The 274,695-nt window shown below is 43.3% G+C and overlaps 4 protein-coding genes across 8 annotated transcripts; 3 read left to right on the top strand and 1 right to left on the bottom strand.

The window, feature by feature from the left end:
* Positions 1–4,103: 4,103 nt before the first annotated feature.
* TMEM70 (transmembrane protein 70) lies at positions 4,104–10,258 on the top strand. The gene is made up of 3 exons (XM_074318720.2): positions 4,104–4,430; positions 5,539–5,644; positions 9,588–10,258. The coding sequence occupies exons 1-3, from the start codon at positions 4,221–4,223 to the stop codon at positions 10,043–10,045; spliced, it is 774 nt and encodes a 257-aa protein (XP_074174821.2). The 5' UTR covers positions 4,104–4,220; the 3' UTR covers positions 10,046–10,258.
* A 3,533-nt stretch (positions 10,259–13,791) lies between these two features.
* Positions 13,792–28,093, top strand: LY96 (lymphocyte antigen 96). The gene is made up of 5 exons (XM_019725829.3): positions 13,792–14,731; positions 18,225–18,314; positions 22,661–22,789; positions 27,173–27,225; positions 27,965–28,093. The coding sequence occupies exons 1-5, from the start codon at positions 14,620–14,622 to the stop codon at positions 28,061–28,063; spliced, it is 483 nt and encodes a 160-aa protein (XP_019581388.1). The 5' UTR covers positions 13,792–14,619; the 3' UTR covers positions 28,064–28,093.
* Positions 28,094–133,556: 105,463 nt separating this feature from the next.
* JPH1 (junctophilin 1) lies at positions 133,557–209,866 on the bottom strand. Of its 4 annotated transcripts, none has more exons than XM_019725775.3 (6): positions 209,207–209,866; positions 202,869–203,628; positions 151,380–151,498; positions 142,666–143,306; positions 136,002–136,097; positions 133,557–135,392 (listed from the first exon to the last, which is right to left on the bottom strand). In XM_019725775.3, exons 1-5 carry the CDS (start codon positions 209,583–209,585, stop codon positions 136,017–136,019), a joined length of 1,980 nt encoding a protein of 659 aa, XP_019581334.2. In that variant the 5' UTR covers positions 209,586–209,866; the 3' UTR covers positions 133,557–135,392; positions 136,002–136,016. The 4 variants fall into 4 exon arrangements, with proteins under 4 accessions (XP_019581334.2, XP_019581343.2, XP_019581351.2 ...); XM_019725784.3 differs by lacking the exon at positions 133,557–135,392 and adding an exon at positions 135,423–135,824; XM_019725792.3 differs by lacking the exon at positions 133,557–135,392 and adding an exon at positions 135,431–135,544.
* A 26,185-nt stretch (positions 209,867–236,051) lies between these two features.
* Positions 236,052–251,257, top strand: GDAP1 (ganglioside induced differentiation associated protein 1). Of its 2 annotated transcripts, XM_019725762.3 has the most exons (6): positions 236,052–236,285; positions 237,557–237,749; positions 244,493–244,666; positions 245,913–246,007; positions 246,850–246,964; positions 248,048–251,257. In XM_019725762.3, the coding sequence occupies exons 1-6, from the start codon at positions 236,169–236,171 to the stop codon at positions 248,428–248,430; spliced, it is 1,077 nt and encodes a 358-aa protein (XP_019581321.1). In that variant the 5' UTR covers positions 236,052–236,168; the 3' UTR covers positions 248,431–251,257. The 2 variants fall into 2 exon arrangements, with proteins under 2 accessions (XP_019581321.1, XP_088655492.1); XM_088799366.1 differs by lacking the exons at positions 236,052–236,285; positions 237,557–237,749 and adding an exon at positions 242,146–242,164.
* Positions 251,258–274,695: the final 23,438 nt, after the last annotated feature.

Genomic DNA, 274,695 nt, shown 5'->3' with positions numbered 1-274,695 from the left:
CCTCTCTTCCCGGTACTGTTCAGTGTTTACTGAAAACCAACCAGGCCTCCACCCCCACCCTGGGGCCTTGCCCCCACCTCTCTAGCCTCCTCCCTCCCCCGGTTTACTCAGCATTTCTAGATTCTAAGAGCATTCACAGAAATTCCAGGCGTCTGCCACCAATACTCCATTCTGAGACCACCTTTGTCTCTCCATACTCCTTCAGACCCTGCACCCTTTCTCTTTGTCTCTCTGTCTCTCTCACTTGGCTCTCCCTCATTCCGCCACTCCTTTTTACTTGCTTTCTTGTGGTTAAATTCAGGCACCCTTCCAGGAAAGCTGAAACAGCTAAATAAAGTTCACCCTGTTTACAGGACTGTGGCACGAAGAGATTGTAGGGCCAAGAAACTCAACTAGGCACTGTTGTGTAACAGTGTCCACAAAGGGAAACAGATCCAAAGTTTGTTGACCTAATTAATGACTTCTGCCTGAAAGACATTTTTCGTTGATTTGGCAGATAAAAGGTATTGCTTTTTACAGACTGTCTTGGGTTAACTTATCAAAGCCTTTGCGAAAATTGTTAAACAAGGTTTTTTGGTTGTAATGGTACCAAGAGTTTGGTGGGGAAGAGAGGCATTGGGGTGAGTAGAGAAGGCTGTAGGCCCATTTTCAATCATACCTTTCCTCCTTTACTTCAGAAGTGTCTTTTTCTCTCCTTACATCTTGCCCTTTTTTCCTTTCTGCATTATCACCCTCTAAACGGTGACAGTTGCCTAGAGAATGATAGAATTTTCCAGGTGAGGATACTAAGGCTAGCAAATGGCAGATTTAGGACTACAATCTAGTCTGGCCCTAATTTTTTTTTCTTTTGTGCAAAATTTAACTTTATTTTAAATTTTTATGTAATCAATATAATACACTCTTATTATAAAAATGCAAAAATTGCAGATAAGTTTGTTTTTTCCATGCACTTTTACATAGATCATGCACTTGATTGACCTGAGGTGTAGCCTGTATTGTGTACAGGATGCCACCCACGGTCAGGACAGAATAAGGAGAGACAGAATGGTTTCCTATAGACAAAGGTGTCAGACAAGAATGCATTTTATGTCCCTATTTGTTTAAACTGTATGCACAACATACACCAAAAACGGGGCTAGTCTCAGAAAGAGGAGTGAAAATTGGTAGAAGAAATGTCAATAACTTAAGATAGGCGGATGACACTTGGCAGAAAGTAGCAATGATTTGAAATGACTTCTGATGAAAGTGAAAGGAGAAAATGTTCAAACTGCATTTGAGCATCAAGAAGACAAAAATCATGACTACAGAAGAAATACACAACGTTCACATGGAACAATGAAGATACTGAAATTGTTAAAGATTTTGTTTGCCTTGCTTCAGTCATCAGTTCAGATGGAGACTGCAGCCAAGAAATCACGAGAAGGCTGAGACTCAGAAGGGCAGCAATGGAAGAATTAGGAAAGATCATCAAGAGCAAAGACGTGTCATTAAAGACCAAGGCTATTATCATCCACACCCTCATATTCCCAATTCCTATGTACAGATGTGAAGAAGGCTGATAGGAAAAGAATTGATTCACTTGAAATATGGTGTTGGAGGAAAGCTCTACGTATAAATACCCTGGGCCACCAGAAAGATAAACAAGTGGGTCCTAGAGCAGATTAAACCTGAAACATCACTGGAGGCAAAAATGACAAAACAAGCTGTCCTACTCTGAGCACATCATGAGTCTACAGGAGCTGAGCAGGGCTGTTGAGGACAGGTCATTGTGGATGTCACTTACTCATACAATCGCCAGGAGTCAGAGCTGACTCAATGGCATGTAATGCACTGTATATGGTTATGTATACTATTTACTTTTCAACTTAACAAATCTCAGAAACCCAAACCTCTGTAACCAAAATCTCAACAAGCATCATTTTCAATGTCTGTAGAGAATTACATTGCCTAAATGTTCCATGATTCACTTAAATATTTTTTAAACGTTGGATAGTTACCTTACTTCCATTTTTAAATCATTTTAAGTAATGCCGTGTTCAGTATCTCTGCAGAAATCTTTCACCATGTTTCTGATTATTTCTTTGGAATATGAACAGTTTATAAGATCTTAAAAATCAGTTGACAAATTCTTATCTGGAAAGATTCTCCCAATGTGTGCTTTAAACCAGTAATGTATAAAGTCGTACTTACGGTTATCAGTATACTAACTTTACCAAAATTTTTCTTTTCTTTATTCCATCATACCATCCTGTCCTTAACCTCACCTTAAAGGAGGGAAGGGGCGCTAGTGTATGGGGAGGAAAGTCAGCTAAAAAACACAGAAAAATTATATACAGTCATGGTGGCCGTGCAGTCTATAAGTGATACCCATTTTCAATTTTCCCGTCAGCCAGCATCTTTAAAGGGAACTTCTCAGATGATACGAATGGGAAATCAAAGCTTATTATTTAAACAGCCTTAGTATCATTCTAAAATTCCATTCAAGTAGTTTATATTCAACAAATGTCTCTAAATTAGTAGAATGGGGAAAGCTATTAATCAATGAATAACAATTCCCTGTGATTTTATAGCGCAGTTTTCAGAATATGATTTTATTTTAGCTATTTAGAAACCTTGAGAAGTAAACCAAGTATTATTTTTATTTGCCCACAGTATTTATAGGAAGAAACTAAGGTTAACAGAAGATAAAAATGCAGGTTTCTCAGCATATTGTTGAAGTAATCAAACGAGAAGGCCATTAGACTGAGATGGCTGTGATACTTGGTAGTCCAAGCAAACCAAATCCTAAGAGTCAATTCTTGTGAATGCCTCAAGGATAAGAACAACCAATCACACACAGCCAACTAGGCTTTCCCAAATAATGCCACCCCTTCAGTTACAGCCAATCAAATAAGTTCCTTGTGTTGCCTGTGCATCTTTATAAAAACCTTGCCCCTAGCTCCTGTCAGTTGATCCCTCACCACTTTCAGTTGGCCACTGTGCTGCCTGATTTGAATACACTTTTGCTCAAATAAACTCATTTTTTTAGTATGCCTTAATTTACCTTTTTAACTATATTAAAAAAACACTATATAAACAGGAAAATTTAAATATACATCAGTAAAATAATGGATAATTGTTGTTTGTAGCATGAATTACAAAGAGTTTTATAAATGTTAAGTGGAAGATAACTTTCAGAATATGATGTTATTCATAAAGAAGTAATAATTTTATCCCGGACACTCAGGAAAAAATAGGATTTGGAGTTGTCAAGGTGATATTATTGTAGACTATTAGTTTGTTCCTCTCCTATGCAAAAAACATGGGGAGTCAAAATCAGTTCTCCAATAGTAAACAAAAGTGTGTCTCTACTAGTTGGATGCTCGTCCTTCAAAACAGTTGAATCTGAAGCCTTCAAACATTCTGAGGCCGAATTAATCATGCTCCTTTGGGCTTCTGTAGCATTTTGTAAATCGGTATATTTCAATTACATGACAGCATTATATGTAAGCTTAGTTTTAGGTGTTTCCTCCACTATGTGAGCACTGTGGATTCCCACTTTTATCCAGCATCTTTGTGTCCTCTGCTCCTCTCTCAGTCCTGGCAGTAAACTCTTAATGCCACTTTAATAAGTAGTGAACGAACGTGTATAGGGATGTGAATGATTCCCCAAGACAAATGTAGTATCAACGTTATCGGAACGAGTTCCACTTATTTTCTATCAACTCAACGGTTGCATTAAATTACCATTCATTTTTGTTCAAGTCGTATAAGTTACTCCTCTGTGCCAACAGGCTAGAATCATTTTCCGCAAGGAAAATACTTGGGGGGGGGGCTAGAAATTGGCCACGAGAATGGAAAACGTGACCCTGGTTTGCAGGCTTTGTCCTCCGCGTATGGCCCTCCCCTCGGTCCTTGCACCCTGTCGTACCGACCGCCCAACTTCGGGACGCGGAAGCCGCGCGCAAGCAGGGTGTCTGCGGAGCTCGGTAGCGCGGGGTCGGTGTCGCCAGTGCAGAGCTCCGCCCGCTGGGAACACACGCGTGGCGAGGAAGGTTGCAGGCGGGCCCCTTATTCCGCGCACCGGCAGCGACCAATCCAGCTCGGCGGGGTCCTAGGGGGCGGGGCCCTAGGGGGCGGGGCGTGCGCGGCTTACCCGAGCCGGGGTCCGGTGGGGAGCGGGTCCCAAGGGTTCCCGGCTGCTTCCGCAGTGCGGTGCGCCGCCCCTTCTCACGCGTGGGATGCTGCTTCTGGCCGTGGGCGGCCCGTGGGCGGCCGGGCTGCGGCTCGGCGGGAAGAGGGCGGTGCCGTGGGCGGCCGCCGCGCTCCGGGGCCCCAGGGCGGCTGTCTCGCGGGCGGCCTTCTGCAGCGGCTCCGCGGGGCCTGTCGGCGGCGGGATCGCGGGACTTCGGGGAGCCACGCCGCTTCTCCCGCGTCCCGTGCGAACGCAGGTCGGCGGTGCGAGGGCTTGCGGATCCGTGAAAGGGGGGTGGTGGGGGGGCGCACGACGGGCCCGGGGAGCTCCCGCTCTCCGACGGGTCTTCCCGGCGGCGGGATGGCCCAGTGCGGGAGCGTCCTCCGCCGGCCTCGCGGGAGTAGCAGGCCTCGGCCTCGAAACTACAAGCACCACCCGGAGCCCGCACGGAAAGACCTTGCATGACCAGACTTGGCGTTTGTTCTCTCTTTAGGGAGGCTTTTGCCCCTGAAAAAGGAATGGAGACGTGCATCCTCTCATTTTAATCTGAATAAACGGTCTCCTCGTCTTGCCTTGTAAAGTTTGTGGATTAGCAAACACGGTTGACACTTGGAAGAAACGTCTAACGTAGGGATTGGCATCTAATTAAAGTTTAGCGTAAAGGAATTAGTCATGCCTTTTGGCCTTTTGAAGTGTGTGCTGTGAAATTCACTTTCAGATGTTCGGGGGGACTCCTTGTTCCTGTGAAATTTGATACAGGATTTCAAGTGAAATATTTTAAGGAGGAATAAGGGATGCAAAGGGATGGCTACAAGGCCTTTAGGGACAGAGTTACCCTTTTTTTTTATATACTAGCTATAGCATAACTATTTTAGAAGTATTAAAAACGGTCTGGATTTTAAACAACCTGAATTTGCAGTGTTTACTTACATTAGTGTATTAAAATTATTATTTTTTAAAGCTAATGCATTTAAATCTTTGACAATCAAATGAGGGCAATTTGATTGTCAATTTGACAATCACAATTAAGAGTGAGACCACTAAACTCTTTACATGTTCAAGGTCAGACTTGTATTGTCTGAAGACCTTGGAGCTGGGATGCAAACCTAGGTCTTCAAACAACTCAGCATGTGTCTGCTTGTGACTGACATTAAGGAAAGCCATTCTATTAGCCAGTGTGAGGGTTTTGTTTGTTTGTTTGTTTATTTGTTTTTTAGCTCTAGATTATTTGGGAGAATCCCTTAAATTACCTCATACGACAAGTTCTCTTTTCATTGTCTTAAAAATTCTTTTTTTAATTTAAAAGTTCATTTAAGATGCAATTTATTATAATATGTACTTTGTAATGGTCTCTGTTTCAATAGATACCTGTTTGTTGGGAAAGATGTGTTCGATGCTTACGTACACAAGTTGAAAAGTCAGAAGATGGAAGGCTGATTTATACTGGGAATCTGGCCCGGACAGTATTTGGTGGGTAATCAGAAATAAGGGTATTTTCTTTTTACCCCTTATAATTGTAAAATAGGTTCTTAGCTTATGTCACATATTATTGTAGCACCTCTTCATTGCAAGACATAAGGAAAAATTAGACAATTTTTTTCTTGTGTCCTGTTTATGAAAGATGTAGAGGTTGAGATCTTTGCATTTTTAGGTTTAAAGATTTTTGAAGACTTACGACTTTGTGATCTTATGGCTAGGTGTTACAGTTTCCTTCCCTTGGTCACTTCTTGGGATGTTTCCAAAATAAGACAACAAAAAGTGTATATTTGTGTAATGTTTGAAAATACATTCAATAAATGTATGGAAGAATACCTCTTAGGAGTAGTTATTTTGGGGGAGAAGAACTATACTTCATATATTTTTAAATTTGACAGTTGAAATGAGCATGTAATACTTTTATAATTCAAAAATATATTAAGTTTTTATTTTTCAGGACATCTTAGAATTTTCAACAAACATGTTTATTTAATGGCTTTTCCAGGTTATGGAGAAGGAAAAGAGTGTACTAGATAGCTGCAAGTTTAAAGTTCTGTCCTTAAATCATAATTTAGGATTTAATACGGAACAATTTAGTAGGGAAGGCCAGAAGAACTTAGGTCTGTGATTTAAGTTCCTCAGGTTGTATTTCATTATAGTAATCTTTAAAGCAACATATAACATGAAATATCTGGAGGATTACTTTATAGCCAACTTGGCCACAAGTTTCAGCACCCACATTTGCATTTCGGTTTTTGATTACACTGGTATCAGCCGGCCATCTAAAATTTACTCTGGAAATCTGTAAGTTCTCAAGTGTGTGACATTAAGATAGAGTATGTTTAAAGTACAATTTTAGCTATTTGAAACATTTTAGGAATAAGAACTGATTATAATCACTAATGAGTAGAGTTCTAAGGTTATTGAAGTAATCAATTCTAGATGGTTAGAAAGTTCTTCAGAAGTCAATACAGTAGGCCATTGAGCCTGTGTCCCATCTCTGGCCCGAGCTGCCTGGATTGATGCCACCGAGATGTGTTAAGAGTGACCTCCATGGTACCCTTCCTTCTCAACACAGACACCGTTCTTCAAATGCAGGGAAGGCTTATCAGTTTATTTCATGTTCCCACTTGACAACATTCAGGGAAGGAGAGAATATAAATAGGAATTAATTTTGGTGTGGGTAGGATGTCATATTCGTGGAAGGGCATATCTGTCCATGGTATTTAAAGTTCTAGAATTGTAACTTGTAGAGGAATTTAACATTTGACTTCTTTCAATATTATAAGAGAAAGTCACCCTGTATATTTATCAGGGATTAATATTTTTTTCTATGTAGAAACTGAGGGAGAAACATTTTTTTCTATGTAAAACCAAGTGAGAGACATCAAGACATAGAGGTAACCATTTCTGGAGGTTCTTTAAACAACCAAATGGGTCCTAGTTTAAAGATATTTGAAGGGCCTTCTAGTCAACAGTTCTTGTTAATTCAGCAACACATAATTACTGATGTCATAGTATTCTCATTTTAAGATGAGTAGAATTTGAACATGAACAGGGGTGAAAGAAGGGCATCCCAGGCACGGAAGTGGTATGAGCAAGCCAGAAAGATGGGAAAGCCTAGAATATGTTTTAAAAATAGTGATTACTTCAATCCAGGCAACATAAATTATATGTGTGTATTAGTTTCCTAGGGATCTTGTAATAAATTTCCACAAACTTGATGGCTTAAAGCAACAGGAGTTTATTCTCACAATTCTGAAGGCCAGAGGTCTGAAATGCAGGTGTGGGCAGGGCCAGTGTTCCGTGAAGGCTCTAGGGAAGAGTTCTTCCAGTTTCTTTGTGTTCCTTAGTTTGTAGCTGCATAACTACTTCACAGGCTTTCTCTGTCTCTGTCCTGTCCTCTCCTTATAAGGACACTCTCATTGGATTCAGGACCAACCCTAATCCAGTATGATCTCATCTTCTCGTCTCAATTTCCAATTGTCTGCACAGACCCTATTTCCAAAGAAGTTCATATTCTGAGATTCTGGGTGGACATGAGTATTTGGGGGGCCCTCTTCAATTCACTACAATGTGACAAAAGTCGTGGGGGGGGCGGGGAGGTAATTGAAAAGGGCTGAGGAGGCTTTTATATCGGAGGCAACTTGGTCTCCATTGTATCCCATGTGCACCAGTGTCATAGCAACTACCAGTGGGAGGAAGGAAGGAATTATTTTTAAATTACTGATGCAAGATAACAGCCTTCAACCAACAGTAATGTGTGAGTGTCTGCTTTGTTACACCCTCACCAACAGAGTATGCTGCCAAACTTGTTTTTCGCCAATTTGGGGAAAAACAGTATCTCTCTGTGGTTTGCATTGTGTTTTGTACTATTGAGGTTTAGTATCATTTCATCAGTTGAAGGACCTTGTGCATTTTTATTTCTGTGAACTGTCTGCTTATATTTCATGCATGTTTGTGTACAGCGTTGTGTTTTTTTCCTCACATACTAGAAACCTTTTATACGTTGGTGATATTTACCCTTTGTGATATAAGTTGCAACTTTTTTCATTTGTTTCTTTACTTTGTTTATGGTGTTCATACTTAAGTACATTTTAATGGAATCAGATTTATCAGTCTTTTCCCCTGATTGCTTCAGTATTTTGAGTCATAATTAGAAAAGTTTTCCTATCTCAGGTTATAAAAGACTTCATGGCTGTTTTTTTCTTATACCTCTATGATTTTATCTTTTAAATTTAAATCTTTGGATTATTTAGCATTTTTCTGGCACATGGTATGAGGGATGGATTAAATTATATTTTTTCCTGCATAGCCATCCAGTTATCCCAACACCACTTGTCCCACTTATTTAGATTGTATCTTTAGTTTATACTAAATTTCCATGTACTGTTAGGTTTATTTCTGGATTTTCCATTTTGTTCCATTGATCTGTCTATTTGTGCATCAGTACCACACTATTTTAATTATAGAGTCTTATGTTTTAGTATCTAACACCCTCCCCCTTTTATTTTTGCTTCGTTAGTTTTTCCAAATTAACTTTATAATCAACCTGTCTAAGATTTCAACTTGTCTATTTTCCAAACAGATAGTATTTTTATTGGGATCATGTTAAAATTATATATTCACATTAAGAGAAATTTACATTTAAAGTCATTTATTTACTTATTGTGGTAAAATGTACATTACAAAATTTACCATTTTAACCATTTTTAAGTATACAGTTCAGAAGTCATTGATTTTTAATCTTTCTAATACAATAGGTGAAAATACCTTACTGTTTTAAGTTGAATGTCTTTCCTTGGTAAAGAAGTTGAATACCTTTCCCACATATTTCTTAACTACTGGTGTTATTTTTTTGGTGTTTTGTTGTTTTAATCTTGGGCTGTAAGCTTGATAAAGTTAGTTCCATATTTGAAGATTTTATGTTAGCTATGTAGAAGTGCTTGTTAATAGACTTTTATTTGAATTAAACTGCCTGAATTAATTATTGTAAGGACCCTGAGGATTGTTGAGCAATGTTAAATCTTTCATCGGGGAACTGAGGTGGGTAGAAGCCAGGGAACCCTAAAGTGAGTTTCCCATTTGGAGACTTGGTCCAACGCAGTGGCCAACGGCCTGGACTGTGGAGTCAGATTGCCTGAAAGTCAACCTGTCACTGGACAGCTTTGTGACGTTGAGCAAGTCCCTCGTTTGTCTCATCTCTTAAATTACTTCCTGGTAATAATTAGCATCTATGTCATAGGGCTTTCTGTAGCTTTCATGAATAAAATATGTGATGTGTTTAAAACAGCCTGGAACGTCATAACACTTTCTATGTGTTTTGATTTTCTTGTTGATTTGATGATATAGTAAGAAAGGTGGAAGAGTTCATTGGCTAGCTTGATTCTTGTATAAAATTTAAAAATTAATCCTCTCCCATTTTCTTTCTATTTAGGTGTGAAATGTTTCTCTTACTCAACAAGTTTGATCAGCCTTGCATTTCTGCCGTACATTTTTGCACAAAATAATATCATATTTGGAAGTCTGCCTTTACAGATCTTATTTTATGGCGTCATAGGGAGCTTTACGCTGATCACTCCAGCACTGCTTCACTTTATTACAAAAGGCTATGTCATCCGGTTGTACCACGAGGCCGCAACAGACACTTACAAAGCCATCACTTACAATGTTGTGCTTTCAGAGACGAGCACAGTGTTTCACCAGAACGACGTGAAGATTCCAAACAGCACACACGTGTTCACCACATTTTATGCTAAAACAAAGTCCTTGTTAGTGAACCCAGGTCTCTTTCCCAACCCTGAAGACTATGACCATCTAATGGGTTATGACAAACCATTCACTTTTGACATGGAAGAAACCGGTGAAGAGAAACAGATTAAAGATGAGAAGTGAGTCTTTCGTTTTTATGTTTGTGCTTACATGTGATTTATGTTCCAATGTATAATAATAAAATTGCCTTTATTTTTGTTTTCTGTTAGTGACTGATTGTAAAAATAATGTGAGACTGTAGCAAGCAGATCTTGGAATTAATTTTTAGAGAATTGTGTTCCTATTCAGAGAATTATGTTCCTATATAATAAAAGAAGCTATGTTTGAAAAACAGAACATGTAATACTGCACCATTTGTGTTTTAAAAAAAGGTGTGAAAACACATGTACTTGCTGGCATATGCATGGAAAACGTAATAAGTGTAGTTGCCTCTCAGCTGGGAATCGGGTGTCAGAAGCAAACGGAGGAAGTATTTTTCCTTTGTGTTTGGATATTTCTAAGTGTATACATACTATCTTTCCTCACATTAAAAACTCCAGTTTTAAAAATTCATAAATTATGGAAAACTTAATCTGCTTTTTTAGGTTCTGAACACAGCTTATTGCCTAGGTTTTCTGGCAGGGTTGCCCCCAGTAACGGTCTGTGTGCAGTCGAGTGTGGTTAGTGGTGGGGAAATGGTGACTTAAGTGTGTTGTCTTCTGTGGTCCCATTTGCCATCATGTACAGCCCTCCCTTAGTGTACCCTATCAGGAAAATCACATGTACTACTAAATAGGTGGACAGTACCTTTTATAAAATAGCAGTCTCTCTGCTAACTTTATCAAGTATTGGCATTATAAGACGTTTTACCTCTAATTGTAAAATGGAAGTTGGTTCCTGTGAAGGATTTTCAGCCAGGAGCAAAAGGCCTCAAACCATGCTATTTAGATCAGTAGATACTTATTAAGCACATACAGCGTGCCGCGTACTATGCTAGTTGCCAGTCAGTTAAGAAAACACCCAGTGTGTATGGAGCTGCCTAATATCTTTTATTACCTGCTAAGGTGGTAAATCTAATCTTTGCTCTTGCCTGTGTATAAGGGAGCTTGGTGGGAAAGCAGCAAGGGCATCACTAGTTCATAGAGAAAAATCATTCACGTCTAAGCTGTTAGAAGCTTACAGGAGGCAAAGTACCGTGTTTCCCCGAAAATAAGACCTAACAAGACAATCAGCTCTAATGCGTCTTTTGGAGCAAAAATTAATATTATATTATAGGTATTATACCCTGTCTTATAGTAAAATAAGACCGGGTCTTATATTAATTTTTGCTCCAAAAGACTCATTAATGCTGATTGTCCAGCTAGGTCTTATTTTCGGGGAAACATGGAAGAAAAGTTCCGATCTGAGACCTAGAGCCTGCCTTCTGCTTGGATCAGCGAGTTGCCTAGCAGAGGGCAGGCTCTAGGGTCATAGAGAGATGAACAAGCTGGTGCCATCTCTGTCCCCAGATTGGGCCTCTGCCTGCCTGTTCTCTGTCCTATGTTACCTGGATAAATACCTGTTGCTATCTTAGCAGTTAATGTGATTTATATCTTTCTATAAAAAATGATTCCATTGAAAGGAGAAGCAAGAAAAAAAACTCCTAAAAAACCCCCAGCATTGCTAACATTTTAAAGTTTTCTTCTAAGGGTCACATTCATCATAACTTGTTTTGAGCACATTATACCTTTTAAAATGTCCTGTATCTGTGTGACCATTTTGTTGCCTGTGTAATGGAGTGACAAACCTAATTTAATTAGAATCATTCTTCAGAAGACAACTTGGTTATTTAGGGAGAAGAAAAAAAGCTTAATTAAAAGACAAAGTGAGAAAAATGACTTCTCGAGGGCATGGTGGAGCGAGACCAGGATGCAGAAACAAATCAGCATGCATAGGATAACATGATTCATCACTGAAATAAGTCAGCAGAAACAACTCAGGTCAAGGTAAGAAGGAGAAATAGAGGCACATCTGTCCATGCCACTTCTCTACCCTCACCCCAGGCAATGATCTTGGAAAGATAGGGAAGGTGATGAGTCTCCCACTATGCATGGGACGGGCATTGAGTCCCTTCTGAGTCTCAAAAGGCAGGGTGACCCTGGCTGACATCTGGGTTCCATCAGATAATACACCCTTAGACAATAAAATAATCCTTTTCCTCAATGTAGATCTTATTACACTGGAAGACCAGCTTTGGAAGCAAAAGTAACAAAATGGCCATTTGATAGGAATGAGTCTTAGCTTGGAAACAATTGTTAAAATTGTGTTCTTTGGGGGCGGGTGGATGGCTCAGTTGGTTAGAGCACCAGCTCTCAACAACAAGGTTGCGGGCTGCGGCCTCTGCAACTAGATTGAAGGACAACCACTTGATTTGGAGCTGATGGGCCCTGGAAAAACATACTGTTCCCCAATATTCCCCAATAAAATTTTTAAAAATTGTATTCTTTTTTCAGAACACTGTACTTTCATTGTAGCTTTTTATTGAGAATTCCAGACATTCAAAAGGATAAGGGTACAATGAACTAACGTGACCAGTTTGTGGTCAATATTATTTCATCTAGACCCCAACCACTTGCCCTCTACTTTTATTTGGAAGCAAATCACAGACATCATAACATTTCTTTCTTAAATGTTTAATTTTATAACTACAAGATAAGGACTTAAATAAAACATATAACTTTGATATCTAAACTGCCTCCCTCCTGATGTTATCAAATATCCAGTCTGTTCAAATATCCAATTATTTTATGATTTGGTTACTGGTAGTTCAGTTTCTACAGGAAAGTCAGGATAAGTGCTTGGTTCTTTCCCTTTAATTTACCAGTTTTCAAAATAGAGTTGGTTTCCTAGCATCCTCTGATGATTAATTAGACTTAAAAAAAATTATTATGGGCCCATGGATTTAAATATCGTTGATGTATTTCCATGCCTTGCCGTTACTCTCTTAATGTTCACGTGTGCTGGTAGGCTGAAGTGGTCCCCACGGTGTTTAGGTCTGGAAGCTGCAAATGTTACATCATATGGCAAAGGGAGTTTTATAGACACATCTTGAGTTGGGAAGATTATCCGGGATTATCCAGATGGTTCCAGTGTAACCACAGGGTCCTTATAAGGGGAGGCGGGAGAGCAGAGGAGAAAGCAATGTGACGATGGAAGCAGAGATGGGAGTGCCGAACTTTGAAGATGGAGGAATGCAAGGATTGAAACTCGAAGCTGCGAAAGGCAAGGAAACAGGTTGTTCCCCTGGAGTCTCCACAAGCAACCAACTCTGGCCACACCTACTGCAGCCCAGTGACACTGATTTCAGACTTCTGATCCCCAGAACAGTAAGTGAGCACATGTGGATTGTTTTAAGCCACTAAGTTGGTGGTTGTTTGTTACAGAAGCAATAAGCAACCCATCTTTGGTCAGTGGGACTATCTTCACATTGATTCTCTAATGTGCCACGGTATTCCAGACTCATCTTGTACATTTTCTGCCCCAGACCTGGAATCAGCAGTTTCTCCAGTCTTTGTTTCTTGTAGTGGGAGATGGTATTTTGAGACCACTAGGGGCATTCACCCGGCTTTTCCTCCCTTCACCCCCACCCCCCATAATTTAATGATTTAAACACATTTTTAAATTATGGGAAAAAAACACATAACAAAAATTTGCCATCTTAACTGTACAGTTAAGTACAGTTTAGTACAGTTCAGTATGGTGTTCGCTATATTTACATTGCTGTGTAACAGATCTCTAGAACTTTTTCATTTTGCAAACCTAAAACTCATATCCATTGAATAACGCCTCATGTCCCCACCCTCCCATGGATTTTTGCCTTTTAAACAAGGGGAAAGTAAATATGGAAGAAAACATATCTTTAGTGAAACCTTTTACCAACATGTGATTATTTTCCTGTAAACTTAACAGATTTTGAGGCCCCAATTCCAAGCCCTTTTTGGCTATTAATCCCAAACTACATCCTATAAAGAATTTCAAGTAACAAAGCATCTAAAGGATTCGCTGTTACTTTTTTTACTAGAACGGGAGTGAAGAGTTTTGAAATGAAATACATGTCACACACAAAGCTGCGACCATTTTATTATTAAGTTTCAAAATATTTCCTGGGGCTGTAGTTCGCTTGAGTAGGTGCATTTTCAAGCCTCGTGGGTCCCTGCCCACAATGCAGAACCACAATTAACGTCCCATGTCTGGGGTGTCATCCAGCCCGGCTCTGCCCCATGGCTGAACCTGTGGTTTGCATACCATCCAGCTCTCCGGGCCATGAGAAACTGTGGAAAGAGCCTGTGAGAGAGAACAGCAATGCAGATGGAAAAGCGGTGCCAGTCTGGTGGGATTCTGAAACAGACCTACACGCTGGTTTTGTTACTGCTGACTGGGAAATCCCTTGTTTCCTTTTTAAAGCTCCTGGCCTCTCATGTGCACCAAGCGTTGGAAAAGAGTGCCTTTGAAATCATTTTTTTTTTTTCCCTCTTGCAGGAAGTGCTCAAATATCACACATACACACACATATACACACACATAAATACACCCAAAAGGGGAAACAGTTGGATCGGAACTTAGAAATCATGTGACTGATGACTCAGTTCAATCTTTTCTACTTACTGAAAAGGAAGTCTGATGATTTAGTTACTGACTGTCCTTGCATATTTTTTTTTGAGATTTGGAGATAGTAAATCATGTTCCCGTTTATGCTGTTTTCCACTCTGTTTTCTTCCATATTTACTGACCCCGGGGAGCAACACTGGGTCTGCAACTCCTCTGATGTGAGTCTGTGGTATACCTACTGTGGTAAGTAAAACCGCAGCAAGTCTTAGCTTCAGCTATTTTGAGGGGGATTTTTCACAGGAACCTTACTCTGCTGTCGCTGGGACGTGGGAAATGACTACTTGCTGCGGCAGCTGCCGGCAGGCAGCAAAACGGATGGCTGGACACCCCTGTGTGGATTTTTTTGAGTCTTCACAGACCTAACTAGGCTCTAAAACCGTTTTGTACTTGACCTGCAAGGCCCTCTGTTGTTCCCTACGCTCAGCTATCTCTGCCTTGTGCCCAGTTTCAGCGGAACTGTCTGCTTCTGAGCTTTTTTGCTACTTCTTGACATGGAGGAACAATCCTCGCTGCCCCCTGGAATTGATGAGTGCTCCAAACTACTTTTGTTTTGTTTTTCCAGCACAGTGTTGGCGTATAATGGGTGCTCTTTCTGTGTTCCAGGCTTCCTCTCCCTAATTGAATATAAGCCTGGTTCTACCCCTTACAGCTGTGTGACCTTGAGCAAAATACTTACTTAGCTTCCTTGTACTCCAGTTTTTTTTAATCTGTAAAATGAAAGTGATTTTAGAATCTATTTTATGAGCTTTGGGATGACATAACATTTTCAATATAGAGTTGCATAGAAACAGTCCTGAGTACTTTTTTTTTTTTTAAATCAGCCTAATGACACTATTAACTGGTTGTATCACTGTCCCCCTCACCCACCCCTACTCCACCACTTCCCCTCCCCCCCCAAGCACAGTTTCAGGGCTTGACCACTGTTTTAGTTTGTTTGGGTTTGGTACTTCCCACTGCGTTGCTCACCTTGGGTTGGCTGGCCTTTTCTGCCCACTGGTGGTATCAGCAAGGTTTAAAGGGACGCTTCCCAAAATATTAGTTCTTTGAGATTCTTTTGGGGAAAGGGATGTACGGTCTACGCATTTGGGGGGAATTTACAAATGTACTTTTGAGTTCTGAGTTCTGCAACGAAGAAACCTATTTAAGTCCCCAGATTTTCAATTTTATTGCATTTTAGGTTTTGAGTGTGTGTTGACTGTCCTGAGAAACACACTCCGGCAAATGCAAATAGAAAGTTACTTCTGCAGAATTAGAGTAATTGCCAATCTCACACTCGTGGCTTTTTTTCACATATGTGGATTGTGCTGAATTCCCTCTCAGCTTACCTCTGAAATGTCTCCATCCTACAAAATCACTGTCCACTGCTCCCTTCCAGGAAGGCTCCCCAGTCCACTCGGCCCCCACTTCTCTCCTTTCCTTTGGCCCTTCTGCCCCACATGTCTTCTCTGTGCTGGGTTTCAGATGGCCTTCAGCTATGCAACGCTTTGTGTTATTATTAGCGTTTAACCTCTTAGTAACAATAATTTGATTTGTCTCTTGATTTGATTTTTGAGGGACAATCTTGCCTCTTTCTCTCTAATGCTGAGAAATCCAGTGGTCCTTCCTTGCTGCCCACCTGCTGTCAGGACTACAGCGCAGCTCTACCTGCCGCCACTCCCTTCTCCACCTTAGGGAATCCGCGCGGAAAAAACACCTGCGCAGGAAACACTGATTCCTCTCGGTAGTGTCGTGAGGGTATTGATGACAACAACCACCTCTGATTCAGTCCTCTCTGTGCGAATGACTTCTATTTGGCCAGGCTACTGGGTGTACGGTGTATTAGCCTGCTAGCGCTGCCATAGCAAAACACTACAGACTGGGCAGCGTAGACAACAGAAACGTACTTCTCACAGTTCTGGAGGCTGGAAGTCCAAGATCAAGGATCAGCAGGTTCGGTTTCCTTCGGAGGCCTCTCTCCTTGGCTCGCTGTGACTTCATATCTTCCAATGGCCTTTTCTCTGTGTCATCCCTAAACAACCTAGTATATATATCTCACAACAGGTTCAGCTAATATCTCACAGCAATAGGTTCAGCTAATATCCATGACCACATATGGCTATTAGCTGGACATATTGTGGTAATCATTTTATAACATACGAGCATACGTAAATCAAACCATCATGCTGTACCCCTTAAACTTATAGTAACGTATGTCAATTATTTCTCAATAGAACTAGAAAAATAGAGAAAAGAATAAATTTAAAAGTCCCAAAATGGGGCAAGTAATTTTATAAAAATATATTTCGGGGCGTTCCCCCCCCACACACACAGTTTAAAGTAATTTAGTACCTTCAGCCCCCACTGTGACAATGTAAGGACATTAAAACACTCATCTATTTACATTAGGGGGAGATTTCCTTTTTATATTCATACATTTTCTATTTTACTTTGCTGGGGCAAGAACCCCTTATATGAGATCTACCCGCTTAAATTTCTACGTGTATAATACATTTGTTGACGATAGGCGCAAGGCCATGCAGCAGATCTCTAGAGTTCATTCATCTTGCTTGACTGAAACTTTATGCCCATTGATGAAAACTCCACATTTCCCTTCCCCCAGCCCCTGGCAGCCACCATTCTACTCTGGTTCTATGAATTTGACTATTTTAGACACCTCACATAAGGGGAATCATGCAGTATTTGTCCTTATGTGACTGGCTTGTTTTTGTCACAAAACGGTGTTGAATTTTATCAAACACTTTTTCTACATCTGTTGAGATGATGGTGTGATTTTTTTTTTTTATCCTTCATGTTACTAATGCCCATTAATTGATTTTCATATGTTGAACTATCCTTGTATCTGAAGGAAAAATCCCACTCCGTCATGGTGTATAATTATTTTAATGTGTTGTTGAATTCATCTTGCTAGTATTTTGTTGAGGATTTTTGCATCTATATTTATCAGGGATATTGGCCTGCAGTTTTCTTTTCTGGTTCTGTCTTTGTCTGGCTTTGGTGGCAAGGTAATGCTGGGCTAATGAAATGGGTTTGGAAGTGTTTCCTCCTCTTCAGTTTTTGGAAAGAATTTGAGAAGAGTTGGTGTTAATTCTTATTTAAATGTTTGGTAGAATTCACCTGTGAAGGAATCTGGTCCTGGGATATTTTTTGTTGGGAAATTTTTGATCACTTTTTCAATCTCCATACTAGTGATAGGTCTGTTCAAACTTTCTATTTCTTCAGTCCTTTGGGGATCCCCCTTGGAAAATTTGGGGGTCTGGGTGCATGAACCAACCTCTTCTCTCCTGAGTGAAGCTGGAGGCTAGGGGAATTTTTCCTGATTTTGCCGGGTCTCTGTTGAGAGAGTGTCCTGAGTCTCCCTATCAACTTCATGAGTCTGGATTCGAGTTCTCCTGGGATACAAGAACTTTTCAATTAGTTTCTGATTTCCCTAAAGGCAATTTGTCCATGAATTGCTGCTGAATTTGTGTGTTTATGGAGGGAAGAAGGGTCTTGACTTCCGACTCAGCCATCTTGCTGACATCATTCCTCTGGGGAGGGAGATATTTTAACCACCCTTAATTTTTCTCAGTATGCAATGTTAATGCTAAAGGCATCTTTTGGGGGCTGAATATCAGAATACTTTACTTATTGGAAATGATTTCTAATAATTTATTGACATTATCTCTATTCCATTTAGATAACATGAAACTCCCTATTTCAATAAATGTTACCCCCTGTGTAGAAATGAAGGGAAGCCGCGGAAATTTGCATATTTCGTACATTCCAAGTAAGTCCAAAGTTTTTTTGTTTTAGATCAGTTAAGAGGGTTCAAGAAATATCAGTGATAAATGATTGTGCTCCAAACATACATGTGTTTGTTTTCTATTGTTCTGTAACACATTACCACAGCCTTACTATCTCAAAACAGTATATATTTATTATCTCATAGTCTGTGTGTGTCAGGAGTCTGGGCATGGCTCACCTGTGCCTGCTACAAGGTGACACTCCAGGTATCTGCCAGGACGGGGATCTCTTCTGAAGGCTCAACTAGGGATCCACTTTAATTCACATGTGATTGTTAACAGTGTTCAGTTCCTGTCAGGCGGTTCTCCGTTCCTTGCATGGTAGGCCTTTCAACATGGCTTCTTGCTTCGTCAAAGCCAGCAAGGGGGACAGTCAGCTAACAAGATGCAAATCACAGTCGTACGTAGGCTAACCATGGAAGTGTCACTCTACCAACTTTGCTGTATCTAAGTGTTACAAGCAAGTCACTAGACTCTTACTCAGGGGGAGGGGATGTCATAATGGCTTGGGGGTAAAAATGGAAATTACTTGAGACTTTTAACAATCCAATAGGTATATTCTTTGTCAATCATTAGCTATTTAACTGATAAGTCAAGTTGGGTTTCCATTAGTTAAAGATCTGTGTAGGAGCAAGCCCGGATTTTTTTCCTGAAGATGACCTTTCTAAAAAAATAAAAATGACGATAATCTGATGAAAGAAGACAATGTTTTTTATTTTATGTTTTGTCTTAGTTTTCTTCTCTATGATTTTACTTGTCATCAGCTTAGTAAAAACGAAATTGGGTGATGGTGATAGCACAAGGCTGGATCTGAGTGTTTGTGAAAATACATAAAGCTTTTATCCTCTCTTACCAGTCTTCTCTGTTTTGTGTAGGCCATAGGATCACAGGCCATAGGATCTCAATTCTAATTATCCTCGTTATCATTATTGTGGTATTGTCATCACCATCTTCATTACATCCTAGTTTATATTTGTAGCTTATACTTTACAAAGTACTTTCACACACATAAGCTTGAATAAAGGTTTTCCCCCTGATTTTGGTTCTCCAGTTTATAAGAAAAACGGTAGCTGAGAACCCAGACATAATAGACAATAAACTCATGTCTTAATGTTCCTGAGTTTCATTGTTCAACCTGTATTTTGACGCTTTGTTTCTGCATTCATTTATTCATTAAAAAATGCTTAGTACATGCATAGTATATTTCAAGTGTTGTGACAGGTACTGTGAATTCATTGATAAATAAGACGATCTCTTGACCTTCAAGAATCTCTCAGTGCAATAGGAGGGACAGACCTGTAGATAATATGGTACAATAAGTGAAATGATAGCAGCAAGGCTTAGTGGTAGCACGTAGGAAAGAACAATTAACCCTGTTCACTCCACTTTTGTGGCCAAGCGTGAAACAAATAACTTTTTTTCTAAAAATTTGCCTGGCTAAGGCTCTACAGTTTCTTCCTCTTTTCTCAGGTTTTGTTTTCTGGTCTGTGTGCTGTGCTTTACTCCTAGATATTTGGCAGAAGTGTTTATTTACATAACAAATGACTTGCTTTTCAAGCAAACCCCTTGCCTTTACAAACAGGAAGCAAGTTGTGTACCGTCAGGCCCAAGTCATAATAATATTATACAAAGTGGTATCACTCAGGGTTCTCAGAAAAGCAGATACCGAGAAGGAATTAGACATACAAGAGATTTGATCAAGGGAAATGTTTATGAACAGTAAAGGGAAGAGGATGCCAGAGCAGGCAAGCTGAGGATTCAGACTGAGGTACAGATCTGATAAGTAGAACAGAATGAAAAAAAAAAATTAGTGCAGAATAGTTGGTAAAAGTGAGAGTTATTGTGTTGTTATTTTTTTGTCATAGGTGTGTATGTGTGTTTGCGTTTGTACGAATCCTAGGGTATAATGCACTTATACCACCTATCTAGAGACAGGGTCAACAAGTTTTAAAAGTTTCTCTAGACAAGACGAATTCCATGAGGGAAGGAAAGAATGACAATTTGGTGAGATGGTCATCAGCGCAAAATGCACCCGTGAGGTCCTCTCAGTTGGTCAGTGGGGAGCCCTAGAGCAAAGATTGGCTGTCACAGGTGTCCCATGACAGGCAGGACGTGGCTGGCTCTAGTGTCCTTGCTGGGCTCAGTGATTAGAGAAGTGACCTGTGAGAGTCTAGTTCCTGGATGTGGGCTGAGGTGGAGAGCCCGCAGGGGCAGCTGCTGGAAGCTGTCTGCCAACCACCTTGCTCCCAGGAGGTGCTTTGGAAGGAGGTTTGAGTAGCGTACTTCCATGGCTACCACAAATACTTTAATCATTCACTAAATATGACATTTCTAGACCATTATGTTAATGCAGTAACAAAAGAATTATTCAATCTTATTTTTTATAGCGCTGTGCAATTAGGACCCGAGTTTCCTGAGACTATACTAGAACATCTGTGTAAAGTGTGGGGTCAAATTATAGAAATCAACCTTGTTTTTAGGGTGTGCTATCTATGCTTATATTCAGTAAGAGCTAAAAGTACAACCTTGAACCAAAAAGAGGTTGGGAATGGAAAATATTTGTTTTGAGACTTTACGGCCTTGCTAGTAAATTATTTGTGTACCATTAGCTGATTGACAGATAAAGCTGGACCATAAGCCTCCCTCAAAATTATTTCTGGTAGTTTCTGGAGTTGTCTTAGGTGAGCTTAAAGCCAGTCTCCTTTGTCACCACATGACAGCCACCAGGTTTCTGTCTCTCATTCCAATATCCACGTTAACACACGGGCCTGCTGAGTCACGCAAGTGGCACCTCCCGTTGACGGTGGTTCAGGTGCCCACGTGACCACAGTGACGTCCCAGGGCAAGAAGCGTCTCAAGATGTTAAATAGCTGAGAGGCCACGATGGGACTTCCTTTCATGGGAACACGCTGTGCTGTGTTCCATGCGAAAATGGAAGAAGGTCCCTTGTCCTGCACGGTCATTGGACCCACAGCAGGACGGCCCCGGGCCTTTTCTCAAGGACTTGCTCGTGAAAACAGCTCTTCACCTTCTGCACACATCCCTGCTTTCGGAGAGGTCCAAGCCAAAGTCCATGGAGTGGGCCGTGGACCACTGAGAAGCAGACCCCTGCGATGTTCTCCTCTGTATTTTACCCTGATAGTGAGGGAGTGGAGACAAATTAGGAAGTTTGGTGGTACGTTAGGCTCAGGGTATGGAGGGCCTGCCTTAAGCCCGTGATAATGGGGAGGAGAAGGAGGCCAGTAAGATTTACTGGGATGGGGAATTCTAGTACAGATTTGGAGATGTCCATGAGGAAATACATTTTTGGATCTGTTGGCTGAGGTGACAAGCAACATTTGAATAGTGATGCTGAATGCATACGTGAGGCCGGTGCTCAGGAGAACGGCTGACACTAACGATGACGATGACCTGGGAATCATCACCCTGCGATAATTCATAAAGCCAGGGAGCATGTACAGAGTAAATATTGAGGAAAACCGAGGCTAGAGCCCTCAGAAGGAGGAGTCCACGAACTAGAATGAGAGGAGTAAGTCGGAGAGGTTGGAGGTCGACCAGAAGAGACAGAAAGCACCAATGCCAAATGCAGGAGAGAGTTTGGAGGAAGGGGCTGGCAGCGCTGTTAAGCACAGTCCAGTTCAATTTAAAGACAGGAAAGTTTTCCTCTGCTTATGGCTGCAATGAGTCCTGGGGACCTTATTAGGCAAATATTTTCAGGGAAGTAGCGGTTACTATAATTTATTTTCCTTATGAAAAGGATTGTACATCTTTTCCAGTTGGACCAACTGAAGAACGTAGAAGAGTTGAGCAAAATGCATTGTTTACTGCATTTTCCCATGTTAATCGGTAATAGGGAGGTCATGAGGAAATAATAAATAGCTCATGCATCTACTTTTTAATCAAAAGGTTGAGTTTTGTTCTCCAAGAAATCTGTCATCAAAACGACTAAAGAGGGGGCGTGAATTGAGTATCGCCACTCCCTTTCCTTTCTTTGAACTTCCTAGAAGAATTTTAACTAGAACAGAAGATTTTGTATTTTCATTTGATAGTTTTCCCAAAAAACAGGTTCCTCTATTTTTAGGCATAGCACAGATAATTCTTGCTGTGGAATGTTCTGTATGATTACAATCTACCAGTTATCCTCTCAGAACTTCAGTTGTTTCATCTGCAAAACAAGGACCACAACATCCACACAATAGATAGTCGTGAGGACGGAATGAAATAATGTCGGAAAAGCACAGAGCATATTTTAAGTATATAATAAATGTTAATTATTATTTATAAAATAATATCTTATTTGAGGACTAATGGGATTTTTTTTCTTTTTAAGGAAGAGACATAAAAGATTTATATTTCAATCTATATGTATCTTTTAACTCCTTGAATTTTCCAATGCGCAAGGAATTTATTTGCCGGGGATCTGATGCCTATTATTCTTTTTGCAGAGCTCTGAAAGGAGGTAAGCATTCAATTTACAGTGCTCTCAGAATAGAATCTCAGACTTTATGAATGTCATGAAAATGAAATGCACTGAAAATGTGAAGTTCCTTTTCCGATAATAATTCTTTATTTCCATTCAAAGTTTTTTACTGTTAGCAGCGTAAACATTTTACAATTATGTTACTGAGTTATTATTAAGGTGATGTTTACTTGAATGTGTTTGAAGGGATATTACAATTTTCACCTTGTTCAGATTAATACTGCCCATTTACGCTTGGTTATGGATCTCTTTTTCTAAACATTACGTTTATTATTGCTCATAGAAACTCACTAGATTTTTCTCTGAAGCTACATTAGTTTCTTCAAAGTCTTCCGGTCCCACCCTTTTTTCCACCCCGGAATTATTCACAGAATCATAAAATTTCAGAGTTTAAGATCTGAAGATCACTTATTGCAAACTCATGAATTTTTCCTTGATAATTTTTAAACTATTAATAGTATTTTATGGTTTAAAAGACTATAAATATCATACTATCACATTATCAAAAATGGAAAATATAAACAATAAAGAAGTCAAAGAATCGTATTTCTAAAGTCATTTTGGAGTAGTTCCTTCTCATCTTTTAATCTACGCATGTTGTTAATATAGTTGTAAGTATACCTTACTACATGTTTTTTTTTACCTTACTACATTTAAAAAAAAATGTATTTGATTCTTTGACTAGATAACCACACCCATGTAGTTCACACATCAGAGTACAAACATTTCACAGTGAAACATTTCCCTTAGTGAGTACACTCTAGTTTACTTAACCGTTTTCCTATTGGACATTTAGTGCCCTTCTCATATTTGTACCATCATAAATAATATTATAATAAATATGTTTCTCTATATAGTTTTTCTCATGTTTTAGATTTGGACATTCCCATGTTTGGAAGGAGAAGTTATGGACAACTTCCAGGGAGATTTCTAAGCTTAAATGGTTTTAATATTCTTTGTGGGTTTGCTTACATGAGGCCAAATTCTTTTCTAAAGGATTGTACCAATTTATACAGTGTACTACCAGCAATGTTTAAGTATTGCAATTTAATCTCTGTCTTGTTAACATTGGGTATTATCATTTTTTAAAAAAGTTTTTTTAAATAAAAACTCTATTAGGGAAAAAACCTTATACTTAATTGTTTTATTAACTTTTTTTATTGCAGTTGAATGTTTTCCCATGTAATTATTTACCATTAACTTGTGCCCTTACTTGTTTAAAAAAAGATTTACAAGTATACATTAAATTTAACAACGTAGCATAAATTAGATGTAGATGGGACCAAAAATGGAAAATAAGAGTAGGCAATTAATGGAATGAGAGTAACGTAACCGAGGTGCGGTTTCCCCATAGAGAGTAATGCAAAATGGATTAATCCGTTCCAGACCTTTAAAATCAACCCCTAAAACAGCAACTTAGCATGAATTTTACTATCTAATGATACCATAGGTCCATAATATATATGGCTTTCCTAAACCGAAATGTTCGTCCACGGAGACGTTCGAAAACCGAGGTACTATTGTAAGGCCACATGCACAGGCACACGGGGTGGGACTTCAACATCTTTTGGGGGACACAATTCAAACCATAGCGCCCTGCAAGGCTTGGGTCCTGCATCCTGCACGGTGGCCGGGACAACGGCACTGGACCACCCGTGAGATGCATGGGAAGAGTAGAGAAGGGCCGAAGCAGAGGTTCTGTCTCCCTTTTCTCTGGCCCTGCCTTGGTTCTCACTTGGCTTTTTCTATGTGGGTAGAGGCTTCAAGCTCACTTCCTATAAGAATAGAATGGGAGATAAGACCAAGATACGAACTTTTCAAGAGAGACAAGACAATTGAGAAAGAGGCTCACCCTGCAGAGGGGTTCGTGCTCCTCCTTCCCACCGGATAGGTGAGCATTTGGTCAGTCTCCCCAGATAGAAATCTAGGAGCTGCTCTTGGTTTCTTATTCTCAATTCTCAAGTCCTGCCCACCTCCCACCACAAAACACAAATTGTGTAATTTCCGTGGTTCTGCTCTGATATTGGCATTTAAAGCTGGCCTTGTGCAGTGTAAAGATGAATGGTAAAATTCATGTTAATAACGTAAAATGTCATTTTAGTTTGAATGATATTAAATAGCAAATAAAAAATGTAGGCAGGCTAGAGAGAAAGAGATGGTGGAAAAGATGGGGGAAAGAAGGAAAAGCTTTATCATTTAGTACCTTTCACGGGATGTCTCCCTGGCTTTTTAAACAAGGGGCACCCGTTTTCATTTTGCACTGGGCCTTGTGAATTCTGTACCTGGCCCTGGAGTCAGGTCTGCAGGCATCAGGTACTAGGAGCTGGCAATTCAGAAGTGGTACGAGCCGTGTCCTCATGGAGCTTGTAGATGCATGGAGGAAACAAGATCAGAACTAAGTCATGAAATAGGATAAAGATAATGAAATAAGGTTTTAGTGTGTGATGAGTGCTCTCAGGAAGGCAGCAGGTGAAGGAGCGAGACCATCACAAGAGATGATATCGTGGGTACAACGTACCTCCTCTTCTCTTCACCACCATCACGGCCCCCTGGACTCTAACTGGTCTCCCTGACTCTGAGCGTCCCCTTAAATCCATCCTCCTCACCGTCATGTGACTCATGTCTCTAAACAAATCAGACCATTTCACACTCTCGGATGGTTTTCTGTCACCCCTGTTGTCTTAAATGCAGAACCTGAGCCCATTCACACTTACTTCCTGGGATTTACTAAGAAGCACTCTTGCTTCTTTGCTTCAGTGACACGGAGCCTCGTGCAGGTATATGCATTAGCCATACCGATTTTCACGGTTCTGCCTTCGTTCCTCATTTCCCTGCCACCTGGAATGTCCCCTCTCCCTCCTTCCTATCCTTTATGGCAGTTCAACTGTCATGATAATAATAATAGTATCAATGACAACATAATAATAACATTATCATTATTATTTACAAGATGCCATGGGAAGGGGGTCTAGAAAGGAGGCGGAACATTTCATCTTATAACAAGTGATGCTTTAATGTTGTTAATATTTAATGGGTACCATGTCCACGTGGTGTTCTGACACTTACATGGATTAGCTCGGATAGCCCTCGTAATGATCCTCTAAGGTAGGCGCTTTGATCCACGGTCATTTCACGGAGGCACAGAGAAGTGAAGTGACTTGCCCCAGGTCGCCCACTGAGTAAGGAGAGGAGCTGGGTTTCAAAATCCAAGCAGTTCTGGCACATCACTCTTATCAAAAAGGAGGTACCGCCTTTATCCTTTCTGCACCTTTTCATGGCATGTCACAGTTTTGCACTGTCTCTATCCCCAGTGGACTCTCAGTCTTTGAGGGAAAGGACAGTGTGTACTAATCGTCATTTCTCCAGCCCCTGCTACACAGTAGGCTTTCAGTAAATACTTGTTGAACTATTAAATTTGAACTGGGTTTGCCTTGAATGAAAGATCATCAGGTCATGAGGACAGGATCACTTTACTAAGCTCAAGAACCAACATCTCAGTGTATTAGCATCCTTAATAAGGATGCAAACAAAAGCAAATAAATGCTTGTGTCTGAGACTAGATGGCATATACCGTGTCTCCCCGAAAATAAGACCTAACCGGACAATCAGCTCTCATGCGTCTTTTGGAGCAAAAATTAATATAAGACCCGATCTTATGCAGCCATAACCTATTCCTTTGCTATTAAGGATTGTCTTTAGCCAGTTCTGAGAACAATCACCATTACAGTTTTGCATTTGGCTGCGTACTTAAAAAGAGATTTACGGTCACTATTATTTTTGTTAGAGATTCAAAACATTTCTGTCTTTCTATCCTTAACCTGGTTAAGTTCACTCCTCTGTTGTTTCTGAGTAGGTCAGTGGAGTGTGGTTTTTTCCTGCCGTCCTCACTGACCCACAGGCTCTGCAGAGCCAGGCTCATGGCTGTGCATTTCAACAGTAACTAAATACTTAGGTTTCTTGTGGTGGAGCTTTGGGGTCCTGTCTGCCTCCCCAATCTCCCTTCCACCTTCAGGAAGAGACTTCTCTATTATAACCTACTAAAGGATATTAAATATGCACATATATAACTTCAAATGAAGCATATTAACACCATTCATCATTGAGACCAGTGGGACTTAAAGTTTGCAGCCTCTAAGAGATGAGCTACAGGCTGGCACTGAGAGAGGGTTGGGATGGTAGACAAGCCACAGGAGAATCGTATCCAGTATAAGACTTATTATTTCTCTCCAAGTTTGCTTGGGACGACTGCTGCCAGTAATAAAAGTGTAAAAGGTGCAGGCCAAACTACCAAAAAAAAAAAAAAAAAAAAAAAAAAAAAAATCACCCAGGGATGACCAATACCTTTCTGTGTTTTGTTTGCAGAGACTGTGAATACAAGCATACCATTCTCCTTCAAGGGAATATTGTTCTCTAAGGTATTGTTCAAGAGTCCTTATGTACTTTCTTAACCTTTTGCAGTAACAGATGTGTTAAGAATCTGAAGCAAGCAATTCACAACTTCTAAAAATTGTGACTCAGAATTCACATGTTCAAGATTCCTTTTTCAAGTTTTACTTGGTTTTGAATATTTGGCCACTTCTTCCTTCTGAAGAATATGGAAGTATAAAAACGTTACACAAAAGGAAGCTCTTTTTCACTTCGTATTTTCCCAGTAACATACATGGCTGAAGGTAATACAGACACTTGTTGCTGACATACTGAATGACGTGTAGGTGAAAGCGCTGCACGACCCCTGTGTGGAACTCTGTAATTGCCTCCATGAACAATAACGCCGGAATGTTAGATGCTTGCATTAGACGCCTGGCAATGAAATTTTGCACACATTTCATTTTTGGGTGACTATTTCAAAACAAACTTTAACAACGTATATTCTTTACTGATTTTGTTTACAAGGGACATCTGATGTTTGAAAATCTCACAGGCTAGTTTAAAAAAATTGTTGAAAGACATCCTTTCATCATTGGGAAATAAGTGGGTCTTCTGTTTGCTGACTTCAAAGGCATACACAATTTCATCTCATTAGAAAACTGAGAAAATGAGAACCAGTCCAATTTAAATGACTTCCTCTTAGTAAGAAAAACTTCTTGTAAAAATCTTTCAAAATAGAAGCATCTAATATTTTATATTACTTGTATTTCTTATTCTTCATTTTAGGGGCTGTACAGATGTGTTGTAGAAGCCGTCACTGGGAATACTGAAGAAATGCTCTTTTGTTTGAATTTTACCCTCATACACCACCCTAATTTCAATTAGAATAAATCTAATATATTTTTATTTTTCAAAGGTTTTATTCTTCCCTTAATTTTTTTTTTTTTTTTTTTTGCACAGTGTACTGGTTTCCTATGGCTGCCATAACAAATACCATGTAGTGGGTGGCCTAAACAACAGAAATTTATTTTCTCACAGTTCGGGAGGCTGGAAATTGGAGATCAAAGTGCTGGTAGATTTAGTTCCTTCTGAGGCCTCTCTCTTTAGTTTGTAGATAACCTTCTTCTCCCTGTGTCTTCACGTGGTCTCCCTCTGTGTGTCCTCATCTCCTCTTCCTATACGGACGGATGACGTATTGCATTAGGGCCCACCCACTGGAGCTCATTTTATCTTAGTCACCTCTTTAAAGACGCTCTCTCCAAAGCCAGTCACATTCTGAGGTACTAGAAGTTAGGGCTTCAGCATATGAATTTGGGGTGGTGGGCTGGGGCACAATTCAGCCCGTAACACACAGGTAATGAAAGCTCTAGAACTGCTTGACCTTTCTCCATTTCCTGCCTCTCCTCTGGGGCAGGTTACCCGCATTGCTTACCCGGACCACTCCACTGTCCTGACTGAGCTTTCTGCACCTGGGCAGGTGCTTCAGGTAAAGTATTCTCCACAAAGGCAGTTTCAATACCACTTTCAAAATACAAGTCTAGTCATGTCACCACAATGCAAATGGAACGAAATGAAACAAGAGCGAACAAAGCCCTTCCTGTGGCTTTTGATTCCTTCTGGGACAAAGTTGGACTCTGTTGGACGGCCTGCTGGGCCCTGCCCCTCCTTTTCCTCTCCAGCCCCTTCCCCCGCCACCTCCCCCTTGCTCTCTCTGTTCCAGAATGTGCCATATTCCCTCCCACTCCAGAGCTTTTGCCCACACAGCTGCCTCTGCCTCAGCTCCCCTCCTCCACCCTACCTCGCACTCACCCCTTCACCTCTGTAATGGGTGTGGCTCTTTCTTGGTTCAGGTGCTACTCCGGGAATTACCAGCAGGACATGTGGAGGACACGGCATACATTTCAATACTGGGCAGAGGCAGCCTGGTTAACGTCATAGAGAAACCATATTACAGAGTCTTGCGGCCAGGCTCTTGTGGCTTTCTTGGTCCCCCAGAGCCCTTTTTCTCCTCCCACCTTTATCTCACCCAGGCACGGCCCGCTTTCTTTGTGATATGCTTTTCTTTTTTTGTGTGTGTGTGTGTGTGATATGCTTTTATAGATCTGTGTCTCTTCCGCACAGCACATAGCCCTCATTTTATCATTATTTCAATCACTTAGTCACTAGACTAAGCTCCATGAGCTCAGGCCATATAATCAGTGCAGTTTTGCTCAGCACTCTTGACCCAGCACCTAGCATAGTACGTAGGCCTGAATTTGCCCTGCATCCATATTTGTTGCATGGATAAATGAGCATTTTCTTTTTGTAAAATATTCAAACAATATGTAACCGTAGGAAGCAAAATATCCATGTAATCATTCAACTAATATTTCTTGAGCACCTGCTATATGTATGTCAGGCCTTGTTCTAGAAGCTGGTTATAAAGAATTTAACCACCGAGATAAAAAAAGGGAAAAAAAATCGCTGCCCTTACGGAGCTTAGGTTTTTGTGGGAAGAGACTGAAAAAAAACAAAAAGGAAACGGTAGAGTACTTTAGAAGCAAATATGCTTCCACATATGTGATATGTAGAACAATAAAGCAGGGATGGGGGATAGGGACGGGGGAAGTGGTGAAGGTTGCCGTTGTGGGTGGTCGTGAAAGGCCTACTGAGAAGATGGTATTTGAAAGAGTTGAGAGAACAAGCCATGTGGCTACCTGGGAGTAGAGGCATTGCAGGTTAGAGAGCAGCTGGTGTCAAGGCCCTGGGGTTGGAACGTGTCTGGTGTGTTTGAGGAAGAACACGGAGCTGTTCAAGTGACGTGAGTGTGGGGAGATGAGGTCCGAGGGTGTGTGTGTTGGGTGCTGGGGGGTGGGTAGGCACGTGCTGTAGGGGTGGATAGGCCATTAAGTGAGAAGGAAACACTGCAGGGTTCCATGTAAGAGAATGACATCAGCTCACTTTTTTTTTTTTAAACATTTATTTATTTAAGTATGTTTTACCAGCACCCATCAGCTCCAAGTCGTTTCCTTCAATCTAGTTGTGGAGAGCGCAGCTCACTGGCCCATGTGGGAATCGAACTAGCAACCCTCTTGTTCAGAGCTCGCGCTCTAACCAACTGAGCCATGCGGCCGCCTCTCAGCTCACTTTTTTAAAAGGCTTATTCTGGCAGCCATTTGCTCAGGTGTGGGAAATAAACTGGGGAACTTTTTGCAGTCATTTATATAGACTAGGAAGGGGAAAGTTGGGACGCTTTTAAATAATCCAGGTACAAGGTGATGGAGGGGGTGCCGAGAAGTCCTACAGAGCTGCTTTAATGAAGACCTTTCCTGATATTACTTTAAGATGAACACAACTGGAGGGTTATAGATAACCTATTTGCTATTTTTCATTTAAAATTCTTCTACATATGGTGTCATTAAGTTTCAAAACAACAACAGGTGAAAGATCTATAAAGCAACTCTGTAATTTGAAGTTCTTTTTCTTTTTAAAATTAGAAATTCTCATTAGATTTAAAAAAAAAACTTGCTGGCCTCTTACATAACAAATAGTAACGCATTTCATTACAACAATTTCACACTGTGCCTAAGTGCATAGAGCAACAAGTGAAATTTCCCTTTTCATTTTTTTTTTTTTTTTTAATACTGGCTCCTCCAAAACTATTTTAACAGTTTGGGGTGTGACTTTTCATTCATATGTATATCACACTATAAATGCTATTTTTACATACATGTATCTATACATGCACCTTTCTCAACATGAAAGTACTGCATGGTGTTTTTCTCATTTGAATCTGGGAAATATTTCCAAGTTAATACCTATCGATCTAGCTCATTATTTTTAATGGCTGCATGAATTTCTGTTGTTTGGCTCTACCATAATTCAGTTCCTCATTTTCCTGTAAGAGGTATAGTGCAGGATATAGAATAGATGTAGAAAATAGTGCTAAACACCAATCCTGGATTGGGTCCTGGCCCAGAACCCAATAAACAGAAACTGCTTATAAAGGAAATTATTAGGACAATTAATGAGACGAAACGTGGACTCTAGATAAATTCAAATTCCTTATTAAGTTTCCCGATTTCAGTAACTGTAGTGTGGTTAGCTAAGAGAATATCCTTATGTATAAGGGGTAAAGGTGTATGGTGTATGAAATCTACTCCTGAATTGTTTAGAAGAAAGAAAATATTACATATGCATGTCAATATATATTATGTACGTATACATATATACACATATACAAAGAAAAAATTATAAAGCAAATGCAGCACCATGTTAAAAATTGGCTAATCTAGGTATACGAGAGCTTAATGATTCTTGCAACTTTTCTGTAAATTTGAAACTATCGAAATCTGCGATTATTTCAATATTCATTTAAAATGATCTACAAATAAAAATAATTAATTTGAAAAAAAGAAATGGCACTGGCATCATAGCTTTCTAGTCACACTAACAGAATTTGAGATGTGGACGAACTCAAACTTCTGCCCCTTTATACAAGAGCGCCAACAAAAGGGTAGCACTCCGGTAAGATGAGAGACTTGGGATATCCCATAAATTGACCTTCTCTGACTTCCTTTCCATGTTTTCTTTCTATGTTAAACTATTTAAAGATAGAAATGTCCAGTGCTTAAGAATAAAAATGAGGGCCTGGCCTAACAGGCCTCTTCTTTAGGTCCGTGGCCGTAGGCTGTCACCAATCACTGCTGCTTCTGCCACTGTGCCAGCTCTACCTGTCATTCTCCAGGGTCTGGCCAGTCTCATCAGCCGCTGTGAGGGTTTAAAAGCATGGCTGGGTAGGTAATGCCCAGGAGGGCAGCGTTCTCTATCAGTGGACTAGTCCACATGCCCAGAGCCCTCACTGCATAGCTGGTTTGCAGCTGGAAGCCAGGAGACACTGGCCCCAGAGCGGTGATCTACTATCGATGGGACCGCAGCATTTACCGTCCTCATCTGCCAGTGAAAGGCTTGGACTGGATCACCTCGAATGGCCGTAGCTTGAGGAACCAGAAAAATCTGAAGCAGAATTGACCCTCACGAAGAATTCTCTTACTTTCTCATTTTGTCTTGGGGGTGATAGGCTCTCACAGCGGAGTCAGAGAGGTCGTATAATGTGAGTCAAAGATGAGACAGGAACCCAAACCCTCACTTTCCATTTTGAAGTACACTTTTGTTCATAGAGAATGATTAGGAATATAAAAAGAAATCCTTCAACTTGACAACCCAAGATACCCTGTTACCCCGAAAATAAGACCTAGCCGGACAATCAGCTCTAGTGTGTCTTTTGGAGCAAAAATTAATATAAGACCTGGTCTTATTTTACTACAATATAAGACTGAGTCTTATATAAGATGCACTAGAGCTGATTGTCTGGCTAGGTCTTATTTTCGGGGAAACACAAGTAGATGTGATTCTCCATTCATTCAATATGTCGGTCTGGAGTTTCACGCCAGGCACTGTGCTTGGCACAGAGAGTATAAACAGACACCCCCCGGCCCTTGAGGCATCCACAAGCTTGTGAGTCCAGAAATGACAGCTTTACTTGTTTTCAAAGCATATGAATGGAATTATACTGTATATATTCTTTTACCTCTGTCTTCTCTTTGGTCAGCACAATGTTTGTGAGACTCATGCATTCTGTTGCTGCAAGCAGTTGTAGCTTGTTCATGTTTTCTACTACAAACAAGGCCACCACAAACAGCTGTGTACGTAGGACGGTATGACATATGCCCTGCTGCTCACAAGGGCGGCAACGCTAGGCAAATGCACTGTGGTTTTTCTCTCGACTCCTGCAATATTATCCCAACACTAACCGGAACCCCGACCCCAGCTAGAGAAATGCATCCGAAACACAAATCTGATCCTCTCACCCCCTGCTTAAAACATTTCAATGATTTCCCACTGTTCCCAGAATAAAGTTCCACATCTCTGATACAGCCTCCAAGCCCTTCAAATGAAGCCAGAATGGAGCCAGCGTCCACTCACATGGTTATTCCTACCCGTTCTTTCTCTAGGCTCCACAGCTACAGTGACCTTTCAGTTCTTTAAATAATTCTCTTCCAGACCATTCCTACCCACAGCAGCCCAACCTCCAGCGTGGTTAAATCCACCCATCCATCAACCTGAACTCTAGCCTCCACTCCTCAGGGAAGCTCACCTCCTTGCCAGCATAGGTCATGACCCCTTATTGTATATTCTCATAGAACTTTCTTCTTTTTAGTTAGGACATAGATCTGCCACTGAAACAGAGACCCTGGGGACTTTAATAAGACAGAAGTTTAGTTTTTGCTCACAGTACAGTGTGTGCCTAAGCCCAGGGCTTGCGGTGGGGACCCCACAATCCCTTTACCTTGGTACAGATGTCTCTAGGTTGTTGCCTTCCCAGCATGCTCTGAGATGACTCATCACCATATGCCAGTGGGAGGGAGAAAGAGGAAAGGGAGGGTTCATCCCCTCCTTTTAAGAGGATGACTGGAATTGTACTTGCTACTTTTTTTTAAAGAAGGGCACAGCTCACAGTGGCCCATGTGAGGATTGAACCGGCAACCTTGGTGTTATTAGCACCACGCTCTAACCAACTGAGCTACCCCTGCACTTACTACTGTTACTCACCTCTCAGTGATCAGAGCTTGGTCACATGACCACATCGAACTCTCAGGGAGGCTGGGAAAAGTAGCCTTTAGTTGGGCCCCATATGCATAGCAATAAATCTGCACATCTACAAATGGAGTGAAAGGACAGAGAGACACCTAGCGGTATCTGTGGCAGAAGAGCCAACCCAGACTGCAATGGTGTATTAGTGTGATTCTTTGATGGGTACCTACCTGCCCCACTAGACTGTAATCTCTGCAAGCGCAGGGACCACATCTGTTTTGCTCACCATTGTAGCCGCATCATCTGTCCCAGTGCCTGACCCATAGTAGGACCTTACTATGTATTTGTGGGGTGTAGGAATGAATATATTGGGTCTCTAGCGACCTCTTGCTTTCCCCTGTCTCATGCTTGCTTGACACTCCAGCAACCACCAAAAACAATTCTGTTAGCAATGCCCTTTTAAAAATACGCAAGACCTAGAAGATATTATGGGAAATAGAGAAAAGAAGGGGGGCGGGGCTGTTCTAAATATAAGTATGTACGTGGCCAACATGCGGAAGACCCGTTTCCTGTATAAGACTTAATTATAAATCTGAAAGCCAAGAGAGGAAGCAATAATTCAAAGCCAAGGAAGTGAAGAGCTTCCACTTCCTTAGTGTTCACGAGCAGGCCTGCGATGGATATCACAGCTAATGAGAACAGCATGCTTTCAGACAAAAGGTGCACGCCAGGCTTCCACGTGCAGATAACCTTGGATCAACACAAATCCAGCAACTGGGGACGCGGTGGTTTTGCTCTTGGTATAAGATGGCCCTGGCTGAGAATAGCCTCTTGATATGCTCTTCAGGGCCTGCTCAGAAATGCATTTGACTGCAGATGCCCCAAAGCACACATATTTCCTGTTAATCACCTAGTCTAGTATAGGAAGCTTCTCACTCCTAATGCAAAATCCTTAACGGGGTTCAATGTTACTCACTTCTCAATTCCGATTACTGAGCATTTAAGTTCAACTGCTGTCTGAGTAAGATTTACTCGTATAGATGTTTAGAGAGGTTGAATGTGCAGAAAAGGAAAAAGAAAAAAACCTGGTAATGTGGTTGGAGAAGGGAAGAAGGTTTTGGTGGATGGGTAGTTTTGGCCAGCAGGAGGGTACCATGTGCGTGTTTGTGTGTATATGTGAGTGTGTGTGTGTGTGTGTGTGTGTGTGAGTGTGTAGTACAGTGGAGTACCACATACCAATAAAAAACATACTACTGCTGCTGCCTGCAACAATATAGATCTCACAGACGTAAAAGTGAGTAAAAGAAGTAAGACACAAAACAATGCATACTGGGGGGCCGGCCCGGTGGCTCAGGCAGTTAGAGCTCCATGCTCCTAACTTCAAAGGCTGCCGGTTCGATTCCCACATGGGCCAGTGGGCTCTCAACCATAAGGTTGCCAGTTCAATTCCTGGACTCCCACAAGGGATGGTGGGCTGTGCCCCCTGCAACTAGCAACAGCAACTGGACCTGGAGCTGAGCTGCGCCCTCCACAACCAAGACTGAAAGGACAACAACTTGACTTGGAAAACAGTCCTGGAAGTACACACTGTTCCCCGACAAAGTCCTGTTCCCCCTTCCCCAATAATAATAGTAAAAAAAAAACAATGCATACTGTATGATTCCATTTATATGAAGCTCAAGAACAAACAAAAAGATTTAATCTGTGGTAATACATCTGAATAGTGGTCCCATTTTGGGGGGGATATTAACTGGAGTGTATGAAGAAGCTTTTAGGGGTGCTTGAAGTGTTCTGTATTTTGATCTAGGTAATGGCTATAAAGGCATAAACATTTTAAAATCTTTTGAGCTCTGCAATGAAGATATGCGCCCTTTATAATATCTAAGTTATAACAATGAAGTCTTTTTAAAAAAATTCTACATTACTCATCAATACATCCTTAATTGGATTTGTGTCTGTGTTTTCGATTAGGTACTTCTGAGACTAAGCAGATGTCGCCGAATAAGGCACAGTCACATGGGAGTTTTATGTATAAATAATTCTAAGACAATTGCCTTTCCAGGCTCACCTCCAGCACTTCCCAGCATAACCTGTACATTCCAGCCAAACTGGATTACTTATTTTTCCTTGAACATCCCCTCCATCTCACGTCCTTATCTTTGCCCATGTTCTTTGTATATTAATTTGTTATAAGTTAAGTCATACTTTCGATGAACCCAAAGAGCTCTCTTTCCAAAGAAATCAAGTCTTATTACACCTTCTGCAAAATGAATAAAAAATCTTACTGTATACCTTTTTTTTTTTTTTTTTGAAAAAAACACAGATTCTCATATATTGAACGTGCCCCAAATACAAATTATGTGATGTAGAAATATTCATTAACAATAGCTAATAAAAGCTAATGGCAGTCGTAAAAACAGCTAGAAACAATTCTGAGATTCAGTGTAAGGTAGAGAAGCGAGCATAGACTTTGATGTCAGCCGGACATGGTTTTGATTTTTTTATCACATACAGATGCGAGCTCACCTACCGTGTTTCCCCGAAAATGAGACCTAACTGGAAAATAAGCCCTAGCACGATTTTTCAGGATGACAATCCCTGAACATAAACTCTAATGCGTCTTTTGGAACAAAACTTAATATAAGACTCTGTCTTATTTTCATGGGAACATGGTAGGGTGATTAGGTTCTTTTTGACAAATAGCAGTAGCCTCCAAAAATTACTGGCGGTGATGGTTCTATGTCTCCTTTCAACTTTTCTGTCAGTTTACAATGACAGCAAGTTTTAGACCACTCTTTATCGGGCACACTAAGTCCTTTGTGAATAAAGTGGGCACAAAAGTGTCATTCCATAGGTTCTGTGCTCTGCTCTTTGTTCTTCTGGATGTCCCTACAGCATCTTGTGGTAAATGCAACCACAGAGGGACAGGATCCAGTTCATTGGCTAATTGGAGTCTATTCAGGACTCATGCACTGTTTCTAAAGGTACCGGTCCTGGGGCTTGCTGGATTTTCACGTCCTGTTCATGAAAATGATGGAAAAGCCTGGGTCCTACTTCTTGAACCACTAGTTTCACCACTGAAAAGCCATTTGTAACCCCATTTTGCTGGTAAGCCAAACCTCTGCAATTGATCAGAGAAAACCACAGCAGAAGCTCTTGTGGTGTCTACCCTGCATTGTATGCATTCCCTTCAAAGTAAGCTTACCGCCCTGGAGTATATATGCCTAATAAGGCAAGCAATTGCTTCTTGGGTGTAGGTGAAAACTAACACTCATACACATTAATGTTTTACCGTGTTTATGCTGCAGCACTTTAAAGTAAGTTGTGGACAACACAATAGTTTTGGTAAGTCACTTTTCCTCTCAGAACTTGAGACCCCGATGTGGTTATCATAGCTTCTTTTTCTTAAAAACTTTTTTTTGGGGGGACAGAATATTGGGGAACAGTGTATTTCTCCAGGGCCCATCAGCTCCAAGTCCAGCCGCCGTTTTCAATCTTAGTTGCATGGGGCACAGCCCATCATCCCATGCAGGAATCGAACCGGCAACCTTGTTGTCAAGAGCTGCACTCTAATGAACTGAGACATCCAGCCACCCCTCCGGCAGCTCGTTTTCTTCAATCTAGTTGTGGAGGGTGCAACTCAGTGGCCCATGTGGGAATCGAACCAGCAACCCTGTTGTTAAGAGCTCACACTCCAACCAACTGAGCCATCCGGCCGTCTCTATCATAGCTTGTTCGCCATCACTCACACCACCCCAAACATCTGATGAGCTCCGATAGTGTGTATGGCTCTGGGTAGGTGCTACACCTTACACAGAGATTAGAAATAGAAGAGTTTGGGAATTTGTAACCTCTAGGTCACAACACCAGTTTCATTTTATATTGGCTGTGTAACACTGTGCTGAGAATATTTGAATACTGCCCCCCTCCCATCAACTTTGACAGAAAGAACAGTGTAGGCACGTGAACGATAATACTAAAGTACGGTTTTGAAAAGGTTTAAAACATGATTTTCATGGAAATAGAAAATAAATGTGGGTCAAAGATTTTATCCAATTCATTAGTTAATGAGAGACCCAGAAAGATGTTGTATCCCTTTCACAGGGAATTTGAAGAACAGAGATATGTAGGCAATCGGGAACGCTGAAATGAATTTACTGGCAAATGCAAAACTGGTTAACATCCTATAGGCCAATACCATGAAATATTTGGGCCATCGTTTGTACAGGTTGCAAATCAATTGTATCTCTATGGAGAAAACTTGTTTGCATCGCCACAGACAAGATCATATGCCTCACTATCAGTTTTCTACATCTTAACTTTTATTTCTCCAGTCAGTAAATAGACAACCAGATAGAATCAGATAGTGTGGGGAGGGTCCATATAGTGTTTTAAATTTGCCCACAAATTCTTTGACACTCTTTCTTTCAAGAGGCGGGGCTTAACGCCTGTCTCCACGAGTGTGGGCTGGATTTAGCGACACACTTCTAACCCACAATATGGTGATTGTGTGTGATTTCTGAGATTAGAACATAAAAGACACTGCAGCTTCCTTCTTCACCTTCTTTCCCTTTTTCCTCCCCCACCCCTCCTCCTCTTCTTCTTCCTTCTTTTTAAAATAACAGCTTTGTGTAGATCTAATTCTATAATTCACACATTCTACAAAATTAACCTATTTAAAGTATTCAATATGATGGCTCTTAGTATATTCACAGAGCTGTGCAATCATTACAATTCTTTTTTCATCATCTCCTAACAAGAAACCCTGCACCCATTCGCCGTTACTCCCTATTTCCCACAACCTCCCCAGCCCTAAGCAACCACCAATCTACTTTCTGTCTGTATAGAAGTACCTACATTGGATGTTTCATATAATTGGTGTCATATAACACTTCTCGCACACAGCTGCAGCTTCTTCCTTATTCTCTCCCGCCCAGATCACTCTCTGCAAGAAGCCAGGCACCAGACTGTAAGGACACACAAGCAGTGCTACCGAGAGGCATGTACGGCACAGCACAAGGGCCTCCTGCAATAGCCTTGTCCATGAGCCAGCTTGGAAAATGATCCTATAGCTCCAGTCCAGCCTTCAGGTCACTGAAGCCCAGCCTCTCATCACCCTCAGGAGACACTGAGCTCTCCTGGATTCCTGACCCATGGAAATGTTTTTATTTTTTTAATTATTTTAAGCTACCAAGTTTTGGGGTCATTTGTTACTCAGTAATAGAAAACTACCACAGTCAGCTACACCTGAATTCCACTGAAATGACATCCAGTAATCTCTTTTCACCACATATAAGCCTTAGGTATGTTTTTCCTTGACACTAGAAACATATTTCTTAATTATAAAAAAAGTCATACTATGTATGTTTTAAAGCCAGATTTTTATAATTTCTTTCTAATCAGTACATCCAAACATATTTCTAAGGAAATTGCTCTTTTTTTTAAAAGTTAAGTGAATGATTAATTTACTTGTATAATTTTTAATAAATGCCTTTCTGGAGAAGTTGGCTGTGTGAAAATGTAAGGTTGGTATAGATTTAGTCAAACAACTACTATATGAAGAAGAATTTTAGGGAAAATATACTTTTTTTAAAAATTAGTTTCAGGCATACAAAACAAGGGAAAATATACTCTTGTTAAATATAAAAAAAACTTGCAGGAGTTTATATTGGTCCAATCCAGGATAATACTGGCAATCTGAACTGTTCATGTGGCCCTCTGATATTTGGTGATGACAACACATGCTCTTGGCCGCATAAACAGCCCTACAGAGGGTGTGTGGTGTTGTGATAAAGAGCACAGACTTGGGGGCCAGAGTCCCTGGGTTTGAAGTCCACTAGTGCCACCTACAAGCTGTGTGACCCTGGGCAAGTTATTTAACCTATTTGCCTTGCTCCCCACCTGTAAGGTGATTATAATATTCAAAGTGCCACATCATCTGATTTCTGTGAGGATCAAATTAGTTGATCTGCCTAAGGCACTGAGGACAGTGTGTGGCGCATGCATAAAACACATCAGGTGGGGTGGCCCCAATGCCCCACCCCCCAAAGATGTCCACACTCGAATCCCTGCAGCCTGTGAACAAGTTGTGTTACATGGCAAAAAGGACTTCGCAGGTGTCCCTTTTAGGTCTAGTCAGGTGACAGACCTAAAGTAGGGAAATTCATGGTCCTGGACATGCTTCCTTAAAAGCAGAGGACTTTTTCTGGCTGGAGGCATCTAAAGACATTATCAAGAGAGTGAAAGGACAAACTACAGAATGGGAGAAAATATTTGCAAGTCATATATATGCTATGAGTTTAATATTCAGAATATCTAAAGAACTCCTAAAACTAAACAACAAAAAGACAAGTCACCCCGTTAAAAAATGGGCAAAGAATTTGAACAGACATTTCTCCAAAGAAGATACACAAATGGCCAACAAGCACATGCAAAGACGCCCAGCATCACTAATCATTAGGGAAATGACGGAAAAAATGATTAAAATGGCAAATTTTGTTATATATATTTTACCATAATAAAAAAATATGTATTTTTTAAAGTGCTGGATTAATTGTAAAACAATGCTCTCTCCCATTCTCTTTGCTTCCCTAATAGAACTCATTCTTAATTCCTTTTCAGGTTTTGAGTCCTGCCTTTTTTCAAGTCCCGATTACTGTTTTATCTAGGAAGTCTCCTTTGCAGAGGAACAGACAGCGTTCTCAGCGAGCCAGGCACGTTTCACATGGTGTCCCTGAGGCTGTACGCAAAATGACCATGTCTCTCCACTGTTAGACTTATTCATTTATTTTTAAAATTATTTATTTGTTTTTTTCAGTAACAGTCGACAGTCCGTATTAGTTTCAGGTGTACAGCACACTGGTTAGACATTTCTATAATTTAGGAAGTGATTCCCCCTGACTAGCCTAGTCTCCAGCTGGCATTATACATAGTTATTACCATATTATTGACTAGATTCTGTATGCTGTACTTTACATCCCCATGACTGTTTAGAAACTACCAGTTTGCTTTTCTTAATCCCTTCGCCTTTTTCACCCTGCCCCCCACTCCCCTCCCTGTCATGTTAGACTTTTTAAGAATGTAAACGTGTCCAGGGTCACAGAATTTTAGGGTTGTCGTTGTATGCTTTCCCACTCCCCCACCTCAACATCTCATCAGAAAGGAGAGTTTAAAGAAGATACAGAGAAATGGGTAGTGCAAGTCTATGTCTTTTCATTTAGGCAAAACCTCGTGCATTTTCAGCGTTGCTGATGTTACCAAATTGCTCTCCAGAACAGTTGTACCAATTTATGCTTCCACCAGCAAGATGGAAGGAGAGCTCTTGTGTTCCATATCTTTGCTAATATTTGCTATTGACGGGAGTGTTTCCTGGGCAAGAGGAGAGTGAGCGAAAGGATTGGCTTTTTGTGTGTGTTGCGTTCCTTATTTTTTTAAACTTTGCAATAAAAGTACAACATACACACACAAAAGCACACATACCAGACACACACACCTGGTGAGTTTTTACACAGTGAGTATGCCCTTATTAGCTTCACTCGAGCTAAGAGTTTATGCTTCCTGCCAATCTTATGGGGAACAAATAGGTCTAATTTGTTTCTCTAATTTCTAGGGAGGTTGCACACTGAATTTTACATTAATTTGTACATTAATAACAGCAGCTAACCACTTCTCGACTTCTTCCTGTGTGCCAGATACCCTTCTGGGTACTTTGCTCGTATCAACTCAATCTCCACAGTGGTTCTGTGGGGTCTGTTATTATTATCTCCACTTTACAGAGGATCAAACTAAAGCACTTACATGGCTGGTCACTTCCCATAGTGGCATGATTAGTGGTGAAGCCAGAATTTGAAGCCGGACAGTCGGGCTGAGCATTTGTGCTCAGTCACTACGTTGCTAATGTACAACTTCCTGTATTATCGATTACTGCATAATGCATGACCCCTAAACCGAGCAGCTTAGAACAGCAAAAATTTATTAACTCATGAGTAACACTTCTGAGCAGCTGAATAGCATCAGAATACAGTGGGAGTTAATTCACCTTCCAGACTCCAACTGCCTGCCTCTGACGCCTGCCCTACCATATGCTTGCTCTATGGCCCGGCGCAAGTTACTCAGTGTCTCAGTCTCATGTTTGTCAACTTTAAAATGGGGCTGATAGTAAGAGTCCTACCATATTTCACTGAGGTGAGAATTAAATGCTTTAATCGTGTAGAAAAATGCTTGACACTGGATATTCAGTAAGGAAATTTTCATTTCTGGCAATATGGCACACAAAATACCCAGAACAACACTTCTGCTGAAAACAAACCCGAAAACATGCCTTATAAAATATTTTTAAATTAAAAAACAAAAAACGCACCCATAAGCTGTCCAGAAAATAAAGATCGCTTGCATCCTGACGTTGGTCTCTAGGACCATTCCCCACAGAAAGAAACCTGGGCTCCTTGGAGAAGGAACAGATTCAACAGGCAGTACAGGAAAGATACCAGGGGAGCCTGGGACATTTTTTGTAGTGCTCAAAAACAAAGAAACGTTCGAAGATTCATGGAATCATAAGAAAAGACGTTTAGTAATGTCCGCCACAGCGAAAAAGAACTGGCAACGACCCAGGTGGCCCCCAACAGGTAAACGGATAAATAAATCATGGTATTTCCACACAAAGCAGCTCTACTGCCTTCGGCAAAGTTGCTGTCAAAGAGGAAAAGCTCGAAGATGTAGGGAGGTCCTGGGAGAAGCTGGAAGGAGATGAGGCTGGGCTCTGGACAGCTCTTCTGACGAAGGTGGGGAGCACCCTGAGTTTGGAGGTGAGTGTGTGGGTGTATCAGTCAGGACCCAGCCCGAGGGGCAGAAGTAATCAAAGGCATGTGACCTTGGCAGTCATGGAGCTGGTTAAGTGGTCTCTGGAAGGTTGTTATCCCCATGTCGCCTCAGGCTGCAGCTTGCAATCTGTGGGGCAGGTGGTCAGGGATGGAAGATAAATGGACAGCTGGGAAAACAAGGGCAGGCTGGACCCCACAGGCATGAGCTACAGACCACAGGACAGACTGAGACCACGTTGGTTCTCCTTGCCCCTGACCTTGACGGCATGGGCTTCCTGTGGCAGCCTGGGGCATTTGTCAAGGACCTGAGCACACAAGCCTGGCGCAGGATGGGCGAGGCAGAAGAAGAGCAGGTGAAGGTGGGGCAGTCCAGGGCCAGCTGCTGCTTCCCACCAAGGTGTCCGCAGATCAGCAATACGTGTGTGAGACAGCAGGCAGGGCTTTCCAGCTGTGGGTGTGCAACAGCGTCCCTGGGCTTGGTCGTCTCGTCTCTCATTCAGGCCTCACCCCAGCCCTGTGAAGTTGGACGGTGATCATTTCTAATTTACAGGTGAGTAAAATGAAATTCCACAGGGGGAGTGGCTGCTGAAGTCATTTATCCACAGAGAGGGAGTCGAGACAGCTTTGGGTCAGCCAGTTTTTTGCTCATAGGACCAAGTGCTCTAGGATAGGTTGTGAGTTCTGATTCATCCATTTTCCCTACAACCTCTGGTTGCTCAAGTTGGCCTTGGCTATGTTAGGGGTAAAAGTGGGATCGATGATTTTATTGTAATTTAAATATGACAATAGTCTTTTTAGGAAGCTCGACTCTTTCTGTGTGGCTTGTTTTGGTGATGCCAGCAATTTCACAGAAATGTATATTAAATAGATTGGTTTTTTAAGAAAATAAGGTGGCAATGTTAAGATATATTGTAGGGATCGTGGATTTCTTTTGATTTCAGTTGATCAGGGGTTCCTCTGAGTGAAAATGAGAATGTTTGGCTTACAATTTCCACTCTTGAGAAATGAATGTGGGGGTGATGACAAGAGTACTTTAAAATATAAGGTCAGTCTGAGTTTCTTCCTATATTTTGTAAGTGGTACGAAGACAAAGGGAAGAGAATGGTGGCAGGTCACCTTCTCTGGAAGCAGATGCTGAAACAGTTTGGTGCAAGATGATGAATAAAGAACACCTGTGAAGGGAAGGTGTTGCGAGGCAGAGGGGAAAGACCCACTGTCACGCGGGCCTGGCAAAGCTTGGCCAAACCAGTGCGCCCTTTGGAGCAGCTATTACCTATCAGAGTTGTCTGTCCTGTCTCAGGCCCCAAAGCCCTGCCGCCCTGCTCAGTCACCCAATGTGGGCTGCTTGAGTATAACCACGGGTATAGCAGCTCTCGGCAGCTAACTCTGGTCTTGAGGAAGCTCACAGTCTCCATTGAAGACTGTCTAACAACTTTGGGAGAGGGGCCCGGGGGCGTTTAGTCACAAGATGGCAGTTTATTGCAAAACAGAACTCCCCATCTTCCTACTGGATTAATTTGAAGCAAGTCCCAGATACGATATATTTTACATGTAAATATATATTTATACATGTCTATACACAGATATATGGAAATACACTTTAGTACATAGTTATTACAGGTAAGGACTTTAATAAGTAACTGGAATACCATTATCACACCTAAAACTGTAGTGGCAATTCCTTAACATGATCAAATATCCAGTCAAGTTTCACTGATTTTATTATAAGTTTTTAATTTTAGGGTAGGTTTGTTTGAATCTAGATCTTTTGATCGGTCCATATGTTGCAACTGGTTGGGCTGCCTCCGTTTTTTTAATTTACAGATTTCCCCTCACACTCTTTCTTTTTCCTTGCAATTTACTTGTGGAAGAAACCGGGTGAAGTATCCACGAGAGTTTCTCACAGTACGAATTTCGCCAAATGTTTCCCTGTGACATTTAACTGTTCCTCTGTTCTCTGTATTTCCATAAAACTGATAGTTAGTGCTAAAGATTTAGGCTTGAGTTTAGGGCGGAAATGCCTCATAGGTGGTGGTATGTATATTTCTATCCGGAGACAAAAAGTGTTCCGTTCTTTCTGTGACGTGAGCAACCCTCGATCATTACATCGATCCCTTAGCTCCTTAGAGGTTGCTAAATGGAAATGTTTAATTCTATCATTGCTTCTTGTGGCTTAGCTAGAATACTTTTTATAAAGAGAAACTTTTCTCATCAACATTTGGTTACCCTGAAATGCAGTTTGTACAGGAAAGGCAGAATAAAGCCTTGATTAATTCCCTGTATTAATAGTTTTTAAAAGATTTAAACACTGTGAAGATTTGAGAGGCTATAGTACTCCTCTAGTTCTCTCCTCTTTCCTTTGATTCCTCTGAAATCTGGAATTTCTCCTTCTCTCTCTCAAATCCAACTTTGTAGGGCTTTGGACAACAAAATTGCATGCTCATTCTCACTAAAGTACAAGTGACTAATAACTTACAGTGTGGCTACTCCAGAGAGATTTTTCAGTTTAACTTGTATCAATGTCTTAAACAAGAGAAATGAAATGAAGCTTCTTGGATAAGCGTAGCATTTATATGCACTTACTATTATGTGCCAGCGACTGTAGGAAATGATGTACATATATTATTATAACCCTATGAGCCAGGTATTCACGTTATCCCCATTTAACAGATGTGGAAAATGAGGTTCACGTTATGTAAATAACCAGCCAGCTGAAAAGTGGCAGAGGTGAAACGAAAACCTGGAGTGTCTGGATTCAAACCCAGAACCTGGAGTCTAACTTTTGGATACAACGTCAGGCATGTTGAACAGGAGGGGACCGGTAGGGGGAGAGAATGGCTTCCCAAGCTTGAAACCATGAACCTGGCAGACATAATTACTCATTGTGACGGTGTGTGATGCAGCGCCTGGTGACTGCCACCACACCAAAGCTTTGCCACCAGGAGTGTTAACCGTTGAACAGTTTTCTGCCACTAGCAAGAGTGATGCATTCCCCCTGTCAGGACCCTGTTTGTTTTTCTAACTTCTCCTCCTTCTTGTTCCTTTGTTACCACCCCACTGGCCTTTTTCCCTGCTCCTCAAACATACCAAGCTCCTTTCTGCCCCTGGATTTGCATCTCCTCTTCTCCCCCTGGATCTGTACGTGCTCGGCTACCCTCTTGGCATGAGTATTCAAACGTCACTCTTGCAGAGTGACCTGGCCACCCAGTCGAAAGCAGTCACTCCCTACCGCCCTGTGACACTCTTCCCCAGTTCTGATTCGGTTCTAGCTCTTAGCACCATCCTGAAGTCCTTCCCATCTCTCCCTACTAGACTGTAGGGAGGTGTCGTGCGGGGAGGCCTGCGGGGTCTCTGCTCCCGCTCCCCACATAAGAACGCAGGATATGGTGAGGCCAAAAAGGAACACCCACGGAGCCATAGGTAGGGGAGTCATACCACTACGGTCTCACTGGAGGCTGGGTTCACTGGACGTGCGACCTGCTGTCCGTTTTGTCTGCAACCCACCGACGACTCTCTTTCACCCTCCTCCACTCTCCTCGGCTCTCCTTCGTAGCCGCAGCAGTTATATTAGTGGCTAATGGCTCAATGGCTACAGCTGACGGCCAACCAGCCCCAGCTGATGGCCATCTACTACCCGAGCCAGCACCCCTCCACGTGAGGCCGAGAGCCTGTAAACTACTTTCTGGGGCTCTGCCCCCACAGGAGGACGTGGCCAGTCTTGCTCACTGCGGGCACCCTGGTGCCTGGCACAGGGTAGGCACTCAAGGAGCCTGGGCTGAGGTAGGTTCAGGCATCTTCTGCTCACTGTGCCCCACGTGGAGGCCTGTGTCACCACCCCGACTCCACCACTGCCGGTTCCCGTTAACCACAGGCCCCACCACAGCTATTATAATCTGCTCTTCCATCTATGAAAGCCAAGGGCTCCTGCCTTTTGTGTTTATAAAGCAAAGCTTAGCAAACATGGTCAGATTTAGTTCTAGTTACAAAGGAGGCTGAGGGCCAAGACGATTCACATTTCGGCTAAAACCTGTTTGCTCCAGCTTAGTCTCTCTCCTCTGATGTAAGGCTTCTGACTGTGACGGGAGAAGGAAAGAAACGGGGGAACATATGTTGAGGCTGCTCTTCACAGCAGACCCACCCTTCCTCGCTTTTGAAACCTGGCACCTGTTTTAGTCAGCTTGGGCAGCCATAATAAAATACCAGCACAGGTGGAATAAATAACAGTCATTTATTTCTCACTGTTCAGTAGGCCGAGAAATCCAAGATCAAGGTGCTGCCAGATTTGCTTCCTGGAGGGAGAGAGAGAGACACACAGAGAGAGAGAGAGAGAGAGAGACAGAGCTTTGGATAGTCTTTCTCTTTAATAAGGTAAGTAAACCTATCATGGGGGACCCACCTTTGTGACCTTGTGGGGACAGAGTCCCAGAGAGCAGTTTCCAGGCTCTCAGCCTCACGTGGAAAGGTGCTGGCTCAGGTAGTAGATGGCCATCAGCTGTAATCAGTTAGCCACTGGCGACTGATATAACTGCCATGGCTGAACTAGCAAGTATGGATTGCAGTTAGCAAGGGGTTGGTTTGTTGGTTGGTTGGCAGAGGAGCGGACTGTGGATTGCGGCTAGCGAATGCAGTTAGCAAGCGCGGATGGAGGATTGTGGGTCGTGTGGATCCTACTTTCTGTGTCTCCCCCACTGCCAGCGAGACTAGGGTGCAGGGAGACCTCTTGTTGGAGTACTGGTGGATGTTTGCTTTTGTGTCTCAGCCAGCCACCAGTGAGAATATAGTGGTATGACTCCCCTATCTATGGCTCCGTGGGTGTTCCTTTTTGGCCTCACCATATCCGGCGTTTTTATGCGGGGAGTGGGAGCTGAGACCCTGCATGACAGACCTCATTGCTACCTAATTACCACACAAAGGCTTTACATCCAAATACAATCATATTGGGGGTGAGGGCTTCACCATATGGGTTTTAGGGGGACACAAATATTCAATTCATAATAGCACATCTCAGATTCTCCCTTCTTGGTATGAACACTGAATGCCTCCAGGTAAAAGGAAATTATGACAGAAATGGAAGCATCAGAGACATTCTTCCAGAGTTGGATGGGAAAAGCTCCTCATGTGCTAGAAAACGGAATTACTGTAGATGTTTACGGGTTTGCATTCAAGCTGACCAGTTCATAGGGAAGCACGAAAAATCGTCTGAGTATCACCTGTATTAGCGTCACCTGGGGTGGAGGTGGTTTAAAATGAAGATCAATGAACCACAGACCTGCTATAGCAGCGTCGTGGGGAACGAGACCTGAGAGTCGGCGTTTTGACAAGTACCCAGGTGTAGCTTATGCTCCCGAAAGTCTGAGAACCGCCACCATTAAGAAATGAGATTGTGCTTGATCACAATCTCCATATCCTTAGATATAAAAAAAAAAAAAAAAAAAAAAAGCCGTCAGCACTCCTGCGCCATCTGTTCTGGAACCCCCCGCGTCAACCCCACAGCCACTGGCATTTGTGACCTGGACAGGGAGTTTTACAAACGTATGCGTGGCCGAGGTTCACTATTCCTTTCAAGGATGCTAGTCATGTCACCATTTCTCTCAGGGGATCTTTGCGTCTGACCTGCCTACTTTCAGGGGGATGTGAAAAGCGAGACTTCCAGACGAAGTCACGAAAGATATCTCCGTACTTTCTAGAGGCCTCCCCTATCACAAGAACTTCCTTTGCTCTTTCAGTCATTGCTTTTGTTTTGTGCCTGAGGAAAGGCATGGTTTGTCCTCAACTTGATGTGTATATAGTGCTTTACAAAGTTCCAAATTGTTAGTTGGCTTCATACAAGGTCAGACAATTAAGTTCACGAACTCATCCTAGAAAAAGTGTTACGTACCTCATTGCTGAATATCACTATGGTCACCTTCAAAGTACTCCCCTTGGGAAGCTATGCACCAAGACCAGCATCTAGTCCACCCTTCAAAGCCATTTTGGAAGTCTTTTTCTGGAATGGCCATCAGAACTGTGTCGTATGACCCTTGCTGTCCTGAATGCCATCAAAATGTATTCCTTTCAACATTTCCTTTATCTTTGGGTAAATAAAGAAGTAATCGGGGGCCAGGTCAGGTGAGCAGGGAGGGTGTTCCAATACAGTTATTTGTTTACTGGCTAAAAACTCCCTCACAGACAGTGCCCTGTGAGCTGGTGCATTGTCATGATGCAAGAGCCGTGAATTGTTGGCGAAAAGTTCAGGTCGTTTTCGTCTTTTTCACGCAGCCTTTTCAGCATTTCCAAACAGTAAACTTGGTTAACTGTTTGTCTAGTTGGTACAAATTCATAATGAATAATCCTTCTGATATTAAAAAAAAGGTTAATGACATCATTGCAACAAGTTCGCGAACTTAATTGTCACACCATGTACATCTCCCACCTGTGTCTGTTCTTGTCTCCATAGGTCTTTCTCTGAAAGCTTTGCCCCCACCACTGAGGCCTCTTCTTTTTTACCCCCCTGCTCCTCTGAAGCTACCTTATCCTTCAAGGACAAACTCAAGTCTATCTTCAGCTGCTACACTCCCGTCTACCTCAGGCTTTTTTCCCTCCCTGAATTCCCAGAGTCCTTGCACCGTTGGTTTAGTGATTGTGTTCTCACTGTGGTGCAAGTGTGAAGACAAAGAGCCTGACTGATACTTCCGTTGAATACCTGGAGGGCCCCTAAGAAGTTCAGGGTGATTGATTATTGACAAGCTTGTTCTGTGAACACTACAGAACAGGGACGGGCCCAGTGGGTGGGTTACAATCGGTACAGCTCAGGAAGAAGGGCCGTTCAAAAAGAGACATTAAAAAGTTTCTGGTATCTATTTATATTATTGATGGGAGGGTGGGTTTTGGCAGCTGTAGACTTGTTAGTCTACCCAATATTTAAAAACAGAAACATAAATACACCGTCCTAGCAACATAAACCTTTATGCTTTCATTTCCTCGAGTTTTGCAGTGAGGCAATACCAGTCTGCATTTATGAAACCATGTTTTTTTAGACATTAAAGGAAATGAGAAACATTCTTCTAAACTTCTTAGAAAACCTTAGAAAGGAAATGAGAATGAATTCCTGTGTCAGAGACAAGGTTATATAAATTTTCTTGCTCCATTGTAAGGCGGTTTAAACAGTTTCCTGCAAAACTCTGTCCAGATAAATGTCTTTGGATCCAATGAAAAAGAAATCTAATGTTCATCTTATGCTTAGTGTTGCTGAGGGATGTTAGAGAATTTACTGGTAACAACTTTGAATGTAACAAAGTGGTATTTTGTCTAGCCGTGTCTCAGGACTGCCTCCTCGCAGGGAGGGAGGAGAAAAAGCCAACTAAGAGGCAAAGGAAACATCTTAAAAGTTTGATGTTGGAGTTTCATAGTTTTCTGTCCCGTGATTGCAGACTGTAGCCATCGAGCCTGTATTTAGGGTCTCAAAGGCGTGACGCTGTCCCTGAAATCATTCTAGGCCCTCTCTAAAAACACGACCTGCTCTATTCTCCTTTATTTCTACATGGATACTAAGTAATTACTCTGTTAAAAGAAACAGGTCTGAAAGCGTCCCTTACCACATCTTACCACTTCCCCCACTCCCAGAATCGTGCTTGTTTTGCTGGTATCCATCATTCTGGAACCCACCCCCCTGAGGCCTTGCCTGCGCTGCTCACACTCACATTTCCTTCCAGAGCCAGCAGAGGTCAGCTGGGACACCCGCTGCTCAGGTCCCAACTCCTCTCGCCAAGACTGGGACAGCACAAGGGGCCAAAGGTTGGTTCCTGAGCTGGGACATAGCTGTTGCTAAGTCTCCAGAGGTGTTTCTGTTCTCTCCCCCACCTTTTCTCAGTGCTTCTTGCTTTGCACCACACCCCCCTCAAGGATTTCCCGGGCTCAGTACCTTCCTTTCCTTCCATCAACATCTAGGCAAAAACCACAAACCATCTCTTTCTCCCGCTGAAATGGAGCACTCCTGTCTATCTAAACTTTAAGCTCTACAATAGTTAATTTTACAAGTGTATGGATGGTAACATGACTCTCTCTTACCATTCATGGGTGTTGACTCTGGCCTGGGGAATTCCAGCTGTGACCTGGTGGGAAGGGGAAGTTGGTGGTGAGAAAGGAGCAGAGGTGCAAACTTCTGGGAACAGTCCCACAACTCACTGAAGTGTTTGGCTGTCCTAGTCCACGGAGAGCGAATATCCCATATGCCTCCGGGGCCAAGTTCCCTAGCCTGCATTACTAGTGATGGACTAGCCTGGTGAGAACGGTCCATCTTTCTGTAGGTGTTCTCAGTGGGCTCTTTGACTCACACGTCTCTTACCCCAGAGCCTCAAAATGGGACCAGCTACGTGATTTTAGGGTCTAGTGCAAGATGAAAATGCAGATCCCCTGATTCAAAAACTAGTAAGAATGTCCAGTCAGTGACTACAGAGCATTAAACCAAACCCAGGGCCCCTCTGAGCATGGAGTCCTGTGTGACGGCACAAGGTGTACACCCATGAAGCCCAGCTGCCCCAAACACACACAGGACAAGCTCTTCTTTGTCCCGGATCAGGAGATTAGTGTGAGGGCTTCCCTGTCCTCGGGAACCAGGGTCCTGGACCAGCAGAAGATTCACAGGGAAGTAAGTGAGATTTTAGTCCACAAATATACAAGTACACTGTTTTAGGCTCTGGCGATTCTCCAGTAGACAAAACGAAGTCAGGAGCTTGAAACCTCGTTGGGGAAGACAACAATCAAATAGGCAAAATGTCTGCCTATAGGATGTCCAAAGATGACGAGGGCTATGCAGGCAAGTAAACCAGGGCAAGGAGAAGTGCCAGCATGGGTGGGGGTGTTGCAAATTGGGCAGAGGCCGTGAAGACCCAGGTGGTTATGTGAGTAAAGACCTGGAGGGAGGGAGTTGAGCCAGGGATAAATCTTCAGTCAGAGGGACTAGCAAGTGCAAAGGCCCTGAGGCTCCTCAAGCTGCAGGACACAGTGTGGTGGCTTGGATGGTGGGGGCTGCGAGGGCCTGAGGTGGAGAGGGGAGGCTTGATCTCATGAATAAGGACTTCGGATTTGACTCTGGATGAGATGAAAGCTGCGGGGGTTTAGAGAAGAGCAGGCTTGGCATCTGACTTGAGTTTTAATGGGCTCCCTCTCTAGTCTGTTGAGAAGAGATTGTGGAGGCAGAGAGTGAAAGCAGAGGGACCAGTGAGGAGGCTCTTGCAATAACCCAGGTGTCTCTGACAAAGCCGTTCATGGTGGAGGGCATGAGAAGTAGTCAGATTCCAGAAGTATTATAGTCTCCAAAAGGACAAAGGGCCAGGCTCGCCTTGTCTACCACTATAGTCCTATTGCCAGACTCCAAGTCTGGCATATGTAGGGGCCCAGTAAGTATGTATTTAATGAGTCAGTGAGTGAATGAAACATTTCACAAGGTTTCCTGGAACAGAGATGTAAAGAGTAACATCACGAGAATGAAGTGAGGCAGAATGCCTCGCTAGGGTTTTACAGTTTTTATCCCCACGTTGCTTCCATTAAATCTTCAAAAATGTTCCAGGCCAGCTCATACGAAAGAAATGATATGTCTCCAAGCCACTGAGCCTGTCCCCTGGAAAATGCTATTCATACAATGGACCATAATGCTGTGTTTTGGGTGTACGGCCAGTAGATGGTGCTGTGTCTTGCGTGGGCTTCACAACCAGGCTGTGTGTACGCAAGGGAAGGCTGTTAGTAATCCAGATCCAAGCGTTAACTGTGGTTTTACCTGGAGTATATGTATTCGGTCTATGGAAAATTAGATTAGCCTCTCCAGTAATTGGATAAGGCTCTCTTGGAATTCTATGTGGAACATTTAACATTTGAGAATGTCATTCCTCCTTAAGTGGAACATTTGAGATAGTATTTAAATGATAGAAACGGCATCTCAATATTGGAAATAGAGCGGTGCCAGAATATTGCACATGCCTTGGGTGCCGGATGACAATTTCATTTTATTTCCTTCTTCTTGTGATTCTGCCATACGTATGCACTTTCTATTATGTTTCTATAACATTATACGTGTGGCTAGTCACAAAAAGACCACGTAAGGTATCATTAGGTTTCTTTTCCTTACTGAATTTGCTCAGGAAGGTTGGAAGTGCAGGAAGAAGGGGTATGTGTGCAGGAGGGAGCCAAGAGGGCTGCAGTAAAATTTAGGAGGCTGTGAGGGTTTGTGGGAAATTCTGTGAACACTTTTCCGAAGGCCAGTTTCCCCCAACCGGGAGCCTCCTCCAGCTGTGGGGCCATCTCTGTCCACCCTGAAAGCTCTTAAGATCACGTCCCCCGGAATCCTGTGGCTGGCTAGTTCTTGTCCAATGCCCAGGTTCCAGCTTTTGGAATCGGTCCTCACGGATGAAATCCTGCCATAGTCAAGCATTCTGCAACTCCTGTATAATCAGGTGATCGAAGATTCTGATGGATCCCTGACTTTCCTCTGAGTCAGGCTGAGTAAATGACACCTTCCAAGATGACTTGTGGCCCCTGAGGGTTCCTGGGAGGATCAGAGCTGTGGGCTTCTGAGGGTGACACCTGCGTTCTTTCCCAGTGTTCAGGGCACAGGGCTCCCGAAATGGAAGGCCCCCAGAACTACCTTTGCCAGTAGACCTATCAAAAGTGCCCAGGTTAATATATTGGCTCAGATGATTTTCTCTCCAATCAATTCGTCTGTCTTCTCTCCCTGGAATCCGGGACCTGAAACTGCAGAGAGCAGTCAGCCCGCCTTTCCCCTCCCCTCCTTCCCCGCTTGCTATGATCAGAGAACTCTGTCCAAGGGACAAACAGCTCTAGTGACGCGACTACCATATCCCCATCTCGCTCAGCTCTTTCCTTTCACAGAGGCTGCCCTGCTCGGCTGGGTTTCTTCAAACCTTTCACTATGTCCTCCACTCAGTATTTATCCACTCAGCAACCGTGTGGTGTGTGCCTGCTGTGCTCCAGGCACAGTGTTGGGGAAGCAGCAGGGCACAATTTCTGCCCTCAGCCTTGCCTCAGCATACATTTCCCTCCTCTTTGACTCATTTGAAGACTGATTTTCCTCAGATGATACTGCTTTTCTTTGGTCCTTGCCTAAAACTTCCCTAGAGCCCGGGCCAGACAGTGGGACTTTATCTTTTTTCCTCAACATCATTAATGTATTGGCCTTATGTCATCTCATGGGTGAGGCGCTGGCTCCAAGAATCTCTTGGCATCATTTCCTCATTCTAGGCAGACCAACTATGTCTGTTCCTTTGATCAGAGAAGTGCACGTTTTCCCATAGGCGCCCAGCAGAGTTCTCTTTTCACTGCATTGCCACCTCTAACTAAAAGAAACACTGCGGAGAGGAATGTCTGGCTTCAGGGAGGGGAGGTCTGGGACTGGCTCTTGAGTCAGCCAACTGAAAGCATCCGCCCGAGATACACTCTATCCCACTGGACTATGCTCTTCCATACAAGCTGCCATCACACACCAACATCCAGGTCACTCCGTCACATCCATTCACTTCTGGGGCCCCGTTTCCTTCCTCGCTCTGTCTCCTGTTTTCATGCCCTCTGCCTTGAACTTCAGCGTTGAAGACTCTCGGCTTTAGACCATCTGACCTCTTCTTCATCCAAACTTGCTCCTCCCCCTGCATTCCCACTTCGGGATCTGGAAGGTCTGTCCCCTCTTCTTTGTAACTAGGACACCTGGATCCATCCTTTGCGCCTCCCTCTTTCCTACCGCTGACATCCAGAGGCCCCCCGAGTCCCATTCGTCTTGGCTCTGGAATCGCTCTTGCCTTCTCCACTCTCCTGGCACTGCCCATTCCACTACAAGTCCCGACTGCCTCACCCTGTTGCAATCCATCCTCCACTCGGCCACAATTGTCTTTATATATAATAACTTGATTGGATTGTTCTTTATCGACCGACGACATTCATAGTTTCTGTATCAAAGGAGAGCCTGGCATTCAAAACCTGTCCTGCCCAACCATCAGGCCATCTGAGCCCCTCTGTGCTTGTTCCCTTGTCACACTAGGTTTCCAGCTTCCCAAATAGGTGCCCGGCTTTTGATGTGCCTGGAACACGCTCTCTGCCCTTCTCCCTCACTGAACCCCTCCTCATCCTTAAGAAGCCAGCTCGAACATAACCTCTCCGGCATGGCTTCCCTCCGTTTCCCAGGCAGAATGAATCATGCTGCCCTCTTCTCCTGCTGCATTATCACAGGCCTGGATTTGTGTTGTGGCTTTTCTCACACAAACCCATCACTTTTTAAGAGAGAACCAGCCTCCGACTTGGCTTTACATCTTTAAATGTGCCGTGCCTGGAACAGAGCAGGTGCTCTATAGGTGTTAGTTGAACAAATGCTTTTGAACTATTGTGGATAGTACATTGTTTCCATGTGGTATATATGAACCCTAAAAGTTAAGAAAGCTTGAGGGAACAGATGTTTACTGCCATGTAGCAATCATCAGTTTCCAGGATCGGAGGTGGTGGTGGTGGTGGTGGTGGTGGTGGTGGTGGTGGTGGTGGTGGTGTGTGTGTGTGTGTGTGTGTGTGGTTGGTGTTTTTAGAACAAGGCAATGGCTCAGCCCTGTGGGAGCAGATTGCATGAGACATGCACCCAGAATGGGGAAGATAATGCCAGCCAATCTGTCAGGTTTCATCATCTGCTGGTTTTAGGCTGGTAAGATTCTTAATATATGCCTCTCAAGCTTACATTTTGTGCGGAGCTGCCTTCAGTTTTTATCTTCTGCAGGTTGCTTATACAACCCATCTAAAAATAATATTGTCAGAAACCAGATTCTTTGTTTTGAATTTAGTAAATGAATTTTGGTGTTCTGTGCTTATTAAGCCTGGATTCTGATCACTTCTCCTGTGTGACGAAATCTATGGGCACGGAGAAGAGGCAAATCTCTTTGATAGGTTACTTTGTAGTCAACCAAGGAATAACATTTTTTTTTCCCTTTTAGTTTCACACTGCTCAAGTTGCAATTATGTAATTATGAAAAAGCAGTTTGGGGCAGCTGGATGCTGTCTCAGTTGGTTAGAGCCCAAGCTCCCAACAACAAGGTTGCCAGTTCAATTCCCGCATGGGATGGTGGGCTGTGCCCCCTGCAACTAAAGATTGAAAATGGCAACTGGACTTGGAGCTGAGCTGCACCCTCCACAACTAGATTGAAGGAAAATGACTTGGAGCTGATGGGCCCTGGAGACACACAGTGTTCCCCAATATTCCCCAATTAAAAAAAAAAAAGAAAAGAAAAGGCAGTGTGGGGAGTACTCCATTTAAAACTCAGGTATAGAGGGAGCTGTTGTTGTGGGCAAAAAGAAAAGATCAGTGATTTTATTTTATTTTATTTTTTAATCTGGGAACCCTATTTGCTGGTGGGGTGTGGGTATTGGCAAGTAAAATGTGTGGGTTTGTAGTTGTTTGTGTATACTTGCCTGACTGCAGTGAGTGTTTGTGTGTGTGTGTATAGATCAGTAATTACAACAAAATCTCCTAAGTTTAGAAAAACAGAGAAAAGACATAGTGAACTCTTGCACCATACCTACTACTATTAACCATGCACACTACTGTTTTTGTACTAATAGTGTACAGATAGCTCTCCTTCAACAAATGGACAATATTTGAAACACTTTATGTTTTAAGTGGGTTAAATATCTTTCCTGAGCACTATTTATGTGATTCATTTTCTTTGCAAATACCCCTTTTTTCAAATATGTTACAAAAGTAATCGCCAATCATGGTTGAATTACTATTATTTTCAAAGTAGGAGGATCTGAAATAATGAGGTTTTACTAAAATGTTTCTATTTTTTCAGTCATAGAAGTTAATGATAGGTCTTTCCATGAAGTTGAAACAAAGCAGAGAATAAGCAGTGTAAATATAATGCCTTGGGTACTTTCCTAGAAGTATGTTTTACCTCCTGGTTTAACTGGAGAAATAAGCAATTGGTAACCGCTAATTAGTTAGAAGGTTCTGCTCAGGAATTTTCGAGGCAGATTTTCCATTTTGGAAATAGAAAAGAAAATTTTCTGATGGGTTTGAGCAGATCATCTCTTCTGCATTCCACATATGACTTTGTGTGAAAAAAGAAAGAGACAGCCGTAAATGGGCACCTTGGCAGGAATACTGGTGATAGGAGATGATTCTACAGGAGACAGAGTGTGTGATGATAGAAAGAGCAAGCTTGGCTTTGCACTGGAAGCCTGGCCTCTAGACCGCACACTGAGAAAGGACCGTGTGCATGTCCCAATATTGTTGCTCCAAAGGTGTGGCAATAATATTTAAAAGCAAAAATCCCTTGTTGGAGCGATGGCTGTCAAGTTAAGGAAGAATGTTGCAAGCATCCCTTTTATGTAATGAATTAAGGCTGGGTTTCACGTGCGTTTCAGCTTCATTGCTGGTAGGTGACCTTTTATTTATTTTTTTTCTTCCACTTAAAAGATTAAGCTTTCTTCAGGACAGAGTTGAAGAGAGAACAAAAGTCAGTAAGTTCGCAGCATAATTTGTTGATTCATGTGAAAATAAGGACTTATATACATATAGAACATCTCTACTTGGCTTACACACACGTCTGTCCTTAAACGCCAAAGGCTTTGTCACTGCTTCCTCTTTCTCTTCCTAAAAGTTTAGCGCCAGGCACTTGCCTCTTTCTATCATTGAGGTTTTCCTATATTTTCTGTAGATAAAATTCCTCCCCTTATTCCCTTGAAATTGCTTGTGGATGGCGCCCACAGCCTCCCCCTTGCTAAACCCAAAGCTCAGTTCTCCATTTTCATCTGATTTAACCTTTCAGCAGAGTTGACACGGTTGATCCCTCTCTCTTCTAGCAAACACGTTCTTCTCTTGAATTCCAAAATGTCACAATATTCTGGTCATCCTTCGACGTCATGGGCCACTTCTTCCCAAATGCTTGCTGCTTCCTTCTCTTTGCACTGACACGTCCAGGGACCAGGTCTTAGATCTCGTGTTTTGCTGGATGAGGTGCCCTTGCCAATCTCAGCTGGTCTTATGGCTTTACATGTGACGCCTCCCAGCTGGGTGTCTGCAGCCCACCTCTGCTCCTGAGTTCCAGACTCATAGCCAACCCACCGATTCTGTGTCTCTGAGGTTGCACTGTCGCATGTCTGAAACTGACATCTCCATCTTTCCTTTAAGTCAACTCCCCTCGGAGTCTTCTGCATATCATTACAATGGTCTTTTAACTGGTCTCCTCTAAGCTTCCATCCACTGTTCTCCTCAGTCGGTTCTCCAAACAGCGGCCAGTAGGTTGTTTAGTACATCAGTCAGATCATGTCCCTTCTCTGCTCCAGACCCTCACTGACTCCCTATTTCCTGCAGAGTAAAGGCCAAAGCCCTTGCCACGGCCAGCCATAAGCACTGCAAGGCCTGCCCTCCCCCACCCGTCACCTCCAACTTCCTCTCCAATTACTCATTCACTGCAGGGTCAGTGGCCTGTGTTGTTCCTTAAACATCTCAGATGTGTTTCCTCTTTAGGGCCTTTGCATGGGGTGTTCCATCTGCCTAGAATGTACTTCCCCAGACATGTGCACTTAACTCTCTCATTTCAAGCCCTGTTTCCGATGTCCCCTGCTTTCTCATGACCCTAGTTACCATGGCAATCTGCTTTCCCACCCCAGTGTCCCAGATCCTGCTGCTGTATTATTTTCCCATAATACTTATCACCTAAGACTCCGTGCAACATCTTATTTATTGTGCTTATTTTTTAACTGTCAACCTCTCCCACTAGAATGTCATCTTCATGAGGGCAGGAGGTTTTGTCTGTTGTCTGTCCCAGCACCCAGTTGGCTGTGGGGCACACGTCCTCAGCACATGTGTGTTGCATGAATGGAAGCTGTGGAGGCCTGCGGCTGCAGGCTGGCTTTGCCCCACGTACGGTGGCTTTTCTATCAAGACTTTGTTCCATTCAGACCCCACTTTTCTAACGTGCTTGTTGTGGGGGTAGGGGCAAGAGGAAAGTTTTCCTTGGGATGATTTCTGGGAGAGGGACGAAAAGGAGAGAAGGGAAAACGTTTCTGGCTATTGCCATAAGGAGTTGGCTTGTAGCTACGTGAGTGATGGAGCCTCATTCTCACGGGGCTTAGCCTGGTCTGATGTACCTTGTATTCTGACACTTTTACTTAGCATTGTATCACGAGCTCTTCCCCCGCTTTTTCTCTTATAGCTTTCATGATTACTATTGCAATGGCTATAGATTTAAAATACAGTCCCGGTGTCTCAGCCTTGAAAGCTGGCCCAGGTCATCACAGAGATTGTCTTGAATTGCTTCTAAGTACCTAAGGAAAAGGCGGCACAGGCACCCCCACTTTTCAAAAGCTCACTTTATGCCACTTTGCGTTTACAAAAGACCTATATTAGTACTGGCTTTCACTAACGGAAATAAATCCAGAGAGGATTTTTGCTCTTATGAAAAGAGGTGCCAAGTGCAAGCAGCGTTCAGTGTTTGTTGAGCCATTATGGAGGTAGCACGTACCCCAAGCAGTGGGAGGGGCACTGCTTTTACTACACATTAGCGTTATTTTAGGTTTGATGGGTTATTTAGTAGATTATTTTTTGGGCCCCAATTGGCTCCATATAAATCAATGGTAATCACTTCCTCGCTGTGCACCATTTTGGCTGACAAATAGTTTCATAGGAACACTGTACTTTCGGAGAATGGGGGAAACCTGTTAGTGAAGAACCCAGGCTAGAGTGTGGCTGTCTGGGTGCAGAGCCTGGCTGTGGCCCATCCCCAATGTAAGGCTTTGGGAAAACGTTCACAAATACTCTTCATGGTGCAAGCGACCAGGCCAGAATGAGTGGCCTTGTCTCACAGGTACATCTTACCATCTCATGTCTGTCTGGCACTGTTCTCAGAGAACGAGCAGGGTGCTGCTGGCGCTCTCGGTGGAAGCTTCTCTGCTTAATCGTGAACCCTTTCAGAACGAGAAACAACAGTCCTTAAGAATGATCTATCTTTCGGTAACATAATGGCTGCAGAGGCTAGGTCTCAGAGAGAGCAAGACGTTCTGAGAGATTATTCTTCTAGAATGCACTCGGCAATCACAGTTTATTAGTCTGGAAGGGCTCCTAGAAAATAGCTCTTATTTTATAAACCAGAAAAATGGAAAGAATGGTGCTTCTGTTGAAACCATTTTTATAACCCCTTTCAAGATGTCTAATACTCTTTTCCTACCATTGACAGAACAAAGGTCAAATTCCTCGGCTTAGTCGTCTTGACCCATCTGCATTTGGCCCCAAATCATCTGTTATGGGTATGAATTGTGTCCCGCTAAATTCATATATTAAAGCCCAAAGCCTCAATGCAACTGTATTTGCAGACAGGGCCTTTAGGGAAGTAATTAAGGTTAAGTGATGTCATATGGGTGCGTCCGTCATCTTATGGGACTGGTGTCCTTATAAGGAGAGGAAGAAAGAGCATTTGAGGACATAGCCGGAGGGTGGCCATCTACAAACCAGGAAGAGAGGCCTCACCAGACACCAATCCTCATGGCACCTTGAGCTTGGACTTCCAGCCTCCAGAACTGTGAGAAAATAAATGTGTGCTATTTAAGCCACTAGTGTGTGGCATTTTGTTATGGCTGCCTGAGCAGACCGATCCATCATCCTCCCAAATTTTCTGTAGCTCCCCTCAGGTGTTTCTCTCCTCCTAGGTGTCCAGGACTTGCCTGCTCCCATAGCTTTGCTCCTGAAACCTCTTAGGATGGCTCTCCTCTCTATTGCTGACGTCAGACTCTTAGTAGGGTCCTTGCAGATTTAATGAGTTAAGGATATTGAAGTGAAATCATCCTGGATTGAGGAGGAATCCAACAACGAATGTCCCGATAAGAAGAGGACAGAGAGATGCAGGGGAAAAGGCCTTCCGAAGACAGAGGCAGAGATTAGAGTTACGCTGCCACAAACCAGGGAATGCTGGGAGCCACCAGGAGCTGGAAGAGGCCGGGAAGGCTTCTCGAGCCTTCAGAGGGAGCCTGGCCCCACTGACCCCAATGTTGACCTTTTGGCCTCTAGAACGGGGAGAGAATAAATCCCTGCTATTTGAAGCCACCGAGTGTGTGGTCATTTGTTACTGCAGCCTCCGGAAGCTAACATACCTTCTCTGATCCTCCTAGAGGGAAGTTCCCAGGGACCTTGTACCTCTTTCCTAGACTTTATACCCTCTGGCAGAGCCTATTTAAGTGCATCCTATTGTTTCACCAAGACTGGCTCCAGGAGGGGAGAATCTTTGAGTCATCAAAGAGCTCATCACAGAGCCTCGGATATTGCAGTGTTTGTGGTCCACAACAATGTCCACCCCAGACTGTCAAATTTCCCAAGGGTACTAATATGAACTACCCAGGACAAAAAGCAGAGGGATGACATCTTCTTGTGGTACTATCCAGATTTCGACTATACATGGAAGCAGATAGTAGAGAATGAGAATTTCCTGTATGACTGATTTCGTGGTGGTTTATCGAAACTTTATGAAGAACGTTATTGTGTTGTAGAAAGAGCACCGGACTGGGACCTGGGTTGGGGTTTGAGACAAGGTCCGGCTTATTCTCGGCTGTGATACCTTGGGGAAATCACTCTCTGGGGCTCAGGGACTGCCAATGCTGCCCCCCGCATGGGGGTGTTATGAAACATCTATGGGGCAGGCAGGTTGTGAGAGAAGGCTCTGGAAGCTGCTAGCCTCGAAGAGTGTGACCTGGGTTGACCGTTATCAAGCTGGTCTTGTGGGGTCATGGTTATAGTCACAGAGATGCAAGATTTAGACCCATAAGAGTACTAAGGGATCACATAGTGAATCCCTGGTTACTCAAGAGGAAACTGACACCAAAAGAAACAGACTTACCCATCTATTTTGAATTAAGAGGGCCCCCAGTGCGAGCCTGCACCCCTCCTCACTGAGCTGAGATCCTGTGTAAAGGGCCACAGTGAGGGGGAAACTTGCAGAGCTTCTGCCTTTGCAGAAACTAACCAAACTAAGCTCACTTGCAGGATCGATAGTTAGAAAGTGTGCGACAATTCCTAGAAACACAGTCAGAGCTTTGTAAATAATGTTAAACTCCTTTCATAGAATGATTCTTTGGAATTCATTTTGAAGGATGTGGTAAGAACGTGAGCAACCCCAGTCCAGTGAAAGCATAATTTACAACGGCTTTTATTCAGAATAAGGGACAATTTACCAGGGCATTTAGTCAGAGCTTCGATTGTAGAGTAACACTATGCTCTAGATTATTTGGCAGACAGGGATGTGGATTTTTAAGACAAAGGAGTACATGGAGTTGCCCAGAGAAGATACTGGCGAATTAACAGCTCTCAATGAAAGAGTAAAATTAATGACTGTGTCAGTCATGTGATGTAGAGATTGACAGCCTAGTTCTTGGACCCGAAATGATTAAAATGCTAATTCTGTTAATCCCCACTGCTCACTTACTGAGGAAGGAAGGACAGAAACCTGTTATAAGGCACTGTAGATGCAAGTGACCTTTAATAACCTTTAAAAGTAACTTTAAAATATCCTTTATAAAAGATCACACAAAGACCAGAGCAGAAACAAATGAAATAGAGACTAAAAAGACAGTAAAAACGATTAATGAAACTAAGAGCCGATTCTTTGAAAAGATATACAAAATTGACAAACCTTTACCTAGACTCACACACACACACACACACACACAACCCAAAAAACAAAAAAAAACTAAGAGAGAGAGAGAGAGAGAGAGAGAGAGAGAGAGAGAACACAAATAGAATCAGAAATGAAGGAGGAGCCATTACAACTGATATCCCAGAAATGCAGAAATACAAAAGATCTTAAGAGACTACTACCGTGTTTCCCTGAAAATAAGACCGGGTCTTATTTTTTTGCTCCAAAGACGCATTAAGGCATATTTTCAGGGGGATGTGTTACTTTTTCACGTACAACGATCTACATTTATTCAAATAGTTATGTCATCTTCTTCTGGAACATTGTCATAACATACTAAATGCATCCGTCTGGCTGCCGATCTTAACTGGGGCTTATTTTCGGGGTAGGTCTTATTTTCGGGGAAACATGATATGAACAATTATATGCCAACAAATTTGACAACCTAGAACAAATGGATAAATTCCCAGCAATATACAACCTACAAAGACTGAATCATGAAGAAATAGAAAATCTGAACAGACTGACTACTATTTAGTAAGGAGATTGAATCAGGAATCAAAAAACCTCCCAACAGACACACATCCAGGACCAGATGGCTTCATTGGTGAATTCAACCAAGCACTCAAAGAACAATTAATGCCTATCTTTCTCCAACTCTTCCAAAAAATAGAAGAGGAAGGGACACAACAGACAAACATCCCAACAGACATACAGCCATCCAGGACCAGATGGCTTCATTGGTGAATTCAACCAAACACACAAAGAACAATTAGTGCCTATCTTTCTCCAACTCTTCCAAAAAATAGAAGAGGAAGGAACAATTCCACATTCACTCTATGAGCCCAGGATTCCCCTGATAATCTAGGGTAGGACGCCACAAGAAAAGAAAGTTACAGGCCACCATCCATGATGAACACAGATGCAAAAATCCTCAACAAAGTATTAGCATCTGAATATTATTCAGCCATAAAAGCAATGAAATCTCATCATTTGTGACAACCTGGATGGACCTTGAGGGCATTATGCTAAGTGAAGCAAGTCAGACAGAGAAAGGCAAATAACAAGGAATGATTTCCCTTATACGCGGAATCTACAAAAACAAACAACCTGAGGTCATGCATATAGAAAACAGATTGCTGGTTGCCTGAGGTGAGGGTGGGGGTCGGGAGTCAAAAGGTACAAACTTGCAGTTATAAAAGGAATAAGTTATGGGGATGTATTGTACAGAATGGTGACTATAGTTAATAATAATGTGCTACAGATTTGAAAGTAGCTGAAAGAGTGACTCTTACAAGTTCTCATCACGGGAAACACAATTTGTAATTATGTATGGTGATGGATGTTAAGTGGACTTATTGTAGCGGTAATTTTGTAATTACATATTAATATTGAATCACTGCTGTACACCTGAAACTAATATAATAGTATGTCAATGATTCCTCAAAAAAAAAAAAAAATCCTTTACTATGAGCAAGATTATAATAATCGGTTACGTGAAAGAATGTTCTTTTTGTTCAGGAAATGAAGACTACATGGCATAAGAAACATGGATAATAACATTTTCAGATGGGAGCTTAGTTTGCTTTTTAATAAAGAAAACATTTTGTGGAGAAGTTCTGTGATTGTGGCAAGGCGTACGTCTCAACGTAAGATTAGGCTTTGCTAGATATATGATGAGCTACATCTTTAAATGACTTAACGGGACGTTTTCAAGCAACTCAGCACTTGGCAGATTTAATTTTGACGAGCAGGAGCAGGTGGGTGGCGCAGGCTTCTCAACCTTGAAGCGATGACCCCAAATGACTTTGTTTTTTCCTGATAGCAAGATAAAATAAGATTTAATTCAGGAACTCGGGGAAGGGAATATCTGTTGTTCAGGTGAAGGGGAGAGCAATGTGTCACAGACGAACAGAAAGAAACAGGTGTAACAAAATTCAACATGACATAAGCTCTGGGAAGCACTTGGGAGAACGCTTTCTATTTAGTACAAAGAAATTAAACCTAACCAGCAATGGCACTCACACAGCAGGCGTACTTTTGTGACTTCCCAGTGGGAGATATCTTCTGTTTTTCCACAGTTGGGTGAGAGACCTCAGCGCTGAGGGAGAACACCTTCGTGCAGGCTCTGCCTTTTCAGAGCTCTGAGAAGCTTTCGGTACTTTGAAAAACGATGTAATTTTCCTGAAATCATTTCAAATTGTACCCATTTTGACACCGTCTTTCACTTTTTCTAATGATTTCTATTTTTCTTCCTTAGGTCCCTTCCCCCTTCTGCTTCCTCTCCTCGCTTTCCCTTCCCATCTGGGTAAAGTTTCTGGCACCTGGCTTGTTTGCCAGGAAAAAGACAACTGTTTGCAAAGGAGAAAACCTTCTGCCCCTTGCTGGGCTGTGTTAGGATCCTAGACCCGGAGACCGTTTTGAAAGCTGTGGCTGTGCCGTGGTTCCTGCTCTCTTGGAAAGGGGAATGCCCCCCTTGTATCCCTCTTTTCAGAATGTGGGCAATTTCAGGGGTCTCGGGAAAGATTCTGAAATCTGTGATGTCATTAGTCTGCCTATCTTTCTAGAAAATTCTTTGGGAGGTTAATCAGTTCCTTAACACTTTGTACTTGGGAGCATATGATTATGGGGCACAGAAGCTGCTCTATTGCGCGGCTTCTTAGAGAGAAAACCCTACGGACTGTAATTTGGGACCATAGGCAAAAGCTGCTTGCTCTCAGGGAATGCCGGGAGAATCCATGCTGTCAGATTGAACAGGGTCAGTGAGGTGTTTGATTTTGGTTTTGTTTGTTTGCTTGATATAAAAATTCTATCAGAGTCTCTTATGTTCAGATCGCTCACTAAATTTATAAAAGTTTGGCAAATCAGGATAAAAATATACACATTAATGTATATATATATACATATATTTAAATCATGACTCCTATGTCTATATATATATGTGTATATATATATATATATATATATATATATATATATTTTTTTTTTTTTTTAAATCATGACTCCTATCAATCTGTGCTGTTTTCTTCTTTCACAATATCACCTTCTCCCATTGTTACATCATTGTAGATATTTCTATGAGTGTCTACACCAGTGAAATGAGATGTCATTTAAGGGCATCTGTCTTCTCTGGCCGACACCGACTAAATGGCTTCCGTATTCTTTAACTGTTGAGACAATAAACTCATCCTCACAAATGTCCAGAATGTCCCCTGGAGGTGCTAATGTTGGTTAGAAGATGTCTCATAAGCACAGATTACAGCTCCACATGAAAAAAAAAAAAAGACTATATATATATATAGTTTTTTTTTTTCCTCTTGGTGTTCCTTAATAATGGTCTAGCCCCTCACCGCTTCGCTTTAGGCCCCTCTTCTCTGTTGCATCTTATAGTCTTGGACACGTGAGATTTTCCTGTTTCCACAGATGCCATAGTGTGTTGACTTGAGGTTTAGGAGAAGAACATGAGCCAGCTGGATCCCCCACACTTGGCACTTCATGAGGATGGATGCAAAGATGACTATCTCCTTCAGTTAAGCCCGGCAAGATGTGGGGCAGTTCCGAGAACTCAAACCAAGGCTGCGAACATTCCTCACATTTCTCCCCCTCACATGAGGTAGAGGTCGTTCACGTCACTCGCAAAGGTTTTACGCCTTGTCGTTCCTGAATTGAGATGAAAATCTGGAACAGAAATGGGAGCAGAGAACAGGAAGGTCTGGTTTTGAAGGGCCAACTTGCCACACTGAAATGAGAAGTGTAAACAGGTGCCTTTGAGTGACCAGTAGTCCAACTGTGGAGAACCAGCCTGTCACAAATCTAAGGAAATCAAGAAAGTTTTGACAAAGGCGGACCTGGTCCAACTGATTAATCTCTTATAACCAGTAGTAATAACAATGTGGACTAGTCAAAGGAATCTTAAGGAGAACTGTATTGATCTGAGGGGTTTTTTGTTGACTGAGTTTAGGCAGACATATTAACAAAAAGCGGGCCATATACTCACTACTTGTCATCGTTCCACTATTCCTTCAGTCCGTTTTGTGTCTTTCTCCCTCTTTTGCTTTCTGAGGCCTCACAATGTTGCCTTCTTTAAATGCTTTCATGTTCCCACTTTTCCAACATGATGAGTCTGACTTCTGAGCTGACCAAATGATTCCGTTACATTCATGCTCTAAAATCACATTTACCAATTGTCATAGATCCGCAGCAGACAGAAGTGGCAAGGGCCCCCCAAGAGAAGATGGGGGTACGTTCATTTTGTGGCGTTTTACCCTGTGGCCTTTTTGTTTTTGGAAATTGTGTTATGCGACTTTCCCTGGTCCAGAAGGTTCTTCCTCAGAAGTGTTCTGGGTGTTTTGACCCGGGTCAGAGACTGCTTTGGCTTGTGGCAACATGACAAACTGGCACAACAGGACAAAAATGAGTTGATTATTTCAGCTGAATTTGTTGGGAGTCCCATTCACAATACGAGAGGCAGACTGAGTAGAAAACTGGAACACGCAGCTCCTTGTTGTCCCTTTGTTGTGCCTTCCATTCAGCAAATGTTTACACAAGTCCCTTTATGCTTCCTAATAGGAGACTCTGAGGGAGAGTACTGAGTTCCCATGGCTACGAGAAGAAGCAGTGAGGTGCCTCAGAGAATTCAGAATGAGGAGGTAGATGTCCTGCGTCCCCCTTCTCACCAGCTAACACGTCTGAACCCCACACTCCTTATAAAAACAACACCCGTTTTTGTCTCCAGTACGGTGTACTTGTGAGGGTTACGTGAAACAAGCAAATTCCAAGTATGATTTAAAAACATTTCTTTTTATACTGAGACAGTGGAAGCTTTTTTGAGACCCTATAGCTGGGAATTAAGCTCCAGGAGTCCGGGGTACAGGTCTGACAGTGTCCAGAGGGTAGCTCTGCTGTGTACCTCCCAGGACATGGAAGGGGCCGGGGGCTATAGGGCAAACCCTTTGAATGGGGGCAGAGTACACAAGAGAACAAGCTGGCCATCCTATTGTCTCTGCGACCTCCAAATGTCAGCACTGAACTCATCACATGTGAACTTTGGCTGTGGGCCGGCACTTGCCTTTTGTGGTCTTTTCTGGCCCGAATACCCCTGCCTTCTGAAGTGGACAGCACGGAAGGCAGCTGTGTCCTCCCCCAGTGTGGCCCTTGGCTGCACTGGTGGGGAAAGAGGGCCAGAGTGGATAGGACTCTCACGGCCTGGGATTTGCCCCGCTGTGGCTCACACTTCTGTTTGCCGAATCGGCCAAGAATGGAGACTATCAGGGGTAGGTTTTCACTAAAGAATTCAGAGTGTGTTGAACAAAATCAATGGCAAATGATACAATTGGAAGAAAAAAAAGAGCTCGATTTAGGATTAGGTAATCCAGGTTCAAGCCTGGGCTCTCTACTTAATGTTGCCGAGGCCTTGGGAAGATGACTTCACCTGTTTGCTCTCAGTTTCCCCACCTGCAAAGGGAGAAGAGTGGTAACTGCTGAGATCACGTTACAGAGTTACAAGGAGAAGCAGGCGGAGGGTGGATTTGGGGGGTCGTCCGCTGAACTGCTCTCTGTGGCACAAAGAATTTGGGTCGTTTCATTGTTAAAGGCAACTGGAAGGAAACTAGAATTTACTGAGGCTTTATTATGAACCTGACAGTGCTGAGAATTTCACATACATAATCACACTGAATCTTCCTAACAACCCTGTGAGGTAAGTATTATTATCTCCATGTTTGTCGGAGATTTTTGTGAAGTACCTTGTCCAACATTACGCATTGCCAAGTGGACTTGCCAGAACTGAAATCCAGGTCAGGCTGACTCCAAACTGTTGCTCTTCACCTGACACCTGCAGCCTCAATAGTCGAACAAATATTTATAGTTTGACTCTAGGCAGTATATTAGTGATGTCTGTGCTTGGACATACAGAGCTAAAACAAATCAACAATAACAACAAAAAAACCCCAATCTAATCTTTGTATCTCAATCCAAATTATGTATGGGAGAACGGAAAGGCTGGGCTAAAAGCATATGTGTATCAGAGAGATTCAAAGCTGAAGGTTCTTCAAACGCCACACCTAAGAGGGTGTTTATTCTGGCAGCATTAGGAGAAGAATTCCAAATGATGGGACTACCGTGAGATTGCATAGGGACAGTCAACCTCCACCGGGATAGCCTGAAGCCAAACACTTGCCAGCAGCCGGTGGTTGAATGGACAAACCCGGTTGAATCTGGCTGCTGGGAAGCGTTTCACAGCATCCGTGCTGGCCAGAGCTGAAACTCACTAGATTTAAATGAAAGCTGAAGGAAATGCAGAGAATTCATGGAGGAATGTGTTAAGTGGAAACGCAAGTGTAAATCTCTAATTACTTTGTGTCTCGGGATCTGTGAGATGGTTTAAGGATCCGGGTATTTTAGATCTGTTTAGTCTAGGGCCAGTTTGTGGCCTTATGTTCAGAGTCACATTTTAAAACTGGCCCCTGGCTTGCAGGCAGACAGAAAAACAATAAAGCCATTTGGTATGACTAGTTAGAAAACTTAGCTAGTGCTTTTTAAAAATAGTTCCAAACCAAATTAGCTCTGGGCACCTGCTGGAGCTTAGTATGTTTTCAGATAGATTTGTTTGCTGTCAGCCAAAAAAAAAAAAAAAAAACCTAACTCAACAAAACCCTCCACCCACATGGTTTGTTATAAAACCTGGCTCTCCTAATGCTTTTCGAAACCACTTCTCTTAGACCTAATCCTTCAAAGAAGGAACAAAGACATTTGGCACCTTGAAAGAAGGGGACAAATTATTCGTTGTTAGATTAGTCTCAGACATTGTCAGGGGAAGAAGAAAGATAGAGATGGTGGATAATGTGGTGTATGAACCACCCTGTGAAAGTGTTTCGAATTCCTTATGTGGATTTGTTTCAACACTGATATGGCTGGAATTTGAGGATTTGCGGTTTCGCTGGATAGGCCCCTTAAACGTTCGTGGGTAGCTGCAAGTGATTGGGACATTTTGTTCATTTACTCGACAGAAGAAATATAGACGGTGTCTAAATGAATAATGGCAACACAAATGGCAACGGTCATTTTCTGGAGATTTTTATATTTTAGGTAATAGCGAAAGCTGTCAACTGCTCACAGAGGATGCTCAAATCTGACAGATGAAAACCTCATTTCTGCAGTGTCCTGGGAGTGCTTTAGGCTGTTCAGGCTTCACCTAAAGTCTTTCTCCGACTGCGTGGTTTATTATACATATGTTTGCTATAGTAAAAAGGAGAAGCCTATCTTACCATCACTAGGTACATGTCACTGAATAAAATACAACCAACTTACGAGTGGTTCAACCCGCCTCCCTGAGTAATTCTGAGTCATTTCTCTCCTAACCACTGCAGGTTCTTGAAATCAAATTGCTGTCTTAGAAGTCCTGGTGGGGTAATTATAATAATGACAACAAGGGTACTGATAACTACTTTGCTGCTGCTACTTATTAAATGCCTGGTACAGAAACAGATGCTTTATATGCGTTCCTTGTATGCATGATAACCCTTTGAAATGGTTAGTATTAGCCCAATTTTGTAAATCGCAAAAGTGAGCATCTTAGAGTCCACACAGTGAAAATCATGGGACTATTCGAATTTAAATCTAAGCCTACCTGATTTAAAACAATGTGGTTTTCATTATATAAGGGGGTGGGGGGTGGGGCAGGTCAGAGAAAAGGTAATTGGCACGTTTTCTCCAGGAAGTGGACTGCAAAATGGTAAACTTGTTTTGCTCCCCTTGGTAGGGTTCTGAAACCTGAGACAAAAATGTGATGGAGAAACACACTCTTGTTAACTCTAAATGAGGAGATGCAGGTCAAAACTTGCAGGAATTCTCTAGTCACCCTTCTAAACAGGTGTGGTTTAAATTAACCCAGTGTGGCAGAGTAACTAAAGCTGCCTTACTTTTGCCAGAAAAAAAAAAAGTTTGTCAAAAGGGCTGGTCAGGTAGAACCCATTAAAATGTATGAGTTCTCTATGGAGTTATCTGCTTTTGCCCGGAAATCTTAAACTCTTCTTTATGAATGTGAAGGCTCCCTAATTCTTCTTTCACTAAACCCCAAACCCTATAATTTTGACTATGTACCCGAGAATGTCACAAATGCTAGTATCAGAGCATTTTAGTCTGTCACACATATTTTGTCTAAATGATCATTACAAAATCAGATTCAGTTTTTCCTGCAAGTAACTGAAATGAATTTCGAGGCACCAAATAAACTGCTTTAGTGGCGCTAATTCCTGATCTGTTCTTACTGACAGCAGTTTAGTTCAGTTTGGCATTACTTACACTTTTATTTCAGGTTCTCAGGTGGGGCTGATGCATGTATTATTATTTATGGATTTGATTATTCACCTCACAGTATTTAGATATTAGTTTAGCAACCCGAAAGAAACATTTATTGGTCTTGGACTTTTCTCTTTTTTACCCAAAGAATTCAAGCTTTGTGTAAATCTTTGTCTATACACCTGTGGTTAAATCAGAGTACAGTACAGTAAAAAAATTTGCTTGGCTTCCTTTGTCCCCATTTATTTATACAGATGAGTCAAGAGTTGAGTGTTTGAAAGCGTCTCCCACTACTAAGTTAGCTCTCAACTCATTGGGCCAGAGTTGAAAATAATCCTATTCTGATATGCCTGAGGTTATGTAGGCTTGGCTGAAAATATCCTGTCTCATTCTTGTATATTACAAAGTTTAAAAGGCCGTATAGATAAAGAACTGAATAGCAATGTATAATGCATTTATCTCATGAGAAATGTAATCGTGAGATGTTTCCTAGCTGGTCTTTCTTGATAGAAACCTGTTACTGCCCAAAGTACTTAGGTCATATCTTTTTCTAATGCAAGACCACCTGTTAGAACATACCATTTCTTTGTGCTCATTACCAAAAGGCACCCTGCGGGCTGGACTAATTACAAAAAGTTACCCCTTCCTGTGGGTGGGGCTAAGGCAGCTCAGTGCCAGCTCTGTGTAGACTGGATCTCAGCTCCACTGTCTGTCCTTGTGTGGTGGCCTGTCCTTGTGTGATGTATAATCAATCAGTCGTGTACAACAGATGTTTGCATTTGGTCGTTCATTCAATCAACAAATGTTTAACAAGCACCTGTCATCAACCAGGCACTGGCTAAGTTCTGGAGAATACAACAGAAAATAAGGCACAGACCCTGCCCTCAAAGAAATCCTAGTTTAGTGGGTGAGGGAGATGTTTGTCAGTCAGTGTCAGAGCAGCACACAGATGGCACCTGAAGGGAATCTAATAAAGAGACTATTCACAGCTCAGAGTGCAGGAAAGTCACAAAGGATCCTCCAGGATCTAAGGGCTAGTTAGGCAGGGCTTCAGAATGGTTGATGGAGGAAGCAGTTACTGGAATGGGGAGGGAGGGAGAGCAGGCAGGAAGAGAGAGAGAAGAGATAGAAAGACAGAGAGCGAGCAAATGAGCACTTGCGTTTCAGGGTCCCGGGCTGGATCTGAAATTTTGATGGAGGAATACAGGTAGGGACTGGGGGACTGCACAGAGAGTGAGGTGGCTGGAGGGGATAAATCCCCATCCTCACACTACTTCTGTCTTCTGATCTTCTCCTGATGTCCTTCAGCCAGAGATCAGGAGGCAAGGAAGTTGTTGATGTCATCCTTCCTCAGAGGTCAGCCTTCTGGGGGCAGAGAATGGGGTGGAGGAGAGTGGAGAGTCAATCTGGAGAGCAAAAGACGATGTCCAGCCCAGTCCGTTCCTCTTGCCTCTCTCTATCCACTCTTGTCCTTTACTCAGGTAAATGTTCGTGTCCCAGCACAGGGGATAGAGTCCCGTCAATCCCTGGTACTGATGTCATCAATCTGGTCATGTTCCCAGCTGAAAATGAAAATGTGAGCAGTCACCAGTGTTCTTCATATAAAGTCATGAGAATGTGGGGGAGGAAGGGGGAAAAAAAGCAATTCATATAAAATATAGTGGCTCCATTTTCTATTTCTGTAGCTCCTCACAAGACTTAGTTGGTAATCCTAGTTGCCTTTGTTCAGCAGCCATTCCATGTTTTCTCTGCTAACATCTCACCTGGACACAGTGCTTTCCCGAGTGAGGTGACGCAAACCTTCATTCCTATGGGCTCTGTATCCTTGGATATTTGCCTTGATTGAGTAGCTGCAGTTTTCCGTTGACCAGGGTTACTGATGCCCTGGTGGATCTCCGTCACACACATAGTTCTTCATGCCTCCATTGCGTAGTAACAGACCAATTTCCTCGTGATAATTGGGGTCAATCACCCTGGCCAGGAGAGTGACCCTCTTCCTTTGTCTGTTGACTCAGAGACATGAGAATTTCAAAGAGGCCAGAGGACAGCCTCAGAATCCATTCGAACAGTGATGTGTTTCCTGGTAGGAGCATAATTTCTGCGGACATCTAAATCCACTGGTGTCCAAGTTGCATGGGGAGGACGCAACATTGCTTTGAGTTGTGGGGACAAGATGAAAACACTCACTATGTAATAGTGAGAGGACTACAAGCACCTCCTCCCTCTTGTTCCTGGAGGAGATAGAACCACCTCGTGGAAATGTTTCAGGCATAGACTACTACGTCCTGTAGGATAGCACCCCAGCCTCACAGCATGGTCTCCCAGATGGTGGTCTTTCAACTGGCCATTCTACCGTTTTTATGAAGCCAGGTATTTATGGATGGTACAACCAAGGAATGACATACATGTGAACTCATTGCTGTTCTTCCTTTGCCTTAAGGAAGCATTTTAAAATTTAAATATATTTCCTCCAGATGGAGCACCTGTGTGAGACACTAAGGGCAATGATTAAAGCATCCTAAGTAAGTCTATGTATGGAGGTGCTGGAAAAAGCACTTCAGACAGAGAAGACAAACACCCCCAGAATGTGAGTGTCACGTGTGACGACCAATATACACCCCTTCCATCACGGAAGAAGTCCAGTGTAACTTACCTACCTCTGGAGGACTGGCTGCTCTCCTGGGAATCATGTTAGACCAGGGGTTTATTGTTGGTCTCTACTGCTGGCAGGTTGGACACTCAGCAGGTGTGGCAGCTACGTATGCTTCTCGAGCCCATGCATAGCCTTCCTCCCTGCTGCCGTGGACGCTTTTTACATTGGCCCCTCAAGAGAACACTGAAAGAAAGAGGCTGCCTGATGTATTGAAGAGGGCACTCTGCCCACCTGATTATTGGGAGTTTCCTGCAAAGTGATTCTTCCGGTCAGTATCTTCATACTTCACATCCACTTACGAGTCCATCCACCTATCTGTCCCTTGTCACCACTTTTTCAATTTTGTTCTTTTCAAGTCTTTGACCAGCCAGCCAACCAACACTGTTAGCCTACGCCCAAGAGTCAGTGTAGATCTAGAGCTCCACCATTTTTCTCTTCTCATGGAGCAGACAACCAGATGTGCTTTTCCGAGTTCTCCCATGGGGAGAATGTACATTAACTACTATCTTTTGGGGACGGCCTGGAAGACATACAGAGCAGATCTACCTGTTACTGAGCCCAGGCACTTCCCTTCTCTCTTAAAGGATCACAGGGAACGTCCAATGAGATCCTGGGGAGAGCTGCGCCTTCCACACATGCTGAGGCTGTTCTGTATTGTACCATTTCTCGTGTATATTGGAATGCTGCTGTGCACGGTTTTGTGATTGGGGGCTCAGATAAGCACCCAGTTCGTGACAGACAGTTCAAATTGCAACGTTACTTGATGCCCCATGGTCTGGCATTCACTCCCTACCGGGGCTTGGGAATAAGCCAGAAGCTGCATTTCGAATGGAGAATCATTGTTGGCAGAATCATTGTTGGCATGGCTTGCTGCAGGCTTCTTTTTGGCACCAACCGGGAGATAACACCTGCCAATTCTCTTACAGAAGAGGAAATAACTGAGTCAGGTTTTGAAGGATGGATAGCACGGGGTGGGAGGACAAGGTCTTGAATAGCATGTGCAAAGATATGAAAAAGTGAAATAACAGAATCCTAAGGTAGTTTGGTACTAGTGGAGTGTGGGGTGTAAAGAGATATGTTTAGGGGCCTTGCCGGGGTGGGAGGCCCTTTGAACCCTGCAGAGGAAGTCACTGAATTCTTTCCAGCAGAGGAGTTATCTCTTTAAGGAAAGGGGCTATTCTTTGAGTCTGTTCTGGTGCCTTGTACAATCCCTTACAATAATCGATCACACAGATTGTTTCGATTTTGCATTGTAATTGGAAGTATGGTTTGTTACATATTGTGCCATTTATTTCAGTGAGTGCCCCCCCCTTTTGCTAGGCCTCTAAATCTCTACCCCCAAACTAAAATGTTTTCTTATATCAGGCATCCTCTTCAATAAGGTTCACATGTGACTTGTTTAGTCCCCTCTCTCCCTCTCTTTCTCCCTCGCCCCTTCTCCACTTCCCCCCTCTTTTCCATGCAAACGAGAGGGCATGGAGGCACTTAAATGAGAATTGGGTTTTTTTTTCCTGCTATTGGATTCTCACCATTAAAATTTCTAGTCTAATTGGGTTCTTTGCCATGGAAATTCCTAAGAAAAAAGGTTTCACCTCCTCACTTCTATGAGTAAGATACTAAGGCAAATGGATGCCATCTGCTAACCTTTTAATACTCCCTTCCTACATGTAAAAATATCTTGCCTAAACTACATGAAATATTCTGTGGGTAATGAGCCTTATGTTTTTGTAAGTGCAGAGTGTCTTTAAAACACGAGTAAATCCATTGCTAAAATATTTATAGTTTAGTCAAGATACATAAACTGGAAGAACAATCAGTTGTGGTAACAGATACCCACACCTTCGGGATAGCTTGAGAAATATATTACCTTACATTGTTGCATACCATCCCTTCTGAAACGTTGCTTCCATATTTGGAAATTGGAACTTCTGTTGTTCTGCGAGAGGAGCAGGGCACAGCACCAATGAAAAGTGCCATCTGGGCCAGGCTCCCGGGAGGGAAGGAAAGAGAGAACAAATGGCAGATCAAAAGTTTGGACAGAAAACTCATGCAGTGTTTAGAGTAGGTCTGAGCATGGCATGCCTTTGATTTCAAAGATGGCTCCGTGCCTGGATAAATTTTGTCGGCTGTGGAACTCGGGGATGGCTGGCCCTAGGGAATACACAGAACACTGGGTTCCCAGAAGAGAAGGAAAGATCAAGTCTGCCAAGCAAGCATGAAGGAGACATTGGCCAGTATACCAGGGTTTAAACTCCCTTTAGCAAGACTTCTGAGAACACGCACACGACACTGAACCACTGAGCAGGGCTTCAAATTCTGTGGGATTGGACTGAGTCTCTGGAGAGCTGGGGTTGGTAATACTGTCTGTCAGTAAGAAAGAGGTGGAGATTGAATTATTTTGCCTCACTGTAGAATATCAACAAAACACATGTAGCACTCACTGCAATGGGTTCTCTTAGAAATCATGAACTCAGGAATTACTGATTTGCAAGGAAAATGTGTCAACAAATTGAACTGACAGCATTTTCCAATTCTGTTTTGTCGCCTTGTCAATAAGATTTATTCTTGGAGAAATTTGGGAAGTGTTAGTGCTTTCCTGGTGGGCAGTGCCCATAAATGGTGTGTACATATTGGCAAACATGTCCACAGAGCTGGCAAGTGAGAGGTTCTATTTTGAAGTGATTTTTTTTCCTAGTTTTCAGCTGAGGTTTACTTTCATATCAGCAGTAATTACAGGAAACGTATAGTGGTACAGGTAAATTTTATGTTGCTTAAAGAGCATCTTACGTATTACGTGGCATGCCGTAATAATTTGAGTTATTTCACAGAAGGAAAGAAGTCTTTCCCAGCAATTGTGATACATAGGATTTGAGGTCCCTAGAAGCAGAGGGTACACAGACAATTTGAGCTTTAGTAAAATCTGTGTTTTTTGCTCAAGGAGCATTTTTGGAAAATGTACCCTCATAAACACTTGGGAAATTGAGAGATCGATACAGAAATAAAAATAGCTTGTCTTTTAGTCGAGAAGTTTTAAATAGACATGAGCCAGAGGACTTAAAAATACAAATGTTGTCAGCGTGCAGAGGAGCCCGTCAGAGAAGGTGGGCGGCACGGAGTCAGGTGGGCAGCTGTAGTGTTGAATCCCAGTTGAAGAAGCGTCTTTGCTGTTGAGTGGCCTTGATGTAGAGTGAAGGAAACGACTGCCTGCCTCACAAAGTCGTGAGATAATGGATGCAAACTCCTTAGCATTCACGGTCGATCAGTCGTTTGAGACAAGTTTCTTAGACCCAACCTACACACCTTTCTCACATCCCTTCCAGCGCCTTCCCTGCCCCCAGGTCAGCCTAGGTGGCCAGAGTCAGAGAGAAGACCGAGAAGAAGATCCTGAAGAGCCAGATCAGGACTCACGTGTTTCTTTCTTGGGGACTTTGGCCTAGATGACATACGACTTACGACGATGACTTTGCTCAATTCCAAAGTAGCGAGCGTGTGTCATATTCATGACTGGTCATTATCTTTTGGGTGGTCTTTCTATATTGAGGAAAGACTCTCATAATGAGTTTTCCCCTCCCTATTATAGAAGTACACTCAAATTCCCAGCCCTTCGGCAGTGAGGATGCAAGTATGGGACCTGGACTTTGCCAATCATATATCTGCGTGGCTCTGCAATTCAGATGGGAAGAACATGAAGAAACATGTTGGAAATGGAGGCCCTGTTTTTGGTGGCCCTGGAGGCCATAGCATAATTTTCCTCCAGTGCTCACGGCAATGGTGGTTTCCTTATCTGAGATTAGGCTTTATTTTCGGAAGGTAGGTCTTGCCTCTTTTCTCCAGTCCTCTTAGCCATCTTTGTGCCACCCAACACCTTTCAAATAAACTCCTTTTCTAATCAATCAGCCAGAGTTAGCTTCTGCTGCTTGCAGCTAAGAATTGCTCTTGACAGACAGATAATGTGCTGTGTTTGGACTCTCTAACATGTCTCATCGTTAAAGAACACCCCTGCCTTCTCCTATAAAGTAAGAGAGATTTGAGGTTGAATTCACTCACTATTGAATCAGCAAACATTATTAGGTGACCTAAGCATGGGAGACACCATTAGGTAAAGAGTGTTCCATGAAGAAGCCTGTTCCTACTCTCCAGGGATTTGAGATCTTGCAGAGCAAATCAGCGTTAGTATATGAACCAAATGTGCTATGCCAGAGGACTGAGCCAGACGTGACCTGTGAGTATGATCATAATTGATACAATGCTGGGAATCGCTCCCAGCCATTGGGCAGAAGTTAAGGATGAAACGGCTGGGGATAATTTATATTAACATGACCTCATGCTTAAAAAGAATTTTTTTTAAGTAGGCAGGAAAAGAAGGAAAGGCCATACTCATTGATCACCTTGCTTCTTGTTTCTTCTAACTTGTTTTGGGGACTGGTATGGATGCTTGGATAGGTTTCATTTCAAGCTTGTGGAACAATTGTGATTGGGGAGGTGAAGAGAGTTTTTAGAGTATTGACACTCATTTAACATTGTTCTTGATGTTGATGATTTGACTGAAGGATAAAAGAGGTATGGAAAGCTTAGACTTAGACTCCATCATTGTTGGGAGCAAATTGAAGCGCTGATCCAAGCTGTCAAAATTCTGAGTAGCCCAAGAATTTCTTTAATCACTGCCCAGCTTCCATTGTGTTGGGTTTTATCTTTGTACCAAGTGCCAACAGCCTGCATTGCCACATTTGGCTGGCGTGGACGTCCCACCAGGCTCTCTGTTCTCTTTCTGACCTTAGTCTCACCCAAAATATCTCCAGGGCTTCACTAACTTGGTCATTTTACATCTGTATCAGTTGCACACTTCCCGGGGGGCACCATTCACACAACAGTTTCTGTCCTATGTCAGCTCACAGGGCACCCGGTGTCACCCTCCTCTCTCATTTGCATGTTCCACAGAATTGGTCCCACAGAAGGAATTTTAGGGTTCATGGCTGATTGTGGAAGAGGCAATTTTTTGACTGGGTAAGTCTTCTGTCAGAGACAGGCATGATTCCATAGCTAGAAAGAGAAAGGGCTTTGGAGCAAAAATGTGGGTTTAAATCCTGACTGCTGCTTAAAACTGCATAACAGGGACACACGGCCTGGTGTTTATACCTCCGTGTTCTCCTCGGGAAGATGGGCATATAATAATACCCGTCTCACTGAATTGTTGTGAGGATTAAATGGTTAATGCAAGAAAGCTTCTGAAATAGTGTCCAGCACACAGTAAGCACTCAGAAACTTCAGCTGGTATTATTTGCTCGGCCCTTTTTCTACCTTCGTAATCTCCTTTCTATACCATATGCAATTTTCTGCTTTCCAAGAGATGGTTGGTTATTTCTGGTTCAGTTATTACTATCCATTTGGTGACAAAGAGGAGAACAACGGTAGAAGTGGGTTGGCGATTTAGTAACCTTGCTTGCTTCAGGTTTGACTGTGTTCCTGAATTTCAAAATTACCCATGACTTTGGTCATAGTTCTCTGCTTTTACTCGGTTCTGTTCAGCAGAATACGATGAAATTCACGAGAGGATGAAATTGAACTTGACGGATGGACTTTGTGTCATTGTGTCATCCAGCCTTTATTGGAACGTCTCCACTTAGAGATTATGAAATGATACACCGAAAGTCAACCCAGAATGTTGGTGGGAAGACAAGCATTGAACCTTCCCTTCTGAGGCTGGGACTCTGGATTTCCGATGGGCAATTATGGGTTATCTTCTCTGCTATAGCAAATGGTTTAACTTTCAGTTGGGCCTTGTTGTACTAAGCACAAGCTTAATGACGTCTCCTGAGACATCACATAAGCAGCATTGATTTGAAGAAGGAATTGGCCCAGTATTGGTAGCTTCTTCGATCGTATTAAACTTTCAGAACCAATCGGAAACAAACCCAGTCAGGGTTCTGCAGACCTCATTATATTGGCAGCTTGTCGCAAAGAGGGCTGGCTCCGATTTTTAAGTTAATGTCAATTACATAGCGATGTCGGAGGGAGTGTACCGGATGTTTTTAACCCATTTTTAAAAAGCAGGTCAAATTCAGCAGCTGGAGAATAACTTGCAATTTGGTTGAGAATAATTGAACAAGTGTAACACGAAATTCAATAAAGGGGTCAGGGATAGTCTAAGTTTAAAATTCTGAGATAAATTTTCTTGGCCCAAGGCCCTTGTCAGCTGTCTGTGATTGCCGAGGCCGAGCGGTACCTGGGTTTTCATTTGTCCAGAGAGTATCTGTGTTGTTAAGATTGTGCTGAGTCACTCTTGGTAGTTCTTTAGAAAAACATAAAAAAGGCAGTGGTCTCTCTGCCATAAGAGGTGAGGTTTGCTGAACTATGGTAGAAGAACGTGGACTACAGAAGGGGTTCAAGTTCACCCTTTCTCGGAAGAAGGAAGTGAGGGAGAGGGGCACTGACATGTTCCCCAGAAGCAGGCCCCAGAGCACATGTATGTGTAAGTGACGAGTTCAAGACAGTAGCAGGGGGACAGTGAGGAAGTGGGGTGTCAGCACACAGATGGAGGCTCAGGGGACAGCTACAACCCAGCCCTGCAGGGGCCTCCAGGGTACAGGCTGTGCTCCAGAGTTGTCCCCACCTACAGCGAGGTTGCTGAGGCTTTCATGTTCCTGCACCATTACCTGCTGGTGGAGGACCATGGAAGGGCGGGGTTTGGGAACTGGGACATACATTCTTAGACACTTCCCGTTCCCATGTCTGCCCGTGAAGCAGGCTGTGGTAGCTCTTTCAGAAAAGATCCTGAGGTGCTGGCTGTTGAAGGTGAAAGCCAGGGAGCACACAAAACGAGAGGAAGGGATTCAAGGGGACCCAGGCAAAGCACCAACCTTGTCCACTACAGAAAAGAAAAGGTGCTGGGGCTCCTTCCTTTTCTCCCTGCCTCCCCCACACCCGGGGCCAAGCTTCAGCGGGGGGGAGGGTGGGGTGGGGTGGGATGGTGGCTCTAGCAACATCTATATAGGAGGGAAACACGCAGGCAGAGGGGTGAATCCCAACACGGGGGAATCCGGCATAGTTAGGAGTGGGGACAGGGCTCATCGGGCAAAGGCAGATCTGGGGTTCAGCCCTGAGTCTCCTCTGTCTTCCACAGAGCAGGGAAGATGTCTGGACGTTCCCACACATAGGTGGACAGCACTGGGTTGGGGGCCAATTGGAAGTCAGCAGACCACAGGGAACTGCATTGTACCAGTGGGAACCAAGGTGAAAAATGAGCCACCTGGGAGAGCTGCAAGGTCGTAAGGCCAGGGACGCGGAGGTGGGTTTTTGGTGGAAGGCATCAACAGAGCATAGAAAAGGCAGGCTAACGGGGTCGTCCCCTTTCCTTCCTGTGCTCATCTGTCTGGTTGGGCTTCTGTTTGGAGGACTCCTCCTGATTTGGGTGGTGAGATGGGCCAGGGGAGGGCTGGGAGGAGGGGAGATAAGGCTGTGGTGCTTTGATCTCATTCTAGACTCATAAGTTCAAGGGTGAGTGATAAAGGGGACTTCAGAAATCGTCGCAGAAGAAAGAAGGAGGGCAGAGGTTCCGGACAGAAGCCCCACTTGGCGTAAAGAGCCAAAGCAGTTCTAGCTGCCTCTCAGCGGGCTGGCTTTCTGACTAATTAGCTGCAGGGCATTAATACCCTGCCTCCTGCTCATAGTTTAATAGGCTTCCTTTCCCAAGATTGTTTGTACAGGAGACGGGTACAGTCCTTTTGTCTTTGAAAAGTCACTGAAACATTTTCTCTGCTGTTACAAAAGTGCCTCAGGTTCATGTTAGAAAAAAATATGTATGTAGAAAAAGAAAAAAATAAATACCAATAATTCTACAACCCAGAGAAAACCATTGTTTTCATTTTGGCATGAATCCTTCTCATCTTTTTATCAATACATAACTATTGAGGACACACACACAGACAGACAGACAGACAGACACACACACAGTTTATTTGCATTTTAACAGGGGGTGCTTGGGGAGGCAGGCAGGTGACGTTCTCACTCCCTGAAAATGAATGAGTTCATACTTAGACATTCTCTTTTTTATGAATCTCTATCATTTATTTATTTCAAATTTATATTTTCAACTAATATTTCCTAAGTTCCCATCAGATGCCAAGCAATCTGCTCAATGCAGCTAGTGTATTGACTTGTTTTATGTCTAGCTAGTAAGCTTTGAGGTCTGACACAGCGGTTTTCTTAATGTTGTATTCCGAGTATCTAGCATAGTACCTGGCATGTAGTAGGTGTTCATTAAATGCTGTTTGTATAAGTCAAGATATGGTGGTACTATTTCCTAAATAGAAAATCAGGACATATGCTGGCAAAGCACTTTTTTTTTTTCTTATTAGTGGTGTATTTATATAGAATCTTATTAAAAAGCTCATTGATTCTGTTGGCTATGGTGAAAACAACAAAAAGACCTGGAGTACGACAAGTTCCCCAAATTGGTTTACTCTGATGAGGGGGCATTTTCTTTGGGCTGAAGTGAGGTTCCCCGGGGACCTTGGTTTTCTGGGAGCGCCTTGGAATGAGGCTGCTTCCTCATTGCACCCTGTTCCTTTTAGGGCTGACGTCCATCCTGGTCCGGAGGCAGTAGAGATGCTGATTTCTCATGTAGCTTTCCAAGAATCCACATTTACGTTGCGCCATTTTATTGTAGGCCAAAGCCATACGAAGAAAACCTTTCCCTCCCTCCTATTTCACCTCGCATGCCTTCTCTCCTTGAACTTGTCTTTTTATGTACAGGCTATTTCAAGGCCTACTTTCATCCCAGGCTTGCCTTGGCACCTCTAAACTGGGCAGCCCTTTGAGGCAGAATGGCTGGAGAGGAACGGTGATGAGCTCCCGCCCCAGCCTGAGGACACAGAGCTGGGTCAAAATACACACTACCTGTGATCACATTCAAGACACTGCCTCACTTTTCCCAGTGGTCAGAGTCCCAGACTGGGGAATTGGGAATGGCTTCTTTTAACTGTGGGCTCTTGTGCTTCTGGGATGGAGGTGTGGCATGAGGCCATGATGTGGGGTGGTGGGTGGCATGCAAGAGCCCAGAATATATCAATGTCCTCCCTGACTTTTAGTTAATCTTTTTTTTTCTTTCTTTCTTTCTTTTTTTCTTAACAGAGCTGTCAGTATGGAAAGAAACAGAATCTAGACATTGCTATTAATATGGCATAACTAATTAATGATTTAAGGAACTTGGAAAGCACGAAGAGTTCCGTAACAAGATGATGCTTACATTAAAAATGATCCCGGGCTGGGGAAATGTACTAGACGTGCAGTTTATATAAGGAAAGAACACTCTTCCCTCCCTGGTAGAGGCCCCTGCTGCATTTAGGAGTAATCGGGCTTTCTTTGATCGACAGATAACTGGTTCACACCCTATCTGTGATCAAGAACCAGAGTCTCTTCCTAATTGATGATTATCTAATATGTTTCCTGTGCACACATCAGGAAGGTCACGCCTCACAAATTCATGTATTTGGACTCAGTTGTTCCGGCTGGAACTGGATGGCTGCATTGTGTGGTGATCTGGTCATCTTTGTCACAGACATTGATCGCGATCGATTTATTTCAGATCAAGTTCTGTTGAGTTTGTCTCTGAGTTTAAAAGTGTCTCCTGCTTCAAGATGTTATTTATGAGCCATGATTACTAAATCTTTACAGATTTAAATAATAATAATAAAGAACATCTCTTCTGGGCTCACACATTCCTTCTAGAAAACTCTGACCTCATTTTATTCAAGGGGGGACAAACTGAGATAGATTTCTTATATTGCCCTTTATGTTGAGGGTCAAAGGGCGTATGCCTCTTAGTTTTGTTTGTTTTTAAATATATATTTTTGTAGATAATACAGGCATCGTATGAAATACATAAGATACAAAAATCACATACTGTGAAAAGTAAGCCTGCTAGAAAATTAAACCACCCTGTTTTTCTGTGCTGACTTAGAAATATCTTCTTATTGTCAATATGGATTCCCCTTTCAACACACATCACGAATATAAATAATATGTTTTTAATATGAAGAATAAAGCTTTCTTTCCCCTTTCACTTGCTACTATCTCATGGAGATGGTGGTAACCGCTGCTCACTTTTCCTTTTGGCGGAGGCAGTAGGGCTGCACTTCTCTGACTCTGCAGTTACGTAATCAGATGACTTGTTTTAACCACAGAAACACAATCAGAAGCAACGTGTGTCACTTCTGGGCAAAAGGGTTTAGAGCAGGTGCATAATTCTCTGTTCTGCTCTTCCCCTGCTGTTGTGCTGTGATGTTCTAGATGATGAGCCCAGGTGGGCAGAGCACCCCCCACTCCACGAATATACGTGGTATGGTGGAAAAACACTGTTTGTTAAGCGACTAAAGTACCGGACTTGTTTGTTATTGCAGTATAACCCAGGTTATCCTGGCTGATATAGGGTCCTTGGCTAGTATGCCCAGAGCTACCTCAATCTTTTTGACACATGCACAGAAATCTATTATTTGGACGTCCTACAATTTATTTAACTAACTACCTATTGATGGCTACTCGGTGTGTTTCCAGTCTTTTGCCATGACAAACAACGTGGCACTGAAAACCTCTGTACATTATGTTGTTGTAGGGCTGCATCATTTTAAATTAGTCTTTGAATGAAGTAAGATCTTGATCCAGCTACTTGCAGGAGGGGTGTGTGTGTGTGTGTGTGTGTGTGTGTGTGTGTGTGTGTAGGCACCTTGCAGTGGTGGGAGTCAGGTCCTGGTCAGGCTAGTAAGAATTCTTCCTGTTTCCCAGCAGCATTTTTCATGAGATGGGGCAGCTGCATATAGGCTGGTGTAGCCTTTACCTCCTTCGAGCCAACTTGAATGAGTGACTGTATCTACCCTGCCTTGTAGACAGATTGCTTCCTGCAAACATGGCGTGATCACTGATTTCTCATGTAGCTTTGCCTCCCCTGCTTCTCCTTGGTGCCATTCCTGGTTCACAGAGCTTGTTCTACATTGGGAATTACTGGTTTTACCTGCTGGTACGTGTCCCCTACTTTACAGGGTCTGTGCTTTGCTCCTTTTACTGAGATTCGTGGTCGCAGGCATTCTCTTGCAGCATCGTCCTGTACCCATGTTGAGGCTCCCTGCGTTTGGCCGGGCCTCCTCATACTTTGTGTTTTGGGGCCACATATGTCTTCCAGCTTCATCACATATGTGGTTTCATTAACATCTCCTGTTGTCTTTGTTTTGGGGTGATTTCCAAGAGAAGAAGGGGGGAATGCCAGCTTTCTTATGTCATTTTCAAACCAGAAGTTTCTTCCAACTTTTAAACATATTCATTTAACAGTTGTTGCTCATTACTTTTAAATCCATGCCGAGTCCGGGAAAGCTCATGTAACTCAGCTGGGGGAGTTATTAGTATAAACAGTATGATATTTGCCATTTTTGTAGTAAAACACTGTAGAAGATCAGCGATTTCGTGTGGCCCAGCCTACGCCCTGAAGAGTTTATCCACTGCAGAGGTGACGTAATGCCCTCTCAGCTAAACGCAAGAGGCAGGGGGCCTCCCATGACAGTTGCCTGTCATCACTGAGCTCTCTGTCTTGCCCAGGTACATGACCATCTGGAGCGCTGGCATTGTTGTCCCTTATTTGAAACCCCAGGCCTGGCTCCATTTGGCATGAAGCAGAGAATAGGGCAAAAGTTATATATTTTTAATGTCAGCAACTGTGTCAGTACCCTAGTTTATATTTTCTTTAATTTATTTCATGACCAGCTAGAACACATTTTTATAGAGAGCCCGTAATTGATTCCACACGGCAGCATTCTCTAAATTAGAGTGTGATCCTCAGAAGAAATAGGTAAATTACAAACGTTAGAATGTCACATGGAGTGACAGGTAGACGTCTCATGGTGTGACCCAAGAAATAACAATAGAGCATATGACTTGTGTATGATAGCTTTTGTTGGTTTGCTTTGGGCTAGCATTTCTGTCTAGAAGTTGCCTTCCTCTGGCTCGCGTCCGAGGAAACTTCAGCATGGTGGCAGCAGCTGTAGCAGGAAGACATTTCTGAGCCTCCATAGCAAATAATTTCAGAGTCCACACTGCACTTACATAAGAAAAGTGAACCTCCTGTGTTCCTGCAGAGATTGTAGGTTCTGCTCAGCCGCTAGAAAAGACTGGAATAACTTTATTTATTGAATAAATAGAGTTATTTTTCTGTACTCGAGCAAACGGCCTCTCAACTTTCTTGGCCCTGAGCACTGGAAAAGAAAAAGGTCTGTTTGTTGGGGGCAGTGACTAAGGAAGAGTGGCGTCATCTTTCTCCTGACACTCCCCCTTTTAGGCTCGCCTCACCTCTGTTCCAGCTCAAGTCCCCAAGAAAGGGGTATGCTGTTCCACTGTCCCTGAGTCTGTTATATTGGGGGTGATTGTGGGTGCAGCGGCCATGGTCTGTGCTATGTCCCCTCAGCATCACTGTTATTGAACAGGCAACTGCTGCTTCTTACTGCAAAGCCTGCAGCTCTGTGCGGGGTTTTCTCTGGTTTAGGGGCATAACTGACCCATACACGGGGTAGATCCAAAGTGCTGGAAAGTTAATCCTCCCAGGAGTAGCCCTGGGTCAGTGACAGATGGGAGCTGGTGGATATACACCCCAGGGTCCTGGCCCCTCCCTCCGGTGGGAACACCCGGAAGTGAGTCCTGTGAATTTCCCCAGAGTTCCCCAGTGGGACTGCACCCCACGTGCCCACAGTGGTCGCCAGCTCGTCAACACAGCCGTCTTCGCTTCCTGTTCTCCTCTGTCTCATCTCTCCACTCCCTTACAGGGCTTCCTGGGATCACTTGCCATAGAAACTCCTTGTACTCAGTTCTAGTCTCAGGCTGTGCTTCTAGGAGATTCCAACACAAGATGGCTGGTACTAGGAGTGGTCCTAGGGAGCAGATTCTTAGGGTGAGTTCCGGAAGGTGGGTTCTTCTCTGGCCAGACGGCAGCAAGGACCCCATTGCTGGAGGTCAGGTGGTGGTGCTGACCCCTGGGATTCTGTAGCATCACACTTACTAAGACGCACCAGGAGTGGGTGAGGGCCGGGGTGCAGGCAGAAGGAGGTGGACTCGCCCACACAGCTTTCCAAGTGCTTGAAAGTTTGGGGTAGTGGTGGTTGCTGGCTGGTGTTAATGGCCACAGAAAGCCTGAGGGAAGAAGGTGACAGACTCTCTCGGCCACCTATCAATTCAGGGCATGGTGTGAAAGCTCGATGGCCTTTAAGGCAGGATTTAAATAGTCCCCCAAAGCTGGAAGGCAGACTGTGCTGAAAGCCAGGCACAAGATTTGGTTATAAGTGTGATAGTCACGATCCTAGAAAGTCTCCTATGCTGAATTTAGGGCCCTGAGGTTGCAGGTGGGACCTGAGGTCTGCAATGAGGGCATTTGGGTGGAAACGCTGAGGTCCCTTTGACTGCTGTGGGCTGGCAGAAACGGAGAAGAGCAGACTTACTGTTGACTGCTGTGTTTGTTTCCTAGGGCTGCTCTAACAAATTGTCACAAACAGGGTGGTTTAAGACAATGGGAATTTATTCTCTCATAGTTCTGGAGGCCGGAAGTTCAAAATCAAGGGTTGGTTCCTTCTCGGGGGGCTCTGAGGATGGAACTGTTCCACGCCTCTCTCCAGCATCGGGTGGCTGATGGCCATCCTTGGGTCCCTTGGCTTCTCGATGCATCACTCCATTCTTTGTTTCCTTCTTCACATGGCGGTCTCCCTCTGTGTCTGTGTGTCTCCTCATCTTGTAAACACCAGTCATATTGGATTCGGGCCCCCCTACTCCAGGATGACCTCATCTTCACTGATTACATCTGCAGAGACCCTATTTCCAAATAACGTCACCGTCACAGGTATTGGCGGGTAGGGCTTCAGCATATTTTTCAAGGGGATGCAATTCAGCCTGCGACATCCAGAAAGCATGTGAAAGGCTCACCCACGAAGACGTTCTGCAAGATGGTGTTTGTCTTTGTCAAGATCTGCCTCTCCTCCCTGCCTCTAGACCAATGACTAGGGTTACATTTCAGCATGGCCCAAGCAGGGGCAGACATTCTCTGTTGTGAGAAGCAAAGGCTTACTCCTCAAAGGAGCTGCAGGGCAGGGCTCACATGTACCCACAAGAGCAGAGCGTTTGGATCAGGAAGGGCAGAACATAAGGGACAGCGTCTGACATGGGACAGAACTTAATATACTGGCAAGGGCATTGGAGCCTGTCCTCTTGTGCTGATGGAATGGCCCCTGGAAGCTTGGAAATGACATCGGCATCCAGTAAATGAAGTGGACGTGCTAGAACCACCTTGGAAGGTATTGAAGAAAGAGGTCAAAGGCTCAGAAGTGGGGCTGTTGGAATGAGAACCACGGTGCGGACCTAGAACCCGATCGTTACAGCAGAAGGCAACTTGGGCAGAACTGATCGGCCATTTCTCTTTATTAGATTTCACGAAAATTCTCCACAATTCATTATTGAGAAGGATTCGAATCAAGACCCAAGACAAATTGTAATGGGAGCTGTATATTACATAAAACTCTATTTATGGAAGCACGAAAACCGCCCCATAGACCTCTGTTGGTGGGGTCTGCGTCATGGCACTAAGACTTTCCAGCTCTTTTTAGGGGGTTTGGAGTTGGGAGTTTTGCAAACTGCCTGAAATTTGAGGGCTTCTCTCTGAGCTTCCGCTTTGGATCAGGGGAGACGTGTCCACCTGTGCACCATGGGTTCTCAGTGGACACCGTGGGCAGGAGCTGCCAGGTCAATTAAGCGTCCAGCTCTCTGAGCTCACAGCCATAACTTCCACTTTCTCACTCTGCCATGATGCTGACGTCACTCCTCCCAAATGCACTTTCCATGCACGCATTTCCTGGCATTTTCAAATGCCTTTCAGCTTCGTCCTGAGCCCCAAATTCAAAGCAGCTCTTGGCGCTCACTATGTATACGCAGACACCTTTATTACAAACTTCATTCAGACCGTTGTGACGTGTTGGTTTGTAGCTCCCCACAGACAGTCCTCTCCTGCAGGAACGAGTGAACTGGGAATTATATCCCACCTTTCAGCTGGGACGTGGAATCTTCAGTGACAGCACATGAGGTAGTTGTTGTGGGAGCAAAAAGAAGTCCATACTGTGAGAGCAAGACGGAGGCTGCCTGTGATGCAGCTGGGCCACCCGGCCTGGGAAAGGCAGCCACAGCTTCACTGAACAAGTGTCCGGCAACTGGTGCAGTTTTACGTTTTCTGACCAAGACCACCAGTTACCATAAAAAACGGAACATGTTGTGTTTCTTGCATTTGAAGCAATACATAGCCAGGAGGGGTTGGGAAGCATTGTGTGCACAGGTCAAAGTAAAAATGAAACCCAGATTCCGACAGACTCCACGGGCACTTGGTTCATTGCAAGGATCTTGCTTGTGGAAACGGATCACTGCTCACCCTGCTGCTTTTCGGTGCCATCTGCAGAATGTGAGCCGACGCCGTTGACCTTGAAATCCTCGGGCTCAGTTCCCCGTGTTCCGCTTGCCTCACTTATTTTTGGCTCGCCTCTGTGCTGTCCCACACGGCTGCTAACCAAAGCTTCGAGCGAGATGTCGCCTGCAGAGCTGAAGGGATGCGCTCACGCAGACACTAGCAGGCAGGGTTCTCAGAGACCGGTGACAACAGAGATCTTAGTGGCTTCCAAACTGTCTGGGAGCGTGAGTCAGCGCTGGCACACCTGTAGCTAGCAGCTCAGCTCACCCTTAGCACGCAATTCATCAATCAACAACAATGTACATTCAATGCACATAATTATTTAGATGAAGATGAAGGAGGCCGAACACATTACTAACCCCAGAAGGAGCTTCGTTGAGCTCCTGGTGGATGGGGCCGTGTTGGGCTGTTAGGAGACAAGCAGATGACAAGACACTCTCGTATCCAGTGCTTCTGTTTATGTGGACCATCACATGCACACTCAGATCATGAGAGCCGGCACTTACTGAATGTTGATTATACACTTGGCACCGTCTGAATGTTTACAAACGTTCATCCCTTGCATCCTATACCAAACCTGTGAGATGGATACTACGATTATCCTCGTTTCACAAAAAAGAAGCTGAAGCAGAGAGGTAAAAATAACATACCTGAAGCCAGGCAAACAGTAAGTAGAGAAGCTGGGATGGGGGCCCAGGTCACCTGCTCCAGGAGCTAATGTCCTTTGCTGTGACATGACAGCAGCCTCCTAGTTAATCGCAGTCCCTTTTGCTACGTGTTCGTTCTGCCTGGAATGATTTCCTCGTGTCACTGGAGTTCTGAGCTCAACACACGGAGGTTGTGGGGTAACCTGCCTGGGTGTCAGTCATTCTTTTCCAGAGCCTTAGACCACACTGTGAAAGCTGGTTATCTGCTACCACGAGAGCTGAAGTGAGAGGGTGAGGAGGGTTCAGTACGTCTTCTCCTCCATTACCGGAAATACAGCTCAGGTTGTACACTCAGGGAGAGCAGGTGCAATCACCTTTATCTGTGTATTGAGCTCTTAATTCCCAAATTGGGCAGTTGAGTGAGCACTGTTGAGCTCAGTTCCTTCCGTTTCATGGGTGGAGGCTGAAATCACATTGGGTACCATGTGACATAAGACAGGCTTGTGAGACAGACGACATCTCCTAATTGGCTCAAAGGGAGAAAAAGAGCAAGATTGGATGAGGGAGCTAATAAAATTCTAGGAAGTCGGGTTTTAACGGATTGCAGTTGAATACTCTGTTTCCTTGCTCTAGTTCCCAACTGAGTACAGGACGGAAGCGAGAGCCAGGCAGATGCCAAGGGCCACCCTCGCATTAGACAGGCACTGTCACCCAGTCACGGGGGCAGGGACAACGGCTGGCCTCACCTGCACCTGTAGTGGCTCCTTTCATGCTCCTAGGAGAGTGGCCCTCAGACACCTCTCTGCAGCCAGGCTGGCTCTGAACGAGAACCCAGAAGGGGCTGAGGGGAGCCTGCCCAGTTCAGTTTTCCAAACTCACCAGTCACGGAATTCACTTCCTCTTCAGGGTGTGGGGAGGGTTGAGGAGCAGGGGGGTGCCCAGCAGTGCAGAGCAGGCAGGAGCTGCCAGGCAGATGTAGGGTAGGTGAGGGGCCACCACAGCCAGCTGGCCTGGTCCTGAGACCCTGGTACGTGAGACTCTCCCGCTAAAGGACCTGCCATTTTAGTGCAGATGACATGTTGAAGAATAATAATAATGTTTTCTTGATTAATATTTTCATCAACAATCATAATACTTTTGATTAATAATGATCAATATTTGTTGGGTTTACAAAACAGTTTTCCTTCTGTTATTTTCCTGGATCCTCTCCATGACCCAAGGATAGGTTTGTCATCAGTTTACAGGGTCTGGGCAAAGAACTGAGGTGCAAAGAAATCAAACAATCCCAAACCATATAAGCCAGGGTGTAAGGAAACCAAGAATGGCACTCCGGTGGTAGGGTCTCTACACGCTGCTTTCCTTCTGTGAAAACCACCCTCTCTCTTACTGTGGTGATTTGATGTAAGCTGAAATTTTAGGCCACGTTCAATTTCTCAGAACAGACGATGGATATGTTTTGAGCACATGCTATGTGCCAGGCACTGTGTCTACCTGTGTCAGTTCACTGACACCCCCCGGCCCCCACAAATCCTATGACTCATCCTCATTTTACAGATGAGGAGCTGAGTCACTTGACCAAAGTCACACGGCTTGTGAATGGCAGAGCCGGGATTTACACCCCAGCCTTGGACTCTGCGGGTCAAGCTCTTCTGTTGCCTCTGTAAGGTCTGGTTTAGTGGTGATGACATGGAGAGGCGCCTTTGGAGCCAGTAGGTGAGAAGTTGGAGGGCGGAGTCCCGTAGGTGCCTGGAAAACATGGTAATGGATCCCTAAGGAAGCGGAGGGAGGGCAGGGCTCTGTCACGCACGTGTCATTCAAGCTGCTGATGCAGGAAAGTGTGTGATGTGCTGTCCTGGGTGAAGCCCAGGACATTGGAAAGACTTCTAGCTTTGACGGTTGGTCCTTTTAGAGGCAATTAGAAGACAGAAAGGCTGCTCAGAAAACCACAAACTCAGGAGCTGATTTTGAAATGTCCAAGGACGGATGAGCTGCTGTGTCTGAAAGCAGATGACATAATTCAACACCTCCGATGAACTCCGTCTTCACGTAGCTGTAGTGCTGGAGAAAAAGGACACTTTTTCACGGGTTTAAAAACTTAACATAGCATCTTGGGTTATATCTTGGGTATGGGTGATTTTTAAAAAGTAAAGTTGCTGCTTCTTTTTTGCCCCAAATACAGTCTCATTAGTATGGCAAAAAGAGCTCTGTCAGTAAGACATTTTCTTGCTAGCTCTTAGCAAAGGCAGGTTTCTAGGGAGGCTCGACTACAGTGCACTTGGGAAAAACATGATTTATTGTTTTGTTCACCAACTTGAAAAAGTTTGAAAGTGTAGTCTGGCCTCTGCCCTCATGGGTTCCTGACATTAGCGTTTTGTGACGTACCTGTTTGATCAAAATTAGTGTTGCAGTGACATTTTGGAGTGTTGCAGAAGGCAGGAGAGGCATTCTGCTTTAGACAATTATGAAATAGAAGCTCCTGTATGTGGGGTGACTATGTGATTTCCTGTGTGAGCCAGGATGCTTTTGAGAATAAAGAAGGCACTGTGCCTAGTTATACCAGCACGCCAGCCTCGATTGTGACTGTCCCAGGGAAAGGGGGCATAGCTTTCCCGAGTCATGCTTTGCAAGGAAGAGGGTTCCAGAAGTGCCGTGCCACGTGTTGTCAATTTTACCCCTTTCCCCACTGTTTTTGTTCTTTTTCAGTCCAGCCACACAATTATCTAGGGAGCATCTTCAGACATAACAGCCACTGATTTAGTTCTCTGACATCCTCGCCAGGCGTTCTGGCTTGGGCAGTTCACGTCTGTGACCCACAGTGCAGAGGAAGATGTGTCACCCTGAGCTGCCTGAAGAGCCAGGGCCAGAGGGCAGGGAAGTTCACAGGTCATAGGCTGAACCCTGGGTGCTCTTCCTTCACAGCTCTACAAACTTTGGGAGTTTGCTTTTTTTCTCTGGGCCTCCATTTTCCCTTCTGTGGAATGGGAATAATAATAATACCGATTCGATCCATCTTTTTGTTTGCAGTAAGGATCAGTAAGCAAAAGCACGTGATAAACAGTACAGCACTGTAAGGAATGGTGGTCATTAATTAGTATTGCTTTTACTATTAATGAGCTGAGGAACAGTGGGCAAGTTATTTCACCTCCCTAAGCTGCCCTTTTCCTTTTATGCAGAAAGCGAAGAATTATATCTGCCTCTCCGAAGGACTGATTAAATATAGAGAGTTCCTCCTCTACAGACCCAAGAAGCTTCTCTTTCAATTGGGCTGTTTCTGGAACTTTGGAACTGAGTGATAAATGGATTATTTTCCTCAGCCTAGTCGTCCAGGGGATGAGCTCTTGGTGTCTTACATGCCCCACTTTCGGCAAAGGACCTCAGGAAGCTGTGTGGACCCCTTTGGAGGCTCCCGGTCAGGAGTGTGGATGCTGGCTGGTGCAGGAGACGACAGTGACAGGAAGATTCAGGGGACCGGCTCAGGAGTGGCAGACTGCGAGCCTGCCAAGAAAACGCACAGGGAGCGCCTTCCCTCACATTGCTAAAAATACTACCGGGAAAGTAATTCCTGTGGTCCAATTTTAGAAATCAGAGACAGACCTACCATATTCATGTTTGGATCCTGGTCAGCCCTTCTGGTTTGAGTTTTACATTTCAAGAGAGATTTTTTTTTTGTTTTTTCTGGGGAGAATTAAAATAATCTGTGTAGCGTTTCAGAATCGAAATTTGAAAAGGCCATGAAGGAAGATATGTGTGAGGCATTATTTATGTCACTACTAGTGGTGTTTCCAAAATGCTTTATTAGAGGCCATCAAAATGTCTGATGATGAAATCTTTCCAGCTGTGTACTTACTTATGTGAGTCAGTGATTTTATATATATATATATACACACACACATATATATGTGTGTGTATATATATATATATATATATATAATTTTAACTTAACGTAGATGTATCTAAAAAAGGCTATTTTCCTTTTTCTCTCCTTTTTCTCAGTTTTGCCTTCCCTTTTCTTTCCTTCCTCTTCCGAAACCTTCCTTCCATCCCTTTCCTTCCCACGCTTAGTGACTGTTTCACCCTGAGATACAAACCTTCTCAGTCCCTCTCTACCAGTTTGCATATCCCTGGTGCAGTCTGCCTTTGCTTCCATCTTTCACTGCAGCCTTTGTTCACTTGCTTTCTTTCAGCAAACATTTACCGAGTAGCTATTTGTGCGAAATACTGTATCAGGCCCTAGGAAAGTGCGAGGGGGGAAAACAGACAGTAGCACATGACTCTCGCTCTCCAAGGATGATACAATGTAGTGGATAGTGGAAAAGACATGACGTTCAAAACCAAGGGGAACACTGATTGTGGAAGCAGGCCACTTGACCAAAACCCAGCTTGCCAACATTTCCCCAAACCACCAATATACTGAAAAGCCAATACATTCAAAATCAATCTGCCATTGGCCCAGAGCTGCTGAGTATTATTTGGCAGAAATAATCCACCTGAAGTTTCCACAAGAACAACCTTAGTATTAGGAGAGGCGGTACTTGTACGTCCTGGCTTACTGATACAGCTATGGTGGAGTGTCCTATATACAAAGTCGCAGTAATCAGAAGTGTGGTTTGCTTAAATAACAGAGGTGATTTTTTTTCATCTTACTCCTGATATTAGTCATGGTTCCAGCAGGAAGCAGATGGCACCAGCAGACTTGGAAATGCGAAGAGAATCTAGTAAAGGGATATTTTTCAAGGCACAGGCAGGATTTGGGAAACCAACGAGGTATAATGCAGTGCCCTCAGGGTAGTAAGAGCAGGGAACCCTGGTCACTGGCAGCTGGGAGAGGTAACAATATGGAAAGGGTCATCCAACTGGAGAAGGGGTCTGTTCACCTCTCCCCTCTCATCTCTCACAGGTGCTTCTCATTGGCCAAACCCAACTGTAAACCAAGGAAAAGCATCCCCAGGCACAAAGCAGGGGTAGAGAGGATGAGGGGGGCATTTGGCATGTCAGGTTAGAATTCAATAACATGCCACCGAATGACCATTTTGTTCAGTCACCGGCGAATATGTTTGTTGTTTCAGACTTAAAGCTCAGTGTTACTCCAAAAGTTCCTCAGTGGTGCCAAATTTATTACGGAAGAGTTGGAATGTACAACGAGGTGCCTGATAAAATGATTTTTAGCACGAGAAATTCTCAGTAATTCACTATGTAGATGGATTCAGCAAACGGTCTTGGAGTAGGTCTTTGTTCAGAAGAGTTATTTGAGTGAGACTCTCTGGTTCGCTTAACGCCAGGCTGTTGGAAAAGGCCAGACCTGGGCTTCCATTCCTGCACACGCTCTCCTCCCACCCCAGCAGCGTCTTAGCTTTTGTTTTCTGTCTCCACTTTTCCCTCACCCTGGTCCTTCCTTCCATGCTGCGGGGTTCATCTCTGCCCTCAGGAATGGCTCACGGCTCTCCTGCTCATAAACCTAGCGTGGCTTCTTCTGTCCACTGGAGGAAACCCAAACTCCTTGATGGAGAATGTAAGGTCCCCTGAGACCCCTTTAAGAATCAAAGTCCCATAAATCCCCTTTCAACGCCATCTCCCACTATTTCCCTTCGCACATGTCTAGCTCTGGCCCAGACCCAGCTATTTATGTGCTTCGCTGGCTTGCAACTTTCCCTGATTGTTGCCAGGTAGAAGGAAATTCCGCTTCTTCTGAATTCTCACTGCCCTTTCCGCATGCCCCTCTTCTATGGCGACTATCACATTTTATGTTGTCTTATAATTTTTAAGGAATGTGTTTTTATCTCCTCCACCCGGCAGCATGCTTGAGTGAGTCTTACCCCTGTGTCTGTCATCTTTGTACCTGCCTCATTCCTCTCTTGGACAGGAATACATATTTTAAATTCGTTCATTCTGCCGGGCTCAGCTGGAATACTAAACCAAAAGGCTCCCTGGTCCAATTCCGTATTGGAATAAATCTAGGGTTGATTTGTTAACATCATTTATCCCTCAGATCTTTGATAAATCAGGCCACATGTGGGGCTGGCCTTTAGCTTTTTAGGACATTAATGATTCTGCACCAGATTCCAAGGGGTGTGTGTGTGTGGTGCTCCCCACACATCTAAGCAATTCTCTGACACCAGCCGGGGAGTCCTACAAGTCAACACAATTCTGACATTGTCTACTGGAGATAGCATCAGAGCCCACAGGCTAAAGCCTCAGTCCCAAAAGAGGCTGTTCCCCTCCCCCCCCCACAATGATCACAAAGCCAGGTTGTCACCTGTGCTACTGACCCAATGGCTATAGATCGGAGGTTCTCACTACCTCTTCCTTGGGCTTAATTAATTTGCTAGCATGGCTGACAGGACTCAGAGAAACATTTTACTTCTCCGGTCAATGGTTTAGTTTAAAATGATATAACTCAGGAATATCCGGGTGGAAGAGATGCATAGCACAACGTACGGAGAGAGAGTGGGGAGCTTTCATGCCCTGTCTGAGCACGTCACTCTCCCCCAGTCTCCACCTGTTCAGCAACCCGGAAGCTCTCTGAACCCTGTCCTTTTGGGTTTCTATGGAGGCCTCATGACACAGGCACGATTGGTTAAATCATTGGCCATTGGGGATTGAACTCACTCTCTAGCCGACCTCCTCTTCCTGGATGTCCGTGGGTGGGACTGAAAGTTCCAACCATGGAATCACGTGGTTGACTCCTCTGTCAACAAGCCCCCACCCTTAGGGGCTTTCCAACAGTCACCTCATTCATGCAACCAAAGACAACTTCCAAAAGTTTTAGGAGTTCTGTGCCACAAATGGGACGAAGACCAAGTCTATGTATTTCTTATTAGGGGTCACAATGTCACAGACATCTTTGAAGGGACCGGACTCCCTCAGGTTTTTCTGGTCCAAGCCCCGATTCAGAAGGGAGCATCAGGGAGTTGGGGATCCGTCTCGGCACACCTTGGGATCCAGCATGTTCTTTTCTACTGTATATGTGATAACTGTGTTTGTGTATTTCCTTTAAGTTACTTTGCTACCTTGTTACATCGAAGGGGCAGGAGGAGGGGTGAATTGCAGAAGGAGTAAATGGTCAATCAGATCTCAGACGAGATGAGAAGGGAGACAAGTCCCAAAGAGTAAGGACAAGTCATTCTCTTTAAGTGGGGAGTTAGGGTCACCCTCTCTGGTGTGACTGATGATTTGTGCCCTCTGGGTGCAGGGCTCCCAGCTCTGCTCACCACTCCCATTCCTCGGTCATTTCCTCCACAATTCCAGGTTCCGCTGGTTCAGTCAATGATCAGATATGTGTTGATATTTGACACAAGGTACTGAACCAGATATTTTAGGGAAATAAAAAGAAGTTTAAGGTACAGACTCTGTCCTTTAGGGGTTTGTAGTCTAATTGGCATGTTTCAGGTTGAAATAGGCGTGAGAAAAGCCAATAATGCAAAACAACACTGAGCACAGGATGCAATCATAAGGGGAACCAGCTACCAAATATCAGTGGTTCCCAGGACTGAATTCACACACGCAAAGAAACACGGTAAACATTGATGTAAGCCACCCCTCTTCAAGACATAATCCAATTCCCAGAAATTTTTGAGCTTCTCTGAATAACTCAATCAATAAAAATCATGCTGGAAGTCAAAATATCTTGCATGTTAACTCATACTCCGATCTCTCTAGCCATCTGGCTCATTTAGGGCCTCTTTTCTCGGACTCAATAAAAAAGTGTTTTAACAAAACCTAAAGGATTCGAAATAGTGGGTCACTGGAGAGATTCAAAATTGTCATATTTGGGTGAAAGTGTGAGACATAAAACATTGAAAGCATTTTAGTGTCCAGACGAACAAGCACTCATTTTCACATATTGCCACTAAAGCCTAGAGCATTCACATACTTCTGGCCAGAAAGAGATCCACAAATGACTATTAATAGATACAGTAACCTGGTGTGAAGGCTTTTCCAAGAGATACTGATTCTCCAGCAAGAATGTCCAAAGCGTCCAATTCATTACTAAAATTGGTGAAGCTTCTTTGAATTGAAAATGACTGGTACTTCCAAAGGAGTCACACAAAGTTTTTAATGATCATTTCTCTCCCTAATCGACAAGCCAGGAAGTAGCACCCACCGCAGCCTGAGTTCTGAACTTGGAAGCCCTCAGGGTTTGCAGTGTGACTCTGGCTAATTCTCCTTCTCCGTATCCCAAATCGCTCTCTCTGAAGTAATTATGCTAACATTATCTACCTCCCTGGAACACGGAGCACGGAGTTGAGACAAAAGACACGTTGTCATTATCAGGGAGCCTAATTTCGACACACTGAAAAGGGACCATAAATGTTTAACCACACTGAGGGAAAGTGCAGACATCTGGTGTTCAGGAGCTAAATGCCCCAGTGTGGGTTGTCTGGCCCTATTGCTTCACTGTGCTGCACACTTTTTACCTGTTTCCCTCAGTGCAGTTTAACACCTGGCCTTTACCCGAGTGCATTTTTTCCCCTTCTCCTGGAGACGGCTGTCCTGGCATCTGCCCCTTCTGTTCTCGCCTCCGACCACCACTCCTCCCCCCCCCCCACTGCCTTCACTTTCTTTGCCTCTGTCTTTGGCTCTTCCTCCTCCTCTTACCCCTCGGGGAGTGAACCCAAGGGAAAAGGAATCCCCTCGCCTAGACCCCTTTGGGTGCGGTTGGGAAAATGCAGTGATTCAGAGGGAATTTTTATGTAAAAAACAATCAAGAGGAAAGATGGAAAAAAAAATAGTTGAATCAATAGATTCTAGATTTTGATCCTGACTTGAGCACAGATTTGCTTGGTTGGCACAATTTCTGGACGCCTCTTCCTGGATCCTTTCCCTCTGTGCTTGGGGTGGGTGCTCGTCTTAGCTACCTGGCTTTCTGTCCCGTATGGACTCCCACTGATCCTGCTGCTGGGTCCAGGGAGATGGAACTATTCTTGAGCTTGTTTTTTTGGTGAGACCCTCAGTTTGATTCTGTGGTCACAGCAGTGCTCCTGGCTCAGCATAGCTGGGCCAGTCTTAGAGGAAGTTGTGCCACTGATTAAGAATTTCTACCACGACACCTGACAGCCCACCAGCCACACAAAAGGTATCTTTTGTGGGCCAGCTGAGAACCTTCCCAGCATTTCTTATTTGTTTTAATGAGTACACGTGCCCTAAGCCTCCCCAAATCGCTTAGAAACCCAGCTTTAAAATATAAGCTGTTTGTCCTTGACTGTGTGTGGCTGTTTGTGGGTGTGTAAACACACACACCCAGTTTCCACATGTAAACGCATCAGACTTTGTTTCACTTTGTGTGTAAATATCTTTTTATTCGAGTGCATCTTTCCAAAGGCAGACCCTCTTCGCAGAGTATAAGTTTATACTTGGTAATTTGCTGAATCAGATGTACGCACGAATTCTCAGATTCCCTCAGATTCGTCAGGCGGCTTCTGTTAGTTTCCTCATTCGTTATGAGTTTCTTCCTTGCTAATTTTTTATTTTAATTTGTCGGGAGTTTATGTCACAGGAAAAAAAGCATCTCACAGTGAAGAATCATTAAAAACATGGTCGAACTGTTGCAGGTCTCTTCCACTTCATGGTCTTTGGAACAAATGCTTAACTGGACTATTTGTCAGAAAACGAACGACACTCACCAAGGAAGTGTCTCCTTTCTTGCACTTACAGGGACGGAAATTTCATCTCCCGAAATTAGTATGGTTTATCATTTTTCAAAGGGCCCACCCCTCCCATTTCTATGAAAGAAATGAAATACCTTTTGACTGCAACACGAATAGAATTAAGTACACGTGGCCCAATTAATACATGTGTTTTCAGAGGCCAAATAACATGTTTCATGTTTCAAGGCCTTTCTTCCCTGGAGGTAAAATGATGTGAATGTGTAATTCCTGGAAGCCGCTCAGAGTCTAGCTGCTTTCTGAATCGATTTCAGAAATACAAGCAGCCACTTCAGCAGTGGATGGAAGGGCTTTTTTGGAGGCGGGCTCTATGTGATAACTGAAACTTTTTTAAAGAGCTCATTTGTGTAGATATAACCTTTGTTTAATCAGCTCATCTACCTAATGTAGATCAGGGGTTGGCAAATTTTTCTGTACAGGGCTAGCTAGATAGTAAATATTTTCTGCTTTTCAGGCCACCTGGGGTCTCTGTTCCCCCCCTCCCCCCCCCCCACATGTCCCTCCCCATCCCCCTCCTTTCCACTGGAAATGTACAAATCATTCTTAGCTCAGGGGCTGTACAGTAATAGTCTGCAGGATGAATTTGACTGTTGGGTTGCAGTTTACTGACCCCTGATGTAGACCACTGTATTACAGGGTAGGTTGGGCTGTATGCTACAGTAACAACTCTAGTACTTGAAAGTCTCAGTGGCTTAACGCACTTGATACTTATTTTATACTCGCCCAGGTCAGGTGGCCCTCGGCCATTTTACAGCTGGTAGACCTGCACCAGCCATCCTCAGACTCCCTGAGAGCAGGGCTGGCCCTAGGGTGAAGCAAGAGGTCCAGGGGGCCCATTTAAGAGGCCTTCACTCTCAGCTTCATGTGCTGTGTCTCTGAACGGAAAGGGAGAGCTCGGGGATCACATAAGGTATTTTTTTTTTTTTCAAAGACTTTATTTTTTAGATCGTTTACAGAAAAACTGAGAAGACAGTATAGAAAGTTCCCATAACCCCTGCAGCTAGTTTCCCTGTTATCAACATCTTATGTTAGTATGGTTCATTTATTACAGTTAATGAACCAATATTGATACAGTATCATTAGCTAAAGTCTATATTCATATTGCCTTTACTTTAACCTAATGTCCTTTTTTTTTTTTTTTTTTTTATATTCCAGAATCCCATCCAGGATCCCTCATTGCATTTTGCTCTCCTTTCTCCTCCTGGCTGCAACAATTTCTCAGGCTTTGTTTTTCACAACCTTGCTCGTAGTTTTGAGGAGTACTGGTCAGGTGTTTTATAGAATGCCTCCCTTTTGGAATAGCTCTGGTGTTTTTCTGTGGTCAGACTGTGTTTACGTATATTGTGCCGTTTTCTGTCACAGGATAGCAACATGATTTGTCACTGTTGATGTTGACTTTGATCACTTAGCCCATGTGGTATTTTTCAGGTGTCTTCACTTCCAAAAAGCGGTGTCTCCATTACTCTCTTTCCCCTTTTCCCATGTGACACTCTCTGGAAAAGAGTTGCTGTGCACAGACCACACCTAAGTAGTGAGAAGTTATGCTTCTCCTCCACGAGGGCAGAATTCTTCTGCAAGGAGACCTACATACGTATGGACCCTTGTATATTTATCTTACACTTTGGGTTACAATCCAATACTTCTTTATTTTGTGGCTCAAATTGTTCCAGCTTTGGCCACTGGGACACTTTCAGTGGCTCCTGTGTCCCTTCGTCATAAGTAAGCACTTCCTTTTTGGCACAACAAAATCCTCCAGGCTTATATTTTCTGTGCCAGTCCCAGAATCAGCCATTTCTCTAAGGAGTCCTGGTTTCTTTTACTGGAGAGACCAGGATTTGGGTGTTAGCTGTGCTTGTTGCTATTGGGGTGGTATTGCATCTACATGGCACATGTTTTAAGGGCTAGGTGTGAAAATACCTTCAGAGTGTTCTCCATAGATTGGAATCATTATCCTCCTCTGAAAAATATACAGTTGTAGGCCCCAGACCTACTGAATTCACACCTACATTTTAATAAGACTGCCAGGTGATTTGCATGTACATTTGGGTTTGAGAAGCACTGTAAGAACTCAGTCCCATGGCCCCGACTGCAGGGGAAGCTGGAAATGGGTGTCTGGGGAAGAGGAAATAATGTGGTGAACATATTGTGGTCTCTCTACAACTATGCACGCAAGTATTTGCTCAATATTGGGGATTTGTTTGGATACTGTACGCTTAAAGTACCTATTTTAGTTCTGTCCTTGCTCTTTCACTGTGTTATTTTTTACATAAAACATTCATTCATTTTGTTTAAATACTTACTAGGCAAATACCTGCTATGTTTCTGTTACTGGTCTGAGTACGAGGGATATGACAGTGAACAAAAAGATAAACACTTCTGCCTTCAGCTTACAATTCATGTGGTGGTGGAGGGCACAGAAAAAAAATATGTCTATGTTAGACGTGGTAACTGCTCTAAAGAAAAACAAGACATGTAAAGGGGTAGACCGTGGTGGAGGGGATGGGGAAAGTGGCTGATTTACATAGGATGGCCAGATCATGGAAGCCAAGATCTGAATGAAGTGTACAAGTAAGGCGATGGCTCTATGGGGACATTCCAGCCAAAGGGAATATGAAACAGTGGTTCTCTTTAAAGGCAAAACACATTTATATTAACATTTTAAAGCTCAGCTCCAAACTCAGGTATCAAAATATTCAGGTGTTGATTTCTATGATTTTTCAATAAACACAGACATTGATTATGACAACTTCTGATTTGTGACAGAGAATTGTTCACATGTCGGATGTAATGCTATGTTACTTCTTTGGTCAGGAATGCATTCTCCCCTGCCCTCCCCTTAAAATCTTCTTGTCATGGAAAAATAAGGCACGGGTTGGAAAGCATGAAAAACTCACACATTGCTGTGTTCTTCTTTGAAAAAGATTTCTCTCTCATGATGTTTTTGAGCTCCATTAATATTTTTCATGTTGATAATCTCTGGGGTCAGGACTGAGAAAAATCTGCCTTCCCACTCCCTAAAATGAAACATGACCATTCACCACAGTTCTCCAAACCCAGATTTCATTTGTTATTTACTCTCACCATTGAGCTGACTTCCTGAGAAGTCCAGCAAGAAAACTGCCTTTGGCCACTGGAATAATTCCCTCGGGTTCTTTGACCTTTGTGCTTCTCTTGTTTATAACCATTTTGCATATTTACTGTAATTGTCATCAAGTAGTGCGATGAAAATGGCCAGTGACAGACCTTATCACGGAATCATAGAATGCTGACTTCCTTTTTCAAGTTCCAATGTAATGCTTCTCTCTCAGTTCAGGACGTGTGGCATTCCTACTCTGTTGTATTTCACCCTGCGAGTTAAGATGGAAATGCTTCCCGTTCTTTAAGCAACAGATGTGCTATGCACATAAAGTTGGGCAGTCTTATTATAGTGATCTGCGATATAATAACGATCTTAAATGTAAAAGAACTTCAAACGACAATAATACTAGGTTAATCCTAGAAGCATTAACAGTCTCCTCCTCACGCACCCTGAAAAGGGAAGCATTTATGTAACTAATTAGTTTACCATAGTAAATAATCCACCGACATTTGTAAGAACCACTCTTATTGGAGCCTGGGCTAAATATTATGTTTCATGTTACACTATAAATAGGGTGAATCGTGGTACCAGGCCCAGTTATAAAATGCTATGGAAAATAAGCGAGCTTCGTCTGGGTGACAGGGTGTTACAAGCCCTCTATATACAAGTGTCCAGTTGCCTGGCTCACGGTCCCTATAGCTGCTGTGGAAACTTGATGGTTCATCTCACTTTCTCCAGCATGACTAGCTACAAGGTAGCTAAAAAAGTGAGGGAATGTTTCTCTTGGGGGAAAAAACAAACTGTAGAAGGTGAGAGAAAACAAAATTTGTACCGGACTCAGAGAGGTGGAGTCCATCCAGCTTTAAGTGAATGGAGAAAACAGGGCTTTCTATGTCACTGAATTTTGCAGCTACTGGCAGCCTAGATGATTCAAAGGGTTTGAGATAAGGAAATCGTATCACGCTCCAGATCATCTTAGCCTTGATGGTCTGTGCATTTAGTGATTTTCTTCAAAACAGCCCATCAGGTGTAGCCAGAATGAAGCCTAGAGTTGGAAAGTGAATGATGAAACAGAACCTTTACAAGCCCACAGATTTGGGTGAAGCATAAACCAGGGGCTCAATTTAAGGCCCAATTAGAAGGGAGCGAGGAGAGGAATAGAAAGGAGGACCAGTATTTTTAGGGCTCACCCAGGCAGAGCCAAGGCAGCAGCTGCCTTTCCAGGATGTATGAGGGGCCCCAGATTCTCACTTGCCTCATTCCTGAAATTCCTATCATGAGAGCCACACATTCAAATGAGGTCTCTCCTGGTGGAATGATCCCATTCCTGTGTGTGACCACACATTCATCCATTCAACCCATGGACTCAACATTTCCTAGGGCCTATGGATTGTTCTAGACATGTAAAGATGCCAGAAACAGAAAGACAAAACGTGGTATTTCCTGTCTCAAGAACGTCATGGTCTAGTGGAGTCGAAAGAGATAAGAACGCAAACGATGATTGTCTCGTCAGTTTGGGCTGCTATAACAAAATACCATAGACACGAACTAACAGACATCTATTTCTCACTGTTTGTAGGCTGAGAAGTCCAAGACCAAGGTGCTGGCAGGTTTGGTTCCCTGTGAGGTGTCTCTTCCTGGCTTGCGATGACTGCCATCTTTCTCATGTCAGAGAGAGAGAGAGAGAGAGAGAGAGAGAGAGAGAGAGAGAGAGAGAGAGAGAGAGAGAGAACACGCTTTGGGGTCTCCTCCTCTTCTTATAAGGACACTAACCCCATCACAGGGGTGCAAAATTATCAGATGGTCGATTCAAGACATCATTAAGAGAGGCATATCAATGCAAGCTAATAACCAGGGTGCCATGGTGGGATGTGTCCCCCCAGATTCATATGTTGATTAGGCAGAGCCTTCATGAATGGGGTTAGTGTCCTTATAAAAGGGGCTGCGGAGAGCTCCTCTTCTTTTCTACCATGTGAGGACACAGGGACCAAGTGTCGGCTATGACCCGGGAGGCAGGTCCTCACCAGACCCAGAGCAGGCCTTGATATTGGACTTCCAGCCTCCAGAACTGTGAGAAATTGATTCCTGTGTTTATAAGCCACCCAGTCGGTGGCATTTTGTTATAGCAGCCAGAACAGACTAAGACACAGGGTCACGCCAGTTACAAGGGCCCCTTGTACCTGGTGGGTTCTGTGTGTGTGGCAGAGCCCTTCCCCCTGATCTGGCCCACAGAAATCCCCCAGCTCCCTTTGCAATCCGGCCTCTATGACTCCTAAAGAGATGATGGAAGGGAGAATGCATCCAAGGACTCCACTGATATCTGCATCCGACTACCAATAGGTTTAGAAGAAAGAATATAAAGGGCGATAGCAAAATCATGACAAATGCGGTAACCACAAGATGGCCACGGGGATACGAAAGTCAATTTGGGGAATGTAATCAATAACGTTGTAAAGATTTTGTAGGGTATCCGATGGACATTTGTCTTATTAGAGAGACCACTTCAGGGACGGTGTAGATGCCTGATCACTGCACTGTACACCTGAGGCTGAAGCTGAAAAATAATGAATGTCAACTATAATTATATATATATATATATTCACAAGAAGTGGAGTACAGCATAAGGAATAGAGACAGTGGAAATGTAATGGCTGTGTGCGATGTCAGAGGGGTAGTGGATGGGGCGGGGGGTTGTCACTGTATGAGGGATATAAATGATAAATGTCTAACTATTACATTGTTTTTTGCACCTGAAATTAATAAAAAAAAAAGTTAAAAAAAAATCACGACAAATGGTCCACTGCTGGAAGACTGGCTCCGAAACTTTGCTGGGCTAACACGCCCCTGGGCTGAGGCCACCTGGGTCTGAGGACCTCTTCCTGGGGTGTGGAGAAGGCTGAGTGGGGTCCCGTTGCAGGACGCCCCCCGTCATGCCTGTACTGGGGAGTGTGTGTCTTCTGAACGGCTACGATTAACTTGCAAACCCAGTGAACCCTGGTCTCGGATCAGAGGCTCAGCCTCTAATTCTCTGAAGCTGCATTGGGATGTAGCATAAGAACAATTCCTTTTGCAATTGCAGCAAAAAGAATAAAATACCTAGGAATAAACTTAACCAAGGATGTGAAAGACCTATATGCTGAAAACTATAACATATTTTTAAAAGAAATTGAAGAAGACACAAAGAAATGGAAAGATATTCCATGCTCATGGATTGGAAGAATCAACATAGTTAAAATGGCCATATTACCCAAAGCAATATTCAGATTTAATGCAGTCCCATCAAAATCCCAATGGCATTTTTTAAAGAAATAGAACAAAAAATAATCAGATTTGTTTGGAACCAGAAAAGACCCTGAATTGCCAAAGCAATCTTAAGAAAAAAGAATAATAATGGAGGTATCACACTCCCTGACTTTAGCTTGTACTACAGGGCTACAATAATCAAAACAGCATGGTATTGGCAGAAAAACAGACACATAGTCCAATGGAATAGAATTGAGAACTCAGAAATAAAACCATTTAAATATGGACAGATAATTTTTGACAAAGAAGCAAAAAACATACAATGGAGAAAAGACAGCCTCTTCAATAAATGGTGCTGGGAGAATTGGATAGCCACATGCAAAAGAATGAAACTGGACTGCTATCTGTCACCATGTACCAAAATTAATTCAAAATGGATCAAAGACTTAAGCATAAGACCTGACACAATAAACTGCATAGAAGAAAACATAGGTACTAAACTTATGGACCTTGGGTTCAAAGAGCATTTTATGAATTTGACTCCAAAGGCAAGGGAAGTAAAAGCTAAAATAAATGAATGAGACGATATCAAACTTAAAAGCTTCTGCACAGCTAAAGAGACCATTGACAAAATAAAGAGGCAACCAACAGAATGGGAGAAGATTTTTGCAAACAGTGCCTCCGATAAGGGGCTAATGTCCAAAATATACAAAGAACTCATGCAACTCAACAACAAAAAACAAACAACCCAATTGAAAAATGGGCAGACGACCTGAAGAGACATTTCTCCAAAGAGGACATACAAATGGCAAATAGACATATGAAAAAATGCTCAACATCACTAATCATCAGAGAAATGCAAATAAAAACCACAATGAGATATCACCTCACCCCAGTCAGAATGGCTATCATCAACAAGACAAATAGTAACAAGTGCTGGAGAGGCTGTGGAGAGAAAGGAACCCTCATATACTGTTGGTGGGAATGCAGACTGGTGCAGCCGCTATGGAAGGCAGTGTGGAGGTTCCTCAAAAAATTACGAATAGAATTACCATATGACCCAGCAATCCCTCTCCTGGGTATCTACCCCCAAAATCTGAAAACATTTATCCATAAAGGCACGTGTGCTCCAATGTTCATTGCAGCTTTATTTACGGTGGCCAAGACATGGAAACAACCAAAATGTCCTTCGATAGACGAATGGATAAAGAAGTTGTGGTATATATACACAATGGAATACTATATGGCGGTAAGAAAAGATGAAATAGGACCGTTTGTGACAACATGGATGGATCTTGAGAATATAATGCTAAATGAAATAAGTCAGACAGAAAAAGCAGAGAACCATATGATTTCACTGATATGTGGTATATAAACCAAAAACAACAAAAGAACAAGACAAACAAATGAGAAACAGAAACTCATAGACACAGACAATAGTTTAGTGGTTACCAGAGGGTGAGGGGGGAGCGGGGTGGGCGATGAGGGTAAGGGGGATCAAATATATGGTGATGGAAGGAGAACTGACTCTGGGTGGTGAACACACAATGGGATTTATAGATGATGTAATACAGAATTGTACACCTGAAATCTATGTAATTTTACTAACAATGGTCACCCCAATAAATTTTAATTTAAAAAAAAAGTCCTATCAGAGACCCCTGCCCCCCAACCTACAGTACTACCTTCTCTCCTCCCTGCCTCGCCTCTCACTCTCTATCCCCTTCCTGGCTTTCTTGCTTTTCCTAACTCTTCCTACATCGGACATAAGTTGTAGCTTCGAGATGACAGTCTAAGTGTCTTTCTCCTGTCACCTAAATGCAAGCTCCTTGAGAGCAGCGACTTGGTATCCCCAGTGCCTGGAACAGCATGTGGCACATGACAGGGATAGCCAAAAAATATTTTGGAATGTTTACTGAATGGGCGAGGGCAGTTTTCTTAAAAATAAATAAATAAATAAAAGACTGTACCTTCAGTGTCTGTGCCTGCATGTTAACTTTCTATTCACTCTGCAACTCACAGCGACGAAGCCTCACCTTTGCTGAATGATGACTTCTTTCATTCATTCAGCCCCTTTCAGCCTTATTTGACTTTCTGAGGCAATTTCTGCTATAAAAAGAGTATTATGGACTTTGGAGCCAGCTGGGTTTGGCTGTCACCTCATCTCGCCACTTAATAGCTATGCAACCCTGGGCAAGTTACTTCACTTTGCGGGGCCACAGTTTCCATGTGAGTTAAATTAGGATACGAATGCCTCGCTGGTAGGATTTTTTCCAGGATCATTGAGCGAGAGCGCATATGTGAGACGTGATGCAGGGCTGGGGACATAATCAGAGCTCAATAAACGTTAGTGCCATTGCTTTGGTCCCTCCGCCCAGACACTTCTGCGACTCTCTTCATTATTCTCATCTCTAGTCATTTCCTTTGTCCCTCGCCCACTTTTCCTGATCCATTTCCTACCCAACAGAACTACCGTTGTTCCCTGAGGCTGTCCTTAGCTTTGTTCTCTTTCTTGTTCCCTGGGCTATTTCCTCCACACCTATGACCCCCGGCTACCATCTGTACATGGATAATTCCCAAATCCCCGGGCTCCTCCCACTTCTCTCTTCTGGGCTCCAAACTCCTATTTCCTGCTTCCTACTGGCCTCTCCACCCAGATGTCCTGCTGGCATCTCCAACTCAAGTTGTTTCAACCTAACGCATTAGCTTTTCTGCTCCTCCAACCTCTCTTCCTCCATCTTATACAAAGATACCTTCTTCTCAGATGCTCATGGGGAATTTGTGCCAATTTTCACGTTCGCTTTTCTCTCTTCTATGTCCCATGTCATTGAGCCCAATAATTTCTAAATATCCTTTACACATTCTCACCCTCCCTCGTGCTCCCTGAATTCAAATGGTAATCATTTCTCACCTCCTTTGGCTGCCATTGTTTTTAACTAATCTCCCCATCTCTTGTTCTCACTTTCTAAAGAGTCCTCCAGTGTGTGCTTTCTAAAATGGAAATGTGAACACAGCACTTCTGTTTAAAAGCAAAATCCTTCAAGGGTTACCTGTCACCTTCAGAATCAAGTTCAAACTCTTTAGCAGGCAGAGGACGTGTCATGATTTGGCCCATTTTCAGCTACACTGGCAGTTGCCCCAACACACTGTATTTCTCACCCCCCAACCTCCCCTTCGCCCAACCTCTTTCTTCCCTTTGCTTGAAACACCTTCCTCTTGCCCTCGCCCATTCGTCTATTCACCCACTCTGCTCAGCCTTGCAGTACTCGGTATTGAAATACAACTAGTAAATAGTTAAGTATGATTAGTATTAGATTTGAAAAGTTCTGCTAAGCACTGATACTTTTCGAAGGAGAACAGACTTGACCCCAAGAGAAAATTCTGTACATTCGACTTCCTCCCCCTCATTATTTGGATCCCAGCTCTGAGCTTCCCTGACTGTGGGTTCTTGGGCAGTGGTTCTTTCAGCTCACACACCTGCAGTTTCCTCCTCTATAAAATGGACACGATAATGTAACCATGTCCTGGGGCTTGGGGAAAGATTAGACAATGCCTGTGGAAGCGCCTTGTAAACTGCAACGTGCCAAACACATGTCAGTTTGTATTTCGTGGTCGGCCTCAGGCTGTCCTAGCTGCTGGGACTGTCATGACGAGGAGGGCACAGTCCCGGCCTTTAAAATGCTGTTTCCTTGAAGCCCTGTGGCCGGGCCACCCTTGACTTGTGTGTTCTGGCTACTGCAGGTCACAGTTTCCTATTTCTCTCACCTCCCATGGCTAATGTTACACACAGAGCAGATTGAGTTGAGTTAAGGCAATATCTCCTTTCCTCCCATATAAAACTCCAATCTCCAAGGTAGACTTTCTGATCAGATTGCTCTCCTAACAGCAGCATTCGTCCATCGGTGACACAGTACTAAAGAACAATGCAGTGTGGGTAGCTGCGGAGGAGAAACCCCCGAGAGTGGCCTGGCTCAGTGGCCTTTGTCCTGATATAAGGGGTGAGCGCAGCAGAGACTGCCCACGGTCCACTCACAACAACCTCCCTTCTTCCGCTAGTCACAGAGCGTCCAGTTTGAGCAGAGCACGTGACTGCCAAGCTGTCCACTGAGGTGTGGCTCTGCAGCTAAGTCCTGTGACGTGCACAGAACTGTGTGTGCAACTCCCAGGTGGTGCCCTCCAAGGGGTGAGGTCCTCACTCAGTCTTTTCCCCTTTCTGTAGACTGGAATGTTGATGTGATGGCTGGAGCTGTAGCAGTCCTCTTAGACGACAAAGTGGAAGCTGCATGCTGACAATGGCAGAACAAGACGAAAAGAAAAGGGCCCTAGGGGCAGCTTTGTTAGTGATGGCTGGCTTATACGTTGCCTGTTCCATAAGGGAGAAATAGACCCTATTTTGTTTCTGTCCCTGTTGTTTGGGCATTTGTTATAGCAGCTGTATCTCCTAACTAATCCACAGAGAAAGGCGATTTTGTGCCTATAAGGATGGACACCTCTATACATTACGGGAACCATTGGATGAGGTAGTTGTTATTTAGTGGAATAAGGTCAGACATTGGATCGAAAGACTGTGTTTGCATTAACACATAATTGTTGGGCAAGTTATCACCCTCTCTGTGCCTCCATTTCTTCTTCTGTAAAATAATAATAATAATAATACTAGTCATAATGGTACCACCTTCTAATATTTTACTGATCTTGCTTTAGGTGCCCCACATTGCTTGGGTTAAGGAAATAAAGTCTTGAGTAAACCTAATACAAATGTTATTTTAAACTTTATTTTACACACACACACACATTATTATTTGATTTTTCCCACACTGATTTCTTGCTTATGCAACTGCTTATGGGCACTGACCACTCCTGAGGCTTTGCATCCCACAAAAGACCTACTTCAAAATTTAGCACGTAATAGATAGTTAATGAATGTGCGTTGAAGGCATCGCTTATTTTTTTATTTTTAGTTTTTTTAAGGAGGGCGCAGCTCACAGTGGCCCATGCGGGGATCAAACTGGCAACCTTGCTACCAGCACCACACTCTAACCAACTGAGCTAACTGGCCACCCCGGCATAGCTTATTTTTAGGTGGGATACTTGTATTGACAGAATGACATTTTTATCTTGAGTTGCAATTTTAAAATTGTGTTATATACATAACATAAAGTTGAGCCTTGTAACCATTTTTAATTGTACATTTCAGTGACGTTAAGGACGTCCACACGGGGGTGCAACCATCGCTGCTGTTCGTTTCCGGAATGTTTCCATCATCCCAAATAGAAACTCCAGACCCATTACAGGAAAACTCCCATTTCTCCCCTCCATCCCTTTCCAGCCCCGGGAGACTCTATTTTACTTTCTAGCTCTACAAAGGTGCCTATTCTAGGAACCCAAATAAGTGGCATCACCTGGTCCTTGTGCTTTTGTGTCTGGCTTATTTCACTGAGCGTGTTTTCAAGGTTCATCCAGGTTACAGCACATGTCAGGATTTCATTCCTTTGTAGAGCTGGATAATATTCTATTGTATGGACAGATCGCATTTCGTTTATCCAGTTACATGTTGATGGGCCCTTGGGTGGCTTCCACCTTTTGGCTACTGCGAATGCTGCTGGTATGAACATGGGTGAACACGCTCTTGATATGTTATGGAAGTGACAGTTTTGACCTCACATCTGGGTGGACACCTGGTCTCTTTGGGGCGTTGCAGCGCGGGCAGCTGCCTGCAGGGTTTCTGTTGGAGGCGTGCTTGGGATATCGCAGATGCCGTGGGGGTGCCTACACACAACAACTGGTCCCTGGCACAGCTGTGAGGACGTTCGCAGGGTGCTGCCATCTCCTCACGTTGCACGGAAGGACTCTCAGGGACAGAGAGGACATGGGGAGGGCAACCCTGGTGTGTGTGCGCACAGTATGCGTTTGTGCAAATGAGTCTGTTTCTGGATATCACCTGTCCAACCTGACTTTGGGCGCCCGCTTCCGAAGGGGGCAGGCACATCAGTTGGCTGCACGGTGGGGTTGGCGTCTTGGAGCCAGAGAGAGGTCAGGCTCCCTGCCCTCCCCGCACTTACAGTGCCCTGTGTGTTTGGCTGATAATCCTTTGCTCTTAGAATTGGCGCCCTGCTGTAGCAGCAGAAGCCCACGACTTTGAAGCTGTGGAACAGCAGCAGGACGCCCGCGGAATGCGGCCATTACTCCAACTTCTGAGAAACGCCGTCGTGAGGATTCTCACTTGGCTGTCTCGCGCCTGGGCTGCCTGGACCTGCTGCCAGCGAATTTTCGAGTCTGTGTCAACATAGAAGCCAGTGCGTGGTGGCCTTGGAGTGGGTCACGTTGATCCTGAGCCTGTGAGATCAGATTCCAGGAGGATGGGCTGTGGCCGCCCCTCTGGTTCAGACCAGGTCAGACGAGGACAGAGCAGGCAGGTGTCCTCCTGTGTCCTTGGTTTCGGGATCTGTCCCTCTGGGTTTCAATCATTCAGTGAAAATTCAGATCCTTTTAAGCACTGTGGGTATAAACCTGCCTTCACTGCTTGCGAGGAGGTGTAAAAGGCCTAATGAGATACGCTCAGGCAAATCAAGATGTTGGGCTGCATTAGGAGAAAAAAAAAGGACTTACAGACCATTTTTTTGGTTCACTTCAGAAATAAAAGAATTGATGGAACAGAATAGCTCGAAACCCACTGGCTGGGGTCCAACGTCCTCATTTGTTTTGCTTGCCAGGTTTCTAAAAAACTAACTCGTTTTCTCGCTCTCTTTTTTCAATTGAGAAAGAAATATCTGCACGTCGCCTTCGCCTAGGAAAGAGAGTTTGGGAAACAGCTGAAGTGCTGCCAGTTAACTGGGGGGTACAACGATGCGGTGGCCAGCCTGAGGGGTCTCATTTCTCCACATCTTTGTCAACGCTGGTTATTTTCTGTTTTATTTTTTATTTTTTAATTTAAAACTTTTTTTTTTTTTTTTTTTGCCGCCACCCTGGTCGGTGTAGGTGTGAAGTGAAGGGTGCATTTTCCTGATGACCACGGATGTTAGCCATCTTTTCATGTGATTATTGGCCATTTGTATATCTTCTTTGAAAAAGTATGTATTCAAACCTGTTGCCATTTTTTTTTTTTTTTTTTTTTTAGTGTCTCGTGCCCATTTTTAAATTGGGTTGTCTTTTTCTTGTTGAGCTATACAACTTCTTTATATAGACTACATAGAACTTACTTATAAGATGTATGATTTGCAAATATTCTCTCCCATTCCATGAGTTTTTTTTCTTCTTACTTTCTTGATGGTGTCCTTGAAGCACCAACACTTTTAATTTTGATGAAGTCCACGTTGTTTAGTTTTTCTTTTGTTGCTTGTGCTTTTGGCGTTTTATTTACGAAACGATTGCCTAATCCAAGTTTATTAAAGTCTATTCCCTTCTTTTCTAATAAAAATTTTATAGTCTTAAGCGGTTACATTTAGGTCTGTGATTCATTTTGAATTGACTTTTATATATGATGTAAGGTTGGGGGGCAGCATTTAAAAAACCATTTAAATAAAAAAGTAAAACAAGGTGTTTTTCGTTGCACGTGAGCCATATACATCCTCTGTTAGTTGAAGCTCATTTTCCATCAGTAGATATTTGCTCATTCATTCACTCATTCAATGAGTATTTATTGAGCAACTGCTCTGTGCCAGGCTCAAGCACAAAGGGAATGAGAAATAGTCTCCATTTCCAATGAGCTAACAGCGTAGAAGGGAAAAAGAGGAGACCACTAACAATTACTGGTGTGGCAATAGGAGGGGTGCACTTTTCATCCTAAGGAAGTCAGGGCGATGTTTCTCTGGGGCAATAATGGTCGACTTGAGCATTGAAGAATGAGGGACAACACTACAGGTGGGGTGAAAGCGCGTGTAGAGAAAGTCACGCAACCCATGAGGAAGTGTGGTGCGTGTGCAGGTGTGAACAGGAGGGGGTCACCATGTGCAGTAGCATACTGGGGACCTGGATTACAATTCTGGTGGCAGAAAACAAAGGTGAGAAAGCCTTGTTCCTGGAACCCTTTGCTCTATGACCAGTGAGGAGGGATGAGAGGCTCAGCTAAGTCAGAGGCTGTAGAAAGGGAGCAGGCAGTAGAGTCAAAGACTATTTCGGAATGCTGAGTTGATGGGAATTGGTGGCATTGATTGGGCCAGTGGAAAGCAGGAGCTACCTAGAATTACAGTGTTAGGGGGACAAGGGTGCAGTTCACTGCAGTGATGAATTCAGTTAGGGACCTAAATATGGTTTGTAAACATCTACCACATTTTAAGTAAACTTGGGCCAGGTTCAAAGCTCTCAAGAGGCATCAGAGAAGGTCATTGACTCAGGTCCTCTGCCCATTTTTTAAATTGGGTTGTTTGTTTTTTTGTTGTTGAGTTGTGTGAGTTCATACACTCGTATTTTGAATGGCGATGGATGGTAACTGGACTCGAGGTGGTGACCACTTTGTAGTGGACACAGACATTGGATTGCAATGCCGCACACCCGAAACTGATATAATAAAAGAATTAAACGACATTCCTGTGCTGTCAAACTATTAGGTTGGTGCAAAAGTAATTGTGGTTTTTGCAATTCTTTTTAACGTTTCCAACCACAATTACTTTTGCACCAACCTAAGAGTAAGAGGCTTATTTACTTTAAAAAATGTACATACATTGCTCAGGGACAGAAGAAAGACGTACAATTATGAGTTTTCTCAAGGAAATGCTCTAAGAAGGGAGGAAAGGTCTTTTCCCCTTTCTGCACCAGGCAAAATTCTCTCTCTCTATTTTAATATTTGTATTTACCCTTCCAGAAAGCTCTATAAAAATTAACACAATTTCATTGCCAGAGGGTAAGGGGGGTGGGGGGTAGGGGGGTGGGAGATGAGGGTAAGGGGGATCGAATATATGGTGATGGAAGGAGAACTGACTCTGGGTGATGAACACACAATGGGATTTATAGATGATGTAATACAGAATTGTACACCTGAAATCTATGTAATTTTACTAACAATTGTCACCCCAATAAATTTAATAAAATTAAAAAAAAATTAACACAATTTCAATCAAAATCACAACAAAAATTTTTGACGGAGTCAAAAAAAACCAAAAAAACCACAAGATGGTTGCTCAAGTGCTCTTCCTTCAAAGTCCAATTCAATTTCTTCCATTTGAGCTCTTACCTCTAGAGCTTCTTATGCTATTACCACATCATTGGATCAGGCTCCTGTTCCTTTCCTTTCCTCCTTCCCTCCATCCTTCTTCCCTTTTTCCTTTTCTTTGTCAAGAGTGAATGTCAACTATAATTTAATATAGTCACAGGAGGTGGAGTACAGCACAGGGAATACAGTCAATGGAATTGTAACAGCTGTAAATAGGGTAGTAGATTGGGGGAGGGAGGTTATCACTTTGTGAGGGTGTAAATGTCTAACTAGTCTATTGTTTTGTACACCTGAAACTGATAAAAAAAAAAAAAAGACTCTTTTGCAAATTTGTGTTGAACTAGCCTATTGCAGGCTGGGGAAGGAAGGACCCAGGACTCTCCAGGACTGTTTTTTTTTTCCCCCTCCACTGCTTCCCCTCCTTGCGGTTCCTCTCTTTGTTCAACTGACCAGATCCTAGTGGATGCAAAGGAATTTGCTTTCCTGCTGGGCCCCTTGGTGAGAGCTCTGCGTGGAAGGAGCAGATGCTTCACAAGGAGGAAAAGCTGTTGTTGGAACAGGAAAGGGGGTGATTGGCATGCTTCCTTCTGGCTGCCAACCTGCCCTGAAAACCTGCTTCCACTGAGTGCAGCTTTTCCTGGTGTGGCTGTGGCTCCCGGCACACAGAGTCCGTCTGTGGGGGCGGAGCCCCAGAGAGTAGTTTCCAGGCTCTCGGCCTCACATAGACAGGTGCTGGCTCAGGTAGTAAATGGCCAACTGTGATTGCATGGCCATCAGCTGTGGCTAGTTGGCCGTCAGCTGTAACCAGTGAGCCAGTGGCCACTAATATAACTGCTGTGGCTACGCTGGGAGAGAAGGGAGAGAAGGAGAAAAAAGAATGGGGCTAGCAAGAAGATGGCGGCTGGGCTGGCAAGTGTGGATGGCGGTTTGCGGACAGTGTGTATCCAGCCTCCAGTGAGAGTATAGTGCCGCCAGAGAGAATAAAGTGGTATGACTCCCCTACCTATGGCTCCGTGGGTGTTCCTTTTTGGCCTCACCATGTCCTGCGTTCTTGTATGGGGAGCGGGAGCAGAGACCCTGCAGGCCTCCCAGCACGACAAATGGCGCAGCGAGCAGGGTCTCCCGCACGACACATGGCGTAGTCGGCAGGATATGGTGCCGGCCAAAGCTCTCCAAAGGACGGTGGAGCAGTTTGTGTGTATGAACACTCAGTCTGAGGAAGACCAGGAGGAGCAGCTGCCGGAGAGCTGGACCCCCGTGGAGGGGTGGGAGGACGTGGACGGTTCTCCCACCAGCACAGGAAAAGCCATGCAGCTGCTGGAGAGATGGAGCCCCGTGGAGAGGTGGAAAGATGTGGACGGTTCCCCAACCAGCACAGGCCGGAGAAAGCAAAGGTCGTTGCAGCCCTGTGGGCCGGGGAAGTTCCTGCTCAGGCAGCCCGGATGCAGGACTTGTAGTCCCAGGAGGTAACACTTGCTGAGTCCTCCGTGGGAGATGAGGGTGAGGTCAAGGTCGTCCCTCACCCCCAGGACAGCCCTGGTGAATGACTATGGACTATGGGGAATTGCCTTCCATCCCTAATTTAATGGACCGCTTGACTGTTTGTTTGGGAACTGTTGTTAGGGGAACTGGGGGATATTTGCTTTTGTCTCTTGACTGGCCGCCATTGAGAATATGTAAGCACCTTGGTTGTGAGTCGCTGTTGTTCCAGCAGGGTACCCTGAGAGGCACAGAGAGAGGGGCAGTGCCTTGAGAGCCCTGGCTGAGTCCAGGAAGTGTGGCTGAGCCCTGAAGATACCCTGGCTGTGCCCAGGAAGTCGGGCTGTTCCCAGAGAGAGTAGTAGAGCCCTGAAGGTACCCTGGCTGTGCCCAGGAAGTCGGGCTGTTCCCAGAGAGAGTAGTAGAGCCCTGAAGGTACCCTGGCTGTGCCCAGGAAGTCGGGCTGTTCCCAGAGAGAGTGGCAGTGCCCTGAGAGCCCTGGCTGTGTCCAGGAAGTGTGGCTGTGCCCACAGAGAGTGGTGGTGCCCTGAGAAGCCCTGGCTGTGTCCAGGAAGTGTGGCTGTTCCCAGAGAGAGTGGCAGTGCCCTGAGAAATCCTAGCTGTGCCCGGGGAAACTAGTGGTACCCTAAGAAGTCCAGGAAGTCTGGCTGTGCCCAGGAGTACTGGTGGTGCCCTGAGAAACCCTGGCTGTGTCCGGGAAGACAGGTGGTACCCTAAGAAGTCCAGGAAGTCTGGCTGTGCCCAGGAGTACTGGTGGTGCCCTGAGAAACCCTGGCTGTGTCCGGGAAGACAGGTGGTACCCTAAGAAGTCCAGGAAGTCTGGCTGTGTCCAGGAGTACTGGTGGTGCCCTGAGAAACCCTGGCTGTGTCTGGGAAGACAGGTGGTACCCTAAGAAGTCCAGGAAGTCTGGCCGTGCCCAGAAGCACTGGTGGTGCCCTGAGAAACCCTGGCTGTGCCCAGAGAGCCTGGCTGTGTCCAGGATATTGCATTCACCCCCAGGCTCCTCGCGCAGGTCCCCTCGCGGAAGACGCTTGTCGCGTAGATTGTGAGGCGAGAGCCTGTAGGGGTGGAGTGTGGGGGCGGAGCCCCAGAGAGTAGTTTCCAGGCTCTCGGCCTCACATAGACAGGTGCTGGCTCAGGTAGTAAATGGCCAACTGTGATTGCATGGCCATCAGCTGTGGCTAGTTGGCCGTCAGCTGTAACCAGTGAGCCATTGGCCACTAATATAACTGCTGTGGCTACGCTGGGAGAGAAGGGAGAGAAGGAGAAAAAAGAATGGGGCTAGCAAGAAGATGGCGGCTGGGCTGGCAAGTGTGGATGGCGGTTTGCGGACAGTGTGTATCCAGCCTCCAGTGAGAGTATAGTGCCGCCAGAGAGAATAAAGTGGTATGACTCCCCTACCTATGGCTCCGTGGGTGTTCCTTTTTGGCCTCACCATGTCCTGCGTTCTTGTATGGGGAGCGGGAGCAGAGACCCTGCAGGCCTCCCAGCACGACAAATGGCGCAGCGAGCAGGGTCTCCCGCACGACACCGTCCTTGGGGAATTAGAAACACATTGATCTGAGCTGTAAAAGCTGATGGCTCAGGACAGTGAAATTGCATGTTTCATCAGAGAGTTCGGTCTGTGGGCCGAGGGTGGTGAGCAAAGCAGTGTCTGGCTCTGCTTTGGCGGTGCTGGGACCCAGCTTTCGACAGCCACACCACGGGGCAGTACACTCATCCTTGGTCCCAGGGGGGCCAGAGAGTCAGAGCATGTGTTTCCTTCACCAGAGTGCAAGCTGTCTGAGGACAGGGGAGTGGACTTGCTTCCCTAGCTCCCATCGCACCCAGCGTAATGTGCCTCCAGGAGAAAAGGCAGTTCAATTCCATGAGTCCATGTGGCCTTGTTCAGGGCAGGCAGCAGCTGGGTGGCACCCTTGACTCCTTCTTTTCCAGCTCATTCTCAGGGGTGCTCATGGGGCTTGGAGCCAGTAAGTGGGCCACCACTTTTGCAGGATCTCTGAAGCCAGCACACACAATGAGTCTCTCTCCTGGGTGTCTGGGGAGGACTGAGGAGCCAGCTGAAGGGGAGCTCGCCTCTCCTTGGGGCCTGGGGCAAACACTGGCATTTCATACTTGCCCAGGAGGCTGAAGCTGGAGAATTTCACCTCCACGACCTCCACCTGGAGAATCTGTGGACTGGAGGGAAGGCCCCCCGCCAGAGCCTCAGGTGCCTGCTATGGTTTTGCTGGCTTATCACTGAAGGCCCACCTTTAACCCTTTATTGGTTTGCTGACGTTGCAGAGCCTCTGATGGTTTCACTTGTCTGCTTGCAGGGCTGGGGTGACAGCATGGGACACAAAACCAGGAACAGGCAAAGAAAGGACCAAGACAGTGGATACAAAAGCCAAGTTGGACATCTGGCCCAGGGCACTCTGCAAGGCAAAGCTCTTTCCACAGATAAGGTAAGAAAGAACTTTAACCCAAAATCATGAAAATTCTTATGGAGATGAAATAAGAGCTTTAAAAAGGTTTTTCTGAAACTAAAGAACTGTGGTTTTTGGAGAAATTCAATCGTTGCATTTTGAGCACCAATGATTGGGGAAAAATCCCTTATCTGAGTATAGTGGTGGCTGAGACGGTCTCTTATAGAGTTTACAATCTAGTGAAGAAGAGAGGCTTGAATAACTGGACACGACACAAAGGAGGATGACGTAAGAGCTTGTGTGAAGTAGGAATAGAGAGTTTTTGCACATAGAAGGAGCTATTATTCCAAATGGCAGATGGGAGAAGCTTCTTGGAGGAAGTGCCATTTCAGGAGATGGGAGCGTCTCAGCTGGGAAGGATGAGGGGAAGGGCAGGCAGGACGGTGAATGCTGGACCAGCGAGGCCGGACAATGTCATGGGACATGAGGTCGGAAAGTGGTCTGGAGTCACATTACAGAGGCTCTTGTTGACCATGATAAGAAATTTGAGGGCCACGGCGGTGCATGGACCCGGAGGGGTGCCACAGGTGCCGGAGAACGAAGGACCGAGCCCTTGGTCTCAGGCACACTTGGGTCTGAAAGCCTGTTACGTCCCTCGCAGCTGTGTGACCCAGCAGACATCTCACAGTTCGCCACTCTGTGATGGCATTGCTCATGGAAAAAGAGAAATGGTGTAAGAACTAGGAAGCATATTCGTAAAGGGCGTTTGGTACGTCACAGCCTCTCGCTGTAGGTCTGCTGCCTGAATAAGTCAGCCCGAACGAGGCTTGTGTGAGCTCCATTTTAAAGCCAGCTATTTGAGGCTGAGAGAGTTTAAATAGCTTGTCTAAGCTGCCTGAGCAAGTAAGAATTTCCAGTATGGATTTGAGCCCAGAGCCCACGTCCTTCCTCTTGAAAAGGCTCTGTGGGAGAAGGCCCAGCACAGGCAGCGGCTGTACAAACGGCAGCGTCTCTGCTTTCCAGGGGGTTGACCAGGTGGTCTCTGTACATGGGAAGCGGGACTTCTGAGCCAATGCTGCCATGCGGTAGTGGTGCCAGAGGGCTCAGAGGAGGAGCCAAAGGGCTGGGGAAGGCTTCAGAGTTGTCTCAGGTTGGGTAAGAAGACCAGACCTGTCGCCTGGACTGGTCAGTCGCTGGGTGTGCACTTCCTCTGGAGGGAGTGGGACCTGGAGTGAGGCAGCGCTCTCTCCAGCTGAGGCAAGTCCTGGAGGGCTGGCAGCTGAGGGCCATCTGCCTTCCTCCTTCCTGCAGCATGGCCCACAGCGGAGAGCGGCAGTCCCTCATTCCTGGAGAGGTTGCTGGGCAGCCACCTCACAGCTTCCACCCCCCTGGAAGTCCCTCTATCCAGCCAAGTCCACAGGGAGCAGGGCTTCCTCCAGGAAGCCCGCCATGTCTGCGTCTTTCACAGGGACTGCTCCTCCTCCGATGCCACTGGCTACGTTGGAAGGCTAAAACCCAGCGGGGGGCTGGCTCCCATGGGGGGTAGCCTCTGACCCTTCTTCTTCAGATCCTGGGAACGTTGGACAGTCATGTGCCCCGTAACGACTCTGGGTGATTGTCGGACTACACAGACCACCGTGGTCCCATCAGATGATAACGGAGCTGAAAAATTCCTATTGCCTGGGGACGTTGGAGCCATTGTGATGTCCTAGGGCAACCCCTTACTCACGTTTGTGGTGATGCTGGTGTAAACAAGCCCACTGCACTGCCCGTAGTAGAAAAGCATAACACATACGATTATGCTCCATGCGTACTTGATAATGATAACGGTCCAGGTTCATGTGTTTCCTACACTTTTAATTGTTCTTTTGGAGTGTGCTCTACTTATATAGAAGATCGTCTGCTATAAGACAGCACGCCGTGTTTCACCAACAGCCTCACACTTCTGTTTATTGCATCTCTGGGCTGCAGCCTTTGCTCTTGGGCTTGGTTTCATCTCGTGTTGTTTTGCACAGTGACGTGCTGTGCAGGCTTGTGGCCCAGGGGCAGTGGCTGCACCGCACAGCCCAGGGGTGCAGGGGGCTGGACCATCCCGGTCTGCGAGTGGAGTCTGTGATGTTCGCACAATGACAGAATCACACAATAACAATGCGTCCCCATCTTTAAATGGTGCATAACTGTACTACTGGAAAGGCTCTAGCCTGGTCCCATAAATACACGGGGGCTGTTTCCCTGTTTCTTCTAATTTTTAGGGCATTGAAGAAGCTGGTGTACATCCTTCCATGAGGCGGTCACAGGCTCAGAGCTAAGTTTTGGAAACATGTGGCTTTGTATCTCTGGAAAGTCCAGGCCACAGCGAGAGAAAGGACAGGCTGGGGGAATGGAGACCTGGTGGCAATGAGTTGCAGAATTACTGCGGTGGTAATGGGATTGCAAAAGGGATCCTTTGAAACACACTGGAGGCGGAATGTGTGGCTGGTAACAAGGGCTCGGGCAGCGAGAAGCCTGGTTTCAGCTCCGAGGGTATGGTGGCTGGTACCGCTACTGAAAGGCACTGGAAGGTAATTCTCATAAACCCTGGGAGATGGGCTTCAAAAACAGATCTGGTTTCAAAATCTAGCTCTGTTACCACCAGCTGAGAGGGTGTCATCAGGTATGTCACCTCACGGCGATGGGTTTGTTGTTTTTAATTTGTAAAAGTTGGGATGACAATTACTTTGTCATTGAGTTATTTCTTGTAAAGAACCAATTAAATGAGAAATCATGAAACATTTATAATAGGTCAGTACTCAATAAAAGGTAATGACGGGGGTCTGATTCATGCAATGTGTGAGGTTGTGTCGGGGCCATAGATCGGCCTGCAGAGGAGAGCGACCGGTTCTGGTTGAGCTGCTCAGGGGAGGCCCGTGGACAAGTCACGACTTTGTGCTGGGGTCTCTTCAGGTCTTTGATGTTTTAGAAGTCCAACTCGCCCAAGCACAGAAATGAATTGATTTATAAAATAGTCTTTTTCAGGGTAGCTCTGAATGACAAGCATGAGTACTGTTGATCATTTTTTTCATACTTAGATAATGTGGAAATTCTTTTCTTTTAATAACAGATGAATTTTTTTTAAAAAAAGGCGGTTTAAACCACAATGACATGTACCGTTTGTTTAACAAGAGAAGTTCAACGATGTTATAAAGGATCCTAGCTTTTTCTAACTTTCTGCATCTCCCTTCCTGTTGGGTTTTCTTCTGCTTGCTGTCTTGTGGTTGCAAGGTGGCTGCCATAGCACAGGGCATCACATCTACATTCAAGCCAGGAAAAAAGAGGAAGGTGCAGCACCATTGAGTTTTTATCAGGAAAGCCAACAGTTTCCCAGAAGACTCAGTTCTTTCATTGGCCTGAATTAGGTCACATGGTTATCTCCAAGGATTAAAAAAGGCCAAGAAAGTAAATATCTGGCAAAGAGAAAGGGGATTGCCTGACAGTGGGACCCTACCTTAAGGGGAGATTTTTAAGCAGCTGAGATTTTTGGCATACGATTTTGGCAATTGAGAGTTCTAGTTTATCTGGTGACTTATCACTTAACTGCAGGTCAGTAGACATTTTCAAGTCTGAGTAAGCAGCCTGTTTTCTAGGGGTAAGAGAACTAAAAGTCCATTTTTGGAAGAAGAGAGATTTTTGCCTTTTTGGTTTTCCAGGGCAAACACTTTGCTTTTTCCTCTTCCAGAAGCTTTAATTCCCCCTTTCTTTTAATTTCAATAAATAAATAGTGGGTCTCTCCAACTAGATAATTAATGAAAAACATTGGTGGATTTAAGATTCAACTTGATGGTTGCTTTTAAGATTAATCTATGAGTTCGCCAGTAGGCTCAAATTTCCACAGGAAACTAAAACAACAGGAAAAGAGGACTAGGAAGCCCACTCCACCTAGAGCATGAGGGGGCTTGTGCAATCGCGATTAGCAGCTGCTCATATTCAGCACTCAGGCCTGGCCTCTTTCTTATAAAGAAGTTCCTGACCCTTCACCATTAAGCTGAAGATAGCTGACGCATTCACAGACATTTACAGTCACTTAATCATCAAATTCCTGGTTCTCACATGAATCAGAAAAATTGTATATTGGATATGGTGATAAAGCAACTTATTACAATAACTTCAAACACCTTTGCAAAAAAAAGAAAAAAGAAAAAAGAAAAAAAAAAAAAGCCCAAGTTAGTGAAATGATGAAATACCAGTAGTTATTTCTTTGAAAAAGAGCAATTTTTAAGATGGATGGTGCTGATGGTTGCACAGTAATGGGACTGAACATAATGTCACTGAACTGCACACTTACACCACAATAAGAAGAAATCTCCTGAATGGAGTCCATTGGAGGGACCCGCTCTCATAAATGGAGAGACTAATTTGTAAAGAGAAGAGCAAACAATTGCATCTAAGTGGGTGTGTTTTACCTTCCCTCTGCACTGGGTCCCTATCCTGATCACACGGAATGTTCTCTTCCATGTTGGACCTGCACACCCAATGGCATCCTGTCTGCTTGGCCATCTCACCAACACCTCTGGTCCACGATGCCTCACACTTACCTACATCCAGTGTCTTTAGCTCACCTGTGCACGCCTCTGCCCACCATCCTGGTCTTAGTCAAGGACCCTACCTGGTGCCCAACTGCTCATGCCTGAAACCTGGATGTCATTCTTGAATCCCACTTCCCCCTCCCTCTCCACAACCAATCATTCACCCCCTCGGGTTAATTCCATCTCCTCCTCACTCCAAGCTGTGTTCCTTTCACCCCCACAGTTGCCACTCTAAAATAAGGAATCTCCGCATGAGCGCCTAGCATCCATTCTGCCATCCACTACTCTTAAATGCCTGAACAAATTTCAAGGTGCTAAGATATAATTCAAAATAAAAATGCATTTTGTGATAAGAACACTTAACGTGTGATTTTCCCCTCTTGGCATTATTTTTAAGTGCTTAATGCAGTATTGCTATCTACAGACACAATTTTGTACAGTGGATCTCTAGAACTTATCTTGCTAAGCTGAAATGTTATACCTGTTAATTAGAAAGTATTTTCTGGATCACAATTGATGAGCTGCTGGCCTTCCTGGATATATTATCAAATTACTTAGCATACCAGTTTTACAAAGGTGCTCACAGCCATAATTTTTGCCCAACATGTGGGATTTCTACATAGGCTTAAAACTTCTCCTACAAAGTATTAGTCCCCTCCCCCTCATTTAGCATAAGAATATTAACACTGTAAGACAAAATAATTTGGTGGTGGGGGGTGGTTATGTCCTCAGGGCGTGGAAGATGGTTGTCTTACTCTAGTGTGTGAGCTGTCCAAGGGCAAGGTTATTTCCGTTTTATTGATCCATGCATCAGTCTTCTTGGACATATTATTGGGGTAGAGAGATGGGACATAAGCCCCACTTTCAAGGAGCACAGAGCCTAGTGCTGGAGACAGACTTGAAAGATGTGATTTACGCAGCAAAGAGCTAATAGTCAAGGAAGGTGGTCTGGAGTCACTGAGCAGGGACACTGTCAAATTGAATTCCCAGAGCTGGAGAGTGACGACAGTCTGGATTTGAGATCAGGGGCGGATTCCGAATCGAGCCCCTTCTCCATTTCAGCTAAGGATGTAATCAGTGTGCCAGGCGCTGGATTTTGAAAATCGCATTTTAATTTGCGTTTCCCTGGCCACCATTCAGGTTGAGCGTCTTTTCCTGTTTATCTTTCTGCGTGTATCTTCAGTTGTGTATTGTCTGTTCTTCTCTGTCATTTGTGGAAAAATCTCAGGGTTGAAAATAAACTCCCTGAGGCAGACAGGGAACTTGTCTGATGTTCATGGAAGGCATTGTTTTCCTAAATCCTACACACAGCTCCTGACAAACATCCAGAAGGGTCAGGATGTTTTCCTAGAAGCCCCCGTGCTTCCTGCCAATCACTCTCTGGCGTCTCTCTGAGTATCAGACTTCCTCTTCCAGCCTGCAGGTCACTGAAGAGCAGCGGGGACGTGATGGAATCTGTATGTACGGACACTGTCGTCACCTTTAACTGCTTAGTTGTTTTTTTCCTGTCAAAACTAGGGCAGAAATCTACATAGATGGACAGAGGGAGTTGTGTGTGGACTTGCAAATGTGAGCACCGACTGATAAGAAGGAAGTATTTGAGTTGCACATCTTAAAGAATGAGGTCCAGTTTCCTATCTGATTGGAGAGAAACGTGTAGATAAACTGCTGGATGGTTGTGGGAATGACTCTTGTTCATGCCAATAGGCAGTGCATTGCCTTCAACCTCAGGTGTCCATGTTTTGTTCCCATTCCCCCTGAGGACTCCAAGCTTCGCGCTATCTGGACTGATGGTAGCCAGAAGGACTCTCCACCTGTGCCCTATGCTCTAAGCTCTCGGTGGTCAGAGGACGCAGTCCGAGCTGCTGAGACGTAGGGCTTCCTGGGTGGAAGTCTTGGTCTGCTGCCTATCGGCTGTGTTCTGTGAGACAGTCACCTCCACCTCTCTGGGCCTTGGTTTTCTCACATGCAAAATGGGAGACATGCTTCCCAGTGCACACTGAGTTATGAGAAGGATCAAGTAACGTGCTTGCTGGACAGGTGCGAGGAACGAGTCTATGTGTTCTTTTTTACCTTTCTTGCTTCTTTCCCGGACCATGCACGCAGCCAAGCAAAGGGCCTGCCTGGAATGCAGCTGGTGCTTGATACTTGTGTGTCGCTTGATTACACAGAGCAGCGGTTCTCAAAGTGGGGTTCCCCGGCCAGCAGTGGCAGCATCGCTAGGGAACATGTTAGAAATTCGAATTCCCAGGCCTACTCAACCGGAAATGCCGCCAGTGGGGCTGCTTCTAGTGCTTGTTACAGGGGGGAGGCCTCTGAAATGGTCTCCTTCCTGTGTGGCCGATACAGAATGAGACTTGTGAGGAGGGAAAAAAGAAAAAGAAAAGAAGAAGTGTGTATGTTTTAATGACGTAAAAACTAGTTAATGTCCCAGGAGGTGATTTTCATCTCAGGTTGGGTTTTCCTTCACATGGTGAGTGACATGTGTCTCAAGCAGGAGAATTGTTTCCTGTTACCCACTGTGGAAAAGCACCTGAGTTTGGCTTCACGTGGGATTTGAGCTAAGCTGTCTGGATGTCTACGCTGAACTGGAACAGTTAACTTCTTAACTTCTTTTCTGTTCTTTCTCTGTAAATATTGAAGACAGAATCTGTAAACTATGGGTTCTGCACGGATTCCTCCGCTCTGGAAGAGCTGACATTAGGACGTTGGGCTATTATTTCTGATTAAATACATTTTAATTTTATGCAAAGCCAGAGCCATTTGCCACAGTGATTAAACATAATAGCTGGGCCCTGGAACACATTTCTGCATATTGATGAATTATGTCAGGAGGTTCGTTCCTGCAACACAGAGCAGGGTCCCTGCACCAAGCCTTTGTCAGGCTGGTTTCTCAGGCACCTCACTTGTGTGTCTTCCTTATGGCGGGTTTTGTGACTAACAGACATTAGTGAATAGCTGTACCCGGTGTACATAATGAGTGTTCTGTGTTATTAAATATTCCTAAGCCTCTTAGGAGAATGCCTCAGTGCTTGCCAGTGTGCCTTTTGATGGCCATTAGAAGCTCCGGATTGTAACCGTCTGCCTTTTGCTTTTGAGAAGGAACCGATTTAGTTGTATAAAGTACAGTGGATTCTACGTGCAGACTACATTTCTTAGGGAAGGACGTGAGGCTTCATGACCAAAGGCTGGTAGAGTTTCCTTGCAGTGAATTTCAAGAAACATCTATTTTGCGTAATAAATGTTTGATGAAGGAGTAAGAATCACTAATAAGGTGAGACTGTTAAGTGTAATAATACTACCGACTGTAGGTTGAGAGTTTACCACAAGCCAGGGAGTTGACTGAAGTTACCTGCTTTGATTCTTCTAAAAACACCATGAGGCAGATATTATCGTCCCTATTTCACAGACATCAAAACTACCTTTTAATGTGTACCAAAATGGACATGTGACGTTCAGTGTGGGCATATCCAGTGGATATGGGGACAACTCAAAAGGAAGTGTGTGGCTGGTTCCATAAAAATGGCATCTGAGAAAGTGGCATGCCTGAATTTAGGCCGCCTTCTGCTTCCCTAGTTGAATTAATAGCCTCAACTAAGCTGGGATGCTTGTCAAGCTGCAAGGGTGAATTGTGTGTGTCTGAGCATGCAGCTGGTCTCGGGAGGCTGACACGGAGCTATGAATAGATGCCCTGGGGAGCACAGGGTTTGCAGGACACTGAGGCAGTAGGTGACACACAAGCAGTGCAATTCCTGCAAGCTTGGAGCAGGGTAGCAAATAGGTTTTGAGTGCTTCCTTTATCATTTTCTCAGGTAGTCTTTAGCATGTCAACACGAATGCAGGTGCATTGTGAATACTTTGAATGAAGCAATGGAAACCCCCAAACCCAGTCTGTTAGGATCTTTAGATTTTCACAGTCTGTTAGATCTTTGAGATTTTTCTTTTTGTGAAGAAAAAAAAAGGACATGATTATTAGAAAAAAATGGAGAGATGTTGATACACAAAGATCCTAATGGAAGAAAACCAAATCGTAAACTAAGGAAATACAGGGAAATAACGAAGTGAATACTGAGAAATGACAAATCATGCTGCATTTCTCACATCACTTGTATTATGACAAACAAATCAGATGGCTAACAACAAACCTTATTTTGAGCACAAATATGTTTCATCCTTTGGCGCTTTCTTGTGTTGAGATTCCTTCCCAAATTCTTGCTTGGTTTCAATGGAGTGATGTGTACCCACACACAAGTGAATGCCTTACGGATCTGTGTATTTCTGACTGCTGCTAACTTTTTATTTGGCCCAAGTATCTGATATAAAAACTGCTTTCAGAATGCCATCTCCAGTTCTTAGGTGAGGGATCCCACCACTTGTTAGCTCTACAACAACACTCTGTTTACGCGTCTTCTTGGGCTTTACCCTAGTTCAGAAGTAGTGAGGTATCTGACGTCTAGGTACCTGCCCTACAGGACGGAAGCTGTTGTGCAAACAAGCCCAGAACATGAGAAAATCAGACGGCCTGGGCTTCTCACTTTTGCTTCTGCTTTTACTGCACAGGGGGTGTGTATTTATCTACCAGATTCTTTTCTTCCAAATATGTGCCCTAAACGGCAGGAATGTGACATATACAGCGTTGAAACCAAAGACCTCTATTGCTTTCCCTTAAGCAAATAACATCTTGAATTCCACTGAATGTTCGATATTCTTGATATTTCACAAATGAGTTTGCATGGCGGCAGGTATGCGGACAAGGAGATGCTTCAACATTATAATTACCTTTATTGAATTTATTCTGCCTCCAAATCCTCCTAAATTCTTTTCAAAGATTGATATACTGTACTCTTTTTAAAAACCTTAAAAACTTTTTCAATTACAGGTGGCATACAATATTATATTAATTTCAGGTGTACAACAAAGTGATTAGACATTTATATACCTTATGATCCGTCTGGTACCCATCTGATACCCTATATAGTTATTACAATATTATTGACTGAATTCCCTATGCTGCACTTTACATCCCTGTGACTGTTTTTATATCTGGCAATTTGTATATCTTAATCCCCTCCCCTTTTTTACCCAGCCTCCTAACACCCCTCCCAGCTGACAACCATCATCCACCATTTTTTTCCTCCATATCTGTGAGTTTCTGTTTTGTTTGCTCACTTTGTTTTTTTTTTTGTTGTTGTTGTTTTAGAATCTGTATATAAGTGAAATCATATGGTATTTGTCTTTCTCTGTCTGACTTATTTCACTTAGCATAATACCCTCTAGGTCTATCCATGTTGTTGCCAATGGCAAAAATTTCATTCTTTTAATATTATGGATGAGTAACATTCCATTGTCTATATGTACCACATCTTTATTCATTCATCTATTGATAAACACCTAGGTTGCTTCCATATCTTGGCTATTGTAAATAATGCTGCAGTGAACACAGGGATGCATATGTCTTTTCAACTTACTATTTTGGATTTCTTCAGATTTCACCCAGATGTAGAATTGCTAGGTCATATAATGGTTTTTAATTTTTTTGAGGAACCTCCATACTGTTTTCCATAGCGGCTGCACCAATCTGCAACCCTACCAACAGTGTACAAGGGTTCCCTTTTCCACACATCCTCACCAACACTTGTAGTAGTTTGTTGATTTATTTCTGATAGCCATTCTGACAGGTGTGAGGTAATAGCTCATTGTGGTTTTAATTTGCATTTCCCTCATGATTAGTGGTGTTGAGAATCTTTTCATATGTCTACTGGCATATGTATGTCCTCTTTGGAGAAATGTCTATTCAGGTCCTCTGTCCATTTGGAAGGCTTGTTTTTTTGGTGTTAAATGGTATGAGTTCTTTATATAGTTTGGATATTAACCCATCGGATATATCCTTGGTGAATATCTTCTATTCAGTAGGTTGTCTTTTCATTTTGTTGATGGTTGGTTTCCTTTGCTGTGCAAAACTCTTTTGTTTGATATAGTCCCGTTTATTTTTTCTTTTGTTTCACTTGCCTGAGGAGACATATCCAAAAAAATATTCCTAAGAGTGATGTCCAAGAGTTTATTGCCTATGTTTTCTCCTAGGAGTTTTATGGTTTCAGGTCTTACATTTCAGTATTTAATCCATTTTGAGCTTATTCTTATATGTGGTGTAAGACAGTGATCCACTTTTATTCTTTGGCATATGTCCAGTTTTTCTAACACCATTTATAGAAGAAACTATCTTTACTCCATTGTATATTCTTGCTTCTTTTGCCATAGCTTAATTGACCATATAGGCGTGAGTTTATTTCTGGGCTCTCTATTCTGTTCCATTGATCTATGTGTCTGTTTTTATGCCAATACCATGCTGTTTTGATTACGATAGCCTTGTAGTATAGTTTGATATCAGGTCGGGTGGTATCTCCAACTTTGTTCTTTTTTCTCAAGATTGCTCTGGCTATTCGGGATCTTTTGTGGTTCCATACAAATTTTAGGATTCTTTGTTCTAGTTCTGTGAAAAATGCCATTGGTATTTTGATAGGGATTGTATTGAATCTGTTTATTGTTTTCGGTAGTAAGGACATTTTAACGATATTAATTCTTCCTGTCCATGAGCACGATATATCCTGCCATTTATTTGTATCTTCAATTTCTTATAGTTTTCCGAGTACAGGTCTTTTACTTCCTTAGTTAAATTTATTCCTAGGTATCTTATTCTTTTTTGATACAATTGTAGAAGATGCAATTGTAAATGGGATTGTTTTCTTAATTTATCTTTTTGATAGTTTGTTATTAGTGTATAAAAATGCAACCAAATTCTGAACGTTAATTTTGTATCCTGCTAGGTTACTGAATTTATTTATCAGTTTTGGTGGACTTTTTAGGATTTTCTACATATTGTAGTATGCCATCACAAATAATGACAGTTTTACTTCTTTCTTTCCAATTTGTATGCTTTTTATTTGTTTCTTATCTGATTACTGTGGCTAGAACTTCCAATACTATGTTGTATAAAAGTGCTAAAAGTGGACATGCTTGTCTTGTTCCTGATTTTAATGAAAACACTTTCAGCTTTTCACCACTGAGTATGACGTTAGCTGTGCATTTGTCATATGTGGTCTTTTTTATGTTGAGGTATATTCCCTCTATCCCATTTTGCTGAGAGTTTTAGCATAAATGGATATTGGATTTTGTCAAATACCTTTTTCTGCATCTATTGATATGACCATATGATTTTCAGCCTTCATTTTATGTGATGTATCACGTTAATAGATTTATGGATATTGAACCAAACTTGCATCTCGGAATAAATCCCACTTGATCATGGTGTATGATCTTTTTAATGCATTGCTGGATTTATTTTGGTAATATTATGTTGAGGATTTGTGTATTATATGTTCAACGGGGATAATGGCATCTAATTTTTTTGGTAGTGTCTTTGTCTGGTTTTGGTATCCCAGTAATGCTGGCCTTGAAAAATGAGTTTGGGAGCCTTCCGTCCTCCATAATAGTTTGAGAAGGACAGGTATGAATTCTTCTTTGAATGTTTGCTAAGCACTTTGAAGATTATTTTGCTGGTTTTCATAGCCAGATTTCTAGGGACCCCTCTTCCCGGTACTGGAGATTTGGGCTGAGGAGACTGGTATGGGGTTGGGACACCTCGCTCCTTCCTCCTCCTGGGGTGACCTCTCCAGCTGACATATCCCTCCTGATTTGTTTTTTTCATAAATCAAGGTTTTGTTTTTTAAAAAATATAATTAACTTTTTTAAGGAGGGCGCAGCTCACAGTGGCCCATGTGGGGATCGAACCGGCAGCCCTGGTGTTACCAGCACCACGCTCCAACCAACGGAGCTAACTGGCCGCCCCTCCCTCCCAATTCTTCAGTGCCACACATGCCCGTTCTACGTCTCTACCCCTCCTACCAGTCTCCACATGCTTCTTTATATCAGTTATAGGAATCCTGTTCAGCTAGTCTTCAAGTAGTTAATGATGGCTGTCCGGTAACGTAGCTGTAATTTTGATGTGGTCATGGGAAAGCTTTACCTACTCTGCCTTCTTGACCAGAAGTCGATATACTGTATTCTTCAATACAGGAACTGAACAGCTTTATCAATCACTAGCTGAACAGTGATGTTTCAGGCCCTAACTTTTGCATTAGTTCTAATAGTTTCTATCAGACTTGGGATTCAAGAGAATACCAAAGAAATTTTATTGAAAACTAAGATAAACTGTCAAAAGAACACCACAATATTTGTCTAAATCTTTTAGGCCTTCTAGGCACTATGTGTAATTTCTGGGTTAATCCTAGAGATCAAATTCAAACACACACACGCACGCATGCACACACACACACCCCAAATTCATTTATAAAGTGCCTCTTAGTTCAAAATACCAAGCTATCATTTAAATGCTAAACTATTGTTAATATTTAGTATTTCGTAAGGTTCAAAAACAAATATCATAAATACCTCACTAAAAGTTATAAAACAGTAGGACACTAAATACATTATTCAGAACTTTTAATAGACTCCACTATTGTTACATCCAGTGAGTGGCATTAAGGAACTTATGAAAATGGGCTCATTCAACCCACACTGTTACCTTGAATTTCCTATTTTCTATCTTTTCATGGCCGATGAGTGTGACAGTGTGAAATAATGCTAGCCAACACATGCGAACAAAAAAGCACAACATTTAGAGTCAGATCTGGGACTCCAATACAAACTTTTATAACGTTTTGGCTACATGTCCTTGGGTAAGTCATTTAACGGCAGGCAATCTTTCATAGGAATCTTGTAAGAATTTCATGAGACACTGACCTGAAAGTTCTTTGTAAAGCAAATGTCTCATCTTCTACTATCATGAAAAGCACATTCTGAGCAGAGAAGGAACTCTAAGTGTGGTTTTTCATTTTCACAGTGAGAAAGACTCACTGATCACCCCTGAAAAAAGAACATCATATGACCTGTGGCATAATGAACCTTTCAAAAGAGGCCTTTAGTGGATCTCACTGTAGTTTTTAATGCATTTAAAAGTTTTTTCCTAGTTACAACAATTAGTAAAAGCTAACAGGTCCCAGTTACAACAATTAGTAAAAGCGAACAAAGCAGTAACTATGTGCCAGGCTCTGTACTAAACACTTAACATAAATGTGCTCATTTCATCTTTAGAACCATCATGAGACCAGTGCCATGGTTACACCCCCTTTACCAAGCAGAAACCAAGGGCACAGATTAGAGAAGGAATCAGTCAATCGTGACTACAGCCAGAATTTCATCCATTCACAGCATTCATTATATCCCCTATATTTTGTTATTTTTTCCTACTCCCACAAATCAGAACTCTACAGAGGGTGTTACAGAATACTAAAGTACTTTTCAGTACTGCGGGGTAAGAATGAGATGTCAGACATAGTTCACAAAGCTGGGATAATCAAACACAGCCTGATAAACTGTTGTCCTGTACTGGCAGCATGTGCCACGTCTACAGCGACACAGGAAGCTGGAAAGACGAGGCTACATAACTTTCCAAAGCATGAAAGGAAAGCTGCAAGTAGCACTGAGTATATGGCTGGGAAGCCTGCTCACCACGAGTCTTGAAATAGTTATTGCATTAAAAGGACATGCGGAATATTTTCCAGATTCCCCAACCACACAGTTTTCACCGTAGCTTTGGCTGCAACCATTAAAACGTGTGGTTTGGACATGAATCTGGAATTAATAATCTTCCTAGCACCCTGTGCTGTTCCTGACGGCTCCAGGATAGTCTGTTCTGTGTTGCGTTCCTTTGGGATTTGCTAGGAGATTAATTGTGTAAGTTGGTAAATGTGACAGTGCCTGGAAGTGATAACTTTGTGTATTATTGATATGGGGGTCTACAATATGTTCGCCCTCCTCAACAGAAGTGACGAATCTGGGAATCTAAAAGCACCCTGGCAGCTCCCTGGGAAGCTGTTTCGGAGAAGGTCCTTTTATTATGCCTTAGAGGTACCTTGCCTAGGTCGGCACCAAGGAGGGCTTCAAGGGTAGCCCAGTGGCTGGAAGTTGTAGTGGCAGCAGGAAGCCTAAGCTTCCAGAAGTGTCCTTATGCAGTAGGGGCCGTAGCAACATACTGATTTATTTGGGGCACGATGGTCAAGAAACTTTAATTAACTGAAAAGTACTGGGCCAGCCCAGCCCGGTGGCTCAGGTGGTTGGAGCACCGTGCTCCTAACGCCAAGGTCGCTGGTTAGATTCCCCAAGACTCATAACACCAGCACGGGCCAGGGAGCTGTGTCCTACACAACTAGACTGAGAAACAACGGCTTGAAATGGAGTGTGGGGAAGGAGGTGGAAGAAAGTGTGTGGGGGGGAAGTACCCACGCAGGAGGGAGACGTACTATAACTTCAAATTTTCCTTAGAAACGGGAGCAGATTTGAACCCCGGGATAAGGCACTAATCCAATTAATGAAAACAAGAACCAGAGCAATGAATCTTATTCTACAAAATTATTTGGAAGGCCCAGGATGAAACCTAAGAAGGAAAGAATGGTGCAATGTCACTGCCGTGTGCCACCTGGCTCCTTTGAGCCCCCCCACATCCCGCCGTTTCTATTGTTTATTTTTCAGCAGCTCTTTCTTTCAACACCACCACCACCAAAAATTCCACATAACTCATGACAGTAATTTACTCACAAAGAAAACACACCTGCAACTTTTTAAATAACCAACTTTTTATTATTAGAGCAGATACAGTTGTGAAAACTGTACATTATACATTTTGGTTTCAAGGATTATAAATAAAGGAACTCATGGGTAGGGAGTTCTTTTTCACAGCAAGAAACTTTAAATAAAGTCATGTTTTATTAAGGACATCGGCAGACCTCATGTGCTGTCCAAAATGTAGAGTACAGTATAACAACCCATTAGAAAGAGCCTTTCATGTAAAATACAGCTGTGCACATTTTAGAAAAATACCAACAATTTGAGCTTTGTTTTAAAAAAGCTTATAAATCATACATATATTTATAAATGGAACCAACATGCTCACTGTATAAACATATCCTTTAGTTATCTGTTACCCATTATTCCAAAGCATTACACATTTTAAATAAACACTTAAGATTAAATATTAAAAAAAAAAAAAATCAGCTTTCCAGCATCAAGAGCTATGGGGTCAGGAAGGAGAAGTGAGTATTGAGACTGACACAGGAACTTCAACGTTTCTTGGGTAAAAACGTACTTCCTAAATTTAAAAGTCAAAGCAAAATGTAAAAAATAAATAAATATACAAGTTGTAATTTTCATGTGCTCTCTTTCTGCTTTCTTCTTTATTTCACATTGGTCACACCCAGGAGTCTTAACGTATTGTACTTCTGCAGAAAATGCCACCGGGCTCCGACATTCAGCCCGTACCTGTGCTAACACCTGACCGTCTCTTCTGCAGTGAAAAGGTAGCAAGTAAGGTAAAAAGAATCTGATTAAATCGTGAAGGTCATGAAAGTATTTAGGAATAGCTTCCTCTCCGCAATGTAATGTTTCATAGAGATTTAACCGAAAGCTTTCCTCCCCTGATTTCTTTTTAAATTACTTTTAGAAAGACCATGTAGTTTCTCGAAGTAAGCATGCTTCTGAGTAATAAAGGATACATTATAAAACAGGGGAAAAAAAAAATCAGAGTATGTCAGAATAACAAAGGACTGCAAAAGACAAGTATTTAAACAAAAATGTCTAAGCCTTTAAAACGTGAAATAAAATTACAAAAGGACTTGGAAAAAACACAAAGCAGTCATTTCACAAAGCTCTACCTGAATGTATTCAACGAAAATTTTAAGTTGGAAAAAAAACAGAAAGAGAAGAGCAGTTATTAATAGCATCTTGCTTAACTTTCAGGGGAATTAACATAGCACTGACAAGATTTTATTTGGTTGTAAAGTACGTCAGCAATGAAACTGAATCCGTTGGACACCGATTACTGCAATCCATGCAACATTTTGACTCTACTTCATAGAATTCGGTTGTCTTTCAGCTTTTCAAATTTAGCACCTCCTAAGTGCATAAATAATTCATCTCAGTAATGTTAAAAATATTTAAAATTAAATGATTTCTTAGGACGGTATAATGCTTTCAAATCGCTCAACTTTAAAGATAAATAGCCTGTTACAAAATGTTTCGGAAGACTAAACGACATGAAAAATGATGTATTGCTCTCAAAATCAACACATTTTTTTCTCTAGAATTTTGTTGTTTCTTTTCCTTGAGATGCGACACGTGTGTTTCCTCCGGCCCGGAACGCACGTCGAAGGTGACTATACATCGCATTTCAATAAACGGCAAAAAAGGAACACAGTCGTGCACAAGCAAACAAAAGGTTCTCTCCCAGAACATTCCGGGAGATGTTAAAGCAGCAGGTCATGGCATAAGACTGGTGAGTGAGTGATGCTGAACCTATTTCTTCTAACGAGACAGGAGTGAATGCTGGAAGCACGGCCGCAGCAACGCATTCCGCCGGCTGCATTCCTCAGGCCGTCGTTTGTTTCCCCAGCTCCCTACTAAAAACGTCAGATGGTAAAATAGTAAGGCAGCTGTTGACTTCCATCAAAAAAAAAAAAAAAAAAAAAATGCAGCTCCATACATTTCCAGTTTAGTCACACTCTGCTAGGACAGATGGAGTAACCAATGCCAAGGACTTCGCCGGATGGGGCTGCTTCAGCAGATTTTAAAAGAGAATGATTATTAAGTTTTGCTCTCCATCATGGCTGCTTGCGTCAGCTCCCAGAGGACCCCAATGTCACCATGCACTCCCAGGGGAACCGAACAGGTCCTCTGGCTGTATTTTCCAAGTTTCATCTCTCTTGCGATCCCATCCTAATTCCAAGCCTCCTTCCCTGTGTCTGAGTCTGACTGGGGATGGAGCCATTTAAAGGGCTGCTGACACCACTGCAGAGAACTGTGGGCTAACACCACTAGTTGTCATGACTTCACTGAAGGGTCAAAACAGTTATATCATTAAGTAACTATGTTGAACCACATTCAGGCACAGCCACAATTAAAAAGTGAAGGACAATACGTAGTTGTTAAAAAAAAAAAAAATTAAATTTGAATATGGGAAATACATGTTATATTTTGGGATTTTATACAGAAATGAAGGCTATTCTTACCTTTCCTAATTCCAATCAAGTTAGAAAGTGAACAAAAAGGATGGCCAACCCGATATTCAACAGCATAACAAGGACAATCATGACTGAATTAGGGCCCTGGAAATGAAACAACAGAAGAAGCATAACTTTTCCATGTTAATATCAGTATATAAACTAGCTCACAAAGCCAATTACCAAAAATATAAAAAAAACCCCCAACAGTTGCAGTAAATAAAGCATGATTAATTAACAGCAGTTACAAAAGGCAGAAACTAAAAATAGCAATGCTGTCTTTAGATGGAGCCATCTCTGAACTTTCCCTTAAAAATGAACACAGTCTTGATTAAATCTAAAAATGCCTTAAAAATAATCTGTTGTATTCACCTCAAAACATTGGGCAGCAGTCTGGGTGAGACACAGTTCACCATCATGGGGTTAGGGACTGATGGGAATGAATTACGCATTTTTTTGTAATCCAGATGAGGAAGAATTATTTCCTCATAAAGATGGTCAGAATGTGGGAGTGAAATCTGTAGGACAGTGAGGCCTCCTAGGAGAAATTTAGGGAAAACACACAATGAGGTTCTCTGACTCTTGCTTTTTTCCCTGGTTGTCTTTTTGGATTCTCTCCCTTCCTTAAAATACAACCTGGGAAGTGGGAAGCTGAACATTTTCAGAAATTATTTTATAGGTCTAGCTTTCTGCTTCTTGCTCATAACCACATTTCAGAAATCGTTATCTTTAGTCGCAGACGCCTATTTCGATGAATACCGCTGTAAGAAACACCCCACAGTCTGAGGAATCCAAACTTTACTTGTTTAAAAAAAACAAACCAGCCTGAGATGACCCATCTTTTTAGATCTGCCCAAGTTTGGCCATCTTCATGACGAAGACACAATCTTCGCGTTTATTACTAAAATGGTGTCTGATTCTTAAACAGCATTGAAAGTGTTCTAAGGCTGGTCTCATGACGTCGATGGGGAGGTAGGATGGTTCTTATTTCAAAGATGAGGAAACAGTTGTACTGTGTTTGACTGTCCAGGGAGACTGCACTAAAACTGTGCTATCATCCTCAGGTGTTGGGTTGCTGTTATTTTGGGGAAGGGTGGGGTTGAGGAAGGGAGGCTGGAACTGCCACTGGTCCAGTGCTCATCTCCCAGGGTCTACGGCGTGGGTTCCAGAACCTTCCAATGAGGCCAAAGCCTCCACGGTAGAGGTCAGAGTCTGTGCGCCATTATTTCTCTATCCTAACACTTCACGCTTTATTGTCATTTCTTGTTAATTGCTATTATCCTCCCTAAACTGAGTTCCACAGTGGCAGAGGCTCTGCCCTGTTCACCACTGGGCACCCATACAAGGGGTTCCCCAATTCAGTCAGGCGACCGATGTTTAATGAAACAGTGGGCTGAGACGCCTGTGTAGATTATTTTTGAAAATTCTTTACAAGTAATCATTAATTCTGTTTCACAGAGCTCTGAGAGGGGGTGTTGCCCAAGGTTACTCAGCCAGTTTGCATGAATTAGAACTAGAATTAAACTTCTGTGTTCTTTTCTCTACATCCCTATGAAAGCCACAGGCTTTAGTCTAAAAATAATAATTTCCCATCAACTTCTTTAAAATGGCACGTTCATCTGTACCCTAGGATTCCACAGTACCAGAAAAACATCAAATTATGATAGCGACTGGTGGTTTTTTTTAAAAAATAGGTGTGTTCTAAAGGAATTGGGGGGTACTAGCCGAGGCAATGTCTCAATGATGGTTACCTCTGAACAGATAAATAATGTATAACTCCTATAACTCAGAAAATAATTGTGATGATCTTTCAACATCAAAACTCGGCGTAGAGATTAAGGAAATGCTACGGACACTACCAACTTGGATTAGATTTTGTTCATGAATGTGTTAACAATTTTGGGATTGTTTCCAGTCTTTCGGGGCAGTGGATTGAATTCGTAATTCCCAAAGGCAGCGAGCGATATGAAAGATGAGGAAAAGCATCCAGAGATGGACCACTGCAATGAGGGGTTCAGAGTCTTACAGTGGACCCAGGGAGAGGAGAATCAGAGACAGTGTCCTCAGGAAACCCAAGTTCAAAAGCTGAAGGTGTGCCTGGACCTTTCCTTCCTATTTTGTACGTCCTCACAAGGCTCCATGAGTTGATGTAACCTTTTTGAATTGGTTCGTATTTGGGGCTTGAGTACTCTTTTCTGTTGAACACATATATAGACTTGTCCTGTATATACTCTACTACGCACGCCCATTTACCCTATCAGTAGAGCTCCATTTTACCAAGTAATCTTTAAAGATGACTCAGTGAAGGTGAGGGTCAACCAGCAATAAAGGGTTCAGATGGCAACCAGATGCAAAGGAAGTTCTGGGACGCTGTGTTTCATGGGCAGATACCGAGACGCAATCTCTGTGTTCTTCAGATGCCTCGGCTGGGTACAAGGCTTCCACCCACCCTTGGCTGGGTGGAAGGCTTTAAGGTGAAGTTTCACAAATGTGACTGGTGGCCAGTCGTAGCTTAAAATAGCAAAATGAAAAAAAAAAAAAAATCAGTCTTGCTTTTCAAGACTGACCGGGACAGGTGTGATGAAAGAAGCTGTAGCAGGACCAAGCTTAAGTCCTGATGGGACGAAAACCTCAGGCGGTTAAAGTGCAGGAAGTCAAAATATGGAACGGAGTTGTGACTCAAGATTTTTTTTTTCCCCCGCCAAGAGACCATCTACTTATTTGAAATTATCAGGACTCTTCTGCTAAAGAGTGAGTGCAGTTTATGTTACATCTACATCGAAAACTTCTCCCCAAACAGGAAAGAACAAAGCTTAACTTAGTATTCATGGCAACATTTAATATGTATTGACTGTTGCAGTGTGTGTACGTGTGTGCTGCAAACCTGACCCGACAGAAAGGCCTGAAGTGTCACAACGGTTCAAAAGAAATCACAGGTACATCTCAAAATAAACTTGGAAGCTGATCAGAGTGACCGCTAAGAAAGTACAGGCAGTTTTCAGAAGGGGCTGAGATTCCTGACTAGAAGACCCCTCACCAGTCCAGGGCACAAGGCTCTACAGATGTCTGTCCTGGCTCCTACACGAGTCGGCAGGTTGCAAAATCCTCTCCAAACTGTGTACTCACATAGGATGTGCTGTCCTGGGTCATGCGACCCCTGGCAACCCATCCAGAGGAGTCCCAGAGTTTTGGAGGAGGGCTGTGGAGTCGTCCTGCCCTGGCTTCCTCCTCCCCCCTCTCAGAGGCACGTAATTACCCTGCTCTAAGTGTCAGCCTGTGTCCCAGATTTTCTGTATTTCTAAGAGAGGAAGAGCCAGCAGGTCCTCGAATAATGTTATTGTTTCAACATGATTCTGTGATAACATTGAGGAGAGGGGGAAAAAAAAGTAATTTTCAGCTGGGGCCACTCTGTGTGTGTGGAGTTTTCCTGTTCTCCCCACATCTGTGGGTTTTCTCTGGGGACTCGGGGTTCTTTCCACACCCCAAACATGCGCACGTGAGGCGAATGGACTTGTCTCCACTGTCCTGACTGTGGGTGTGGGTGGCCCTGTGATGGAAGCGTGTCCTGTCCAGGGTGGGTCCCACGTTGTGCCCTGAGTTGGGGTACGTGGGGTGGAAAACAGTTATCGTACTTGCTTTTACTTTTCTGCCTTAAACATATACAGCTCACGTTTATGTCAATATTTAGATGAGAAGTGTTTGGGTCTTTATTTAGAAGTTTGGTGATGTTTCTGTGACTAGAAATGTGCTGTAGGAACTTAACTCGTTTTCGTCCATTAGCCTGTGGTCAAATTGGTGTCGTTACCATCGTTTCACTTAAAGTCACAGTTTCCAAGAACCTGTCTCGAACTTACTGCATTTATGAACTTTTTATGCTTCCGCTGGTACAGTGCTGAAGCAAAGCTGATAATAGCCAATGTTTTCTGAGTACTTACTATGTGCTGGGCACCATGCTAAGAACTTGGGAAGTATACACTCATTTAATCTTTACAACAATTCTGTGACATAGGCACACACAAGGAAACGAAAGAAAACCAACTCTCAGTGCAGTTAGGAAACTCGCCCCAGGTCACACAGCAGGGAAGCCACACAGCTGGGGCTGGGACCCAGGCAGTTTGGCACCACAGTTCACACCCTCAGCCACGAGCTTATTCTGCCTCAATCGGCTGGCTGATTGGAATTCCAGACTCAGTTCGGGGAGCCACCCTACAAACGGTGATTCTGCCTCCAAGAGCACCGACTGGTTCAGTCTGGTTTTCCCTCAAATGTCTGCTTTACTGTGACGGTTACTATGAATTTTCAAGGTGTTACCGGTAAACCTCTAACTCATACAGCTCTTAATCTCAGAATTGTTTGTAGTACTCCTTTGTTTGAAAGGCTGTCCAACTACCTTTATGATGACTTTGTGACTTCTTAACTCTGGGAAGAAAACATTATTAGGGCGTGCAAGGCAGCTGTCTGTTCTTCTTAGGAAGAGAAGGTTCATTGTTAAAATCTGCCCACCAAGGGGCCACGTCAGTCTTGACGTCCAGTTCCATCCCGTGCAGGTGGGAGCTGCTCAGCCTCCTCTCCCTGTGGGGTGTGGAAGGGAACCCAAGAGACCAACGGTCTGGGCTGGAGGATGCCTGACAACTTCCAAGAATCACACAACTCTGCATATACGTAAAACAGAGGCTTTTTCTACACAAGGAGACTGTGAAGTTTATAGAAAGATGGGGACAGGTAAGAGCTAGGCAACTCACCTAATGCGTAGGACACGGGGGCAGAGGATGCCCCTTGGAAGTCAACTGAACCCCACTATGGAAGCCAAAGGTATAAACTACAGGGCAAACTCATGCTGACCTATATGTGAGGCTTATGAATCTGTGGCTATAAATGCTGAAAGCCCAATGAGAAGTGAGCTGTTGTTACATTTAACGAATTCAATAGTGACATTATTACGTATATTAGGTTGGTGCAAAAGTAATTTCGGTTTAAAAGGGTAAAAATAATTGCAAAAAGCGCAATTACTTTTGCACCAACTTAATAGTGATAATATCAGCATACTGAAATGTTAAAGCTAAAATTGAAAAAAAAAAAGAGTGCTTCCTGAATAGTCCCAGTCTGTTTTGAAAACCATGTATTCCCAGGGAGGCTGACTTTCAGAAAGCTAACCCAGTTAATCTGATTAATTTATACTTAGATAATTACAAAGATGAGAATTTGAAAAAAGGGTGGGGACCAGTGTTTAGAGATATTAGCAAAATAAACAAATGCAAGAAATGTCAAACATAAGTGAATTAAAAAGATGAATTTCAACTGTTTAACCCTAAGAGTAGACTGAACAGACAAGAGAAAGAAACCGATGGTCGCTAAGATATTAACACACACCTTTATGCAAACGTGTCTGTGAAATTACCTGTAAATAGTGGGCTGGCTGTGGCTTCTTCCCTAAGCTACGATTAACGTGCAACAACACCGCTATTCCAAAGGCATACAAACAGGTCAGTCGACTGTTTATCAAAAATGACTTAGCTTCAGATTTTATAAATTCTACAGAATTTGATAAAATACTAATTCCATATAGCACCATCAAATAAATCTCACTGGAATGAGGATATGGCATTTATCAATAACTGAAAGCTTCTAGGTTGAATAACAAAAACCTTGAATACTCAACACATAAGAAAACTAGCATCTACCAGAAAACTGAATTTTTAGGAGCACTTGCTGCCTGAGGGGTTAGAAGACGAAATTAATTTTCTTAAACAGTTGAAAAATTTCAGTTCTCATATGGGAAAGAAAAAAGTTCTAGCTGCAAAGCCTGGTTAATTAAGTAAAAGCCAAACTACATATTTATGAGACTAATTCGCAACAGTGAGAAAAGATGGTCTTTCGTCTAAAGGTGCTATTTTGGGGGGACAAAAGGTCGGCTAAGCATCAGCAAATGGCAGAGGAGCCCTCGTCTTAGCTGGAGCTTTGGGAGTGGCCAGCCCTTGGCAGGGCCCGCGATTCCTTTGTGGCCACCAGAGAGTTAGCTATTGCTACGGGCTGCATGCCTGTGACCTTCCAGGATTCGTGTGTTGAAACCCTAACCCCCAGTGTGACGGTACCTGGAGATGGGGCCTGTGGGAGGTGACGGCGTGATGCGGGTGGGGCCCTCATGATCGGATCAGTGCCCTTCCGAGAAGCGACACGAGAGTTTGCTTCCTCTCTCTCAGCTATGTGAGGACACAGAGAGATGATGGGCTATGACCCGGGAAGTGGCTCTCAGCAGACATCACATCTGCTGGTGCCTTGATGCTGGGACCCCCCCCAGCCTCCAGAACTGTGAGAAATAAATGTGTGTCATTTAGGCCCCCGAATCGATGGTATTTCTGTGATAGCAGTCCAACAGCTACCGTGAAGCTTACCAGGAGCTTACAAGTGCTGGTAAAGACTGGCTAAGAGGTGACACTGTAGCCAGCTGGCCCGTATTTAGCCCTGTTTCTAGTGGTCCAAGGCAGGCGGGTGGCTGGCTGAGTCACTGCGTGGACCTCTTTCCTGTCTCTTTCCTGTCTATGAATGTGCTCAGACTCACTCTGACAGCCCTGTGCGCTGGCCTCGTGCCACCAAGGTGCCAACCACCCAGCCATGCTGCTCCCCAGAGAACCAGGGGAGGAAAGCAGGAGAAAACCCATCTTGCCCAACTTACTGAATTGGCTTCTTTTTCCAAAGAAGGGCACGAATCGTGGCTTGCTGGATTCTTTGGTATAGCAAGTTCGGACTTCTTAGCTTTTGGCTCAGCTTTGCTTTCTTTGGCAACTGGTTTTGTCCCAGATTTAGGGGCGCTCCACTTGTTGGGTGACGGCTTGTGCACCAGTGCGGAGGAGGAGTGGCTGGAGCCTTCGTCTTCCTGCCTGTCTTCCGGACGGAGCTTGGAGGTGTTCAGTTTCACGTAGTAGCCGTGGTACTGCGAGTGCAGCTCCCCGTTACTGGGGTTGGGGACGTGGTGGCGGCCAGAGTACTTGGACTGGGGTGCTCCCACCTCCTTCGAGGGAGCTTTGGACAGCAAGGGCTTGTTGACGGTGGCTGTCACCTGCTCATCAGCCACACTCCTTTTGTCTCGGTTGAGTCTGGCCCCTGAGCTGGGGTTCTGCTTCCTCAGGGGCTTTGGGGAAGACTCGGGAGAGTGGCTTTGTTTGCGACTTGCCTCAGGTGACCCTGGGGGTGTGGTGCCTTTGCGGTAAAAATGAGGAGATTCCTTTGGTGTAGGAGGCTTCTCTGGTACCTTTTCTTCTGGATTTTCTTTAGCATCTACACCTTCCTGAAATCTCTGTTTGATATAATCTGGGCCTGGGGAAAAATGACAATGGAAAAGAAGGTGATAAAAATAAGGCATAAAGGCTTGTGCCTTGTGATATGTATATACAGCACGTCCACCAACAACGTGTTGTTCAGCGTCATTGTGGTAACGTTGATGAGGTGCCACAGGAACTTAGCTCTTGTTTCTATCAATTAGTAGTCGTAAGGTTTTGTCATGCGTCATTCCAATTAAAGTCACAGAACCCATCGGCGGTGTTAAGTGAGGACTTAGCAAAAACACACAGTAAGTCAGCTTAGCCTTTCCTCTTTTTCTTTCAAGTATGTTTATGAGGCTTTGACTTAGGACATGTCATGCCCCAGGGGAAAACATGATTGCTGAAAAAAATGTTTCTACATGAATATATACCGTGATTTATCCGATTTTGATAGCCATAGTGAAACAGTTGTGACTTCCCTAAGAATTGCGCTGTCCCTGCCGGCATACAGAAAGAACACTGAGGCAAACAAAATTCCCGTTGATGAGCAAGGCTCACAGCACCAATGAATCTGCATGTTCAAATTACGCAGTGCGACTAAAACACACATTACACACTCATCCATAAAGCTGACTTGTATGTTTCATATTTAATCTGAAAACACTTAATTTTAATAAATTAACTCCACGCTAGGAGGAGAACCGGCAGATACCATGTTTTTAATGATCCTCCACCAAACGATGGTTCAAATGCCCCACTTAGCAACGAGGTCTGTGGTTCAGGCTGCACTTTACAAAGTGACTTACCAGGAGCCCTTCCCAGCACACACATTGGCACCAATGGCAAGACAGGGCAGTCATCTCTGGCTCTCTAGCGTCAGCCTTTTTTATTTCCTGAATACTTTAGGATTATTTACAACAATCACACAAATTTTTATAAATGGAAAACCTGTCATTTAAAAACAAGGGACCCTGCTGCACTGTTATTTTATGGGGAGATCTGAGTTCGTGTACACAAGGGAGGAATCACCCCACCAACGTGCTTACAGGACTGGACCAGGTCTTGTCAACTCCACAGCTTCTGCTCACTTTTCTGCCTGCCCCACCCCCACTCCCACCCCCACCCCCACCCCCAACTCCACCCCTGAAAGGCCCGAAGAGCCATTATTACCCTCAATTGTTAAAAATACATACTGCCTTCTTACACTTTTAATTGCTCTTCCCGTGGTGGAGGAGGGGTGTCTGAGCAATAATTTATTGTAGGAGACTGATATTTATTATACAAGGCATTTCCCCAAATTCAAAGCCTCACCAAAATCTTAGGAAGCAGGCATTATCCTGATTTTACTGATGTGGAAACAGCTGTAGCAACTGAAAAACCAAAAGTCACATAGCGCCTATGTATCCTTAAGAGAAAACAGAATGCAACATATGCGTAATGTAATATAATACTTTAAGCCCACAAATGAGAATGCCTAAGGACCCACAATTATAGGTTGTGGTCAAGGCCAAAAACATTAAGAGCACTGTCCCACTTTGGATCCTCCAGAAGATACGTCCACCCCTGAGGGCTCAGATTTCCCCAACAGGTCAAGACTGCATGTCAACAATGGAGATTTCCTTTCTAAACTCAGTGTAAGCAATTTTCTTTTTAGCCCTCCGTCAAGAACAGCAGTACGAATGGCAGGCACAGAGAAAGGCCTCTCACTTGCGTGAAGAAAAAGGGGCAACTGCAATTATTCAAAAGGTGCTGTCTTTCCCCAAATTCGTTCTCGGTCCTGTGACTGGGGAAACAGGACCGAGAAAGGAGCAGCCATCAGCAGTGGTGTGTTTCTCCTGCAGGCCTGGCCCTACTTTCTAGAACCCATTTAGGCCATCTGTATGGGTCTTTCAGGGAGCGGACCCTTTTTATATTAGCGCACAACTGTTTTCACAGAACCCCTCTTCTGTCAAAGCAACTCTTGAGAAAAATGACAGCTGCCAGCCAGGGTGAGACTGATGAAACACTAATAGCTACAACAGACCGATTATTTGGGGGGAAACTCAGGTAATTCAGGAATCGCGGGTCCAAGGAAAATTATTTTTTAAAGTCAGCACTTTACGTAATATGCTTTAGCTATCTGGAAAAAGAGCACAAATCTGGAATACCTGAACATAAAGCACATTTTCAAATGCGTTCTGTAAACTGTATACATGAAGAGGTAGGCAGAGTTCTATTTATTATCAATAACAGGCCAAGTTAGGAATAATTTGGCCATTGGAGGAATTTGTATTGATGGATTTATGAAGCGACATTTTGGATTCCATTGAATGTATTTATCATATTTACTAACTCATATACTGGTCTAATTAAACACTCCTTTAGATATCTGATGTGTTACTTCTTTGGACACAGTTTTCCTGTCCTACATGAATTAGGAAAGGCATTTCTTACACGATTACTTGTGCCTGTGTCTCCTACGATGCAGGTTTCAGGCATATTCATTCCGGCTTAATCTGCCGGTAAGAGGCTCCTGGGGTATGATTCCCAGAGACGTTGAGTTTATGAGTATGAATTGAAGCCTAGAAATCTTGATATTTTTAACAAATGCTCCAGGCGCCTCTGTGGTACCCAGCGATAGGCGTTTGAAAGCACGCAAAAAAACAACAACAAAACAAAACAAAAACAACAAAAAAAAACGTTGACCAGTGGTGACCTAATTCCAGGCTTACGTTGACTACAGCCAGTTGGAAATGGTTCCGACGTGGCACAGATGGGGGCTGGGCAGCTAAATGAGGACATACACTTACAATTTCCAAAATAAGACGAAATGCTTTTTAAACAAGACATTTAATATAATGCAAAGGACAGACGTTTTTCCTGGACTATTTTCTTGGAAGGCACATGTTGTGCCTGCTACTTGCTCGGCGTCGTGACATGTGGGAGCTCCGCCCATGCCAGCAACAGCATGGAGTTGATGAGATACAGCAGTTCCTTAAAAAGGCCGCTGGAATATTGCCAGGGAGGAAAAGGCTGGCAAGTGTGAAGAGTTGCTGCAGTCAGCACTCTCTCATCTGTTTTTATAGACAGTACCTACGGATCCTCAGGAATTTATCACCTAAGGATTCATACTGGGTTATAGGGCATAGACCCACTGCCATGCCACACAATGTGCAACAAGAACATTCGGCCAACGTCATCCACCTACACTGAAAGGTGACCTCTTATCGTCGGCATGAAAGCTCTGAACAGATATGGCAGATGGTCACAGCAGGGTACCCAGCTCCTTGTTACAGGTGAGCCTCGGTGGGCTGCCTAGGGCAGGAGCTGCTCCGTGAAGATTCCCCAAATGTCTACAAGGGCAGCGCTGATAACCAAGGCTTCGTAGCAACATCAGAGTCATTAAATGGAAATTAGATCTCTTTGATGGAGACGGCCCAGATGGAAAGAGTCTAAAAAGATTATATAAGTGGGAGGAGAATCTTTTATGTGCCGTGCGGAAAGAACACCTCACCATCCCACCTGTGACAACTCTGCCACTTCTGTGTGCCCAGCCGGAGCGGGCCGGTCTGCAGGATGTCTGTTCCTGTGCCTTGCATATGGCTGGCCCTCACGTTGTGGAACCGGATGAGTCAGTGGTGAAGAATAACCAGCAAAATCATGAACTGTTCATTTCCTTATCAAGGAGTAGATTATTCCAGTTCCGATTTTCCATGAAAAAAAATTTGTTCAGAATTTTGGGTTTTGGAAAGGGAGCTGAGAAGTTGTCTATTGCAGGATGTTTCCCTTGTTTTAACCAAAAATATAGGAATGATAGCCATTTCTAAAGACTTCTAATTGATAGCAGAATTGTGAGCTTAGTTAAACACAACCCATAATAACCTATGCCACACAATTCACTTTTTACTGTAATTTACAGTGTGTGAACACAAACACGCTGTTATGGACTAAATGTGAAGCCTCGCCTCAACTTGCTGGTATCTGGAGCTGAGTCCTTTGGGCGGTAAGGAGGTTTAGATTAATTAGATCATGAGAGTGGCACCCTTAGGATGGAAAGAGTGATCTTATACCAAGAGGACGAGGCAGCAGAGTCCTGACTCTCCCCTTGACTTGCACCCAGGGAAGGCCAGGAGGGTACACGGAGAAGACAGTTTATGCTGCATCCTGACCCTGGACGTCAGAGAAGGGGCTCACACCTTCCTCTTTCCTTTCCACCCACGTACCCACCTCCCGCTCCTTGGGGAGAAGGCACCCCCACTCCCCCCCCTCTCTTTTTAACCTACCTTTCTCCTGGGCTTGCTGTCTCTGAACGACGGCTCTCTGTAATACATCTGCCACATTCTGGGGCGGTGTCTCTAACCCATGCCCTGTCACTCCCCCAAAGGGTAATATAAACATTTTACACTCTCCTCAATAGTAAAAACAAAATAAGTATCTTGACAAAAAGGAAACGGAAGCAGTGGAACGAACAACCATACATATATATTTCCCCCCTCACATTCCCACCAGGTCCCACTCCCCCCAGGTTCGAGGGACCACCCAAAGTCTCATCTTATCTTGCCCAGTGTACAAACTCGATTTCACCAGCACTCGAAGCAGAGCCACCCCTTGGGGCAGACTCACATGGCCACCAAAACTCACAAGACTGATGTATAACAATGCCAGAAGGCCAATTCATTATTTTACAGCCACCAACGTCAATGTCACACAGGCCAGGGGATTCGCATGGCTACCACCAGTGCGTACTCTGCTTGCTGCTACACCTCGACCCGAAGCTCAACCCAAATGAGAAGGTTCCGGGGGAACATGGACTCAGGACAAGGAGCATCACTGAATCCAACATTTCACAGCAGAAGGTGCAGCCCTTTCCTCAGTGGGTGCTGTACGCCAGTCGAGTCATACGCCATTGGCTGTAGTTCCCCACCTCCTTCCTCAGAATAGAAATGTCCTCGCCAAGGCAACTGTCAGAGTCTAACGTTTTGGCCAAGGCTCCTGTGTCCTCTGCATAGTGTTTGGATGTGCACTGCCACTTTTTTCCCATGTGACTCTTTTGTCCCCCTATATTTCTTTGGGTGACCAACTTTTTTTTTTTTTTTATAGATGTTTTAATAGGCTCAACCAGGTTATAAGGAAATCTTGCAGTACTGAAACCCAGGCTGTCACTTTATATACCTCTGGGCAGTCTCAGGGGCTCCCTTTAAAATTAAACTCTCAGAGGGCATCCTTATTCTCAGTGCTTGGTGGAGGACTCACCGTGTTACTCACACTCATGGCAGGTTAGGTTTCTGTGTGTGTACGCGGTGATCTACACACACATTCACATACATCCCACTTGCATGCTTTTTCTTATTTATTAGAATTTAACCCTTCACTCAAAGTCGTCCTACAGGGCTACCTTTTTTCCTTAGTTTTTAACTGGACTGTAGAATAATACAGTTTTGAACTAAAAACATTAAGATTTAATGGAGATGGCAGATAACCTCCCACGAAAGTGACCAAAATGTAAGCTATGACATCCTTTTTCCCAGGGTTAACAACTTCTCTGCGTGGCACCTGCACACCCAACAATGTGTAAATTCTATCCGAGATACGTAAATTAAGTAAGCAGCCTGACTTAGAAAAAAAGGAATCAAAAGCCGAGCTGAGGCCATAACAAAGAACGAAATCTTACCATTTGTGATGACACGGCTTGACCTAGAGGGCATTATACTTAGTGAATAAGTCAGACAGAGACAGACAAATGTCATATGATCTCCCTTATATGTGGCATCTAAAGAACAAAATAAACGAACGCACAAAACAGACTCATAGGTACAGAGAACATTTTGATGGTTACCAGATGGGAGGGGGGTTGGGTGAAAAAGGGGAAAGGATTAAGAAGTACAAAGTGCCAGTTATAAAAACAAACCCGGGATGTAAAGTACAGCACAGGGAATATAGTCAATGACAGTGTAATAACTGTGTAGGGTGTCAGCTGGATACTAGACTTACCGGGGTGATCATGTCGTAAGTTATATAAATGTCTCACCACTACACTGTCCACCTGAAACTAATATTGTATGTCAACTGTAATTGAAAAATAAAAGAGTGATGAGAAGTGAAAAAAAAAAAATGTCTATCTGATTTGCTCGCCCTGTGAATGCAGAGGGGAAAATGCCCGAGTTACGCTCCCTTGAGAAGATCAGTAATACTCAGCAGTGAGAAGACTTTCTAGAGAGCTGCCAAAGGAAGGGCTGCCTGCAGCCCCCACCTCCACCCCCTCTGCTCTTGTCTCAAACAGGCCCGTTGTCATCTCCTGCTACTGGGATGTATTCATTACTGGCTGACAACTTGCTTCTATGAAGCCGTTTTCACTCAGAAAGGGTGGAATTACATTTTCCCACAATATTTTTTTCCCCTCAAATGCTTTTACACCAAGAAAGGCTTTTAAAACCATTTAGTCTGGGAAACTGAGATGACCTTCCGTATCATTTACCTCTTGGTAACACCTAATACAAATCTACAGGGACCCCATTCCCCAACAGAATTAACAACAGATTCTAGAAATTACCATCTGCAGACAACAATAGTAAGTTTGTTTGCTTTCAAAGCTGCTCAAGCCCAGTGCTGATGGTGAAGCAAAATGGTCTCCTGACAACGGCTGCATGATGGGGGGATGGGGTGTGTGTGTGTGACAGTCCCCCTAGGGTGGCTGAACCCCCAGCTCTCACACCCTACAACAGGTGGTCCCCCAGCGTACTTAGGTACCAGGGAAGTGAGTTCATTCCACACCAGGAAACAGCTGTCTCACCAGACGTCACCATAAAAATCAGAAAGTTTCCCTTTCCCAGCAAAGTATACATACCTACATATTAAATGATTTCAACTCATCCGGAGGGTTAAAAAGCAATGCGAAGGAAAACACCCATTAACACTGGCTGCCTCCCTTGAATGAACACAGATGTAACTCTGTGACAACTCCATCACGCAACAGGACTGGGCCTTGCCCCGCCTCTCACTGATAAAAACAGTCTTCTTAACCAGTTTTCTACTGTCTTCACTCTTTGCGCGCGCACACACACACACACACACACACACACACACACACACACCATGTTATTTCCTACTCCGTCCTCCACCCTTTATCATAGCCAAGGATCTTGCTATTTTGTTCCCTTTGACTTCTCTGGTTCATGTAGCCACGGTAACGGGCAGTGGGTTCCAGTGTTCTGTCACCCTCCCTGGAACCAAACATGGACTGAACACATACACACGTTCAGGGTGCTGGTCACCCAGCTTGATTGAACAGAAACCAACGCGGAGAAATTCTTTACCAAGAAAATATAAATTTTGACATTTAGAAATTTAGAACATTTTGGGTCTCCTCCCCTAGAAATCTGGTGACCCCTCAATCAGCGGAACGCTGCTGTTTATAAAACATAAGACATACATAGAAGAAACATACATAAAAATGGCTACTGCCATTTTATTAATGTCAGTATATTATAGAAAAGGATGGACACGGTCTCCTAGGAAACCACTGGGAAGTGACTGAAATAGTTAAACCTACTGCAAATATTTGTCTACTGACATTTTATAACACTTGAGAGGCAGGTAATCAGGATTGATTTTTATTTTTTGAGGCTGTCACTTTCACCGCGTCCCTCGTGACACGCATTGCCATCTTAACCTGTGCAGGCTGATCCCTCCTTAAGGGGATACTTCTTTACCTCCTAACCACTGTCCTTTGAACTTTAGTTCAAGTGCATTAAAAGAAGTCACAGTTCTTACTGGGCTCTTCTCTTACTGCTAATGTTACAGGTGTCTCTGATGTGGGGCTATTTGTTATAGCACCTGTAACAGTCCTTGAACTGTAACACACTTTCTTAGAATCAGACACTTCTTTTAGACCCTGTGGCCTTTCCTGCCATCAGCTCCGTTTGTTGATGGGGGAGGGGAAGCAGGACGGGAGATGCCCTGGGGAGACTCTGAGTCCCCAGCGCTAACACTCTGGCTTCAGGAACTATTTGTAACTCTCCACTGTCGCTGGCTTTCTAGTTATTTCTGGGATTCATGAAGCACACACACCTTTCAGTGAAACGGAAAAGGACCCAAAAAGGAAACCGGACGCCACGCTCTTACCTGTTCCATCACAGGACAAGGGGCTTACCTGGTTGGTAGAAGTCCGGTGACAGCTCCCTGGCCACAGCTCTCGCGATGTCGCTCTCCTGGCGGGCAGCCAGCGCAGCCTGGTCCGCGGCGTCAGCTTTCGCTCTGGCGTGCGCGGTCCTGCAGGGAGAACAAAGGGCCCGTCAGCAGGGCGGCACCTGCCTCATTAAGCGCGGACAAGCACACCCCGCTGCGGCGGCGAAGAAATGCTCATTGTGGATCCTGCAGCATCTGCGACCCCAAGTTTTGCAGTCCTGTTGCTGTGACATTTCAATGGAGACAACACACACGAAACCACCAATAAATTGCCTCAACCCCTTTTCAGGGCAAATGACAGGTGAGCGTGTCTACACAGCCAGAGGCAAACCCTGGTTTTCAGAACTCACGACATCAAATTGCCTAGTGACTTGGCTTGGTGTTCCTCTCCCACACCGCGGAGAGGAGAATTAGAGCACATAAATTAACATAGCGTCCATGGATTTCATTCCCAAGGTGGATTTGATTAAGAAGGGTCTTCCCAGTGATATGCTGGTATAGTAGCTGGGGGGCTGGGGGCGGGGGCGGGGAAGTACAGCTCTGATTTGTAGCACTGACCCATTTCCGTGGTGTAAACACTCCCACCACGGCCGGTTTCAGGCTACCAGCCTCATGTCACTGAACGTGTAGTAGGGAAGAGGGGTGCACACAATACGCTCTCCCCAGCCTCAGGGGCAGAGCTCAGGGCCTGCTCTAAGGGTGCACTCAGCAGGGCTCCACGGCATCTCTGTAGTTGTTCCTGAAGCACATTTGTTGTGTAACACAGAAAGCAGACAGGCGGAGGTGGGACAGGAGGACATGGATCTCTGTCATCTTTCTCCCCTCGCCCAGGGCCACCCTCACTCAGAGACCTTCAATGTTTCTAGAGGGCTGGGACTCAGGAGAAGGCAGCAGGGACAAAAATGGGACTTGTTCTGGCAACAACAGGGGAACCGATGTCTGCCTGCCTGAGAAGAGGGCCTTTGGAGGGTCTGACCGAGAACTCTGGGCCACCTCCTTCCCCAGGAGACCTTGTCCAGTTAGCATTTAGATGATGATCAGAGCACCGACTTCTTACAGTAAACGTTCTACGTCGTCTATTTTATTAGAACAGGCAGGGCGGCAGATAATCCGTAAAAACTTAATGAAGTCTAAAAAGGGTGCTTGGACTTATGTCAGAGATGAGAACAGGAGAGAGAAGCTGGGAAATGGCACCGCGCCCTCACTGGTCTTCGGAGAGAAAACACAGAGGCTCCCAGACGGTTTTGGGACTAGACTGTAGGAAGAAGAAACAGGAGGATGAGGTCTGACCTGAGACCATGGGGCTGACTGGTAGGGGATCCGATCCCACTCTCCAATTACTTTTTCCAACTCTCCCCTCTCATCCTCTGTTCTCACAGGGCCGTTTCACTCCTACTTAGGACCCAGCTGAGCCTGAGGGCTTGATGGACCAGACGTAAGCTTCATGATAACTGCGACTTTAAAGTTTTGGTCCTTTGTGGTACGCCCTGTGCATAGAACACTGCCTGGCACATAGTGTTTATTGAGGACTCGCTTCATAAAGAAAGGAGTGAACGATGCTTCCTTAGAAATAGCTGAGTAGTTACTTAAAAATGAATGGACTGACAAGACTACAGAGGAAGTAAAAAGACCAGTGGTTGCCAAGGATTCAGGTGAAAGTGGGAGAGGGATGGATGGGTAGATCATGGGCTATTTAGGGCAGTGAAACTATTCTGTGTGATGCTGTAACGGGGAGCACACGACCTTATGCATTTGTCAAAGCCTACTGAACTGTACAAAGAGTGAACCCTAAAGTAATTCACTGACTTTAGTGACTGTGTTTCCCCGAAAATAAGACCTAGTGGGACCATCAGCTCTAATGCGTCTTTTGGCGCAAACGTTACTATAAGACCTGTCTTACGTTATATAAGACCCGGATTTATAATATATTAAAATAAGACTGGTCTTATATTAATGTTTGCTCCAAAAGATGCATTAGAGGTGAAGGTCCGACTAGGTCTTATTTTCGGGGAAACATGGTAATACTACTGTATCAACATTGGGTCATCAATTGTACCGAATGTCCCCTCTAATGCAACGTGTTAATAGGGGACGCTCTGGGTCTATGGACAGGAGATGTGTGGGAACTCCCTGTACTCTGCTCAATTTTTCTGTAAAGTTAAAACTGCTCTAAAAAATAAAGTCTACTAAAAAAGAGTGGATCAACGTCCATTCATCAAAACTGTTACCTCTGAATCCTGGAGGGGGTTTTCAATGATCTCTGTCTAAAGGGTATCATGAAATGGAGAGAAAATCAGGAGTGCCCGAACGGATTCCTAAACAACCGGCTTCGTAACCCCGGCAGGGCAGCCATCACCAACGACAGGTGATGCTTCAGTCCCATGCGTCGTATCTGATAATCAGCGGGTGCCCTCTGCTATGTTCTTTCAATTTCCCAGAATCTCAACTCCTTTCTCCCAGAATTATTTTTCCTCTTGCCTGCGATTCTTAGCCAGAGTCTGATTATGTCTAGTATTGTAATTAATGAAACCGTGAGAGTACAGTTGCGGTGCCTTGTAATAAAATCTCCTAGCCCTTCAATGATCAATTTACGAAACTCAAGTACAAACACCTTATTTGGATACAATCATGATCCACCACTACATAGTCCGATAAAATGGTAGGATTATTTTTGCCACTTTTTACAATGTGTCGAACTAGAGAACAGACGAGTGCAGCTTAGCCTTTCTGCAAATATATTTGGGAAGCACAGCATCAGTGAAACCTTGACCCTTGACAGTTTTATCTGCTCTTTCATGTAAGACCAAACGGGGAGGGGACACCTTTCTATCTAGTGCCCGTCCCTGGGTCAAGGTTCCCTGCACAGCTGGCCAGATGAGTCAAAACCATGTGCAAAGCTGAAACCAGAGGTCTGCCTGGAGCTTTTGGTAGCCCTGCATCTGATCGCAAGAAGCCTACGAGAACAGAAACTTACTCTGAGTTTGGTGTCACCACCAGCTTTGTGAGGCCAGGCCACTGCTATGTCCAGATTTTGCCTGGGGGGCGGGGGGCAGAACTCTGGCTCATGTTAGTGAATTCATGGGTTCCAACTCCAGGCTCAGTTCCAGAGCAACACACGACCCTTTTAATCAGCCAGCCTGTAGGACGTGCCACCATTCATGGGTTGGGGACATGGGGGTTCAGGGTGGACAGCCAGGGGTGATCAGTCCTGCTGCTGTAGCTGGTCACATGGAAAACATATACACACAGAAGGGGCAAGCGTCCCCACATGCCTTTCATTCACTCAAAAGACTGCTGCCATCACGGATGTTTGTTTGCACTCTCCTCAGCCTCCAAATACCATCATCACATCCACTTTCTCCAGAAAATGCAGCAATAAGTAAGTGAAAAGCAACCTCTCTTGGGCGTTTGCCACTGACTTTCTTGCAGGGTCATATTTTTATAAGTAAACCAAAGCTTCAACTTGTAGCGAGTTACTACGTATGAGTGAAGAGACGCAGATACCTCAGCAGCTGGCTAAGCTCACACAGCAGCTAACTGACTCCCTCCTGGACACGAGCCCTGCAAAGGTCGCCTGTGAACAGCAGAAACAGTCAGTGTTGGCGTCACCTGCATTAAGAACTTGACTACAACTTATTTCTCCCATCAGTGATTTAAAGAGTATCTGAGTGTTCTTTTTTTTCCCTTTAATGATCGAAACAGTGTTTCATGAGCTCTTAAGCCATCTTTCTCAGAACAAAGTAGTCTGGCCTCCCCAATATTTATTAAACATAATAATATTTATGCCAAAAAAAACGCATATAAACAATACATGCCCAGCTAAGGTAACATGTGGGTCCCTATATGCCTTTCCCAACTTCTAACTTTCTAACATAGCTGATAATGATTTTCATCTACAATGTACAATTCCGCTAAAGACAAAATGTATACGGTATTTACACATTTTGCTAGTTCTACTTTTCATACATTTTCTCCCCGACAATAAACTGCTTCCAAAGATATGCTGATTTTGGTGTCTTTTGAAATTTGTTACCTATTAAATCAAAGTTTACTGGTCTGACTGTGATGGCTGAGGCCATAATCTATTTGGTTCAGGGGTTGAACACGTGATTTGCTTTGACGTCCAAATAAAGAAAATTAGCACAATTTAAAAGTAAGCGCGATTGTTCATAAGAGCCTGAGCCTCACTTGATGCAACACTGTTCTCCCAGGGGCTCAAGCCAAAACCCCTTGAGTCACCCTGATGCCTCCCTTTCTCTCACACGCCACACATCCACGGTCAGCAAATCCAGTTGGCACTACCTCCAATATATGTCCCCAATCCAGCCATTCCTCATTCTCGCCGCTGCTCCTGCCCTGCCCACATCGCTGCCATCTCTCGCCAGGCTTCCTGCAAAGGCCGATCTGACCACCCTGCTTCCTGTCCTCGCTGCCGACCCTTCTGTGCCCCTTTCTGGTTCTCTCGAAAATGCCTGACAATAACCAAAATTCTTTCCTGGGTGATGGCATTACGCAAAGAAAACGAAAAAATATGACCCATTAGCCTTTTTTTTTTTTTTTTTGGACGGTGACATTCATGGATGAGAGACCTAGATTTGCGAAAACCGATGATGTTGTGCACACATTTGTAGCCCTTTTAAAGAAGAAATCGGTCTGGTAAGCAAGGAATGGTCTCGATCCAAATAAGACCGGGTGGCTCCAGAGCTCAGTTAAAAGCAGGGACCCGATTGCTAAGTCCCTGCACCTGTAAGGAAATGGTCTTTCAATTTGGATTTGGTTCTCGGATAAAACCGACCGGGCAAGGCTCAGCACGTACTTCTCCAGCTAAGGGACAGGGGGTCCGTCCCAACTTCTACCTTTCAGTCTTTTTATACATCTATTCGCTGACATAGCTGACGATGATTTCAATCTAGAAAGGACAATGACTCTCATCCATGAGATCAAAAATTAAACCACATGCTTTTTAACCATCATAGGATTATCTTCAGAGAATCATAATCATATCACACCGTCGCGGCTTTTCACTGAGGGCGGACCAAGGTTCGTATGAAGAATGGTTCCGTACCTTTTGTAAAATGCTGTCCATTGTCTGGACATGTGTCATTGTCATGCTCATAAAGATCTAGGTGGTACATTCCTCTTCAAGGTCACTGCCAGGAACAATTTGGACTCTGGTAATAAACTGCTGTGCTTCCTGTGCCATAGATGAGAACTACATAACTGCTGCTTCTCTTCTTGTGAAGGCCACGGGGAAGCTTGGGGCAAACTTACCCTCAACGTACGTGTACGGTTACCTTCCCTGACTACAAGGCTTTAACATCCGCCAGTGCCAGGAAGGCTCCTATGTATGCAACTCATCACTGTGCCCTTGCAAATCCTTTTTGGAAACGGGCAAGATAGTGGAAAAAGTTACTGGCTCCATAAGGTCTTGTTGTACTGATTTCTGGACCCAGCCCCTCATGGTATGGTGATGCTCAGTGACGTGTCGAGAAACTTGGGGACAGTACAACCTACGAGTCAACTTCCTGTACAGGATTTTCTTCTATACCCAGAATATTGTCAAGCTTGGAAAATATGTCCTCATTCTTAAGTACTTTGCAGACGTCACGCCCTAACATTTGACCGAACTTAATAAGCTTAAGGGCTGTGCTCTCTGGATAGGTCAGGTCCAAATGCACCTTTCTAATCCTCAGTTGAAATATACCAAAGAATTAGCTCTCTTCTACTTTATTGGTTTATAAAATGTATCTGGAATTTACTTTCCTGTGCAATTTATGCATTGAGGAAAACTGGATGTAAAAAAAAACCACAAAAAAACAAAAAAAAAACTTAAGGGATGTTTTATTCTGAAAATAATTTTTAGAAAAAAAGTCCTTTTTAATGAGGGTTATTTTAAAGTTCAGAAACAATACCACTAAATAAGATTAAAACTTCACCTTGAAATAGAATCACCTGCAACCCAATGAATGGGAGAAAATATTTGCTGACCATATATCTGATAATAGGTTAGGATCCAGAAAAATCTAATAAAAACCTCCCATATCTCAACAACAACTACAACAACAATTAAAAATGGGCGAAGGACTTCAAAAGACATTTCTGTAAAGATGACATACAAGTAGCCAATAAACACGTGAAAAAATGTTCAACATCATTAATTATAATGTACATGCAAACCAAAATCACAATGAGATCCACCTCACAGTCATTAGATTGGTTACTATAAAAAAACAAAAACAAAAAAACCCCAAAAAACCCCAGAAAATAACAAGTGCTGGCGAGGATGTAGAGAAATTAGAACCCTTGTGCACTGCTGGTGGACGTGTAAAATGTTGCAGCTGCTGTAGAAAACAGTGTGGTGGTTCCCCCCAAATTAAAAATAGAATTACCATATGATCCCTCAATTCTATTCCTGGCTATGTACCCAAAGAACTGACAGCAGAGTCTCAAAGAGGTATCTGTACACCCATGTTCACAGAAGCATATTCACAACAGTCAAAAGGGGGAAACAACCCAAGTGTCCATCAGCGAATGAACGGATAAACAAAATGAGGTCGATACGGCCATGCATTGCATGACGACGTTTTGGTTGATGACGGACCCCATAGATGGCGGTGGTCCCATAAGATTGTATAATGGAGCTAAAAAATTCCCCTCCTCATGAGCTCGTAACTGTCGTAACATTGCAGCGTGAGGCATAACTCACACGTTTGTGGTGATGCTGGTGTGAACAAACGTGAATGTGCTGCCAGGGGCATAAAAGCTTAGCACATACGATTACAGTAGGAAGCTAGAAAATGTAGGTTTATGTGAGCACGTACACTCTATGATGTTCGCACAATGACACGGCCTCCCAACGATGCATTTCTTAGAACACATTCCCCTCCTTAAGCTGTGCATGACTGTACGTCCATGGAATAATAGTCAGCCTTAACAAGAAGGAAATTCTGACACCTGCTACAACGTAGCTGGACCTTGAGGACGCTATGCTAAGTGAAATAAGCACGAAGACTGCACGACTCCATTCCTATGGCACCTAGAAGAGTCAAATTCATAGAGACAGAAAGGAGAAGGGTGGTTGCCAGAGGCCGGCGGGACGGAGAGTGACGGAGGAGTTAGGACTTCAGGGGTGTAGAGGGTTAGTTCTGCAAGATGAACAAGTTTTGGAGATCTGCTGCATGACAGTGTGAATGCAGCTCACACTACTGAACTGTGCACTTACAAATGGTTCAGAGGCTCCATTTTAGGTTCTGGTTTTAAAAATAAAAGAAAACATAGTCACTGATGTACAAGTATTTCTAGAGCGTCGTATGTGTCCAGAGGAAGTGAGGTGGAAAGGCCAAAGGCTGGGCTCAGCTGAGTGGTCGGTCGCACCAACCCCGGCCAGGGCATGTGGCGGGATGAGGGGACTGGCTGTTAGACCAGGAGTAGCCGAAGGCCACTTTAAGGGAAGAACGCTCAGAACTTTGAAACATGAGGGCAGCCTCCCCGCCTGTGTTGCCAGCTCGTAACACAAAGCCTGGCACAGAGGCGGTCCTCAGCAAATACTGGCGGAACGGAGGAATGGGGAAGGAGAGAAACGTAAAAGAGAACCCTAGGAATTCTAACTTGGTATCCAGATGAATGACTTTACTACAGAAATTGTGCAGGTGGGAAGGGGACACAAACGGAAGGTGATGACAAGTCCACTTTCGGACGAGGAGGATCTGACGTGACACAGGCATTTATGGTTGGGAATCCAGGGCTGCCAGGCTAAGCAAAGGTCCAGGTCAGAAACAGGAAGGTGGGCGTATGATCTCAAAAGGTGAGTTCACGAAAGGTGGACGAACCCATCGAGTGAGTCCAGAAAGCAAAGGTCTCAGGCCAGAGACAAGAGTGTCCAGGGGACTTGAAGGAAATGGGTAAAATGGGAGGCAGCGGTACACAGGTGGAAAGTGAACTTCCCGCAGAACCACCCAAAGGTCTTCTTGGAGAAACCTGTGTTCCTCTTAGGAGTTAAGTGGGCCACATGGGAATCTGTCCCCTCCCTGGGGCAGCAGCACTGACTGAGTTATGTGGAGTCGCTGTGACAGTTATGTGGACAGTTATGTGGCTGAGTTATGTGGAGTCGCTGTGACAGTGCGGTTAGAATCGGAGGGAGGGATGGTTTGCCAATCCTGCCATGTGCTGGAGAAAGCTGAGGGCTGCAAAGAGGCCGCCGAATGTGCTAAGAACCTTTGAGAGGGCAGTTTGAACCAGAAGGCCACTGCAGAAGCCAGACCCAAGGGGGTTGGTGAGGAACGGGGCAGAGGAAGCAGAGGAAGCAGGTGTGGGCCACAGGCTGGAGACTGCTGACCCAGAAAGAAAGGGGGGAATTTGGACAGTAACCAGAGGATGAGCTGGACCAAGGCAAAACACGCTTTACTCGTATCTTAAGCAAACAAGAGCTGATCCTGCCATAAAGCGGGAAGAAAGATGCTCAGAGAACAGGATGAAGAAGCTTTGAGAAGATGACAATTGTTGGTGTCAGGTCTGAGATAAAGCAAAAGAAAGGGGAAAATATAAGAACAGTGATGGGTTGATCCAGTGTTTTAAGGTGATTTGAAAGATCCTAAGCTGGAAAGAGACAGGGAGAGCTGTGGGCTTTGGAACCAGACAGACTTGGGTCCAACCCCCAGTTTATCACATACTGGCTGTGTCACTTTAGCCTCCATTTCCTTACCTGTAAAATGGGATGATGTTATCTCGCAGAATTGTTCTGGATCAGAATGGATTTATATGAAGTACTTAGTGCTAACTTAGAGAGGACAGTGAGTCGATAGGTGGCCATTAGTCTTCTGCTGAAATTTAGGGTTGGTGGAAGAATGTGGGGGCTTAAAGAAGTGAAAATTTGGAATTGATGCTGCATGAAAGTTCTACAGAAGGAAGGAGGATTAGAATTGCTGAATGGGATCAGAAACACCTGACTTCAGGTCTAAGCAGAAAAGGTAGAAGGTGGTCTTGATGCTGGTAGAGACCCCAGCAAGAAGGATGGGGGGCAGCACCACACAGCTCTGGGTGGGCAGGAGGGCAGGGTGGAGTCTGGGCCAGAAGAAACAGAAAGAGCAAGTTAGGATGAAGGGAAAAATGGGGAGGTGTCCTGATAACTGTGAAGTCATATGAATGCAGCCTATTATTACAGTTTTAGGTGCTTTTAAATAGAGTGAAATAAGGCTTTATCCTCCCTATGGGAAATTCTACAGAAACTGCCTTAGTGTGACTAAATCCGGCTTACTACTAAAGGGAACATCTTTAGTTCAAATTAGCAGCTAGTCGGTTTTTGGTAACAAAAGGTAGGTCAACGTATTTTAAAACGGAGGCATATTCCGTAAAGCGAAACCAGATACAATCACGACGACACTTTCCTTTTAGTGCCGTCACAGAAACATCTGGAGGTGCCGGGTAAGAACTTTGCAACTTTCAGTACCTGAGAAGACCTCCTGGGCAGCGGCGATGAGAATTAACAGGTCAGACTGTTTTCATTGTGTGGTTCTGTGTCTTGTTCTTTACCCCTGGTCCTTTATGGGTACAAATTAAAGTATGACTAAGAATTCGAGCAATTTAAGACGACCTACTTGGTCAACACACATCATGGCAGTGAGCAGTGTTTGGCTGAGATGGGCCCAAACTCCACTTACTGCTTCAAATGTCCATTACATACATGCTCCGTGGTGCTCAAACCCTTCCGTTTTATAAATCCTGATACATTTTTAGAACATTAAGCAAACATCGCTCACACCTTCAAAATGATAGGCATGCTTTAGAATGCGTCCTTCAACTCACAACTGAAACACATTCTCTCAGGTAATAAAATACCCATTTTCTATCTTTATATTACCGAAAATGGCTCGCTAAATCCTGTAACTAGGTGTAGCGACGACTGTTAACTAGACTCATTGTGGTGATTATTTTGCAGTATGCACAAATATTGAATCACTATTCTGTATAGCTGAAATCAATATGTGTCAATTATACCTCAGTAAAAAATAAATTGTATAAATTATAAAAACATTAAGAGAATAAAACTAATATCAGTATCACACACATAAAAAAAAGTCTGTCTAAAAACCTAGAATCTACCAGTTTACCACTTCCCTTTGTTCCGTCTAGCTGTGCCTAAATAATGAACAAGAAAAGGACCTCTTTGGGGCAATCCTCTATTGGGCATTTGATGCTGCAGAGTCTGAACAAGAATTTGCTTGGGGTTGGCTACGCAAAACCATCCGGCATCTTAAGCTCCATTGCACTCAATGTACACGTCTTGAAGTTGAGTTTATGAGAGAACTGCTTTGCGAGGAATGCCAAAATCACGAGGATTTAGTTATTTTTCTCAGCAAACTAGTTTTATTCACTTCGTGTTTCCTTGTAGGAATTGCAATTCAGCTATAATTTCCATTTACTTCATGCTTGGTCTGTGACAAGGAAATCACTCAACAGTTCAGCTAAGAAGTCCTTGACTATTTTCACTTTAAATCTTCAGTTCTTTGCTGCAACAGACATGGGGACGACAATCTAACGAGCAGCAAGGATTTGCTCTGATTTATGTTAAGCTTTAGTTACAAGGAAGTGACTCCTGAAAGTTCTGCTTTACTAGATTGAAAAGCACAATTGGAACTGGAAAGGCCTCTGAGAGCCCACACGGTCCCTCCCTTGGGGTCAATTACTCTGCTCTTCGGCAGGGGTTCGAGACTCAGAGAGGCTGAGGGACATATTCAAAGTCACACAGCAATTCAGTAGGATGAACGGGCAGAACCCAGGTCTCCCAACCTGGATGGCCATGTCGTGAAGAGATTTCTGTGCTACTGTCTTCCAGATTTTGCTTTAGCAAACATTCTATTTAATCATTTCATCTTCTAGTTATATTTTTTTCTGCTATAAAAATTCATTCATATCCATAGTTCTGTCTTCCTATATTCATGCTTTCTTTGAGTCTGTTGCCTTTTTTTTAATTAAATTTATTGGGGTGACAATTGTTAGTAAAATTACATAGATTTCAGGCGTACAATTCTGTATTACATCATCTATAAATCCCACTGTGTGTTCACCACCCAGAGTCAGTTCTCCTTCCATCACCATATATTTGATCCCCCTTTACCCTCATCTCCCCTGTTGCCTTCTTCATTCCTCTGTTCAATACTTTAATTTTAATAGAGCTACAATTCCCATTGAAAAATGAAAATTTTGAGCTTTTTTTCCTCTTACACAGATTTTAAAACCAGTTTTGGCTGGCTTTCAAAGGAAATAACACAGCTTAGAAACCATCTTGCTGGAAACTATAGGAAAGATTTGGTTTTCATCAAGGTTACTCTTCAGCAGGCACATTTTTAGGTAGTGTTAAAAATACTGCAGATTCATCCAACTCAGGGTTGCCTTCCCCAGATCACCAAATTAGTACTTACTGCCTCCAAATTGAAAAGGAAGTATCAGGAGATCATCCAATTCTTCCTGAAGTCTTAGAAAGTTTTCTTCTTTTTTCCTCATGAGAATCTAAAACGATTTGTTGTGATTTTTTTACCTGTTTTCAGCCTTTGTGTGTTAAACTGAGAACAGAAATTTTTCACCCCAATGCTCAACAGATAAAATGAGAGCTCACCCAAAGACACAGAGAAAAATGGAGGCAGAAACAAATACATAAACTAGGGCAACTGGTTTCCTGTTTAGCACTTTTACGTAAAAATAACACTAGGTACAATTTGGGGGTGGGGTGGGGACAAAGGCACTTTTGAAGATGAATACACGTACATTGAGATCAAAATGTATACGCCTCCTTCATCAGAGACAATGGTAGACATGCAAGGCAGGACTCAAATAAAGTAAGTGAAATAATGTTAAAATCTGGCTCAAATAATAGGAATATTTTCCTTCTGTCAGTGATCTGCTTCAATACTACATCCTGATGGTGCTTATAATACTTGGATTTTTCTGGACCAGGAGCCTGCTGTCTGCCTAGACACATTTTGATGAACTTTTAACCTTTATTTTCCTTCATGATGGAATTAATTGACTCTCGAGCCTGGAATTCGTGCCTGTCGGGAGGATGGAAAGACGCCTGCTGCAGCCACTGGGGAATGCGGGTCTCCTTCCGCCGACTCCATTCCTTAGTGACAGATGCATGAACTGGAATGGAACGACTCCTCACCAGTCCGAGATCCACACTGAGCCCCAAGAATCTCCAGAGGAATTCCAGGCAGAGAGGGAATGCTGTACACCCCCCAAACCAGGGTGGAATTCAGGCTGTGATTGGCATTAAGGTAAGAATGTCCTCTGAGGTCCAAGAATGCAAAATCTACTGACTACTGTCTTGGAGCTGGGGGGAAAGGCGGGTGGAACTCGGGAGGGGCAGGGAGTGACCTGCCAAACCACAAGGCCTGCCCACCCCAGTCGGGCGTTCGGTAGGGAGCTGTCAACATCAAGGCCCAGGGCCTTACCTGCTTCTCTCAGCTGTGCCAGAGGCCCCAGGTCCATCTCAGTGCAGCCGGCTATGCTTCCCAAGTTAGATTTTCCGAATGTGCTACATTTTAGCCAGTGTCAGGAGTATTGCAAATAGTTCTGCTTCCTTTTCAATACTATCATAGCATCTACTGAAATGACAACAGTCTTGGCGACAAAAGGGTGGGTCCTTGCCTTACGGTTGCTCTGTGCTATCTCAAGTGGGAACGTGAAAAATCCTCTTGCACGTAAGACAGAGAACCCTGGAGCCACGAGAGGGTCTGTAGGATTCTGGTAGAAACCTGTACAATGCATTTATACACAATTTTGGGCCCAAATAATGCTGCACTGGACACAATGGAATATGATACTTCATACTCTTCACTGTGTTCCGGCATGGATGACATGGGACACAGAAAGCCGTTTTACAGCTTTATGTGGAATCCCTTTGGGTCAACCTGTCACCATGCAAACGTCAGGGCCATTAAGGAAAGGCGAGGCCTGTCAGAGTCAATCCTGATGTCCAGAACAAGCCCATCCTTTCCTCTTAAACTATTTCAAAACAACTGAAGAGGAAGGAATACTTGCAAAGCCAGTATTACCGTGATACCAAAACCAGACAAAGGCATTCCAGAAAAAGCAAATTACAGGCCAATATCCTTGATGAACGAACATAGATACAAACATTCTCAACATAATATTAGCAAACTGGATTCAACAATACATTGTACACCACGACCCAGTGGGATTTACCTCAGTTATTCAAGGATGGTTCAATGTCTATAAATCAATATGAATAACATATCAACAAAATGAAGGTTAAGGTCAGTCGCTTTAATAAGTGGTGTTGGGAAAACTGGACAGATATATGTAAAAAAAACAAAATTGCACTACTTTCTTATACCATATATAAAAATAAACTCAAAATGGATTAAAGACTTAAATGTAAGATCTGAAACCATAGAACTAGAAGGAAACATAGGCAGTAAACTCTGACATGGGTTTTAGCAATATATTTTTGAATGTATCTCCTCCAGCAAGGAAAAACCTAAAAAACTAAATGGGACTACATCAAACGAAAGAGATTTTGCACAGCGAAGGGAACCATCAGCAAAACAAAAAGACAACCTACTAAACAGAGAAGATATTCACCAAAGATGCATCTGATAAGAGGTTAATATCCAAAATATATAAGGAACTCTTACAACTTAACACTAACCCCCCACTCCCACAAACAAGCCAATTAACAAACAGACATTTTTCCCAAGAGGATATACAGATGGCCAATAGACATATGAAAAGATGCTCAACGTCACTAATCATCAGAGAAATGCAAATTAAAACCACAATGAGATATCACCTCACACCTGTCAAAATGACTATCACCAAAAAATAAACAAGCGTTGGCGAAGATGTGGAGAAAAGGGAACCCTTGTGCACTGTTCATGGGATTGCAAATCGGTGCAGCCACTATGGAAAATATTATGGAGATTTCTCAAAAAAAATTAAAAACAGAACTAGAGCTGCCATATAAGCCAGCAATTCCATGCTGGGTATTTATACATAGAAAACAAAAACACTAATTTGAAAAGATACATGCACCCCTATATTCATTGCAGCATTACTCACAATAGGCAGCATATGGACGCAACCTACACGTCCATCCACAGATGGCTGGATAAAGAAGAGGTGGTACATATATACACAATGGAATATCACGCAGCAATAAACAAAGACAAAATCTTGCCATTTGTGACAACATGGATGGAGCCAGAGGGTAATATGCTAAATGAAATAAGCCAAAGACAAATTCCATAGGATATGACTTATAGGTGGAATCTAAAAAACAAAACAAACGAATAAACAAAACAGAAACAGACGCCCAGACATAGAGAACAAACGGATGGTTGCCAAAGAGGGAGGGGGTTGGGGAGATGGGTACAATAAAAAACGTACAAATAAAGCTCACCTTCACATAAAAAATGATCTCTAGGTCTCCTTTTATAAGTAGACCTGGGGGTGGGGTGGGGGTGCGGGGAACAAGGCCATCTTGAAGAGGCCTCCATTCCCTGAGGAGAGTGTGGGGTCTCCACTGTCACGCAGATAGGCCTTCTTCCCGGGAGGAAGTGGAATACCCTGGACAATGGCACGCGGTCCAGAGTAAGGAGAGTGAAGAAGCCCCTATGCGCAGCAGACAAGGAGCACGAGAGAGCACACAGGAGCCTCTGGCTGGCGGGTGGCTTGCTGCTGGCATCCATGCTGTTCGGAGCTCTTACATCCCCCACCCATGCCCCACTCTCCCTGTCTTCCGATGGATTCTTCTCCAGGTTTCAGATCACTTTTGCAATTGGTTCCCTAAAATAATCACCGTTGGCCTGTCTCTCCTGACATCTTTTCATTGCTATCCAAACCCTCCTTTCATGATCCACTCCTAATGTTTTCTACCCGAAATAAAATCTCAACCTACTTCACGATTCACCAATGTCTAGAAGACATGCTTTTAAATTAGCTGCTACTCTGGACACACACAATTCCACTTAATTCTAGATACCATGCTCATTTTTCTTTCCCTACTTATAATTTATATTATACATATCGCCACCTGTTCTGAGCCCTCTGCGATTCTGGTGGTGAAATGAAAGCTTGTTTTCTCTTAAAGTTCTCCCTGGCAGATGGGCACTGCTGGCAAGAGTTAATCGTCAGTATGAAACTGCTCTGCAATGCTTTTCTGAGCTCTCCCAGCACCCACAGCTCAAAGAGTGACCACGCGTGGTCAAGTGAAATGCAGAAGGTGCCGACGCTGCTCTGAGAGAGACGCCTGTCACGCCCCGGGTGCTGAGACACTGCAATAAGTCACCACAAGTGTCACATTTTAGCGTGCCACATTACTTCTTGCCATTTACTTGTTACAATTTCTTTTCCATGGTGCCGGCTGAACTGCAGAAAACAACTTATCTACCTTGGTTCTAAAAGTCTGAAACTAATTTTTGAAGCAGACCTTTTTCACTTTAAATATAATGAAAAGACCTAGGATTATGATGTTTAAAATCTGCTCTGTCATCGTAGAAGCATCAATTGTGACTATCAATTTAAATGCTATGAGAAGGTGAAATTCCTATCGTGAACATTTCTAATGCAGTATGAAATGTCTGCTTGGGAGATTCAGTATGATAGTGAATTTGGGGGAAGAACACATCAACACACATAAATATATAATATATACATTTTAATATGTGTATTTGATTGAAATATATATTTGCACCACCAAATGTTAAACACTATTATATGCGTTTGAGGTTTTTGTTTGTTTGCTCTCATTTGGGGCAAATACTTAACTATACTTATTATCTAATGATTTTTTTTTTTTGCTTTTGGTGAATCTCAGGGACCATGAGAGTTGGAATCAGGAAAAAGTTAAAAAACCAACCAATCAAAAAATTTCAGGAATGAATAACTGAAGTGAAATATTAGCTAAAAACTCCTGTACTGACTGCTACCACGGCCTTGGCAACTAGTTACAGCAGGCAACTGTTCATACCTTTAAATTAGTTTCATTATGTACAGTCCCAGGCTCCTTTGTCAAATAAGGCTTTGGGACAGGGTTATTACGTAATTCAATTTATGGGCTCAAAAGGTCTCCTGTGCCTGGCAAATCTAATTGCAGCGGTATTGTGCTTGAGTTTTGATGAGAAATCATTAAACTGGGGTTCAGTAACCAGATATTCACTTAAAAATAAGAACACAGCACATTTGCATTCAGTGTTTGGGATAGCCTCCCAAGCTTCTGACGCCGTACCCAGTCTGGTCTTCTGCGGGACGGAGTGGCAACTGACGTGACCTGAAATGTAGGTTCTGGAGCAGGATTACGGGGGGCCTACCTGCTGTTGTTCTGTGAGCCTGCACAACCCGTCTTTCCCGTCCCTTAGCCATCTCTTGGCAAAGAGTCCCCCTCCCTGCCATTTGCCATTTGTCCTGGGCTATTTTAATTCTGGACAGCCTGCGATAGTAGCTATATTTAAATCAGCCTGCTTGGTGAAGAAACACGGCAAATGCCTGTGGCACCCTTTTCCCTTTTTGACATAATCCAATCGTGCTCTGGCTTTGAGTCAAGCTGTGTGGGATGCTGTGCCGTACACACGGGCTGAGCTCCGGCTCCCTGCGCCCAGGTGTTCACCGCCTGTGAGGTGGGCTGGGCTGGTTTTCTGGGCAGGATGAGCCCAGGCAGGGACGCTGGAGAGGTCACCAAAAACTAAAGAGCAAGAGGAGAAACAGGAACCAGAACGGAAGGAAGAGGAAAGGTACCTCTAGCTCCTGGCTGAGTGCTGCTGGGATATGTGCAGAGCAGTTTTTCAAAGGCCACCTTCCCGTAGGAATTTTGTAAAATGTACTGTTTCCCCGAAAATAAGACCTAGCCGGACAATCAGCTCTACTGTGTCTTTTGGAGCAAAAATTAATATAAGACCCGGTATTATATTACATTATATTATTATATTACATTGTATATTACATTATATTATATTATATTAATTATTATATTACATTAATAATAAGACCCGGTTTTATAGTAAAGTAAGACTGGGTCTTATTAATTTTTGCTTCAAAAGATGCATTAGAGCTGATTGTCCGGCTAGGTCTTATTTTTGGGGAAACACAGTAATGCATCTATCGAGAGCCTTAAGAGAAACTGCATGCACATGAAAAGTCAGCTTTCTCAAGTTCCTGAGCTTGGAGAAGAATCACCTGGCTTTTACCTGCCCTCCCCACGGATCCCACCCTGTTCCACTGCCAGCAGTTTAGACCCTTCCGTGCTGGACAGAAGGTATAGGTTCTCATCTGTTCCTCCAGAGAAGAAAAACAGGTCGGAAATACCCCCCAATCATGCATTCAAAGTTAAATACAATGTAAAGAACACTTTTCTCGCGACCTGCTGCTGAGGCCTTACAAATGTTCACGGCTCCAAGCTAGCTGAAAGCCAGAATCTATCACGACGAATCAGAAGACAGTCAACTTTTAAGGAAATATTTTACAAATCCAGGAGTGTTGCTTCAAGACCTTAACGTACAAGTACTGGTATTGACATGCTCATTTGCTGGCAGTGGAATTAAAATGCAGGCGTGTCATTTTCATCTAGCAGGTAGGTCTACAGGGGCTGAAGCATAGAAACCAGGATTTCTGCCTAAATAGGCCTTTTCAGGTATTTACTTTGACTGCTTGGTTATGAGAATTTACCTCCTGTTAGCTAAGATTCGACCTGATTTTTTTTGCTGACAAAACTTTACTACCCAAGCAGGTGCATTTGTTTTCTGCAATGAGCAAAAAAAAAAAAAAAAGAAAAAAAAATCTTTGAAATGTTACTACAAAAAAGCATTCACCCAATACAGTGGTCAATTCATAGGAAACCACTTTCAGTGTCCCTAACAAAGGAGGGCCCATTAGTAGACTATTTGGTTACATGTAGTCAGGGCTACAGGCTTTCAAGTTTATCTACATAGTAGCAACACAGAAATGAAGAGAATGGATGGAAATAGGGATGCCGGTTTTTACTAGAAGGCACACAAGTGGTACTGAATATCATTATTCTCTGAGTATCATGAAAACACAACTCGACATAAATCCCGTAGCATTATCTATCCTTACTGCTCACAGCTTTCGGAGAGCTAAATCCCAATTTTAAGAAGTAAAATGCCATCTTCTCTCCCAAATGTTTTCCCAGACTCGCTGATATTCTTGTAGGTAAGAAAATTACCCGAGACCTTCCTACTATGTGTTTTCCGTCCCCATGACGTAGTCCAAGCTCATTCTCCAAGGCAGCACGACAGTGAACAGTGTGAGGGGTCTTCCACGGCTCTGTGTAACCGCTCAGAGAGTAAATCATGCATTTACAAGTATGGGTCCAGACCCAGTCACGGAAATGCTGCCAGCAGGAGGACCACAACACAGCAGATCACAGAAGCATCACGTCCCCAAAGGCATTTCAAGTCCTTTCATGGCACTGCTGACAGCCGTCAGGAGCTTCCTACATAACAAGGGTCTGAGGTGGGCTCTTCCCTACGCCCGGCTCTGAGAACAGGGTCAGAAAGCTCCTGTGAGTTGTCTTCGTAGGTGGGAAAGAATTGAAGCAGGAAAGGGACCAAGTCTGGCCTTTGAAAAATAGTTTAAAGGATGATTAGCTCTTTTAAAGACATATTTCTAATAACATCCACTATTAGTTCAACTTTCATGACACTGACTGCTTCTTTGATTATTCCTGACCAACACACACATACTGATACCACATATGCCAAGATTGCAGTAAACAAAGGGCTGATGTGTCACGATTTCTAGGAATGACTGGGTGAAGGAGAAGTTAAGGGACATTGTATCCCATTTGTTAAGGAGCCCAGCACAGGGCCATTACAAAGACAAACAAAACCATAGGTGGTAGGAGCTGAGAAAAAAGGGACACAGGCCAAATTTCTGGGCTTGGAGGGCAAAGAGGGGTGAATGGATGGGGCAGGTCCAAGGAGATGACACCACCCACAGCCTGGGCTTCAGGAACCCTGGACAGGCTAAACCCAGGCTGTGAAGCAGTGAGTAGGGAGGTGACCGGTGTCTCTGCTCTCTGGCCTGGAGGGCAGCCCCCGCCTCTGGTCATCATGTGGCATTGCCAGGGTAAGAGACAAGGAGAGGGACACACTCTCCTCGTCAGTTCAGTGACTTGTAATCTACACAGTACAGTAAGTCCTCACTTACTGTCATCATAGCGAAAGGACACAGAAGGAAACCAGTTTTTCCCATGGGCTAATTGACAGAAACAGGAATTAAGTTCCTACGATGCCTCATCAACGTTACAGTGAAAAGGCATTATCCGAGGACCTGCTGCTGTATCACCGCTGGGAAAATAGAAAAACCTGGGATGTTTACTGTGTGAAGCCAATCAAACAACTTTGGGGATGATAATTACTGTTAACATCTATTGAGTGCTTTTTATATGTCAGGTGTAGCTTGCATTATGTCTTAAGACCTCTACATGTCCTATCTCCTGTGATTCCCCCCTGGGTTGCAAACCAGGACTAATCTGAATTGAAGGTAAGAATTGTGCATGCACCCCTCTCCGTCCCCCGTTGCCCCCAAATTCTACTCAAGCTATAGACTTTCCTCCAGGGGTCTTTCTTTTCATGCTGGTCATACACACTTGGTTTTCCTCAACACCTGAATTACTAAAAGATGAACATCTTTTTCCAGATATGATTTTTAACATTTTTCTTAAATTAATATGTTATATTTCTCCTTTTTGCATGAGTTGATTCTTGTATATGATCATACACTTTGAGGGACAAAAACTTTTAAAGAAAAGTTTGATTGATGCTAGCATGTAACAAGTGATTATTTGTTGCACTAGCTTTCCAAATGATTTTTATTCTAACATAAGAGACTTTTTTATTTTATTTTTTCCAGGTTGCAACATCTCTCTCCGACTTTCGTAAGATGTTGAGGTATTCCCGTCTTTCATTGGGGTTTCAGTGGTGACACACACCAAACCCTCCAAGCGGGCACTTCGCACCTGTGGGGGTGGCAGATGAAGCCTTGTGCCTGCCGGGCCACCCTAAAGCCACCCTGCCATCCATCCTGGTCCTTGCTGTCTCTGCCATCTGGACTGTTCCCTCCCCACCCACTGCCCCTGGCATATCCTTCGGCATCTCAGCATTTATAATATTTAGCACAGAAAACCTGATACCCCAATCTACAGCATATTATTCCAGCCACAGCACAACTGTAATCCTTGGATTAGATTAGCATAAAGGACATTTCACTGTCTCCCTGGACTTGCACTATAGATGTAGACCCACGTTATTGAGGCTTTACAGAATTCAAAACTGCCAAACTGAAAATATCTCTGACATCATACTGGAACACACTCAAAATTGAGGTTCTTGGTGTTTGTTTAATTCCTTCCTATAGTGGCTATGAGCATGAGTCGAGAAGCAGACTGGATGCGAATTCTCTCTCACCCTCACTAGCCTGCAGCCCAGGGAAATTCTAGCCTCGCCGTGCCTTTGTTTCTTCATCTGCAAGTCGAGAATGGTGGTAGAACACACTTTGTGGGGTTATTATGAGAATTACAGATGATACGTGTAAAGTCCTAAAAATGGATAATGCACGTAAAGCCGGGCACAGAATACTCAACATCATAACAGATAATATGTATCCATTTACTGAATTCAATAACTTAAAATATATTGTTTCTAAGTAATATATGCAAAGGATTCAATAAAAAATAGAAAATTATCAGAAAAGTTTCCCTCTTACCTTGTCCCTAACTTACCCTGGGACGAACCCAGACATAGCTAACCAGCGTTGCTGTTCTTTTTAATTAAAAAGATTTTTCCAGAGTTCCTTTAAATATATAGAAGGAAAGAGGAATGTAACTTCCTCATATATACAATGTTTCTGTACCTTTGTGAAATGTAACCAGAAAACAGGGACTATAAACAGAGCATAAGGCTAATCAGAGCATTATTTTGCAGCAAACTATCGTATCCCTTTGTCAGATAGGACCAGGGTCTCCAGGTCTGGGTTTTTTTTTTTACTAACTGCTATTCTTGCTAAACGTTAAAATGTAGCACAGTACTTTGCAGACACAGTGTAGCACAGTATTTTCAGACACAATGTAGCACAGTGTTTTGCAGACACAATGTTGCACAGTATTTTGCAGACCTGGAACACAAACTCAAGTGCATAGGTATAGCCCACTGCAAAGAAGAAATCAACGTGTAGTTAACCAAATACTGTAGATAGGCAATGGCTATGCCTCCCTTCTCCCTGCGGGAAGCCGGAGCTTTGGATGTGAATCCCCTATCGCCATTACTTGCTGCAAGTAAATAAAACTAACGACAATCATGTCTTGTTCTCGAATAGAACACCCTCAGCAGCAACAACACCTTGCCCTTCGTGAGAGGGAACAGTGACTGTAACTGCCCAGGTGAAGCTGGGGCAGCAGAGGTGGGGGTGGGGGGCTAGTCATAAGACCTCCATTTAGGTCCCGGGCAGGCCTGACATTTGTAAGCTGAGCAACCCCGGGCAGATTAATAGTCTTGAGGCACAGAATTGGTCATCAACATGGTTGTTGTGGGGATATAATGCGATTTGCGTGTCAGAGTTTTGTAAATGTGAAGACATACACATTGAGAGTTCTTACCAGTTAGAAGCTACCACAACCTGTAAGGCCACTCTTTCTACCCTGCAAACACCAGTATGGGGACGGTGAGAACAAAAGTCTGTATTTCTGACCTGCTGTGTGGCCGGCCAGGTGACATTCCCTGTAGGGTCACAAGAGCTGCTGTGGGGTGTGCTCTGTGGATCACATCTGCCTCATTCAACACTTCCAACATGGATCCAGCTCTCTGAGAGCGGAACTACCATTGTGTCAACACAATTTTTACCTGACACTAGGCTTAAGGTCTGAAAATAAATGAGAGGTAGATTGGAAAAGAGTAGATGACACAGAACACTCTAGTGGTTTCACTGTCTCAAGCAGCCAAACGTGTTCGGTCCTCCAAAAGCATGGCTGACAGGCCTGACACTGTCTGCGGTGGGCCTGTCGCTCCTTCAGGGGTCTGGGCACTGGCCGAGGAGAAGCTCTGTGTGGGTGTAAGAGATTTGGGTTCTTTTGCTGATTCCTTACTATTTATGACCAGAGATGTCTCACCTCCCAGTGATATATTAGCTTCCTCATTTAGAATATGAGGGGTTAGAATGAGAATTCTAATTCATTCTTATAACAAAATTTAAAATACTTTCCCCCACCCCATGTAAAATCACGTGTCTGGGTTGCAGGGACCCGTCTCCATCCCCCCAACTTTCCCCACCCTCCTCCCAACAGCCCTTCCATAAAACCTGAGAACGTCAAGGTTTGAAATGACAGTTTGAAGACTCCTGGAAAAGTAAAGAGTTCTAAAGTTCTCTTCAACTGGAATATTCCATAACTCTGGCTACTACACTTTTATTTCTAGGGAAATTTGCTTATTATGTATAAATAAAAACTAGACCTCTATTATTTGTTTAAAGTGGTAACAGTCTGTTTACTAAAGATGAATTATTGTGCTTTAGTAAATACAGTTACAGGTATCAGGTTCAAGGAGGAGAGGCGGCTATATCATCGCGCTAAAACTTTCCTACAGGTTGAATGATAAAGAACCCTAAATAATGGCCTGTACACAGTACTCACATCATCGGTGGAAAATAAAACATGAAGTTGTATGTATTTGATAACGATGCAGATCAAAAAGTCTAGCAAAAGATGTTTACACATATGAGCACGGAGCCCAAGCATCCATCCTTAAGGATTCATGGCGGATTATTTGTATAAGTGGATCTCTACTCAGTCTTTACACATCCTGTAATCTGCTAATGAAACGTGGAGTTCTTAATCATTGTAGCTACGTGTTTCACAAAACCTGGAAACTGAGGAAGACCTCTGAGATCACGGAGCTCCACCTCACTCACGTGGCTGAGGAAGCTCAGGCCAGGAGTGCTTACGGTTACGCGACACACACACACACACACACACAGGAAATGACCCCATCACAGGACCCTGCCCTGTCTGGAGCCAGCGCCTGCGGTGCCAGCATGGTGGAGGCACCATCGCAGAACCACACAGGATGCAAAGGACTAACAGTCCTACAGGTTGGGCAAGAGGCATCGCTTCACCAGCCACGAGGTGATGAAATGTGGGGGACCCGCCACCCTCCTGTCATCACGTGCAGGAATGGCTGTTTTAAACTTGACTGCCATTCACTGGGCTGCTCTTCAGCAAAACAGATGTTTTCCAAATATTTGTGTTTCAATTGATTGTGCTACTAATGTATTCACCTTTCTTATCAGTGGGGAAACTTATGGGAGAAAGGTGGGGGGGAGGGAGAAGACCCAGGGAAAGGTGGGTGTGGGGAAGCGAGAGGGGGCGGAAAGACGGGGACGCATGGGCTAGCACTGTGGGTTCAACACAGCCAAGGGAAACTGACCAGTAAATATACCAGAGTTAACACTGAGAAGCTGTCTAAGTCCCTGAGAGAAACGTGAAAATTAAAATGTTAATATTTAGACACTCCCATAACAAGTGTATAGATACACACACATGCACACTCTGGAGATACACAGTTCACGTAGCACTGCCCTGCCATTACTGAGCAGCTGTGTTCCAGAAGCTCTGCTGAACACGTATGAACAAGGTCGTTAGGCTGGACTCCCCCAGCACTCCTTGGAGGCCACCGCTCTCCCTGTTATGAATAAGGAACACGCGCTGATGGCGGTCTGTCCAGAGCACACAGCAGAATCACGACTGACCCCGAGGGCACCGAACGATAAAGCCCATCCTCTTTCCTCCACATTTTGCTGCCCATCAGCTGGAAAAAATTAAAATGTTATGGGGGGGGGGCAGGATGGGAACCTGCCAACTTGGGATAATTGTTTGCTTACTCTACTGGTTTTTGTATTTAAGTCAAACATAATCCTGATAAAACTAACTTTCACGGAAGTTGATCATTCAGATAAAGAGTCTTATTAATCCTGTGAGCTACAGATAAAACTAATAATCAGCTGGAAACAGGCGGCATCGCTGACCCAGCTCCGCTTACCACTGTGCTGCCCGCTCAGAACGTTGTCACCAGAGGTCACGTGGGCCTGTAAAGCTGGCCTTCAGAGGGGCGGAGCGAAAGCCCAACAGACCCCACAGCCAGCCAATCTGCTGACGGGAGGGAGCCCCACATACTAAATGGACAGATGTGTTTACCCAATTTTTTCAGGCGAACAGGCTCAACCCGCCCTAGAGTCCAACACACTGAAATAACCCCAGGCTTCCTTGGAAGCAAGTGTCTAGGGACAAGTTTCTACCTGAAGTGTGATGAGAACGTTCTGGATTCATGAGCGTGTGTAAGAGATGCTCAGTGTCGTTCCGACTGCCAGCATCCACGTGTGGTCCCAAGCCCGGGCTCACCACGAGCGCTACAGATCCGCTCTCAGGGCAGAGGGAGCTACCCCAACCCTCAGCGCACAGCTGTCCCCTCACATTCCTACGTCGATGGGCTTCGGTCATGGGATACAACCCTGGGCGGACTGCCCCCTCCTACGCCCTGCCCTCTTCTCCCAACCACTGCTGCCGCCCACCGCCCACCTCGCCCCTCCCAGGGGAGCAGAGCAGCCATGGTCTCTGACATCTTAACAGGCCGGAAGATGGTGAGAGGCTCCACAGACAGGACCAAGCTGGCTCTCAGAAACCCTCAGAAACACGTGTGCAAAGATGTCGCATCAAACCTGAGCTGAGGAGACTTTCTCACTCAGGTCCCACCGTTAACCCTTTAAGGGGAAGGCTCACTATGCGTCAGGCATCCTGCAAGACCCACCTGACACGTGAGCTTTCAGTGTCGCTATGGGGCGGGCTCTATCCTCATCCAAATTCTATTGGTGAAGAAACCAAGGCTGACAGAGGTTCAATAACTTGCCTAAGGAGGAGTCAAGACTTTGTCTCATTCCTGAGCATGTGTGTTTCCCACGCTCATGACCTTATGTTACAGACTGTGAGTTAAGACCAATCCCCCCCTTACTAGTCTAGAATCTTCCTCCAAGTTTTCCAAAGCCCTGAATGATTATTGGGAAGATGTGTGACTTTTTTCTACGATGGAAGGCTCAGAGGCTGTTCACCCAACCACAGACTGCGTCCCGGACCTGCTCAGGAAGTTTTAATTTTGTCCTGTGCCATAGGACAGGGATGCCAAGAAACTCATGCTGTGGTGGGTGAGAGCAAGTATTCTAAGCTGTAGGAAACCATTTTAAGCTAAGAAGTTCAGAATGCACACACTGGATTTTAAGTAGGTGCTACAAGATTTTACGGGAGGGGCCTGAATGAATGCATCTTGGTTTTTAAAATCTAGCTGAACACAATGTTTATTATAGCACCATTTGTGCCAGTCAGGTGTTAGGGCCACCTAAGTGTCCATCACTAGGGATGTTAATTAATGGGGTACGTGCCTAGTCTGGAACATTATATGGCAGCGTGGATAAATCTTAAAACACGGTCTCGAGTGCCCAAAAACCCCCAAATTGAAAACAAACAATATAAAAACTGTAAAATGTCATCAATACATTAAATATGATTATAAATGAGGTGTGTGACATAGTGCCAATCATGTAAAGTAAAAAACATACAGACAATAAGACAACGTGTTTCCATTTATATAGAATAAATGACAGAATCAATGTCTGTTGCTGAATGCTTATGGAGGGGAAGGGACTGGGCCTGGGGACATGGAGGAAGGGGAAAGAGAAAAGAAGAGAGGGGCCTCCCGTTGATGGCTGCACACAGAAGGCCCGGACCTGAGCAATGCGAGGGGTTAAGAAAAAGGAAGGAAGGAGACAGGGAGGGGGGAACACAGAGGAGCAGACAGAGGATGGACTCAAGTCATGAATCCAGCTCAGAACTCGGTCTCCACACGCTCATTGTTCTCTTTTTGTTCTATTTCATAGGGTCATAATACACAATCGTCACTTTTGGGAACTTCCGTGACGTATGCACGTGTGCACAGTCACCTGGCACCCCAAACCCTGCATGGCCAGCCTGGATTAGAAGCCCGGTTTGCAGGCGTGAAGACTAACATAAACCGAAAATGGTACTTGTGAGCATTAGAATCGAACCCTTAGATTGACTCCTACAAAAATGCTCCGTTTTCTTTTTATAAATCCATACACTGCCAGAGTAAAACACCACAAAATACGGTGACCAGGGAAATGAAAAGATGAGATGTAATGAGTGGATGGAATGGAAAGTTCAACTTTTCCTCCTTCTCCCCTCCACCTGGTGCATCGGAGTGGTGGCCGGTGTCCGTGATGGCACCTCTTCCTTGGACCCAGCCTCCGAGAGGCCTGTCTCTGAGTCTCAGGCCAGCAGGGGAGGCGCTGGGCTGGTTGGAGAGAAAGCTGTCGGGAGCCAGGGGCGGTGAATGGATTCCGAAACCAACTCTCCACTGACACATCACTAAAAATAAGTGTGCTTACAGGCACAACACATTTTTGGAACGGTAAACTGAATGCTCTCCTATATCCTCTCTAGAGACTTAGCGTTCTCTCTACTCAGCTTTAGTGAACATAAAATGCAGGTGCAACAGCTCTGAGCAGGGTGGGCAGTAGCTTTGGATGTGTGTGTTCACTGCACATCTGCCCAAGGGTCAGGATTTGCAGAGTGCCCTGCCCGGCTGTCAGCCCAGCCATAGTCCAGCAAAAGCTGATAAGGCTCAGCGGGGCATTGCCTTATTTAGTCAGGCTTCTCTGCCCGAACGAACGCTGGTGCAGGGTGACAACTGCGGTGACAACTGCGCACGCTACAGCCCGTCTTTCTCCTCCAGCCACTGGTGCTGACACACCAATTACAAAAAGTCTCCCCGGTATTTAGAGAGCCTCTTGCCTTTCTGAGTAGCAACTTTTCCACAAAGAATAACATTACAAATGAACCTGCATATGTTGACTTGCCAAAGAATTCTCATAGGGAATACTGAAAATTAAATTCTAGTTCTTAAGGCTTCCCTCCCCCCAACCCCCAATACTGAACAAATTATAATGTTGTATATGGTGGCTCTATTGGTTTGACTAAACAGCATGTTTTTTTTGCCCCTAAACTAGTATTACTACTATTCCTAACTACATTATTTTTAAAAAACAGGCATTACAGTATCGGAGACAGCCTTATATGTCAATAATTTGATCTAGCTCTGACTGTGCTTTCAACTGCACCAATATATAACCACCGGTATTTCTACCTCCACATATACACATATATACATGCATATCTATGTGTACAGAAACCGCTCTATGTATTTAAATTATTTTTTACAAGAAGGCTGGCAGATGAGTCAGTTTTCATTGCTTATAGAGTGAGGAAGCCCTTAATGTACTGAAATGGAACGAATTCTAATATATTTTGTTAATTTTTTTGAAAAAGGGGTACAGAACAGTGTATATTCCAGGCTTCAATCCTTTACCTGCAATTTCAACATCTAAAAAACTTTAAGAACCAAAATTTTCTTTTTATAAGCTTGGTAACAAAACGTATCTGACAGTAACACCTGAAAGTAACTGACATGAGGCTATTTATATGGTTCTTATTTACCCCACTTGGTGTGAATATTCAGTTTCCCTGGAGAATTAAATGATTCCTTGGCACTGCTCAGACCCCTGGGGGTATTGTGCAATCTAGGCTATGTGCACTGTACTACCGGTTTAAAATCCAACGAATTCTGCATTATGAAATATATCTGGACACAAAAGGTTTTGGAAAGCAATTACAGACTTGTGGTATGGAACCATCTTCATTAAAGGGGACGAAATGGGTATTTGTAGGTATAAATAGCAGAAAAAATGTATGAAGATACTCATAACATGGCCTGTCTTCAGGGAAAGGAACTGATTGGCTGCAGCCAGGAGTGGGAGGGAGATGTATCACTCACTCAGTCCATGCCACTTTGTAACACACCATTTAAAAACTGTGAGCCATCAACATGTATGGTCTATTAAGAAAATGAAGAAAATAAAAAAAATAAAAAAATCGCCAATTACAAGTACACGACAAGAGCCTAAGCTGTTTATTAGACTGGTGCAAAAGTAACTGTGGTTTAAAACGTTAAAAATAATTGCAAAAACCATAATTACTTTTGCACCAACCTAATAACATACATCCCGCTAAAAAGTCTTCAGCAGGCAACGCTTCACGCCCTGTCAGTGGATCCCTTTGCCCAGCCTTCCTTAGTGAGTCAGCTAACTCCACGTTTCTCTTGACTCTCATTTTAAGGAAGTCCAGGTCTTTCCAGGGCTGCTATCTTTTCCTTCAAAATACAGTCAGTCCTCACTTAACATTGCCCATAGGTGCTGTGGCTTCCAGTAAAATACAACGAAACTGATTTTTACCGTAGGCTAACTGATAGAAGTTCCTACCGCATCTGATCAAGGTTATAACGAAACGACGCTGGTTGAACCCAACGATGTTATTCGAGGATCTGCCGTACTGTTTACAGTTCGTTTCTTAAATAAAGCTTTGTCTCTCTAACCCACCTGTGGTTACTGCAATCATGTCTGTCATTCTATACAACGCTTGTAATTGGCCGGACACATGCTCACTTATCTGTCCTACCTTTCGATTACACTGGAATTTCAGGAAAGTACAGATAAAATAATCTGGCTTTACAATTTTACTTGGTACAGTTTTTTTTTTTTTTTTTTTTTTTTTTTACATTGATAGTTAATTAAACTGTGTGAGTATCTGGGCTTCCTAGGGGGCTCCCAGGGCCTGCCCAAAGAGTAAGTGACAAATATAAGCTAAATTGAATTAAGCCTACAAAACAAAAATCATTTCCCACGAAGGCTTTATAACGAAAAGGAAATGGAAAAGAGTCAAGGTAGGTTTTTGAAGACTCAAATACCACCTGAAATGGCAACAAGAAGTAGAACCCTGGGCTGACGGGAGCTATTCTGAATTTACCATTTCCAAGCACTGATACATGCGCTGACGGTAGGAAAAACCCGGTTACGTTCTGGTGCCATTGCATTCATAAGAAATGGCCCAATAAGAATTCCTGTGAGTTAAAAATTGCATTTGTTCCCTGTAATATTAAAGAAACAAGTTATCTACTGACTGCGATGGGTCCCGAGGACCTAAACTGAGAGTCAAATCTTTAAAAATCATGGGTTACTAAATTTCGAAAGAACCTAACCCTCATCTTTCTTAGAATCCTTGAAACCACTTCAACATGAGTTTTGAAAAGGTCACACACAATTTACCAATAGTCCAGTTTCTCTTTTTTTAAGACAGAAAGCAGAGACTTTTGAAGAAGAGCGAAGTTCCATTCAGTGAAGTACAAATTCTCTCTGACTATATATTTCATTCACTTCCACCATGCTGGCAGTGGTGACAAATCTTTGCATTCAAAACCATAAAAAAAAACCCCCAGAAAAAACAACAAACACCAAAAATGAAAGCTACAGTTTCTCTGCTTTATACCCTTGGAAATTAATCCTACTAAGGAAATTTACTTATAAACCATGTCTGTATAATCACGGAATGTCAGCACAGAATTCTTGCCAAGATTTTTGTGGCTTAAAAAAAAAAAACCCCTGTGATTATCAGCTGAAACAAGTACATATTTGTATAGAAAATGAAGTCACTGTTCTCACTTTGCAGATGAAAAGAGAAAACCAAGTCCAGGGAAGTCAGCTTATTGGATGTATTCTATCCACTCTGCACTGGGGGTGTGCAATTATTTGTAAGAACCAATAGGACTTACTTAAAGAAAGAAGGGCATCTATGCAGCATAATACGTATGGAAACTGGTCTGTACCCAATGCCTTGGGAGCAGACAGGAAGATGGAGGAGGCAGCCGGAGAGGGGTTTTGGCAGGGATGGGTTTCATGTTCCGGCCTCCTCCCTCACGGGTCCCGAAGCCTCCCGTGCTCGCTCCAGCAGAAATTTTAGCTACACCAGCACTTCTGCCTGGTCATCGGCTGTTTACTTGTTTGTCTCACCCAAAGGGCGAGCGCTGCCTTTGAAAAGCCACTTCTTGAACACGTGTAACACCATGCTAACACCCATTAAATGAACTTTAGGGTACGAAGGGGCCCAGCAGAGCTGGACATCCAGGATAGTGGATGGTAAGTCTAGAAGTGGGAAGAATAGAAAAGGGGGTGAAGGGAGGTAAGCAGAAAGGCAAGAAAAAGCAAGAGGCAGAGGGCAAAAAATGGTGAAGGAGCAGTGAGCATTCAAGAATATGCCTTATGAGGAAGGTGAAAAAAAAAAAAAAGAAAGCTAGGCCCGTGGACAATTTCTCAAGACAGATTAGTGTGTGTGTCCTTTGTAGTCAATACAAAATAAATAGAGGTCATGAGACGACACACTTACATAATTGTAATAACAAGTCTTAGGTTATTTGAATAATCTTTGGTCTACACATTTCCGGGAAGAGTTAGTAAATAGTTTAATTGTACAGAGCTGACTTGGCCTTAAACATGACTTTCCAACTATGCAGTTCTTTGTGCAGAGAGTGACAGTATCAGCTAGGAGCTTGTTGCTTGGCAAACTAGGACGCCCCTGTATGTGAAGGGAGCAGATGAGCTACCGCAAAGGAGACTGCTGTGTAAACTCTGACAGGTGCCAACAGACCAGTCCAAAGAAATACACCTACACTACATCACAGGACCCACTAAACCAAGCTACCTTCAATAAGGGGAAAGACGTTTTCTATGGAACCCTTACTGGAGAAGATGGGGCAACAGCTGAGGTAGAGCTGGTGTTCATTTCTTTACAGGATTAAAAGGCAACAAATGACCACCGCCGTGGTTTAACAATGTAGGTGCATTCCCGGCAACGAGCACCTGTGTCCCTGACAAATAGGCCGCCAGGTACGGTATGGGTCTCTTTAGAGAAAGATGACAACACAAAGCTGCTTTGCAAGAACAAGATGGTCTAAGAGATGTGTAATGGTTAGCTTTGATTTTTATAAGAGGAGATAACCTCAAAGGCATTTACCTGAAAACAATGTGCACTTATCACAAACCTCAGCAGCGCTCCTGGATGTGCGTGTGTTCCAAGATGGTCTGTGTGCGATGGCAGCCCCCACACCTGCTTTGGGCCCTTTTCTCATGCTTTGTTTAGAACACCTCTCCCTCCGCATTTCCACCTGCTCCAACCCTTCTCATGGTTCACGATCCGACACTAACTCCCTCCCCATGAGACCTTTCCTGATTCAGCTTCCACACGGATAAAACCCTTTGCTTTTTAAGACTTGATCCAGACGTGGAAAGATTCTGCAAAACACAGCTGAGTCTGTCATGGCACTGGCGCTCCAGCTGTTCCCTAGTGACGCGCGCACGCCGCTGGGAGTGGTGCCTCCCGTCACCTGGGAAGCCCTCGCAGTGACCACTCACAAAGCATCGAGGATTCGTTGCGACAAAGGACAGGGGTCGAGGACTTGCACCAATTGTCACAATACCCACGGCACGGTGGGGCTGTGAGCAATGAGGTCTGTCTGTGTGTGACTCTATTCTTCCGATGCCGTTTTGCAAATGGCAAGTTTACCAAACTGCGCATGGGGAAAAGGCTGGCCTCACTCATTTCCCTAAAGCCTGCACAGACACACTTCACTGTATCCACAGTGAAGACATAATAATCTCGCCATGGTAGACCTGTCACACTTTTCTTCTTTAATTACACAGGCCAGTAGGATAAGGAGACTGTCCTAACTTTAATGGTATTTTCTCAGACCTTCACGCCTGGCGATGTGCTCTGACCACGCTGACTGAAGCCATGAGGTACTGAAAAGAGAAGTTCAATCAAATCCTGCTTGTACGGCAAGGCCCAGGACAAAAGCCCAGGTGTTCAGCTCAAAGCTGTTTCAACTTGCACAGCAGATGGCACGCAGGCTGGTCTGAGAAAGGAAGCCTGCAGCACACAGGTCTGTCTGTCCAATGTGCTCACACCCGGAGGCGGCCTCAGGCACTTCAAACAGAGGTGGGGCCGTGTACATCGCAGGTGGTGGGACTTTGCTCCCGTCTGTGTGTGATGTGTTAGGAGAAAATCACTCACCCTCGTCCAGAATTCGGCAGAGAATCTTTATAGCTCTCTTTCTCTGAGACCTGTGAGTGACGATGAACTTAATTACACCCAATAACTGAACATGCATCTGACTTGAAAAGGGCCTCAAAGACATTATCACATCCTCGGATATGCCCAATGAGGCAGCGGGAGAATGACCTCACCAAAACCCTCTCTATGGTCAGAGCGCCCACCTGCACAGCTTACTGGTGCCACATGCTGTTCCAAACACTTCACACATGTCAACTCATGGGAGCTTTCATTCCAGCCCTGTGAGGAGGCACTATGAACTGTCACACCCATTTCACAGATAAGGAAACTAAGGCTTGGAGAGGTCAAGTTGTCTGCTTGAGGCCACTCGGCTAAAACGTGACAGAGCCAAGTCTTGAAATTGCGCTTGCTGTGCTCTTAACTGTAACATTATATTACAGAACGATTCCAAAATAATTCCCTAAGCCTCTCTGGCCAAAAATCAGGCTGTCATGTTAAAGATTTATTTGAAGTTTTTCCCTCTTTTCTCCCTGAAATTCTTTGCGATGCTACCAGCTCACGTTCATGTCTTCCTTGATTTTCCCACAGTGACACTGAATGAGAGCTGACCTACAAGCCTCTCTGCCCAGGACCAGACTGACCAAAGAGATGGGGCAGCAGTCTGTCACAGAGCTCAAACTGTGGGCAGAGCCAGCACACACCACTGCCCGGGAGGTATTTCTGCCAGAAATGGGGTAGTTCAGACTTCGGACTCGACTGTTTGAAGACACTGGGGGCCCAGCAACAGCCATCTCCAGCCTGTGAGCTGGTCTCCGGGAGACGCGGAGACCTCAGCAGAGCGCAGGGTGGGCACTGCCGGGCAGGGGACACACTCACCCTTTGCTTTCTCAGGTCTGGCTTCCAAAACACAACATGGGCCTCCCTCTGGTCTGTACTGGGGGAGCAATAGGGGTGCGACCTACAAATCTGAGGGAGCTCCCTCGAATGCAGGGGTCGGTGAAGCTGCTGGAACGAAGAGCAGCAGGATGGCTGGAAGGGGAGGTACGTGAATGGGCCCCGAAGCCCAGGCCTGGGGACTTGTCTATAACCTGACATCCCTGCTCTTGCTCTTCCTGCACCTCTGTCAGGCTGATACCAGACACCTACCTTATTCACCCCTCCAGCTTCAGTTCTAAGGGGAGCCTGCGAATGCTGTCCAGGTAGATGCGAGAGGAGCCAAGACCAAGTCGGCCACAGAGAATGAAACAGAGCCAACGGTGGCCTGGATGGACCTGCCCGGATTCACACGCGACGGAGCCAACGCAATCCACGAGCGCGGGGCCAAGCTCACCAATGCCTCCTCTCCCGAGAATTCCTCCTGGGCCCTGGACCGAACCTCTTTTCTGGGGGTGCTCCCACACACGGCCCTCACTTCCATGTACCTCTCCTTGTTTCCAGCTGCACTGTAGTGCTTTCTGTCTCCCTCTCTGTCACTCGGTGACACACTTCCTGGAGGACAGGGGACAGACTCTCTCGTCTCCCAAGGCACCAACTCTATATGCTGTATGCAGAGCGGGCCCTCGGGAAGTGGTGGAGACGATGAGAAAACTTACTCTACCATAAAACAGCATCTACTTCCCACTTCAAACGTATTCACTCATTGAACCCTCCAACCATCCTGAATGAGCTATTCTTCTTGTGCTTTCCCCAGTGCGCAGGCGAAGGGGCGTGAGACGTGGACAGGCCATTTGCCTGCGTCACACCACCACGGCACCAGGAGCTGGACCCCACTGAGGGCTGCCGTGTAGAGCAGTCCCCCCTTCTCCAAGGGGGATATGCCCCAAGACCCCCAGCGCATGTCTGAAACTGTGGGGGGCACCGAACTCTACATATACTGTGTTTTTCCTACCTCCATACCTTGCCGGCTTCTCTCTGGCAAATCTCAATGCCGGCGTCGCTGCTCTTCGCTTTGGGACCATTATGAAGTAAAATAAGGGTACTTTGAACACAAGCTCTGTGGTAACCCAGAAGCCTACTACGTGACGGGTGGGCAGGGAGTGTCTACAGGGAGAATACGCTGGTCAAAGTGATGAGTCAGGACTCAAGCGGGGCTGAGCGGGACGGCGCACAATTGCATCACGTTACTCAGAATGGCAAGTCATTTAAAACGTATGAATTATTTACTTACGGAATTTTCCATGTAATACTTTCAGACCTCGGCTGACTGCAGGTGACAGAAACCATGGAACGCGGATAAGGAGGGAACGCTGTATGCTCTTGACCACTACCTCCCTGAGCCCCAGAACTCCACGGATATAAATGACACTGGCGTTTAGCAGCGTAGAAACAAACGAGAGCTTTTAACCCCCCATGATTTGCCCTTCCAGTTCCTCTGCTTGAGCCCTCCTTCCCTTTTCTGTTCCTGGAAACAACTACTTGCCTCCTCAACACTGCTTAAGAGTCACCCCTTGAAGTCTCCCATGGTTCTTCCAGGTGTTTGGGGACCCTCTGGGTCTTGTACACACTGTCCTTTGCTAGATGACATCATATAAGGCCTGCTGGTTTTCTCCTCAACCTCCTGGCCCAAGAGCTGTCTTTTCACAATACTCAGCACGGAAGCATTCAACAACGGTGGCCTGTGTCAGTTTATTTAGCACCTATTATGTGCTACTTCTTCTGTTAGGGGTATTCACATATTCACATATACTAATCGCATTTAATTCTACCAACTTCCTGTGAGCTGCCAGGTGCCAAACCGTGTCTCATTTTTTGGATGAGAAATCTGAGGCTTACACAATATTTTACTAGACAACATTTGAATAAAATTTCACAGCTCAGTCTAGTAAGTTCCCAGAGTCTTCCTAGCATCCTTGGCCCCAAACACAGGATGCTCTCCCTCAGGTCAGTGGCACACGGGTCTCTGGGGTTCTGATCTGAGCCTGTTGAGGACACGGGGACAGTTTCCAGGTCACGAGCCACTGGCCCTCTCAAACTGCAACTCATTTGTCTGCTTGCTATCACTTAGGTTTCTTGTGTACGTTTTAGCTGAGTGCTAGGAAATCAGTGTCACGAACCATAAAGGACGTGCAGTAACGAATGACCGTTTCCATTCAACTGCATAAGTCTTAGGCGGTGATCTTAGTATAGAGCTTTTTAAAACATGTCATATATGAAGTACTGAGCTGACATATACATGAACTGTCAGAAACCTGACTGGATCTTAGCCTTGGACTGCAGATTCTAAATCTCTAAGAAAGAACACCGACTCAGAACCAAGTATTTAGAGGACCTATGTCTTGACACCTATGCTAGGTTCCATGCAAAGTATAAAAATGGAGTTGTTTTTATGAGCTATATATTAGTATACATTAGTAAGCACGAAGTAGGCTGCTGAAGTCTAAAAAGGACTAATTCATGAGTTATTATTTTTTTTCCAGGTGTAGTACAAGTAAACATTTTATTTTGGGTACAACCCTCAGAGTTCTCACTAAAGATGACTCTGGCTAGCTTTAGATTTATGCTTAACTGTTAAGAGAAACTTCTAATAATTCTGTACGGCTTTATAGCACATTAGTTTAGTATTTATGCACTCAGAGTTTTAAACGTTAGTTAGAATTTAAGTAAGCAGAACCTCATACCAACCACAGAGATGCGATGGAAAGGGGGGAAGGAAGAAAAACTGAGGAAAAACTTCCTGGAAATGTCATGAGAAAATCCAGGTATGCCCAGCTTACTGTAAGCTCCTAAAGACCTTTATACCTACTTGATACATGAACTCTAAGTATATAAATTTGCCTAAAAATTTCATTTGTTTTTCCTATAAAGAAATCCCTTCTTAATCTCCATGGCTTGAGAACGTAAGCTTCTATATCTCTGGCTGTTCCAGCGTCCTCATATAGACAAAGCTATATAGCATGATGCATTGTGACCCATGACTTTGAGAGAGCAATTTATACCTGAAGAGTGTATGATATAAATAATTTTATGTTTTGATTCATTTCAGAGGTGTTCATCCTTTAGTAAAAATACTGGTGCTTTTCCCATTTTCCTGTCCTATGAGCAAAATTGTTAATGAACTAGAACAGGATATACCTGTAACCACTTCTGAACAGAAAGATCAGACTGCTCAACAGAGACCCCTTCACCTTACCAACCACCCCCATGCGTGCCTGTTTCCTAGCAGGAGAGGTGATTTCTCAGGTGGCTGCTCAGACCCAGCTGAACAGGGGGTCCTTTCAAGCAGGGACTTGCCACTGCTAAGGATTTGCAGGAAAGCTGGACACGCCAGCTCTGGGAAGCTCGGCGGATTCTCTATTACAAACCTGAGAGGAGGTCCAACCAAATCAACAAGTTAGAGCAGGGACCAGCGAAAGAACGGATATACCGTAGATGCTGTTGTGGAACGTGATAAACACAAAACAGGCCCCCGGAAGCCCCTTGGTTTTGACCCTAAACTGATCCCATGTCCTGGTGGAAGGCCTCCTAACTCACTGCTCTCCGTCCTACCTACTCCACGTAGGTAAACGCCCATGGACGTCTGTCGGGAGGTACAGACCCCTGGAGCGTGAGGCCTGGGGCCTGAAATCAGCGCCTGCAAAGTTGTCACTCTTTGTTTCACTAGTAAGACAGGTATCTTTGTGCAAGCTACATGTTTATTCTCTTGATCCAGTCTGCACACACAGTAATAAAAAAATGAAAAGATGCCTTTTCTAAGGCAAAGAAAGTCACAGATGTTGTTAGTCAGACACGACAGGGAACATGAAGATTGAATGGAAGCTCTGAGGACGGTATGGCTGACCGGATAGATATTGCGATAGCTACTCTCTTCATAGAGTAAATTAAAAGAGAGATTTGTTAATTTGATTTGATTTTTAGATCATGGAATTAGCAACTAGAGATGTCAGTTATAACTGAAATCAGCCTTGCTCAGGACCTTGTCTTATCTTGGCATAAAACAATTCCCTGCTTTCTTCCACACATGGTTCACTACCTCGGACGGTTCCTTATACATTTCCGTACCCCAGCCCTCTCCACTCACTTTCCTAACAACTCTTTATTGTAGATGATAATATAAATCTTTGATTTTGATGTTTTCTTCTTTTCTTTTTTTTTTTTTCGGAAGCTCTTACATGCACAAGCGTTCGGAGCACCATTCTTACAGAAACCTCATCTTTGTTTTGTTCCTCCCTGACTGTCCAGGAATCAAGATTCATTATTCTACACCCCCGCTGCCCCGTGTTTCCATCATTATTCATCATAGTCCACTGGTGTTCTTCGTGAGCCGTGCTCAGATATTTAGCATTTTCACCCCCTCATACACAACCAGGTGTTTACCAGATGAGTTCTCCTGCGTCAATTTCCAGGGTCCAGTTCTTTATGCCTGGATTGATTTATCTGCCTCCTAGATGGTTCTGTCCCGACTTCTGCTGCTAGCAATCCACCCTGCGCACGGCGGCTACAACCCTTCCCCTAGGACGCTGTTCTGCTCATGCTGCTAACTTCCTCGGAACGCTGCAACGGCTTCCACTTGTGTGTTGCATAACACTTGATTAGTGCTTTCCAGAGCCTTTCACAGTCAGCACCCCTTATCTAATTGTCCTCTTCTCCACCCATGACTCAGCTGAGCTCTACACCACTGCAAAGTGAAACGGTGTGAGTCTCGGTGGCACACGCGAGTGGGGCGGGCGGGGGGAGTGCAGGCCCGAGAAGGGGTTTGTGTGCGTGTCTGTACATACACTTGTAAGATGAAGCTCTGGAGTCTAAATCTGACAGAAAGGCTCTATCCAGCACCTCTCGCCTCCTACTTCTCTATGATTTTCATTCCTTTTTTTTTTTTTTTTCTTTACACACCAACGGTAATAATTTTCAGGAATTTCAGGCTGGCAGCACGACTGCTCTCCACAAATTTACCACCTTTCTGGGGGCTGGGATGAGGGTGAGAGGGAAGTATGTATAGGAAAGATCCTTGTTTTCCGGTTTCATTGGCAGTGAGAGTCACGAGGGCACATGGACGCAGAACACTAAGGGGAAGGTTAATGAGACTGTGAAGCTAAAAGTCAGGGCCACTCCAGCAAGCCAGGACAATGGCGCCCACAGATAATAAGCCCGGGTGAGCTTCCCTGCCTTTGTGTTTCATCCTCTTCAGGCTGTGAGTCACCAGATACACGATTCTTCCCCCACCTGCAAAATCTCTGCCTCTTGACAAATCATGCCGTAGCTCCCCTTCAAAATATGGCTCAGGGCTCAAATTCTTCATGAAATCATTCCAGACCAAATTCCATCTGGCACCAGACATGCCAATTATACCGGGAACCCCTTTATTCATGCCATCTCTCTAATTTTTCTCCCTTTTCTTCTCATTATCTGGCATTTCTTGACGACTAGCATTCAGAGACACACACGTTGCATAGACTCACCTACACATGTTTACACAGACCTTGTTTATGGGGGATGCTTGTTTGAGACTTTCTTTTCTTTCCTCTGTTGGCTGACACCTTCTATTTCTCTTGAAATATCTTTAAAATCTTCCTGGGCACCAAATACAGTGGAGGCTCTGTAACTGTTACAAATACAGCAACGCTAAAGAAAACTTTTCAACAATAAAGTTTACTAACTGAACCTTGACGTCACAAAATTAACACATCACTGAAGATGCTGCAAGAAAAAAAAGAAAACCCCTAATATGCTTTTCTTTCCCTCATTTTCACTTATGGGATTAAACATTAGTGGCTGACTGCTTGCTCTATAATCCGAGTTTCACCATTCCAACAACAGGTGGAAAGTTACTCTAATTTAGGAACAGTAGGAAGAATAACGATTTTGAAAATGCTTTTACTGTCAAGTTTGTACCGTAACATGAAAGAAAAAAGCCCCTTCTCCCCAAATATTATTGGGTTCTGTAGCCACGTAAAAAGGAACTGCTTCATGAACAAGCCAGCCTATTCCTTTTAAATTTCTATAAGACAACTAACTGACCATGTAGACACTTATGGAATGAGGCAGAACACTCATAAGCAAAGAGCTGACTGAATGAATTGGTCTGTTACTATGGAACAACTTCTTATAAGTTATCGCCAACCAACTGAGGCTGTGGAGAGTCAGGCCTCTGCTTCCCCTCCCCCCTCCCTCAGGTCTAGCACAGTCCTAGATGTGTAAGTACTTAGCAGTAACTCAGTCCTAGGTGTGTAAGTACTTAGCAGTAACTCAGTCCTAGGTGTGTAGGTACTTAGCAGTAACTCAGTCCTAGGTGTGTAAGTACTTAGCAGTAACTCAGTCCTGGGTGTGTAAGTACTCAGCAGTAACTCAGTCCTGGGTGTGTAAGTACTTAGTAGTAACTCAGTCCTGGGTGTGTAAGTACTTAGCAGTAACTTGGTCGGAGACGATCAAGAGTGATTGGTGTGTGAACTGTGTTCCTTATGAGTCCTTCAAAACGGCTCTAATCTTGGTCGGATGATCCTAACTACAATTTCATTCCTCACAGTTTACACAGTGGGACACTGTCCCTTTCAGGCCACCATCCTCTGCGGGAGGGCAAGCCTGGGGTTGGAAAAGTAAAACGTCAGTGATGTTTCACTATGCTTACTAAGTGAGCAATTTCTGTAAGAAACGTTGCTGGAATAGTTAGGTGACGCCAGGTTCAAAAGCAAACAAAAGGAGGAGATACCAAGCGGAGGCCCAGACTGGGGGGTCTCTGCGACAATCTGGTCCCCTTTCCCACCTCCTCACCCCCATTTTATTGACTAGAGTGAGAGACCCAGAAAGATGACCTGTTTACTACATTTGAAAAATATCACCCATATTCCAGAATGAATGAACCTTTTCACTAACATTATTCTGGGCCATTGGAATATCAGACACTAGTATCCTAGATGTGCCTCTGTTCCTTACCCACCACATCTAGTCCATCGATTCCTGCTAATTTTATCCCCTGCTTCTCTCCCACCGCTGCCCTGGACTCGGTCTTCATCCTGGCCTCCACACACCAGGCCTCTGGTCTTGCCCCCACGTAAATCCACCTCAAAGGCTGATGGCTCCCTTCAAATGCTTTTAAAGAACAATCCCCCTTTGCCTCCAAGGCCAAGAGTAGAGAATATAGCTCCCAAACTTTCACGATCTCACTCCGATCATCACCCAACTTAAACTTACCACCCTTTCGTGCGCCTGAGAATAAGCTGGGAAGATTCTCAGATGCAGACCTCTGGCTGTCGTCCAGAGAAATGGGTGGGGGACCGGGACTTTTTAAGCATCCCTTACGATCGGCTGCAGAGGGTGGGTGGGTTGCACCTGGAGAAGCATGGCTCTTCCTGCTACCAGACGTCGGCCCGCCTGTGGGAACCTACCCGGTGCCCTTTTACCCACAATCTTCCTCCAAGCTGAATCGAAACTCAGTCTCCACAGCTCAGCCTTGCCTCTATTCCCTTAAGTATTCCTCCTTCCTTTGCATTTTTCAGAGTTTTCTCTTAAAATTTGCCATATTACACCGACATTATTTGTTCGGTGTTTGTCTCACACACAAGATTTGTGGCCGTTGAATGAATAATGTCTGTTAATGCAACAGTGGCACAAGGGCATATATGACTATATATAATACTCCCAAGCAGAGCTCCTTCATGAGCCGAAGGAGAGGGCGCGGATTAAAGAAGAGAATTCTATCGGAATTCTCAAAATTGAGTGGGGATTAAAGGTTTGGGCTCTGATATTCTGCTGGCTTGGAGACATCCTCGATAGATCTGCTGTTTTGTGACCTTTCTATGCCTCGGTTTCCTACCAACCGACAGGGTTGTCATGAGAATTAGGTGAAATGACAGATGTCAAGTTCACAGCACAGGTCCAGGTACCAGGTAACCACTCAGGATATGTCAGCTGTTTGCATTGGGCCAAAAGGTATCACCCAAATTGCTATCCTCAGACCGAAAGGGGAGGGGCACCGGCACTCATGCATAAGGGACACGGGGAAATGTCTGCCAGTGTCTGCACTGCTTCCACATCTGGAAACATTGCCAAAAAACTATTTTTTTGCAAAATAGTTAACTTTGATGTCTCTGTATCCAAATACTGCCAATGAGACCCCACTACCATCAAAAATGAAATCTTATAGATCTTACAGCCTCTATGCAGAAATACTTTTAAATTAAAATGATTTAAATTACAATTTAATTACTAAAAACTTGTATTTTTTTTTTTTTTAAGAAAGCAGTAGTCACCTTACCTTTAACATTATAAAATTCTGATCTACTTTATGTTGACAGCTATTCTGTTGACAGCATTCCCATTGTTAGGGGTAGAATTACTTATTTGAAGACGCATTTTCTTAATTTAGTCGTTTCTGCTATGGACCTTGAGTGTAACCACAAAAGATTAACAGAGGCAAGGCAAAGAAAAGGGATCTGGAGGTGAGGACGTAGGGCAGAGAGCTGCTTATGTGACAAACTTGTAAGGCTGGGTTAGGTGTTTCCCAGGGAGTCCCTTCAACCTGTAGCCCCACCGTGTTCCAAGCCACAGAAGTGTGATGAACCTGCCAGGGGATCTGCCGTTCATGACAGGTTTGTTTCTTATTCATCTCTGTATTCCCAGGGCCTAGTGCCATATTTGGACAGAGCTTCCACTAAATAAATGTTTGCCGAATGATGTTCTTTAGCATAATAGTTTGTGAGAGTGATATTTTGTTCTAGTATGTTGCCAAGAAAGAAACAGGCCAACAGATCTTGCTTACTGGGGAGGTCCCCTGAGCACAAATCTTCGAAAGCATAATTCCACAAATTTAAGAAACAGGCATTCTGATATCCGAATTGCATTATTCTAAGGCAACAGATTCCCAGTCATTTAATGCGACAACTGCTTTATTTGCTTTACTTCTTAAAAAGAGCTGTGTTTAGCATTGTGTACATACGTTTCCTCTCTCGGCATGCCTCATAAATGTCTTTGTTCCTCCGAGTTCTGCTCTGTGCTCTTTATGCAGCATACAAATCTCTCTGAGTTCCAGGGCCATGTTCCCTGCTGTCTGTCTGGCCACTTCAAAATTCAAGAAGTCCAAAATCCAATCCAAACGCATCTCCCTCTCTAAACCTGGTCCTTCCTCTCTGGTCCCTGTCTGAATAAACAGGACCACCATCCATCCAGTTGGCCAAGCCAGAAACTTAGGAATCACTCCAACTCTTCCTTTTCTGGATCGCCATACTTATTCCCTGACCATCTAGTCCTACTGAGTCTGCTCGGGAGGCTCGCACCCAAACAGTCGCTTCCCCACCCCGCTGCCATGGCTCAGCCCTGAACTACTACTTAGCAGAAGACTCCTTAACTTGTCTCTAGTTTTATTGGCCCTTACTCTTCCCAAACCCTGTACATTATCTGTAACCAGAGCATTTTTCCCAAATTTGATCAGGCAATTCCTCTGTTTAAAACTATCAATAGCTCTCCCCTGTCTTTGGGCTAATGTCCTAACTACCCCTTATAGGTCAGTGAACCCCTGCTGACTTCCCCACCATAGCTCTCAACACCTCCACCTAGCACCTTGTTTTCCATCCATGCCAAACATTTTTCATTCCCCCAAATACACATGGGCCACTGTCTTTAGCACCCTTCTCCATTCTTCCGGAAAACATCCACATATGCTTTGGTTCTCAAGCTGGATACCACCTGCAGACTCACGCCTCCAGCCCCAGGCCGGGATGAAGCCTCTCCTACACGGGACCTACGCTCAGAGCAAGATGCCAGCCATCTGACTGGTAACCATTTTATCTGTCCCGACCAGATGGAAAGGACTGGGTCCCAGTCATAATTGTACATTTACCTATGTGTAATCAATGTTACAAAGAGCGATTAGAATCAGTATCTCCCTGAGACAAGAACCAAACCTTATAAAATGGGCTGGTAACTGAGTGCCTTTCCGGAGAATCAAAGCCAGAGTGTTAACTAATGTATTAACTGCTGACAGATAAGGGCTAAAAGTACCACCCTTCTGAGGCATTTGCATCTTTGCAAGGTAACCTATCAGTCCATAGCTCAACTGATGCTCAAATCATTGGGATGAGCAAGAGGGGGTGGGAATATGTGACCAGGGCTGGTAAACCTATCATCTGGAGTTCCTCCCTTCCACTCTCGAACCCTAAACTCTAGCTTTTAGGGGACAGCTCCTCAATATGTTTTGACTAATAGGCTCTCCACAAGAATCTCAAATCCGTTCCCTGATGGATGGAAGCAAATGTATGAAATCTTGATACGCTAATTCAAAAACGCTCTGACACCAATGTGGAAAATGAAAACACACAGGGACTTCTAGACCAAGCAAGTGAAATCAAAATTCGGTTTATGTGATAAAGTAAAAATTGTCCAAATTTTTACCTTATTTAAAAGCTTTTCAAAAACAAAATTGTTTGTTACTCTGGGGCATAACCGATTGTTTTAAAAATGCTAGAAAGTGAATTAATGCATGCTCCTTGGCTTGAATAAGTTTCTTCTGGCACATAGGAGAATCCTAAGAGGATTTAACTTCACAGAGTTGTACTATTTTGGAGGCAGTCTTGATTCCTAAAACAGTAATTAAATTTCTGATAAAGAAGCTTACTTTGAATTGAGCGTATTACACAAATAAACGTGGAACACCAACTAAGACAGAAGGGCAAAATTATTAAAAGCCTATTTGGTTAATTCTCAAGAGGCTGTTGTACTAAAGCTGAATGACTTACATAAATACCTTCGGCATTTGTTGGGTCCCGTTCCCAAACACAATGTTCATATTTCATCTATAATAAGAAAAGCATCTCAAATATTGGCAAGGCACTCGTCTTGCAAGCGTCCAGTTTGGTGTCTTGAGTAAAGTGAGACTGGCCGAGTCAGCTCAATCCACAATGGAGAGTTGAGAGCAGGGTGCCTGGGCTGTTGGCAGCTGCTGCCTGGAGGAGGCCACCAGCTATGTCGGATGCACAAGGGGCTCTGCCACTTGCCCGAAAACAGAGTTTCTCCAGGTCCCAGCTAAACTTCCTACGGAGCACACGGGATGGAACACGAATACCATCATGCTTTTGGCTTTCCGGAAAACACAGTAGGGTGGTTTTCATTACAAATGCAGCGGCACTAAAAAGTAAGTGCTGCTCTGCTTTAATGCTTCTTATCTACAGGATCAGGAAAATGGCATTGTTTCAGAGTGACACGGGATAGACTGCTGAAGTCTGTCCTGTCGAAGCAAACTCAGAGTTCTCCAGTTAAAACAAGGCCAACATGTGTCCCGAAAACCTAGCTCATCATCACCGTGGATTGTTGTTTTTCTCCTCCACTCATCCAGCCAGTTTCCACCAAGTGATCTCTACAGAATTGAGCACAATTTCAAACCCCATTCGTACAGCACCTTTCCCCTACTCTCTTTCTGTTTAATCAAAGTGGGGAGCCATGCCTACATGATTCAGGGTTTTAAAAAGCATGTTTTTAATAACGGTGTGACCCTCCCGTTATTATGGCTTAAGACTAATTTCCATTAAGTTGTATTGCTTGAACCTACCTGTCAATCATTAGAAAGCTCACCCACCTCAATCTTGCACAGATTCTGAATGGGCCTGCACTTGGAAGGGCTGGATGAAGAGTTTTCTTTTCTTTTTGGATAAAGAATTGTTTTTAAGAAAGATCTTTGCGACAAGATAGCCTCAGAACGTTTTATGGGGTTATCATGACATTATACATTCCTATGTAACATAACCTGCTAAACTGAGGGTGATAGAAATTAGAGGTGAAGAGCAGGTGCTGGCCAGGAGTTTCTCTGTGTTCCCCACTTAGGCCGCCTGGGGACCACTGTACCCGAGCTTTATCCCTCGCCTGGGGGCAGGACAGAGCTGATGCCAGGGTTATCTTTCTGGTTTCAGCTGCCCCTCCGTACACGCACACAGAATTCTCAGCCCACCGAGCAGTCCCAGGCCACCTGACACAGAGAAGCATGTCTTTCTTTAAACGACCTGGAGAACAACGTGAGGACATCGGAACAGTCTCCTCACTTTCACCCATGGGAAATGGGCATTCTTTGGTAGAGAGGAGAAATGTGTATTTAAAATGTTTACAGGCAATGCAATAACTGTAATACACACAAAGCGTAACGGTGACCTACACCAATACAGGATGACGATAAAATCTGTAGTACCCTCCTATCCTGTCTTCAGAATGGTACCTCGGCGTAACTTGATATAAAAACATATGCATTTCCTTCCTCATTTCCTTTTCAGTCTCGAATAGAATTGCCTGTTGACGGTATGCTAATTTCAGCCAGATCTGAGGCTGGGTGAGTCCCGACACACGTGCATGTCTGCACACAGCAGTCAAGCCTGGGGGATTCACTCCTCTCCTCCTGCTTATCCCTCTTTCCGCTTCCCATGCCTGCCTTCTCTCCCTCCATCTTTAAACCTACCCCCGTCTTGCTTCTTGGCTTCTTACCAGCTTTCACTTGTGGGAACGTAGGACCGTGGTGCTTTCTGAAACATGAACTGTATATTGTCATGTACAGTTTACAAAGCCCTGTGACACCCACTCTCTCATGCAACTCTTCAAACAACCGTTCTGTGAAGAAAGAAGCAAGTATCAGTCCTCGTTCCTGGTACGTGGTTGGCACTCAGAGCCTGAGTGTTTGAACTAGGCCTCTGGAGTTAGTCTGTAGAAGGGCTGGCGACAACAGGTGGCAAAGGGTGACGGGGACAAAAGTACGCATAACCAAAGAAAACGACACTTTCCTTAGCTGTAAGGAAATCACATGCCAGGTGACTTTCCTCCAAATGCTTTACCTCTGTAACAATCTCTTCATTTATAAGAACTTCTCCTTCCTGCCAAAATCACTTATGCTAATAAAATAACAAAATCAACAAGAGCCCTAGCAGGAGAAATAAAAAATTCACGGAAAAGGTAAGCTAAATTGTTTTCAGGCTATGATATGACCACTAACAGCACAGAAAAGACATAAAGATAGCATGTAAACTACGATTTTAATTTGCAAAAGACAAAGAGAATCCTGTTGTCCAACAGAATTTCAGAATTTCAGATTCCTGGCTCTTTACAACAAACTCGGCTTTTTCCGAAAATTGGTAGTAGTAAGTTTAATTTGGACCCATAATGAGCACTGACTCATGGCTGACTTTGGGTTTTGAATACTGATACCTCAAGTGAGAATCAAGTCAAGTAATTGAATATCACTATTTGAACTTAAAAAAGAAAAAGACCCCCCCCCCAAAATGGCAGGACCAGAAAAACTTGCCAGAGGAAAAACAAGCCAGCTGAACGCTCAGCAAACTTAGATGTTCCGACTTGTCACATACGTTGGTGATGTCAAAGACATTGGCTGAGCTAATGCTAGGATAGCTGTGTCAGGTGACTTCCTGGAGTTTCCATATCTGCTTACAGGAAACTCACATGGACCCCTGGACCCGCTCGTACCTCTGAAGAACGGTGATAACGGTTTGGCTTAACCTGAATCTCTCACTTCCTGGCCACGCCTTAGTTATAACACTTGAATGATGTTGACTTCATTAGAGAAGAGGGGACCCGGGACACCCACTTTTGCATTTTCTGCACTTCCTGGACTCCTGCCATACGACAGTGTGAATTACTATGAGAACTATGTTTCCTTCCTTAGAAAACTGTGCTGCATAGGTGTCCAGCAAAACAGAATTAGAAGCACCAGCAGTGTTCACACCCCAAGAGTGAGAATTTCATTCACTCATTCATCAGATATTTACTAGAGGCCCTTACAAAAGTGCGCTGATCTAAGCTGGCTGCTGGGTCTGGCTTTCTACTCTAGTGGGAGAGAGAGAGAGATCCAACAAATACACTGCAATGACAATTTAGACTACTGGGGGGGATGGATTTAGACTGAGGGGGATGGCAGTGGGGTGCGAGGGGATGGGGTTAGGGAACCTTCGGTGAAGAGGATACTTCATGCCTAACCTGTGGGTGGAGCAGTGTGAGGGGCTGGCCCGGGAGCCAGGCCAGGGTGCCAGGCAGACGGACGGATGAGCAAAGACGGTCCTCGCAAGTGAACTCAGAAAGCTATCGTGGCCGAGTCATTCTGGCCACGGAGGGAAGCGGGAGAATGGTATGAAATGATAATATATCTTTTTTACAGTAAAGCATGGGAAACACATTTTTCCTGCCAAATTAAAAAAACAAAACAAAACGATGCCCTTTTTATATCTAAGTCAACAACTGGCAAACATGGAATCCAATCTCTAGTTCTGGACACAACGCAGCAAGCTCAGCTGCACACCAGGTCCCTGGAGCTGGAGGCCTTGCACGTTCTATCTGTTTCCATCGCGTACCAGAGGGCAGGGCAGGGGACAAGCACAGGGCTCCCTCCTGACATTACCTGCCTCGGTGCTACTGCCACCACCTAATGTGCCACTAATGGTTGGGGAGAAGATGGGAACAGCACAGCCCCACACGACTGGCCGGCCTGTACCATCACTGACACATCACATAGTGCTAGGAACACCCAGCCAAGCGTCCTACGAGCTTCAGTGAGACTGGCCAGTCAGTGAAGAGTGGCAACTATTCCACTCCACTCTCCCCCCCACTTTTTCTTTCTTCTAATCTGTCCAAACCGAGGGGTACTAGCAAAGGCCTGTGCTTCTCGGTTGCTTTACGCCAGCTCTCTTCCATTCTGTCACCACACCTCTTCCGTCCTCCAGCACGAGAAGCATTTCCTTGGAGGCTCAAATCCCACAAAGCCCTTCTTTTGTCTACACCCCTTTCTGAAGTATCTATCATTTCCACAAAGTGCGGTTGTCTAAGGGCCACTTATCTGCTACCTCAACCTAAAGAATTAAATTCTTAAATTTCTTCCTTCAAATATTCTTCTCAAGGAACAATGATTTGAGCATCTCTCTGCAGGAATGATTGGAAACAAGAATCAATGGGGTAAAAAATGACCAAATGAGAAATGCAATTGAAACAACAGGGCGTTGAAACGGGTGGGGCTTGAAATGTCCGGAGTTGCTCTGCTCCCACTTGAATATTTCTTAAAAAATTGGTTGAGATACTTTGGTCAATTCCAGGTGATGATGTTTACCTCTACCAAAATGAAACATTTTGTTAAATCTTCTAAACACAGCACTTTGGGAATCAGAACAGAAACCTAAAGAAAAGTTACATATAGTTGCTGGCAAATTATTAGCATCCGTTACAGTTTTAACTCTTTTAAGCGCTAACCTGCTAGCCCACTATCAGTATCTACTAATTCTGTATCTATTGCATTATCTCTACTCTCTACTGCCTGTTATGTCATCCTCGTGTTCCCTAATCTATAAGAATTAAACAGGGGCCCATAAGAAGCCTTCAGACACAAGCCTCCTGTGTGAGTCCCAGGAAGACACATCACACCCTCGTCAAAGCAGCAAAGGAAAAGTCCACAGATCGACCATGTTTTCCTGAATTTTGGGGCCTATGATGGTGGTTCTGTCTCCTGATTTCCATCAGGGGATGTTACTGGAGGATACAATTATTTTCCCTCAGAGCTAACCTGAGGGCTTTGCTTCCAGATAAAATAGGGTGATGGTATGAAAGTAGATCCCTTTTCCCAGGACTTCGGGAACAAACACAAAGCTCTACAGCATAAGGAATAACAGCAACAGAAGAATGATTAACACTACGTGGGGGGCAATCGGAAATGGTCAATAACTAGTAATTGATCACCTCCCTTTGCTGCCAATGGTGATGGACTGATTTCAACAGGGGCAGCTGCAGGGGTCTCACTGTCTAGTTCTTATTCTGCCATTACCAGGGCAGGGGGAGAGGGAGCGTGTCACTTTACGGTCTTCAATTTCCCCTAGTTTTAAAAACAAAACCATTTATAACAACAGCTAACCAGAAGAGGGGCCAGAAAGGACTGAGCAGATACGCAGGCGTTATAAAGAGCCAGGCTTATGACACTAATCCAGTTAGAAGTCTCCTTCGCTGGGAGCAATCTCCAAAATCTCAACACAATCCTTTCTTCTCTTTACTTTTTAAAAAAAACGTTTTTAAAAGAACATAGAACTCGGGACTCAGAGCTACTCTAAAGGGAATATATCCCAGTTCTTCAGCTACTGTCTACAAAAACATGTTGCAGAACTCTGTATCTGAAGTGGTCATTAAAGCAAGGGAAGGGGGCTAAAACAGTGAAAGTAAGAAAGACATAAAAGGTTAATTGGGTGTTTTTATTTTTTGCCTATTGTGTTATCCAAAGAGCATTTTTTTTTTTTTTTTTTTTTTTACTATTAGTCTGGTAAGAACACTTACAATGAGAGTCACCCTACTAACAAAACTTTAGGCACACAATAGCATATTGTGAAGTACAGGCGAAATGCGGTACAGCAGATCTTAGAACTTGTTCACCTTGCTTCACTGAAACTTTACACCAGTTGAACAGCACCTGCTCATGTCCCCCTCCCCGCAGCCCCTGGCAACCACCATTTTACTCTCCCTTCCTATGAGTTTGACCATTTTCAATACCTCACTAAGGTGGAATCATGCAACGCGTATTTCAGTTACCGTAATGAACTGAGCATATTTTAAAATACGTAGCTAAGTGAAGTCTTTAGGAAGTTACCTGGCTAAAAGTACAACATCTTAAGCTAAAGATTTCTTGATTACAGACTGTGTAACATAGTATCCCCAAACCACGTAATACCACCCCCAAAAGACTTTCAACAAAGAGAGCATGGTTGGACTTGGATAAGGGTTTTATGGCTCTAGGAGAATCAGCGATCACCTCTGCATATAACAAGCGGTTCCCTTCTGTTTTGTAGATTCCTTCGATTTAAACTAATCCTATAAGTCAGTAATTACAGCAAGCATAAGAATGCCATTTGCTACAGTGTCCTGCACAGGTTTATTTTCTACCTGCCAAGACTGAATCGCCTCTAGTATATCATGTGGTTGCAAGGTGGAAGGAAAACGGAAGGATGTAGGAGTGCATTTAAAATTAGAGGCCAGGGCCAAACAGCAGGTATATGACTAACTTTAAAGGTGGCTGAGGGCCATGGAAGCCAGCAAGATCAGACGTGCAAGTATCCTACCTACAAAGCAAACCGAAAAGCAGGAGGATGTATTGCCTGGTGATCAGAGAAAACTATGATCTAAAATACAAGATGCTTGGCAGAGAAGTCAGGAGAGACCCTTCACGAAAGTATGTGTCGACGCACAAGAAATATTAACTTTAAAGTAGGAGTAATATGGAATAAAATGAAAAGGTGTTGGAGACTTTTAATACAACACATATTTACAAATAATGCAAAAGGAAAAAAAAAAGACCTCTTCCATTTACCAATTAGTGTTTTAGACACTCAGACCTGAGGACATGTTAATATTCTGTGGTTTCAACAGAGGGTTACTTCCACGGGAGAATATTACCGAAGCAGAAAAAGGAGTTTTAATATTGTATGCTAATATCTGCCTCAAGTCACACAAAACTGGGGCCAGTCAGTCAGTACCCACTTCAATAAACCTCAAAATAAAGATTTCCATTTATAACCATCCCTTTCTTTGTGGTCTAATGTGACATCCATTCCTAATCAAACCTATTCCCAATAGATTTCTCCATCCTGCGGGTTGGATCCCCGAACCCAGCTCTTAACGGCAAAACTTGAAGTACACAGCGCCCTGTGCCCACAGACACCCTACTTGGTATCTATTACTCACCCGCCTTCTCCTCCTCACTCCAGTGCTTCTCTACTGCTCTTCTTTCGTCCCACCTTGGCACAGCGACAGCCCCATCTGTCCAAGTCAGGTTGCCCCCATCCCTTTGCTTTTACCACACCAGTGATCTGATCTTTCCTGCACAGAATGAGGGGATCCCTGAGCCTCTGACCCTCTGCCTTTCCCAGGCTCACGAGCTCCGCTGTTTTCAAGAATACATGCTAGACTCTATCACGGGACTTTCCATTTCTGCCATGACTAGATCTCGGTGACATTCTCAAAACCAACTTCACCTACCCGGCAGCAATAAGCAGAATTTGCATTTTATAAATTAGGTGAATTTTATAGGGGGAGCTGTAAACATTTCCAACTTAGAGGGACTCATCTCTCTCTACGAGGCATGTTCCATGAGGATGGATAGTTTCGCTCTGACACACAACGCAGTGTCTCTGTGGCAGTATTTCAGGGGTACTTTTAAAACACATGTAACTTTCTGGTCTGGGAAGATGAACACGGGATCTGTGTGAATTCCATCACGTTATGTATTTAGGGAAGTAATTGATAACAGGCAGGGGACCTCAATGTGCCTTCAACGTGTTTGGATGACGGCAACTTTCAGAACGGGGCAGGTACATTTCTGACTCTCCTTCTATTGGGCTCAATCACTTGCCACCTTTGATTCCAGCTGTGGTAGAACCTACTTGGTCATGTCACCAACAGAACCGACAAACACGACATTTGACATTGCACCGGTTTGACCGACCAGGCAGAACCACCCACCCTGCGCTTACATACCTCGAATTGGCTATTTCCACTTTGGTTCTCGCCATGGCAGCTGCCCTCTGTGCGCCTTCGATGGCTCTGTCCACCTTCTCCCTAGTTTTTGTGTTTCTTATTGGTATCAGTTGCTTCCTTATTCCACGGACCAGAATATTATTTTTGTATTTTCCCTCTTCTTTCGAGCCGTCGGGAAAGACGGTGCAGCCGTATCCATGCCTCTTGTTGTTCGCCCACTCGCCCTCGTACTTCATGCCGTTGGAGCGCTCGCTGATGCCGAAGCCATTGCGTTTGTCACTCTTCCACTCGCCCATGTAGGTTTCCGTGGTGGTGGCGTCCACGTGGTCCTCCACGGGGCAAAAATCACAGTCGACGTCGCCGAAGCTGATGGTGGAGTTGGCGTCGCTGGAGCTGATTCTGCTCATGGCTGCGTCGCTGCGGACCGAGCTGCGCTTGCTGGAGATGGAAGACTTGGATTCGGACTTGCGGATTTTCATGCTTCCGAGGAGGGAGCCCCTGCGGAAGAGGCCGCCCTTCTTCTTGCCCGCGAGCTCCGCGTCGGCTTGGAAGTTGAGCACGAAGCCGCCCCGGGTGCCGGCCGGGCTGTCGGCGGCCGCCGCCGCGTCGTGGAGGACGCTGCCGTTGCTCTGCTCGCTGCGCAGCGAGGCCAGCGACGTGCGCAGGGGCGAGCGGATCACCGTGGCCATGCCATAGGGCACGCTCTGGCGCACGCCGTAGCCGTGCCGCATGCCGCCGGCCCACTGGCCCTGGTAGGTACCTTGGAGAGACAAAGCACAGCGTGAGTCGCTGCAGCGCGGCGCCCATCGCCCGCAAGGGCCGGCCGTGCAGGCCCAAGGTCGTGCAGGCCCAAGGTCAAGACCCGCACATCCCCACTCAGCTCCATCACTGTCACCCACTTGTGAGTCCCCGCCCCCCGGTAACTGTGTGTCTCATTCCTTGTATAGCATTGTATAGGATTTTCCAATAGTCCGGTCATTTTTGCTTTTCATTTAAAAATTTATACCGGTTTTAGATGAAACCACTACCTTCGCATACCAAAGAGTGATCATTGAAAAACAACTTTTCCTCCCTGAAATGAACACATCAGAACTACCTCTTATCTTCATTAAGTTATATAAATGTCTAACCACTATACTGAATACCTGAAACTAATATATTGAATGTCAACTGTAATTGAAAAAAAAATTTTTAATTTAGAAAAAGTAAAAAAAAAAACCAAAAAAAACCACCAAAATCCCTCTAAGGAAGGCAGTGCCATAGTACAAGAAATAAATTCTATTCATGAATCTTATTCTAATTTTACTAATTTAGCTGAAAAACTCTGAAAATGACTTTTGGGTCTTTCAGGATAACATTCCAACAAGCTCTAAGACTTAAAATTTTAGTGATCTTAATACTTAAGACATGGATCATCCAATAAATTGTCTTAAATTTTGTTTCTACCATATTCACCATTTTTTTTTTTTAGGGTAGGGGAAACTTTAATACTTAGGATTATTAGGTTTGGATGAAACTTTCTGAGCTAAGAGTAATTTGACAAACACAATACATGTCCTGAATATAGTGAACCATCGTGAAAATATGGGTGATTTGTTTTAACATTATGTACACTTCCAGGTGAAAAGGTTAAGATTTGTCCCACATTGGTGACGGATGTTAACTAGACTTACTGTGGTGATTATTTTGCAAGATACACAAATATCAAATTATTATGTTATACACCTGAAACTAACATGTTACATGTCAATTATGCCTAAAGTATATATTTAAAAAACGATTTGTCAAATCTTACTGGTTCCCAAATATTACTTGCCAAACTTCTGCTTTCTCTTGGCCATGCGACTTCCCTAGCCTCTGTCACTGAATTGTCACAGCATGAACTAGAGGTACTCTGAGGGCAGGAATTACTTCAAGAGAACACAAATTTCTAGATTGATGACTTGTGTGTTCTGTGGTCTCTAGGTGTTTGATAACTTTATAGTAAACAGCTATGGTGGCTAAAAAGAATACACTATTTACTCTTAGAAAAGCTGAGATAAGGCCAGAGGACATGGAATCCATCTCAGAGCAGATATGTTTGACAGTCTCCCTTCAGACTTGATGATACCAGATCACTTTTTCAATGACTATTATGCCTTTTCAGGAATAGGATGACCTTGAATCTAAAGTATTTGTGTTCAGTAAGTTTTTCTATTAAGTAAATTAGCAAAGACATTTTAAAAACAACCTGGTGCAGATTTTTAAATAACCTTAGGAAGAAATGAGTGTTAAAATCAGGGAACTTAGAATTTTCTTTTCAAAATCAAGGCCATTTCCTTTCATCAAAGGCACAATTTCAATTATAGTACCCACCCCAAAAAACTACATAGAAATTTTAAGATGCAGTTACTTCTGAATTATTCATAACACTTCACAGTATCATAGAAAATCAGTCACGATTATAGTCTATCTTGACCTCTTTAAGTTTTGGATTATATAGATCTACTTTGCAGTCACTTTTCATTTTCTATATTACCACGCACAGGTTTCCCTTGTGTGGCATGCATTTCATTTTAACATTCTGAGCAAAAATGCTAGCGGTTTTCTATTATTGTGTTAACAAGTTGAAACCAGAATGGCTCCAAAAATCAAAAGTTTTGACTCATTTCAAGACGACCTTCTCTTTCTGTTCATTCTGATGTATTTATGTCATATAAACAGACAGTAACAGCAGGGCGACGTTGAAATACAAAGTGGGCCTGGTACTGTGAATGTCATATTCTGGGTAGACGTGAAAATCTTCACCTGACAGCTACTAGGAACTTCTGAGGAGGTGGGCGGGCCACAGCTTTCTCAAAAGGATAAACCCCAAAGGGTAAGACAGTCAAACAATATTTCAGGGTAAGAAGTTTCCTACTGAATATTAGCCATCTATGAACACCACCACTGTAACGGGGAAGGAAACTTGAATTATTAGGGAATTTCAACTTTGACTTTCCTTTTGCTTACATGGATAAAATTTAAATGCTGGGATAAAAATTATACAACCTGACTTACACATACTGAAATAAACCACCTTACTTAAAAAAATATTTTGTGTAAAATAAATGGGGAATGCTAAAATCATATCCTTCTAACTTTTCTACATAATGACAAGTTAATTTTGCTAGAAGAATTTCCAAAGGTGCTGTTTGGATCAATAAGTATTTACACTTTTAAACTGCAACCGTAGTATCTTAGTAAATATTTAACATGGAGGGAAAACTAACAGCTAGTTTCCTTCGATTGAAATCTCTGAAAATAAGACTAATATTTGCAATTTTCAAAGAAGCGGTGCTTGAAAATCTAAGCGGTTTAAGGCAACAGCAATAATTAATTAGAAAGTTTAGGTCTCTGTTTAATTGTCAAGTGGGGAAGTCGGGACCAGCAGCCCTGGCCACATTCCCATCCTGTTCTGTTAAATCACAGCGTACGGAACAGTTCCTTCACGGACTTGCTAGAAACCAATTTCCAGTCAAACTGTTAGGAGTTCATCTGAAATTTAAAATAGGTTTAGTTTAGTCAATGAACCTAGAAAAAAGGGCCTCTATTTTTTCATGAAGCAGGTGGGTTCCGACTTCTCCCTGCTGCTCCTAGCTCTAATTAGGTCTTTTCTCTCGACTCCTTAAATATAGATGCATATTTCACAAGTGTAAAAGTGATTATTATGGGCTTTGTTTTAAATTCTGTTCTATGACTTCTTCTCTGGGAGCTGGTTTTCTAGATATAGCCATTTTAACCACATAATCTTATAGTGGAAGGCGTCCAGTTTAAAATGGGTTCCAGTCAAATTTAGACTGCTCTATGCCAAACTAGTTTATATGCTACAGATGGGTATGTGCAAGTACGCACATACTTAACACAACAATGCGTCTTTCTAGACATTTCCAGTAGTTTTATGACAGGTGAAAAAAATGAAGTACAGCAGATCAGAATTTGCCCCAAAATGCTGGGCACCCAAACTTGGATTTCATGAGTATGGTACCAATTTATTCAGGGGGTTTCTATTTTAGCAACACTTCACCCACAAATCGCTAATGAAATAAATCACGTGATTCTTCTCACATGGAATTACTACTTCCTTCCTCTAATTTAATGTCACCACAAAATACATGGAATCAGATTTCCCTACATCTGACAGGGTACATTGGGGTGGACATGTGGTGCAGAGGCAAAAAAACAAAACCAAAAAAAAACAAACAAAACACATTAACTCTTAAATAAGAATAGGGAAGGTGGTTATTTCTTTTTTGGGCCAAACATCTTTGTACAAAATAAATTATAGAAACATACTTCCACTTAAGACTCCCATTTTATGATTAAGGAATTTCTAATTAAATGGAGTTACAAGTGAAAGAAAGCAGGAAATCAACACACAGTAAACATTCAATAGTGATTTTTAAGAGTTTTTTTTTCCCCTTCCCAATTGGTAACATATTTTTTTTTTTTTTGTACTAAAAGAAAACCACACTCCTACCATGATGCCAAATTCTAATGTTTTAAAAAAACATTAGTTGAACAGAAGGCAGATTACCCATGAAGTCACAGACGACCTTCTGTGCTGTATGTATTTTTTGATAACGAATACTCTAAACCAAGAGATTTTGTTTAATGAGCAGTAACTTTAAAAGAGTATTTTTAACCTTCCCAAGCTGAAGAGAACTATCCACAGCCTTCTTAAAAGGTTATAGTATAATGCACACATTTAAAAAATAAACATCGCACTCCACTTTTGAGTATGGAATTTACTTATATGGTAGAGCTGGGGCCTCCAATAAAGTCCAATCACAAATTAACATATTGATGGGGGGGTCCACCCAGGCACCCCATGCCCTTCCAGAACATTTCAGGGCCCTAATTAACTACTGAAGAATTTGGAACTCAAGCAGCACATATAAAAAGTATTCAAGAAAAGTTTTTTTTCCCCTTCTTTTTAATCCATGAGGACCATATTCTTTATTTATGCTGTAGGTAGACGAGATGTCTTTTTTCCAAGTCCTACCACTCCGCTGTTTTGCATCTGACACACCGCTGTGTTCTGAGTAAGTGAAGTATACAAATCGTATGAGCTTTTATATAAGCAATTGCACCACTGGGGTCATACTGGGCTGGAGAAACTTTTAATTGGATTCCTTTAACCTCCTCCAACTCTGAGCTGCCTAATTCCAAAAGGTGACATGGCCTCCTACCATCCTTTTCAATGAACTATGATTATGTTTATTGTCAGAAAATGTATTTTGCGGAAGCATAAGTCATCCATCCTTCTCAGCTTATTACACAAGGAAATTCATCACGTTGTGACACCTGTTTCAGTAATGTATACTTTTCCTAATTGAAAAGAGAGGAAGTCTGCTCTACTATATACACAAGTCCTTTTGCAAATATTGTTAAACACTAAAATAGGGTGTTTTGTTCACAGCCAGCATTCCGTTTCGGTCATACACCTCAGTGCAAACCAGTGATTCAGTACTGCCATTCTCAGGAGTAAAGCGGCTGGCTCGTAACAACAACCATCGGGTTGTTTCATTGTATTCTTTGAAAACGTAGACTTCCTTGTCCGTGTCTAAAATGTTTTCCTAGTAATCTGTCTAAAGATCTCCAAGTCAACAAAGACTACCATTCTTTCGATCAAACACCCATACTTCACGGAAGCTAATGAAAACTGGGGAGACAAACCCACACCCTGCGGACCCCACCTGCATCAGGTGGCCTTTCAGTTCCCATAACTAGGATGTTTCCAAATGCACCCCCAATAAGGTACAATTCCCCCACATCCTCGTTATGGGGTTCTGGCTTCTATCTTTAGGCTACTAGAGGACCAGCAGCGAAATACGACTCCACGTGAAACCAATCCGGAGAGCGGTCAGCACCGACCGCCAGCCTCACAAGCACAGGGCGCTCGCTCTAACTCCACGGGAGTGGCGATTTCAAACGCGTCCGGGAGAGGGAGGGATCAGGAACGTAATGTGACGGGCTCAAGTGACAGCGTCCTCTCATCAGCCCTACCCTCCCGGGCGGCGCTCCCTCCCGGTGGCAGCGCAGCGCTGGCGCCGGCCGGGTACCCTCACGCCTGGTTCCCCCGGGTGTGGACACACCGTCCGCTCCCCAAACCCGGTCAAATCAACCCCCGCGCACCAGTCGCGCGCCAACGCACCCTCCCGGGGAGGGCGGCCGGCGGAGGTGGGTGGGGGGCGGCCCCAGGTGTTTTGGCGGGTTTCCGGACACGTGCGCCTCACGTCCTCCCCGCCTCCCCGCAGCCCCGGCCAAGCCCCCCGCGCCAGCTGGCGGAGCCCCGAGCCGCCCGCGACGCCGCTCACCTCCATCCCCGTAGGTCTCCACGCCGTACCCGTCCTGCAGCCCGTTACTCCAGGTACCCTCGTAGCGGGCAGGGGTGGACAGGCTCTGCCGGACCCCGTAGCGCCCCTTGAAACCATGTGACCACTCCCCTCGGTACATCCACTTGCCCTTCGTCTCCACCCCCAGCCCGTGCCGCTTGCCCTGCGCCCAGTAGCCCTGGTAGGTGTTGCCGCTGGGCCAGGTGTAGCCTCCGACCACCTCGAAGCCGTGCGACCAGGAGCCCGAGTACTCGCCCTGGCCCTTGGGCCCCGTGCAGATGCCATGCCCGTGCGCCTTGCCCTCCTCCCAGCCTCCGCAGTAGGTGCCGCCATCGTCGAAGTCGAACCTTCCGCCCGTCATTCGGGGGGCAGCCCCGGCGCGCTCCCCGCGGGGGCACGGATGCGGGCAGAGCTGGGCACCGCAGGGTGTAGCTCGGGGGTGGGGGCCCGGCGGGCGAGCGCACGACAGCGCCCCGGGCAGTTAGCGCCGCCGATCGGCTCCAGTCCGACGCCGCCCCCGTCCTCCCCTCTGCTTTCGCCGCCGCCACCGCCGCCTTCCTCCTCCTTCGCCGCCGCCGCCCCGGCCAGCGCCGCGCGCGAGAGGACAGCCCCGGCTCCGGAGCGGACCTTCAGCTGCTCCCGCCCGCCCACGTGAGCCGGGCGCCGCCCCGTGCCCGCCCCTTGTCCCCTCCCCAGGCTCCGAGGCCCGGCCCCGCGACGCTCCCGCCCCACCGGGCCCTGCTCCCAGCCCCCGGGCCGCCGCTTCCCCGGAGGGCGTGCGGGCGCGGGGCGCGCGTGTGCCCGCGCAGTGGGAGGCCGGTGGGTGGGCGAGTGTCCCTAGGGACGCGCGACAGTCCCCACCTGGAGACGAAGGCGCGGCTGCATGTGTGGGGGCAGCTCGCGGGCGGCGCAGCCTCCCGGGTTTGTGTGTGGGGTTTATCGAGGTGGTTAAGCGTCTCTAAGTGTGGCCGTGTGTGTGTGTGTGTGTGTGTGTGTGTGTGTGTGTGTGTGTGTGTGTGTGAAAACTCATGTGTGCGTGGTGTCTGCATGGGTTTGTGATTGCATTTTTTCGGCGTTCCAACTTGTGTACTGTTGCATTTGTCATGCTTAGCTGTCAGCGTAAGTTCATAGATATCCCCCCATAGAAGTATGCCTGGATATAAATCTGTGGCAGCCTAGATAGACATAATTGTGCAGGGTGTTCTTTTACACCTACCCATTTCAAAGCACATGAGTTTGCGTTTGTTTAATGAGGACATAGGGGGATAGGGAGAGCAATGCAGTTTGAAAAAGCACCGGGATCAACTGGTTAGGTTTTTTTATTTATAATAATGAGGAGGATGTTTCTAATCTGTCTTTGTAGGGGTGTAGGCTATTTCCTTGTACATTGGAACCCACTCCCCTAATGCCTCATTTGTTCTTCTCATAACCTTAGAAATTCTTCAGCCTGGAGCTGTGTACCCAACAGGCAGACGGGCTCAGTCTGTGTATATTGTGTAAGTGTCTGGAATGTACACCTGGTACCTCTCCACTGGTATCCACAGTTTCAGAAAGTAAACAGAAGCTTTCAAGGAGGAATATGGTAAGTAAAACACTGCTCTAAACTTACAAAGAGTCTGTGACCTACAAAACCGGGACAGGTGTCAGCTGATCTCTTTTCCAGCCACAACACTGCTTTGTTGAATTCACGTTAGACAACTCTTAAACTTTTAAAACCTTGATTTCACCAAGAGTTGCCTTTTCCTTTCTCTGTTAGATAACTGAGTAAATTGTGTGTGCAGGGCAAAGCCAGGAATTAGAGACTTGGTAATAGGCAAGTTGAATCATTCAGTGTTGTCCCTGGTGAAAGCAGGCATTGGTCTCAACTTCCCCCTCGAAGCGCCCACAGAGACACTGCTCTGTGGTTCAGAGCCAGGGGTCTTCAGTTGCCCTCCCAAGGACATGCTTAGCAGAGTATACATGGTATTCTTTAGGCTAGGAGGCTTTTGGATGGCTGAGCAAGCATCACAGGCTGCCAAAGTTTCTCTCACTAGATATTTGATAATCAGATAAAAATATAAGGACAGGTGTCAGGAAAGGCAGCAGCAGGCAAAAGCAGACTAAACTGCACAGAAAAGGAACTGAAATTGACCTTGACTGCCTCCATCTCAGGACTGGAGCGGGCCTTTCCTGCTTATGTGGCTGAAATGCTGAAAGAAAAATCTCAGTTTACATAGAAGCAAATCACCAAAGAGAATTAGAAACCTTCATCCATGGCACTGCCTACAGAGCTGCCAGGAATAGTGCTTACCCTGGTGGCCTGAAATAATTACCATCTTGCTCAGCATCTTGTCCTGGACCAGGGATTGATTTAGGCCACCGGGAAAACGAGGGCCCTGGACTTTGCAGCTGAACCATAAGTGCATTTCTCTGTTGTGGGATGCCAGGGTCAGCAGCTAGCGTAGGCAGGCACACTTCCATCTATTTGGGGGTTCTGTTTCATAGGAGGAGCTGTGGTTGTCCAAGCCAACATTTCTGTTTTTTCTCTTTTAAAACTGGCTTTCTTTACAGAGCATCTTTTGTCCCTTTAGCTTTTTTTTCTTTTTGGGCCCACCCCTATGTGTTGGATCTCTATAGTAACATTGAAGGACTAAGTTTTTATTTGTAAGCATGGTAGAAACATTTAATGATTTTTTTTTTTACTTTTCCTGATTAGCTTTCATGCAGATGCTGAATTTTCTGGGATATAAGCAGCACAAAGCAAGTTTCTGACTTCTGTAAAAGATGTCCAGTCTATCTATAGTGTATGGACACAGAATTGTAGTGCATACACATCTGGGTTAGAAAATGAAGATTTGGGGAGGATAAAAGATGTGGCCGTTTATCTCTTAATCTTTTCCTCTTGCTGTCTGTCCCTAATAATGTCTTCCTTGGAAAGAGCCTTCATTAAAAGAGAGCACCCAGCAGCTGTGTACTATTAAATTTTGAGTACTCTTAGTCATAACCCGACTCTGCCACTGACTCTATTCATGGGAGAAAATTAATACGGACTATTGGGTACCTCACCGAACAATTTTTGGCAAACCAGCAATACAGGCCATGCTCCCATTTACCATCACAATGGAGTGTTTCCCCAGTCGCCTTGATGCGTTCATTAATGTCAGTGCTGAGGTTCCGTGGTAATGGTTGGAGAAGACTGGGAAGGAGAACCAGGAAGGGGTGCGGAGAATGACGGCATGGCAGAGAGTAGGCAGTAGGACGGTGTTACATTCACCAGCCAGGGTTAGTAATGTCCTTATTTTCCCTCTCACTCTGAACCTTTGCCCTGGATAAGGGGGAGTTGAATTTAGCTTTAAGAAGGGATTAGTAAGAAGAGAATGTTGAATGTTGGTTTGACAGGTGGGGTGGGGGAGTCCTTTAAAACCCGGGTCCAACCGCTCTGTTTCCTTCCATTCAAACTCAGCTATTAGAGACTGCCAATCTAGAAAACTTTGTAACAGGTAAGCTGTTTTGCGTGTGAATGTCTAGTAACAACATATTGGGGAGGACGTTTTACTGAAAACTTAATCTTTTGTTTTTAAATAAAGGTGTGTTTAAAATTTCATTAATGACATTGTTTTATTTACATAATTACTGAGAATTTCTGATAAAAACTTTACAGATGACCAAAAGTGAATCTGCAAGTGTTTATTGTCTAAAGGTTGTGATCCAAGTGTGTAAAATAAAGCACATAAAATTAAAATGACTTATTGCAAGTCAAAATGAGCATTACGGGCAACTTTGTAATAAAGCATTCAAAAAATTTAAGAAATATGTCTATAACACATGCAGAAATGAAGAATTATGGTCATGAGCTTTTCAGAGAACAAGAAGTCAGAAGAGGAAGAAAATGCCAAAATGAATGGTGTTCAACACTTTGAAGGCAATCGCTGTGTGCCAGATTCTGTGCTAAGTTCTCTCTGTGCATTAATCCATTTAAATCTCATAATAAACCACGTGTTTAGTGCTGGTATTATAACCATTTTACAGGAGAAGAAAAATAAGGTGTAGGACATTTATGTGCCCAAGATCATTCAAGGCAGAAATGGTTGAGCAGGGATTCAAACTCAGGTCTGTCTGACTCTACGGGTGGTTCTCTTTATTACTACCCTGTATTGGAGCAGGAGTGAGAGCTTTCAAATGGGGAAGGAAGCCGTCTCGATGGAGAGCAAGAGGGGTGGGGGTGAAGATGACTTTTATTTCTTATTTTTTAGAATAGCTGCCCAGATGAATGGTAATGCTACTGTCTGGAATGAAAGAAATGGAGGAAAAAGTAAACAGCAGAGCTCGGGAAGACAGGTTCAATTAGGAGAAGATGATGCAGAAATACGTCCCAGAGGAAGTGTTCAGTAGGCAGTTGGGTAACGCAGGTCAGGAACTAAATATTAGTTAGTGATAAGTATAGCCACACGTCAGCAATATTGTGGTTGGGTTCCAGACCACCGCAATAAAGCAGGTAGCACAGTAAAGCATCTCGTAATCTTTTTGCTGGTGGAGGGTCTTGCCTTCAGTGTGTAAGATATGCACCATCTGTGAAGTGTAATAAAACAAGATATGCCTGTAAATAGTCCTCTTCTGACGACCGTTGTTCAGTAGCGTCTCCTTTTGAGACTTGCACTATTCAGGCAAGCCATGGGGCCCAATCTTGTCACCATCCTCTCTAAGTCACTGCCCTGTGTTCATCCAGGACGAATGGTTACCTACCCTCCCCCTACATGCTGGCCCCTGCCATCGTCCCAGGCAGCTTCATCCTGGCCTCACAGCCTTTCTCAGCATCATGACCTTTATCTTAAAGTCTTCGGACACGGCCTGGACCTTACTTTGACCCGGATATACACCAACTCTGTAAACTGGGCCTTTACAACCCCACTCTTTGACAACACTCTCGCATCTTTCCCACTCACTGAACAAAAGCATCAACTTGTATCAAAGTCTCCACTCCTTTGATGGAGTCCCTGTCCTCCTGGCCTTTCCATACCCGGCCTGAAGTCCCTACGAGTCGTTTATACCACACTTTCCTTTCCATAGTGACCTCCCGGTGCTTTTACCCACCCAGTCCCCAATCCCAAGCCGCCATTTCTCATCGCACGCTCCTAGAAAGTCCCACTTCCCAGTTGCCATTGCAAGTCATGGTGGCAAGCCTCGGGCCCATCCCTCCACATCGCACCACACACCGCACCATACCACGCACCACGCCACACCACGCACCGCACCACACACTGCAAACCGCACCGCGCACTGCACCGCAAATCGTGCACACCGCACCACACACATACAGTGGCCTCACTTCAGTTCTTGTCCTGCTGGTGGCAGCTGTGAATTTGACACTTGTGGGCACTTAACACCCTCGCTTCTGTAAGACCCATGTGTCTCGCCTTCCTCTCCCTACTGCGTCACCCACCACCGCTGCATTTTTCTTCTTGTCCCTGTCCAGTCTCCTTGATTTTAGGCGACCCTTTTGTGTTCTAGACATTAGCTTCGTGGCACCAGAATTTTGTATAATGGCTGGATGCCTGTTGGCTTATCTTGTGCCACTAGGCGATCCTGCCCCAGGGGCTGAGAGTGTAATTTAGAAATAGTCTAATTCCAGTATGAAAACACCAGTTGGCCCTTATCGAAGTCTCAGGGGCAGTGCTTTGGTCTCCTCCCAGGACTTGTCCCTGTGGCTCTCTGCCTGCCCTTCCTCATGGGCAGAGCCCCATGTGTGTCTGATGAGGAGGTTCACAGAGGGTTTCAGGAAAGTTCTAACAATGAAAAAGTAACGGCGGATTAAAGGCAGATGTAGGAGACGTAGAAAGCTTGAAGAAAGAGTGGGCTGCAGGTCTGTACTGAAGCCTAGCACCTGAAGGAAACCATAAAACGGGCAGGTATGTGTATGCGTACATATATGCACAGGTAAGTACAATTACTGTTAGGTTTGGAGACACAGAAGTAAGGCTCAGAATTTGCTCTGATCGGTATAAAACATCCCTAAAGAGGCAGAAGATAAAAAAGACGAATAATAAAAGTACCCGGGAACAAATGAATGCCAAGGGTATTACGAGTCCAGATGACAGAGTGATTTTGTGGGCTGCTATGGTTGGAGCTGTTTTGGGGGGATCACAGGCTTAGCTTTGTGGAGAAAGCAGAGGGGGCATCCTTCCAGACACCTCTCAAGGGATGATCTTCTTTAGTTAAGAGACACCTATAGAAGGAAGGAATCAGGGGACTCCATGTCTGTGACTGAGACGGAGGAGACTTGCGGGAAAACGGGTCCCTGGAACCTGGGGTGACGAGGATGAGCTCATTTCTCTCATGCTACATTGGACATCAGAATGCTTTACTCTGAAGATATAAAGACATCAAGGCAACTCAGGATTTGAGACAGCACTACTTGGGGGTGGCAAGGGAATAGAAAAGCATATTTGGGAACGTTGGTATTAAGATGTTAAAAGTTGTGCAAATTGGTGAGATCATCTTTTTCTAAAGAGTTGAATAAAGAAGGGAGGCACACAATCTTGCTGAAAGCACCGCTAAAGAGTAAACAGCTGCTCCATGATGCTCGCTGGAGGAGAGAAAGAAAGAAATCAATTAGCAGGCAGTGAAAGAAATGTAAATTCTAATTGGGGAAGGAGGGTTCCAAGAGCCCTGGACCAGGATTTGAAACAAAAGCCAATGATAGAAAAGGCTTTGTTCTAACTGAATGACATAGAGAATGTTTTTATCCTTGCCAAGAGTTACAGTCCCAGTCTCCATGTTACCTCAACACACACACCTCAAGGCCCTCATTGGGTTCTTCAGCTACTGACGCATTCCAGATAAAGCTCAAATTCCTCTTGCTTTCCTTAGACACGCTCCAGCATTTTTGTCATCGCTTGCATTTCACTGACTACTTTCACATAGCAAGCACTTTCTAAAGCTTACTGAGAAGTAGGGACACCCCATGCGATGGTCTGCAGGGGGCAGTGAGGAAGGTACTCAACAGACAGCCCCCAATTGTTAAGTGCAGCTCAGCTGTGGCGTTTACATCAAGGCCACGCTCATCCACGGCATCCCCCCCAAAGTAAGAGACAAATTGCTGCATCTTGTGGCCTCGAATCCAAAAAAGGAACCAGAGCACCCGGTAGGTCTCTTGGATTCCAGAAGCAACACATACCATACTTAGAAACTGCTCCAGCCTCTATGCTGAGTGACACGGGAGGAAGGCTGCCAGCTCTGAGAGGGTTCAGAGCCTGAAGGAGTTTTTCAGGAGATGCAAGCTGTGTGCAAGCAGAGCTGGAACAAGGGGCACCTGAGCCAAGTGGCCTCGGTGGCAGTGATGGAACTTGTGTGCGAGCCCAACAGGAAGGACTCCACCTTCAAGGCCACTTCAGCTACTGCTGCCTCTGTCCCACGTGCCAGCCACAGACTACCCTTGAGAACACCAGTCATCCACTTGGTGGCAAGATGACTGTGTGGGCCCCTTCCAGCCTGGAATGGCTGGTGTCCTCTCCAGGAATGGGTTCTCTCCTCTTTCCGGGATGGGTTTGCCTTCTCTGCTCACAGAGCTTCAGCCAGTTTCTCCACTACCCAGAAACTTACGGAATGACTGATTCACAGGTAGAGAACTTCACATGACAAAGCGTCTAACCAGGGAACCCACTTCACAGTGCAGAAGGAGCCACAGTGAGCCCTGACCGTGGGATCCACTGGGCTCACTACCTACTGCATTACCACACCCTTCTGGGATCGATGAGCTCTGCGCTCTGCAGGGTCCCCAGTGGGCGGCACTCTCGTAAGAGGACAATGTGAGAGTCGTGCTGAAAGGTACATTCTGGCTGCTGCTTGGCCGCCGCCCCCGCCCCCACCCCCGACTCCTGGTGCCCAGGGATCAGCCGATGAGAAGAGGAGTCACCATACTGCGAGGATAACTGACCCCCAGTGAGCAGGAAGGGGCTTTTATACGGCAGCACAGCGACAGAAAGGAGGCCCAGACGGTCCCCTGGGTACCCCCTGGCTCTCCACCGTCGCTATGAATGCACGCATGCAGCAACCCCGCTATGAGAAGGGCAAGACGTACCAAGGACCCAGACCCTCCAGGAAAGAAGGTTTGGGTCACACTACCAGGTAAACCACCAGAGCCTGCTGTTATGATAGCTAAGGGTGAGGGGAACTTAGCATGGGTCGGGGGGAGGGGCGATAACAATTTGCAGCCCTAACGCCAACTACACAGATGGGGGCTCCTATTTGTCCCATGAACTTTCCTACTCTAAGATTTCCCTCAAGAAGAGAGGCCTGTGGGAGCTGTTCCCCACATACACGCATGTGGAGAAGATGGTCTTTGGAATATAAGGGGAGATGGTGCCAGCCCTAGCTCTGCACTGCTCAGATCTTTCTTTAAGGGAACTTGATGCCAGGAGGGAGACTGGCAATTGGTGCACCTTTGGGTCCTGGCAGGGTGTGTGCTGCGGCTCAGCCTAGACAGTCTCCAGCCAATAGCTGAGCTCCTGGGTTGCTAGAGCTGGGCCATTCCTTCTCAACACAGGCCTCCTCTGACAGGCTGGTGTGTTCTGTGTCCCCCCCACCCCGCCAGCTGACCCGGCTGAAACTCTCAGGCCTACACACTGCAGTGTGACGCTCCAACAACCAACTCTTCTTCCTTCCCTCCTCTTTTTACACCTTTCAAACCTACGTCATGACCTAAAGTCGTTCCCTACCTACTCCTGTTTCCTCTGGCCTTCACCCTTCACCTGTGTCCCCCCAGTAACTCCTTGTATGTCTAATTCTGTCCCTGCATCTGCTTCTTGGAGGCCCTGGACGGACACACCTAGTCATCTTTTTAAGACTCTCTCTCTCTCTCTCTCTCTCTCTCTCTCTCTCTCTCTCTCTCACACACACACACACACACACACACACACACACACACTCACATTTATAGGTGGGCCTTGGTCTAAGGGAGATGAAAGTCTGGTTGAGATCTTAATAACATTGAATTGAAATTCAGATTTCATGGTTCCTGAAAAAGAATGAGGAAGCTCTCTATGGACTGATACGCAAACATCCTCAAGAGCTAATAGCAGGAAAAAAAGCAAGGTCCAGAATAGTGTATGTAACATGCTGTATTTGTATGTATGTAAAAATCTATACAGTTACCAAAAAAAGGGGGGGGGCAGGGTGGCGATGTTCACTGAAGAGCATTTCATTTGTTTTTATTTTAAACCTTGAAATGATACATGATACCTATTAATTACCTTGAAATGTCAATCTTCAGCATCTTAGCATGTTATTATTTTGAAAATCAATACTTTGTATGTGATTGAGTAGAACGGCCAGTTGGCATATGAGTCAGTCACATGGGGACAGCAGTGAGTGGACCAAATGTGTCTTAGGACCCTCAGTGACTTTGTGTCTCCAAAGGAAAAGGATTGTCTGGGTAATCCAGACGGCAGGAGTGATTTCTGACTCACCAACTGATTGAATAATGCATCGACTGTCTGCCTAACTGTGACAGAGCAGACATGTAGAAACCTCAGCTGTATACTGGCGTGTCGGTCCTGCCGTGCTTGCTGGTCTGAAAAGTTTTACAACTTCTAGAAAGAAGTGTGCACCACCATTTCCTTCTTCCGCGTTATAGTGTAGACTCCGTTGTGCCTCGTTTCCACACGTCAGACCCACAGAGAATATCCTTTAGGACGGATGCTTCATCCAAATGCACCTGAGAAGCCCTTGTCCGAAGGGTGCTTGTCCAAGCGCCACCCTCCGTGAGCAACATCTCTGAGAGGCTCATCTCTGATGGGTCCCATGCATTCTGGGAGCTTCCCCAGCGATTCTAAGGTATTTATTTCTCTGAGGAAGAACCATTTCGGTAGGGCAATTTCCAAAACTCCCCTGAAGACAATCACTGGGGCACTTGTCAAATATACACAAGTCCACGTCACTCCCTTGGTGAATTCTGATTCACGGGGTTTGAGTTGGGGCTCAGGAATCCAAGTGTTCTTCAGGGGAATAGTGTTGTAGGGTAAACCGCTCATGTGAACTACCTTGGGGTCCATAAATGGGTAAAATAAATGCAAAGTTGCCTGATACTAGCGATCCTATTATTAATTCATTTTTCTCGCATGAACTCTCTCTTAACGTGCTTTGATAATTATAAGATTCTCGTCATCATTTTAAAAGCAAAATTCAAAAGTACTGTGTAAGAGTTTCCTAAGGATGAGTGTACAATAGACAGTGACTACTTACGAAATGAAACAAGCCATGAATGGGGTGGCCTTGGAATCTAGACCTTAACAAAAATCTGATCACGCTAGACCAGTTGGTGGACATGTACAGTCTCTGTTCCTGGCCCAACGTCTCTGGAGCATGGACTCAGGGAGGGGAGCTGTCTTTAGGGGTCACTGGCTTTGAGAGGTCTCTTTTCACCCTTCTTGGACAAGCAGCAGGCATAGAGACTGCACTGAGCCGGGAAGAACTTAGGGTTACCACACACAAAGCATCCCGGCCCCAGCTCCTGGGGTTTCCAGCTAGTTTAGAATTGTGGTCTGGATCCTGCTGGCAAGTTTTGCATGACCAGGGACTAGCTGGGCACTGTGGCAGCCAGGCATGCTGACCTCTTCTGTTCCTGATTACTGCCCCTGAATTGGCTGGTTTTTCTGTCCGTTACTCCTGGGGGTTTATAGCAGTGTTGAGATAGAAGGAGCTTAGGGTTGAACACACAGGAAGAGAAAGTGTCCAAATGATCCCGGGACCACATCGTCCAGATTAAAAAAAAAAAAATTATGTCAGATAGATGAAAAAATGTTTCCTTTCTATTATTTTGAGAAAATGGTTTGTTGACCATGTATATATGGCCATATCATATATACCTTAAAAGCTATTCTGTCCAAGTAGTAACTGAATTTTGCTAAAAAAAAAAAAAAAAAAAAAGTCTGTAGCCTTTGTAGGCACTTTCAACTGATTGTAGTGGATCAGTGTCTTTGGAGGCTGTATACAAGGAGTGTTTTAGTCTGTGATTCTCCATCTCAAAGGCCACATGTTACTCTTCCTCAAAATTTATCATTCTTTTGGATTTTTCCATGTTAATGAAAAGACTTTAAAATGTTAGACAAAGACTTACACCTTCTTTAAAACTATTTTAGTTACATGAATGTAATTTTCAGGTTTTCCTTTTGTTCATGTACTCAATGTCGATATAGTGAATGCCTTCTAAAGGGATACCCTCTATTGGGTATGAAGTCATCAATGACCTACCCTCATGGAATGTACAGTCCACTGAGTTGGGGCAACAGATAATCAATATATCACTGAAAGTTGCTGAGCTATAGAAGAAAAAGGGGTGCTATAAAAATAATATCAAGGGATACTCTCATTTAGATTGCAAGGTCAGGAAAGGCCTCTCTGTTCGTCTGTCCATCTATCCATCCATCTATCCATCCATCCATGTATCCATGTATGTATCCATGTATCTGTGTGTGTATCCATCCATCTATCCACCACCCATCCATGTATCTGTCTGTCCATCCATAATCTGTCCAACAGATAATGCTCAGATGCATCTCTAACAAGTGACATTTAAGCTAATCTCTGAAGGATGAGTAGGAGAGAGCCTGGAAAATAAGTAGGAGATCAGCTGCAGAAGAGGAAACAACTCTGAGGTAGAAAAGAGCTTTGCACATAGAAGGAATGGAAACAGGCCAGTGTGCTCAGGCTCATTGAGGATTGGTGAGAGATGATGGTGGGGAGCGAGGGAGGCAGGGACCAGGGGCTGAAATATAGACCTTATATGTTTGTGCTCTTAGTCTCAGAGCTCAGTAAGGAATGGTGACTGTTTAGTCACTTCCCTCATAGAAGGGCAGTTTGGGAAAGAAAATATGAAAAGAGTGCTGAATGCCAGCCTCTCCCTCCTGATTTGAGATATACCCTGAAGCAAGATATGACCCCTACCCACTACAGAACAGTATTTTCCAAACATAAGAAATGCACCAAAAGCTTTGGAAGCAAAACACACATTTATCCAGACCCGTCTCCCATGGTGGTTTCAATAGTTTTGATTTAATTTGAGTATATAATTATTGTATATGTGTAGTTAAATATGTAAACTATAAAATAAGTCATGCCTCTCTATACTTTTAGTTTATTTACAACATAAAACCAACATAGATTAAAAACAAGTAATATTGAAATTAACCTGAATTTAATGTGACAGATGATGTTTTGATGAAATGGAGTCGTTGCTTGCATTTTAAAAAGTTACAGCACTGCCCACGGAGGCACAGCCTCCCGGATTCAGCGTGTGCTAATGCCTTGAGGACTCCTTTCTGTGTACCGTGAGCCGGCACCACTTGGATGTTGCCTGGTGGAGATACATCATCTAAATACTAGGTCTAAAAATTAAAGTAGAAAGACTCAGTGCCAAAGTCAGACTGAAACCAAATCACAGTCCATGGAGGTGGGAAATCTAGAGAGACTCGCCGAACCCCTTATGATACATGGGTGAACCCCCAAGGGTGCGGAGACTTGTATTTGGAAAACAATCCTAAATAGGGCAGTGAGTTATTCCCAGAGACCTCCTAGAGGAAAAAAGGGCACCGATGCCTTCTCACATAGAGCCATGGGGACAGGATAAATTGTTTCGTCTAACATTGTAAAAGGGGACCCTTGGAATCGAAGGGTCAAGAGGGATCATTAAGATTTGAGTGTAAGGAGTGACCAGCTTGGGTGTGGTCACAAGTCCCTGTGGGTCCTGCTTATGGGACTTAGGACACAGGATTAGAAAGAGGCCACGGAGAGATCCAATGACTGGTGCATCATGGGGGATTTAAAGGTCTAGCTCCCTTGCCTCAACTGGAACAACTCCAAAAGGTCTTCTAGCTACAGAGCAAGCTGTACAATCAGCTTCTTGGCAATTGCACGGCAGTTCTGACTTCTGCTTCACCCAGCTCTCCTCACTTCCCTGCAGGTGCTGTTCCGGGGAACATTTGCCAATAAATTTTTTATAGGCAAATCTCAAAGTCTGTTTCCTGGGGGAACATTAGCTCCAACAGGGCTCCTAGATCTCTCTTGCTCTGGGGTTGAGGGTTGAAGTATGGAGGAAACCTGAGCTGAGTTCTGACCTGATAGAGATTAGAATTACGAGCTGGCAGGCTGCCTGTGGGTTGCTGCCTGCCTGTACGTGGCGTGGTGAGAGGTAAGGCTTTGGGTGCATGTCACAAAGCAAGGATGGAAGATGTGGCTAAATTTCAGAGGACCAGTTGGAGCCAAGACTGAGTCAGCATTGGTGGGGAGGGGCGGGTGGGCACACGCTGACCGCTGACCATGCTCGACCATGCTGGAAGGACCGGCCACAAGCGACTTCAGAAATCAACCCTTCAGCATATGCAGAAGGGCCAGAGGTCAAGTCCCAAAGATCCAGCTGGACAAGACACCTCGGGGAGGCCAGTGAGGACCAGAGGCTGGTGGTGAAACCAGATGGCCCTTTCTTGACCTCGGGTGAATACTAAGCCCACCAGAAAATTCGATTCATTCTCTGCCCTTCCTCCCACCAGCAGAGGGAGGGAGAAGGTAAACTGAATATTTACCCCAAAGCGCTCTGTGTTATATCGGAGGTGGCTGAGTTACCATGAAAAGAAGAAAAGTCATAGTTTTTCCACCATCAGTGGGAACGGGTCCAGAAATATGCAACTGAAACAAGCGAGGAAGGACAAACACAAATCAGTTAGGGCAAAAAAAAAGCCACGTATATGATATGTGTTTATCGCTTTCTTAACACACACCAAGAACCAGGCCTTGCTCTAAGTGCTTTTATTTAGCAGTTTTGTAGCTGACGGACTTTTCTGGGGAAAACTAGCCAAGCTGCCCTCTGATAGTGCACTTTAAATACGACCTTGGTTCCTGAAAAGGTGTTTCCCCAGCAGGCAGCCCAAAACACCTGAACCTGGAACACAGCTTTGTCATTTGAAGAGCAGACAGGCAGGTTGGAGATGAACCACAGCGGATCCAAAGGAAATGTGCTGTAGAGAGGTTAACGCTGTGTCCTGACATGGAAACAAGGCTCCCATTCTCAGCCTGTTAACCTCGCTGTGCCTATGCATCGTGTTCTCACTTAATTCTCACAACACCCCTCTGAGGGGGTCACCGTCAGCACCCTAATTTTAGAGAGGAGACGGAGGCTTAAAAAGGTCTGAGGCTGAGCAGGGATCGAAACCTCCAGAGCCCCGCAGGCTGCCTGTGCAAACCCACAGCCTCCCCGACACTTTCTGCTTCCGTGTACGTTACAAATTGGATGCGTGTCAGGGCCCGTGAAATCTGAAGAGTCACTTTAGCCAAGTTAGAGACGTCAAGTATTGCCAAGTGCAGATGACCGGGCGGTGAGTACAAACATGGAAGGATATGGGGCCACGGTGGAAGATCGGTGATGAGCAGGGGTTAGTGGGAAAGTCAGAACCACTCTCGTTTGGTGGATCATGTAATGCACGTGGCAATTAGTTATTTACGCGTCTAAGGTCTTCATTTAGAAAATCTGTATATAGTTACTTTCCGGGAGCTGGTCACCTGTGCCCTGTATCTTTGTATCCTTAATAGGACTTTCTGTGGCTTGTCACTGTGTCCCTTTCACGTCACAAAAGAGGAGTGTCTTAGTAAGGAAGAGTGAAGGGACTGAGGCAGGTGAAAAATCCTCAAGTGTGCTACCGTGTTCTCCCGAAAATAAGACCTAACTGGAAAATAAGCCCTAGCATGATTTTTCAGGAGGACATCCCTTGAACATAAGCTCTAATGTGTCTTTTGGAGCAAAAATTCATATAAGACCGGGTCTTATTTTCGGGGAAACACGGTAGTACCATTTGGGCACGCCTAACACTCAGCAGTGGGAGACTCAACATTTGCCCAAGTTTCAGGTTGTTTTCCTCCCTCTTTATCCACGTTTTCTTAGCATGGTAATAGTGGGAGGCTGAGAGCACATATTTAAAATACCGGACTATAGAACTGACAGCTTTTAATGCCACACAGCAACTAGATCGGAGAATACTTACGAACTTCTCATTTTAACTCTCCCCCTGACAGACTCTATTTGTATCCCTGGTTGCAGCCTTGCAGACTTGGAGGGGGTGGTGAAAGATGAACGGGCAGTGCTCAGCCACAAGGGGAGAAAAACGTCATCCAGCCCCCAGAATAGCAACAGCAATAAATATGGTCACGGATCTCTTCTGCTGAGGCCGAAACGACAGACAGGGTCACATGTGTGGCACCCAACAGGCCTCCTGGCTCCCGGGCTGGCTCAGGGGTTTGGAGGAAACACGCACAAAAGTTGACGCTGACGGAGAGGACACACTTGATTTCGGAGCTGTGACTTAGCACGCAAAGAGGGGGGCCCAGGACCCACCGTACAGCCAGGGGGGCTCTGCACCCTTCTGGCCACCGGGGAGCATGTCCTAAATCCGCTTTTGGGACAGCTGGCTCAGGGCTTGTGAGAGCTGAGCTGAGAACTACCCTGCACGTCTGCCTGAGAACCTGCTGTTATCTGCAGCTGCTGCAGCCGTCAAGGCACATGGCGATCGAACCAGGAAGGTGAAAACGAGGGCTCCCTGCGGTCATCAGTTATTTAAACAGGGCCCGTGGATTTCAGCGACTTCATGGGACGGAATCAGCCCCTTTGTTCCGGGAGTTCTGGAGGAAGGGGCATCTCCCTCCCTTCAAAACTCCGCAAGTCCCCTTTGCAGACCAAGCCACTAGACGCTAGCCATGTTGGGATTCCTGCTGCTTCATCGCCATCTGTCCCTTTTCCTATATATATCAATGTCATCTCGTATGTGGCCAAGTGTCTGGGTGGTTGTGGTTTTACCATCTTTACATTCTGACAATGGGATTGGCAGCTCTGGGCTTTTACATTTGTATAACTTGCACACAGCATTAGTCTTTCAGCTGAGAAGTTTTTAAGCTAGTGGTACGAATATATGTCCCTGATTTTTCCCCTGTGTTTTGGAAACCCAAGCATCACCTGAGTTGGACCAGTTTACCTTTTTTTTGTTAAACATCCCTACTCGGAAAAACACAGGATTTCTTATAAAGCCAAGCTCCTTCTCTCTACGATCTGTGTGGATCACTGGTCTCTCCAACCAGTCCCCAGGGTGACGCAGGAAATCACTATAAAGAGATTCATGGTGGCCACACGTCACCCATGCCTCTTGTGTAGCTTTAACAGGCACTGATTCAATTCCACCCTTTCATCTGTTGCAGTTACATGCTTGGGACTGAAATTCTTTTTTTTTTTTTTTTTTTTTTTTATGAACCACAATATTTGAAAAAAATGGAGTATGTAGACTATTAAAGCAAAGGTTGCTTTAGACTTTGGTAGCTCAATGTAAAATTCAGCACCGTCTTCTATTGTCACGATGACCCTACCTTCTTTAAGGGCTCACTAAGACCAACAAGACAAAGGAAGTAGGTTTTCCTAGCTGTCATGTTTCTTCTCTCAGTGTCTGCTGTGACGATGGGCAGTTAAGAAAAAAGCCGTGCGAGTATGTAGAAGTCAATGCCAACGGAACATAGATGCCTCTTGGTGCCCAGAATCTTATCTTGTCCTATTTATAGATCCACAAAGCGAAATCTTCCTTAGAGCGACCCTTGGCAACATGGACGTTTTCTTTCTTTAAAGCTCATGTCTCTGAGTTTTTACACCATTTTTTCTCATGGAGCCAGAGACAATCCCGGCGTAAATTAACTTTTCCACTTATTATTTATGACTAGAAGAACACAAAAGCAAGGGCATTGGAAAAATAAATTCCAACGTATAATTAAAGATTCTATTTTGAATTGCAAAGATAAGCACCACATGATCTTAATTCCTTGGAAAGATTCCTTTAAAGATAAAAAGAGAGTGATGAAACAAGGCGTCCGAGAAAACTCCCTGAATCATTTACTGGGAAATAGGAAGAAAAAGTCAGCTTCCACGGAGAGAATGGCATTCTGCAGTTATGATAAAAGAATGAACTGCACATTTAAGTTAGGAAGAAAGCACTTAACTTTAGGAAATTTGTAACTGATAAAAAAAACTACAATTGCAGACTCAAGCCTTAAGTATACTGTATGGAATACGCTTTTTCTAAGATTGCGTCTAAATATTCTAGAGGCTTTCATAGCTGCAAATATTTATAAATAGACTTTTTTTTATAATGGTTACATTAATGAAAGAAATCTTAGTGATATTCAAACACCAGTAGAGACACTGGGAAGGGCCTCCTCTTTTCCCGTCTTCCTTTCATAGGATAAGTGGTATTTGCATGATATTAACACAATCACCCGAGATTCTTTTAGTGATCTACTCCAGTGGGTATAATACGAAGTTCAGAAATGAACCTGTACGGATGTATGATTACTAGCTAAGTATTTTAGCATTTGTTGTTCTTTAACTGAGAAATATGAAATTACCACCTAAGACTGATTATTTCATATGTATTTTGAAGTAGGAATGGCTAAAAGTCACATGAAATCATTAGCACTGTCATACCAAAGTTCCAAAGTACAGCTCACCCAGCAACCAATATCGCACGAATAGTTAGCATTTATCCAGAGTGCTAAAAAATACTAGTTATTTTTACTGTTCTATCATTGTTGTCTATTATCATTTTTATATTCCCTGTGCTAAACATTGCATTAGATACTTTGTATTTTAAAAAATCACAATTAATCCTCAATAGAGTTGACCCCTGAACAACACCGGTGAACACCATGGGTCCACTTATGCTCGGTTTTTTTTTTTTTAATACATTCAGCCGTCCACGTCCACGGGTTTTGCATCTGCAGATTCAACCAATGGAGGGTGGAAAACGGCATTTTTGATCTGCAGCTGAAAATTTGCATCTGTGAGGGCAGAATGTATGTGCTGTTCTGTGCCATGTGTGATGGGGTACTTAAGCATTTGTGAATTTTGGTATTTGGTGGGGGGTGTCCTGGAACCAATCCCACCAAGGGACAGCAGTAGTTAAGTTTTGGGGGAGTCAAAAGTTATATGTGGATTTTTGGTTGTGTATGGGGGAGTCAGCGCCCCTAACCCTCATGTTGTCCAAGGGTCAACTGTATATCCCAGGGAAGGTGGTATGATTCTTTTAACCAGTTTATAGGTGAGAAAGCTATGTTAACAGCTGGTCACAGTGTAGCCAGGCTTTGAAACCAGTTCTGACTTCTGTTTTTCCTTTGAATATTTGGTAGACATTTGTAAGAGCAGTTTTAGGTTCACAGCCAAAGTTAGTGGAAGGTAGAGAGATTTTTCATCTCTCTCTACCCCACTCATGCACAGTCTCTGCTTTCATCAGAGTAGGACATTTGTTACAACTGATGAACCTACACTGACATACCATAGTCACCCAAAGTCTGTGGTTTAAAATAGAGCCCACTCTTGCGCATTCTGTGAGTTCTGACAAATGCACATGACATGTACCCACCGTTAGAGTATCGTACAAAGTAGCTTCACGCCCCTAAAATAGTCTGCACTCCCAGTACTCATCACCCCCTCCCCAAAACCCCTGGCGAGCACTGATCTTTTCACGGTCTCCGTAGCTTTGCCTTGTCTAGAATGCCCTACAGTTGGAGCCATAAAGCACTCAGCCCCTTCAGACTGGCTTCTTTCACTAAGTGACATGGATACACTTCTGACTTGAGAGTCTGAGCACTTGAGGCCTCCACGTGCTGGAGTGGAGGGTGATGCTAAGTTAGAGTGGGGAAGTTACACAGTGACGTCTAACCCCAGGCATCACACGCGTACATGAGAGGACCCCACGTCCTGAGTCATCGTGTCCAAATCCTTAATGGTAAAGTCAGGAAACGGAACAGGAGTCAGGCTGTGATGGAACTGATATGCAACAGAAGGCGGTAGAGTGGGATCCGGGCTGCAGCTAGTGGGGGGCCACGCGGAGCTGTGGGATGCAGCAGGGTGAGCACAGACCCGGAGCTAGAAGCCTGGTGTTTTGGGTCCCTCTCCCCCAATTATTAGCAGGGTCGTTAACTTCCTGTCTCAGGAAGTTGACTCCTTATTTCAGGAGCTAACACCTTATCTCCAAGAGGTGCTTAGTAGGAAAAGCCAATGAGTACCGTTTTTAAGGCACTTTGCAAACTTTTAGTAGGAAATTAGATGTTATCAGGGGACTATGGGTACAGATGTGTAGTAAGTGTTGGCTTAGTTTTAGGAGGATCTGCTCTCCATTCTGTTCCTCCCCATTACTTCTAGGAACGCTAAACAACCTTGGGCAAAAAAATCCCTGAAGCAAAACAATTAGTGACTTCAGGAATAGGTAACATTTGCATCTGATGAGCAAAATCCCAGCTGTTGGCTCCGTGGTTTTCCCTCACATACTGAGGCTGGATCTTTCTCTGGGAGGAGCAAAATCTAAAACCCGGTCTTTTGGAGTCAAGTCCCAGTTTTGACACTAACAGTGTGAGTTTGGGAAATTTCCTGACCTCTCTGTGCCTCCATGTTTTCATCTATAAAATGGGGATGATATTTCTTCCTGCCTTCAGGGATCGGGCAAGTGTTAAATACAATATATGACATGCATATAAAATCCTCAAAATATTTTCTGCCACCCAGTAAACACTCCAAACACTATTAGCAACTGTGTAGTGCAGGTCCATCTTTTTTGAACTGTTTATTGGTCCATATTCAAGTATTTACTGAAAGGTACACCATTCCTCACAGTAGAGATGGATGAGAGAGGGTGGAAAATATGTCAAGTCCTCTCCCAGAAATACAGCTCGATGTGAATTCTCTACTAAAAAATAAAGAATTGAGTGCATTATTAACATTAGTAGTCATTAGTCAAGAAACTAGAAAATTAATCAAATTATTGTTAGTCGGCAGGAACCTCGTAGCAAGAGCTTCCAGAATTTATTAATAAGTTGCACCTGGTATTAAATATGATTATTTGCTCTGGGATGCAAGAAAAGCAACAGGAAACATTTTAGAGTTTCAAAAGCAAGCCCGGGCTATTCTAAGCTTACTGAGGCTTTTGCTTAGAAACCCACTGGTGGAAATCTATATATTTTTTTGAGGGAAAAGTGAAGAGTCTTAGCATGTTGAGCCTGTAAACTCAAACTGGTAGTGAGGCACGATGGGGTTTTCCCAGGCTGTTTTATGGAAGTGATTCTAAATTATTTAACCTTTGCTTCCAGGTACTGTAGGTCTGCCGTTGAATTTCATACACTATTCTTCTCTACAAATTTGACCAGTGGGGCCACCTAGGGACTGAGAATTGGGATGGTTCATCAATTATACACTAAATTGGTAGTTCTCGAGCTTAATATGTATAAAAAAAACTGGCGCATGGGTTTCCATCAGTTAAGAAAGCTGGAGGGCTTTTAAAAACACCAATTGCTCAGCTCCACCTTCAGAGTCTTTGATTCACTAACATGTGCATTTCTGACCAGATTCCAGTTGATATTGGTCTGTTTGTCAGGGGACCACACTTTGAAAACCACTGTTATAAATCAAATACAGGGGTCAAGTTGATTGGCGCTCTGGTGAACTCACCAGAACCGTCACAATTCTTTTACCAAATCAATGGCCTTGCATGTGCCATCTTTTATCTCATTCAATTAGATAGTACTTAGAGTTTTTTAGACGCTTGAGAATATCAGAGAGTGGGAACTGTTCATATTTGAGATAAAAATTCTAAAAAATAATTTCTAAATAGCCCATTCTTTTTTTTTCTTAGGTGTACATATACCAATGACAAATCCTACACACAGTTCACATGGGTCATGGGTTGGGTCAGGGCAGGCAAACTAGCTTCTGGGTGCTTAGCACTAACGTGGCCGCCTGCAGGAAAAAGTGGGAAGTCTATTTTTTTATTTTTTTTTTTACATATGTATACATTATTTTTTCTAATTTTGGAAAATTTGATTTTTGCACTAGATAGCTTAATTAGTTAAATGTATTCTCCAGAGAATACTGCCATTTCTGTTTTCTAATTTGCCAAGGAAAAAAAAATAGCAGGGGATTGATTATTCTTTAAAAAATAGAGACCTCTTGTGGTCATTCAGAATAGTACTTTAAGAAACAAACCTAGAGTATTCCGATTTGTCAAAAGTTTTCAAGATCTCTGGTTTAGTTGATATACACTAAAAAAAAGTATATATATATATATATATATATATATATATATATATACATATGTATATACACACATATATATACGTATATATACATATACACACACACATATATATACATACATATATATATAGTGCCAAAAAATGTATGCACATTTAAAGAAGGGAAAAGTGTATTAAAATTGTAATACCCAATATATACTGATAACAAAAGATGAATACAAGTCATGTTTGACTTCTGCAATGACAAGAGGTGCTCAGAGTGGTTCCCATCAGCATCCAGACACTTCTGATGACAGTGAACTACTGCTTGAGCAACGTTGACCAAAGTGTCCTCTTGTACACACTTTTTTGGCACCCCCGGTATATATCTCCTAATACCTATCAAAGTAGATAAGATCCGTAATTGGACTTTTGGACTTTATATAATGGCAACTTTTATAAATCTATGTGTCACTCAGCCATAACAATTCTATATGACAAATTAAAATTTGATTGAAGTATAAGAGATAAAGAGAAGTGCACGAATCAAAATTGTCTAGCTCAAGGCATTTTCCCAAACTGGTTACATCTGTGTAACTAGCACATCTGGTAGGTTTTTATCATCATTTTAAAGGTAGGGTGACAGAGGGTCAGACAGGTTATGTGATCTGTTATTCATAACATCAATCAAACCTTTTTTAACTTCATTCACTCAGAAATATTTAAAAGAATAAAGAATTTAAATAACTTATTAATATGAAAGAGGGCCAATTTACAGAGCTGTAATCGTAGGCCCAGATTTATAAATATCAAATGTTGTCAAATGAAATTACCTTTACACATAGAATTTCTAGGGTGGTAGAATAAATAGGCTACAATTTATTATTATTATTTGTTGTTGTTGTTTGTCATTCTTTGCTGTTGCTGTTGTTGTTGTTGTTGGTGGCGTTTTACTCTTTTTCTCTATTAATTAATAAGTAGTTCTGCAACAAAAGAACAAGACAAACAAATGAGAAACAGAAACTCATAGACACAGACAATAGTTTAGTGGTTACCAGAGGGTAAGGGGGGTGGGGGGTGGGAGATGAGGGTAAGGGGGATCAAATATATGGTGATGGAAGGAGAACTGACTCTGGGTGGTGAACACACAATGGGATTTATAGATGATGTAATACAGAATTGTACACCTGAAATCTATGTAATTTACTAACAATTGTCACCCCAATAAATTTAATAAAATATATATATATAAAAAGTAGTTTTGGAGCAGCTTCATGTACCAAGCACTATTTGGGATTCCTGGGGATACTATAATAAAATGAATCCCATTGGGCCTTGACCTTAATAAGCTCTGAGGCTAATGCACAAGAAAGACATATAAACAGTAGTTTATAGTACAGTTTGTGCTCTAATAAAAATATATATCAATGAGGACTAGTTTCTAAGAAAGTGGCTATGTTTTCCCCAAAGTCTACCCCGAGCTGTGTAAAACCTCAAAGTCCACACGTTTCTCTCTTTGGTGTAAAGCTAGCATACTGTGGTAGAAAATAATACTTGACTAGTAGTCAGAAAACTCATGTTTGAGTTATTATAGCTCTTGCACTTATTAGCTCTAGGATTTTGGACCAGTCTCTCGGTCGCTAAATGTTGTTTTCCTCAACTATAAATTAGGGATGGCAGCTACCTCACAGGCTATCATGAGGGTCAAATGAGATTGTAAGAAAGTGACCTGTGGTGGTCACATGCAGAATTTCTACATTATGCATTTGATTATAGGGTATTATTAATATTGCACAGCAATGCAACAATCATTTCTGCAGTGTTTACTGGTGTATGATTTTGTTGCTGGAAAGATATGCTCGTGGACAGACAGACGTGGTGCATATCCACTTTCTTCTTACGTAGAGTGAAGAGAATGAAAATGCAATAAGGGAAGTGGGTATCTGAGAATGGAGGAGGAAGGAGGACGAAAGCTGGGTGGGACAGGAAAGGTACCAAAAGCAGACGAATATACAAACTCACTCATTCACAAATTTACCGAAGGTTCTCCTGATCATCATCATTAAAATACTTCACTAAACACCAAAAAAAAAATAAATAAATAAAAAATTCATACATTCAATAGTGTGCTGGTAAATGTTTACCAACCAACTCTCTGGAAAAAGAAACCACCACACGATAGATAGCACCAGGTGATTTCCACAGTGTAAATACATCCACCATGGCCAATTCCAAGCTACTAACACAACATCACTGAACAGCGAGCTAGGAAGAGATACACAGTAGCATATCCTTATATCTGATTTCCATCAAATGAACATAATAGAAGTAATCTCAAGAGTGTAGATAATAACAAACATAGCAAAATGATTAGGAAGTGATGAGTTTGGAGTATTTGCAAGCTCTATTTAAAAAAATTATTTAATGCAAATCACTTTTATTTAATTTTTAATGTTGGCTGTGGTCAACATCCAGCTTGCAAAATTCCTGAAAATGTAATGGTCAGCTCTCATGAGCCAGTGGTATGTTGGCAAGTGCACCAGTACGGTACTCGCGACGGTAAAGGCATCACCTCTTCTGGGAAGACACTGTCGTTAGGAGCCTTTCTCTATAGTTCTCTCTCTTTCTATTATAAGTGCCTAGATATCCAAGCAATTACCACACTGTGTTGTAATCTCATCTCGCTCCTTCCACACTTGAATTCCCTGAGGCCAGTGATGTACTTTTAACTCTTTCTCTTCTGTCTCTAGCACTGTTCCTGGAACAGGGTAAGTTCACCAAGTGCACACTGAAGAAATAAATGGACCTGGATCTGGTTCCTTTTCCCCAGGAGCCCACCATCTAACGTGATGCAGCACAAAGACACACCGCAGAACGAACACACACACACACACACACACACACACACTTCAGTAGATGCTCTGAATAACCATGTGAATGGAAAATAAGGTTTTCTTCTATTACCTACTCATGACTTTTTAGTGTGATGGAAAATAACAGGGATTACACATCAATGAAAACAGATGTAGCAGTTGGTTTCCTAAAACACCACTATGTTTCCTTACCTCATCTGTTCACTGATATTCTCTTGATGTTCAAATCTTTCAGTAGTAAAAGCAGCATATATTCACTATAGAAAAAAATCCAATATGTTGATACATAAATCAAAGCCATCTATGTTTACAAGGTTGAAGGATTAGTGAAGATAGGTTAAGATGACAGCACTTGGAAAGCACCAAATAACGGGCTTAAACAAGGTGCTTTGTTTCTTCTCTAAGTTAAAATTTGGAGGTGTGCAGACTCAGGTGGGTGTGTCGGTCCTGCTTCCCAGTGTTCTTGTGTGTGTTGCATGCCACTCAGTCGGCTCTGACTCCTGGTGACTCCTGTGAGTGAGTGAGGTCCACAGTGTCCTGTCCTTAGGGGCTCAATTTCCCTCCAGCTCAGGGCTTGCCCATCCCCAGGCTGTGGCCCCATCCCTCACGGTCAAGTTAGCATCCATCCTCCCGGAAGCGGGATGGAAGGTGGGATAAAGAAGAGGTACAGGGCCAGCTGTCTCTGTAAGGAAGCTGCATATAACTTGCCCTGTGACACATCCATTCCATTCCATTTGTGAGAACATAGCCACATGGCCACCTTTATCTGCAATGGAAACTGGGAAATGTAGTCTTGATTTTCAGCAGCCATGTGCTTAGCTAAAATATCTATTACCATTGAGGAAGGGGAAAATGGATTTTTAGGGCCAAGTGATGGAATTCACTGCAGTTATCTCTTAGTGAAATTGCAAATAGAAGAAATGATAGATTTAGAAGTTATGCCCATTTTCAAAGTATCTGATGCATATTGATAAGTTTCCCTTCAGAAGCTCTGTCCACATTTTCACTCCAGAGGACATACTCGTATATGAATACTTAATGTGAAACACCAAGACAGGGATCCACCAATTCATTCAATATGTACTGTCTGGCTTTGCTGCTGGGAAGACGTGATACAGTGCTCAGTGTTTGAAAGACCTGAACTTTATTGTTAGAACTCTTCCAGCTGCCAGTGACAGATGGCCTACCAAGAGGGTTGAGTTTCTTCAAATACTGAGGGGATTGAGTAAGTTAAGGAAAGGGAACTGTATAGTACATGTTGGAACCTGCAGCTGGAGAGTTAAAATGTTCTTCTGAAGAGGAATGGAGAGGGGGATTATGTAGGTAGTTGTAAAAATTGTGAGGCCTAAAGAGAGAAGAGCAATAAATTGTCCTCTTGACATGACTGGGGGCTTATCCATGCATGCTTTCAACAACAGATGTGCTGCAGGCAACGTCCCAAGTGCTCTATGCACAGTCTCTTACTGAATTCCCACCGCTGTCATATCTTTTTATAGATCCGTATTTTATGCATGATGAAATGAAGGCTCAAAAGAGGTCGTAAGGGGTGGAACGAGTATTTAAACCCCACTCGGTCTGATTTCAAAGTTTTGCTTTTCCCTTTCTATTCTGAAGCATGAACTGATAAAAAACAAATTTGGTAAGCATTTGAAATAACTTAAGGGTATAAAAAGGTATTACAAAGTATTTTTTAATTAAAAAGGTATTACAAAGTATTTTTTAATTAAGTATTTATTTATTGGGGCGACAATGGTAGATATTATAAAATCTTTAAAAGTTATTAAAAAAGTATAGAGAAAAACAAATGAAGCGTTGTAAGGGGGAGGACGGACCTTATGAGATTTTGTCTTTTAGAGGGCCTTTTTAACTTGAGTTGGATACCGCCTCTCTTTTTTCATGGGATGTTGTGTTCACTGTAAGACAGATCGGTCTTATCTCTATTTGGTTGTCTGTATATTTTGTTGTCTCTGCCACCAGACTTATATCTTGGGTACCAGGTATCACGTCTTACACATCTTTGTATTCCCAGGGCCCAGCATAAACTTGGAATATAGTAGGTGCTCAATAAATATTTGCTGAATGCATTATCCAAGAATTCATTTCATGGTGCTATTAATACATATTTACTGAAAGGGAATTTTATTATTTTACTACGAAGCCAAATTTTAAGAGGTGTACAATAGTAACTAGACTAGTGTAAAATTATTATCCTGACCATGGCTATAAAGAGAATGTTTACAAGGCAACTAGACCTGTGAGCCTTACTGGGTGCCTACAACTATTTTAAATGTTTAACATTGTATTTAGTTACTTAATTCTCACAAAAAAACCTTATTTGGGAAATAAATTATCTCCACTATAAAAATGGGGAAAATGGAAAACTAGGACACGAATCCAGGTAGATTTGCTTTAAAATTTCTTTAACAACCAGGCTATTTTTACCTCACCACTGTATATTACTTGCCTATGAGATGTTATTAATAATAAATAATAATAATAATTTTTCATGACTCTATAGTAGCATCTTCTAATGACAACACCTAGATCCTATTCTTGTGCTTTGTCTGTCAACTGGAACTTCCCTTCTGTCAAAGGCACAGACTCTCTAAAAGGAACCCTAAGCATGTTGGAAAATCGCTCCTTTTATATCTAAGGAACCCCTACTCCATCGCCAAAACCAATGAGTAATTTGCAATCAACGTTATCCATTACTCATTTTCATAATCAGGACACATAATTTAGATTGTTTCCAGTTGCACCTCCCAGGTGACTTCCGTACAGCAGAGGCTTTCTGTCGCGCAGACAGCACCCCGCCCCCATGCTCCCCCCGTCTCTTTGCGACTTTCTCGCCGGCAAAACTACACTTCCCAGGGGTCTGTTCGTCCACGCGAACTCAGTGTCCTTTCCGGCTCCAGGGAGGCATCACGGAAAAACTACGAAGGCTTTGCGGGGCAGTGCGGGTGGGAGAAGCACGCAGAGGGCAGTCTAGGCCCTCCCTGCTCGCGCGCCCCGAAATGGCTCGGATGCAGGATGAGCAGAGAGGGGGCGCGCCCTTGATGGCGGAAGGCAAGTCGCACGCCGAGGTGAAGCTCATTCTGTACCACTGGACGCATTCCTTCAGCTCGCAAAAGGTAAGGGCCTCGGCTGGGGTGGGCCGCGCGGATCGGGTTTCAGCACCGGGACAGCTCCCTCTGGGCGTCGCTCGGGGCCACCGACCCACCTAGAGACAGGCGTCCGCCAACGCCCTCTCGCTGGCGGCTGCTCCCTCCACCACAGGGGTGCGCCTTAGTGCGGAGAAGGGAGACTCAGTCTGAGATGGAAATGCTGTGACCCAGCCACTGGCACTCAAGAAGTGCGACATAAAAAGCATCACGGCTGGAGGCTTTGTCCCCTGGGCTTTGCAGGCTCAGGCAGGAAGGCAGCGCCTTCAAGCCACGGAACAATCTGCAGTTCCTTCTTTTTCTCCTTTTTGTTCCCATTCACTCTCTTCCACAAGGCCTAGCATATCCGTAGTTCAGGTTGTTGTCTGGGGTGGACGTGTAATTAGGTGTAGGGCACAAAGAAAGCAGAGGTGATGGGGAGGGTGGCTGTAAAATGCACATAGCCAGAATCGCTTTCGTTATTTATCTATTCGAATTTATAAGAACAAGACGCCAGGATAGATCGGACTTGTTCATTCTAGAATAGGAATGCAGTCACATGAGGTGTTAACAACAGGGTATGTGCTGAGAAACGCGTCGGTGGGAGATTTCGTTGTTCTGCGAACATCACAGAGCCCACTCACACCGACCTAGACGGTCCAGCCCACTGCACACCTGGGCTGTGTGGTCCAGCCCATTGCTCCTGGGCTACAAGCCTGCACAGCGCGTCACTGTACAAAAAAACACGAGATGAAATTAAGCACAAAGAGAAAACGACGCAATCAGGAGAGAGGTACACATGAGCTGAGGCTGCTGCCAGTGTATAACATGGCAGGCTGTCTTACAGCAAATACACTCTAAAATAACAAGTACAGTACAGACGGAGACCAGTAACACCATCATGTGTTAGCATGATCAAATCTTATGCACTGTCTGTCATCGCACATGCTATGCTTGTATATGACCGGCAGTACAGTAGATATGTTTACATCAGGGTCACCACCGCACGGGGACGGCTGCACTAGGATGTCACTAGGCGACAGGCACTTCTCAGCTCCATTATAATCCTACGGGACCTCTGTCATCTACGCAGTCTATCGTTGACCTCAGGTAGTTATACTGCACCTGCCTGTAGTTAAAAAGCATGTTGAAAATCCTGCAACTCGGGGGAGCGCGTTGAGAAGCTGCTTCGTGGGAGCCAGGAGGTCATTTAATCGAAAGCCTGCATGTGCCACTGTGGTAACCAGTGTGAACTCTTCCAGGTTCGCTTGGTCATTGCTGAAAAGGCATTGAACTGCGAGGAACACGACGTAAGTCTGCCCCTGAGTGAGCACAATGAGCCTTGGTTTATGCGTTTGAACTCAACTGGAGAAGTGCCCGTCCTTATCCACGGGGAAAACATTATTTGTGAGGCCACTCAGATCACTGATTATCTTGAACAGACTTTCCTGGATGGTAATGTTAAAGGCTATTTGTGATTTCTTGGCTTTACTTTTACCACAAACCTATGCGTTTCCTTCCTCCCTCCCTCCCACCCTTCCTCCCTCCTTTTTTTCCCTCCCTTCCTATTTCTTTCTTTCTTTTTGGTTTCATGATGGTGGTTTAGTGATAAAAACCTTTTCCATTTCCATAAGCACACAAATGTACGATAGGTCAATAACATAAATTTTGTGTAAACCAAACATTTTAATGTTGGACCTTTCCTTTTAAATGCACTTGCAAAAGACCCTGCAGGGGTGTGGTTTGTAGTAGTGATTTACTAGCCTTGAAATCAAATTGATAATATTGATTCTAAATGAGTACTATGAAAATCAGTTTCATCTGTTCTACCAAATGGTTCCACCTTAAAAACTGTAAGCGGGGGGAAAAGAGGAATAAATTTTAGGCAAGGGAGAATGTTGCTATACTTTGATTTCTTGATCCCTGTTACACCAGCATAGTTTGAATTTCGTATCTTTTGTAAGGAATTATAGGGCTTAAATTTAGATAATGCTTTTACGTAATCATCACCCTATCCACGGATAGCCTGTTTTATATCAGGCATTTTATAATTTGTCTTCTAGTCAGTCTTCAAAGAAGCCATCTGAGACAGTCATGGCAGGCCAGTTATTCCCATGTTGTACATGAGGAAAGAGAAACGGGTGGCCTAAAGTAACAGCTGTGCTGTGGCAGGAGACGGCTGGAAGGCAAATCTGTCAAATCCAGACCTTCATATTATACTGGCCATCTCCCGTAGTCACTGTCACTTATCCCTTGTCTCGCTTGTTCCTAATGACAACCTTTGAGGTGAACTGTCACTTCACCACGGATGAAACCGCTGATCTCTGGCAGGACTGAGAGAAGAGCCCAGGACTCCCAGCTTTCAGCTAAGTACTCTTCTGAAAGAGATGCTACATGAAATCCGGTTACTCTTCATCTGCCTCCAGTTATGTGGATATTAATTGGGCAGATTAAAACCAGAATATAACCCCAAATTACTGGAAGCTGAGAAGGGCAACTGGCCAAAAAAAAACACACAAAAAAACTGAGGAATTACTTCAAAGGAAAGTAGATATGGGACCTGCATGGGACCCCAGAATTACACGAGCAATGGGCTACCTCTGCTCTTAATCCAAGTGTGTCCTTCCCTGGGATTCTGATAGGAGGTTTTATTAGAGGTGGCCATTGATCTAAACCAGAGAATTTAATATAACTGCTTTCTGCTTCGCCATCACTTGCTATCCCTTCTATGGGCTGGGAACTGTACTGAAAATGGCGGCTAATTGATTTAAGACAATTTTTCTTAACGTTGAGCTTTTTGGAAATGGACAAGTCTGTTAAGTGTTAATTTGTATTTCATGGGAAAAGTGATTATAGCAATGTGAGTAAAAGAAACTAATTGTATAAGAATTCTATTTTAAAGAATAAAAAACTTTAAAAAGGTACAGCAAATGGAAAACCATATTTAAATCTTTTGTTTGTTGGTATCCTTTCAATGACTACTACCATTCTCTTCCTCCTATTTTTCTCCTTACATTGCTTCTCCTAAGATATTCAGTAATTTGAAATATGTTACTTTGTAACATAGTAATGTTAATGATTATCAGCCTTTCTTAAAATTTTCCTTAGGCATTTCCTTTTTCTTTGACTAATTGGTATAATAACAAAACCGAAGCATATTCTGGGTCCAGCTCAAACAAGGGAAATACTAAGTTCTCCTTATTACTATTTATTGAACCATAAGAGAAGGCATTGTGGGGCTAAATGTTAAGATGAAAACATGGAAGCTTAGGACTTTAATTATGGTTGTACCAACAGAAGAAGTAAGCAAGCAAGAACCCTAGCTTTTAGTCTGAAGCTGTCCCTATCTTGCTACGTATCGTTGGTGACATGACTTCTCTGTTTTTCCTCTTGGATTAGGTGGTATAGTTTTCTCAATTGCAGAGATAAAGCAAGTCCCATCGGTTCTTGTTTCACTCATTCCTCTTTCCTAGGACAGTTGTCATTCGATTGGAGAGGGTTGACAAAAGATTAAGATTAAGGGACCAAAAACCCACGGGAAGATATAAAGACAGCAAGAGAACAATTAGTTACCTAAATGAAGGCTAGCCTAGTCTACAGATGAAGTGTATCTCAAAGTATTAAATAAAAACAAACATGTAAGTGTCATCACAATTATCATTAAGATACTTTATAGGAACTCATTGAGATTAGGAAAAGAGCCAGAAAAGAGACAGACAAATGTTATCCCAGTTGTCAAGGAGGGGGAGAGGGGAATTCTACCAGTCCTGGCTGCTTGAAGTGTGTTCCATTGATGCACAGGTACCACTGGGATCTCGTTAGAAATGCCGAATCCTAGACTCTATAGGAGATGTCCTGAAAGAGAATCTGCATTTTAACAAGATCCCAAAGTGACTCATACATACATTAAAGTATGATACACTACTACAAAACTAATGTGTATTAAGTAATTGTTTCAGCTTTACACAGTGCTAATAAATGACTGTCTTTAATTGTGGCAGAATTCCAGAATGGATTGTCAAAAATTTGTATATATATATATATATATATATATATATATATATATATATACACAAAATTTTTATATAAAAATTTTTATATAAAATTTTTTAGTATCTCACTTAAAAGGAATCAGTTTGAGCTTTACATTAATGGAGAATGTCATTAATTGACACTTACAAAAATGAGTCTATTATGTGCCAGGCATGATTCCAGATATAGAGTATCTTGATTTAAGTACAGCATTTACGATTACTTCACACAATGCCCTTGTAAGTAATGCACATTTTGAATAAACCACCATATTGAAGAATATTCATTTTAGGTTTCTAATAGCAGGCTGCCCCTTTAGCTATAGACTCTCATTTTACTTATCTTATCATAATTTTATCACACTGTATTTTAATTATTTCAATTGCTGGTAGACCACGGTAAGCACCAGGTCACATATACTGTCTGGCTCATTAAGAGCTGTATTCCCAGTGCCTCATAGGAGCTTAATAAATACAGTGGCATGATTAAAATAAATGAATTACTGAAAACAAAGGTCAAGCTGGACAGGGCTCTTTACTGGTGTCCTTACAGGCTTCTATTCTCTGACGTGAGCCTAACGATTCTCTAAATGACTTGAATAAAGACACAGAAACATGATTACATTTGTAGATGGCAGAAAGACTGGGATAGTTAAAATGATGACCAGCTTATGAAAGGTTTCTAATGGAACAATAAAATGGAAAAATAACTAAGATAAAGTTTCACAAGGCTAACTATAGTATGCGAATTTTGTTTTTAAAAATCAGCTGTATTAATGGAGGGTGGGAGACCTGGCTTGCTAATAAGTTACCAATACCAGTCAATAATACAACAAAAGGCTAGTGTGATCTCAGATTGTTTCAAAAGTACAGGTTCTATCCAGAGCATGGTGAATTGTAACCCACTGTTCTCAACTGGTCAGAACATGTAGCATTTTGTCCAATTATGGGTGGAATTTTGGGGAATCTTGACAAATCAGAATGAAATACGTGAATGGATTTCACGAGGTGTATAGTTGCCCATGGTTATAAGGTGACTTTCATTAAGTGTATCCATTCATCTAAAGAGCAGAGTGTAATGAACTGGTATCTCTTTTGCTGTCACGATTTGTTATAGCTTCAGGCTATAATTTAATTGTTCAGTTACTTGGTGTTTATTATCTTATACACTAATGCACTACTAAGTGATCTAAGTAAAATAAAAAATCAGCAAAGGGAGAGAGTTAGAAATGAAGTCTAATCTGTTTTCATTGAGCTAATGAGGAAGTCCTGAAAGTGAGTCAAAGAGACCTCGGGGGAGTCTTTCTTGAAAACAAGGCATAATAATACCTCCTTTATCCCCCATCACTGGGGAATGCAGGAAATAAAAGTAATGAATTTAGCAAAATAATGGAAGCGTATGCCTTTAAGCCCTTCAATTCTTTTTGTTTTTTGCTACTGGGGAAACTGATTGTAATTTTTAAAAAATGGCTCAGGGCCATTGTTATTCTAACCAGCAGTACGGACTGGACAACATGGAGCTATTTGTCCCCGTTCAATGGCTGCAGAATGCTTTTGTGGTTTCCTTCTGATTTTGTTTAAAAAAAAAAAATCTTTGGTTTTCTCTTCTTGTTGTGTATCACATCTTTCTGCTTTTTGTCTATCTGCCTGTTTCTAATTTGCTGCCTAAACTTAGGTGCAATACAAGACCTGCCTTGTCCCTTACTCAGTTCTCCTAAGAAGTCAGTTTATGCCAACTTTCACTAATTTCCAACAGACATTTCCTTTCATTTCTAACGGATGCATAATCGACAGCAGTATCAGGAGTACCTACGACTTTGTTACCAATAGAAATCACAGGTGTGTTTAGTGTTTGTAGCATATCAGGTTATTGCAGGCGTTTTAAAGTATCATTTGTGCTCATCTCCACTTTGAAATTACGGTAGAACTGCTGCTAGATCCTGTAAATATATTTATAAATAATAGGCACCCGTGTTAGTATTTTGTCATTTAAAATTACTTTGATAACTCTATTTTAATACAATTTCCTATGCAATCCTGTCTTGTATTTTATGCACTTAAGAACAATATTTTGAGAACAGGTCAGTGGCACACAAAAGATAAAGAACACTTTAGAATTTCAAGGACCTTAGAAGGCGACCAGCGTGTTGTCCTCATGGTAATGTCTACCATACATGGGTTGGGATTCTGGTGATATACTGAGGTCGTGAAAGGTCAACGAGGATGTGTGCTGTATTTGGGTGAATCCACGTTGACACGCAGTATATAGCTGACAGGTCATTCTCGATTATTCTAGTGCAGCCTTCAGAACTGGACTCCTAGTAGGGAGTTAGACATTTGCCGACTGGTTTGGAGAGTAATCCATCTTCTGTTTCCTTAGGGAGTCAGAAGTAGCCTGTTGGCTTAAAAAGCTTGTTCTACTTGGTCTGGCATTATGACATCTTGCCTGAAATGCTCTGCAAGCAACTCTGAATTGTCAATACTTAGGAATGAGTGTGTGGTGCTCAGAAGGATTCTGAATTAAACAAATCACCCAAACTAAGAAATAAATCAATAAAGTTAAGGCGGTTATTTTCACTCGTTGGAATAAGCTAGCTGGCATTTTTCAGGGGCAGTCTGAGAGTCAGAAGGGCGAAGTGATTCTGAAGGGACGGAGCCCTGATGTCACGTGATTTACCTTGGATCGTCTCTGAGCAGTAAACCCTCCAGATGCTATGCTGACGTAATGAAACAGAGCACTGCATTCGGAGTGAGATGGCTTCAGCTTGTTCTTCCCCTAATTGGTGGTGGGATCTTGGGAGAATTTCTTAGCTTTTATTGTCATCCTCAGAGCTTCTGCAGCTTAAATACAGTAGACACCCTCAGTCTCAAGAGATACATTCCAAGACCACCAGTGGATGCCTGAGACCGTGGATAGTACCGAACCCTATATATACATGTTATGCTTTTACCTATACCTGTGATAAAGTTTTAAATTTATAATGTATCACTGAGTTGATTTATAAATTAGGCACAGTAAGAGTTTAACAACAATAACTAAGAGTAAAATAGAACAGTCATAACAATACATTGTAATAAAAGTTCTGTAAACGGCTTTGGGGCTGTTATGAAATAGACTTAGGGTCACTTGAACATAAGCACTGTGATACCGCAACAGGTGATCTGATAACCGAGACCACTGCTACATGACTAACGGGTGGGGACAGCCCGAGATTTCATCACACTACTCAGAACAGAGTGCAGTTTAAAACTTATGAATTGTTTATTTCTGGAACTTTTCATTTAATATTTTTGGACCGTGGTTGAACGTGAGTAACTGAAACCATGGACCGCAAAATCGCAGACACGAGGTCTACTGTATTCTATAATAACTAGAAATTTGGCAATAGATTCATTCATTCATTAAAACTTATTGCACACCTACTATGAGCCAAACATTATAGTAGGTACTGGGGATGCAACAGAGAACACCATCCTTGCCCTCAAGGAGTCTATAGTCTAGACTTTAACCAGTACATGAGGATTTATGTCGAATCCACTTTCCGGAGAGAAAATATTTGAAATTCCATGAAGATTGTCATTTCACATTCACATAGCATCTACAGGTCACTCTTGCTATTAACTGGACCCGAGAAGAGTAGTCCCTGATCCTCTTCCTGTGATTCACTTAACCAACCTTTACCAAGGGCCTAAAATGTCTGAGGCACTACACTAGACCCAGGGTCACAGGTCCCTTGCCCTGAAGGGGTTCATGCGGCAAAAAGATACCAATACCTAAGGTGAGAAGGGCTCCAACGGAGTGTGTACAGGTACTTTGCATGTACAGAGGAAGGCACGCCTGAGCCAGTCACATGCTGGCCTTTTAGGAGGCCAGGAAATGCTCTCCGGAGCTGGCATCAATCACTAGACCTTGAGGGTTGACCACAGTTTGTCAGGGGGAGAAGTGAGAATGCCCATGTGCTCATGCTTTGGGACCTGGTCTGGTACATCAGGCTGTTTCTGGTTTTCAGTGTCTGGGCTGGGGAGGCATCTTTGCAATGCCTTAGTATCACGTTGATGAAGAGGTGGTTGGGGTTTTTGGTTTTGCTTTTGGATGTAACGTTTCACTTGTAACTTGCCCTTCAATGTTTGTGCATGTCTCTCTCTCTGTGTGTGTGTGCACCTTAGAAAAAACGCCCAGGTTAATGCCCGATAAAGGAAGCATGTATTACCCACGGGTACAGCACTACCGAGAACTGCTCGACTCCCTGCCAATGGACGCCTACACGCATGGCTGCATTTTACATCCGGAGCTAACGGTGGACTCCATGATCCCAGCTTATGCAACAACACGGATTCGCAGTATGTAAACATCTTAAAGACCTGGGATTCTGTCTTGAGTGTCTTTCAGTTCATGTTGAGACCTCGCTTATCTCATGGTCACTGAGAGAAGATGGGGGACCGAGTTGTTGAGTGTGTTTCATGGGCTTGTAGGTTATAGGCTGATCTATGCACTGGTCAGATTAATCTGTGCTTCAGCTGTTCAGATGGACAGTTAGTGTCTGTAGGGCCTGATTCTCCAGCTCTTGACTTTGAAGGGCCAAGTGTGGACAAAACTCAGGAGAGGGGCCTCTGGAAAAAGTGGAGACCATCACATGTTCTCACAGACAGACGGCCTGGGAATCAGGAGCGCGGGGATCCGCTGGGGTTTATAGGCAACCGCGTTCACATTTCTGTCCTTTTCTGTCCAGTATGGGAAGGCGCTGAACGACAGGCGGTCTGACCATCCTCTACCTCTAAATTCAGTGACTGGGGGTTTACAGAGACTGAGTTGTGATAGCCAGCATTCACTTTCCTCCCCGCTGAGGACAGAGCAGGGTCAGTGCACGAGATGTGGGGCCACAGGAGCTGTGCTCTGTAGCCCGGGCCCGGGAATGGGGACAGCAAGCTCAAGGAGGACGGCTGTGGTCGGGCTCGGCAGGGAGGCAGCGCTGTGACGAGCAACACGCAAACCTGGGCCTTCTACAGCTAGAAACTACGTTCTTTCCAACACGTCCCGCCTCACCTTTATCATTCCCTTACTTACGTCACTTTTCTTTTTGGTGCCTCTCCTCCCCCCCTCTTCCTTCGCTTCCCTCCTCTTCTCCCATTTTCCTCCTCTCTCTTCCTGCTTCTCACCTTCCTCTTGTTCTTCCTGCTTCTCTTCCTACGTATTCGTGGATGATTTGAAACAAGTGTACTGATAGATACAATTCCGGCACCTAGAGTTAATATGTTTTTTTAAATAAGGCCTTTTCCTTCCCTTCATACAGAAGTTCATTACAGAAAGTCTGAAAGAGACAGAAAGGTAAATCGGCTCCCCTGCACTTAGCAAGTGCTGGGCCTTTCCCTAAGTGCTTTCCATTTAATCCTCACCCTGTGTGCAGGTACTCTGACAGGTCCATTTCACAGGTGAGAAAACTGAGGCACAAAGAGGGGGAGGTGGAGGCAGAGGCAGGGCATAAATCCTAGACCTCAGTCTTTTACTATTGAGTTTCCCCACTTCTCCTTCTTTCTTGCACAGAAGGGAGGAAATAATTTTCTGTTTCAAACATGATTTCATTATCAGGCCAAATTGGTAACACAGAGTCTGAACTGAAGAAACTCGCTGAAGAAAATCCAGATTTACAAGAGGCATACATTGCGAAACAGAAGCGACTTAAAGTGAGTACACCGGGCTGTCCTCAGTTGACATCTGCTGTTTCTATTAAATATTCCTCCTTTTGCAAAGTATCACTATTTCTAGAACATCTATTAAGTATCACAAGTCACCAGTGCACAGGCTACCTTTGGCTTCTGCAGTGCTTTCAGAAAGAATTTTTCTTGATTAGGTTTGATAGTCAAACCTAACGACCGTTGCTTAAAAAGCAGACCTTGCACATGCTGGTTGCCAGGGAAAGTTATCAAACACAAAACCCAGTTAATAAAATACTCTAGGAATCTGCCATTTCCTGCGCTCTGCCACGTCAAGCCTGACCTCTCTCTATGGCTTGTCTGCCTCCTAAGGGGCCGGACTTTGCTTCATCAGGTATGCCCGGCCCTCCTCTTTCTGTTGATTCTTTCCCCTCGGCCCAGCAATGCAAGCAAACTTCTCCCACATTAAAAACGTGCAAACACCAACACTCCCAGCTTCCCTCAACTTCCAATCTATCGAAGCTGAATGAAACGCCAGCACACACTGCATTCCTTACTGCCCAGTCACTCTCTCCGTCACTGCATTCGTCCCTGAGTTGGGCACGAGAGAAGTCTCGTTGTAGCCCTCAGAGTCTTTGACCTCGCGGGTCATCTGTTCCCCCAGGAGTGGCCAGTGAGCAGTGGGTCTGGCCCGCGGGTATTTTCACAGCTGGGGCATCTCCCTCCAACTCTGCTTTTGCTTTAAGGAAGTTACTCCACTTCTCATTTCCTAAAATAGGAAGGCTCCAACTCTGTGAGTTTACACCTGCTCTGCCCTACACCACTTGTTTTTGCAGGCACAAATAACCTAATGAGTTGTTTTTGTTAATTAGTCAAAGCTGCATGACCACGACAACGTCAAGTATTTGAAGAAAATTCTTGATGAGTTGGAGAAAGTCTTGGATCAGGTGGAAACTGAGTTGCAAAGGAGAAACGAAGAAACCCCAGGTAGGTTTTCATGTGTGTTCTTTTCTCTTTTCCCGGACAGCAGAAGGATATGGGAGTAGTCCTAGATCTCATCAGAAACGTGGTGCGATGTTTTTCTTATTGTTGTTTTCATGGACAGTTTACCTTAAGATAGTGACAATAATACTGAATTCAGCAAAACCCAGGTGTCTAATTGTAACTCGGCCTGCATCTACGCAAAACATGGTGAAGCATTTTTCTGCACGATTTTAGTTAGGGGTGAGAAATTCCAACCTGGCCTGTTTTGCAAAGTTGTAATTACCGTAGTTTGGTTGAGAAACCTGAGTAATTGCAAGAGTGCGCCCTCTAATTTCTTCCATAGGTGGGGAAGAATCAAATAGGGGCCAGCTCGTGTGTGTGTGCGCGCGCGCGTGCGTGTGCGTGTGTGCGCGCGTGCATGTGCGTGGGTGTGTGTGTGCGCATGTGTGTGTGTGTGTGTGTGTGTGTGTGTGTGTGTGTGTGTGTGTGCAGGCTGCGTGCTGAGCATCCGTGCACTGTACCTGCAAGCCGAACTCTACCAGGAAGCCACAGCCCGGGTGCAAGCACACTGACCACCTGTGCTGTTCTAATTGACAGCAAAGTTGAAGCCCCTGTTACCTGAAACTTGCTTCACAGTAGGGACTCCTGCCTGCCTTAAATAGGAACGGGGAGCAGCACCCACTGGGTGACGATTCAGGCCCAACTCGATGGATTGTGCTAAAACTCATCTTCTCGTTTCCCTTAACCACCAGGAAGTATGTGTTGACTCCTCTGGCTTGGAGATTCTCAGCCCTTCCCAGTTCTTTGCAAAATGGAAGGCAGGCTTTGAGCTCCAGCGGTAGTAGTGTCACCTGGAGACCGGGATGGTTGAGAGATGGCAAGCACACCCCCCCTTAGCTTGGGATCCATTTGTAGGGACTTTGTTTTTGGCACAAATTTCTTGCAGAGTGTGAGTACGAAAAAAACGTGCTATGGCTTTTGGCTTTTGCTTCACTCACACTTGCCCTCAACACAGATGAAAGGTAGCAGCTGGAGTGTGTGTGTGTGGCGATGCCCCTAATTCTCCATGTCCCTTTCTCTGAGCAGAAGAGGGCCGCCAGCCCTGGCTCTGCGGAGAGTCCTTCACCCTGGCAGACGTCTCGCTCGCTGTCACCTTGCATCGACTTAAGTTCCTGGGCTTTGCGAGGAGAAACTGGGGAAATGGAAAGCGACCGAACTTGGAAACCTATTACAATCGTGTCTTGAAGAGAAAAACATTCCACAAGGTTTTAGGACATGTCAACAATATTCTAATCTCCGCAGTGCTGCCAACAGCCTTCCGGGTGGCCAAGAAAAGGGCCCCCAAAGTTCTTGGCACCACCCTTGTGCTTGGTTTGCTTGCAGGGATTGGGTATTTTGCGTTTACGCTTTTCAGAAAGAGATTTGGAAGCACCATATTAGCATTCAGACCCAGACCGAATTATTTCTAGGCTTGTAGGGACCCAGTGGTGGCAACTCACCCTCCCATTTAGCTGAACATTTTCCACTCTGCTGGGCCCAGTGAAATTCCTGGGCAACTAGTCAAAGGCATAATTTACTTTCCTCTTTGGGTACTTCATGTGAGGAGAGGAGGACCTGAGAAGGCCATGTGGGTTGGTAACTTGAGATGACCGATTCACAAACCTGAACTAAACCATCGTTGAAACTCGTACAAGGTCAAGATGTATCAGTGCTGACAGGTGGAGAACAAATTTTTATCTCAAACTGCCAGTTCAAGTTCAGATGTATTGTTATTTTTTTTGGGGGGGAGGTTATTATTATGAGCGGACAGTAGTAATAATCTGGCATTGCCTATAGCTCTTCACCTGAGACTATCTAGATAAGTGGAGGGTGGAACAATTGGCAGTATTATCCCCTGGAATTCAGAGGTCCTCTTTGTTACACAGCAGAGGGGTTCTGACAGCAGCAGGACACAAGGCTTCTTAGCAGCACTGCCGGCGTCAGGCAGAAATGAGGGAGAAAATGGGAAGCGGGAGAGGGGAAAGGGGAGAACGCAGTTTACACTGTACCCAGCAGCAGAAAGCCCTTCCGGGAACCCGCTCATGCCACTCACGGCTGCCTGGCCCCTTAGCAGACATCGCCAGGACTTCCTGTACCCACTGTCCACACATCTCCTGTAGTTGAGAACCTTGGGAAAAGAAGACTAAGGAGTTCCTGGGGGGAGTGGGCGGAGTGAACCCCGGGCTTTATACTTATGGCACCTCATTTGACCTTCATCATTTTAAATGCATATGAACCACACTCATCGGTCTGTGAAGATGAACTGCTTATAGACGTGGGTGTGAGATGCCCACTGGACCATGTCTGCCCGGCGTTTACATGAAAATCTGAAGTGAGGCCAAAATGGTTCCTTTCTTTTCATGGATGCCCGTTTCGGTGGTGCCTGTGAGCTCTCACTTCTCCAGGCTGGTGTGCAGTCCCTAGGGGCGTGGCTCTGCAGCCCCGTGTATGCACGCAAGTGCCATCAGGCAAATGTCCCAGCTAATCAGCAGCATGGCGAGAGGCTGGGTTGGGGGTTGATGGTCTGGGAGAACTAGATATGCCCCTTCTGCATTTGCGAGGCTGGTGTATTAACCCCGAAACTGCTGCTCAGGCGTTGCATCTGTTTGTGATCACAACAAAACTTCAGAAGGTTACAGAGGAAGGCGAAGGTCTGGTGTTAGTCCTTGGCAGTTAATTCAGGGGGAGGAGAAATGAGAGGCTAGATAGCGATGCCCACCTATATTGACTCATAGTTGTCTAGGCATTTTGGGGGGTACCTCAGTCCCTCTGGATGGGACAGTCCCAGTGTCCCCGTGAACCACCATGGGGCTGCATCTAATAGTCTGTGTGCAGGAACAATGCTTCATGGTGACAAGGAGGTAGGCTTGCTCTAGAGCTGGGCAGAAAGGGAGCGGTTTCAGGTCTCTGGCGGGACGTATGTCAGAGGATGAGGAGCTGAGGGTCCAGCCAACAGCATGAGCTCCTGGGTCTGCCTCAGACTGGCTGTGCAAGCGTCAAAGGCTGTACTGATGTTTCACTAACAGGAAGCAGTCATACCTCGAAAGCCATGATTCTCTGATGGTAAAATGATTCTATAAATCCATTTCGTGATCCAATTGCTTTAGAAAATCTTGGTGAACTGGATGCTCCCTGTTTACAAAAATGAATAATATTTCCAGTGTAAACTCCACCCAACAATCACTAACAGACTGGCAGCTTTTATAATGTCTTCATTGGGCACCTCAGTGCATTGTCATATAGCGTCTGAATTTGTTGCTGGAACATTCCAACCCGTGCATTCATAAAAGAGCCACAGACCTGATTATTCAGTGGTTAATAGTGTTCTTTACGTTGCTCTGTTAGAAGCAAGAACTCAGACATGAAAAAATGAGAACTGGATTTTTATAAAAATTGACACAGGATATTTAAGTATTAAGTAAGTGTTGTTAAGAATAAAGGTTAGGAACCCAGTGCTGGCTTTTCCTCTAATTTATATCATTAACGAATCAGAGAAAACCTGCCAGGGAGTGTTTATAGATTTCTGATACAGTTTCTCTGGTCTATGCTTGTGTCAATATTAACGATGAGGCATCCTGGCGATTTCCCTCGTTTTATGGGTACCCTTGAGTTTCTCTTTTACAAATGCTTGCTCAGGGATACCATGGCCACTAGATGTCGCTGTTGATCCAGCAGTCTGAGAACGGGCTTTCTTTGGGTTCAGCAAGCCTTCTGAAATGTTTCAAGTGAAGATAAACATGAATGACCTCAGTTTCTGAAATGAGGGCATCTTCATCAGATCATTCATCGGTAAAAAAGCTTGAGGCACATGTAATATGGATTTCTAATGCTTTGGAAAGGGACTACAGTACCGCACAATGCGAAGCTAAAGAGCTGCACATATATTATTAGCAAAATAGGCACTTGTCTGTGTTTTGGTTTTCACCATCATTGGTGACTGGCCACTGTGCTCTTCAGTTTCCAAAATCTGTATAAATATCACAATTAGAAAAACGCCTGAGGTACTCAATTTATGTTGGCTATTTGCGTCTTAACGAATAAATGCTGTTTTTGTTATTACAATTATATGCCTTTTCAATCCATTTTCCTTAACTGCAGATAGTTGTAAATTGTTTGCTTGATTTTTCATAGTTATTGATATCGATACCAGAGTTACAGATATTTTGGAATTGTTGAATGTAATAGAGAGATCAAGATACTATTCTGCCTGTAAAATCAATAAAAGTAATTGGAAAATAAATATGAACCTTGCAAGTACTAGTTTTGTAATCTTTTTGAGAAAACAGATGCATTTGTTTCATTTAAAATCAAAGCCTCAAAAAAAAAAAAAAAAAAGAAATCAAAGCCTAATGTGGTAATTAGTAAAATAAACAGAAGTTAGGTATTCAAGATATTTACCCATTTTTTCTTTTTTAACATAAAAATTACCAACTCATAATTTATTTAAATGCACACAATTTTATGGTTGAAATGGATGGCAGCTTAAAGGATAACATATTGACACTGATCATTAAAGGAGTTTAGTCAGCCACCTAACAGGATAACATGAAAACGATAAACACCAAGAGAGTATTTAAAAAAAAATAGTGCTTATTGGATTTCAAGTATTACTTATGATATTTATGTATGTTTTGATATACCTCAGTCTCTTCCTTCTACTGAGTTATGGATTACGGATATTCAAATTACCATCCATATTTCTAGCCTTGGTAAACTTAGCCATTATTCTAATCATCAGATAAAAACTGAGTACTACTTTGGTTTATACTGAGCAAAGCAAATTACATAAAAATGAAATTTAACTTATTTTCCCTAATGTAAACAAAATGAAAAGCAACAATTTTAAATACTCATGGAAAATCAAGCTCATATACAATTCTGTAGTCTGCTCAGAAAAATCATAAAAACACCATGGTAAAGACACAAAAATCAAATTAATGTAACGCAATGAGTAAGTTAGTATTTAGACATCACCTTCACATTGTTTGTGCCAAATATTTGGCCCATGTATATTATCTCCACTTATTCAAATCAAATCAGAATGTCTTGATTTTCTAATTCCCCAGAACGCTTGTGTTTTACTAGGTAAGGTATTAGAGAGTCCAAGGCAAGACCGGAAGTGTAATTTCTAGAGTGAGGATAATAGTTTTAATTGTGTATTACATTATGAAAATGAAGAGAAAGGAGAGAAAGAGAACTGGCTTTGAGGATTAGAAAGGCAGTGCATTGATGAAAGCAATCCTCTGCTTTACTTGCTTCTGAGTGAGCCCTGGTTTTGTGGTAGGAGGGAGGAAGGACTGACTTACGGACCAGAAGATGCGGGGAAGAGCAGGTGCTGAGGTCTAAGACAAGGTCAAGTGGAGCTTGGACAAAACATGCTTGTGATGGACCTTGATATATTCTGATTCACGGCAGGTGCTGTATCTCATCAGTAGGACCTTGTTGTAAACGTCTTTGGGAAGCTTAGGAGTTCTTTGTCTTTATTCATTTATACATTGGCTCCTCGATTACAATGTTCTGTCATTGAACTCACTTATTGGGAGAAACCAGTAGGATGGGTGAAAATATAAAGATGATAATGAATGACAGTGCAAAGGGTCAGGTTTCCATGCCAACAGCAATATTCACTTCCACATGTACAAGTTAATTCCTAATCAGATAGGTATATATGGCCAGTATGTGTAACTTGTATCAGCAGGTTAAACTATCATTTGAATTTCAGAATCTGATAGTCAATAGTAACACATAAAAATCATCAAACATACATCATAATAAAAATATAAGGATGATATACTTTTAGAGATTCCACATTTATTAAGCTCAATGCTCAAAAGAAAGTAAAGATTTACACGGAGAAAATGCAATGAACTGAAAATCCTCCCATCAAAACCAGCATCCTCAGATCATGACTACTTTAGTCTCATCGGAGGGGAACACAGCAGGTGGGAGATGGTCAAGATAAAAGAAGAGAATCTCAGGGACACATGGATAATACAATGCCTCTAACATATATTTTAGAGGAATCCTCGAAAAAGAGGAAAATGAGAAAGGGCAGAAAAAGTTACATAATTAAATAACTCCAAATTTCTCCAAGTTTCATGAAAAATGTTGACTTATAAATCCAAGAAAAGCATTGAACTCAGTGAAAGATAAATACCAAGACAGCTGCACCTAGGCACCTCATAGATTGCTGAAAACTAAAAATAAGAGGAAAACCTTGAAAGCAGCCAAGGGGGGCGGGGAGACACGTAACCTATAAGTGAACAAGAAGAAGAATGTTTCCCGAGTTCTCATCAGAAACAGTGGGCGTCAGAAGACCATAGAAATGTCTTTAAAGTGCTGATGGGGGAAAACATCCTCAGAATTCTGTACCCAGAGAAAATACCCCTTAAAAATTGAGTGAAATAAAAACATTTTCAGATAAATGGAAGGTGACAGAATTGGATCCAGTAGGTCTGCAAAACAAAAAATAATAAAGGCATTCTTTAGACTGATGGAGGAATGATACCAGATAGAAACACAGATCTACAGAAAAAAAAAAAAAAAAAAAAAAAAGAGTGCCAGGAACAGCAAATCAGTGGGTGGTATAAAAGACTATTTTCATCACTTCATAATTTCCTTAAAAGGCAACTGACCCTTTAAAACAAAATCAATAGCATTATAAGGTGGACTGTATAATATATGTAGAAATAAATATATGACCAAAACAGCACAAAAGTTGGGGGTGATGGATAAATGGAATTATACCATTAGATTTGTGGAGCGTAAAGTATGAAGTCTGAAAAGAAATGTGTCAAGTGTAAAGTAACAAGTGGAAAGTGTGAAGTAGTACAATTTTCATTCTGAATAGACTCTAAGTTAAGAATGCATTATTAGCCCTGGAAGAACAGTAAACATTAATTTTAAAAAAAGATCTAAGGAACCAATAGGAGGGATAGAAACAAAATACCATTGAAAGGAGCAACAGAATGAAAAACAAGAGACAAATGGAAAATAATCAACAAGGTGATAGACCTAAATAAACCATAGTAATAAGCATATTAAATGTAAATATACTATAAATTACATTAAATGTAAGATGTTCCAATTGAAGGTCAGAGATTGTCAGATTAGATAAAAATGCAAGATATAAGTACATGCATTAATTACACATACTCCTTAAATTTAAAGATACGCATAAATTGAACATACAAGAATGGAAAGTGATATGCCAGGGACATGGCATAAGAAAGTTAGAATAGCTATATTAATTGCAGAAAAAGTAGACTTTAAGACAAAGCATTTTATAAGAGATAAAGAAAGACATTTAATAAATCACAAAAGAACCAATTCGTCAGGAAGACACAATCATAAATACATATGCATCTAATAGCAAAGCTTCATTCATGATGCAAAAACTGACAGAACAAATGGAAAAAATAATTGGAGAATTTAACAGCATTCTCTCAGTAACTAATAGAACAAGCAGACAAAAATTAGTTTGGTTATAGAAGATCTGAGCACGCTATCAACCAACTTGAGCTAATTGACATTTATAAAACATTGCACCCAGTAACTGTGGAAGAAGCATACTTTTCAAGAGCGGATGGAATGTTTATCAAAGTAGACATACACTAGGTCAAAAAAGAAATCTCAGTAAGTTTCCAAAGATTTGTATATTATAGAGTGTATTCTACGGGCATAGTGTTAAATCAGAAACCAGTAACTAAAATATTTAGAAATTTTCTAAACATTTGGAAATTAAATAACACTTATCTAAGTCACCCATGGCTTGAAGATGAAATCTTAAGAGAATAAGAAAATATTTTGAGTTGAATGATAATAAAAATACAACATATCAAAATTTGTGGGAGTACTTAGAGGAACATTTATAGCTTTAAACACCTGTAATAGAAGAGAGGGAAGGTCTAAAATTTTGATGTAAGTTTTCACTTTAAGAGCTATGGAAAGAGAGTAAAACAAACCCAGAATAAGTAGAAGGAAAAAAATAATAGAGTCAGTGCAGAAGTTCATGATTTGGAAATAGAAAAAATAACAAAGCTCAAAATTCATTCTTTGAAAGATTAATAAAATCAATAAGTCCAACAGGACAAATCAAGAAATAGAAAGATACGTATAAATTACCAATATTAGAAATAAAAGAAGGAATACCATTACATATCTTACCAATTTTAATAGGAAAATAAAATATTAGAAACAAACTGTCAATCAATTTGGCAACTAGATAAAATGGATACGTTTCTTGAAAAACACAACTTAGCAAAAACGACTCAAGAAGAAGATTGGAATAGCCATATAACTATTGAAGAACTTGAATTTATAATAATAATAATTAAAAAGAAACCTTCCTGCATAGAAAACTCAAGGCCCAGACGTTTTCATTGGTAAATTCTATTGAGCACAAAGTAATCATGCATGAAAAGTTTTTCAGAAAATAGAGAAGGGAACGGCTTGTCAAGTTATTTTATGTGGTCAGCATAACACTGATACCAAAATGTGACTAAAGACTGATAAGAGATCAGAGATTAAGGACTAAATGTCCTTCCCAAATTTATATGTTGGGGAATCAGGAGGTGGGGCCTTTGGGAGGAAATTAGCACTAGGTGAGGTCTCGGGGAGGGGATGGTACCCTTCTAAAAGGGATGAGTTTGCTTAATCTCTGCGCTCTGCCCTGTGAGATACTATGAGAAATGGGCAGTCTGCATCCTGGAAGAGGGCTCTCACTAGAACGACCATCTGGTACCTTGATCTTGGACTTTCAGCCTCCAAAACTGTAAGAAATAAATTTCGGTTGTTAATAATAATCTACGATACTCTATTATAGCAGCCTGAATTGACTACAAAACCGGTATCCCTCATATATGTATATAGATTCAAAACTCCTCAGCAAGGTACTGGGCAAATGGAATCCATTAATATATACAAAGGATACATCCTACGTTATGGCCAGGAGAGCTTATCAAAGGAATGCAAGCTTATTTAATGTTTGAAAATGACACAACATAATTAACCACATTAACTGAATAAAGATGAAACATTATTTGGTCATCTCAGCAAATGCAGAAAAACTTTTTGGTAAAATTCAGCACACATTCAAGAAACAAAAAATTTCAGCATAGTAGGAATAGATGGAAACTTCCTTAACCTGATAAAGACATCCACAAAAAAATCCAAAGCTAATATTATTTAATGGTGAAAGACTGATGCTTTCCCTCTTAGATCCGGAATAAGGCTCAGATACCCACTGACACCACTTTTATTTATCATTCTATGGGAATAACAGTGCAATACAGCAACTAAAAGAAATAAGAGGCATAAAGTTGGAAAGGAAGAAGAAAAACTGTCTCTAGTTGCAACTGATGTGATTATCTATATAGAAATCTTAAGGCATCTTCTTTTTTTTAATTAAAGTTTATTGGGGTGACATTTGTTAGTAAAGTCACATAGATTTCAGGTGTACAATTCTGTATTACATCATCTATAAATCCCATTGTGTGTTCATCACCCAGAGTCAGTTCTCCTTCTATCACCATATATTTGATCCCCCTTACCCTCATCTACGACCCCCGTCCCCCCTTACCCTCTGGTAACAACTAAGCTACTGTCTGTGTCTATGAGTTTTTTGTTTCTCGTTTGTTTGTCTTGTTCTTTTGTTGTTTTTGGTTTACATACCACATATCAGTGAAATCATATGGTTCTCTGCTTTTTCTGTCTGACTTATTTCGCTTAGCAGTACAATCTCAAGATCCATCCATGTGGTCACAAATGGTTAAGGCATCTTCTAAAAAAACCACTTAGAAATATTGTTATGAAGGTCAGTTCTGGTGAGGGCCCAGAAAGAAAGGGAAGCCTGTCTTCTTAGAGAAAACTTTCAGAAGGAGACATAGGAGAAAAATCTTTGTCACATTGTATTTAGCAAGGATTTCTTAGTAACAACTCTAAAGGCACACTCCCTAAAAGAAAAAAAGTGGACACACTGGACTTCATCCAAATTAAGAAACTTCTGCTTTTCAAAAGATAGCTTATCAGAATGAAAAGACGAGCCACCATTGGGAAAATATTTGCAATTCTCATTCCTGAGGAAGGGTTTCTATGGTAAATAAATCAAAATCATACACGAGAAAACAAGTAACCCAATAAAAATATAAGTAAAAGATGTAAACTGACATTTTATCAAAGAAAATACATGGATGACCAATAAGCCCGTGAAAAGACGCTCATCCCCGGTCTTTGAGGAAATGAAAACTCAAGCCACAGAGGTACTATTCCACATCTGTGGGAGCATCTACAACGAGCAAGATGGGTCATAACACGTGGTAGTGAGGATGGGGAGCAACTGGCACTCTCCTCTACTGCTGGTGGGACTGGAGAAGAAAACCAATTTAGCAGTTTCCTCAACCATATGGTAGGTGCATGCCAACTATTCGATTCCCAGGAGAAATGGAAGTACAATGTCCTGCAAAGACTTGCACGTGAATGTTCAAAGCCCCAAACTGGAAACGCCCAAGTGTCCACCAACAGGTAAATGGATACACAAATGATGGTGCGTGAATACGCTACAATACTACTCAGCAATAAAAAGAAATAATCGATTCATGCAGCTGCATTGACAAATATAAAATACTGACGCTGAGTAAAAAAAGCCTGGTGAAAAGTTTACTTGCTTTATGATTCTACTTGCATGAAATTCTAGAAAATGCAAACTGATCTATCATAGGCCCAAGATGGCTGGAACGCTCCCCTCCATGCGACTAAACTTTAGGCAGCTTTCTTCCTAAGGAGCCCCTAACTATTACCTCAACGAAGCTGTTAAACTGCATGTATCTGACCCAATAATTTGACTTTTAAGACTCCTTTATTAATATAATTGCATGTGTATACAGAGACAGATGAAACAGGATGGGCATGGTAACAGAGCTGGGAATGAAATAACTGGAAACAACCTTGTTTATCAATAAGAGAATTCATAAATGATGATATATCCACAATACTATGCAGCTATTAAAAGAGTAAGTGGAGAGATCGTCAAGGACAAACTGAAGATTAACATATGTATATTATTATGTGTGATTCCGTTATGCAAAGAAATTACATACAAAAATTTTTACACTGAAACTGTTAATAGAGGTTGGCTCTGGAGAGGGCATTGGAATTGTGAGGGGACATGGGAGGGAGAGCACTTGAACTCTTTAGTTCATTTCCATGTTTTATGTCAATAGCCTGCGAATCTCTGAGCACTCGATTCTCTGCTTTCTCCTTCATGTCCTCTAAAATTGGCCACTATGATAGGGTGGAAAAGCTTGGTCCGTTTCTATTACTTTCCAGTTTTCACAACAGTGAATTGGTTTCCTAGCATCCTCCCTGGATGACCGATGAAGATTTTCTGGGTAATATTATGAACTCTGGGATGTAAACGTATTTCATGTGTTTCAATCCATTGTGTTTAATATCATTCTGATGCTCAAATTGTCTTATCTTTGGCCACTATAAGCCTATTCAAGTTGGCTCCTGAGTGCTTATGTGCCTAATATAATTTGATAGCTGTGCTGATTTCCGGTATGATAAAGTGCTTCAAGAGCATGGTTTACAGAAACTCATAGACACAGACAATGGTTTGGTGGTTGCCAGAGGGTAAGGGGGGTGGGGGGTGGGGGGTGGGAGATGAGGGTAAGGGGGATCGAATATATGGTGATGGAAGGAGAACTGACTCTGGGTGGTGAACACACAATGGGATTTATAGATGATGTAATACAGAATTGTACACCTGAAATCTATGTAATTTTACTAACAATTGTCACCCCAATAAATTTAATAAAATTAAAAAAAAAAAAAAAAAAAAAAAGAGCATGGTTTATATTTCCTGCCCCAGACTTGGAATCAACTGTTTTCCCAAAGAGCTCTGGTTCCTGTTGATGGGAAATTAATGGGAGGGTTGATCACTGCTATTGGGTTGATAATTTTCTTCTGGATCTTTTCAGTGGATAGAGCTTGGTGTGTTCTAAAAGCATCTTTAAAAGCATGCACTTGCAGTAGGACCTTCTTTCTAGCTAACACATTGTTAGGTAACTTGGGTATTAGATAAAGAAAAGACTGCCACGGAGCTTCAGTAAATTTACAGTTTAATTGGAGTTTAGTGATTTTGCCTAAGAATAAAAAAAAGTTGAGTCATGTCATGTGTTTTGAATTAAACCATGAGTTTATCGTCCTTTTTTCCATCGGTGAACACCACTTCTGGGTTCTCTTTATCAGTGCTGGATTCAGATGATTATACTAAGTAAATGATGGGGACATTAAAATAATCTGTTTTAGAAAAATAACTAATGAAGAGAGAATGGCAGGCTGGATTTTTGGTTGTCAGACATCTTCCAGATAAAATTAAAACAAAGGTTCTCTGTTTAGGAGTTTGAATTATTTAGGTAGAGAATTTTTAGATTATTAACTCTGTCTACCTTTTATTTCAGTTACTCCCTATTTAGAATCTCTTCTTTCTAGCATTTCTGAGCATTTTACTCCTCAGTTGTTGAACTAAAAACTTAGAATTCATGAAATCTGAATTATATTAGACTAAAAAAACCCAAAACCCAAAAAACAAAAAGCAAACTTCTTTCTCAATTTGCTTATAAGTCAATCAGCTTACAAAATGTAAAACTTTCCAATGCTTTTATGAACCTGGGTGAAGTCTGGGTCTTTTCGGGATATAACTTTCAAATTAAGCAACGTTTCACAAAATATGACATTTTGTTTCCCTGGGTGTTTGCATACAAACTTATTTAAACAAATCCAAGTCCGGAACAGCCATTCAGTATTTCACCTGGCCCATTCAAAGCTGGGTTGGGGGAAATCTTAAAAATCAATCCAAATTAACTTGCTTTATTGAATTTCACCTGTTTGCAGGTTTCTGATGGCTTTCGTCCCAACCTTGAACCCAGTCGAGGTTTATTTGAAAACCAGACTGCATTGGCTGTAGAATTGATCTGGGCTGGTTATAGATGTATCCCACTCAAATTGCAGCCCAGGTTAGTCCAAAACTCATCTCTAGAACTCTATTTTTCTCTTGGGAGAGAAGAATCTGGCTGCATTTTCAGAAATAGAACTGATTTCAAAAGTTTTAGATTTAATAGTCTGTTTGAATTTTTACAAATATTTCCATCCTTAATTTAAAAATGTGTTTTTCTAGCGAAAGAGAATCCAATGCTGTCTATAAGCCATGGCAGAAATCTTCTCATTTCCAAATCTCTCTCTTCATCTTCCCGGGTCTGGGGCCTAATCACCCTTTTAATGACATCCTCTGACATTCTTGATCCATACCTCTTCACACTCTCTTGATATAATTGGAAGAGGTTATTTTCTTCTCTTAGTTTGCCAGTTTATCAGTGTTTGAGCCGTACCTCTTGAAGATTCACTTCTTCCATCAAGCCTTCCAATCAAAATCTATGCAACGCCAAAAAGGAAAAGCATAAGCTTACAAATATATAACAGTTAGAGTTTTCCTCATCTTGTGACTCAAACCAGGCCTTGGTCGTAGATGGTGTCTGAGCAGTAAGGTTGTAAGGCTTGCATTATCACACAGCATACACGGATTCAACTCTCAACACCAAGTTGAAGTTTCCTGCCACTGAAATGATGAGAATACCAATTTCATTCATTTACCTCCCAGGAACTTACTACTTGGAATACAATCAACTAAATTAACACAAGGCACTAACCGTTTGCTTTTTAAAACATGCTGTTGTTTATTTTCAAAACAACTTGTTGAATTTTGTCCATCAATATATGACCTATGCTAACATTTTCTTGCCCAAGAAGTTTGTGTGTGTGTCGACACCTCTTATAGTTTCTGGCAACTCACTTCAGTAGTGAGAAAAACAACCAGCAGCAACAAACTGTATTACACAATTTCTTTAAATTCCTCTAAGGCGACCTCTTTTCAACCACTATGTTTTGTTCCAGAGCCCACGCATGAACAATTTTTATATTTTTCCAAAGTAAAAGTTGTTTTCTTCAGGTCTTTTCTTTCCACTAGGAAGTCATGTTTTCCCTGTGAATGGAACTTAAACCCCAATTGTTCACTTCTAAATTCAAAACCCACAGAATTTGGTCTAAAGTAAACAAAACACATTCATTCTCTTGTTCCTAATTGCTTGAAACTCTATCCAGGTTTTCTAAAAGTTGATTGAGTCTTACCATCATTTTCTATGAACCACACATGGATTTGGAGTTTATAGACAAACCCCAAACCTCCAGAAAGAAACCCTACATCAAGAAAGTTTCATTTGGGTTTCGGGTTTCAATATAAAAATTCAATATAACTTTATTAAAAAAAAAAAAAGAAAACGCACTAAGCAACCCTGGGTGGGGATGGTCTTTGCTGCCAATGAAATGTAATGCTTAGTATCACTGCATACCAGTACTAATTTATGTCTTTAAGTCTTGAATAAAGTGCACTCTATGTTTTGCAGTCAACACAACTATGTACGTCTTATTTGTAGCTAAAATTCCATCAATGACTTTACATCTTGAAATTACCCCAGAGCGTATTAGAGAACAACGTTAATATGGGTGTGGACCTTTTCAAACCATAGTTGAATGATGCTAAGGCTTGCAAAACATTACATGGATAATTAATTGAATATTAATCTATTAACTTCTAAAAGACCTAGAATCACAGAAGTGAAAAGGACTTTGGGGAATTTTTTTTCTACCATGGTACTTCTTTTGCAGGTAGGGATTACATATTACCAGATCCAATTGCTGCATGCTGTAACGAGAGACCTGGTCCATACAAATCATCCCTGATCCTTGTCACATAGTCGGAGGAAATGTGCTGTTGGTCAGGAATACCCCTATTTATCTTATCAAGAAAAATCTGTAGGGTTAAGATACAGACATTTGGGAGTTTATTTGTTACAGATGCTAGCATTATTCTTACTAACACAAAATGTATTTTATACTAATCTTCTATGTGTGTTATTTTTATCAATACCAAAAATAGTAAGGTACTAAAAAGAACTTTAGTTTTATAAGGAGAAAGTTTAATATATTTGGCAATGTTTTGCACTGGCATCATGTGGGGCAGCATTCTTATATTATAGCATATATTATGTGAGAATTATATTATAGCATATAAACAAACCATCTTTAAGTTTCCTGGTTGAGGCTATGTAATTTAAATGATTTACATAATTGTTCCTTTCTAGTGAAGAGATTGGCAAAAACACAAAAGAGAACATGAAAACTTCTGGCTTGGACAAAAAAAGTGAGAAAAAACTATTTTTCAATCCCCTCTCTCCACTTCCTTGATCACTGGCTTTGAAATCTTGGCAGATTATTTTTCTCTTTCTTGCTGAGTGAGATGAGTAAGTTTGGGACAAGGGATGATGGTCATAAGGTATGAATAAAAGGCCTCCGGGAATTTTTAGATGGAAAAACTTGACCCCAAATTTTTGTTCAATGTGTATAAGCTACGTAAGGTATCTAGGATCAAATGTCCTGAACAGCCTAGAAAGATGATAATGGCTGTTTTAGGTTTTTTTTTATTGGTACCAAGGAAAGAAAAAAATATGGGGCAGAAACTTAAATAAAATTCCATGGATTGGGACTATCCAAGAGACTCATGTTGGATCTGGGGGAAAAAAACCCAAACTAAACCAAACACAGTGCATATATATATGGTATGTTTGATTAAGTAAAAAAACCAAACTCCTGCTAACCAAAAGCAGACTATATAGTACCATAACTAATAGTTTAAAAAATTATTATAAACACGTCAATGAACACTTAAGTTCACTTACATGGAGACAAATGTCTTTCAACAAGACACACGTTTTTGTGAACATTTTTAAGTGCTAAATGACTCTCTAGTTTCTGAGAGATAGACCTGAAGAAAACAGAACCATCAGGGTGGTAGTCACACTGGCTATTCTGTGAACCCTGTTTTTCTCCTTCTTGTACACCCCCCTCCCATTCTTCTATAAGTCTGCTCTTTCCAGAGCAACGTCTGGTAACATCCTCATGGGAATATTTGCCTTGAGTGAGGAGAGGTAATCAAACGCTCTGGATAGAACCTTCTAGAAGTTCTCCTCCAGTAAATCTTCTCCTAGATCCTCTTCGCAGCTTCAGTGGTCAGGTTCAATGCACTCTTTCACTCCCCCAGGCAGAGAGCTGATCACTGCATCCTCTTTGTCTAGAGCATTTGGTTCATACCTCTGTTACACACACACACACACACACACACACACACACACACACACACACGCTGATATTGACCAGAGGGTGAGCACAAAGGCATGATGTGGTGATGACTCCGAGAGGACACAGAGAGGTAGGTGGAGTTCAGCTGAGTTGGGGACTATGCGTGGCACTGCTGGTGAAGGGCCGGAAGCAGTGGACATGGAAATGGGAATCCCAAGAATGCTCAAAGCCAGCGGGAGCTATCATGTTAACGGGGTCAGGTCAGGAAGGAAAATCATGAAACCCAAAGTCAGAAGAGCTGGAGTTGCATTGACTGCAAAGAAAATGAATGTGTGGGACGCATGTATTGCTTCAGCTGGGTTTTTTAGCTTGTTTCCTCCGTGTGGGGGGCCCTTGGACCATATGTCTTTTTGGTTTGCCTGTGAGCTTCCCATGGGCCTCTTGTGTATTTTATTCATCTGAACTCAGTTTCTGGTGCCCAAACAATGAGTGTTACATGAGTTGGACAAATTCTGGAAGATATTGTTCACCTTATTTTATAGATGCTAAGCCCAGGGCTTCATCAAAGCTTTTCAACATGCTAGTGAGTACGGACACGGCTTCAGTTGGAATGTGGTACAATTCAGTGTCTACCAATCTGACTTTTAAGTCCTGGGACCCAGTCATGCTTTATAAGTGCTGTCTCTGATTTATATGTAAAGGGTGTGTCAGTGAAGAACACAAAGGCAAGGTGGATTAAACATACAGAATAGAGGAATCTTAATTTCATGTCCTCTCTTTATGTGCGGAGCAATGAGTGCACTGGATGAGGAAAAGAATTACTTTGTTTTGTATACAAGACAGCTTCACTGTATAGCAGAAGCAGAGCCACGGCGTTGAGAGCATGCACGGAGTGAAACTTGGGTCACAGAATCCTGTTTTCAAATGAACGACACTGGGACACTGCCCTTCAGTGATTTCCTGATGACCTGCCATATGTGGGTGTAAGGCTGGAGTGCTTTAACATTGGCGGTGGGTTACATTTCACTTTCAGTCAAATCTAAACAAAGTGAATTTTTACTATGCCTGTACCTGTGAATCTAGTCATTTGGTCTTAGGCTTAATGAAAGTTTAAACACACACACACACACACACACACACACACACGCACACACACACATTTACTCAGCATCTCATGTATGTATCACATGGTTTTAGATCTTACAGTGATAGGGAAACAGGTTAAAATAACTGAAACACACAGTTTGGGTGTAATACAGCATTTTCAAGCTAGTGGTATTAATAATAATGCATTAATGGATGGTGAAAAAATTTTTTAACTTTTTTTTATTAGTTTCAGGTGCAAAAAACAATGTAATAGTTAGACATTTATCATGTATATCCCTCGCACAGTGACAACCCCTCTCCCCCCATCTGCTACCCCTCTGACATCGCACACAGCCATTACATTTCCACTGTCTCTATTAATGGATTGTGAAATTAATTCAGTATATATACCATGATTGACATTAAAAAGGAAAGAAAGGTAACAGTATAAAATAGCAGAGAAGAATAAACAGAATGCCTCACGTGTAGTAGAAGTACTGTTTGCCGTAACACTTTTTTCCATATGTACACATGTGTGTACTGGGTCATGATGTAAAAGGTAATACTTACTGGATGTGTCACAATCACAAGCATTTCAGAGCCACTGCTTTGAGAAGTTCTGCTGTAGTAACACTGCAATTTACATGGCAATCTTTTGGGAACTAGAAGCCCCTCCCCCACGTAGCTTTTTAGTTTTGAAATTTCTAAGCAAGAGATATTTTTAAATGTCAGAAAAAGAAAAACAAAAGCCCATGCAATTATCGTTTTCTACAATGCCAATGTAACATTATCTCTTAAATATAAAACTTTAATTTTGCACTAAAAGTAAAAATAATTTTCCCTCAACTATAAAGGAATGACTTTTTGCATATGTGAAAACTCTTGAAGTTAATCTTTAAAACTTCCAGTTTAATAGAAGCTAATCGTCCATAAAATTATCTATCAAAATATATCTCAATAGATATTGATTCTCCACAGTCTTTGTTGTTTCTGAGCTTGGTTTAAGTAAAAACAAAAATTTGGTCTCAATGTATAACATTCTTCAAAAGTTAATAGAACAAAAGTTGGTAAGTAGATATTTACATGAATAGAAAAACCTCTATATTATAGCAATGAACATTTTCATTAGAAATACATATATGACCATAATGGTCTAACAGTATATTAAAATATATGATAATTTTATACTTTGAAATCCTGGGAGAAAGAGTCATTCACTGGGTATGTTTGGCTCATTAAAAATATTTGAATCTATTAAGTTTGATTACATTCAGGTATTTTTTTTTAAATGAGATAGATGCTTCTGCTTAATTGTTTAAATTTTACTAGTACTGGATTTTCCATCCTACCAGTGTTGCTAGAGTATTGACTGTATTTTACTGTTTCATTTGAAGAAAATTTAAAGGGAAAAATACAAGAAGAGGGGATTTTAAACAGATTTAAAAATTTAGTTCTTAATTTTTCCCCCTCCAGTCTTTTCCCCTCCAGAAAAGATGGCATGTTTACATGTTTCATTTCGGTGACTATCTCAGTCTATTCATTCTCCATGGGAGAGGGCGAGAATTGCAAATGAACCCAGATGGTAGAATTTTCCTTCTAAACAAGGTGGCCAGTTTATAAGTTTTATATGCTTACATTTCAGCTTTTGCTAGTGAAGCATATCCACCGAATATCAAGAGAAGTTCCAGCAAAAGTATATGGACGATGGTTGGTAGCATTTGGGTAAGACAGACATTTGAGCAGATTTCTCCGGTTGCAGGGTCTCTGTTGTACATGCTTCATTAACTTTTAGAAAGCATGTGACAGAACACCAAGGATGAACTGTAACCACCCAAAAGGTGCTGCCGATTTTTAAACATGAAACCCAAAGGAGCTGCGTGTTTGTTTGGATTCAACTGAGATGTAAAAAACTTCATACTCTAACTGGGTGTTACGTAGAAGGTTTTTGAGGCCCGTGATATCTGGAAAGCTTTGTTTTTCAGTTTCTTTATTAAAAACATACACTGATCAATCTTTAAATATGAGCCATTTTAAAAAAAGGAAAATATGATAGTGTTTTGAGTTTATATAGTACCAACAACTCAGAGTGTTACATCTCTATGATAATATTGCACACATGAGTACAATTATGTACAGTGCATAATACTTGATAATGATAAATGACTATGCTCCTGGTTTATGTATTTACCACACTACACTTTTTAATCATTAGTTTAGAGTGTATTCTTTGGGAGCCTTTGGTTGCTCAGAAGTGTAAAAGGATTGTAAAATTTAGGATACTTAAGCAGCCTGTGTATAGGGATGGAGGTGGAATTTGGACTCTGGGTAGTTTAGTTTGGGGAATTCCATTTGACTCTGGAATGTGGAGAAAGGGTAAGGCTCATCTCCTGAGGAGAAATCAAGTATTTTAGGCTTGCAATCAGGTTTGATTGTAAGACGAGAAAAGAGATAAGTACTTTTCCGGTTGTCTCGGCCAGTTGGCCAGCAGAACAAAGAACCAGGCAACAAAGATAGAAGCTTTGCCCAGGAATAAAGCCTGCATTTGTCAAAGTATCACCAGGAACTTTCTCCAGAAAGATACTTCTAAGAGCCACAGTTTCACTCCATTAATGGACTATGGACCATTTTCTTTGGCACGTTCTATGGACCAAAGCCTAAAAATTTCATGACAGAAGAGCACCTGATCCAGATTTTTGTTAATCATGTCAACTGCAATTAAGCCTGACATCAACAGAGGAAAGGATACTGTGATGGCGCTAAGAACAGGTGGCTAAGATACACCTGGAAGACCTGCTTACAAGCTGTTATTCTAAGTAAACCTTCCCTTGTGAATTAACTGCACCCAGCTACCAATAGGTACTTGAGGGAAGCTGTACTCTAGCTTTGAAACATGAATCATCTCATGGTGAGAACTTCTGGGACTCTGCTAGCACCAATTGGAACAATGCTTAGCGAGAAGCCACAATTTACTCTGGGAACCCATGATAGAGGTCAAGGATGAAATGGTGTTGAATTATTATGTCAAATTTCCCACCATTTCCAGGTTTCACCAAAGAGAAAAACAATTGGGAAGCAGAACAGACAGCACCTTCTATCTCCTGTGTGTTGGTTTCAAAGTAAGAGTAATAGTTGCAGAATTTATTAAATGACCTGACAGGTGTATAGAGAGTACAGGAGCTCTTTAAATGAGACTGCTGCTCTAAGTATAATTTCCCCAGTTTCTTGTAATAAGAAGTGAAGGGAGCTGTTCGTTTAAGGCAGAACTGATGCTTCAGACCAGATTTTCTGGGTATCAGAGTCTTATGCTAACACCGGGCTTGTTAGAAGCGCATGTGTGTTTACAGGGCCCACTCCAAAGTAAAGTCTCAAGCACAGAAAATAAACAGTGATGCTGAGTCAGTGTATATTTATCATGGCTAAGCCAGAATTCATTAAATGACACCGACTGTCCCACACTTTAATTTGAGCCACAAGTATTCCCAAGGTATCACCACGTTGCTGAAAAGGCATGTGCACCACACATTTTTACCTCGTCTGCCTTTTGGGGTCTAAGAATTACAGCTCAGCGCTGTTTAAAAAGGATGTAAACTAACACAAGCTCAGGTGAATGTCTTGGATGATCCAAGGCGTGTGGCTCTGGCCGAGGGGTTAGCTTTTGTTTATGCCGAGGGCTTGCTATCCCTACATTAAAAGGTTTTAGAAGCCCATGCAAGCTACTGACATTTATTGATTCCAATATATTTTTGGCTCCTTGGAAAATGGCCCATGTGGAAACTTGCGCAGTTTAAAATGTCTCCTCAGACATCTATTCTTTGCCAGAACACACCATTTCGTACCCCGCAGCTCCCTTGTAATGTTCTCAATGTCATATTCATGACTGGCCTCCAGGGCTGAAATATTGAAATTCTACTCCTTTGGATAGATTTCACTCTCCAGAAGCTCACTCATATTTTAGTCCCTCAACTTCCCACCTTGCCCACTGTCAGGATTTATTAAAATGCTTCAACTCTGCTTTATCAAGACTGGTTTAGAAATATTGAAAATAATATGAATGTCTATTTATTTAAAAGGAATATTATCTGAAAATCCAAGAAAAAACTTATGTCCACCTACCACCACAGCCGACTTCTGGGAAGCGCAAGCATAAAGACATGTAGAAGACACTAGCAAAGCATAAAGGAGGGTTCCTTGGCCAGCTCGGACAATGGTAAACTTTAATTTGTTTTGGTTCAGTTCAACAAATACTCTGCACCTCAGTGCTCCTAGCATATTCCCGAAGGGTGAGGGAAGAGGATGGGGAAGAGAGAGAACTCCATGTAGATGCAAAAGTCATTGGAGAAAGAAAAACAATCTCCCTAGTGCTCAGTTGACAACACCCATATGCATGGACTACAAAGGAATACAGAGCTTTGAGAGGTACTGGAGTACCATGGGATAGACCACTACCGAAATCCAAGACTGGTCAATGTCAAGTGCTCATGCAGGAGACACCACAGAAACACTGCTTTGGAAAGGCTTTTGAAACGGAACTGACATTGGAACCACAGCCTTAGAAGGTGGACTGAATTCATTTGGTTGATTGCCTGAGTAAACACAAGTATCGACTCGATCCTTCGGATAGAAACCAGCTCCAGAGTCTCCTAACATAATATTCCAAATGTCTAGGATCCAAATCACTTGGCATGCGAAGAACCAGGGAAATCTTCATTTACACCGGGAAATAGAATCGGCATTCATATGTTGACATAACAAAGATGTTGGAGTTAACTGACAAAGACTTTAAAGCAGATACCATATAGATGCATGAATAAGTAAGGACAGACATTTGAAAGAAATGGAAAGACAGAAAGTCACAGCAAAGTTATACAAGACATAAAGAACAATCAAATGAAAAATTTTAGAGCTAATTTCATCTAAAAAACCCCTCAAGAACAAAAAACAAACAAAAAAAGCAACATGAAATAGATATTTATCTTTTTTTTTGGGGGGGGGTAGAACGTTTAGGTTCTACTGTCTCAGCAAATTTCAATTATAAAACACAGTGTTATCAACTATAGTCACCATATTTTACATGATATCCTCAAACTTTATCTCATAACTGAAAGTTTGTACCCTTTACCAATCCCTCCCCTTTTCTGCTACCCCCAGCTCCTGACAACCACTTTTCTACTCTGTGTTTCTATGAGTTTGACATTTTTTATTTTTAGATTCCACATATAAATGATACCATGATGCCGTATTTCTCTTTTTCTCTCTGGCTTATTTCACTTAGTATAATGCCCTTGAGAGCCACCCATGTTGTAACAAATGGCAGAATTTCCTTCTTTCTCATGACTAAATCATATTCTATACTCCATTTACATACATACATATATACATATATGTATGTATACAGTGCTTTACCCCTAAGATATGATATATATATATATACACACACACACACACACACACACACACACACACACGGGTGCATATATAGATGCACATAGACACACACATACATATATCTCTCTCACATCTTCTTTATTCAGTTATCCATTGATGGATGCTTAGGTTGTTTCCATATCTTTGTTATTGTGAATAATGCTGCATTAAACATGGGAGTGCAGATATCATTTGATACTCTGTTTTCATTTCCTTTGGATATATATTCAGAAATGGGATTGCTGGATCATATGGTAGCCTTATTTTGAATTTTTTGAGGAACCTCCATACTCTTTTCCATAGGGGCTGCACCAATCTGCAATCTCACCAACAGTGCATGAGCGTTCCCTTTTCTCCACAGCCTCGCCAGCACTTGTTTGTTGAATTACTGATAATAGCCATTCTGACAGGTATGAGGTACATTCTGACAGGTATGAGGCAATACCTCATGGTGGTTTCAATTGCATTTCCCTGATGATTAGTGATGGTGAGCACCTTTTCACGTACCTGTTCGCCATTTCTATGTCCTCTTTGGCAAAATGTCTATTCAGGTCCTCCCATTTTTAAATTGGATTGTCTGTTTGTTCGTTTTGGCTATTGAATTGTGTGAGTTCTTTTTTTTTTTTTTTTGGATATTAATCCACCCATTATCCGAGATTTACTTTGCAAATATTTTCTCCCATGTCATAAGATGTCTTTTCATTTTGTTGATGGTTTTCTTCACTGTGCAGAAGTTTTTTAGTTTGATGTAGTCCCACTTGTGTATTTTTGCTATTACCTTTGCTTTTGGTGTCAAATCCAAAAAGTCACCTCTAAAGACGTCAAGGAGCTTACTGCCTATGTTTTCTTCTAAAACTTTTATAGTTTCAGGTCTTATGTTCATGTCTTTAATCCATTTTGAGTTGATATCTATGTGTGGATTTAAGGTAGAGGTCCAGTTTCATTGTTTTGTATTTCGCTGTCCAGTTTTCCCAGCACCTTTTATTGAAGAGACTAGTGTATATTCTTGCCTTCTTTGTCACATTAATCCAAAATTCTATGTCTGGCAAAAATATTCTTCAGAACTGGAAAAAACCAGTCTCAGATGAAGGAAAACTAAGAGAATTTCTTGCAAGCAGAGCAATGCTTGAAGACAGTTGATCAGATACAAGGGAAATGATACCAGAAGGAAACTGGAAACAATGAAATAAGGAATGATGGAAGACCAGCAGTAATGCGTATATCCAGGTAAATATAATAGACCATTCTTCACCTACCGAGTTCTTTAAACTATGTTTGAAAATTAAAAGCAAAGATTTTAACACCATTTTAAACCAATTTCTTCCAAAAAAATAAAAGAGGAAGGAACAATTCCCAACTCATTTTATGAGGTCAGTATTATCCTAATACCCAAACCAAATGAAGATGATAGAAATAAACAACAGCAACAAAAACTAAAGATCAATATCCCTCGTGAATACAGATGCAAAAACCTCAATAAAACAGCCAATTGAATCTAGCAATATATCAAAGAATCATACACTATGACCAAGTGGGGTTTATTTTGTGAACGCAAGCCTTATTCAATATTTGAAAAATAAATCAATGTAAACCAATATGTTAACAATGTAAAGAAGAAAAACCATATAATCAAATTAAATGAAGGAGAAAAACATTCAACGAAATTAAATATCCATTTATAATAAAAACTCTCAGCACCCTCAGAAAGGACTTTCTTCAATCTGATGAAGGGCATCTACTAAAAAACTTAGAGCTAATGTCATGCTTGTACTTAATGGTGAAAGACCAACTGCTTTACCCCTAAGATCAGTAACAAGGCAATAACTCCCATTCATTGTTATACTATAGGTCCAAACTAGTTTAATGAGGAAAGAAAAAAAATTAAATGACATATAGTTTGGATAGGAAAAAAAATGTCAGAGGTGACATAACTATCTACATAGAAAATCCCAAAATGAGTTAAAAAAACACACAAGTCTCCTAAAGCTAACAAGTGAGTTTATCAATGTCACAGACTATAAGATAAAGACACAAATACCAATCCTATTTTTATACACTAGCAATAAACAATTGCAAACCAAACAAGTTAAAACTACCATTACATAGCCTTCACAATACTTAGGTATCAATCTACTAAAAACAACTATTAGATATTGCATATGTTGAAAATGACAAATTGCTGATGAAGAAATATAAGAAGCCGCAAAGAAAGGGAGAGACAAACTGTTTTCATGAATTGAAAATCTCAACACAGTAAAAATGTCAATTCTCCCAAACTCATTTATAGATTTAATGCAATTCCAATCCAAATCCTGGCAGGAGTTTTCACAGATATAAATAAGATTGTTCTAAAATTTACGTGGAATGGCAAAGGAACTAGACTAGCCAAAACAATTATGAAAAAGGAGACAAAGTTGGGAGACCATATCACCCACTTTTAGGACTTACTACAAAGTTGAAGTGTATTCAGGACACACCAACAAAGGAATGAACACAAGGCTCAATGGAACAGAACCGAGTCCAGAAATAGAACTCCCAACACATGACCAATGGATTTGTGACAAAGTTGCAAAGGTGAGTCAGTAGAGACACAATAGTGTTTTCAACAAATAGTGTAGGAACAATTAGAAATCCATCTTAAAAAAAAAAAACCTTCCACCTAAAATCTCATGCCCTTTGAAAAACTAACTCAAAGTGGTTTACATATAGAAGTGAATGAAGCACACAAACACATAAAAATTTTTGAAGAAAATGAGAAAAAAAAATTTATGTGCTGGGATTAGGCAACATGCTCTTAGACACAACACCAAAAGCATGCTGCATACAAGAAAAACTTGGGCTTGAAAGACAAATTGGATTTCATCTAAAGTCAACGCTTGTGCTCTTTCAGTGACACTGAAGACGAGCTCCAGGCTGGTGGGAAGGATTTGCAAGCACACAGCCAGCAGAGGACTTGCATCCAGAATACATAAAGAACTGTCAAAACTCAACGGTAAGAAAACGGACCATTCGATTAAACATTGGGGGAAAGGCTTGAGCAGACACTTCATCAGAGAGGATGTACAGCTATCAAAGAACCACAGGACAGTTGTTTAACATCATCAACGGTTAGAGAAATGAAAACAAAACCATGATGAAATACTACGACACACTTCTTGTCATGGCTGAACTTCAACGTCACACGTGTGGCAATACCAATACCATACCACGTGTGGGAAAATGCAGAATGACTCTTCCCTGTCATCAGCCTGGGCACCTTCCCTTTTGTCGAAGCTCTGGGATAATCAGAGGTGCCATGTGTATGTATGTAAGGGTTTGGACTTAAAATCCTCTCCCATTGGCAGAAGCAACTCTGACCCTTCTTGCTTGTGGGGACAGACGCACCATGATGATGGAGCTTCTGATTTGTCGTATTATCTGGGCAGAGTCAAGGCAACAGCCACAAGCCTTAGCTCTAACATGAAGCTTTCTTTCCCTGGTGAAATGGTTAAAACGACTTGAAAGACTTACAACTCCAGGTTAGTCAGCAGTCTGTCCAATAAAAACTTGACCCTTTTCTTAGGTTCTTTTTTTTTCTTAAGGGGTTTCCCACATGTATTTTTCCCTAAACTGAAATTAAACAAATTGGGGGGGGGGGAACATAAAAATGGAGGCAGTCAGAGAACTCAGTATTGGTTCTCACACAAGTATTTGGGACAAAGAGTGAACACTTGTCACTGTTGTCACATACATCAAGAATGTCATATTTTCCTGTCTCAAAAAACAAAAGCCTAAACCCCGAAGAGCAAGTGAAAGTTGGTAACCGCACCGAACAAACTTCACTTACATCCAGTGACGGGTGTCATTCATCAAGGGGAAATGATGTCCCCTCTTAGCTCTCTGTGGGGACATACAGCAGGGCCATTGGTTGTACCTTTGCCAGTCAGCTTGGCTGTTAGATAGGCAACTGTTACAGCGCTGACATGCTGTTTGGCAATGGGTACAAGCTGTCTGCTTTTTATCAGACCAGACACTGTCATATTAATTTCATTAAACATGGCTCTTTTGGATACCAAATGACTTATGTGATCCCAGACGACAGACTTTTGAATTTTTATTATTAATATATGACTTTAAAACTACTACTGCTAAGCCTGGTCTCTTTATCACATATTTGTTAAACCCCAGCATTTTGCCATAGCTTTGAGAGAGAAAAAGGAGTCACGTTGTAAAAGTTAGAATGCAATTAGGGCGGCAGACCCAATAGACACATTTAAGCATAAATGCAACAGTAGCATATGATGACCATAAAATAATTGGCCTTTTTTTTTGTTTGTTTGTTTTTTTTTGGGGGGGGGGGTACAAATACACCAGAGCTCCTTCCTTCCAATATGTATAAAATCTTTCCTGTGTTACGGTCTTTGCACATTCTGTCCATTCTGCTTCTCCCAGGTCTCTGCATGGCTATTCTCTGCGAACCGCCCTTCCCTGACTGCAGCTCTGGGAAGCCTCTTGTTCTGACTCCATCAGTCTCTATTTATTTCATTTTAAAAAACTGGCACCATTTCTCTTGCAGGTACCTACTATGTTTCAAAAACAGTTTTTGTTTTTGTTTTTCCTTCCCCTTCTCATTTCCTTCTCACTTCCTGGGCTCCCTTACCTTGTAAAAGTCACAAAAGACAGGAAAGAGGTTTGTTTCATTTAGGAATATATACCTAGGGCGCAATGCAGTGTTTTACAAGCATAAAATATTCAGTAAGTATTTGATAAACGAATTGATGATGTTATCACTAGTGGAGACTCAGACCTAACTCCACATTTTTCTAACCCCTCTGGTTTTCATAAACCCAATACAAGCTTATACGTTTTGATTGTCTGCATTTAATAATATTATCCTAGATGCGAATATCAGGTTTCTGCATCAAGACAGACTTAGAATTATTACTTACAGCAATAATCTCATTGGTTCCCCAAGCTCTGAGGCTTCCCCTTCTGGGATAAAGTGATGAGAACTG

Source organism: Rhinolophus sinicus, chromosome 7, assembly GCF_057876585.1.
Source record: "Rhinolophus sinicus isolate RSI-liver-muscle chromosome 7, RSI-T2T, whole genome shotgun sequence".
Taxonomy (NCBI): domain Eukaryota; kingdom Metazoa; phylum Chordata; class Mammalia; order Chiroptera; family Rhinolophidae; genus Rhinolophus; species Rhinolophus sinicus.
This window is presented reverse-complemented; position numbering and strand designations above follow the sequence as displayed.

Coding starts and splice junctions, on each gene's coding strand:
- TMEM70 (XM_074318720.2), top strand. CDS start 4,221: ATGCTGCTTCTGGCCGTGGGCGGCCCGTGGGCGGCCGGGCTGCGGCTC. Junction 4,431..5,538: donor CGCGTCCCGTGCGAACGCAG/GTCGGCGGTGCG, acceptor CTGTTTCAATAG/ATACCTGTTTGTTGGGAAAG. Junction 5,645..9,587: donor TCTGGCCCGGACAGTATTTG/GTGGGTAATCAG, acceptor CTTTCTATTTAG/GTGTGAAATGTTTCTCTTAC.
- LY96 (XM_019725829.3), top strand. CDS start 14,620: ATGTTCCCGTTTATGCTGTTTTCCACTCTGTTTTCTTCCATATTTACT. Junction 18,315..22,660: donor GCATATTTCGTACATTCCAA/GTAAGTCCAAAG, acceptor TTTCTTTTTAAG/GAAGAGACATAAAAGATTTA. Junction 22,790..27,172: donor TTGCAGAGCTCTGAAAGGAG/GTAAGCATTCAA, acceptor TTTTGTTTGCAG/AGACTGTGAATACAAGCATA.
- JPH1 (XM_019725775.3), bottom strand. CDS start 209,585: ATGACGGGCGGAAGGTTCGACTTCGACGATGGCGGCACCTACTGCGGA. Junction 151,499..202,868: donor GTGGAAATAGCCAATTCGAG/GTATGTAAGCGC, acceptor TTCTCCCTGCAG/GACCGCGCACGCCAGAGCGA. Junction 143,307..151,379: donor ACCGGACTTCTACCAACCAG/GTAAGCCCCTTG, acceptor ATTTTTCCCCAG/GCCCAGATTATATCAAACAG.
- GDAP1 (XM_019725762.3), top strand. CDS start 236,169: ATGGCTCGGATGCAGGATGAGCAGAGAGGGGGCGCGCCCTTGATGGCG. Junction 246,008..246,849: donor CGAAACAGAAGCGACTTAAA/GTGAGTACACCG, acceptor TTTGTTAATTAG/TCAAAGCTGCATGACCACGA. Junction 246,965..248,047: donor GAGAAACGAAGAAACCCCAG/GTAGGTTTTCAT, acceptor TTCTCTGAGCAG/AAGAGGGCCGCCAGCCCTGG.